Source organism: Rhinopithecus roxellana, chromosome 7, assembly GCF_007565055.1.
Source record: "Rhinopithecus roxellana isolate Shanxi Qingling chromosome 7, ASM756505v1, whole genome shotgun sequence".
In the NCBI taxonomy this organism is placed as follows: Eukaryota; Metazoa; Chordata; class Mammalia; order Primates; family Cercopithecidae; genus Rhinopithecus; species Rhinopithecus roxellana.
The window spans coordinates 85933985-86222342 of record NC_044555.1 but is presented as its reverse complement, the minus strand read 5'-3'; the positions used below and the strand labels follow the sequence as shown (position 1 = coordinate 86222342).

Below are 288358 nucleotides of genomic sequence, written 5' to 3'. Positions count from 1 at the left end.
GTTTGTTTTTTTCTTGTAAATTTGTTTGAGTTCTTTGTAGGTTCTGGATATTAGCCCTTTGTCAAATGAGTAGATTGCAAAAATTTTCTCCCATTCTGTAGGTTGCCTGTTCACTCTGATGGTAGTTTCTTTTGCTCTGCAGAAGCTCTTTCGTTTAATTAGATCCCATTTGTCAATTTTGGCTTTTGTTGCCATTGCTTTTGGTGTTTTAGACGTGAAGTCCTTGCCCATGCCTATGTCCTGAATGGTATTACCTAGGTTTTCTTCTAGGGTTTTTATGGTATTAGGTCTAACATTTAAGTCTCTAATCCATCTTGAATTAATTTTCGTATAAGGAATAAGGAGAGGATCCAGTTTCAGCTTTCTACTTATGGCTAGCCAATTTTCCCAGCACCATTTATTAAATAGGGAGTCCTTTCCCCATTTCTTGTTTTTCTCAGGTTTGTCAAAGATCAGATGGCTGTAGATGTGTGGTATTATTTCTGAGGATTCTGTTCTGTTCCATTGGTCTATATCTCTGTTTTGGTGCCAGTACCATGCTGTTTTGGTTACTGTAGCCCTTGTAGTATAGTTTGAAGTCAGGTAGCGTGATCCCTCCAGCTTTGTTCTTTTGACTTAGGATTGTCTTGGGAATGCGGGCTGTTTTTTCATTCCATATGGCTCGCTGCAACCTCTGCCTCCCGGGTTCAAGCAATTCTCCTGCCTCAGTCTCCTGAGTAGCTTGGATTACAGGTGCCCACCACCACGCCCGGCTACTTTTAGTAGAGAAGGTGTTTCACTGCGTTGGCCAGGCTGGTCTCAAACTGTTGACCTCAGGTGATCTGCCTGCCTTGACCTCCCAAAGTGCTGGGATTACAGGCGTAAGCCACTGTGCGCAGCCTGATATGCTAACATTTTGTTCAGAATTTTTGCATCTGTGTTCATGAGGGATATTAGGCTACAGATTTCTTTTCTTTTTATGTCTTTGTGTGGTTTTAGTAACAGGGTAATGCTGACCTCATAAAGGAAATTGAGAAAATTTTACTCCTCTTTGATGGAAGAGTTTGTATAGCAATAGTATTATTGTTTCCTTAAGTGTTTAGTAGAATTCACCAATAAAGTTTTTTTGGGTGGGGGAGAGGGAGGTTTTACACTGTGAAAACAATTTATTTAATAGCTTTAAGGTGATCCTGATGTTCATTTCTTCTTGAGTGAGCTTTTGATAATTTGTGCCTTTCAAAATTTTTTATTTAGTTTATGAAATTTATTGGCCTAAGGCTGTCCACAAAACAGTCTTGTGGTACCTATATACCATGGAACACTATGCAGTCATTAAAAAAGAATAAGATCATGTCTTTTGTGGGAACGTGGATGGAGCCGGGGGCCATTATCCTTAGCAAACTAACAACACAGGAAAAGAAAATCAAACACTGCATATTCTCACTTGTAATTGGATTGGTTCCAGGACCCCCACCCCCAATATCAAAATACTCAGATGCTCAAGTCCCCCAGTTGGCCCTGTGGAACTCTTCCATATGAAAAGTCTGACCTTGGTGTCCACGAATTCTGCATTCGGTGATTACTATATTTTATGCCCACAGTTGCTTGAGTCTGTGGATGCAGAATTCATGGATACAGAGGGCCAACTGTATTCTTTTATTATCCCTTTAATGCCTATGTGATCTTTAGTGATGTCCTTTCTTTAATTCTTGATATTAGTAATTTGTATCCTCTTTTTTTTTATCAGTCTGGCTAGAAGTTTATAAATTTTATTGATCTTTTCAAGCCAATTTTTAGTTTCATTGATTTTCTCTATTTTTTTTTTCTGTTTTCTATTTCATTGATTTCTGCTATTATTATTATTGTTTTGAGACAGGATCTCACTCTGTCTGGAGTGCAGTGGTGTGATCATAGCTCGCTATAGCCTCAACCTCCTGAGTTCAAGTGATTCTCCCTCCTCAGCCTCTTGAGTAGTATGGTGGTGTGCCACCATGCCGAGCTAATTTTTTTTTTGTAAAGATGGGGTCTGCCCGGGCTGGTCTCAAACTCCTGACCTCAAGCAATCCTCCCACGTTGGCCTCCCAAAGTGCTGAAATCACTCTTATTTTTATTATTTCCTTGATTCTCCTTGCTTTGAATTTGGGCTTAATTTGCTCTTCTTTTACTAGTTGCTTAAGGTAGAAACTTGACCCATTGATATGACAATCTTTTTAAAATTTCTAATGTAAGCTTTCAATGCTATAGATTTTCCTCTAGGCACTGTGTTACAAGCATCCCACAATTATTGATACATTCAATTCCAAGTATTTTCTAATTTCCCTTGCGGTTTCTTCTTTGGCCAATGACACTATTATTGAATTGCCACATGGATCCTGCATGTATTTCTCCGTTGGTTCACAATGCATATGACCAGGGAGTGTGTACTATTAGTATCCCCAACCCAATTACCCACCAGGATCTTACTGTTAATATGTGAGATCAGATGCATGAAGGAAGTGCTAAAGACCAGTGGATCCTATAGACCTCATGTATAATAATCACCTAAGTCATTTTTTAAAACACAAATTGAAGAATTCTACCCTCAGAGATTCCAATTCAGTGTATTTGAAGTGGGGATATAGAAATCTGCATTTAAAAAAAAAACAACACTAAGAATAATTCCCTAGGGGACCATGACGTTCAACTAGATTTGATAACTCGTGTTAGAGTATAGAAAAAGTGTTTTCAGTAGAGCCTGGACTAGAGTGAGGCAAGATAAGCACCTAGGGTACAAAATTTAAGGAGACACTCACTCTCGGGATCTCCGGTGTACTTGTCTACACAAGTGAGCGCCACCTTAAATTTTGTGCCTGGGCAGCTCTCTTGCCTCACCCTAGTACCAGCCCTGATTTTCAGCATGGGGTGGGTGGGGGAAGTGCACATGTAGCAGCAATCCCTACTCAGCCTGATTCCCTGTCCCACTTAGCTCCAAAGGTTGCTCTACAAACCATCCCAAAGTAACACTAAGTTACTTGCTTGCCAACCTTGAATGAACCCTTTCTGCGGGTCCTGCATTCCTAGCCAATCCCAGCACCACATTCTTATCTTTTGCCTCCTCTGTGACCACATCTCAGCCTTGTGTTATTATCTCCTAACCACTAAATACTGCCTTATTCCCAGCTCTTTCCCCCAACTTGAGAATGAATTGCTTCCAAGTCTGTTTATATGCCAGTTTTTAGGATTTGAAGGATTTCTATCTTCATTCTAAGGATAATGGAAAGTCATCAGGAAATCACTGAAGAGTTTTAAGCAAGTATTGCCAATTCCACATGTCCAAAACTGAATTCTCCCACTAAACCTGCTCCTCCTTTTGTATTCCCAAAGTAAATAATACCACCATCTACCCAAAGCAAAAATTTTAGGATCATTCTACACTCTTTCCTTTCCTTCAGCTTCAGTTTCCAACCAGCCACCAAATCCTGTCACTTCGACCTCCTAAATATCTCCAGACCTATCCAATTCTATCTATCCCCACAGTTTCTGCCTTAGTTCAAGCTATCCTCATTTCTTACCTAGAGGCAGTAACCTCCTAACTGGTCTTAGTACTTCCAATATCCACAGTGTGATAATTTCTTGAGACAGTTGAGTAAAAAGGTTAACCAAAAAGAATTAAAATTATGTAACTTTAGAAATGTTTAATTGATCAATAAATTGGCATCATTATATTGCCATAGAATAAAACTATAAAATAGTTCTATTAAGAAACTATTTTTAAGTGAAATTGTTTCTAATAATAAAAGTTATGTATATCTATGCATATTACACCAAAAATTCTTAAGCTAAATTTATTCTGTGACCATTAAACACACACAAGCAGAAATCATTCTCGCTATATATTGACATATACATATTGACAGACTTTAATTGGTTTCTTCACCATATACATATCTGAATAATAATTCATTGTATGGAAAGACCACATTTGGTTATCCATTCATCAGTTGATGGACATATGGGTTGTTTCACATTTTGATTATTATGAATAATGCTGCTATGAGCATTCATGTACAAGTTATTACGTGAAACTTTCACGTTTTCAATTCTCTTGGGTATATACCTAGGAGTACAACTGATAGGTCAAGTGGTAACTCTATGTTTAACTTTTTGAGGAGCTGCGAAACTACTTTTCATAGGGGCTGCACCATTTTACATTCCCACTACCAGTGGATGAGGGTTCCAATTTCTACACATCCTTGCCAATGCTTACTTTTCGGTTTTCATTTGCTCGTTTGTTTTTTATTATAGCCATCCTAGTGGGTATAAAGTGGAATATCTGGAAGATATTCTCAAGTTATTTTTCATTGATATATAAATATATAAGCCCAAATATGTTCTTAGGTACTGTCTTTTTTACTCCATTTGGGATACCTTTCTTTGACAAATATTTTTATGAGACAAAACTGATTAAATAAATTGTCCCTATGATCTTTTTACTGCTTTGCCCAACTCAGAGGCTGCTCAATTTCAATTTATTTTGGTATAAACTATAAATTTTTCCAATTAAAAATAGCTGCTTCATCAAAAGCCACTTCAGAGTTAAGATATTCTAACATTCAATTACAGAATTGTGAAACTAAATCTTATAAATCATTTGAACTCTCGTTTATTTAATTTATTTAGTTTCCCTCTTGTTTTGAAGGGATAAATCTCAATGTCTTTTTGTTTGAAAGCTTTGTTCTCAACAATTTTACTTTTCTAAAATCTTCAAATGTGAACTTTTTTTGAATACTTTGATTAAACGTTTCCAAATGGCTTTGAGAAAACAATGAAATAAGATTTAGAGGACTCATAAAACTGTTCAATGCCAATGTAGGACACCTAGATTGATTTGCAAAGTAGTTCTTCAAAGGCGAAACATTTCTAAAATCCACTTGATGACGCACGTACTGTCATGCTAAGTATTTTTAATTCAACATCAGTTTTGTCATAAAATTTTTATATTTCAGTTACTCTAACATTGTATACATAGAAATATTTATAAATTCTGACAACTACAGCCTCTATTTTGATTGGTATAATATTGCAGCTTGTTTGTACATAATTAATTATGAATTATGTATGCACCATGACTAATTCCAAGTATAGTTCACTTCCATAGATTTTTAAATTTTAGTAAGAACATTGTTTTCATCATGATGTTGTGCTGCACCAAAATTTGCGTTTTAACCATCATCCCCAAAACAAATAATTTTATCTTCAAATGTTGAACTTTTTTTTTTTGAGACAGAGTTTCACTCTTTTTGCCCAGGCTGGAATGCAATGGCACGAGTCGGCTCACTGCAACCTCCACTTCCCGGGTTCCAGTGATTCTCCTGCCTCAGCCTCCGGAGTAGCTGGGATTACAGGTGCATGCCACCCACACCTGGTTAATTTTGTATTTTTAGTAGAGACAAGGTTTCACCATGTTGACCAGGCTGGTCTTGAACTCCTGACCTCAGGTGATCTGCCCACCTTGGCCTCCCAGAGTGTTGAGATTACAAGTGTGAGCCACCATGCCTGGCCGAAATGTTCAATTTTTAATATGAATTTACTATAGCGTTTACAATAATGACAGATGTTTCACCTTTGACAGAATGAACCTCCAAAAGCTTGTTTTAGATCCATGAGTTGGATGAAAATATCAAATTATAATTGGAATGAACTGATTCTTTTTTCTTTGAAGCATCTGAACACACTAATAGAAAACTGGTGTCATTTATCTGTGAACTTCATCTTCAGATGGAGCTAACACATTGACAGCTATTGCCTGGCTTCTTTTTTTTTTTTTTTTTCTTTATGTAATTTAAGTTCTGGGATACATGTGCAGAACGTGCAGGTTTGTTACATAGGTATACACGTGGTTTGCTGCACCCATCAACCCGTCATCTACATTAGGTATTTCTCCTAATGCTATCCCTCCCCTTGCCCTCCACCCCCTGACAGGCCCCGGTGTGTGATGTTCCCCTTTCTGTGTCCATGTGTTCTCATTGTTCAACTCCCACTTATGAGTGAGAACACACGGTGTTTGGTTTTCTGTTCCTGTGTTAGTCTGCTGAGAATGATGGTTTCCAGCTTCATCCATGTCCCTGCAAAGGACATGAACTCATCCTTTTTTATGGCTGCATAGTATTCCATGGTGTATATGTACCACATTTTCTTTATCCAGTCTATCATTGATGGACATTTGGGTTGGTTCCAAGTCTTTGCTATTGTAAACAGTGCCACAATAAACATACATGTGCATGTGTCTTTATAGTAGAATGATTTATAATCCTTTGGGTATATACCCAGTAATGGAATTGCTGGGTCAAATGGTATTTCTGATTCTAGATCCTTGAGGAGTTGCCACACTGTAATCCACAATGGTTGAACTAATTTACACGCCCACCAACAGAGTAAAAACATTCCTATTTCGCCACATCCTCTCCAGCATGTGTTTCCTGACTTTTTAATGATTGCCATTCTAATTGGCGTGAGATGGTAGCTCATTGTGGTTTTGATTTGCATTTCTCTAATGACCAGTGATGATGAGCTTTTTCTTGTGCACAAGAAAAACCTGAAATAAAGTTCAGCCAGCAGAGCTAAATGAAAATATATGCTGCACAAAGTGATTTGTACATACCCTTGGACAAGGACAAGGAGGACCCCTGCTGGGTCCCCAACTCTAGGGAGCCTTGCATATCACAAACACGCATCAAAAAATAAGTACATTTAAAAACTTATGGGCAGTTCTGTCACTGGAGATCCAGAATTCAGTGCTGGTAGACTGCGAACCAACACCCTAAACGTCCACACTCAAGACGTACTTTTCAAAGCTCGGGAATCATTTTTCCACAATTCCTTCCCAGTGTTCTAGAAAGAAAAAGTAACTGCATCCAAATGCTGTTACTGAAATCAGAGACAGAAGCAGTTTTAGAGTGCGAGGAGGAGGTGAGCAGTGGAGACACTTACATAAGAGAAAAAGGAAATTAATTAACTTGTCAAATGTGTTTCCCCACAGATAGAATGCCATGGATTTACGCATGACCAAGTATCATTTTCCATTATTGCTGAGCACCTTGCTTTTCTTTTTGTTCCACTTCTTGATTCCAGAGATACTAATGATTTAGTGTCTGTTTGTAATATTTTCCAATATTAAACAGTTCATATTATTTTTAAATGTATGTGTCCACATATACATATATTTATTTAGTTTTATGTACTTATGTACAAGTATATATAAATCCAGCTGTAACATGGATGAAGCATGCTTCAGATTCTTTAAACTGGCAACTAGATAGACATTGAACCTCAGAATTTTGAATGATTTTATTTTTGTAAAATTCCTTAATATAGTTGGATTTTAATTTCAATTTCAAAGATTGAATAAAAATTTTCACCTTTATTTAATTTTGATTTTAAAATTTCATGATATGCATTATAACTTGTATGTTGCCTTTTATTTTTAATTGATAATTTTTAATATTTTCTAAGAAAAATATTTTTAAGAACATGAAAAGTCACTTGATTTTTTTATATTTTAAATTACCTTTATTTACACATTTGGATAAACATGAATTCAAATTTTATACATTTTGAATGTAATTAGATTTCAGTTTTTAATCCTTTAGATTTTTACTGTCAATAGAATGCAAATTATGTGAAAATCTTGAATATAAAACTTAATGGTTTTGCTGAAATGAAGGAAAGAACACTAAATTTTGTGGAATAAATATATATTAATTTATGAATTACATATTACTTTGCTTGTATTACTCATCTAAACCTTGCCAAGCCATCAAGACAGCATTCAGATGTGTTCAATATTTAAGTTCAGTCATCTTTGAGGTTTTGCCAACTCCATATAAAAACCATAACTTTACACATTTTTTAAAAATTTTGTCATAATGAAGGTGTTTTTGTTAAGGTAGAAGGATAGAGCATATTTTATTTAACAGCTTGCTTGCTTGATTTATAACTTGTAAATATTTAAACCTAATGGAATGTAGGCTTTCATTTGTCCTCTTGCCCCAGGCCCACAAATGCCAGGGGCAGCCAGAACACACCATCTGCAGCTGCATGTGGTAAATCACCATCTCCAGGCAGTCTTCTCAGGGTGACAACTACTTTTGAAGCAGATAATAATGCTTCTTCAGCAGCTTTGTGCCTTCTGTTTTCCATGCGGTCAGTGACATTTCTATGGCCTCCGTGGCAGGTGATAAATGTCCACAAACACTTTGTGCAGATTATACACTCAACATCAACGTTCTTGAGAGGTGAGAATTCAGTACTTCATTTTTCGCTTAACATTCTCTTGAGTTCATTGCTGCCAAAAGGATTTACTGCAAAAACAAAAAAATAAGCATTAGCTATCAATACAATAAATAAGTAAATAGATATAGGTTCGTGTTGTACAATAAATGATAAAACCCCTGTGGGAAAAGCATTGAGATGACTCTTTCTATCCTCCACAGCATAATTGCTCAGCCTTTCTTTCCTGCATATACTTCACATACATCTAACCTATGTTGTCCCACGTTTCTCACTGACACTGCCAAGAGGTAGCCTATGCAGCTTCACATATGTCTCAGGCTGCAGCATGAGTCACAGCAACTGGCTGGTAGACAAAGAGGCTGGCAGGGACAGTGGCTTCAAATATTTCTGCCATCACCGCCAGAGACCAGAAGGACTTTGATCACCCCCACTGCTAATGTCAGAACCACTTGGTCTTATCAGGGAACAACCTGCATGTTCCCCTTCATTGAAAGGCAGGTATTAACCACCTTGCATCTGGAAAGGGCAGGGAGAAGAGAGGCAGGCTCATTGGTTTTATTCCAGATTTAACTGCATGATAAAGACCTCTGCTCAGTAAATATTCATCTCAACACTAGATAAGACCATGACAGAAAATGAAAGTACTAAATGGAGGTTTACCAAATTTGCCCCAACTTGTTTTAATGCTTATTAATAAAAATACTTGATTTAAAAATGAAAAACCTACAACAAATGCTGAACTGGGCAGAATCCCAAGACAACAGGTGTAAATCAAAACTACCTCAGGCCAACCCAGACCTGTAGTTACTCTAAGTATTTCCCCTCTGATTCATTCTCCAGAATGCAGCCAGGGTGATTTTTCTAAAGCATAACCCTGATCAGACAGTCTTCTGTTCATAACTGTTCAATTACTCTCCACTACTCTAAGGTTAAAACGCAACCCCCTTGATGCAGTAGGCTCTCTGAACCTTGCCCACCACCTCATCTTTGGCCACTTCTCCCATATCCCTCCACTTGACCTGAACTGAGTCTCACCTGATCTTCCCTCTTCTTAAACTATTCCCCATCCACCATGACCTGTCTTTGACTGATTGACAAACTGTCCATTCATCAAGATGCATGTTAGCCATCCTCTTTTCTGGTAAGATTTCCTGACCCCTCTCTTCCAGCCAAGCTATCTAGCCCCTCTTTCCCAATAATACCTTTTATGTATTCCTAACAGGAGGTTTATATCACAAATCTATTTATTTGTCCGTCCCTTCTTGTCTGCAAGCACTTTGAAGATAGAGACCTTGTCATCTCTGTATCCTCAACACCTAACACATTAGACTAGTCTAGACAGAGCTGGGTTGGATTGGGTTGGGTTGGACACAATTTGAAAATAAATACTTGAAGCCCAAATATGGAGAAATGTTGGTGCCTGGCTGATAAAATTGTGCTTTGGTAGATGGCTGATGAAGACAAACGGCTAGATTTTGAGCAGAAGGCATGTTGACAGTATTATTTTTAGGAAAATCGGTCTGGAGGTGTATAGAGGGTGAATTGAATTTCCGCTCACTGTAACACACTCCCCACTAATAATGTCCCCAGTAAACACCCTCGCATTCTCTCTCCACCCACTCCATCCAAACCTATCAAAGTAGCTAGCACATGAGAATATGGGAGGCTTTTCTAAGTTAATGTTTTTCATTTTTAATGTGTAAATGTTAATATCCTTACTATATACACAGAGAACCCTTATAAATAAACATGAAAAACACTAACACCAATTGGACAGTAGGAAGAGGCCACAAATAGAAACTTCACAAAAGTAGAAATTGGAACAAGTAACCAAAGAGACTGTAAGCTAAATTAATAATGAGATGCCAGTTTTGCCTATCAAATTGTCAGAAATTATAAAACTAATAATAGTCAGCATTGGCAAAGGTTTAGAAAAAATGACCTGAAATAAGAATTTCACTTTTATACATTAGACGGAGGCGTGGAAATTAGTCCAAGGTTTCTGGAGAAGAAAAAAATCAGAGATAAGGTCAAAGATATATGAACAAGATATTCAGCACATTTATAAATACTCAGAAGTCTGGAAAGCAACTAACTGGCCAACAATAAAATAATTTAAACTATGATATAGTCTAATGATTTGATTTTACTTAAAATCACATTATAAAAGAGTATTAGAGACTTAGGAAACTTCATATTTTTATGATAATGTTTAGTTTTATAAACAGAATATGGACATAGACACACATAAAGTCACACTGAATACATGTTTTGGATGAATGTTAAATGGTTAAATATTAAAATTGATACTTGCCTGAAACTGAATCTCACTATCACAGAATAAACTTCAGGGATACAAGAATAAATCAGAACTTTTATCCAAAATTTAATTTTAATTATAATCTTATAATTAAAAGTTTTAGCAATCGAAGTTTTAAAGTCATCATTATAATACAGGAACAATAATTAGGGATATTCAATAAATGCTCACCTTCAGCTTGAAGTTAGTAGAAGAGCAAGATATTTTTGTGTCATTCATTTTTTTCTAACACAATTCCCTCACATTTTTATGCTTTTCATATTTTTCATTATGTAGGGATTTAGGGCAACATATCATAAATGCTGTTATATATAAGTTTAGACTTTCTCCTTATATTATTATTTATATTTTCATAAACATTTGTTGACTAAAAAAGAATATCACGAAGTCCCTGAAGTTTTGAGCTAACACATTTTCTTAATATCCTATCATCTGTACACTTATTTCTTCAGCTATTTTAGAATTCTTAATAATTATTTTATTTAAAATTAACAGGTTTTACAAACTTGTAATAATAAATATACACCTACACTACACCTGATGAATAAATTTTCACTACAAAATGCACATAAGATGTTCACTTCTAGTTATATCTAGAATGCTTAACCATATTTGAAAATGAACAAATAATAATAATAAATCAGATAAATGCAATTGACATACCATCTTCGTATTTCTGGTATAGCTGAGTTTTTTAAAATTTAATCTAACAATTTCTGCCTTTCAATTGAGGTTACTTAGACCATTTGTACTCAATCATATTATTGATATGGTTGTATATAAATCTACCATCTTACTATTTGTCCTCTATTCATCTCATCTGTTCTCTGTTCCCTTTTTCCTCTCTTTCTGCCTTCTTTGGAATTGAGGTTTTTTTATGATGCTGTTCTATCTTTTTTGTTTGCTTATTAGCTGAAGTTATTTGTTATTCTATTGTTTGCTTTAGGGTTAATAGTACACCTCTTTAACTTATCACAGTCTATCTTCAAGTAGTAGACTACTTTACACATAAGAACCTTACAGTATACTTCTATTTCCCCCCTGCTAGCCTTTGGCACTCAGAATCTATAAGACTCCATATCTGCCCTCTGGCTGCTTGTCCCTTAATTCCTCCTCCATTTTTCACTCAGCTTCACTTACCGCAGTAATACATCTTTCCTCCTGATATACTTTGACCCTGAACACTTAATAAAAAGACTTATTGGAATAGGCTGAATAATAACCCCTAAAAATATTCACAAATTAGTCCCCAGGACCTGTGAATGTTACCTTATACAGTATAGCAGAAGAAATTTTGCAGATATCATTAAACAAAGCATCTTGAAATGGAGAGATTATCCTGGACTACCTGAGTAGGCCCTAAATGCAATCACAAGGGTCCTTATAAAAGGAAGGCAAGAAGGTCAAAGGAGACAGTAGAATCTGTGATAATAGAGGCAAGAGGTTTGAATGAAGGGAAGAGATTAGAGTGATGTGAGTAAAGGATCATGAGCCAAGGAAAGCAGATGATTTCTAGTGATCTAGAGGCAAGGAAACGAATTCACCCCTGAAGCCTCCAGAAGGAATTCTACCCTGCCAACACCTTAACTTTAGCTCAGTGACACTGTTTCTTGATTTCTGACCTCTGAAACTGTAGGACAATAAATTAATGCTGTTTTAAGCTATGAGATTTGTGGTAATTTGTTACAGCAGCGATAAGAAACGAATACACTCATTAAATTGCAATTTTGATATGCATGCATTTCATAGACTTTTATATATAAATACATTTCTATCAGAAGATTTTTTTTTTTAAAAAAAAAAAAGAGGCTTGGAGCAGTGGCTCACGCCTGTAATCCCAGCACTTTGGGAAACCGAGGCAGGTGGATCACTTGAGGTCAGGAGTTCGAGACCAGCCTGGCCAACATTTTGTAGGCCCCATCTCTGCAAAAATTAGCCAGGCATGGTGGTGCACACCTGTAGTCCCAGCTACTCAGGAGGCTGAAGTAGGAGAATCACTTGAACCCAGGCAGCAGAGGTTACAGTAAGCAGAGATTGCACCACTACACTCCAGCCTGGGCGACAGAGAGAGACTTTGTCTCAAAAAAAAAAAAAAAAAAAAAAAAAAATACAAAAAAGAGTCTGAACTGCAAGGCCATTGTCCTAATAGATATTGCTTGGTTGCAGTAAACTGAAACCAATTCACATTTGCATGAGTAAAAGGGAAATGATGACAGTAGGGACACAACAGGCAATAGTGCAGGCAGACATCCAAGGAGGAAGCATAGTCTTGTCAGGCCATGAGGAGGCACCCACCAGCAAGTCGGAAAAAGACAAATTCTGGGGTCTCTCATGGATCCCAAAGGTCTCTCAGCAAGTCTGATTCAGATCCCAGTTTCTTTCAGCTTTCACTTTTGAAAGCCAGCTCTAGATGAATTTTCAATTCAAGAGTCCTCCATGGAGTCTCTATCTGGGTTCTTCTGTTTCGGTTCTCAAAAGAGATGATCAAGCGAGATTAAGCCAGCCCATCTTATGATTGGCTGCCGTGAATCAGGTGTCTATACCCAGCCCGATCAGCTGAGGTCAAGGGTTACACAGTACAAACATGGCTGTCTGTGCCCTTCCCTTCAGCAAGGGCAATTGCAAAGGAGAGGAAATTCGGTTGGCATCCCAAAATGGGTGTGACACATATGTGTAAATAAATATAGTATGAAAGGCCAAGACTGTCAACTCTGTTTCTCTTTGGATAACTCATCAACAGGTGACTAAGTCGCTGAGGCTTGGAAAAAAACTAACATTTGCCCAGCACTTCTTAGAAGTCAAGGAAACTGGGGCAATAATGAGCAACTCTTATCATAATTACTCTTATTAGCTGACCTATAAAGCAGCCTGAAGGGAGAGTATCAAAGGGTGTGGAAAAAAGGAAAAGCGAGATATAAACAGAAAAGGAAAAGGAAAAGGAAAGGAAAAACTATGTATGCAACACCTACTGAATACCAGACAATATCCTGGGAGCTTATAGGTCTTCTGTTGTATGTGTTTGACAAGGAGAAGAGGGGAGAAAGAAAAACTTAGGCTAGAATAAGAAAGGTGAATGCTGCTGCCTGTTTTCCCATGGTATGGATTTATTTTAAGAGAACTCACTATTTTTATATTACCTGTAGAGCAAATCTCAGTTATCAGAAAATCTCAGGTGATGTGTCTTCCAGGTTTAAGCACAAAACTTCTTTTAATTTTAACCGGTTCACATGGATGAATCTCAAGCATTATGCTTAATGAAAGAAGCCAGGCAAAGGACTACATACCATGGTTACAGAACAAAAAGTGTACAGAAGTCCTAGAAATACACACCTGAAAAGGATGAATCTTACTGTATGTAAATTATGCCTCAATAAACCTGTTTTTAATTCTTTACATCAGTTTGGATTGAAATCTTTTGAAACTTTATTACACGCCATCTTGAATTTTCTGTAGCTAAGCATAATCTTACCTTTATTGATTTGGAATTTGAACAGAATTGTGAATTCTACTGATTGTTCTCTTCTGTAGAAAACTGATACCCTCAGAGTTTATTTGCCCCTACACTAAATGGTCCTAGATAATTGTGCTTTTGGAGTCTCTATGACTGCTTTATAATTTTTCTTTCTCCCTCCTCCTATAAGCTCTCAGCAGTGACTCCCCCAGTGGATATACTCTCCCAAAACAACGTTTCTGAACTGCTGCTTCTAATCTGTTGTGAACTGTTGGGGATAGCAATGAAGGCAGATAACAATGTTGATAAGAACTGTATGTGTGTTGAGTACAAATAAATAAGCTCTGAACAGGAGTCTAGGGCCAGGCGCGGTGGCTCACACCTGTAATCCTAGCACTTTGGGAGGCCGAGGTGGGCGGGTTACTTGAGGTCAGGAGTTCGAGACCAGCCTGGCCAATATGGTGAACCCTCATCTCTACTAAAAATACAAAAATTAGCTGGGCATGGTGGCAGGTGCCTAGAATCCCAACTATTTGGGAGACTGAAGCAGGAGAATCCCTTGAGCCCGGGAGGCGGAGGCTAAAGTGAGCCAAGATTGCATCCCTGCCCTCCAGCCTGGGAGACAAAGCAAGACTCCGTCAAAAAAAAAAAAAAAAAAAAAAAAAGAGTCTAGAAAACGTCTATAATAAAGTGAATTAGCTTTTGTGCAAGGTTGAGTGTTATCTGGTTTAGCTACTAAGAGGTCTGTTTTACTTATTTATTAGTTCTTGACTGAGTTCCTGAAAGGTCAGTTTGCTATATCACTGCACTCATTTGAAGAGAAGTGTTATAATATTTTATTCATACACACAGTCACATATACATATTTATACACCAAAAAACAAAACAAAACAAAACACTGCTTAAGCAACAAGCAGAAAGGAAAGCGCCAAAAGAAACTTTCCATTCTGGATAATTCAGAATAGGTAGAGCATAGAATACTACAGTTTAATAGCAAAAATGACCCTAAGAGGTAAAAAAGAATATATTTTTATTTCTTCAGTTAGACAGAAAGAATATGGTTCATTGCCCACAGGATAAAGTCTCATTTGAATCAACCAACTGATAATGCCAGGAAAGCATTTTTAAAGAAACACAAACAGTAAGGGCTGTTTTTTTTTTTTTTTTATCTCTTCATCAAACAGGGCATTTCATTAACCTTTTTTCTAAGATAAAAGAGTCAATTACATGAATATCCTGTTGTATGTGTATCTGCCCACAATGTAACCATTTAAAATCTTTGTAAAAATAAGGTGATTTCTACACTCACAAATCTAGATGAAATTTTGTTAATTCATTCCTAGAGACCATAGTAATTAGTGCAATATTTAAAATGACAGGAAATAGTAATGAAGCTTTGGAGTTCTGGCATAAAATGGCATCATGACTAGAATATGGAATTTCAAGTCTTGGCTTCTCTTCTCTGTGCTAAAATCTGCACAGTTCAATTTGTAGATGACATTAGTTACATTCGTCAGACATCCTCATTTTGCATCTCTATCTGCCCTGTAATTGCTATCATTTTCAGAATGGCTTTGTAAGAATGAAGGCATTCATTTCAGATTTATATTCTTCTATTTTTGAACTGCTATTTTGTGTCAGGCACTGTTCAGGCCCTTTTAATCCTCAAAAGGCTAGGTACTAATATTATCTTCATTTTGAAGCTGCAGAAACCAAGGCTCAAAGAGGTTTCAGTAGATTCCCCAAAGACACAAAGCTAGTAAATTGGGAGCTAGTAAATCTGAAGTTAGGGCACGCCACTAATGTCCTGGAGCTCATTGACATTACTTTTACTAAATAAAAAGTAGAGGCCTCCATTTCCTTTCAATTATCATAGCAGAGAGTCTCTGTGAAGTCCACATCTTTGCATTTTTTAAAAATTAATTCCACCTCTTGTGCCTTTGCTCATCTGAATTATTATACTGTCATCATTTTATTTGTGCCAACAAAGTATTTTTATTAAATGTGAGCCATAATCTGCTCTATCCAGGAATTTAGAGTTCTCCCTATAATGGGCCAACTTCTTCAGAATCTTCCTTTCATTGTGAAAACGTCATTTTACCCTTTCCAAGTATAAAGATGGCCACCACAAGGACTAAGCTTTATAAGACTCACCAAAAGAAAACTGACTCGAAGTCTTCATTTTGTGAAATACTGAACAATCTTCCCTTCCCTCATCAGTAGAAATGATCATCAAATCTTAATATGAAACAAATTCGATGGTCTTAGCAGCTTCACATGATTTAAAGAACCAAAGTAATAGGAACACTTCATCAATCCCTTTACTTCATCTTTTTATGATTGTATGTAGTTTAAAAAAAAAAAAATTGGCTCTGCCTCTCTTTTCAAGTGATGCTATACAAACACAGAGCTTTAAGGGAGTTTTACAGAGAAAGAAACTGGCCCAAAATGCTGGCTTCAGTCTCACAAATTGATGTGAAAGCCAGTCCTGAAGTTTGCTCCTGTCGTCTTCCTCCTGTTTCATGCGACCTTGGGCTGGCCTCATTCCCACTTGTTTTCTCTTGATATCTGGCTTTCTTCAGTCTCCCTGTCAAACTGCTCAAAGAGAAAGCTGTGTTCAAGGCCGGGCGCGGTGGCTCAAGCCTGTAATCCCAGCACTTTGGGAGGCCGAGACGGGCGGATCACGAGGTCAGGAGATTGAGACCATCCTGGCTAACATGGTGAAACCCCGTCTCTACTAAAAATACAAAAAACTAGCCGGGCGAGGTGGCGGGCGCCTGTAGTCCCAGCTACTCGGGAGGCTGAGGCAGGAGAATGGCGTGAACCCGGGAGGCGGAGCTTGCAGTGAGCTGAGATCCGGCCACAGCACTCAAAAAAAAAAAAAAAAAAAAAAAAAAAAGAAAGCTGTGTTCACCACTTCCCTAGCAGAAATGTCTTCCAAAGTTCTAATAGGTACCCATTTGCTTCTCTTAATGATACTTAAGCACTGCCCTGCTGGTGTTGACTTTCCAGATCATCAGATAATGAATGAGTCACCTCTATGTGCCATGTGGCTGGGACATCAGTTGCTGACTAATGAGAAATTCAATGAAAGGCAGGGAAGCAACTCTGGGGCATGGAATCAGAGGAGTAGATATCGATTCTCTTGGTACAATCCTACTTATACTTATCAGGGCAAGATAACCTACCCCATTGCCAAAATCTTAATAGGAAAAGAGAAATGAGAATTCCTTACAGCTCTCACTAGTCTTGTTTCAACTTATACATCTTTTTAAAATTATAAACTAAAATGAAAGCTGGAATGACAGTAAGGAGAGAAGAGTGATGACCCTAAGATACAAGAGGAAGTTAAAAGCAGAACATCGAGTCCAGATTTCCTACACTCCGTGATAAAGAGTTGGCTCTCTTCCTCTACATAAGCAGGAAGACTGCTCCAAGTAGTTGGCCACCTGTGAAATATTGCCCCATGCTAGGTTTTCATTGGGAAAAACAAACGCAAGCCAAGTTTCCTCGTGTAAAATGCAAAACACAATACGTACCTCATAGTGTTGTGAGAATTGTGTGATATAACAAATGTGAACATGCCCCAGCATAGGCCTGACACACAGAGCACATTTCTGGAATGTTAAGGCATTGAGTGAATATGGGAGCTTCATCGCCAGAGCCCCCTTTAGTGGAGGGCTTCTCATACCTGCTGCTGAAAATGCTGTCAGCAGGCAACCTCCAGCTGTGGGCTCCTCTGGAGATGCCTCAGCAGCAGAGAGACTCCTGGGCCCTAAGACACACCCTTCCCAGGGCAGCCTTGACCTTGGAAAGGCAGGAGTATGAAGGCCTGACCATTTAGGCTTGACACAGGGCAACTTTGATGGGCCATTTTAGTAGCCCAGCTCTCTCGTAGGAGCTGGGCCCTGAGCTGGGCCCACTTCACAGGTCAACTTCTCTCTCTTCCTTTCCTCTCCTCCCTTCCACAGGTGTTGGCCCCAAGGGCACACTTAATAAACATCCTTCCCACTAAACTCTGTCTCAGAGCCTGCTTCTTGGAGAACCCAACCTGTAGTAGGAGAATATCGAAACAAATAAATAGTTGGAATTTAGGGTTTGAAATGGTGTGTAGCTCTGGCTGGTGTTACTAAACTTGTCCAAACCTATTACCACAAGACCTATGCAGCACCAGAAATGCAGAGCAACTTTAAAAAATTACTTAGCTTAGTACTACTTGGTAAATGGGACTGGGAAATTTGATGCTGGGAAAATTGATTATTTAGGAAAAAAAAAAAAACATAGATATAGGCCTCACTTTCTATATCTACCAAATAACTTTCAGATACATTTTTAAAAGATGCATCTCTTTTAAAATACAAGAAAAGAAAAAGAAAATAGAGGTGGATATTTGGCCAAGTTTTGCCTTTTATGAGATTTTAAAAGTAATTTTCACACAAGTGTTAAAATTTTAACTTTTTTAGAAACTTAGAAAGTTATAAAAATACAAAGAAAAACATAAACTCCTCTAGTCCCATCACCCAGAATTAACAAGTTTATTATTAACAAAATTAAGATTTAATAATATTTGCTTCTAGTTACCTGTTAAAATTTGCATTCATGATGTTTTCTCAGTTTGAGTGCTTGGATGCAAGAAAGCAGAAAAAGGATTTACTGGTGATTGGGTCATTAGCAGATAGAAGGAAAGTCTGGAGATGGTTTCATAAGATGAGCAAGTGCAAAGACAGCTGGACAATAGGAAGCACAGCCAGGTCACGGCACAGGAACAGTTTTAGGTGCCACCATTGCTCCTACCTTCCCGTGTGCACATTAGACACCCCCGCTTCTGGCCTCCCAATGTGCTGTTTCAACCACGAGTAATTTTCTAACTCTTCCTGAATTTTAGCATCACTCTCTCAAGATTCAAAGTCCATTCAGGTGGCCTAGGTTGCACTCTAGCTGCAAAGGCCGGAGAGAGGGCGTATCTGAGCCCCTTGCAGAAGCAAGACACTGTCTCCCAAAAATACTCACAAAATAGGAGAGTGCCGGTTATGAAGCTATTTTATCGCTGCTTCAAGCGCAGGCTCCTGTATATCCCTTTATGATGTCAGGGCTGAGACTCTCTTTTTCTGTAAACTGCATTTCTCCTTCACCACCTGCTCCCTATATTGACTCTGCCAATAGAGGACTCTAAAAGAAAACTAGAAGTCTAGGGAAGAAAGAAAGGTCAATGTTCTGTCCTGTTTACTTCCTGTGCTTGTCAGCATTACTTTAGTAATGCTTTTTCACCCCAGCAGTGGTGATTCATGCCTGTAGTGGCAGTAAATTCCAGATTGCAATATTTCCAGCACTCCCAGAACCAGCTCATCATGCCCACTCTGAGCTCAAAGACACCAGTACCAGGCATTCAGCCCTCATCCTCCTCAGAGGTCCAAGTTTATGCCCCATGGGGCTCCTCCTCCAAGCCTCTATGTTTTGAAGATTCCAGTCTTTTCCCTTGGTTCTTCCATCCTTAGGGGTGGTAGTCCTCAGTGGCTCCTTTTTGCTTTCAGTTGTCCAATACCTAATTGACAATTCTTTAAATTAAATTCTCTCTGTTAAAATTGCTGGTGTGTTTTCTTTCTCTGGTTGAAAAAAAGGGATTCCCCTAAAATAGGAAGAGTGTTTAGAGGCTGAGTACTCCCCACCAAAAATAACCACAAATGTCTGCTACAGGTATTATCCTGTTTCTTCACTATATATATTGAGTATTTAAGTCCTATCCATGTTGATACAGACAGAAATGTTTATCATTTTTAACTACTATATTCTATTTCATTGCATGAACCTGATTTGTTTATTGAGGTACATTTATGTTGTTTTTAATTTTTCACTATTAAAACCAATGCTGTAGCTAAGAAAAAAGAGAAAATCTATGTTTATCTCAAATGACTGCAGAAAAATGCATTTGACGAAATTCAACACCAACTTATGATAAACTCTCTCAGCAATCTAGGAATAGAAGGGAACTTCTTTAACACGATAAGGAATATCTATGAAAATCCTGTGGTTTTCATCATACTTAATGGTGAAAGACTGAACGCTTCCCCCCAAGATCCGGACCAAAGCAAGAAAATCTACTCACCACTTGTATTCAACATTGTACTAAGGGTCCTGGCCAGTGAAATAAAGCAAGAAAAATGAATAAAAGAACCGACTGACAAGAAAAAAGTAAAAGTGTATTTCTTTGCAGATGACATGGTGACATGTGTAGAAAATCCTAAGGAATCTATAGTAAAAGCTATTAGAGCTGATAAATGAGTTTAGTAAGGTCATAGAATACAAGGTCTATATACAAAATTTAATTGTATTTCTATATGCTAGCAATGAACAATTAGCAATTTAAATTAAAAATCATTACCATTTACAATAGCATCAAAAATATGGAATACTTAAGTATAAATTTAACAAACTTGCAATTTAGATGCACACTGAAAACTATAAAACATTGATGACTGAAATTAAAGATGAACTAAATAAATGGGAAAATATACCATACTCATGGATTGGAAGACTCAATCTTGTTAAGATGCAGTTCTCTCCACATTGATCTATACATTCAATGCAATCACAATCAAAATCCCAGAAAGCTTTTTTTAGAAACTGACAAGCCAATTCCAAAATTTATATGGAAATACAAAGGACTTATGATGAACAAAATTAGACTTAAAGATGAACAAAATTAGAGGACTTATACTACCTGACTTCAAGACTTACTATAAAGCTACCGTAATCAAGAACAGTACTACAGAATGGTATTGGTGAAATGACAGACATATAGATCAATGGAACAGAGTAGGGTGTCCAGGAATAGATCTACGCATATATGACCAATTGATTTTCCATAAAAGTACCAAGGTAATCACATGGAGAAATAATCTTTTCAGCAACAGTGCTGGAACAAGATATCCACTTGGAAAATAATTAACCTCAGTTCTTACCTCACATCACTCAAAAAAACTTAATTCAAAATGGATCATAGACCTAAATGTAAAAGGTAAAATTATAAAATTTCTAAAAGAAAACATAGAAGAATATCTTCATGACCTTAATGGCAAAGATTTCTTAGGGCACAAAAGCATGAACCATAAAAGAAAAAAAATTGGCAAGTTGAACTTAATCAAAATTTAAAACTTCTACTATTCAAAAGAGCCTATGAAGAAAATGAAAAGATAAGCCACAGCTAGGAGAAAATTTTATACATATCAAAAGACTTGTATCCAGGTTGTACCAAGAACTCTTAGAATTCAATAAAAATGAGACGAACAATCTAAATTTAGAATGCACCAAAACAGTTGAACACTTTATAAAAGAATATATGCAAATTGTCAATAAGCACACAAAAAGATGTTTACATCATAAGTCACTAGGAAGATGCAAATCAAAATCACATGGAGATACCATTACACATCCATTAGAACGGCTAAAATTAAGAAGACTGTAACAAGTGTTGACAATGATGCAGAACAACTGGAACCCTTATATATTGCTGGTCGGAATTAAAAATGGTACAACCACTTTGAGGAACAGTTTTGCAGTTTTTAAAAAAGTTGAACATAGGACACAACCCAGCAATTTCACTCCCACGTATTTCTATTTCCCAAGAAAAGTAAATACGTATGTCCATACAAAGACTTGTACATCAATGTTCACAGCAACTTTATTGATAACAGCCAAAATTTGAAAACAACTTAAATGCCCATCAACAGGTGAATGAATAAATAAATTGTAATATGCCCGTACAATGGAATGCTACTCATCAATAAAAAAGAATCACTTACTGATACATGCAAAGACATGGAGAATTTCAATCACATTATGCTGAGCAAAAGAAACCAGATGCATAGTGTATGATTCAATTTCTGTAAAACTCTAAAAAAAGACAAACCTAATCTATAGTGACAGGGCAGACCAGTAGTTCCCTGAGGGTAGGGTTGGGGGCTGGGAGAGAGGATGATTGACTGGGATGGGGCAGAAGGGAACTTTTGGGGTGATAGAAAAGTTCTATGACTTGATTGAAGTGGTAGTTATGTGAGTATACAAATTTGTCAAAACTCATCAAAATGTCCAGCTAAAACAGGTGAATTTTATTGTTTATAAATTGTAGTTTAAAAGATCCCTCAAAAATACTGCAATGAACATTGGTGTACATGTCTCCCCCCATGCCTGTGAAAAAAATAACCACAGGATATTTAACTAAAAGTTCATATGATATGTGCATTTTCTATTTTGTACATGCTATACATTGTTCTCCAAAGTGGACGTTTTGTCTGATTACCCAGCATCTGTGCCTCCCCATATTATTAATCTGAGCCCTGAACCCATCATGGAAATTCCATCCTCCTTGCCAGTGCTTATTTCAGGAATGGGTATCTGACTCGATTCTGGCCATTAAGACATGAGAAGTTGACTGGGGGCCTTTTGGAGAATGTTTCTTAGATCCTAAGGGAGAGATCTATAGCTTCTGAACGTAAATTGCAAATTAGTCTGAATGTTGAACTGCCTAGATGTCACATCTAGAACTTCCGTGGCCCTGTTACCCATCGTTATGGACAGAATTATGTCCCCTCAAAATTTACATATTGAAGCCCTAACCCTCAGTTCTTCAACTTGTGGAGTCCTTGGAGATAGAACCTTTAAAGAGGTGATTAAGTTCAAATGTTGGTTGGATGTGGTGGCTCACGTCTGTAATCCCAGCACTTTGGGAGGCCAAGGTGGGAGGATCCCTTAAGCCCAGGAGTTTGAGACCAGCCTGGGCAAGATGGTGAGACCCTGTCTCTACAAAAAATATTGAAAGTTAGCTGGGTATGGTGGTACATGCCCATAGTTCCAGCTATTTGGGAAGCTGAGGTGAGAGAATCATTTGAGCTCAGGAGTTCAAGGCTGCAGTAAGCTGTGATTGTGCCACTGCATTCCAGCCTGGGCAACAGAGTGAGACCCAGTCTCTTAAAACAAAATGAGGCTCTTAGGGTGGGCTCTAATCCAATATCATTGGTATCTTTATAAGAAGAGAAGGATAGTATGCAAAGAGAAACATCAGGGATGTGCTTGCACAGAGGGGCCACCATGTGAAGAAGCAGAAAGAGTGCGGCCATCCACAAGACAAGGAGAAAGGCCTCAGAGGAAACCAACCCCCATGCCCACGCCTTGATCTCAGACTTCCAGCCTCCAGAGGTGTGAGAAAATAGATTTCTGTTGTTTAAGCTACCAAATCTGTGGTACTTTGTTATGGCAACCCTAGAAAACTAATACACCACTGAGACTGAAACCAACATTAAAGATGGCAAAAAGGAAAGATAAAAAGAACTTGAGTTCTTTTTAGCTATTATCAAGTCACCAAATGAATCAGTCCTGGAACCTGTCCCGCCTCAAAACTAATGTAAGACAATGCATTTTCTTATTGTGTGAGCTAGCTTGACTGAATCCTCTGTTACTTGCCTCCAAGTAACCAAAACACCACATATACTTCCAAAAGCAATGTATGAAAGTTTCATTTCCCCTTGTCCTTGCAAACACCTGATATGTTTCAACTTCTTTCTTGCCATTCACATAGATGGAAAACAGTATCTCATTGTTGTTTTAAGTTGTACTTTCCTGATAATGAGGTTAAACATCTTTTCACATGTCCATCTGCCATTCAGATTCCTCCTCTGTTGAATCGCCTAGCCATATATTTTATTCATTACTATTGCACTATTTGTCTCTTGCTTATTGATTTATGAGTTCTTGGCATATTCTTGATCAATGGTCCCCAACCTCATTGGCACCAAGGACAAGTTTTATGGCAGACAATTTTTCCACAGACCAGGGGTGGAAGGGAGGGGGCAGGGAAGATGGTTTCAGGATGATTCAAGCACATTACATTTATTGTGCACTTTATTTCTATTATTATTGCATTGAAATATATAATGAAATAATTATACAACTCATCATAATGTAGAATCAGTGGGAGCCCTGAACTCCAGGAAAACCTGCAGTTTTGCTGCAACCAGATGGTCCCGTGTGAGGGTGATGGAAGACGGTGACAGATCATCAGGCATTAGATTCTCATAAGGAGCACACAACCTAGATCCCTTGCATGCACAGTTCACAATAGGGTTCATGCTCCTATGAGAATCTAATGCAGCTGATCTGACAGGAGGCCGAGCTCAGGCAGTAATGCGAGCGATGGGGAACAGCTGTAGATACAGATGAAGCTTTGCTCACCCACCACTCACCTCTTGCTTTGCAGCCCAGTTCCCAACAGGTCATGGACTGATACCAGTCCATAACCCAGGGGTTGGGAACCCCTGTTCTAGATACTAATCTTTGTCAGTTGTATATATTTTGAATACTTCTCCTGCTTATCATATGGCTTTTAACATGTTTTTGATATCATGTGCCAAACAACTTATTTATATTTTAATACTTAAATTTACCATTTTTTCTTTTATGTTTGCACTTTTTATGTCTTATTGAAAGAAAGAAGGGAAGAGGAGTAGACAGAGAAAGAGAGACAGGAAGAGAGAGAGGGAGAAAAGGAAGGAAGCTAACCCAAGATCACTCATTAATTCATTGAAAAAATGTTTACTGAGTGTCTACTTTGTTATTTGTTCTACTATTACTTATAGTAGTAAATAAGACAGACAAAGCCCCTGCCCTTGTGGAGCTTACATAAATATATAATTGACTGTCTAGGAGTGAAGAGGCTATGACGAAAAGTGAACAAGGTTAAGTGGATAGAGAGGAACTTTACCTAGGGTGGTCAGGGGATGCCAGTCTGAGCAGAGACCTGGATGGAGTAAGGGAGTAAGCCATACACATATCAGGGACAAGAGCACTACAGACAGAGAGAAAAGCCAAAGAAGAGGCTCTGAGATGGCAAAGATGTCTCAAGTGTTTGAGGAGCAATCAACAAGAAGGCCACTGGGGCTGGAAGTCAGTGAGCAGGGCCAAGTGGTAGGAAACAAAGTGAGAGAGGTACGCACGACAGGGGACATCTGTGGGCCACTGTAAAGAGGCAGAAAAGAGAACTTATCTTACTTACAAGGTAGGAGAGTCACTGTGTTCTGCAGGGCAGAGAAGAGATGAAGGGAGGCATGAAAGAAGGCAGGGAGATTCATTGGAAGGGTACTGCGGTGTCCAGGCAAGACATAATAGCTGCATATACTAGGTCATCAAGATCTATATATTCTTCTCTTGTAGAAGATTGTTTGTTTTGTTATTGCTGCTGCTGCTGCTGCTGCTGTTGTTGTTGTTTTGTTGCTGTTGTTGTTGTTTTAACCTTTAGAACTTTAGCAGAATCTATTTTGAGATATGATATCATTTTAACTTTTTTCCATATGAATAGCCAATTGTCCCAACACCACTTTTTGAATATATTCGTTCTTTTCCCAATTGATTTGTGAAACAAGTCATGTTATATATCAATGGCTGTCTTTTAAGGGGACTCTCTATTCTTGGTTCATAGAATAGTTTTTCTATTTCTGTGTGAATGCCATCTTTTCAAATTGCTGTAATCTTGCACTATGTCTTGATATCGAGTAGAAGGGGTCTCACTCCCCTATCCCACCACCTTTTGCTCCTCTTTTTCAAAATTGTTAAAGATTTTTGTGCACCTCATTGTTTCATATTAACTTTAGAGTCAATTTGCTTTTGAGTTTCCCCAAAATCCTGTAGATGTATTGTGTTTTAACTACACTTAATTTACAACATCTAGAAAGTATTAAGCCTCCCAAGTGTAGACGAAACCAGCTTTCCATTTATCAGGTTCTTCAAAAAAGTTTGAAAATTTTCTCTTTATAATCTTTTCAGGAACTTTATAGTTTATGTTGTTATTGCAAACATCTTTTTTCCTATTGGGTTTTTTCTTGGTTGCTACTAATGACAAAGAGCTATATTTTTAGTATCAAAAAATCCTTATCAAGTATAAAAAAGGCAAACAAAAAAATAGAAAAATAGTGGGCAAAGGACATGAACGAACAATTTTCAGGAGAAACACAAATAACCAATTAACAGATTGAACTTTTTAGCTTAATTAACAATCAAAGAAATGCAAACAGTCTGAGAGAATCATTTTACACCTGCCAAAGTAAAAAAGTTTGTTTTTAAATTATTTATTTATTTATTTTTGAGACAGGAGTCTCGCTCTGTTGCCCAGTCTGGAATGCAGTGATGTGATCATGGCTCACTGCAGCCTCAACTTCCACCTCAGCCTCCTGAGTAGCTGGGACTACAGGCACACACCACCATGCCCAGCCTGTCTTTAAATTCTTGTGCTGACTTTGTTTTAAGGATAATGGTAGCAGGCAACTTAATATCCACTTGGCAAGAGTGTAATTGGTACAACTTTGAGAAAAAGAAATGTAAGAAAATGTTCTAAGAACTTTAAAAACTGTTCATGCCCAATCCTAGGGATTCCAGCCTGAGGAAAAAAAGATTGGCATAAGTGAATGTTCATCCAAGAGTCATTTCTGATAACAAAAACTTGACAGAATCTAAATGTCTGACGCCTGGGGAACACTTCAAGAAAGTGTGGTACAGGCCATGTGATGAAATGATGCAGCCATCATGAGAACCATGTCTGAAAATTTTTGAATGGCTGAGAAAAGGTCCAGGAAGAAACATCAAATGAAAAGGATCTATAGGTATATATAATTAGATTAGAGAAAATACATCGTAATATAATATTCATCTCTGACAATAGACTACTAGTAATTTTCATATTTTCATTAAGGTTATATTTCCTAAATTTTTTACAATAAGCATGTATTATCAGGACATGAAAATATTAAATAGATAAATGATCAAAACTGCTACAAGAAACAAAGTGTGAAAGGATCTATCAGTTCACTTTTCAATGTTTGGTTTATTATACGTAATAACAGATACACACTGCCTGTGGACAGACTATTATCTGCTTGAAAAGTGTGAAATGTTGGTTGTAACAATTTAGCTCCTACCAAGAAGGAGCCCACATGATAGTCTTAAGATCCCTGATTAAAGCAAATGCAGTGGTAAGATGTGAGAACTAAACAGTGTCAGGAACAGGGCATTTGTCTAAGTATCTTAAAATGTATAGGATTCATTTAAACCAGCAACTCTTTATAGTTCTAAATTACATATATTGTTCGCTCATTCACTCAATAAATATTTCCATGCATATTTGGATCTAGACTTTAACGCAATGTTGACATTTTAAGAGAGATGAGCGTGTTGTTATTTTGGCAAAAACAAACATGCTGTTTCAAAGGTTTATGCTGTTACTTGGTCCGGTGTCCAAGTCCAGCATACCCGCGAATATAATCACACCCACAACCTTTCTGGGTGCTGTAATCCACTCCTCTCGCTCTTGCAGCCAGGAAAGATTTCAGAGTATCCTCTTACACTTACGTGTAACTGCCTACCGAGATATTTTTATCGTATCCTCAAAATCACTCATCTCCTTTTCATTTGCCTTTTATACTTACAATAACTTCAACTCTTTCCTCTTTCTGAAAACAAGGAAGTTCTCTTGATATTTATGTATTTATTTTGCTAGGAAACAAATTGGAATGGAGCCCATATTTCTATTCAGTGTCAATAGAGCTCATAAAGAGACCAGTTTCCCCCTCAGTTTAGGCCTCTTGGTCAAATTTACTCAGCTTGCCAGTCAGCAATTCATCCCACTCACAAGCCCTGGGCTTCTCCAGAGAATAAATAACCTAGGCCTGGAGCTCTGTGACTAATCATGTTTGCCCAGCCCTCATCATTCCTTCATTAAACGGCTTTTAGAATTCAGCTTCCTCCGTCTACCAGTGAGTAACAAACACAGAGACTCTCCGGCCCAAACTCCACTCTAACATGGCAGCTTCCTCTTCACTCATTCCCGGCAGCATGCATGTGGGTGTACATATTGTTAACGTGCTGTGTGTTCCTGCTCAGCATTTGCTCAACTATACAGACACCCTCACCCTCGTATCTGCTCCCATCGGTGCTGTCTACATTTAGATGCAAGCCCTCAGTCGGCAAGTGCATAGCAAATAGTGCTAGGAGGAATTTTTATGCCCACACAACAATGATGAAACTGCGTATATGAGGCACCTAGGACAGTCAGGTTCATAAGGGAAGAAAGTAGAAGAGTGGTTGCCAGAACCTGGGGGAAGCGGGGAAGTGGGAGTTGGTGTTTAATGGGTACAGAGTTTCTGTTTGGGAAGGTGACAAAGCTCTCTCTGGAGATGGATGCACAGTGGTGGGTGCACATGAGTGGGAATGTATTTAACTGTATTTGAGTGTGCACTGGACTGAACACTCAAACATGTAAATGGTAAATTTTATGTTATGCATATTTTATAACAATTTTTTAAAACCCAAATAGACAGAAAGAAAAAATGACAAGGAAAAAGCAGCCTTGTTTCTCTCGTGTAATCCAAGTCCCTTTTATCTGATGCTGCCTCTTAACATTCCAGATGGGTGAGCTCTTAGATTTTCAGAGTTCCACACCAGGTCAACTGGTGAAAGGGAGCTGGGAAGAACGGGAGAGAAAGGAGACTTAGATGCAGCAACAACCATGAGAGCTTGCAGAGAAACTGCATAAAGCAAGCACCGGGATTCAAAATCCTTGCAGGCTTCCCCCACCCCCAACCCCGCCCCCGGGCTGCAGAAGTCCTTTCAAGGCACTTGTTTCTGGACTTTGCCTTATTTTGGGGTGAGCAGCTTCCTCCCCAACTCCAACCAAGTTGATTCATGTTATTTGCCCAGCAGCTTCACACAATGCCACCCTGGATAAAAGATAGTTTCTCCCTCTTCCCAACCCTGTCCAGCCCGTTGGGACTCCGCCCCAGCTATGCCTGCCCCTAGCCCAAACATCAGGAAAGACGGATGAGACTGGACAAGTAAACGGCAGCAAGCATCCAACTCTGCATTTTTCTGAGCTTTCTCCCCAATTCCTAAGTAAAATTCCTAAAGTAAAAATGGAATTTTTGCTGGAACAATTTTTAAGTCTAGCAAATCTGCCACATTCCTTAAACGACAGCTGCGGTAAGTGCAGCTACCGGGCTGTTGTGCAACATTCAGCCAATATTGGCACAACCGAGCACATGGATAAAACATGACATGCTTTCTCTGTTTTCCATGTTTTGCCACAAAAATTCTGTTCACAAAAGTCTGTGACTCTTCAATGTCTGTCATTTCTGTGGGCTCATCTGGAAATTTAGAAAGTGCCCTTTCAGTTAAAATTCCTCTCGTTCAGTGATAGCTGTCTCTCCCTTGCCTTAGGTAACACATTCCTTTCTTACCTGAACAAATGTTTACTTTCATATACTAAAGCAGCTACAACTACTAGTTTTGTTTGGCATTTTCAGGGGATAATATGTAAGGTTGAGGATTTTTTAAAATCCCGCTTTCCGAGATAACAAAGACCCACTAATCTGTAAAGATCAAATTCTTCCGCTCAATTAACATTTTACAACCTCCCTACTCTGTGGAAACAGTACTGGTAACAATTCTAAACAATTTGCAATCTGTTTGAGTAGAAATTAACGGCAAGGTGTTACTTGAAGTGAACTAAAACAACAAATTTTGAATCTGAAATTATAATTTATGCTTTACAGGTCTGACTTATCAAAAAGGGAAGGAAAAATTCAGAAAACTGCTCATAATGCCACAAGACTATCTCTAATTTAATGTGGCTATCCTCAGCAACAGGAAAAACAAAAATTGTCATTTCTAGGAAATGGATTTTTTAAGTATTCAGAGTACCTCCTGCCTTCTTGGAAAAAAAAATTCATTATTATTTTAGTTAAAAGATTCTAACAAATTGAAAAGAAAACTAGTAAAGAGAGTTGAAAAGCTTCGTCAGATTAAAAACAAAATATCTACTATGCCAAGCCAAAATATTTTTCCAAAGCCAGGTTCTAAGAAGTGAATTACATCTTTCAAGACCCCAAAGGATCATTCCAGATTGGATTTCATAAAAATAAGTACAATTTTGACCAAGAAAGTTTATTCAACAACAATATTGCCAAACCCTAACCAATGACCATTCACTATAACACAATTTTAACACAATATTAATATTAATGCTTTCAGTGAGCTATGATCACACCACTGCACTTCAGCCTAGGTGACAGAGTGAGACCCTGTCTCAAAATAATAATAGTAGTAATAATAAAAGTAATAATAGCCCTTGTGAGGCTTAAACAGGCCTCACAAAGTCCATATACAGTAGGCAATAAATATAAAACAATATATAGAAGCAGCTTGCTTAAATACAATAATGTATTCCTGCAAAGATGAAGATAATTTAGATTTTTGTATCATTAAATCATGTTTTTAAGACCAAGAAATTCTCCATCTAAAAGAACACTTTGGTAAGCTTATTAAATAAAGCATTTTAAAAATAAAATTATTACCTCCTAACTTACGTGCTTTTTTCACACATCATTTCGGACATCAGGCTTTCCTGAATGGGAGATTCCCACATAATACAACCTTCAGACTTTAACATGGCCCCCTATGAAAGAGTTCATGTCCCCCTTGAACACCTGACTAGTAATGATGTAAAACATCCCCACTGTGGAGAATCACACTTATATAGGCAACTTTATGTGGTCCAATAATTTTCAAAAGTAGGATTGAAACAAAAGATTGACAATAACCTAAATGGCCACGAATGGGGGAACCGGTTACAAAATCTATGGTGTTTCCCTGCACTGGAATCCTGTGCAGCTGTTAAAAAAAATAAAAATAAAAAATAAACCAAAAAAAACCATGAGAATGTTCTTTATGTACATATGTGGAAAGTCCTCCAAAATATAATGTAAAGGGAAGAGGAAGCAAGCTGCAGAACACGGGGTATAAAAATCTATCATTTGTGTAAAGGGATGGACAAAAGAACATAAATCTGTACCTATTTGTCTATGCATTTTTGAAATCCCTGGAATGATATATTCGCAATTAACAATTGCAGTGACCTATGCAGGAAGGTAAATGGGGAGATGATAAAGGAATGGGTTAGGAGAGAGTCTTTTCACCACATCTTACTTTCTACTTTTTGATTTTTGAACCGTGTAAATGTATTACTATTTGAAAAAAATAATAATTTAATAAAAACTCCAGGTCAGATCAAGCCATCATGAGTCATGTATTTTCTACATACTCATTCCATCCATGGGAGCTTTTGTTTAGCTTCCCCGACATTAGAGACATCTGCTTTGCCTAGAAGCAGAGCCTGAGACTGGGATTTGGATTCTTGTAACTGACTGAAGGAATGCACTCAGGAGAAACCTGTTCTGGGTGTTCTGGTGTTACGGAGTGGAGGAAGCAGAATAGAGCAGGGAAAGCATCAAGCAAGGATACCGTCTTAGGTAAAGTCCAGCCTTGGGCGGAACCACACAGGGGCTTAGGAGCACCACAAACTCTCTCCTCAAGACTAAAAAGGCCAGCTTTACATACCCCAATATCAGACTCTAGGCCCCAGAGTAGGGGGCAGTGGGCTTTAACCTCTCAGATTCTGTGGCTCCTGTTCAGCAAAGGGCAAGTCTCCCGAGATGGGGGGCAGCTGTGAACTGTTAGCAACTATGATGGTTAAGTTTATGTGTCAACTTGATGGGGCCAGGGATGCCCAGATATCTGGTTAAACATTATTTCTGGGTGTCTCTGTGGGGGTGTTTCCAGAAGAAATTAGTATTTGACTGGTAAAGTGAGTAAGCAGATGGTCCTCCCCAATGTGGGTGGTGATCACCCAATCCATTGAGGGCCTGAATAGAACAAAAGGGTGGAGGAAGGTTAATTTCACTCTTTGCCTGTTGGCTTGCACTGAAATATCAATCTTCTCCTGCCCTCAGCACTCCCAGTTCTCAGGCCTTTAGACCCAGACTGACGTCTACACCATTGGCTCTCTGGCTGTCAGGACTTCAAACCACACTGACTTTCCTGGGTCTCTACAAAAGGCAGATCATGGGACCTCTCAGCCTCCATAATTGTATGAGCCAATTCCTTATAATACACTTCTATTTCTCTAAAGAACCTTGACTAATACAGCTGTATTAGTTCATTTTCATGCTGCTGATAAAGACATACTCGAGACTGGGTGATTTATAAGGAAAAAGAGGTTTAATGGACTCACAGTTCCACATGGCTAGGGAGGCCTCACAATCATGGTGGAAGGCCAAAGGCACATCTTACATGGCAGCAGACTAGAGAGAATGAGAACCAAGAGAAAGGGGTTCCCCTTATTAAGCCATCAGATCTCGTGAGGCGTATTCACTACCATGAGAATAGTATGGGGGAAACTGCCCCCATGATTCAATTATCTCCCACAAGTTCCCTCCCATAACACGTGGGAATTGTGGGAGCTACAATTCAAGAAAAGATTTGGGTGGGGATGCAGCCAAACCATATTAACAGCCAACCTGTATTCACAGCAGCTGGGGGATGGATGCATAGCCTAGGGTATTTGGGTAGGGTACCAGCAGCATCCACTACACCAGGGGTCCTTAACCTTCAGTGCATATCATAATCACATGGAGAGCTTCTTTTTTTTTTTTTTTTTTGAGACGGAGTCTCACTCTGTAGCCCAGGCTGGAGTGCAGTGGCCGGATCTCAGCTCACTGCAAGCTCCGCCTCCCGGGTTTACACCATTCTCCTGCCTCAGCCTCCCGAGTAGCTGGGACTACAGGCACCCGCCACCTCGCCCAGCTAGTTTTTTGTATTTTTTAGTAGAGACGGGGTTTCACCGTGTTAGCCAGGATGGTCTGGATCTTCTGACCTCGTGATCTGCCCATCTCGGCCTCCCAAAGTGCTGCGATTACAGGCTTGAGCCACCGCGCCCGGCCTGGAGAGCTTCTTAAGACAATTCACTGGGCACCTGCCCCAGAGTTGCTGATTCAGTAAGTGGAAGAGGGGAGGGGAAGAGAAATGGAGGGGCTCGATAATTTGCATTTCTAGCAAGTTCCCAGATGATGCTACGCTGCTGGTCCTGGGATCAACCATACTTTGAGAACCACTGTCCTACATCATCTTTGCCTCTTGCTTCTCCTTTACCTCTGTAGCCAATCTTAGTACCTTCTTAATTTCCTTCGAATTCCTTTCTCAATGTACTGCTTCCTCTCTGTTCCTGTTGCTGACACTCCAGTGCAAGTCCTTATTCTGTCAGACCTAGATTAGAGGCAATTATTACATAGAAAAAGAAAAAGCAAGACTTTTTATGAATTACCCTTATTGGCTGACTATACCAATTAAAACCATAGGGTAATTGTCCAACTCATTTTAATTGTCTGTAAGTACCACACAGAGGGCTTGACATGTGTTCAAACAGTGAAGGAACTGCTGAGGTTCCTAGCCAACAATCCACGTACTATCTTTATTCTTTTCTAGAATAAGTTATAGAGATCACCTAGTTCAATAGTTCTCATGGCATAGTAGCACTGTGGTACAGAGAAGCTGCTCTCAGAACTGGGTGAGGATGGGTCACTGATTTCCTACAAGCCTTCTACTTTATAGATGAGGAAACTGAGGCCCCATACACAGGCACATGCCCTAGAGTAATGCATAACTCCTTGTCCTGGGAGCACCCCAGCTTGGTATCCAGAATGAGGACCTCAGGTTTGGGCCTTTCACAGCCCAATAACTTCCACAGCAGTCAGTTCACTAACTTCATCTCCACCTCCTGCTTTCCAGGCTCCTTGTCCCCAAGAAACAATGAAACTAATATTTATTGAGCCCCTAGTTTGTTCAAGAAATTGTACCGGGGCTATCACATATACTACTTCTTTTTCTCCCTTACATATCTCACCAAAACCAATGTTGGGAGTAGGGTGAGGCAAGAGACATGCCTCATCCCAATACAGACCAAGACCACTACCTTGAGAATGGGAACAACCGCCTTCTGGATTCCTTGATCCTGGTATCCCTGACAGAGTCAAATCATCATAAATGACATTGTGCATGCAATTATGGCAGTACTACACACCTTGAGAAATTACAGTATTGTGTAACAATCATCAATAAGAAATGACCATTTGATTCCAACAATTACCAACTCCTTCATAAAATAGAGAGTGGTGGCAGCCACCCAGAAAAGCCATCTGTAACCTCAATTTTATCTCCTAGACCCTGTCCTTGGGGTCACATGGGAATGGAGGCTTCGTTCTACATAGGGTGTCTCCAATGGGAAGATTTCTTGCTCCTTTGACAGAGTGGCTTCCTTCAGGCAGTTCCTGTGTCTAGAACTCTGTCACCCAATATGGTAGCCATTGGCCGCATGTGTCTATGTCAGTTTAAATTTAAATCAGCTAAATAATAACATTAAAAATTTTATTCCTTAATCTCATTTTCCACATTTCAAGTGCTTAATAGCCACATGTGGCTAGTGGCTACAGTATTGGACAGTGCAAATATAAACATTTCCACCATTGCAGAAAGTTCTGCAATGGACAGGACTGGCCTAGTTTTCCCTATACTTGACTTACTCAAAATCTTACTTCTCAGAGTCACCTAGAAAGAAAAAAACTCATTTCCTCCTTAATTATACAGAATCTGGCTTTGTCTTTGTCATCCCTTAGATCCTCCATGACTTTTAACTGCCTGAATTCACTTTAAAAATAAGTTAATCTATGTCCACAGTTCTCAAAGTGGAGTTCAGGGATGCATGAGTATCCCCAAAACCCTTTCAGGGGATCTGCAAGGTCAGAACTATTTTCATAGTTATATAACACAAAAAACAATAGCTCTTTGGGACCCTTGATTATTTTTAAGCGTATAAAAGGGAGCCTGAGATGAAAAACTGTCAGCACTGCCAAGCAATGTTATTAGTATTAATGATACCATTGGCCATTTTTGTTTTTATTCTTATTTTTGACATATGCCCATCATTAGATAAGAAATACTAGTCCCAGCCCAGAGTTCCATTGTTCTCGGCTTGCCTGCAGCAGCATTAAGGAAGCAGTCATCTCAAATCCCTTGTAGAATGAAACTGGCATCAATAGGAGAATGAGAGCTCTGTTGTCACACTTTTAAAAGAGCAAAACCGAGCATCTTTTCAGGAAACAGAACAGCAGGCAATGAGAGTGAACAGCAGAAATGTCTCTCCAGCAGCTCTCCCCAGACCTGCCCCTGCCCTCTGTACCTTAGAGAACTGAAAAAAGTCCAAAGCCGAGGCAGGGAAAGAAGTCAAGCCCAAGGGGTGTGATGCCAAGACAAGACTAGGGTGAGCAAGGGTCACATTCGAATCAGTGGCTGCTAAAAAGATTGATATCAAAATAAACTATTTAGAAATCAATTAAGTGAGAAAATATGCACTTATGTATTTTAGAGGTCAATTTTTTTTTTTAAAGCAGGTCTAAAGAAGTATCTGTTTCAAGTTGTTTAAGCTTAGTGAGATGTACTTTTTTGCTAAAGAGTTAGAATGGTACAGAAATCAGGAACAGAGAAGAGGTAAGGCCTCCTTTTTAAAAAATAGTTGGTATCTGAAAAGATAATGAAATTGAAGAGCATACCAAAGTTCTGAAGATCAATAAAGCGAAATCTAGGACCTGGAACCTAGGCTGCTGAACTGAGGGAAATTATCAAAAGCTTGGAAAAAATTATATTCTTTTCTGTCCATTTTTCTCTTTGGAATGAGAATTTTAAAAGGGACAAAAGGAAGCTGGGAAGGGTGAGATAGTCTCTGAAGGCTTAGCTATGCTTCTTCTTCCCTCCTTCCTCACTTCGCCCACTCTCATCCCCTCAAATAAAACCAGCAGCAGCATTAGCAGTAATACCTGCCATGTATCGAAGCCTTGCTGTGTGCAAGGTACTGTTCTAAACACTTTAGATGTAGTGACTCATTTAATCACCACAAACCTATGATGTGCGTACTCTTATGAATCTTCATTTTATAGACAAGGCAAGTGAGGCCCACAAAGGTAAAGAAATTGTCTAAGGTCTTTGCACTTCTAAGCCTAAGGGGTGGGGAAAGCATAGGTTTAAGTGGGGTGTGTGATACTTGCAGTTTACTATAAGAAAAAAATGTACCATTTGAGCCTATTTTTTTTCTTTTGAAGTTACTCTTCAGTGTATTTAAAAATAATTATTGGAAAATTATTTCATGTTTACACTGTTTAATATTTTAGTATGTTAACAACTTCCAGATGTTGATGGGGTGGTTAACGGTACACACACTTGTCAAAACTCATCAAACTACACTAGAGATCTGTGCTTTCTATTGTATATAAATTATGCCTTCATAAATTTTAATACTGTAAAATTATTTTATGTTTGTATTGTTTAATATTTTCTATTTAGGCCTTAATAGGAAAGAGCTAAATACAAAGGAAAGAGAATGGTATTTGTATTTCTTTCTCTTTACTGCCCACATTTAAGAAGAGCCTAAATGTTGATACTCAGCTGCCTTTTCTGTAAAATGGGGATAAAATACCAACTTGTTAAGGTTGCAGGAGAATTGGATGACAAAAGTACAAACAGTGCCTAACACTGCCTGGTACATACTAGGTAATTAACAACAGGCGGTTGTGACTGTCATTCTCCCACCCCCACCTCATTCCCACTCCCTGTGTCTATCCTTTTCTTTCCTTGGTATTGGTTTCATTCCAAGGCAGACAAGCTCTTCTCTTGTGGTGACAAGATGACTGTTGGCAGGTTCAAGTTTACACTCCTATCTCCTCAGAAACTTCAGCAGAAAAACAACTAAGAGTTACAACCAAAGTGTTAAGAACTGTGAAGGATCTGGGATTTTACATTTGTGCATGTTTTGTGAATGCTACGTGAAGATATGAGACTCCTAGGTCAGAAATGAAGGACAGTTTCTTACAATAATAGCAGTAGCTAGAGTATCTGCTAACCAGTATTGTGCTGGTTCCCCAAGATCCAATTCCCACAGGGCAATATACAGAGAGCCAGGTGACACCTCTACATGCAACAGATTGCATTACAGGAGAGGAGCCTTAAGTTCAATGAACCTGACACTTCAATAATGGGCAGAAAACATGCCTGCTCCTTGATCTAGAGAGAGAAATTATCTTCATTTCACTGGACAGTAAGCATACCTGTCTTTTTGGCCTGGAGGGAGATAGTATCACAATTTTTCAAGGTTGTTGATACATGAACCTCCTTGAAAAGATAATCTTCAACAAAGAGCATTCCATGCCTCAGTTGGAAGGCATGCAGTAACGCTAGAGACCAATGGAGAATTGGCTCCTAATGCAGAGTTCCAGAAATGAGTTTCACTGGCTTACCTTGGGTCATGTGCTCACCCCTGAATCAATCATTGTGGTCAAGGGAAAGGACTGCATTGACTGTCCAGGCCAGAGTCATATCCCAGAGCTGGGGAGAGAGATTGACTCCAAAGCAAAAACAATACAATACCACCATACATTCCATTCTCGAATTTGACAAGGGATGGCAAGCATCATGCTATGGCTACACATCTGTGAAAATACCTCTCAATTCATATGGAAAGTTTCTATTTTGGCACTGGAACCACAAAATTATAGCACATTAGTGATATGTAGCAACTGTAACTAAGTACAATGCAGTAGTAATACCAAAAGAAAGTAAAATTAAAACCAAAGAATATGAGATGACATTTTGAGGACAGCACTCAATGATTAAGAATTCCTCTAGACAGTCTAAGGTTTGACTGGAAGATAGTTTGATGAAAGTTACATTGATAAACTGCTAACTTCGTTTTAACTCTTAAAGTTATTCTTTTGTAACTTAATAGTTTAGGTGAGTTCGCTTTTTGAAGGTGCCAATGAAATAATGAGAGTCGGTGTGTTGCTCATCTCAGTACCACGGTCTATTTTTTTAATGCTGTTTTTGAATTTGCCAAGGTAACCATCAAACAAAGTCTGGATGACCAAATGTCTGGCAAGGATGTTATGAATGGGATAGGAGGTTATGAGAGATGTGTTTTCCAAACTGAATGGAACCTTCGATTATCTCATATGTCAACAGGTTTTTGTAAAAAATAAATAAATAAACAAAAGACAAGTTTTGTGGTCAAATTTAAGAAGCATGCTACAAAAGTAAATAGGTTTCTTTACTGTAGGACTTCTAGGTGCCTTTAAAGTATTAACATACTTAGGAATCTTCACACAAGAGGTATAGAATGCAGCATTCTTTATACTTCTTTGACCTCAGAACCACCCTTTTTTTTTTTCTTTTTCACAGAATACCTAAAAATAATTCAATGAAACACAGGACAAAATGAATATTAACGATTCTCACCAAATCCAAGATTTCACAATTCTATTACTTTATCTTCCACTTAACACCTAATAGAAATACGACCAATAATTTTTACATTTTGATATAATTAAGTGACAATGTGTACAGGACTACATTTACCCCAGTAGATTACACAATTCTTCAACAAATTACTGAAATTTTAGTTTAGCTCCAAGTTCTTTTACCATAACAAAGCATTTAGGATTTCATATGTCTAACTAAATGTGTCAAAATTAAACATGATTATTACAGACCAACAGACAAAATAAAGTCAAAACTATCTGAACACTGGCATTTTCTTCAGGCTAAAATATACTTTTTACTGCGTGTGCAGCCATAAAACTAGCATTTATGTCAGGCTAGGATTAGTATTATTGTACTGCAGATGCACTGAGGTGCTTTTAGCAATTTTGAAAAGCAGCTTCGTATTCCCAACTGTAATAGAGTGCCTGAGAAATCACACCCACCTTTCTAAGACCAGCATAATTCTGGGAGTAAAAACAACTAAATAGCTTTGACACAGCCGTTTGGCTGTCTCAAAATACAAAGACATTAAGTTAATGCAGTCTGCTGCTCTGAAGAAATGTGGATTCTGCCCTTCCATTCTAGTTTGAAACAAAAATTGGTAGCATAAAATTGAGAAGTAAATGAGCCAAGAAACATGTCCATATTTTTTGTAATAGCCTTGCCCCTGCAGAATAAATCTCACACTGAAAATGTAGTTAGCCATAGAAAATGAGCAAATCACAGACTCTCAGAGGCAAAGAGGACCTTAGAGATCATCTGGTAGTATGCAGACCAAGTTGTGCAATTTATTTTTTTGAAAGCAAGAAGTTTGGCCATGGGAAAAAGATGCCTGAAGGTGGATAACATCTTACTATACTTACTATTTCACATTCCTTGCCAGTCTGATATTACTCCAACAATTGCACACACTCCTCCCAGACTAAAGTTGGGAGCTGACAAAATATAAAAGCAGGGACGGTGGAGAATCCATCTTGGTGATGGTGGCAACAGCATTGACAGCAATGGGAGCCACATCAGGATTCCAGGGCAGAGGGGATAGCATCCACTGTCCAACTCCACTGGTGTGGTGACACAACCTGTGGCATCCAGTGTTCACTGGAAGCGGGAGTGTCACATTGAGATGTGATTTTTAGCAAAGTTTTGGCCATATCAGCTAATATCTGAGCTAGGTTCCAGCCATCCTGGCAACACTGTGAGCTACCCAAAATCTTTTTGTGAAATATTTTCCCACTTTAGTCATCCAGAGTTCAGTTTATTCTTCCAGAGAAAGAGAGTGTGTGGGATGGTCTCCTCTGGGTGGTCTCATTGAAGTATACTAAATTCATGTATCCATGGCAGATACCCTTTTTTTTTTAATGGTAAGAAGAGCCATTATTGGTTGCAACAGGAAGTAGAAGAAGAGGTAATAGGAAAGTTTCCTCTCCTGGGGCAGCATCTGCAGACTCGGTTGTCACCCTCCAAAAACCAGATGTCCTTATTTGACACCAGCCTTTTGATCAGATTTCAGCAACACTTCTGCTTTTCTGAGTTGCTTCAGAAATATCATCAAATTCTAGGAGCACCGTGCTACACTTTCATATACTGGCCACAGGAGAGAAGGCTAGAAAGGTCTGTGGGGCCAGGCCTAAGAGGACTTTGAATGTCAGGCATGAGCTTTGCAAGTTTTTGAACAGAAGGGTAGTATGACTACAGCAGCACTTTCATCAACTAATGATACATAGAATTAACTGAAAGGAGGTGGGTCCCCTCAGCCCACCTCTGATTTCCATAGCAGCTGTGTGGACAGTTACCATGCAGACTACAAGCATCCTAGTGTCCCACCTCATGATCTTCCATGTCTTTCAGCTTTTCTTTTTTTGCCTCAGGACTTTTGCTAAAGCTTTTCCAAGGTTGTTTCCTCATGCAGAGCAGTCCAGAAGCACACTTGGGGTGGGGGATGAAGTTATTGTCCCAGAGAAAACTCTCAACAAATAGATAATGGGCTCCTGTGTCCCCCACCAATGGGGAGACATTTCTAAGGTATATTCTACACATTGAGCCCCAGTTGACCACTGGGACAACTAGCTCAATAAAGTACATTTGATTGGTTATTCCTGCTTCCCTATCTCACTCACACAACTCCCTCATCCCTACTTCCTGGGATCATCTCTCAAATAAGCTACCAAACCCTTGTTTCAGGGCCTGCTTTCAAGGGAACCCAAACTAAGACCATAGTGGACATTTGTTCTGTCCAGCATCTTTTAAACAACTCTCTTATATTTGGGGATTTCCCATGTTAGGTTCCCACATCCCAGAGGTGGAAACCCACATATTTTCCCAGCCTCCCTCAGAGCTTGGGCACAAGTGTTTTTCCTAAGCTCAGCCGGTTAGATGCACCCACCTGCAACTTTGATTCAGAAGACAGCTGGGTGAGAAAGTAGGCATTACATAGAATCATTGTTCAGGTGAGTGTGGCAGATGTGACAAAAAGGCATTGAGCAGCACTGGCCATAGCATTCCATGCAGTTCGGCCATGATATGAGGCTATACGGTGATAGTACCCAGCAAGACCTCGACTGGAGCATACAAGTGGTTTAACTAAGGTGTTGTTCCTGGCTGTATAGCCTCCAAGTCAGATTATCTGACCCTCCCAGTGTTTCCTGAAACACTAAATTATTTGGTTGTTGTTGTTGATTGAGTCTTGCTCTGTCACCCAGGCTGGAGTGCAGTGGCACAATCTCGGCTCACTTCAACCTCTACCTCCTGGGTTCAAGCAGATTCTCCTGCTTCAGCCTCCTGAGTAGCTGAGACTACAGGCATGTGCCACCACAACCAGCTAATTTTTGTATTTTTAGTAGAGACAGGGTTTTGCCGCGTTGGCCAGATTGGTCTCGAACTCCTGACCTCAGGTGATCTGCCCGCGTTGGCCTCCCACAGGTGCTGGGATTACAGGAACGAGCCACCATACCCAGCCCGAATGCTTTGTAATCAATTATTATGGGTCTAAACTAGCTAGAGTGGTAGGGTAGAGCCTGACTAGTGACTCACCAAATCTCTTCTTCCTGGCAGAAAGCAGGATTACTTTTCCCAGCCTCCCTTGCAGCTGGCTGTTGCCACATATTTGATTTTGGGCAATGAACATGAGTGGAAGTGATGCAGTACTTCCAGGTCCAGCCCATTAAAGCCTCTCAGGCATTATCCTATAGCCTCTTTCACCTTTTCCAGCTGAATGCAGAGAATGCTGAGGCACAAAGCCATAAGAGAGAAGGAACCTGGGTCCTGAATGACCACTTGGAAGGCCACCTATGAATCAAGAACACCCATTTTGAGCTTTGCTGTGGTCTGAATGTGTCCGCAAAAATTCATGTATTGGAAACTTAATCTCCAATGCAACAGTGTTAGGAGGTGGGGCCTTTTGGGAGGTGTCTAAATCACGAGGGCTCTGTCTTCCTCATGAATAGATTAATGCCATTATAAAAAGGGATATCGGGAGTGGGTTCACTCTTCTGCTCTTCTGCCATGTAAGGACACAACATTAATCCCCTTTTGTCCTTCTGCTTTCTGCCATGTGAAGACACAGCAAGGAGGTCCTTGTCAGATGCTGGCACCTTGATCTTGGACATCCCAGCCTCCAGATCTGTGAGAAAATAATTTGTGTTGTTTATCAACTACCTGGTCTCAGGTATTCTGTTATAGCAGCACATATGAACTAAGACAGGCTTCATGGGAGTGATATAAGGGTTTCTATTGTGTTAAAGCCATGCAGGTGTTGGGATTTACCTGTTACAGCAGCTAACATTACCCTAACTGATACAAGTGGGTTCTACTGTTCACAACAGAATTAAAACAAAGGCTGTGGCAAATTCAGGACACTAAAGATAGTTCAGCAAGCTGGCAAATAGAGAGCAAAAGGGACTGTAGCAATAGATCAGACTAGAGACAAAGGCAGAGGAAAAACAGATGAAGGAACAAGGCCTCGCGGAGTTTGTTTTAGTAACTGCAAACTCCAACAATGTCAAACCTCTGGAGAGGGCAGTCAGAGAGGCACACAATATTCTCATTGCATCCACAGTCATTGTTTTCTCCTAAACCCTTGATTATATTTTCTAGCCAAATAAATTAATAAGTGGGTTCTGAAGAAGTTGATGCATCTTCAGAGAGAAGCCCCAGAAATAAAAAGGAGCAGGTAACTAAGATCTTTGGAGGAAGGACAAGTTATTTAATGTGAAGAGGGAAAAAAAAACTCCAAGCAAACTATTCTGGTGATGGAAGGCAATGACTAAGCTAACAGAAATGAAGGGGTGTCATAGAGGTCCTTCCACATATTTATAGAAGGGCCATAAGGAGAGGCTCTAAGTGGGTTTGCTAAACCCAAGCATTCCTATAGGTACCCACCTGTAAAAGTAGAGGAGGAAGGGGCTTAAAATAAGCTAGATTTGGTTGACAGGAACTTGGGAAATCTGTATAAATCAACACAGATTTGTTTCTCTGTTCTCTGGGAGGAGTATAGGCAGTGCTAAAGAACAGAAAAAGCTGGTTTTCAGCCAAATAAAATCATGTTGTTTGGAAGCCCATATCTCTCATAAACTCAGCATAGATGCCTGGAATGCTGGCTTTTGATTACAATGAGTTTGTGCATCATCATTTGGCAAACTCCAGCACCTTCTTCTTGTCTCTTTGAAAGTACGCCAAATGTCAATGATTATTCGACAATCAGCAATTTAATGGGGGAAATTAGTAAGTAATGGAAAAAATAATAATGGGCAAATAGAAAGTGAGGTATGAAAGACTTACATAAGGTGGGAGAAAAATATGCTAAAGTGGGGGAAAATTCTGTTTAAAGAGATTATTTGCAAAATACTAGCTATGTCCTTCTTGTTCCCAGAATTAGGGGCTTCCCAGATGGACCCAGTATACTTTTGTCTTACTTAACTCTAATAAAACTGTGTTATTGCATTCTCTCTGTTATCACAGGCAACATCCTCCTTTATTAGTTCATTCACTGCTTTTCTTAATAGTATTACGTTGCACTACATTTGGAAAATTTCAGTGTATGGGCTGAACCAGCAAGTCAAGCCTTTACATTTTACAAAACCCTCACAAAAGGCCTTCCATTAAATAGTGTTTGCTGAAAATTATACCATTATCAAGATCCCACAAAGCAAAGAACATTAGACCTCCTGGTGAAAATGGCTGCCATCCTCCAGATACAGAGACAACTCTATTATTTTCCCTTTGTGACAGTTCACACTCGCACCAGGAGCAATTACACTCAGCAAGAGCCATTTCAAGGATTATTTTATGTGGAAGTATGACTGATTAGCCCTACCCTCATCTCTCCTCTGGCAACAAAAAGTCTGACCTATGCTTCCTGGAAAAGTGCATATCTAGCTAACAGCTTGTTTAACAAATATAATCAGGATAATTAATTTGGAGAATTTAAGTGAAAAAAATTAGTGTTTGGATTGCATTCACTCCCTTTAAAGTTCAAGTCCTCATTTTCAAAAATCCAAAATCCTCATTTTTCACTTCAGCCCAGCACCTTTCTTTCAGCTGACTACTGTCACCTGTCAGATGGTGTTGTACGCAATGAAATTTGCTGGTCTCAGTGATAGTGCTAGAGATCAGTACTTTGCTGCCAGAAGCAGCTCCTAGATCTTGTCTACTGACTAAACTCTCTATCTTAGTCAGATGTGCAATGGTCAAACTCAGCTGGTCACCTAACATTGGTATTTGCCTTCACGTGAGTAATCTGAAACTGGACACAGAAAAGTTATTTTAGAGTTAAACTTCTTCCTAATTTGTTCCTCATCATCAAAATCTTTTTGACAATTCTATGGTGTTAACACAAGAGACAAGAACTTCCTATAAATTAGTCCATCTGTTCTTCTCTACAATCTGTAAGCAGGTAAAGCAGATGTTATTTCCACTTTACTTGTGAGGAACCTGAGCTATAGAGGGGCCCAGTAATTTGGCCAGGGGCATGCAGATAGAAGGTGACACAGAAGGGACTCAGGCCCAGATCTCCTGTCACCTAACCCAGTGCTCTGACAATTATTCCCCTGCTTGCTTGGCCATGATCTTCTATAAGGAACCATCCTTGTGGTTTATGATTATTTGCCTGAACTGTCTTGGCTCTGCTGTCTTTGAGACTGATGTTCTCTTGATTCTACTTGTCTCATTTCTGACCATCATGTATAAGTATACAGCAGAGGCTATCAGAGCCTTGCCTATATCACCTTGGAATATGTCATTCATATACATCCTGATTCAATAATTTTCAACTATAAGCACCTGTGACTGTCTGCCTGGGGCTTTCTCTGACTACTGGAGCCCTCTCAGCCTCTGTGTAGATAACTAACACCTCCTCCCCTTAACACAGACAGAAACAGCGCTCAACCAATTGCTGATGGAAGTTGGTAGATAAATTCCCCAACTCCCTTACCTCTTTGGCAGACTATGAAGCATATTCTACATTGTCTCCTACTGTTCTCCAGGAGCCCCAATTGCTCACAGCAATTTGATGCTCAATAATCCCCACTGTATTGGTGTATTAGTCTGTTTTCCTGCTGCTGATAAAGACATATCTGAGACTGGGAAGAAAAAGAGGTTTAATTTGACTTACAGTTCCACATGGCTGGGAAGGCCTCAGAATCACGGCAGGAGGTGAAAGGCACTGCTTACATGGTGGCAGCAAGAGAAAATAAGGAAGAAGCAAAAGCAGAAACCCCTGATAAGCCCATCAGATCTCGTGAGACTTATTCACTATCACAAGAATAGCATGGGAAAGACCAGCCCCCATGATTCAATTACTTCCCACTGGGTTGCTCCCACAACACATGGGAATACTGGGAGATACAATTTAAATTGAGATTTGGGTGGGGACACAGCCAAACCATATCATTGCACACCTTGCCCCTCCCAAATCTCATATCTTCACATTTCAAAACCAACCATGCCTTCCTAACAGTCCCCCAAAGTCTTAACTCATTTCAGCATTAACCCAAAAGTCCACAGTCCAAGTCTCATCCAAGACAAGGCAAGTCTTTTCTGCCCATGAGCCTGTAAAATCAAAAGCAAGCTAAGTATGTCCTAGATACAATGGGGGTACAGGTATTGGGTAAATACAGCCATTCCAAATGAGAGAAATTGGCCAAAACAGAGGGGTTACAGGACCCATGCAGGTCCAAAATCCAGCAGGGCAGTCAAATTTTCAAACTCCAAAATGATCTCCTTTGACTCCATATCTCACATCCAGGTCACACTGATGCAAGATGTGGGTTCCCATGGTCTTGGGCACCTTCACCTCTGTGGCTTTGCAGGGTATAGCCTCCCTCCCAGCTGCCTGCATGGACTGGTGTTAAGTGTCTGTGGCTTTTCCAGGTGCACGGTGCAAACCGTCAGTAGATCTACCATTCTGGGGTCTGGAGGACAGTAGCCCTCTTCTCACAGCTCCACTAGGCAGTGCCCCAGTAGTGACTCTGTGTGGGGGCTCCAACCCCACATTTCCCTTCCACACTGCCCTAGCAGAGGCTCTCCATGAGGGCCCCACCCCTGCAACAAACTTTTGTCTGGGCATCCAGGCATTTCCATACATCTTCTGAAATATAGGTGGAGGGTCCTAAACCTCAATTCTTGACTTCTGTGCACCCGCAGGCTCAACACCATGTGGAAACTGCCAAGACTTGGGGCTTCCATCCTCTGAAGCCACAGCCCGAGCTGTATGTTGGCCCCTTTTCAGCCGTGGCTGGAACAGCTGGGACCAGGGCACCAAGTCCCTAGGCTACACACAGCACAGGGACCCTGGGCCCAGCTCATGAAACCACTTTTTTCTCCTGGGCCTCCAGGCCTGTGTCGGGAGGGGCTGACATGGCCTGGAGACATTTCCCTTATGGTCTTGGGGATTAAGGTCTCTGACATGGCCTGGAGATATTTTCCTCATGGTCTTGGGGATTAACATTAGGCTCCTTGCTACTTATGCAAATTTCTGCAGCTGGCTTGAATTTCTCCCCAGAAAATGGGTTTTTCTTTTTTATTGCATAGTCATGCTACAAATTTTCCAAACTTTTATGTTCTGCTTTCCTTATAAAACTGAATGCATTTAACAGTACCCAAGTCATCTCTTGAATGCTTTGCTCCTTAAAACTTTCTTCCACCAGATACCCTAAATCATCTTTCTCAAGTTCAAAGTTCTACAAATCTCTAGGGCGGGGCAAAATGCCACCAGTCTCTTTGGTAAAATAGAGCAAGAGTCATCTTTACTCCAGTTCCCAACAAGTTCTTCATCTCCATCTGAGACCACCTCAGCCTGGACCTTATTGTCCATGTCACTATCAGCATTTTGGGCAATGCCACTCAACAAGTCTCTAGGAAGTTCCAAACTTTCCCACATTTTCCTGTCTTTTTCTGAGCCCTCCAAACTGTTCCAGCCACTACCTGTTACCCAGTTCCTAAGTCACTTCCACATTTTCAGGTATCTTTTCAGCAACGTCCCACTCTACTGGTACCAATTTACCGTGTTAGTCTGTTTTCATGCTGCTGATAAAGACATACCTGAGACTGGAAAGAAAAAGAGGTTTAATTGGACTTAAAGTTCCACTTGACTGGGGAGGCCTCAGAATCATAGTGAGAGGTGAAAGGCACTTCTCACATGGTGGCAGCAAGAGAAGATGAGGAATAAGCAAAAGCAGAAACCCATGATAAAACCATCAGATCTCGTGAGACTTACTATCACAAGAATAGCACAGGAAAGACTGGCCCCCATGATTCAATTACCTCCCATTGGGTCCCTCCCACAACATGTGGGAATTCTGGAAGATAAAATTCAAACTGAGATTTGGGTGGGGACACAGCAAAACCACATCAATTGGCTTCCTTTCCTTCCCTGTCTCACTTCCTACTTCTTTACCAATGCTTCCTGGTCACCTCCCGCATAAACTGTTTACACTCAAATTCTCGTCTCTGGGTCTGCTTCTGAGGAAACCCAAATAAAGACAACACACATGTGTTATGCCCTTATCCCAACTTGACTTCCTATGAAGAAACAGTTCTACTCGAAAGCATTCCCTTGGCCTCAAACAACTGCTTCCACCTTGGCTGCTAACTTCCAGATTGATCCTAATTCCAGCCATTCCCATGCCTTCCTAATATCCTGCATGCAGGTGCTCTAAGCACATCTCTTTTTCCTGCACTCTCAGCCATTAGTGCCTCACACTTCCATCCCCAATACCATAGTACCATGAATTACTCAGAATTTGACTGTATAGATGAATGTTGTGGACAAATTTTTAAAATTAATTTCTTGTCTACCATTCACATCAATTATGAATGAACTTCTACATTTCGATCAGAATACAGGATTTTCTCAGAGAAAAAAATAACCTAATATATATTCAGTAACTTTCTAGGTCATTTTGTAGATTGTAAACTTTTTGAGCTCATTTTGCAAAACTTAATAATTTAGACTGTCGACTATATAGAAACAACCACATTCCCGGGAAGCATCCTTCTTCCTGTTACATTATTTACATGTGGGCATGACTGTTTTTGTTAGAACAATGGATTTTAACAATGCCACTGAAGGGTAGTGGGGGGTGGGAGGGGAAGTGGGGATGGTTAATGGGTACAAAAAATAGAAAGAATGAATAAGACCTAGCATTTGATAATATAACAGGGTGACTATAGTCAATAATAATTTAACTGTACATTTTTAAATAACTAAAAGAGTATAATTGGATTGTTTGTAACACAAGGGATGAATGCTTGAGGGGATGGATACCCCATTTTTCATGATGCGATTATTGCTTATTGCATGCCTGTATCAAAGTATCTCACGTACCTCATAAATACACCTACTAAGTACCCACAAAAATTAAAAATTAAAAAACATGCCCTAAAACAAACCTCTTATTGTTTGTTCAAGTACTAGACTATCAATTACTGCCCGGGTATCTTTTTAGGAAGACAGTTCTCTCCTCACTTCCTATCCTAAAGCCAATTTAGAGGGAAACACAGGAGCTCCAACTGCACAAACCTCCCTGCTCCGAAACATACTAGAATTCAAATGCCTTTTTCTATCCCCCAAGTCTAGGCCCAACCCACTGGGAGTAGAGTAGGGGAATCAGCCTCTGGTGGAAAAGGCATACTACCAACAAATTCCCTCTAGCCTGCCCAGAATGCTCTAGCATTTCTAGTTGTAAGAAAACAGAAATACATTCAAATTAGCTCAAGGAAAAAGAGATACAGGGTTATGTCTCAGAACTCAATGGCAATAAGCACAGTCAGGCCTCAAAGTAGCCTAAAACAGGAAATTGAGAGGTCTGAAGGCTGCTCTTTCCAGGGCTGCTCTCTGAGGTCACATAGGCTCTTACTTTGCTTTCTTCTGTGCTAATGCTGCTCCCAATCCCTCTCTAGGGGCTGGCTGTCTCTGCCTTATGGAGTATGTGATAAGAATGGTCACTCCAGATGCAGCTTACATGACCTCCCAGCTTCAAGGCCCAACACTGAGCAGCTGAAGTCTCTGTGTCTGAATTCAGATCCCCAAGAGACACTTGGATTGACCTGTTCCTGGTTCTGTGGCCAAGGAGGTGGTCACATAGTAGTAACATGAAGGCTAGAACCACCCATCGGCAGGGATTGATGTTGGAGAGAATGAACGGTTCTCAGAGACAGGGCTATAGCCTGGGCTTCTTGCTAGCTACCATGTTAAAGTATCATTTCCAACTATTCAGAATTAGACCTCTGATATTGATTCGATGGCTAATAGAGAGGAAACCTTATTTCATCCATCCATTTTCCCACCACTTCCAGGATAGTAGAATGAAATGAGCATTGTCCGAGGAGTCAGAAAAACCTGGGCTCTTAAAGTAGTTCTAACCATTATCTTGAACAAGTTTCTGCCCTTGTAAAATGGAAATAGCAAGAGGGCCTGGCAACAAGGCCTGCTTCAGAATTTTTAATTTCTTAGATTTTAGAAAGGTAATATGGCATAAATGCCACGTTCTTCACATACTCCTAATGGGGTCTGGGCAGCACCCAATAATCAAACACCTCAATGTTTCTGTCACAAACATGAATATTCACACTATGTGAGCCAAAAATAAACCTAACAACAGCCCGGGGTAAGTTTTGTCACCAAATGATTTTGGGCATACATTTCACGAAAAATATCTTGTTCTTTGGAATATTTTTAGTGTTGGAATTATGGATAAGGCATCATGGGCCTGCAGCTGGCTTTACCTGCCTATATCACAAGGTTGCTATGAGGAAAAATAAATATACATTCAGTAATATTGGTTACCATGTGATTTGTGCCATGTATTATGCTGAGGTCTAGTGGATCGGAAATTAATGAAACACAGCCCCTGTTGCAGAAGATCTCACAGTCTGGAGAACACAGTAGGGAAGATGAGTGAATACAGTTGGTATAACAAATACTATAACAGAGATCAGCAGGGGTGTCATAATTAGCAAACAAAGGAGGAGCCTAGAAGAAGGGCACCTCACTGGGTGTTAACCAGTATAGATACCGTCCCTTCAGAAAATCTAATTATCTCCCCATATCCCCTCAGATTTCAACCTTCTTGGCCATTTCTTACTGCAAGCACCTCTGATTCATTATCTGAGCCTGCACATGCACCAGAAAAGCCAGGGAGCTAACGCCCCTAGCCACAGCCTGCAATCAAGACAAGTAGGAGTTGGTGGATTTATAACCCAGCTTCCTCATCCCATGGGAGGGACAATTCTGAGGCCAGGTGTGTAATCTCCCACAGGTCCCCAGCAGGATTGAACCCCAGTTGTCCACAGTAATAGCCTGCTTATTAAACACATCCTGTATTGTCTCATTTCCCGCCTCCCCAGCCAATACTTCCTGGGATCCCCTCCCAAATAAGCCACTCACACTCAAATCTCTGTCTCAGCATGTTGTGGTTATCTATTGCTGAGTAACAAATCACCCCAAATCTAGTGGCTCAAAACAATAGCCATTCAAAATATTATAGGAGAGGCAGGAGTGAGTGGAGGTATATACGAAATAAGAATGGCCAGCCGGGCGTGGTGGCTCACGCCTGTAATCCCAGCACTTTGGGAGGCTAAGGTGGGCAGATCATGAGGTCAGGAGATGGAGACCATCTTGGCTAACACGGTGAAACCCCGTCTCTACTAAAAATATAAAAAATTAGCCAGGCGTGGTGGTGGGCGCCTGTAGTCCCAGCTCCTCGGGAGGCTGAGGCAGGAGAATGGCGTGAACCCGGGAGGTGGAGCTTGCAGTGAGCCGAGATCACGCCAGTGCACTCCAGCCTGGGTGACAGAGTGAGACTCCATCTCAAAAAAAAAATAAAAATAAAAATAAAAAAGAATGGCCATGAGTCAGTATGTGTTAAGCTGGATGAGGGGGTACATGGAGGTTCATTCGACTTTACTTTTGCATATGTTTGAAATTCTTCAGAATTAAAAATATTTTCAATCAAAAAAGCAGTTATTTATTGCTCATAATTCTAGGGGTCAGGAATTTGGGTAGGTCTCAGCAAGGAAGATATCTTGGCAAGTTCAGACTGCTATAAAAAATTACCACAGACTGGATGGCTTAAACGACAAACATTTATTTCTTGCAGTTCCGGAAGTTGAAAGTCTGAGGTCAGGGTGCTAGCAGGGCTGCGTTCCTGGTGAGAGCCCTCTTTCTGGTTTACAGACAGCCGTATTCTTGCTGTGTCCTCACATGGTGGAAAGAGAGCTAACTAGCTCTCTGACCCCTTCTTATAAGGGCACTAATCTCATTCATGATGGCTCCACCCTCATAACCTAATTCCCTCCAAAAGGCCCCACCTCCAAATTAGGACTTTAGCATATGAATTTTAGGAGAACACAAATATTTAATCCAGAACAGATGATTGTCACTGCTCCAAAGTGGTGTCATCTGGGTTGTCCTAACTGGGGCTGGAGGATTCAAGATAGACTCACTCATGGTCTGAGGTCTTGGCTCTAAGTTGTTGACTGGAGAACCTCTGTGCTCTTCCACATCCTCTTTTCTCTACGTGGCATCTCCCTCCAGCAAGACAGCCTGGATTTTTTACATGGCATTTGGGTTGTGAGAGCAATAGCAGAAGCTACAAGAACTCTTAATGATTAGGTTTGGGAGGGCCAGAATGTCATTTGCACCACATTCCACTGGTCAAAGAAGTCCCAAGGCCAGCCAGCCCAGAGTCAAAGATTGGAGAAATAGACTTCACCTCTTGGTGGGAAGAGTGCTAAAGTCATATTGCAAAGGGCCATGGTCACAGGGAGATGTGATTTGTCGGAGGCCACTATTAATGATCTACCCACAGAGAGCTTGCTTCTGAGAAAATCCAGTCTAAGAGAGCCAGCAAATGGTTTCATGAGAAAGTAATCCTTGAGTGAATTCCTAAGGATGGATGGGAACCATAAAGTAGATAGATGAGGGTGTATTCTAGCCAGAGACAGCAGCATGAACAGAAGCAGGGATGCATTTGTGAATGTGAGACTAGCAGGGGTTTCTCTATGTCTGGAGAATTCTGTATATCTAAGGAGAAGAGAGGGCAGGTGATGACAAAGAAGAGGGGAGTGGAGATTACATCTTGAAGGGCCAGGCATGCCCTGTGAAGTTTAAATTTTATCCTGAAGTCAGTGGTCAGCTCTACAAGCTTTTAAGCAGGAAAGTTCCAAGATAAGATTCATATTAAGAATAATTACACTGAAGGCTCTGTGGCAGGTAGACTGGAGTAAAATCTTGTATTAAATCAAATAATAGGTATGAAAGCACAAGATTATTCACAAGTAACGTGTTTTGAGTTCTGGGGTAAATTCCCCTCGAAGTCTTTGTTTATACAATGTAATGCCCTCCCCTATTCCTCCTCCAACCCAGGCTGGGACCCCTGATGGCAGGAGGCAGCAGTGGATTTATTCCACCATTTACTCAGTACCTGCTATGTGCCAGGCACTAGGATTGTGTTGGGGATAAATAATACCAGTCCCTTCCTTGACAGAACTTGCTATTCAGCTTCCCGAACTCCCTCCCCCTGGAACCACCCACATGTCCTACCATAGGCCTAATTACAAGAGTTTGTAACTAGGCATTCCAAGGCTCTGATTACACTGTACCCACTGATGGAAACTGGTGTGAGACCAAGAGGAATTGGAAGATGGGGCCAGTACCAGATGGGGAGACAATATTCTTGACTCTGACAAGTGAGAAGAAATGAAGTAAAGAAAAAGAGAGGAAATAGTATGGCCGAATGTAGGCATATTGCACACCCACAAGCACTCAACATACCTGTGTCATCTGGTTCACACAGCCACCCTGATAATGATACTATTATCTCAGGTATAAAGCACACATCAGAGAAGTAGCAGAGCTGAGATTTGAACCCAGAATAGTCCACCATGAAAGGGCATGCTGGTAACCACTACAGCTAATGAGAGATTCAAGTGGACCACTGGACCTGGATGGGGAAGAATCAGATGTGAATGTATGAAGGAAGAGTGGCTGATTGGAAAAGATGAGACAGGAGGGGTCTTGGAGCAATCACCTCAAGGGAGGAAACATGAGGTGATGTATTGCCACAGACTATCTTTTACATGAAATTGACAACATATTAAAGTATGAATTACTCAACTGTCATCCTGCAAAATACTAAAATGCCTAAGACAACACACAACACTCGTACCTATTAGTTCTTACTAAAATCATGATTATTCCTTTAATTTTAGTGTACCTTCTAGATTATTAATCCTATATTCCTTAATGAATTGTTGAAAAGTAGACTATACAAATAATTTTGCATGGTTTTATATTAACAACAGGAGAGGTTTTCATCATTAAAAACAAAATTTTTACAGCACTGATGTTTCTCTTTTTCTTCTAAAATAAAACATAATGCCACTGAATCTAAATGGGATATATTTAAAAATTCACTGACAGTTTCACCAACAGTATGAATAATAACTAAATGATGCATTGCCTTGAATGAAGCAAGAGCATTTGCTAACTTTAATAATATAAAAAATAAGTTTTTCTATGGATGATGGTAATTCTCTAAATATAATGTTTTTGCATTGTAATATTCTGCATAATAGCTACTTTATAGCTAATATTAATTCTCTAAATATGACTCAACACACAATAGCTTAGCATTTCAATATTCTTGGTAATGGTTGGTTTATGTCGGAGAGAATAAAGGTTATTATTTGATGTAATCACTACATTATCTTTTTACATACTATTTTTGATTAAATGTTCCCTTCCAGCATCAGAACTGACCTTTTACAGAAAGGTCTGGTGTAGAGACACCAGAACAGAAATTGGTCTCATAAGGCAAAAGGGATATTAAATAACAGAGCTTGTCAGAGATGTACTATTGCATCCAGGTCTAGCATTTTGCTTCTTTTGTATGTTGCTAACTTCCTACAGTTATAATTAATATTCAAATGTGAACTCATTAAGGCCATTGATAGTAAACACAAGTCAGTGAGATGGATGAAAACTGAGACATATGTCAACAAGCATCTTGACACACGACTCATAAACTTAAAAGTAAAACTCAACAAGAGAGTTTCAAACTTCATCTGTGGCTATATACTGTGAATCTGCCTCCTACCCTCACTATAAAATGCTTTTGCTTTTAAAAAAAAAATCTCAAAATGGAGAATGAATTTGTGCTTTGTATTGTCTCTGTGCACTTTTCTCCTCCATCAATCTTTGCAAACCTTCATTTCCAGTGTGTTTCCTCCTGCTTTAGAATGTTTACAGGGCCCATTCCATTTTTCTTGCTCTTGGGAGGCAGAGGGGTAGACTGGCTCATTAGACTGGCTCATTTTAGAAGGAGTAAGAAGACTGTTGTACAAAATGAAGAAAATGATAATGTCACAACTCTTCTAAAGAAAAAAACCTGAAAAACCACACTTAGAACTCATATTGCAAAGATTTTTAGCTAGAAAGAAAGAACGACAAAGAATCTTTGTCCAGAGCAAAGGACTGTCTTGATACAAGATTAATGAAAGATTCTTTCTTTTAACTTTCCCAAGATGAAGCTGATTAAGATGGTATTGGGGAGAAGGGAGCTGTGGATTTTTTAGTAAATATAGACTGAGAATAGTTGATGCCATCATTTGGGTTTTCCTTACCACTGACTCATCATGTAAGTAGTGAATTTCGGCCATGCTTATCTTTCCATTTTTATCATGAGAATTAAGCCCTATACTGACCATCTAGGTAATAGTGATATTTTGGTTCTTCAAATGAGCTCGGTCATTTTTGAACTCTCAAATGACGAAAGTCAGAAGGTCAATCAAATCTTGGTTTGAATTGCAAATAAAGTATCCTTTCCCCCAAACCCATTCATGTCCACCTTATATTTTACAGTGCTTCCTATAGCCTCGTAACTAACAACTGATGTTCCTAAAGAAGAGACATGTCAGGATCAATTTACAGGTTACTAAGCATTTTTGAGCTACTGATAGGTTTAGCGCTCTGAAGGGTGATGTGCAACCTCACTACTTGAAGTGGGTCCATGGACCAAAGGTATCAATATCCCCTAGGAGCTTGTTAGAAATGCAGATTTTTCAGGCCCCTTCCCAGACCTACTGGATTAGAATCTGCATTTTAACAAGATCCCCAGGGTATTCCAGTGCACTTTAGAGTCTGAGAAGCTCCAATACAAAGGACTGAGGAAAATTAGTGCCCACACAGGCACCAATGTGATGGGACCTTTCTGGAGGAAATCTAAGGACTCAGAGAAAAACCCCAAAATATGCCCATTTGCAGGCAAACACCTCACATCCCTTAAATAGAGGTCATAGCATTTCATTCACTCCACAATCAGAGTAAGTTTTAAGAAAAGAGGCTCCCGGAAGAGGAAGAACACTGAAAGTTCACACATCAACCTGCTTGCTCTGACTCCACAGCCTGGGTTTTTTCCAACCACCTCAGCTTGGCTTCCAACTGAAGGCAAGAACGACCTATGCTGGGCAAATGGGAAAAAAACTGTGGTGCCTGAGCCAGAAGTGGCTGCATCATCTACCTACCCACCCACACCCCAACCCCTATTGAATCAAAAACCCCAAAGAGGCAAGCTGCTATGGAAGAAACATAATACCACTTCCTGGAGCCTGGGTTTCTATAGCCAGATCTTGAATGTATGCTCCAACATATACACATGTCCTCTGCAGGACTGGGTTCAAATCCCAGCTCCGTTATTTAGAATCCTTCATTTTCGGAAAGTTAAAAAAAAGAATATTTTAACAAGATAGTCATCTGCTCTGGACAAAGATTCTTTGTCACTCTTTCTTTTCAGCTAAAAATCTTTGCAATATGAGGTCTAAGTATGGTTTTTCAGATTTTTTTATCTTCAGAACCTCTTGTCTAAGGCTGTGTGGCCTTAGATAAATAACTTAATTGCTCACTTTCCACATCTACAGACCCAGCCATAATCACAGTTCCTACATCATGAAGTACATAATTGTGAGGTACTTGGCTGCAAATGGGCATATTTCAGGGTCTTTCCTACCTCATGGAGTTCATAATTGTGAGGGTCAAGTAGCTTAATACATGGAAATCATTTTTGGCAATGTCTGGAAGACAGTAAGAGCTCAATACGTAATTGCAACTATTACTGTCATCATTGCCATTGCTATTATCATTATTATTACTATTACTACCAGAGCTCTTCTAGGTTACCATTAAATCAGCACTCTCTGGGTAGGGTTGTTCAACCAGTTCCAGACACACACCATCCCCTGCTGTTTTTCATCCTATTTGTAATTCTCCATCTTAGCAGGAAATGGATTTTTGTAAAAACACTGTGACAAACCTATCTAAAATCTAGTTGTGGAGCATGCCCCTAATCTGCCAGGGCACTAACTCTATTCACGTGGAAATGGGACTCACCCAGTATGACTTAGTGGCTCCAAGCCATTTGCTAGCCAACCCCTCTTCCCTTTCTAAGTACCCATAAACCACTCAATTTAATAATTCATTTTAGAATTTTGAGTGAATTCCATTTCCAGTTTGAGGTTAGAGTTTTTGGGAAATTGGGACACTTTCCCTTTCCAATCTTTGAGCTCTTCTCTTCCCCACGGTCCCTCAGAATTACCAGCAGTGGCTCAGCAATTTCAACTGCATTTGTCTAAATTCCCTCAGATTATCATTTTTTTCTGTGTCAGAAGATGAAAATCCATTTATAGCAGCTTGTGGCTCTCTTATGATTACCTCACTTGTCTCTGGCTTCAATTCCTCTTAGCCAAGCGTGTTCTGACCTTTCTGCATTCTCTCTCCTGCCCACTGATGTGACACCATCAGACCCAAGCAGTCAGGCTAATCCCATCCATATTTGGTGGGAGCAGAGGATAAACTGAAAAACCTACCCCAAAAAGAGTTAGCCTTTTTGGTCAAAGCGCAATTTGTTTGGGGTTAAAGTAGTTGTGATAATAGTTTTACAGGTTTGTATTTGTTCTTTTATAGGAAAGAATGTTGAGTGGGACTTTGGGCCTAATGCTGAGGAGAGAGAAGGAGTGAGTAGCTCCACATTCTAAAGACAGGCACAAACAATTAGGACCAGGCACTTCACAGAATGGGCCCCCTTCCTGTCAGTCACCACACCTTGCAGAGGAGAGGAGGGGAGGCACGATTTCCTCCAATCTCTATAAGTTGAATAGTGGGGAAGGAGGTGCTGGAGTCATGGGGTAATCAATCCTCATATGGGAGCACACTGTGATAAGTGGGGCATTTCATCCCCTCCCCGTGGAAAAGGGATGAGGGTGCCTTCTCTTCCACATCCTTAGGCAAGGTCAAGTGGTTCCTACAAAAAGTGTGGACTGCAAAACTACAATGAGATATCACTTCACATGGTCTGGCTTTAATCAAAAAGACAGACAACAACAAGGGTTGGTGAGGATGTGGAACTGGAACCCTCATATGCTGCTGGTGGGAATGGAAAAATGGGGCAGCTGCTTTGGAAAAGAGTCTGGCAGTTTATCAAAAGGTTAAACAAAGAGTTAACGCATGACCCAGCTATTCCATTCCTAGGTATATACTCAAGATAATTGAAAACATATGTCCACACAAAAACTTGTTCACAAATGTTCACAGCAGCACTATTCATAATAGCCAAAAGTGGAAACAACTCAAATCATTCACCACCTGAGGAATGGATGAACAATATGTGGTCCATCCGTATAACGGATTATTTTTCAGCCACAGAAAGGAATGAAGTACTGAAACATGCTACAACATGGATGAACCTTGAAAGCATTATGTTAAGTGACAAAAGCCAGGCATGAATGACCACATAGTATATGATTCCATTTATATGAAATGTTTAGAATAGGCAAATCCATTAATATAGAAAGTGGATTAGTGGTTTCCCAAGGCTGGGTAGAGGGGAAGATGGGGGGATAATGGCTGAGTGGCACAGGGTTTCTTTTTAGGCTGATGAAAATGTTCTAAAATTGATGGTGGTGATGTTGCAAAAAATCCATGAATGTATTCAAAGGCATTGAGTTGTACACTTTAAATGGGTGAATTGTATGGTACACTAATTATATCTCAATAGCTGTTGCAAGAGAAGAAGAGAAAGAGGAGAAGGGGGGAAAGGAGGTGAAAAAAGCAGCAACATGGACTGGCCCCCCTTCTCCAGCTGGATGCTTGTTGAGGGGCAGAACCTGCAGGCTCACCCTAGTGCAAACATCAGAGCATGATGAGGGAGTGCTGGGCAGTGTGGAGGCTTATGTGAACATAGAAACTAGTGCCTATGTCCCGCCTGGAAATATAGAACAAGGTAGGACAAGGTGGATGCTGGAACAGCCCACCCCAAAATGACAGAGAAAAGGGGTGGCAGTGGACATACCTGTGTGCCAAAGTTTGGCAAGGCAAGAATAAGTACATTTCCTACAGGCCAAGGAGACATTGAGGAAGAAGGTATCTATGCTTGAGCAACTGTACTGGCACTCTGCTCAAAAGGGCTACCCACTAGACAAAGGGCTCCCCACAGCAGCAAGAGGCTTGGAGCATACCCCAATGGTAGTAGCTGAGGGAGAGGGAGGAAAAGAGGCTGAGCCAGATCTCCCCCATCAGGCACCTAGAGGTGCACATAGAGGCCCGCAAGTCCCTCTAAGATAGTACATCTCAATCTTTCTTATGCCTATGGATCACCTGGGGATCTTATTAACATGCAGGTCTGATTCAGTGGGTCTGAACGGGGGCTCTGCATTTCTAACAAGATCCCAAATGATTTGGGTTCTGCTGGTGCAAACCAATTTGGAACAACAGAGCTCTAAATCAGTGGTTCTAAAACTCTGGTCTCAGAATCCTTTCGTACTCTTAAAAATTATTAAGGATCCTAAAGACTTTTTGTTTATATGGGTTATAGCTACTGATATTTACTGTATTTGAAAGTAAAACTGGTAATTTTTATATTTGTTAATTGATTCATTTAAAAATAACAATAAAGCTCATTACATCTTAACATAAATAACGTATTTTTAGGAAAAATAACTGTATTTTCCAGAACAAACCAACTAGTGAGTGGCATTGGTTTACATTTTTGCAAATCTCTGATTTAACAGAAGACAACTGGATTATCATATCTGCTTCTATTAAAATCCATTGGTCTGTCTTTCACTTTGAATGAATCTTTTACATGGTTTGGTAACATCCTGCATTGGTAATTTGAAAGTATTGGTTCACTGAGTTATGCAGATGTCCCAAATGTTGGTAGACATTTCATTAGACAATGTCAAAAAGTTGTATTTGTTAATATAACCACTGATCTCACCAGTCATCTCACCAGAAACGTTTTTAATTACTGGGAAGCTTTCAAGCTCACAGTGGTAAATACAGGTCTTCTGAAATTTTAATTTTTGCTTGAAAGCTCAAATTTTATCATTGACAACAAATACTGTCAGTTGTTTTCCTTGAAGAGACAGGCCTCAGTTAAATCACTTGCAAGAAAATGATTGCAAATGCCCAAGTCTAAATAACCAATTTACCAGTCAGGCATTTCTTCCAGTGAAAATGATGTTCCATGAAAATAAGTGGCCGGTTCAGCTCACAACTCAATCATACACATAATCTTTCTCGAGACAGCCATTACACTTCAGTATGAGACATAAGTGCTGTATGCATTATGTCTTTGTGCATTTTCTTACACAGAATAGTAAAAAGGCATGTACTCAAAGATCAAAATTCAATACAATTAGTAATTTTTACTGTTTAATCAAGGACATTCTTAATTGCAATTGGAGTCTGTTTTTGTTTGGTTTGGTTTGTCACCAGGAGTACACAACAATGAAGAATACCACAATTACTGGTACAGTTTGGTGCTGCTGCCTTGATTCATGCCAAGGCACTGGTGGTCTCATCCATCACTGCTTTTACACCATCATTGTCAATGCCAACACAGTTAAAAAGACAAATGACATCTTAGTATCAACATGAAAATAGTTATGATCTAACAGACCAAAGAAAAGGTCTCCGAGAACCACAGCCCTAAGGAATTCACCGTGTGCCCCCCAAGAAAGCCAGCATTTGGAAGCCTGCCACCAGAGGGCACAGAGGCCTGGCAGTGTGCACCAAAGAAGACACACCAAGCAACAGAGAGAATGACAACAGTAGCCCATTAAGTAAAGAGACCTTTGTCCCTTGTCTTCTCTCACCTGGCCACAGCCAACATGCTTGGCGAGCTAGGCCTTGGAAGGGGGATTGGGGATATTTTAGAGCTAAACGAGGCCACTCCAACCTAGCTCAATTTGGGCTCAGGCAAGGAGAGGAAATGAGATTGAGATCAAAGTTGAGATTGAGATTTTAAAATGGGACTGGACTTCCAACAATCAAAAATGACCAGAAAGTTATAGAATTTGCCCAAGATGTTATTAAGAAAATGGGAAGGGCAATAAGACAGAGCACGGTTGGAAAGGGATTAAAGCTAAATAAAACACTTTCATGTTTCTATCCCCAATGAGTTGAGACTCTTCATTAAAAAATGGTTTCTGATCACCCTTCCATTTACAATATATAGATATCTGAGTTAATTGAAAAGCTCCCTATGTGACATGCCATATTCCTTTTCTTCCTTGTCAACATCATATCATTCATCTATGCAACAAAGTTTGATTGAATGCCTCCTGTGCCAGGCACTCTTCAAAGGGCTTGTGAAACACCAGTGAAAAAACAGAGATCCACTGGTAGAGCTTACATTTGTAATTGTTACTCTCTAAAGTTTTTTTTTTTTTTTTTTTCAATTAACCATGCAGCCTCAGCTACAAAGCATGCTGGGGTGTTGGAGAAACATAGCAGGGTTCGGTGGGGCTTCACTAAATATTATGAGTGGCCCATAAGGCTGGTCCCAAGGAACATGACCAGCAATCTATATGGCAATGTTCTGGGGCCTGTCCAGCTGGCTCTGACAGTCAAGGTTATCTGATAATCTAGCAGGCAAGATCAATAAGAATGGCAGCATCTTGATTTCAGTGGGGTCTAGGAGGTATCCAATCTCAGGCAATAGCTGGGGGTACAACGAACAGAGTCCAACTCCTTCCAGTAGGAAGGCCTGGTGAAGGCTTAGCAGGGGTAGGATCTTAATCAAATGAGTTGGTGTTCATTTGGGAACTTTAGCAGCAGAAACAAAAATCAACACATAGGCTAGAATAGACACTCCAGATTGGATTCAGGACAAAGTGTCATTTGGATATGTGACTGCTGCCTGCTGGGGTGTGTGGGTGTGCTCCAGGGCCAGTTTAAGACCATTAGAGGAAGCTCTGGACCCTGAAAATACATGTAATATAGAATAAAAACAACACTAAACCAGAAAATAAATATAAGGAAGTCCAAAGTATCTCTCCTTTTCCCCATGTCTTCTTCAAAGTTGTCTCTCAATATCCCACTCCTTTAACTACGTGTGTGTATGTTTGTGTGAGTATGTGTGCATGCACACATGCATGTATATACTCTATAGTGTCTGTGTGTACCATGATCTCATGCTTAGTCTGTTGTTTTAGGAGTCATCTATACTGATCTGTCCCCAGCCCAGAAAGAACGTCAAGGACATACAGAGTGAACCACTGGTATCCATGCGATTAATCCTGAATGGGTCTTCAATCTCATTACCCCCTCTCCTTACACTCTCAGCCTGTTCCTTTACCTCTTTGACTTTATTTTAGCTCAGCACTTCCAGTTTATGACCCAACCACCCTACTACTCCAACACTTTGCAGTCCTGTTTCATTCCTGCACTTGTCTTTCTCCACCGTGGTGCTCCCTTGGAACAGCTCTTTCAGGGATGATTCATTTCAATTCATCTCTAAGTCCCCTTTGTACACTCTGACTTTTTGGGGAGACTTAACTGAGCATGATACAGCTTTCCACCCCACCTCAGCTTGGACCCTGGAGGAAATAGTCATAAGACTTGAGGGAAATGCCAAGCCTCCAGAAAAAGAATGCTAATACCCTTACATTTAATTATCATAAAAGTCTCAGAGCAGAGCTTCCAAAAATGTTCTATGTCATGCCGTGTGCATTGAATCACTGTGGGCTGCTTGCAAAAAAAAAAAAAAAAAAAAAAAAATTGCAGATTATTACTCGACCCCAGACCTATTCTTTTAGTTTGGGTTCTCTGAGAAGAAGGCAAGGATTCTATTGCAGAAAGTTGATTTGGGAGGTGGTCCCAGAAAACATTGGTAGGGGAGTGGGGAAATGAGATGGGGAAAAGAAGGCAGCCAATTAAAGGTGCACTCTCAAGCCAGCTACTACTGTGGGCAACTGGAGCTTAATTCCACTGGGAACTTTGGAAACAATATAGTACATGCATCTCAAAATTATGAAGAGGAGGGGGAGCTGAGGCGATTGGACACCAAGTCCTTCAATAATTGGTCAAAGCTGCACTTAGGTCGCATTAATTCCCTGATACTTCTGGCCTGCAAAATCACAGCCCTCTGGAAAAAGATGCAGGTGCTGGGAGTTGGGGATCAGGCTAGGGTACACTGAAATAGTAAGGGCTGAAGAAATATGGGGGAGAGGTGGGAGACATCATCTGCTATACCAACCAAATCACCATGCCTGAACATGGGGCTGGAATCTGCATTTTGAACAAATTCTTCACACTACAGCTGGAGAACATAGGGTGTTAAGAATATGTAGTACAGGCCGGGCGCGGTGGCTCAAGCCTGTAATCCCAGCACTTTGGGAGGCCGAGACGGGCGGATCACGAGGTCAGGAGATCGAGACCATCCTGGCTAACACGGTGAAACCCCGTCTCTACTAAAAATACAAAAACTAGCCGGGCGAAGTGGCGGGCGCCTGTAGTCCCAGCTACTCGGGAGGCTGAGGCAAGAGAATGGCGTAAACCCGGGAGGCGGAGCTTGCAGTGAGCTGAGATCCGGCCACTGCACTCCAGCCTGGGCGACAGAGCGAGACTCTGCCTCAAAAAAAAAAAAAAAAAAAAAAAAAAAAAAAAAAAAAAAAAAAAAAAAAAAAGAATATGTAGTACAAGTGGGATTGGATTCCTAATTTCCTATGCCTTCTGTGAATAAGAAGGCACCTTCACCCTATCACCCCTCCCTGACCAAAAAAAAAATCCCTAATTTTAGTAAACCCTCTTTTGCTTATGATGAAAGCATAAAACTTGAGTCTACCACTCACCATTATGATCCCTGGGTTGAATTTTCATTTTGTACCTGGGGAGCTATTTTAGACAAACTCTGTGAACTTAAATAGGGAAAGTGATTCATTGGCATGTAAGGTCCGTTTCATGTTGATGTCGGGATGGAGAAATCAGATGGTGCTAAATGTTCTCTCAGGTCAATACTTGATGACTTCATAGCTTTCACCAGCGTTCTTAATGGTTCGACATTTAGCACTCAAGTCCAGGAGCTTTTTGCCAGCTCTTTGTGAAGGGGGAGGAAGAGGGAGATGCTATTGAAAGGGTTTTTCAAAAGGTTAGTTAATGCACTAGGGCATGGATTTCATTACATGATCGCATAACACTGAGTAGCAGAACATATAGTGGGTAATCTAAAAATAATTACTGCTCAGATGTCGAGTAACCAAGGGTTGGCCATGAGCTGGGCTTTGGAAATGTGAGGCGAGGGGCTGAGAGTGCAGGTTCCTAGGACCCCAAGCTTCAATAAGGCTGAAATTTGGGAGGAAATAAAATCAAATTCCTGCCATTGCCATTCTCACTCCTTCTCCCTTCCTAGTCTCTGTAACCAGCACCTACCCCATACCCACAGGAGCTGCAAAGGGCTAATAAAGGGTTGCCATCATCCTTTGCTACAGTCAGGAGCCATCTTGCGTATGTTCAGTATCAATGTAGACTCTCATGAAAGCTTGCTTATCTGTGCTGAGTGCCATGCCCTTTCTACAATACTGCCCTGCTTAAAAAGCACAATGATTGATAACAGACACCAAGGGAAGGAAGAGAAACTAGGCCAGGGTATGAAGCTGAAGCTTCTCCTAAGAGAACCAGTAAGAAATGCTTGGGAGAGGAAGGGAAGAAGAGTACGTGGAACTGAATCGGGCATCCTGAGCTTCTGCCCTCTGCCAAAGTTCTCACCATGCTATCTTGTCCTGGTCTCTTTTCTTGCGTGTCTCTCCTCTCTTCTGCTACACCCACTGAGAGTTCCTTGAAGGCAGGGGCCAGGTGCTGTTCATTCTTGAATCCTCTCTGCCTAATATACAGTGAATTCACACTGCATTTTGGTTGAGTAAATAAATAACTATTTTTTAAAACAGACCTGTAGTGCCAGAAAGTAGAGAAGTGCCCAACACACCCAACACACACACATGCACGCGCACACATTAATGGGGATATGTCAGAGTGAAACATGAGCCAACTAAAAGAGCTCACAATGGCCAAAGCTGGAACAGTTTGAACAAACAAAAAAAAAGTAATATTAGATTATAATCCAAAGCATAAAATATTCATGAGTCCATACTGATATAAGTAAATGATTGAACAAATTAATACATGGGGGAGAAGAAACAAATCTCCCGTGCAGAAGAATTTCAAATAAATTTTGTAGATACTCCACCCTAAACAAAGTAGAGCAAAAATTCCCCGTTCCTTAAACATGGGCGCCACATAATGACTTCCCTGCAAAGTGTACAGAATGGAAAGGAAGAATAAAAGAGTAACTTTACAGTGGAGAAAATGGACAAACAGTATTTCAACCGAATGATGAAGGCAAACATCAAGTCATAAATCATCTTGATGGTATGTACCCTTGATAGGATGTGATGAGAATGACACTTTACCTCTGTGGCCTTCCTTCTAAAAATTCACAAACCCCAGCCGGATCATGAGAAAAACACCAGACAAATTCCAACAGAACGGCCGCCTACCAAATACCTGACTGGTACTCCTCAAACCTCTCAAGGTCATCAGAACCAAGAAAAATCTGAAAAACGATCACAGCTAAGAGGAGCCTAAGGAGATGTGACAACTAAATGTAACGTGGCATCCTGGATGGGATCCAGAAACAGAAAAAGGACTTTAGAGAAAACTAAGAAAATCTGGATGAGCTATATGGGCTTTAGGTAATAATATGTATCACAATTGGTTTATTAATTGTGATAAATATACTAATACTAATTGTATACTAATATAAAATATTAGTATTAATAATAGGGAAACCTATGTGCTGGATGGGGGGCAGGAAGTATCTGGGAACTATCTGTACTATCAGCTCAATTTTTCTGTAAATATAAAACTGTTCTAAAAGACAAAGTCTATTTAAAAAGAGAGAGAGAAGGGAAGGAGGTAGGGAAGAAGTGGGAGAAAGAAGGAGATGTGTGCGGGTCATGTGCTGTAGGTTATGGCCAGATCTGCTTTGGAAAACCTATAAGTAAATATAAACGGAAAACTCCTAGGACCCAGATAAACACAGGCAAACACAGATAAGAGGCAATTGCCCCATCGTGCCGCAGCAAGAATTCCAAGGATCAGATGTGAGCTTTGGACCTGAGTGAGGAGGTGTGTTGAGTACCAGACCACTGCCTTATTTGGCTGTACGAATTGTTTCTGGATGGTGACATGCTAGAATTTAAAAGGCAATGGGGGGTGCGTGTGGTGGCTCACACCTGTAATCACAATTACTTGGGAGGCTGCGGTGGGAGCAATGCTTGAAGCCAGAAGTTCAAGACCAGCCTGGGCAACATAGGCGATCCTATCTCTACAAAATTTTTTAAAGTTAGCCAGGTATGGTGACACACGCCTGTAGTCTCAGCTACTCAGGAGGCTAAAATGGGAGGATCACTTGAGTCCAGAAGTTTGAGGTTATAGTGAGCTATAATTGTGCCAATTTACTCCAGTCTGAACAACAGGGTGAGACCCTATCTAAAAAAAGAAAAAAAAAAAAAAAAGGAAAAACGGGGGTGGGAAAAGGCAATGGGCCCATGGACTCTGGGCTCCTCTAGCCTAGGGGACATCTCACTGTTTTCAAGCTGCCAAGGTCACCAAGAAAAGCCAGACAAGTGATGAGGAGTAGCCTCTACATCCCCGTGTTCTTTTCTACACATTTGCATGCCTTGTTAACTGTTTTGGGAGGAAACAGAAGTAAAAGCAAACTAAACTTGAGCTCAAGTTGTCAATCTGGCTCATCTTTGCCCTCAAGCCAGAATCTAAACTAATCTCTCTGTAATCATGGACTAGTTTGGCCCTGGGGCTGCCTCACCCAGTGAATACCACTATCTTCTTCCACTCTGAAAATCTGGAACTGACATCTACCTAGGGCCTACTGGGTGCCAGCAGGTTTTATGTGTTAATGCTACTGTACAGCAGGGGTTATCTTTCCCCACCTGGAGATGAGAATTTGAAGTGCTATGAGAAGTTGAGATCACATTATTAAGAGCAGAGCTGTTTTTACACTTCCCCATTGTGAGGACAGCAGAGTAGACAAGTAGTGATCACAGGAGACCCCAGGCCCCTGGTGATCTCACATGTTCTCCAATCCACAGCTCTACTTCCTCCTGCTCACTTATCCTTACTCCTGGCGCACAATGAACTAATTTGTCAGAAGGTAAATCCCGGGTCTGTTCAAGTCTCATACAGTGATCAGCATAACTATGGCCTAGAGTCAGAGACCATTGGTTTGATTTCAGTTCCCTCACTGACTTGTTTAGTGTTCATGCTGACAGATACTCCAGAGTGGTAACAGCACAGAAAATGCTGACAAATCGGGCACACCTGTTTGTTTACTTATATTGATAATAACTAGTATTCACATTGTACTTTGCAGTTTGCAGTGTTCACACAAACCTTGTCTCACTGATTTTCAAAAGAACTCTCTGAGATAACCAGAGAGTTGTTATTATCTCCGTTTTACAGAGGAGGAAGCCACAGCTTGGAGAAATGAAGCAACTGGTAATAAATTAGTACAGCAAGAAAGGCAGTAAGGGGGCAGGGAACATAGCAGACAGCTCCTCTTGACACCTTTAGGAAGCAGATGAGTAAAACTCCAGCTTAATGGTGTCTTCCAGGGTGCCCTTACTGCTCCCCTGATAATTTCCATTGATTGGACTTATTTTTTTAAATCTCGAACTCTCACAAGTCTATAAATCGGGGCAATTGTTACAAATAAAGAAACATATTCAAAGTTACTTGCCCAATATCATACGGCTCATAAGATTTCAGCCAAGAAGAAGCCAGCTCTAATAAGAAAACAGAGCTCATGTTCTTCCCTCTGTCACAGTCTTTTCCTAAAGTTACAATCTCCCTGGGTGACATTGCTCACACCTAACGTGTTAACCATTAAATCTGTCTCCAACCCAGACTTCTTTCCTGAGTTCCAGATCTATTTGTACAACTGCCTAGTGGAAATCTCCTCTTAAGTGTCCCATACACGTCTCAAGGCCAACATATCCTAGCCTGAATTCATTATACATCCCTCAAGCCAGCCCCTCCTTGAGGTCTTCCGTTTGCTGACATCTACCTAGGGTCTACCTAGTTAGTGTCACCGTAATCTAGTCCACTGGGCAAATCGGAAACATGGAAGTCCTGTGACATTTCCTTTTTGCCCCCACAGTCAATCAGTGAGCCTTCTCAAGCCTTTCTCCCAAACATGTCTCCAATCATTCTTCTGCTTCCGCTCCCAGTGTCTCTCAATCCTTTATCACTGACAATAGAGTGCCCATTGATTTCCTTGCCTTGAGTCTCAGCCCCATCCCTCCCTCCCAGGCTCGAATTCCTCTCTGCCTGACCAAGTGACACTCTTAGATTTGGCCCCTGCCTAGCTACTGTTCCAGCCTCATTACCCTCACTTTACCCCTGGCACATTGTGTTCCAGCAAACCCAAAGTATGTGCAGTCCACCAACAGCCATGTACCTTCTGCCTAGAATGCACTGTCCCCATTTCAGGGCTCAGTTCAACAACTACTGTCACTTCCTTTATTCCATTCCCCAGGGAAAGTTCCTTGCTGTCTCCTTTGTAACACCATTGTAACTTGAACTTGCCCCTTATCACCTTGAACCACAATTCGTGGCTTACATGCCTGCTCCTCCTGCCTACCATACTGGGAGATCCTTGAGAACAAAGACCAGGTCCTACCTATCTTTATAGGTGCAGCACCTAGCCCAGTGGTCAACACTTAGTAGGCACTCCATAAATGTTCATGAAATGTTTGCTGGAATATTGATCACCACTGCATTTTAGAATATGAAGGCAACTTAAAGTGAATTGAGTCCACTCCAAAGCCTAATTTTACAGATAATGATACCAAGGCTCAGGGATGATGTGACTTGCTGAGCTACATAATGCCTTGGAGCAATGGTAATAAATAGATTAAAATCTCCAGAATGGATTCACTCCTTTATTAGTTCTTTTTCCATGATTCCTCACTGCCTCTCAAACTCAAAGCAGAAAAGCCATTGAGCCTCTCAGCATCTCTGTTTTCCCTCATAGACAACGGAAATTACTAATGCCTTCCCTTTCTACAGCATAGGGATTTTATTTAACTACGGTTGAATGCTGTCTGTAAAAATGCTTTGACTTCAGAGAGAGATACACCACAGCCGCGACTCGGCAGCCCACCACTTTGATTTCAACTTCTCAGTTTACTCTCTCACTTCCTCTATCGACTTTTCCTCTCATGCAGCCTGCAACCCAGCAGAAGCTGGAAGAGAAAGAGATTTGTGATTTCCTCTTACCCCAACTCTATTTAACGAAGAAGAAAGGTATTGTAAATAAAATGAAACTAAGGTTCATGTGCAACTGCATACAAAATATTGCTATTGATTCCAAGTTCAGAATGAGAATAAAAGGAGGTTTATGTTTGGAGTCTTGCACTGGGAATGATTACGACGCTACTCAGAGACTCCACATCCATCGTATGTACATGTATAAATAAAATAGGCTGCCAAACCTAGGAGATTTTTAAAATTCTGACATTCTTTTAAAAAGCAGGAGGATGACAGTTAACTTGGAAAAATAATATAATAAAAGACAAAGAAAGGCTGTGGAAATGCTCCAGATTAAAGGAGGCTAAAGAGACATGACAACCAAATGTAACACCTGACCCTACCAGATCCTATATTGGAGGGAGAAGATGCCATAAAGGACATTATTGGGTCAATTGACAAAATGGGAATGAGAACAAAAGATTAAATAAATGTGTTGTATCAATATTAATCGAATGGAAGTTGATAACTCTATTGTGATTAGGTAACAGATTACTCTTAGGAAATACTCACTGAAGTATTTAAGAACAAAGGCCCATAATGTATGTAACTTACTCTCAAATGCATCAGAAAAGCATTGTGCATGTGTGTGTGTGTGTGTGTGTGTGTGTGTGTAGAGAAGATATACAGGTAGATATAAAGTAAATGAGGTAAAATGTGTACAGTAAGTGAATCTAGGTAAAACATATATAGATGATATTTGTACCGTTTTTATTCTTGCAGCTTTTCTGTAAGTTTGAAATTATTTCCAAATGAAAGTTTTCTTTGTTTTTTTTAATCATGTCTGAGCCAAGTGTGGTGGCTTATGCCCGTAATCCCAATGCTTTGAGAGACTGAGGCAGGAGTATCACTTGAGTCCGGGAGTTCGAGACCATCCTGGGCAACACAGAGAGACCACATCGCTACTAAAAATTTTTTAATTAGCCAGGTGTAACAGTGAGCACTTGAATTCCCAGCTACTTGGGAGACTGAGGTGGGAGGACTGCTTGAGCCCAGGAGATTGAGGTTGCAGTGAGCTATGATCACATCACAGCACCCCAGACTAGGTGACAGACTGAGACCCTGTCTCAAAAAAAAAAAAAAGAAAAAAGAAAAAAAAGCATGTCTGCACAAGACTTTGCATTTGTGATATTTAACAAGTTCAATTGTTATATCTCTATTCATCCATCTATCTTCAGTAATCATGTCTCCAGCACTTTGCTAAAATGCTGTAGAGATTGAAGAGAGAAATAGGCATAATTTTTTCTTTAGTTCGTTTCTACTTTAGAAGAGAGGAGACAAACACATAAAAAGAAATCATGATAAGCAGCAAATTCTGAAGACCAAATGAGCGGCACAGGCAAGACGAAATGGAATTTCAGGGCTTTAGGGAGGAGGTGGAAGTTGAGTGAGGCCTTTGAGCAGGGGCTGAGTTTGGAAACGAGCAGAAGAGCAGAAAGAGCACTCCAAGTGGAGGGCACAGTGAGACCCAAGGTGGCAAGGTAGGAAAGCATACCCTGTTGTGAGCAGTATGATTTAAGAGGTTTCACTGGCAGGGGGGTGGGGAGGATCAGGGTAGGAATGTTAGTTGGGGCCAATTGCAGACACATGGAAATACCAGGTTAAGGAGTCTGGAGTTGATTGCAGAGGCCAGAGGTCAGCAACAGCTTAGAAGTGCTGACCCCCCTTTCTTCTGCTTCTAGACAACACAGTTCAAGCTGGGAGTGGGCTATGTCAATGATGGTGGAAGGACACCAAGAAGGATCCAATATTTGGAAACATCTCCTTCATAGATCCTACCAATCAGGAATCCATTTGAAAACACAGCTATCTTTCAGAAGCAAATCTGGTAGTTATTGTTTACAATCAAGTGCACTTTAATCAGTTAAACACACGACTGTTTGCAGCTATGTTGTCAGTCACACTGAGGGAATGGAAATGTTTAAAGGAGGATGAAGAGCAGTAATTTTGGAGAATTGGGTGAAGGAAGACTGACAGGGCAGGTGTATTAATGAGGGTAATTAGTGGTAGCTGCTGTAACAGAAAAAAAATCTCAGCAATTTAACATAGTAAAGGTCTATTTCTCATTCATTAATGTCAAAATCTGGTACAGGTGGGGCAGCTCTCCTTAGTAGGTCTCTTCCAATTAGTGACTCATAAATCAGCTTCTATCTTGTGAGGCTGCCATCTTAAACACACGGCCTCTGAAATCACCATAGGAAGGAAAGATTGAGAGGGATTATCACACCAGGAGTTTTGTGGCTAGGCCTGAAGGTGACATCGATCACTCTGCCCATGACTTCAGTCACATAGGCTCAACCAGACTGCAAGAACCACTGGAATATGTAGTTGTTCCATGTGCCCAGGAAGAAGAAACAAGATGGTATCATAGTTTTGGGTTCCCCCAAGAGCCAGCTGTGAGACAAGGATATGGGTACTAATAGCTTAGGTGAGAGGTGACCTCGGGAAATGCAAACAGGAGAATAGGGAAGTAAGACAAAAAAAAAAAAAAAAGAAGGAAGCCAATACAGTGTGTTCATGAGCCTACTCTGGGCGCCACAGGCTCAATCCTACTGGAGACTTCTGGTATAAAACAAGCCCCAAGTTGTTCCACCTGAGACATGAAGAAGCTGATTGATTTCTCCACCAACTCATGTCCTTCATTGGTTGTGGGCTAATCCCTGGGAAATTAACTCTGGCATTTCTGGCAGCAGGTCAAGCATGCTCCAGTGGCCAGAGAAAGTCCTCGGGCAGAGACGTCACATGTGCTTCCTTGTGAAGCAAGCAGTGTATACTGAATAGTGAGTGCTAAATGCATGTGAAAGGGACACTAAGAGCATCTGCTACAATGAGCACCCACTGGTAGCAGATAACCCTGATCAAAGTGTTCCTTGCGGGGCAGAGAACAGTCTGAGGTCATGGCTCTAGGGTGAGTCCTGGAAATGCATTTTCAACAAGCTTGCCAACATGGGCTCAAGCAGTCCATTTATAAATGAGCACTTGGAAATATTTCGCATTCTCTACTCAAACTTTTGTCATTTCACTTCTCTCAAAACCACTTTAGTAGACCTGTTCTCTGTAAGGTCACTACTGCCCTCCACTTCAAATTCCATTGTCTCCTCAAGTCCTCAACTTAGTCATTTGACGAGTGTTATTATTTCCTTCTTCTTGAAACACTCTTCTTCCTTCTGGGATCCTCTGCTCTCCTAGTACTTCTCCTACCTTCCTGGGTGCTCTCTCTGCTCTTAATAACCAAGCAACTCACTTTTCCTTGGAGGCCCGCCATTGCTCCTGGTCACCACACCTAGATTTTGAGAAGAAACCAGAAATGGTAAGCGGATTTATTGATAATAGCTGCCGGAAGCCATGCATTGAGAAGTATTCTGTGTGGTCATTTAGCTATGTCTGCCATGGGTTTTGGCATAAGGTGGGCAGAGTTCAGACATTAGTCAGCTCTGCTATAGATCTTTCTCAAGTTTCTATCTTCCGTGATCTCCCTTGACAATCTCATCCACTCCTGAGGCACTAGCTACCATTTCTATGTAGACACCACCTAAATATATATTTCTATTCATGACCTCTCTCAGGAGTTCCAAACCCATATTTCTAACTTCTCAGGGAACATAATAACCTCGATTTTTATTTTCTAATTACATTCTCTCTCATCTGCATTCTCCATGTCATGTGATGGATTTACCATCTTTCAAAACACCCCAGCTTAAAACCTTGGTAATACCTTCACTCCCTTAATATTTTCTCATCACCTTTCCCTATAGTTTAACATAATGCTCAAAGAATTGTATTGGAATTACTTGTTTACTCTCTGTCTGCCCGAAAACACTGGATTCTCTAAATAAAAGAACCAGATCTAATCCATCTTGCATCTTCAGCTGCCAGAACTGTTTCAGGCACAATGTAGACACTGAGCAAGTGCCTAAGGATATATTTACATGTATATGATGTATATATGTGTGTATATTACATATATATAATTACATGTGTAAATTATGTGGGTGTGTGTTTTGTTTCTTCTCTTTAGCTCTTCCACCCCTTCCACCCTATATAGCTAATCAGTCACCAAGCTCCCTCTGTTCAATTGCTTCAGAAAGACATCCACATATGCCAGCTGCTTTTCCATCCTCATTGCTTGTCATAGGTTGTGTGCCCTGGAAAACAGACTCTGAGATAGAGATTTAAATACAGGAATTTTGTTAGGAATGCTCTCAGGAACAGCACCTGTGGGGCAGTAAGGGCAGCAGGAGTAGGCAGAGGGAAGAGTTGGGCTACAACACAGTCATAATAAAAGTATCAGTTGACCCTAAGGGGAGCTCGGGAGCTAGGATGGACCTTTGGGTGATTTTCCAAATTGGGAACAGTGCCTGGGCCTTTGTAACACCTCCTCCCACCATTGACCAATTATTAGATGTGGGCTGCTCCAGAGAAAGTCTGTGATTTGGGGCTAGTAAGGTCTCTTCAGCTGAGAGCAAGTCCCAGAAAGAGATTCCACTGAGAGCCATCAGTCACCAACATTTCCTGCCACTGGGGTAATGAATGTCTCATTTGTGAAGTGGGGATCTTGGAAGCGCACCACGGCATCCACTACACTGCTGGCATCCTAGTCCAGGCCCATGTGACCTCCCCTACTGCAGGCATTGCTAAGCAGTCTCACTGCCTCCAACCTCTTTTCTCCATCCTTGGCCCTGACACCCAGACTAATTTTTCACAAATCAATCTGATATACTCCTGATATCAGAGTCAACACAGCTTATTAAGCAGTATGTGAAAATTCAACTTGCATGTGGGAAGGGGGAGAGAAACGTGTGTGTGTTTATAAATACACACATAGGAAAGTATTTCTGGAAAAACCCATGGGACATAAAGTAGATTCATGATTGCCAGGGAGGGAGAATGAGGAGTGACTGCTAATGGGTATGAGGTTTCTTTTTGAGGTGATGTAAATATTCTGGAATTAATGGTGATGGTTCCATAACCTTGTGAATATACTAAAACCCACTGAATTGTATACTCTGAAATGGTTAATTTGATGGCATTTGAGTTATATTTCAATTTTTTTTTTAAAAAAGTATCTCAGAGTTGACATATGAAAGTGATAGTGGTGATTATATCAGGTTTTTATCCTTTATGTACCCTTGCTTTTCAGACTTTTATAGCATTTTTTTTAATATCAATTTAGGAAGGATAAAAATTCACCCTTCAAAATCACTTTTCTGCTTTAAAACCTCATCTCTCTGCATGGAGTGAAGGCCACACTCCTTGCAAATTTGTCCAGGCCTTTTCTGAGCAGGCCCCAACCTGCCTTGGCAGACACTCATCTTTCACTCCCCTGTGACTGTCTTCCCTTGACTTCAGCTAATTCAGAGTTCTTCATTTCCCGACATGCCCTGGGCTTCCTTGTCTCCGAGGCTTTCTTTCCTGCCACTCACAGCCACCCCTTTCTTTGTCTTCACTCTGATCCAGCCCTACCTGCAGAAATATTTCCTGGTTCAGAACAACTCTCACTTCCCCAAAGCTGCAGTTGAAACATCTCCCTCTCTCTAGCTCTGCTAACAGTTTGTTTAGCATTTGCTTTGACAGCATTTATTACATGCTGCCTTTTTCTATAATCAGTCGTGTATTTCTTGTTAGGCTGATTCACGTTTGATTCCTCTACAGTATACGGTACATGGAGTAGATATTCAATAAAACTTAATTTTTGGTTTAAATTCTTCGAAAAAAAAAAGCAAATCTATATTTACACATTTGCTCAGTCAACGAGTTCTTAGTGGTGGCATGCTCTGTGTCAGGCAATAGTCCCCAAATCTGAAAATTTTCTCATTCCCATGGAACCTATTTTTTATTTTTTATTTTTATTCATGTATGACATACACACACTATGTACAAATCTTAAGTGTATACCTCAATGACTTCTTAAATATTCTAGCACCCCATGCTTCCTCCCAGTCAATATCCTACTGTCTAGAGGTAACCACTATTCCAAATCCTACCACTATAGTTTTGCCTGTTCTTGAATGCCATATAAGTGGAATCATATAATATCTTCTCTTTTGTGCCAGGTTTCTTTTGTTCATCATCATTTCTGTGATATTCATCCATGTGGTTGTGTATAGCAGCAGCTCATTCTTTTCATTGCTGTATAGTATTCCATTGAGGATATTCCATTGACTATTTCACAATTTATTTATCTATTCTCCTATTGAAGAACATTTGGTTTGGTACCAGTTATGAATAAAGCCGTGGTAAACATTCTTGAATATGGCTTTTGATGGACATAAATATACAATCCTCCTAAATATATACTTAGGAATGAAATTGCTGGATCATAGGTGGCTTTAGTAGATACTGCCCAACAGCCTTCCCAGAGGTTTTGTGCCAGTTTACACTCTTACCAACAACACATGAAACCAAGCAAGCAAATAAATAAGTAAAACATCTGATAATGAAAAAAGCAATGTGGAAAATTAAGATCAGATGATGAAGCTACTTTAGATTTGGTGATCAGGCAAGGCTTCTTTAACAAGGTGAAATTTAAGCCTGAATGACAAGAAGATGGCAGCCGTGCACATGTCAGAAGAAGAGCATTTCAAGCAGAGGATAAAACCACAAAGGCCCTAGTGCAGGAAGTAACTGGGCTTGTTTAAGGAACAGAAAGGAATCTAGGGGCCTTGGAGTAAGTGGGGAAGTGAAGACAGCAGATAAAGGGTTTGTTATTAAGCCAGCTGCCACAGGAGGTGACTGGTGACTGGAGCTTAATTCAGTGGGAGAAATTATGAGGAAGGGATAAAATACGTGCTTCAGAATTACCCAAGAAAAGGGAGCTTATATGCTGTTGGTGGGAATGTAAATTAGCACAACCTCTGTGGAAAACAGTAGGGAGATTTTCTTTCTTTCTTTCTTTCTTTCTTTCTTTCTTTCTTTCTTTCTTTCTTTCTTTCTTTCTTTCTTTCTTTCTTTTTCTTTCTTTCTTTCTTTCTTTCTTTCTTTCTTTCTTTCTTTCTTTCTTTCTTTCTTTCTTTCTTTCTTTCTTTCTTTTTTGGCAGAGTTTCACTCTTGTTGCCCAGGCTGGAGTGTAATGGCGCAGTCTCAACTCACTGCAACCTCCACCTCCCAGGTTCAAGCGATTCTCCTGCCTCAGCCTCCCGAGTAGCTCGGATTACAGGCACCCGCCACCACGCCCGGCTAATTTTTTGTATTTTTAGTAGAGACGGGGTTTCACCATGTTGACCAGGCTGGTATCAAACTCCTGACCTCAGGTGATCCACAGGCCTCGGCCTCCTTAAAGTACTGGGATTGCAGGCATAAGCTACTGCACCCGGCCAGAAATTTCTTAAAGATCTAAAAGTAGATCTTCCATTCGATCCAGCAATTCCACTACTGGGTATCTACTCAAAGTAAAACAAGTCATTAAATCAGAAAGACACCTGCACATGTATGTTTATTGCAGCACAATTCACAATTGCAAAGATACAGAACCAGCCTAAGTGCCCATCAACCAATGGGTGGATTTTTAAAATGTGGTATATATACACCATGGAACACTACTCAGCCACAGAAAAGGAATGAAATAATGTATTTTGCAGCAACTTGGATGGAGCTGGAGGCCATTATTAGAAGTGGAGTAACTCAGGAATGGAAAACCAAATACTGCATGTTCTCACTTATAAGTGGAAGCGAAGCTATGGGTATACAAAGGCATGCAGAGTGGTATAATGGACATTGGAAACTCAGAAGAGGGGAGGGTGGGAGGAGCGTGAGGGATTAAAAAAACCACATATTGGGTACAATGTACACTACTTGGGTGATGGATACACTAAAATCTCAGACTTTACCTCTAAAGAAAGGAAAAGAAAAGAATAAACAAATAAATAAATATTTTAATAGAAATTATCTTTTTTTTTTTAAAAAAAAAAAAAAAAAGAAGAATTATCCTACCCAAGAGCCGAGAGACCAGGGGTCATTGGTTGAGGATTGCTGCTGGCAGGTTGGGGTTGGAGATGTTAATTTCCCAGCACATCTGTATCTAATATAGACATTTTCTTCCATGACTGAGATTCAGTATCTTTCTCTTTATCTGGGTCTTTAACTTCATCTTGTTTTCACTGGTCTTTCCTTGACCCTTGGCCCCACACCCAGCTCCTTGAATTCACTATTCTCTACCACCATAAATGTCATCAGCCATTTGACCCATGTTCATTCCCATGGTCAGCCTCTCTTAATCAGGTCCACCATTTACTTTTGCTTTTCCTGGACTCCCATTCACTAGGTATTCTACCTAGCACAGAGTCTTGCTAATAATAGACTCAGTACATGCATGCAGCATAACTATTGGTAGGGGATCCATAACCATGATGATTTGCAAAGACTTCAAATTACTGTTAAATCGCAGTTTGATTCTTGCTACTTCCTGCAATCCTTCCAGTCCTTAAGTACTTCCTGGATGTTTTCCTGACAACTAAAGCCTCAGTTTCTGTATCAGTTATCAGTGACAACATAATTCTGTGTAATAAAACACCTCAAGACTCAGTGTCTTTAAACAACAATCATTTATTGTGTTCACAAGTCTGTGGGTTGGCAATTTGGGCTGGGCTCAGATGGACAGTGCTTCTGATTTCAATTGGACTTACTCAGATCTTACAGTCATCTGCAGCTCAGCTAATCTAGGATAACCTCAACTGCAATGACTAGAATGACTCAGCTCTGCTCCTCATGTCCCACCTTCCAGCAGGATAACCTGGGTATGTTCTCATGGCAAACACAGAACAAGTAAGTGAAAACACTCAAGGCCTTTTGAGGCCTAGACCTGGAACTGGTCCACCATCACTTCCACCACATTCTATTGCCCAAAACAAGTTACAGGGCCAGCCCAGATTCAAGGGAAAGGAAAATAGACTCTGCCTCTTCGGTGGATGAAATTCCAAGGTCACCTGGTAAAGGAAGAGGTGAAGGAAGAGGTGAAGAAGTAAGGTCATTAATGTAATCTCTCATACTGTAACACTTGCTTTTTGACTTAGATGGTTGAGTGTATTTTGTATGTCAATCACACCTCAATAAAACATTTTTTAAAACAAGAAGGTTGAATGTTTCTTTCCCTTTTCGGCTCAAAGTTTCTAAACTTTAAAACATCCAAATAGATACAATATAAGCAGCCCTGACTTTTTAGTTTGAATTATTAGATACTGTTTCAGTTCTCCATTTCTATAGATGCAGACATCAAAGAAAGAAGTATGGAAAGTATGATTTCACTCATAAATATCCCAGGAGACCTTAAAGACAGGATTTTAAGTAACCAACTAAAGACCCATCTTGAACAGAAGTTAGATAACATCACTCACAATCTTAGAGTTTATTTATTTTATTTTATATTGAAGATAAGGATGTTCTCCCTACATCTGATGTCTTCACTGGAAGAGAGGCTGTGCGAGAAGGTGCTTAAATTGTACGTCATTCACAAAAAGGAACAAAGGAGTTGCCACTATTACTGCAGTTGCCATGGCCATATCATATTAAATCGGGATACAGGAGGTTATTGAAACGGCTCTTCAAATAGGGTATCTTCTCATAAGACATCTCTGCCAGTGACATCAGTTGGAACATTGGGTACAGAGTGTCCAGTGGAGAGAATGTACAAAATATTCAAGCCAACGAAGATCCTGTGAATCAAATGGCCTTGCCGTGCTCCACTCAACACTATTTCTGTCTTGCATGAGGTGTGTGTCTTGAACTTGATTTACTATCTTTAATGTCATTCATCCACAGTCCATAGTAGATACTATGTGGATGCAGCAAGGCGCTCCAATTAGGACCTGGAAATCCACTACAGTCCAATTGAAGCATAGCAATTTGAAACATATAAAACGGCGGAGAGGAAGAGGGATGTGAAGGCAACGAGTTCCTAATGTCCTGCTTAGAAAGAAAGGGCAATGCAGAATGGTGATTAAGAAGCCAAATATCCGTGACAGTCTCAGGTTTGAGTTCAGGCTCTGCCACTGATCGCTACGTGACTTCAGGTAGGTTTCTTACTATCTTTAAGCCTCAGTTTCTTTATCTGAAAATGAGACTAGTGTTGAAACAACCTCAAAGGTTTCATGGAGGGGAAAAATCAGTATGTAAAGCGTTTTGCAAGGTGCCTGGCACAAAGTGAGCACTTAATTAATGAGAACTATAATTTTTGTTTTGGAGACAGGGTCTCACTCTATTGCCCAGGCTGGAGTGCAGTGACTCAATCCTGGCTCCCTGTAACCTCCACCTCCTGGGTTCAAGTGATCCTCCCACCTCAGCATCTCGAGTAGCTGGGACTACAGGCGTGAGCCACCACACCCAGCTAATTTTTGTATTTTTTGTAGAGACAGGATCTCACTATGTTGCCCAGGCTGTTCTCGAACTCCTGAGCTCAAGCGATCTACCCGCCTCAGCCTCCCAAAGCGCTGGGATTACAGCATAAGCCATCACAACTGGCCTGAGAACTATACATTTTTAAACTGGAAGGGACCTAGGAGGTCATTGTATAAAAGCTCATCATTCAGAAGATGAAAAACAACCACAGAGAAGGCTAAAGAGTCCCACCTGAGTTACACAGCTTAGTGGCACAATTAGGGCTGAAACCCTAAGACTTTCTGATTCCTCTGCCTTTCTGTGTTATCCCTCCGCCAACAAGCCCCTCTTGCCTACCCTCTTCCACATAGTGGAACTTCAATAAATAGGTAGGAGTTTTCCCCTTTCCCCTGGAAAGCCACATCTCAGGCACAGGAAACTCTGAAAGGTATGGAATTTTCTAATGAGGCATTTGCCGCCTGCTCACTTTAATCCACTGCAAGTGTCTCTGGGAAATAAAATATTGGCAGGTCTGTCCAACAGCTGCTCAGCCTAGAGACCACAGCTTATTTTGGTCCATTTATGTTAACTCATCTGTCTTAAGCTCTTTGTTAGTGACTCACCGCATACTGCTACCAAAAATATACACCAAAAATCCAAGAATCATTCATATGAAGGGCAAACGTCTTGCTTAAAATACCACATTTCTGCCGTCGTGTTTTTATGAAGTTTTTCCTTCCTCCCGCCTCCACATCACATTTTCTTCTCTCCTTTCTTCCTTCTCCATCTTTGATCGCCTTCAGTGGCATGGAAGCTGCATGGGGTGATCAAGAGAATTCTAGAATGGACATCAGAAGGCCTGGTTCTGGTCCTGAGCTGGCATTCTTTAACTGTAAAACCTAGCAAGTCACAACTGGTATGTGACTCGGTTTTTTCTTATCCGTAATACAGGAGGGTTGTATTAGCTCTACAGTTCCCACCAATACAACTGCCAAGAACTTCTTCATTGCTTTCCCTTGAAGGATTCCAAGCTTTGAAAGATTTTCATCTGCCACATAATCTACCTTTTAAAATAAAAATTAATATTCCCCATTTTCTATAAATTTTGGATAAACAACCTAATTAGTATACATTAGAATCAATAAATAATAAGCAAGAAATGAAAATGTTTAAAGTATTAAATTGACTTTTTTATTAAGATGGCTGCTATTTCAAATACTATGCCCAGATGTGTCACAGAAAAATACATCATCTTTGTTAGAATTGTTGAAATATTCAAAATGGTTCATATACTATGTCATATATCTAAAAATAGGTGGGCACAGTGGCTCACAACTGTAATCCCAGCACTTTGGGAGGCTGAGGCAGGAGAACCACTTGAGGGTAGGAGTTCAAGACCAGCCTGAGCAACATAGGAGACCCCGATCGCTACAAAAAAAATTTTTAAGTGGTAAAAAAATTAGCCAGGTACATTGGTGCAAATCTGTAGTCCTAGCTACTTGAGAGGCTGAGGCAGCAGGATCACTTGAGCCCAGTAGGTTGAGGCTGCAGTGAGCTCTAATTGTGCCACTGCACTCCAGCCTGGGCAACAGAGCAAGATTCCCATCTCAAATAAAAATAAAAATAAAAATAGACATGGTAAGGATACACAGAAACTTCAGGATGATGGTAACTTCCAGGGAGGAGGAAAAGGATGAAGATGGGGGAGACGGCCTTCGAGTATATCTGTAATATTTCACTTATTAAGACCTGACACAAATACAGGAAATCATTAACCAGTTAAATCTGAGTGATAGATACATGGCTACCAGTTATTAATATTATCCTTTCTTTTTATGATGGAAATATTTCAAAATTAAATATTTTAAATTTAAAGAAGCTTATCAACTGAAACTCTTATACATTGCTGGTAGGAGTGTAAAATGCTATTACAACTTTGGAAAACTAGCAGTTACTTAAAAAATTAAACCTATCGCTACCATACGACACAGCAATTCCCTTCATAGATACATGCTGAAAATAAATGAATACACATATTCATAAAAAAAAGTACAAGAACGTTTATGTCAGCCTTATTTATAAGCCAAAAATAGAAAAGAGCCCAAATGCCTATCAATAGGTGAAAAAATAAACAAATTGTGATATATTCATTCACTGAAATACTACTTAGCTCTAAAAAGGAGAGAACACCTTTTATCCAATAATATGGATAAATCTTGAAAAACATGCTGAGCAAAAAGTCAGATACAAAAGAAAGAATACATACTGTGTGATTCTATTTACAAGAAGTTCTAAACCAGGTCAAACAAATCCATAATAGAAATCAGAGCAGTGTTTGCCTGTTGTGTGGGGAGATTGCCTAGAAAGAGGCACAGGGAAATTTCTGGAGCAAGGGACATGTCTTGAGGAAATAAGTATCTTTTTAAATTTTTTCTGTATTTTTAGTTTCTGTGGGTACATAGTAGGTGTATATATTTATGAGGTACATGAGATATTTTGGTACAGGCATGCAATGCATAATAATCACTTCATGAAAATTGAGTATCCATCCTCTCAAGCATTTATCCTTTGTGTTACAAACAGTTCAGTTATACTCTTTTAGTTCTTTTTAAATGTACAATTAAATTATTATTGGCTAGAATCCCCCTGTTGTCTTGATTGGGGTAGTAGTTACACGAGTGTTTGCATTTGCAAAAAAATAAAAACACCTCTTCAAATTGTATATTTGAGATCTGTGCATTTCACCCTAGATAAATTTTACCTCGATTTTTAAAAATACCTTAAGCTCATAAACTCACATACTGTTTTCAAGGACTCCCAGGAGAGCCGGGGACCTCAAGACAGGAATCAGTCCTGGAATGAGGATCCCTGCCGTGATTTTCATGTCTGAACAGTGTAAGATTTTACTTTCTATATTGCTCTTTACTCTCATTACAAATGAAGTCTTTCTTTGAGGAGGTCTTTCAAAGCAATGTGCTGTAGTGGAAAGAATATGGGCTTTAGAAATAGCCAGAGCCCTGGGTTTAAGCCTGTGCTCCCTGGCTCATTGGCTATGTGACTCTGGGCATGGAAGTGACCTCCTTAAGTTTATTTTCTTAACCTTATGCAGGAGCGCACAAAGTCTACTTCCCGGGGTTATTTGGAAGATTAAATTAGATCACACAAGCAAAAGTGTATTTCACACAGCCAGGCTCAGCACAGATGCTCCATACATTCTGGTTTCCTTTTCTTCCTTCCTTTACTTTTTATAGACCCTCTACAGAACGAAAGCTTCATATCTCCTCCATCATCACAGTTCAAATCCTGAGGATATAGGAATAGTTTCCTTGCTCCTCCTCAAAGGTAGCAAGCAAAAATGCCACGCTCAAAGGTAGCAAGCAGCAAAAGGGGCTATTTCCCTGAGCCCCATGATTTAATGGGTTCTGCTCTGACACCCCCCATAGCCACATTCTTCCCCATAGGGCAGGAGTCAGTAGGGTCAAAAGGCTATGCCTATCCAGAGCCTGTGCCCCACCTAGACCACAATCCAGGTACCAGGACCCCAGAATATACTGCCCAGGGGACCAAGAGCTGGCTTCCACAGCCACTATGGTCCCCTTCACTGGTCCATCTTCCCAACAGCAGACCGTGTCACAAATGAGCACATCTCTAGTTCCAAGGAACCATCAAAGGGCAGTTGTTTGGGGCTGTGTAAACAGAGCTTGGACACGTAGGCAGGGTGTCCATCCACATTGTGCAAGACCCCTCGTGGTGTTTGGAGGATTCTGGGGTGGGAAGAGAAAGGGAGCTTGATCTCTGGCTGGGTCCAGGAGCCAGGGGCTGACTCACCCTGTACCATCAGGTTCTGGTGCAGAACTCTGAGGAGGCCAAGAACTCTAAATCTGTACCTGGCCTTCCAGGCCAATATTGATATGTCAAGAAGATGATAGAAAGCATTTTATAATATTTTATAACCTTTCACAATTAGACATAGAGTACGTGGGTTTCCGTGTGTACTCTTGCTCTGAGCTTGCCAATGTTAGGGATAGACCTGTCCAGCATATTCCCCTTTCAGGGCCTTTGCACTTGCTGTTCTGCCCTCTCTTCAGATCTCTATTTAGCCTCCTCCCTCATTTCTTTCATGTTCCCCTTCCTCTCTCCCCCTTTCACTTGTCTGACCATCATATTTGCTCCCCAGCCCTCATACCTCTATGCCCTTGCTATAATTTCTTTTTCTTATTGCAACTTGATATTTTGTTAAGTGCCTGACTCCTTCATTAGAGTATAAATGTCAAACCAACTGAAAATTTTCTGCCTTGTTCACTACTGTATTTCCTTCACTCAACATAGTATTTGGCACATAGGAGGGGCTAAGCAAGGTAATTATTTCATTAATGTATGAATAACTTAATGAATGGATTTCTATTCCCATGCCTTATTCTCTGTTCTTGTCCCAATGTTTCACAACATAAAAGTCAAAAAAAAAAAAAAAAAACTTTTTAAATAGGCCAACTCACTTGCATTTCAGATTTTATTTCAAATTTAATAAACCTGCTGAACACAACCCCCAGTCTTCCAGCTCTCTTGCTCTATTTTTACCACTACCATCTGTTCTTATTACAGAGAACTCCGGCCCCTTGACATCCCCTACTTTGTCTTCATCTATCAACCTTCATCTGCCTCCATCTCCTGTCCTTTCTGCCTAGAACTCACAGCCCATCACTTCAACCATTCTTCTGCTGATACTCTCAAGTACTTTGTCCTTTCGCCTGGCAAAACCCTAACTCTGGATCAAATCAAGGAGCATTTCCATTTCTACACTTGAGCTACATCACAGGATAATAAATTAACAGGGGTAGCAAAATGATCTAAAAATATAATCATTTCTTTCCTGGCCAAAACTCTTGCCTACCAACTATTGCACATTCTTTACATGGCTAAAATTAAATATGCAAGTCTTCCGTGGCATTTAATTAGCAATCTGGCAGAAAGAAAATGCTGCTCTACTTTCATTCACAAATTTTAGTTTAATTACATTTCATACCCTTTTCCAAGCCAAGATGGTTGGGTTCAAATTTCTGGTTAAGAAAATCTAAGGTAAATGTTACATCACTTTTGAAAAGCCTGAAACTCACACAATCAACACATGTTTCTCTCTCTCTCTCTCTCTCTCTCTCTCTCTCTCTCTCTCTCTCTCTCTCTCTCTCTCTCTTCTTCCAGCTAGAATATCCCTATAGAAAATGTCAGATCTCGGCCGGGTGCGGTAGCTCACGCCTGTAATCCCAGCACTTTGGGAAGCCAAGGTGGGTGGATCACGAGGTCAGGAGATGGAGACCATCCTGGCTAACACGGTGAAACCCTATCTCTACTGAAAATACAAAAAATTAGCCAGGCATGGTGGCGGGCACCTGTAATCCCAGCTACTCGGGAGGCTGAAGCAGGAGAATCGCTTGAACCCAGGAGGTGAATGTTGCAGTGATCGTGCCACTGCACTCCAGCCTAGGCAACAGAGCGAGACTCCGTCTCAAAAAACAAAAACCAAAAAAAAAAAAAAGAAAAAGAAAATTCTAGATCTCTTTTCAAAAGAGAGTTGAGAATAACTAGCAAAATATAAATTTCAGTTACATAGGAGGAATAAGTTCAAGAGATCTATTGTATAACATGGTGACTATGGTTAATAACAACATATTATAGTCTTGAAAAATGTTACGAGTTTACACTTTAAGTACTCTCACCACAAAAACAATAATTATGTGAGATAATGCGTATGTTGATTAGCTCAATTTAACCATTCCACAAATACATAGATTTCAAAATGTCATGTCGTACTTGACAAATATATACAATTTTATTTGTTGATTTAAAAAGTAAAATAAACATTTAAAAAGAATACAATATCATATATTAAATTCAATATACAGGTTGAATATGTTTAAGAATACAATATTGTATGATTGCTGTGTTTAAAAACATAATGTGTATGGGCAAAAAGTAAAAGCCAACAAACAGAAATGATAGTAGTGATATTAGGAATGTGAAGTTTTTTCTCTGAACACTCTTAGATGTTATAACATTGTTTTTACAATTGAGAGTGAGGACAGGGTAGGGAGAAGGGAGAAAAAGCCAAATTTGCTGCAGAGAGGGTATGATAACCTTTTGAATTTCAAATTACCATTGGTTCCATTGACACCTAAAAGCAGCATTTCTCTGTCCTTATTTAGGACCTAAATGTCCTAAATAAGTCAAAGTGGTCACGGTAGAGCCATTATAACCCTGTAGTTTTAATGTCACATGTACTCCACCTATTACAAATGTCTTACTAGTCTGTGCGTTTGTTTGTTTTTAATCTCAAAAATACAGAAAATTTAAGCCATTTCGCATGAATTCCAGGGTCTGGATCAAGTTGCAAGAGAAAATCACTATAAACTCTAATGAAAATACAACAATATTTTAAAGATTGTAAGTAATAAATGTCTTACTAAAATTACCTCGTAATATAGACATATTGCTTTTCCAAGGATAAACATGAAAGCATTAGAGCCCAGAGGCTCAATTCTTGCAGACGAGGAAACAAACTCCTTAAAACTGGTATTAAATCTCTGAACTTAGAGAAAATATGAGGAGGGGCTTTACCATCCCCTTCAGGTCCATGCCCACAAAGAACCCAGAGTTTCAGTAAACAAACGAGGTACATAATCCATTTGTGATAGCACTCAATTCATGTGGTTACTTCCTAATCAACACAAAAATAAACCCTAGGCGTAAATGCATCTTGCTAGTGGTTTCTCCATAAATAACACTGCAAATCAATAATTATGCTCATTTCCTTAGAAATGCCTTAATTATTACTCCACATTCTTGCATAGAAATATGAGTAGAAAATAAACAAAACTAAATAGAGAACATTCCAGCATCCCCATAGATTGACTTTGGATGTATTTTTCTCAACAAATCTACTGTTCTTTTATTTTATTTTTCAAACACACATGCTTGTTTATCTTAACGAATCCTTTGGGGGTAGGAGGACTAAACTGATACAGTTAAATGTCACAGTACTTTCTAATAAGGAATGATGATAAGTTATAAACACTTTAGTTGAATTATCAATAGTAACATGTCTCTACTAACACACAATTTTCTCCAAGAACAAGCTGTTTATTATTTCATTTATGTATGTGTTCCTTTATTTGGTGCCAAAATTTGTTAACAGAAATAATGAAAGAGTATTGAAATAAAAATTAAATGCATTGATCACGGAACAACTTTTGCAGAAGCAGCAGCAAGTGAATATGCCACCTATTAAGCCTGAGACTGTAATCATTTCTTGGGTGGCCCACTTACACTTTATGTAAAAGAGCATTATTAAGTAAAAAAGCACAAATGGAGTGAAGGATGATGTAATAATTCATGCTTCCCACATTGTGCTGTTTGAGCTCCGGTTGAGCTCCAGTCAAGGGACAGCTATACCGCTAAATGTGTTTTATTAAGCAACAATAGAGTCCTGGGAGACTCTCTTGTAATTCTCATTTTTAAATAACAGCCAAAGAAAAAGAATCATTTCTAACAACATGGGAATCCACTAGGACTTTTTTATACACATAACTTCCAAATAAAATGTAAATCATACTCGAGAGAGGGAAACTAGTTCTGGGGAATAATGATGGTGATTCCTCAACTATCTGTAGTGTGTTCCCAGGGGCACAGGCATTCAGTGCAAGCCAATAGGTTGCTTTTGGGTTCTTGATACTTTTAGGTTTCTGTGTCAGGAGGGGAGTCATAAAAGAATAGGTTAGAGTGCTTTTTCAGAGTTTACCTGGATTATTGAAGAGAGTGTGTGGAACCTCACAGATGAGAGACAAGTTAGTGAAGAAGAAAGACTGAGTAATGGGCCATGCCATATTCTATCATAGAATGCCTTCCTCCATACATCATGGACTATCATAGAATATTGGCCTTCCGGGATTCTAGATGTTATTCTGTATTCCAAGCTTTATATATCTAAAATGAAGATACTCATATCTTGACAAATTATAAGTTTTTTCCACCTCTTCCTGTTTAAAAAATAGGACTCTCTCCTATTTTTTATTGTTGATGTGAATTAATCAAGCAGACATAAATCAATGTTACTCTAAAAATAAGAGATACTATGGATAGTAAGTACGGTCACCAAAATATCTCTATAGGTATCAATATTTTTTCTCCAATCATGAGAATGAGAGAGAATGAATGAGTGATGGCATGAGAGAGAAGGAATTTTTTCCACTCCTTTTACATTTTTACCAGTTTTGTTCTTCTGAGATTTCTCTGTGAAACTACAAGAAGATGTAGATTATTCAGTGGTTTTCAGCTTTAATACAATATACTGAAACCAGATTATCCTCTGCTTTTAATTGCCTTTTCCTAAAATACTCCATTGTCATTACCCAATGATAGTGTTCTTTAAGAATATTATACTTTCAACTTGGTGTTTATTGAACAGGGATATTTATTGTCTGTGGTGGCCTGCTGAATTGCATGGTGAAGGTACCCTAAAGGGAAAATTAGAAGTTGTTTGAAATGATCATTTTCCTTTGACTCTTGTTCTGAATATTGTGAACTGTTTTCTAACTTAGCTTTAAGGTTTTCATTAAGTCATTTTTAAGATTTCCAATTGGGTGAAATAATAACATCACACAATGCATAACTGAATAGAAACCTAACCTCTTCTTATATGGAGGATGAAACAAGCCCAGGGAGAAAAAATGATTTACCAAAGTCACAGAACTAAGGAGTAACAAGGATCCAGAACCCAGGTGTTCTTTTTTTTTCCTTTTAAATTTTTTTTTAATAATTTCATGCTTCCACTCTTATGTATATACCTACAGAACCCTGGTGTTCTAACTCCTGGACAAATGAGCTTTAGCCCACACGTACAGTACATACATCTGAACAGACCAACTTTAGGCAAAATTGTTATATGAGATTTGTATCCTGAATCTCATGCCCTATGCCCTGAGCTTTTCCTTCCTCCTCAAGAAAACTTAAGCTTTTCTTTCCCTGTTGTCATTCCCAACCCCTAGCAGAGTTTACTTGTCCTAAACTCAGGACCTTTTCTTCTGTGTTTCAGGTAGCATCTAATTATTTAAGTAATTAAGTCATATAATACTGAGTGTTGTGTGGCTTCATGCTAAGCTTTTCAAATATAGATTACCATCAGTATAAGACCAACTTCTGTGGGTTAAGTTAAGCCATGGATTAAATATTATGGTCCATCTTCATCAGCCATAAAACTTTCTGAAGAAATTGGTTGTAGAAGAGAGTGATGAACATCTTTACCCCACTCCAGATCCACTCTCTACCCCTCTCTACCTGGTTCTGTGCTCCTGGAGGCTGACCTGTATGCAGTGCATCAATGGGCTCCCTTGTCTTCTGGCTCCCAGTTAGGTTTGAAGAATGAGGGGCACTAATGGGAGATCAGAGGGTGCAAGGAACAAAAGGTTGAAGTATTGATTCTTCCAGCTCTGTCTCCACAGGATCTCTACAGGTTGGCTGCATGTCCCACCATGGAAGGCCACAGCTATTGTCAGACAGCCCTCTACAGATAGCTGAGTCACAATAGCCACTCTCTCCTTTTGCTCCTCCTCCAGGCCTAGAGGTGGTAATAGCTCCTCAACATTACCTATCCCAGGGTACTGCACTAGCCCTTCCTGGTTTCCCTAACCGCTGCGGATACTTTTGTAAATAGTCCCTCTATTAAACCCTCCTTGGTTACCCAGTTTGAATGGGCCATCTGTTTCCAGGCAAGACTCTGACCAATATAGTGTCAAATGGGACATTAAATAATTTGACTAAGTAATTTAAATATTTTTATATTTTATTATAAAAATATATTTAATAAATATATCTAAATGGTCGTATTATATATTATAATAACATATATATAGAGATCTGTTGATATAGTATAGATTAGAATAAAAGATATATAATAGTATAGGTGTTAATTTCTAGATGTCTAATAAAATATGTAAAATATAAGATATAATACATATGTGGCAATAATTTTATTATATGTTATAAATTTAATATTTATTTTAATATAACATTTAGTATATTATAATTCTAATATATTAAATATTTTTAATATTCTATTTAATATATTTTATTATATTTTAATATAAAATACTTTATAAAATATGTTATATATTATAAAATATGTTATATTTTATAATATCACAAATGTTATATATTATTTTTATATTATTTAAAACACAAACACGGATATATAAAAGAGCAGAATGCAAAATACGAATTTACTGTTCTCTGATAAAGGGCATCTCCGTGGAAAATTTCAGGGCGCATTGGCAAATGTCATTCTCTTTCCTTAGGGAAAATGTATGATAAACAGAGCTCAATCAGAACTTCTGCATTACCCCTTTTTCTGGTTCTTTGACTTGTAGTAAAAGAAGAAAAAGGAAAGAAGAAAAAATGAAAAGAATTTCATGGCAGGAATTCACCTATAAAAATGTTTTCAAATTATGCCCTGAGATCAGAACACTTAATTTCCTATTTTTAAAAAGTGAATCTTTACATTAAAAATTTTTTTTCTTTTTACATTTCTACCCATAAACATGATTTTACAAAAATGCGTAACTGTTATCATATTATACACATTTGGATTTTCGGTGCAGTCTTTTTTCCTTCTTTTTTCCGTTCAGGTTGGTTTCCCTCTCCCCTTCTGAAGCTTGCCCCACCTCCTGCACATATCTCCCTTCCAAATAATCCATGATAGCAATATAGTCTCTCCATACATATATTCTTGAAGCTCATATAATTTTATACATAACACACACATATGCATACATGCTCATACACAAATAAGGGGTTATTTTGGTCGTTGCTTTAGAAAGATGAGATTATATTATACACGTTTTCTGCATCTTGCTTTTCTCACTCAAAAATACCATTTGGAAGTTTTCAAGTACACTAGTATACCTCTCATTCATTTTTTAGCTGACCGAACAATACTCCATTGGATGGATATACCACAATTTATTCAACCATTTCCTATTGATGGGCATTGACTTTGGTAACCGTCTTTTACCACTATAAGTTGTGTGTGTGTGGGTGTTCACAATTGTTGTTTTTAATTTCTAAGAGTTGGATACCCTGAAAAGGGATGACTCGGTCCAGTGGTATGTGTATTTTTAGTTTTAATAGATGTTGCCAGATTGTCTTGCAAAAAGCTGTAGCAGATCAAATTTACTGTAGCAGATCAAATTTCCTCTAGCAATAAATGAGAGTGCTCTTTTCCCTGCATTCAACCAACAATAATTGTTATAGATCCGTTCAAATTTTGTACCTGTTTCATGGGCAAAATATTATTGTTACTTTAATTTGTGTTTCCCTTTGCTAAGAGTATCTTTTCTAGTGTTGTTGACCATCTGGGTTTGCTCTTTGGCCCATTTTTCTATTTGCAGAGAAATTGTATGTATAAAATAGAAATGTTGAAAGCTTAGGACATGTAACTGCAATGATTTTCATATTTATCTTCAAATTGCCTATTCTACAAAGGATACTGTTGAAGCCTATAAAGAGTAAGCTGATTTAGATTTTTAATGTTTTTCAATTGTTTAGTAAAACATGTGTCCCTTCAAAAAATTAAGTTAGTAAATTACTTTCAAAAGTGAGTTTTGAAATAACTGCCTCTTTAAATCCTTTGCACATTTTTATATTGAGTTAAAAAGTTCCTTTCATTAAAGATATTATTGTGTTTGTCTGCTGCTGCTAATGTTTTTCCAAATATATTGTTTGTCCATTAACTTTGTGGGCATTTTTACATTTCTATAAAGTCAAATATACCTCAGCCCAGCTCTGGTTAATAAGGTCCAACCCACTCCAGCTTCTATATATAGTTTCCTAGATTTTCTAATGGGATGTTCTGGTTTTTACTTATTTAATCCAGCTTAAATCTATTTATTTTTGACTACAGTGTATAAGGTCCGATTTTATTTTCTTCCAGATGCACAGGACACTTCTGCATGCCCTAGGTATTTAATATTAAGTCCATCTTTTGCCCACATTTCTCCCTTCTAATTCTTCCATTCTCTCCCACAGTTCCCCATCTCTCCCACAATTCTCCATTTTCTCCCCCATTCCTGTTTCTCCCACAATTCCATTTTTCTCACAATTCCCTATTCTCTGCCACAATTCTCCATTCTCTCCCACAATTCCCTATTTCTTCTATAATTCTCCATCTTGTCCCACAATTATTTGTCTCCCACAGTTCTCCACTCTCCTTCAATTTCCAGTCATTCACGCAAATTCTTGTCACTCATGCAATTCCTTGTCTCTCCCACAGTTCTCCCACAATTCATTTTCTCTCTCACAATTATCCAGTTTCCCCCACAATTGTCCATCCACTGCTATGATTCTGTTTTCTCCCGCAATTCCTTGTCTCTCATACTATTCTCTGATTTCTTTCTTGACTCCTTGTCTCACACAGTTCTGTCTCTCTCACAATTTCCTGTTGTGGCCAAATTCTCCATTCTCTCCTACAATTCGCTGTCTCTATTACAATTCTGTTTCTATCATAATTTCCTGTCTCTCACACAATTATCTCTCTTTTTCTCTCTCTCTCCCTCTCTTACTAACTGTCTCTCATACAATTCCCAGTCTTACACAATTCTATATCTTTCACCCAGTTCTCACTGTCTCACACAATTCTCTATGCTCTTCCAGAATTTTTTGTTTTCTCCTACAATTTCTTGTCTCTCCCATATTTCTATGTTGTCTCCTCAATTCCCTATTTCCCCCAGAATTACCTCCCTCTTCTGCTTTCTTAAAATTCCCTGTCTTTCACATAATTCCTTGTTGCTCCTCCAATTCTCCGCTCTCTCCAACAATTCTCCATTCTTTCCCACAATGCCCTGTCCTTCCCACAATTACTTGTCATGTATTAAATTCTTGTATGTGTTAAAATCTTTTTCTGGACTCTCTATTTTGTTCCATTGAACTATTTGTCTATTCTTAATTACTCACCATATTGACTGAGTCTTATAATATGTTCACCTATCCGGTAAAACATATTGCCCCTTATATTCTAATATTTTCTAAAACATTGACTTTTCTCAGACATTGTTCTACTCAAGAAAAAAGAATATTTTATTCAGTATTTTTTAAAGACATACAAAAAATCGCCTATTAGGGTTCTAGCTCGAATTAACTAAATTTGTATATTAATTTGAAGAGAATCAAAGTTTTTGGTTCTTTTAGAGACAGAGTCTCACTCTGTCACCCAGGCTGGAGGGCAGAGGTGTGATCATAGCTCACTGCAGCCTCAACCTCCTGGACTCAAGCAATCCTCCTGCTTCAGCCCCCTGAGTACCTGAGACTACAGGTGTGCACTATCACACCTAGCTAACTTTTTAGTTTTCTACAGATAGGATCTCACTATGTTGCCCAACCTGGTCTTAAACTCCTGGCCTCAAGTCATCCTCCTGCCTTGGCCTCCCAAAGTGCTGGGATTAGAGGCATAAGCCACTCTGCCCAGCTGAGAATCAAGTTTTTTATGTTGTCTGTTTCTCTAATATTTGAAGTGTCTTTCCATTTGGTCAGGTCTTGTTTTACGACCTTCAATTCAAATGTATAGTCCTTTCATGGCAGCTCTGAATCTTTCTTGATATCTTTCTGTTATGTATCTCATGGAATTTTTCTTTAATATTAAAACTATCACCATGGCTGGTGTTAGTGGGCAATGGGAACAGTAGTAGAAGGTGGAATCAGAGAAATATCCTTGAACAAGATTACATAGTACCTTACAGGCTTCATCAGTTATCTATTACTATATAACAAACTACCTCACATTTAGCAACTTAAAGCAACAATAAACATTTATTATCTCACAGTATCTGCAGATCAGAATTTTTTTAGTAGTTTAGTTGGGAGTTTCTGGCCCTTGGTCTCACTTGAGGTTAACGTCAAAATGTCAGCCACAGCTGCCAACATCTGAAAGTTTGACTGGGGCTGGAGGATCCAATTCTAAGATAGCTTACTTGTAAGAACTCTGCTGCAGTTATTTGTGATTTTACACATCCAAAGCCAATTCCTACTTAATGCCTGAAGTAAAACCCTGAAATGTGTGCATAACCACATTTCTTTGACTATATTTCCTTGGGTTCTATGCTAATTTTGAAAGACATGTTTTGAATACGAATTCATCTAAACGTCAAATCCTGGCTACAAATGTCATGACCCATGTATATGTCTAAAGCCTATAAGTAATCTCTTTTGGAAACATAATAGAATTTATGAGATCAAGAGGACAGTAAGAAAGGAAGCATGAATATTTCAAAGCAGGAAATATGGGGAGCCTACAGATTTTAAGATAATTTATTCGACAAAATACTGTATGTAGCTCCTATTCTATTGCAAACATAGTATCTCTCAGCACAGAGGCTCTATTACAGCCACCTATTTATAAAAGGGGAGGACCCATATAAATGAAATGGGAGCAGACTGGGCTGGAGAAAATTACGCCATCCTCCAGTAGCCGAGTTTCTTCTTTCAGAGTTAGGTTATAAGCTTATTCTCAGGCTGTGACCCTACAATTTGCATAAGTTATTGTTCCATCTTTTTGGTTGTTTTATTAAATTTATTCTTATTATGGGAAGTGGAGTTGCTCTCAGTAGCCAACTTTCTGTGGACCTTCTCCTGATCAAACTTCCTGAACCTGAGAAGTAATAAAGAACTACAGGCCCAGGAGGTAAAGGCAGAAGCCAAGAACTGGGAGAATCAGGCAAAAGTCGGAAAGAAGGCAATGTTTCTGATGAAAACTAATAAAATTCAAGAAGATATACAGGACCCATCCAGCAGAACAGCTACCAAGAAAAAATTGTCAGTGCAATGAAAAGGGTATTTATAACTTTCCCATCGACTACAATTTTGTTTTTGAGAAGAGTAGTTCATTAGCATCTAGCAAAACCTGGATACTATATTGCTTATCATCATCTGATTTCCTCTCTCTGTAATTCCATCCTCATCAGCATGACCTTCTGATAAATAAAATGGCTTCTAGGTGTACCAGAAAGGTAGTACCTTGGAGGAAAGACTCTGTGGTTCAAGTCACTAGAAAAGTCTACACCCTTCTGTAAATTAATAAAAGTTTCATTCTGGTTCACAAACTGAACACCTATAAATTTTATTTTATGGTTTGCTTGGACCTGATTGCTTTCCAGAGCAAGAGGAAATAAACTGGTGTGCTATTGTTTCTTTTCTTTCTCATTTTATATTCAAAAGGAAAATCAATATACTAATGTTAAAAGCACTTAAAACCTTTTAAAACAATCTTAGTAAATACAGATGGAGAAGTCTGAAATAGGGTAAAGTCTGAATTGTAGGACCCTGCTAACAAAACAGAGTTTGTTACATACATATATACAATAATCTAACCTGCTAACAGACTTTTTATAAATGGGAGACATGTAGAACTTAGTTCATTTAATAGGAGATTCATGTCTAATTAGCAAAATCCATTTGATCATGAGTAATTACACTAATGCACAGAGGACTTCTTAGCTCCTAGTGAATCCCCTGATATTGCAAGGACAGTTTCATGTACATCTGTGTGTATTAGGTAGTACCCTTTCTGTTGCAAGTGAGAAATACTCAAACTTGTTCGAGCAGAAAAAGGAAAGTTAGGATAAAGATTTCTGACAAAATCTAAAATTAGGTACGTGATTTGCTGAGCCTTAGAAACTACTAGAATAAAAGATACACCGAGATTCTCTTGTGAAGTGGATTCTCTCATACTTCTTTACACTCCTTGGCTTTATTCTTCTTCCTTGTTGTAAACTGACTTCCTCCACGTGATGGGAAACATGGCTAATGATGGGGTTCAGGACACACTACCCCAAAACATGGGACTTTAGCATTTGAGAAAACCACAGAAGCAGGAAGTTTACTCTCTGACCTTCGCCTCACCCCATCCCCTAAATCAGGTCATAAAACCTAGGAAGGATTCTCTAACCTTCCCCTGAAGCAAGTCATAAGATCCTCATTGAAGAGGTACTCTCCTTGTATCTATAAGGAACATTGTCAGGCTGGGTGCGGTGGCTCATGCCTGTAATCCCAGCACTTTGGGAGGCCGAGGCGGGGGCGGGTCACTTGAGGTCAGGAGTTTGAGACCAGCCGGGCCAACATGGTGAAACCTCGTCTCCACTAAAAACACAAAAATTAACCGGGTGTGGTGGTGGACGCCTGTAATCCCAGCTACTCCGGGAGGCTGAGGCAGAAGAATCGCTTGAGCCCAGGGGACAGAGGTTGCAATGAGCCAAGATTGGGCCACTGCACTCCAGCCTAGGTGACACAGTGAAACTCCATCTCATAAAAAATAAAAAAAGGAACATTGTCTTAGTCTGTTTTGTGTTGCTATAACAGAATGCCACATACTGGGTAATGTATAAAGAAAATAAATTTATTTCTCACAGTTCCAGTGGCTGCGACGTCCAAGAGCGTGGTGCCAGCATCTGACAAGGGTCTTCTTACTGTATCATCCCATGGCAGAAGGCGGAAGGGCAAGAGAGCACAAGAAAAAGAAAGCAAAAAAGGGCCAAACTTGCTTTTATAACAAACTCACTCTCAAAATAACAAACTGGCTCTCATGATAGCAACATTAATCCACTCATAGTGACAGAACCCTCAGGCCTAATCACCTCTTAAAAGCACCACCTCTCAACACGATTGCATTGGGGATTAAGTTTCCAACACAGGAACTTTGGGGGACACATTCAAACCATAGTCAATATCATTATCTCTGAAGATGAAGAATCTGAACAAACAGGTCTTGCTAAATTCCCCTCCAGTTTATTACCATTAGATCATACTTTTTAATCCAATCATACTTCTCTAAGACTATCCACTTCTCCGTCAAACCTAGCAGAAAAAGCATACAATTTTACCACTTTCTTTGTGTTTTAATTTCCTTATGGAGGCTCCTATGTCACATAAAGCTTATATTTTACAAATTTATATGCTTTTTTTTCTTGTTTATCTGTCTTTTGTTATAGAGGCCTCAGCCATGAACCTGATGATGCATGAGGAAAAGATATTTTTCATCGCCTACACTAACAAGTGCTTCTGAGCATTATGTCTTACTTTTTCAAGCATCTTGAGGAGAGACTGGCTGTCTTTCTCCTTTCCAGTTCTAAAGTCTTAGGTTCAGACTCTGATTGGCTTGAGTTGGGTCAGGTAGTCACCTGCTAACCAATCAAATGCAGACATGGATGGGTTCGTGTTGTACCAGGATTGGGGCTCATAGACAACCAAGTGGATGGAAAGGCAGTTCCCAGAAGGGAGGTACTAAGCAGATAATCCCAGTATGTGTCTGCCATTGTATGTAGGTTTTGTGGGGAGATAAACCCACAAATTCCATCAAATTCTCATAGGGTCCTGACCTCAAAATGTTGATGAACTCCTGTCTGAGTGCACCTTATGTTCTTAAACATTCTGCCACCCCAGATCAGATAAATATATACTCCCCTCAATATTTCTATACTAAATTATTGCTTAAATTTTCTTAAGGTTTGCGCAAGGTTAATACAAATAAAATTGACACAAACTCTAAATTATTAGAATCCAAACTAACAACTTTATCATCCCAGACATACGGATTCCATAGTCAACCTCTTGACAGTGTTTAATTGTTTTTTCTTGTTATACATTACTATTCAGTTTCTGTGATGGTAGGCACCAATCATGTCTTCGATTGGAAAAGAATCATAATTATGTGTGTGATCTTTGGTTAATGTCTAGCAATCATAGTTCCAAGATTTATACTAGTAAGAAATGGAGCATAAGCAATTTCAGACTGAGAACCAGAACTCACTAGAGAAGTCCCTGCCTCTGTCCTTGAATGCTATTAATATATTTGATAGTTAAGAATTTCTCTCAATACCTTCTCCTGAGCTTCTTTGTAAGGTAATAACTTCTGGAAACTCATCAACTCTCATGACCTCTTTATTCAGCCTTTATTATGCAAGCCACAAAATAGTGTGAGTTATTAATAAATTTGGCATACAGACTTAATACAATAAGGAACTATTTTTTGCATCAACCTAAACTTATGCCTAAAGAACATTCAAGTTAGAGTAGATTATATTGTATATGGCTATACCAATTAGTTAAGCATTATTTTATAATCCAGCTGTATTAGCCCAATTTGATGCCCTCATAAACAGAGACAAAATTATGGTATTTTCAAGCACACAGTTAAGGGATTAACAGATATGGCAGGAGCACCTCCTTATCTATCAAATACTCAAGTCAACTCACTAAAGGTTTATTTACTTGTGACTGGTGATACCTGTAATGTAACTTAAGTCGATGGAAAAAATAGGAATCAGGTTACAAACTGCTTTGATAGATGCATATCATTAAATAGGCAATGTGGAATAAGAAAGAAAGACCTGAAGTGAACTGGATTTTAGACCTGGATTTATTCCCATTCTACTGCTGTGATCTTGGTATACGATTTAACGTCCCTGGTCATCAGCAGTCAAATGAGAGCAGTGAACTACATAAGCTTTAATTGAGCCATCTTCCAGCTGTAACACCCTAAAATCTTATTTCTATCAGTAGGATTAGATTTGGTAGCAAATAACAAAGGCCTAAAATAACTGTGGCTTAAACGAGATAAAGATTTATTCCTCTCACACATAAAAATTGAAAAGTACTCAATTCGGACCCAGTATAGCAACCCTGCTTCACAATTCCTCAAAAACCCAAGCTCTTTACAACCCTGTGGTGTGACCCTCATCCTCATTGTCTAAAATGGTTGCTAAAGCTTACCATTACATCCATGCTTTCAACAGCTAGATGGAGAAAAGGAAAATAAGATGAGAAGCAAAGGGCACGCTGGAGTGCAGTGGCGTGCTCTCGGCTCACTGCAAGCTCCGGCCTCCCGGGTTCACGCCATTCTCCCACCTCAGCCTCCCGAGTAGCTGCGACTACAGGCGCCCACCACCACGCCCAGCTAATTTTTTGTATTTTTAGTAGAGACAGGGTTTCACCGTGTTAGCCAGGATGGTCTCGATCTCCTGACCTCGTGATCCGCCCACCTCGGTCTCCCAAAGTGCTGGGATTACAGGCGTGAGTCACAGCGCCCAGTCACGCCACCTGTCTTTTAAGGGACACACCTGGAAACTGCCAAGCATCATTTCTGCCACTATCCCATTGGCCACACTGAGTTGCCAGGGAAATTGGGAAATGTAGTGTTCATTTTGGGTGGCCATGTTCCCAACTAAAGGTGGGGAGAATGGCTACTAGGAGCGCCTTGAAGTGTCAGACACATACATGATCTAAAAGAATTGATGTGTCTAATAGGGTGCCAGGAAATCTCATTCAATGTTTATCAGTGGAGTTATTCACATCCATAAGTAGTTAAGACCCTTTCTATTTCAATTCACTTCAACAAATATTTGATTATTTCCATTTGCCAGTCAGTGGACCAGGCTCTGGGGATACAAAAAATAAATAAGACATGTATACTCCCATTTCTCATGGGACTTACATTAGAATGGATAAGATCATAAATAAGTAATTATAAGTGTGTTGATTATCACAAAAGAGAAAGAACATGGTGCTTTTATATCTGTATCAATTTATCTACCAATTCCTCTATATTCTCTAGATGTGGAAAGAACATGATATCCATTCCCCATCTTTTGTCATAAGGATCAAAAAGAAATTTTCTAGGACATTAACTGGTTCCTTGCTACCCTATTTCCTTTCCTCCTCTTTCTATCAATGCTAGGAAGTGGTCTGAGTTCACCAATTTTCCACAGAACTCTGATAAATTACTGGCCAGTTTTTACCCTGAGAGTCCAGCATGTTAAAATCTATGTTCATCTGAACATCTAAGAAGTAATGGGAGAAAAGCACCAGAGAAATTGATGAATGGGTTTCCTTGAGTTTATATTCATGGGAAGAAGAATCCCTGAGAGAGATTGAATGAAGAACTTTATAACTGACTGGACACACTTGGGGAAATTGTATTGAGAATCCTTCTTTGTTAATTACTGTCCAATAAGGATTTGCTGTTTCTGTTTTTGCTTTCTTTTAATATAATTTTCTTGAAACTTTTCAAATGTGTATTTGCCATTAATCATTCACTATGAACCAAGTTGTCTTCCATCTACAGTATTCATGTAGAGTTTCATACATGTATACATATAGTGCATGAGCATTATACAGAGAATTGCTCAATACCTATAATGTATTCAGAGATTTTAAAAGGAGCCCTTCAGAAATAAAACAGGTTTAGCAGAATTGTATGTAGAGGAATGTGTTAAACACTTATGTATGGGAATATAATTATTTTAATAGTGAGGAAGTTCATTACAATGTTCTTCACTTGCCTTAGAACAGGCAATTGACTTTCCTTTAAGACAATTATTTCTTTCCCATTAAGTTGCCAAAGGTCAAAGAGCTCTAGAAAGCATTTAGCTACCGTATTTGGTTAAATAGTGTCCCCCAAAATTCATGCTACCCAGACCCTCAGAATGTGACCTTATTTGATATAAGCCAAGGAATGCCCCAGATTGCCAACAACCACCAGAAGCTAGGAGAGGGGTATGGAACGAATTCTCCCTTAAAACTTCCAGAAGAAACCACCCTGCTGACACCTGATTTTGGACTTCTAGTTAACAGAACTATAAGAGAATACATTTCCATTGTTTTAAGCCACTCAGTTTGTAGTACTTTGTTATGCCAACCCTAGGAAACTAATACAACCATCATGCAAGTAGAAAGGATTCTCAGGAATTGCTGAGTCTGTATATCTGAAGGATGGAATAGTCTCCAAGATAGGGTAGTCAATAGGAAGTACATTCTGATGTAACCATTTTCTAGAGCTTCTGAGGGGACCATTCACAAAGCCAAATAAAATAACTGATTCCGTGCAATGATGATCTACTTAGTGCCTGAGATTGTGCTAGACACTGTGGGAGGTTGCCAAACCCTGCAGGAAGTTGCCACCTGGTGGAGCTGGGTCACGGCCCTGTAGCTTTATCTTTTCCCCACTCACCCCACAAACACTCCATTTTCTTCTCTTACCAGCTAACCTGTGTTCAGCATAGGTGCTCTTATTGGCATCTCCTCCTGTGGTTAACACTGCTGATTGGTCCACCACCAAGGAATTGCCTGTCCCTACCTTCTTCCTTGCTCAGAGAATACAACTTCACTAATTCATTCATCAACAAATATTTCTTTATGTACCTGCTGCGTAGCTGGCACTGTTGTATGCTCTGGAGGCACAGTGGTGAAAAAAACATACCACCTTGTTCCAGTAGAACTTACAATCTAGCCAGAAAAACATTCTTTCTCTCTATCTATCTCTTGCTTACTCGTGCTCTCTCTCTCTCGTTAAGAGCTATCAAAAATTAAAACAGGGGGTAGTTTCTTTTGCTGTGCAGAAGCTCTTTAGTTTAATTAGATCCCATTTGTCAATTTTGGCTTTTGCTGCCGTTGCTTTTGGTGTTTTAGACATGAAGTCCTTGCCCATGCCTATGTCCTGAATGGTACTACCTAGATTTTCTTCTAGGGTTTTTATGGTATTAGGTCTAACATTTAAGTCTCTAATCCACCTTGAATTAATCTTCGTATAAGGAGTAAGGAAAGGATCCAGTTTCAGCTTTCTACTTACGGCTAGCCAATTTTCCCAGCACCATTTATTAAATAGGGAATCCTTTCCCCATTTCTTGTTTCTCTCAGGTTTGTCAAAGATCAGATGGCTGTAGATGTGTGGTATTATTTCTGAGGACTCTGTTCTGTTCCATTGGTCTATATCTCTGTTTTGGTACCAGTACCATGCTGTTTTGGTTACTGTAGCCTTGTAGTATAGTTTGAAGTCAGGTAGCGTGAAGAAACTACCACCAGAGTGAACAGGCAACCTACAGAATGGGAGAAAATTTTTGCAATCTACTCATCTGACAAGGGGCTAATATCCAGAATCTACAAAGAACTCAAACAAATATACAAGAAAAAAACAAACAACCTCATCAAAAAGTGGGCAAAGGATATGAACAGACATTTCTCAAAAGAAGACATTCATACAGCCAACAGACACATGAAAAAATGCTCATCATCACTGGCCATCAGAGAAATGCAAATCAAAACCACAATGAGATACCATCTCACACCAGTTAGAATGGCAATCATTAAAAAGTCAGGAAACAACAGTTGTTGGAGAGGATGTGGAGAAATAGGAACACTTTTACACTGTTGGTGGGATTGTAAACTAGTTCAACCATTATGGAAAACAGTATGGCAATTCCTCAAGGATCCAGAACTAGATGTACCATATGACCCAGCCATCCCACTACTGGGTATATACCCAAAGGATTATAAATTATTCTACTACAAAGACACATGCACACGTATGTTTATTGCGGCACTATTTACAATAGCAAAGACTTGGAATCAACGCAAATGTCCATCTGTGACAGACTGGATTAAGAAAATGTGGCACATATGGCCGGGCGCGGTGGCTCAAGCCTGTAATCCCAGCACTTTGGGAGGCCGAGACGGGTGGATCACGAGGTCAGGAGATCGAGACCATCCTGGCTAACACGGTGAAACCCCGTCTCTACTAAAAATACAAAAAAACTAGCCGGGCGAGGTGGCGGCGCCTGTAGTCCCAGCTACTCGGGAGGCTGAGGCAGGAGAATGGCGTGAACCCGGGAGGCGGAGCTTGCAGTGAGCTGAGATCTGGCCACTGCACTCCAGCCTGGGTGACAGAGCGAGCCTCCGTCTCAAAAAAAAAAAAAAAAAAAAAAAAAAAAAAAAAAAAAAAAAGAAAATGTGGCACATATACACCATGGAATACTATGCAGCCATAAAAAAGGATGAGTTTGCGTCCTTTGTAGGGACATGGATGCAGCTGGAAACCATCATTCTTAGCAAACTATCACAAGAAGAGAAAACCAAACACCGCATGTTCTCACTCATAGGTGGGAACTGAACAATGAGATCACTTGGACTCGGGAAGGGAAACATCACACACTGGGGCCTATCATGGGGAGGGGGGAGGGGGGAGGGATTGCATTGAGAGTTATACATGATATAAATGGTGAATTGATGGGTGCTGACGAGTTGATGGGTACAGCACACCAACATGGCACAAGTATACATATGTAACAAACCTGCACGTTACGCACATGTACCCTAGAACTTAAAGTATAATAATAAAAAAATAAATAAAAAATAAAAAAATTAAAACAGGGAAGAAGAATAGAGAACAATGGAGGTGAAGCCTGCTATTTTAGATAGAGTGGTCCCTGTTCTTATGTCACCTGAAGGAAATGAGGGATTAAGTCATGCAGATACCTGGAGGAAGAGCTATCTAAACACTGAGACTAGTATGTGCAAAGTATGCGTGCCCTGTTAAGAGAAAAACAAGGCTGAAAGTGTGGCTAAAGCAGAGACAGCAAAGGAGAGAGTGGTATGAGATAAAGCTACAGAGAAGGAGAACTATATGGGGCCTTGAAGGAGCTCTAGGCCCTGAAGGCTGCAATTGACCGATATCTGCTTTCCCAGTCTCCCTTGCAGCTAGTGTATGGGCATGTAACCAATCCTGGCCACTGGGACATGAGGGGAAATATGCAGGTTGTTGGGTTTATAAAAGGGATTTTCTTCTGAATAAAGAGAGAGAGAGAGAGAGAGACCTATGAGGAGAAATTTCCCTACTGTTCCTTAGGCTACTATATTGTCTACCTATGACAGCTAGAACTGTTGGGCACATCTGGCAACCATGATGGGACAAGTCAGGGGACCAAACAAATTATCTGAGAATTCTAGGACCAAAAATATGGAAAAAGCCTGGGCTCCAACTGCATTTTCAAGCCACTGAGTTAACTAACCTCACAATCACCCTATGACTAGTGCTTTTGTTATATAAGGAAATGAATACCCTTATTCCTTAAATTACTTTAAGTATTCAGTTCTTTGCAGTCAAAAACATTTCAAATGAGAAGGCTTCCTTGGTGTAAATACAAAGTACAACACTTTAACTTCATTTTACATTTGCTTTTGTGTACCACTCTAAAAGCTTAACCACCGAGATAAAAAGATGAATAGAACAAAAATTTTGTGTGAAAAGGGGAAAATCTCTTCTACAAAATAACTTGAAGAGAGAAAAGATTATTCATCTTCAGTCGAATATGTTTGTACAGATAACAATGACATCAATGGTCTTGAATTATTTAATACCTTGTTCCACATTGTCACTTATGAGCAATGTCTTTCGCAGTTCAAGATTAGAAGCATCTTAACTTCGCATTTAATTTACCTTGGTCACATAGTCTTCAATCATATATTTTTCTATGTTGGCTATGCTTCAATTTCTCTTTTCAATGTATTGAAATCTTCTGGGTTGAACCTGTGCAAAATACAACAGAATACACTCAAAATACAAAAACAGGGAAAATGGGAATAAGCAAAAAATCACCCCAAATAAAAAATTCACAATGTAAAACATTGATCTTGTTATACAAAGAGTTAACACAGCAAGTAAAAAGAACTATAAATAACCAGCAAACTGGCAATAAAACCTGTGAATAGTTCTATTAGATTAAAAAATATACTAAAAATTATGTCTCGGCCGGGCACAGTGGCTCACGCCTGTAATGCCAGCACTTTGGGAGGCTGAGGTGGGTGGATCAAGAGGTCAAGAGATCGAGACCATCCTGTCCAACATGATGAAACCCCGTCTCTACTAAAAATACAAAAATTAGTCAGGCGTGGTGGCGGGCACCTGTAATCCCAGCTGCTCGGGAGGCTGAGGTAGGAGAATCGCCTGAACCTGGGAGGCAGAGGTTGCAGTGAGCTGAGATGGGGCCATTGCACTCCAGCCTGGCCACAGGGCAAGACTCTGTCTCAAAAAAAAAAAAAAAAAAAAAAAAAAAAAAAAAAAAAAAAAAAGTAGTCTCTCTAAGGTGAAGCTCTTATGACATTAATAGGTTTAGTGAATGAGTTTAGATGCTGAGTAGAAGCTTGAAATAGTACAAGAGAAAAAGCATAGTTTAACAGCAAGGGCTGGAAAACTAGAAAGAATAAGTAAAATGAAGCCAAGGAGGAAAATGAGATCATAAAAAACAGTCTACTTAAGGTTCAAGTCTGATATTTGTGTAATTAAAGTGAAAACCTTTCCATTTCAGGGACTGGAATTATGTTTAAATGGATTTTGATAAAACTCACTATTCAAACTTTGTGAGTAAAGCCCTATAATTGCTAGCTATCCATTATATTGAATATACCCACGGAATTCTGCTGGCCAAATTAGTCATGACTCATTGGCATGTTTTTATAACATTTAGATATATTAGTTGCATGAACATTTCAGGGAGCGTTGTTTAAATGTGCCTCAGTCAGAATACTTCAGTAGTCTCTACTATTTCTAATGAAGCACTAAAACATTAAGAACCATTAATGATATGAAACCGTTAATGAATTTGAAAAACTTCATAACAGACTTGATTGAGTAAATTATGTTTCATTAATTCCAAAGAAATTTAGCAATAACCTAAAAATTATGTTTCATTAATTCCAAAGAAATTTAGCCATAACCTAAGACCGTTGTTGGCACTGTTTTTAATATTAATAATATTCCCTTTCAATAGAAATGAATATTGACTTCGTTATTCATTCATTTACTCAACATCCATCAGCATTGCTCTGTGCAAAGCACTGTAGTATGCCACATGGGGAATGCTCAGATGAATCAGGCAGGGACTCTGCCCATTCTGATGTCATAGTTAATGACATAGCTAAGGAAGATAAAACACATACAAAAAACACCATAACATTATATAAGAGGTAGTAAATGCTAAAAGAGACACGGACATAAAATTTAAGGAGCATAGAGTATATTTCCATCAGAGAGGTACAAGAAAGGCTTTATGGAGAAAGTGTATTGATGTTGAATTCACTTCTTCTTTCAAGAAAAATTTACTGGAAGTGCCCCTGCTCTCACAGAAAGTGCAACCTGATAGGGAAGACAGACAATAGGCAGATAAAGATTTAGGAGTGGAGTGTTGTAGGGAAATGTAAAGAGCTTGGTAAAATCACGAAACAGAAATAGGGTAGAGTGTAACAAGAAAAAGGGAGAGTGATCAGAGATGAGGTCAAAGGGTTCAGATCATGTAAGACCATGTAAGCCATAGAAAGAAATTTGGATTTTAGTCTAAATGCTTTGGAAAACCACTGACAGGTTGAGCAGGAAGGTAACATGATCTGGTTTTCATTAAAGATCACTGTAGCTGCTGGGTGAAGAACGCATTATAGGGAGGTAAGAGCGGGAGCAGGAACATCTCTCGGGAGGCTACTAAAAGAGTCCCAGTGAAAGATCATGGTGATTTAAATTCTAATGGTAGCCAAGGGGCTAGAGAAAAGTGGATATATTGTGAAGTCAGAGCCAAAAGGACTTCCTGACGGACTGCATGTGGAGTGTAAGGGAAGTACAAGAATGTAGATGACTCTCAGACTTTTGGCTTGGAAATGGTGGTGACATTTACCAGAACTGAGAAGGCCTAGAGAGAGAGGAAATTTGAGGAGAGAGAGAAACAAGAATTCTAATTTGACCATGTTAAGTTGAGATGCCTGTTGGATATCCAAGTGGGGATATCAAGTTGACAGTTACATATACCAAATTGGAACTCAGTGGAGGAATAAGGGCTGAAGATCTATTGTGAGTCATTGGCAAATAGACTGTATTTAAAGCCATGGAACTGGACAAGATCAATAGGGATAAAGTGTTAATAGAGTAGGACAGGGACCCGGGACCCAGCCCTGGGGCACTTGAAAGATGGATACTATTTTAATAGCCAGAGATGGAAAGGGCATTGAACAGGAAGGAAAAGCTCAGAGACAGGAAAGTGCTTAGCATAAGTGGGAAGCATGGGCAATCCATTTAGGGAGAGCTCATAACAGATACCAAGTCCTAGATTTAGTTCACAGGCTTCAGTGGAGAATCATGGAAGGTTTTTAACTTAACGAAGTGGTTCTGCTTCTGATAATATATGAGTAGTTCCTATATGTGATCACCCTTCTCTAGATAACAACTACAAACATTGGACAATAATATTTTTTAAACCCTACCAAAAGGCACAGAGAAAAAACAAAAGCAGGCAGATACTAGAGGGGGGTCAATACTTGAAGAAAAGCACCAGATCTTTGTGAGTTTCCTATGTTGATTTTACAGCTTTTTGCTCGAAGAGCAAGTCCCAGTTTTCACCAAGCCTGGTAGCTAAAACCAGCAGTCTTATTGGTTTGAAGAACCAGAGAACAGAGTTTGGAAAGGGGGTGGAAATTTCTGAAAGGAGAGAGCTTGAAAGGGGATACTTAAGTTTAAACTTTGTCTAAATCTCTGGCTGATCCTGGAAGTACACATGTATAGGGCAGACTCCAAGAAGCCTAGCTAAGGCTAAAAAAGTTGGACTAAGATTTCAGCTGCTGCCTACCACAAGAGAGACAGAGTTTGGAATTTGAGCTCAACCAAGTTCGCTGCCTGCAAAAACGAACAAAAAGACCTTTGAAGGTACAGAACAGAATCCCGAATCCCTAAAATGTGTCATTTACAATATCCAGGATATAATTCAAAATTGTTAGACATATGAATAAATAGAAAAATAAGACCCATGCCCAGACGAAAAGATAATCAATGGAGAGAATCAATGGAGATGACCCAGATGTTAGAATTAGCAGACAGAAGGAAAATATGCTTGTAGTGAATAAAGTTAAGGAGTAAATTTATTATGCTGTATCTCAGAAAAATCTTTAACTGGTAAATAAGATTAATTTGAGGATGCAGAAGCCAGAGATGGGAAAAAGGTAGGGAAGCTATTGATAGGCCAGTAGTTCTATAGATACAAAGAAGTAAAGTTGACAAAAAGATACTTTGAAAGATGTCATTTAATTATGGAAAGAAGAAAGAGGAATCGGATGACACTGAGGTTTCAAGTGTGGTTGAAACAATGGTAGTACCACCAGCAGAAACAGAAACATCAATGGAGAACATAAGGCTCGGCTATAGGATGACAAATTCCAGTTTGGAAATATTGAGTTTGAAATGTTAACATGATATCCAGTTGTAGTATTCAACATGGAGTTGCAAATTCAAGATGGAGCTGTAAGAAAGGCAGGATCAAGGCTGAGAATAATTTCGAGTCTTTCAAGTGATCATTGAAGTATGAAATTATATTAGATTTCCAAAGAAGAATGTATACAGTTAAGAGAGAAATAACATGTATTAGTTACCTATTGCCATGTAGCAAATCACAAATGCTTAAGGCAAACACCGTTGATTGGTTTATAATTCCACAGGCTGGCAATTTGGGCTGGGTTCAGCTGGACATTTGTACTTGTCTCTTGTGGGTTCACTCATGCATTTGCAGTCAGCTGTCAGGTCAGCTTTGCTGATCTTGGTCAGGCACCCTCCCATCTTTCAAGCCTTATCTAAGATGGCTCATCTCTGCTCTTTGTGCCCTCTCATCCTTTAATAGTCTAAGCTGGGTTTGTTCACACCAATTCCAAGAGAGCAAACCGAAGTGTGCAAGACTTCTTGAGGCTCAGACTTGGACCCAGTACCACATTGCTTTCATTACATTGTATTGGCCAAAGCTAGTCATTAGGCTGTCCTAGATTCAAATAGTAGGAAAATAAACTTTATACTTTGATGGGAGACTGCAAAGTCACATTGCAAAGGAGCATGGATACAGGAAGGGGAATACTTTGTGGTCATTTTGCAATCTACCACACAGCCAAGGATAGAACTTTGGATTTGCACACCCATGTTCATAGTAGAATTATTTACAATATCCAAGAGGTGGACACAACCCAGGTGTCCATTGACCATGAATGGATAAACAAAATGTGGCATAAGCATTCTGTTTATTATAAAGGATATTACAAAGGATATGGATGAAGAGCCAGATGTATAGAGTGAAGCCCAGAAGGGTCCTAAGCAAAGGTGCTTCTGTCCACATGGAGCTGGGATGCACCACTTTCCTAACACATGGATGTGTTCACCAACCTGGAAGTTCTCCAAACCCCATAGTTTAGGGATTTTTTATGGAGGCTTCATCACCTGGGCATGATCAATTATTAACTCAATCTCCAGTCTTTCTCTCTTCCTGGGAGGATGTGGAGTAGGGGGCTTGCAAGTTCCAAGTTTCTAATCATGCTCAGTCTTTCTAGTGAGTAGCCCTCATCCAGAAGCCCATGAAGAGTCACCTCATTAGAACAAAAGGCACTCTATCACTCAGGAAATTATAATGGCTTTAGATGCTCTGTGTCAGGAACTGGGGAAAGAGACCTAATGCATATTTCTTATTATGTCACAACATGCAATTTAATATTTTTCAGCCTTAAAAAGGGTGCAGGCGGCCGGGCGCGGTGGCTCAAGCCTGTAATCCCAGCACTTTGGGAGGCCGAGACGGGCGGATCACGAGGTCAGGAGATCGAGACCATCCTGGCTAACACGGTGAAACCCCGTCTCTACTAAAAAATACAAAAAACTAGCCGGGCGAGGTGGCGGGCGCCTGTAGTCCCAGCTACTGGGGAGGCTGAGGCAGGAGAATGGCGTGAACCCGGGAGGCGGAGCTTAAAGTGAGCTGAGATCTGGCCACTGCACTCCAGCCTGGGCAACAGAGCGAGACTCCGTCTCAAAAAAAAAAAAAAAAAAAAAAAAAAGGGTGCAGGCACGGTGGCTCATGCCTACAAGCCCAGCACTTTGGGAGGTTGAGGCAGAAGGACTGCTTGAGCCCAGGAGTTCGAGATCAGCCCAGGCAACATAGTGAGACCCCCCACTTCTACTAAACATAAAAAATAAGCTAAGAGTGGTGGCATGCGCCTGTAGTCCCAGCTACTCAAGAGGTTGAGGTGGGAGGATGGCTTGAGCCCACGAGTTTGAGGCTGCAGTGAGCTATAATTGCACCACTGCACTCCAGTCCAGGCAACAGAGCAAGACTTTGTCACAAAAAAAAAAAGAAGAAGAAGGAAATCCTGTCACATGCTACAACATGAATGAAGTTTGAGGACATTATGCTAAGTGAAATAAGCCAGTCGCAAAAAGACAAATACTGTATGATTTCACTTATATATATAGAATAGTCAAACTCAAACAGAGACGGAAAGTAGAATGGTGGTTGCCAGGGACTGAGGATAGGGGAAAAAACAGGAGTTGCTGTTTAGTGGGTGCAGAGTTTCAGTTTTGTAACATGAAAATGTTCTGGAGATTGGTTGCACAATAATATGAATGTACTGAGCACTACTGAACTATACATTTCAAAACTGGTAAGATGGCAAATTTTATGTTATGTATTTGTTACCACAATTAAAAATAAAATATTATAAAAATAGAACTTTATATATGATCCATATTTAGGGGTGAACAGGAAAAAGGGAACAAAAGGAAATAAATGTTGCCCAATCTGGAACTAATGGAAACCAATCTACCCAGTGGAGTTTGAAAATGGTTCTCTTCTCTTTGTTTTTCTCTACCACCTTCAGATAAGGGGCTCCAGAATTTAGCCTTTCCTCACTGGAGGGAGGAGGAGAGCCATCCACTCATCTGGTCCTCATCTCTCCAGGATTCTAGAATTCACATGATTTATCGTATTTTCCAGGCTGGTAATATCCTTGTGGAAATTCCAGCCCTGGACCTACCTTCTTTTCTTATTTTTGCCAGTCCCATCTTCCGATCCTGGACCTCAGTTCTAGCCTTGGCTTCATATCAGAATGACTATCCACTATTAATAATATGGTCTGCCTCCAAGCCTTCACAGAACCACAGCCCCATCTTGCTCCCAGAGAGCAGACATTTCTAGAAGAGTGATACATGCCTAGAGTGGTTCTAAAGTTCTGCCACACTCAGGGATTTGTTTACCATGGGCTGATCTTTTGCTGCCAGGGAAAGGACAGCCCTTCTGCCATCCCAGATGTCCACATTTGCCTGGTTCAGCCTTGCTCCCTGCTTGCTCATTCATTATTATATCCAGGATGTTTTGTGATCAGACCTGGAAAATTTCTCATTTGAAGCTACCACAGATGTTAAAATTGGGGAAATGGGCAGACTCCAAGAGCCAACTGGGATACCAAATTGCAGTGACATTTAAAAACAACCAGAATTCTATCCATAATCATATTTTCATGATGGTCTCAAAAATGTATTTACAATTGGTTTGTTCAAATCAAGATCCAAACAAAGTCCACACATTACTTCTGGATGCTTCTCTCAATGCAAAGAATTACCTCTCCTCTTTTTCATTCATTCCATTGACTTGTTGTAGAAAGTAAGTTAACCAAACCTACAGAATATATCACATTCTGTATTTGTCTATTTGCTTCCTTGTGTGTCATTTATTTCTCTAGTCCTTTTGTCCCCCCACAAAAATGAAAGCTCTAGAGCAGTACCTTCCAATAGAACTCGCTGCCATGGTGGGAATGTTCTATAATGTGCACCGGCTGATACCATAGCCACAGGTGAAGATTGGACATGTGAAATGTGGTTAATGTGAATAAGGAACTGAATTTTTAAAATTTATTTTATTTTAATTAATTTGAATTTAAATAGCCACATGTCACAGCTACCATATTGGACAGTGAAGCTATAGAGGCTTAACTTAATTCAGCTTCAGGTTTTTTAAAACAATATTTCATAGGTAGTACTAAGTATTTCTTACTGCATGACATAAGAGGCTAATAGTGACTGGTTGTTCACCTTTACTAATACTAAGACTAATCAGTGGGTTCAGGTGGTGATAGCCTGATCGTTCCCATTTCAAGCTCCCCATCCACCTTTCATCTAATGGCTGTATTCATTTATGATTGTTGCCTGAATCAGTTATTCCATTATAGTTTTCAAAGTGGTGCTTTTCTTTTTTTATTATTATACTTTAAGTTCTGAGATACATGTGCAGAACGTGCAGGTTAGTTGCATAGGTATACATGTGCCATGGTGATTTGCTGCACCCATCAACCCATAATCTACATTAGGTATATCTCCTAATGCTATCCCTCCCCTTACCCCCCACCCCCTGACGGGCCGCAGTGTGTAATGTTCCCCTCCCTGTGCCAATATGTTCTCATTTTTCAACTCCCACTTATGAATGAGAATATGTGGTGTTTAGTTTTCTGTTCCTATGTTAGTTTGAGGAGAATGATGGTTTCCAGCTTCATCCATGTCCCCGCAAAGGACATGAACTAATCCTTTTTTATAGCTGCATAGTATTCCATGGGGTATATGTGCCATATTTTCTTTATCCAGTCTATCATTTATGGGCATTTGGGTTGGTTCTAATTTACACTCCCACTAACAGTGTAAAAGCATTCCTATTCCTCCACATCCTCTCCAGCATGTGTTGTTTCCTGACTTTTAAAATGATCACCATTCTAACTGGCATGAGATGGTATCTCATTGTGGCTTTAATTTGCATTCCTCTATTGACCAGTGATGATGAGCTATTTTCATGTTTGTTGGTCGCATAAATGTCTTCTTTTGAAAAGTGTCTGTTCATATCCTTTGCCCACTTTTTGATGGTGTTTTTTTTTTTTTTTTTTTTTCTTGTTAATTTGTTTAAGTTCCTTGTAGATTCTGGATATTAGCCCTTTGTCAGATGGATAGATTGCAAAATTTTTCTCCCATTCTATAGGTTGCCTGTTCACTCTGATAATAGTTTCTTTTGCTGTGCAGAAGCTCTTTAGTTTAATTAGATCCCATTTGTCAATTTTGGCTTTTGTTGCAATTGTTTTTGGTGTTTTAACCATGAAGTCTTTGTCCATGCCTATGTTCTGAATGGTATTGCCTGGGTTTTCTTCTAGGGTTTTTTATGGATTTAGGTCTTACATTTAAATCTTTGAAACATCTTGAGTTGATTTTTGTATAAGGTGTAAGTAAAGGGTCCAGTTTCAGTTTTCTGCATATGGCTAGCCGGTTTTCCCAATACCATTTATTAAATAGGGAATCCTTTCCCCATTGCTTGTTTTTGTCAGGTTTGTCAAAGATTAGATGGTTGTAGATGTGTGGTGTTATTTCTGAGGCCTTTATTCTGTTCCATTGGTCTATATATCTGTTTTGGCACCAATATTATGCTGTTTTGGTTACTGTAGCCTTGTAGTATAGTCTGAAGTCAAGTAGCGTGATGCCTCCATGTTTGTTCTTTTTGCTTAGGATTGTCTTGGCTATATAGGCTTTTCTGTGGTTCCATATGAAATTTAAAGTAGTTTTTTCTAGTTCTGTGAAGAAAGCCAATGGTAGCTTGATGGGAATAGCACTGAATCTATAAATTACTTTGGGCAGTATGGCCATTTTCATGATATTGATTCTTCCTATCCATGAGCATGGAATGTTTTTCCATTTGTTTGTGTCCTCTCTTATTTCCTTGAGTAGTGCCTTGTAGTTCTCCTTGAAGAGGTCCTTCACATCCATTGTAAGTTGTATTCCTAGGTATTTTATTCTCTTTGTAGCAATTGTGAATGGGAGTTTGCTCATGATTTGGCTCTCTGTTTGTCTATTATTGGTGTATAGGAATGCTTGTGATTTTTGTACATCGATTTTGTATCCTGAGACTGCTGAAGTTGCTTATCAGCTTAAGGAGTTTTGGGGCTGAGACGATGGGGTTTTCTAAATATACAATCATGTCATCTGCAAATAGAGATAATTTGACTTCCTCTCTTCCTATATGAATATGCTTTATTTCTGTCTCTTGCCTCATTGCCCTGGCCAGAACTTCCAATACTACGTTGAATAGGAATGGTGAGAGAGGGCATCCTTGTCTTATGCCAGTTTTCAAAGGGAATGCTTACAGCTTTTGCCCATTCAGTATGATATTGGCTGTGGGTTTGTCATAAATAGCTCTCATTATTTTGAGATATGTTCAGTCAATACCTAGTTTACTGAGTGTTTTCAGTATGAAGGGGTGTTGAATTTTGTCGAAGGCCTTTTCTGCATCTATTGAGATAATCATGTGTTTTTTGTCGTTGGTTCTGTTTATGTGATGGATTATGTTTATTGATTTGCACATGTTGAACCAGCCTTGCATCCCAGGGATGAAGCTGACTTGATCATGGTGGATAAGCTTTTTAATGTGCTGCTGGATTTAGTTTGCAAGTATATTATTGAGGATTTTCACATCAATGTTCATCAGGGATATTACCCTGAAATTTTCTTTTTTTGTTGTGTCTCTGCCAAGTTTTGGTATCAGGATGATGCTGGCTTCGTAAAAGGGAGGAATCCCTCTTTTTCTGCTGTTTGGAATAGTTTCTGAAGGAATGGTACCAGCTCCTCTTTGTACCTCTGGTAGAATTCAGCTGTGAATCCGCCTGGTCCTGGATTTTTTTGGTTGGTAGGCTATTAATTACTGCCTCAATTTCAGAACTTGTTATTGGTCTATTCAGGGATTCGACTTATTCCTGGTTTAGCCTTGGGAGGGTGTATGTGTCCAGGAATTTATCCATTTCTTTTAGATTTTCTAGTTTATTTGCATAGAGGTGTTTATAGTATTCTCTGATGGTAATTTGTGTTTCTGTGGGATCAGTGATAATCTCCCATTTATCATTTTTTATTGTGTCTATTTTAACCTTCTCTCTTTCCTTCTTTATTAATCTGGCTAGTGATCTATCAGTGTTATTAATCCTTTCAAAAAACCAGCTCTTGGATTCATTGATTTTTTGAAGGGTTTTTCATATCTCTATCTCCTTCAGTTCTGCTCTGATCTTAGTTATTTCTTGTCTTCTGCTAGCTTTTGAATTTGTTTGCTCTTGCTTCTCTAGTTCTTTTAATTGTGATGTAAGCGTATCAATTTTAGATCTTTCCTGCTTTCTCCTGTGGGCATTTAGTGTTATAAATTTCCCTCTAAATACTGCTTTAGCTGTGTGCCAGAGATTCTGGTACGTTGTGTCTTTGTTCTCATTGGTTTCAAAGAACTTATTTTTTTCTGCCTTAATTTTGTTATTTGCCCAGTAGTCATTCAGGAGCAGGTTGTTCAGTTTCCATGTAGTTGTGCAGTTTTGAGTGAGTTTCTTGATCCTGAGTTCTAATTTGATTGCATTGTGCTCTGAGAGGCTGTTTGTCATGACTTCTGTTATTTTTCATTTGCTGAGGACTGTTTTACTTCCAATTATGTGGTCGATTTTAGAATAAGTGCTATGTGGTGCTGAGAAGAATGTATATTCTGTTGATTTGGGGCAGAGAGTTCTGCAGATGTCTATTAGGTCTGCTTGGTTCAGAGCTGAGTTCAAGTCCTGAATATCCTTGTTAATTTTCTGTCTCATTGATCTGTCTAATATTGACAGTGGGGTGATAAAGTCTCCCACTATTATTGTGTGGGAGTATAAGTCTCTTTGTATATCTCTAAGAACTTACTTTATGAATCTGGGTTCTCCTATATTGAGTGCATATATATTTAGGATAGTTAGCTCTTCTTGTTGCATTGATCCCTTTACCATTATGTAATGCCCTCCTTTGTCTTTTTGATCTTTGTTGGTTTAAAGTCTGTTTCATCAGAGGCTAGGATTGCTTTTTTTTTTTTCCATTTGCTTGGTAAATCTTCCTCCATCCCTTTATTTTGAGCCTATGAGTGTCTTTGAACGTGAGATGGGTCGCCTGAATGCAGCACACCGAATGGGTCTTGACCCGTTATCTAATTTGCCAGTCTGTGACTTTTAATCGGGGCATTCAGCCCATTTACATTTAAGGTTAATATTGTTATGTGTGAATTTGATCCTGTCATTATGATGCTAGCTGGTTATTTTGCCCATTAGTTTTTTATTTATTTATTTATTTATTTATTTATTTATTTATTTATTTTCATTATACTTTAAGTTCTCGGGTACAGGTGCATAACGTGCAGGTTTGTTACATATGTATACTTATGCCATGTTGGTGTGCTGCACCCATCAACTCGTCAGCACCCTTCAATTCATCATCTATATCATGTATAACTCCCCAATGCAATCCCTCCCTCCTCCCCCCTCCCCATGATAGGCCCCAGTGTGTGATGTTCCCCTTCCCGAGTCCAAGTGATCTCATTGTTCAGTTCCCACCTATGAGTGAGAACATGCGGTGTTTGGTTTTCTCTTCTTGTGATAGTTTGCTAAGAATGATGGTTTCCAGCTGCATCCATGTCCCTACAAAGGATGCAAACTCATCCTTCTTTATGGCTGCATAGTATTCCATGGTGTATATGTGCCACATTTTCTTTTTTTTTTTTTTTTTTTATGCAGTTTCTTCATAGTGTCAATGGTCTCAAAGTGGTGCTTTTCTAAGTCTAGCATTCCTTCTACATTTATAAGCTAGAATTCTTCTGTAAAGACCATTCTTTCATCAACTAATGCTACATGGTTCACCTGAAATACAGTTTGTACAAGAAAAAGCAAGATAAATTCTTAATTTTTTTTATATTGCCATTAATGGTTGGCAAAAAAAAGAAAGAAAGAAAGGCAGGCATCTTGCATCTAGGCAAAGGTGCCAGGATTTTATCCTGAACTTTGGAAAGCCATTGTAGGTTTTAAGCACATGGGATGAACAAGATAACATTTTCTTTTTAGGATGCACCCATTTTCCCTTGTGTAGAGAATGGGTGAAAGTCAGGAAGGCTCTGAAGGGAGCTGTCATAATTCAGACCAAAGATGGGGAGGGCCCAAACTGGGGTGGGAGTAGTGGAGTGAGCGAGAGAAAGTTTGACAGAATCCAGATTAGAAAGGAGAATTCAAAAATCTAGTAAAATAATGTGGGAGGTGCGAGAAGAAGGGGAGATGGAGGAGGGTAGGATGACATAATGAACCCTATATTTCCGATTTGGTGAACTAAATAAATGGTGATGCCACAAAACTCCTTGAGAAATACAGGAAGAGAAATAAGGAGGAGTTAGCTTCTAAATGAAAAACGAAGTCTGCCCAAACATGGACTTCCCAGACAGAAGGAAAGATTCAAGAAGCTACAGTATAATTTTTTTCACTTCAGTCTAATAAATAATAGTGAGTACATACTAGGGGAAAATTACTCATATATAGAATTGTCTGGATTCTGGAGATCTATAAAGAAGAATCAGGGATTATTTTGTTAGCATTAAATGTTTAACCTGAAGAAATTAAATTCTAGGCTCTATTCCTAATCCATTTGTAAACACATTCCAAATTCCTCTCTGTTGTTATTTTGTTCCCTATTGCTTACAGAGATATGAATACTATTTTAGGAAATCCTTAATAGTGGATGTAGTGTTTTCAGAAGTGAAAAATGCTTTGCAAGTGTATAAGCAAAAATATTCCCAGTCATTGTATTAGTTTCCAAGGGCTGCCATAACAAAGTACCATAAACTGGGTGGCTGAAAACAACAGAAATGTATTGTCTCAGAGTTCTAGAGGCTAGAAGTCCAAAATAAAGATGTTGTCAGGGCCATGTTCTCTCAGAGACTCTGTGTAGAATCCTTCCTTGCCTCTTCCTAGCTCCTTGCCACTTCCTAGCTTCTGGTGGTTTGTCAGCAATCTGTGGCATTCACTGGCTTGTAGCTGCATCATTCCAATCTTCTGTCATTACCTGGCATTCTCCCTGTATCTCTGTCTTCACATGGCTATCTTCTTATAAGGAGACCAGTCCTAATGGATTAGGGGCCCACCCTACTCAAGTATGACCTCATTTTAACTAATTATATCTGCAACACTCCTGTTTCCAAATAAGGTCACATTCTGAAATACTGGGGATTAGACCTTCAACATATCTTTTTTGGGGGACTCATAATTCAACCCATAACAGTGTTCTAAAGACCCATGGTAAACTATGAAAACAAAAATTTTCGTTTGAAAATTATCTATTTTAACACCATTTCAAAAGCTTTATATTGCTCTTTGGATAAGCTGAAATTTATTTTCTTTTTTCCGAAATGAAATTTCATAGACTCTTACAGTGTCCACCAAGGCAAAATAAATAAAGAATAAGAGAGTGATACGGCATATGAATATATTTAATAAACATAGTCTTTTAAATACTTATTTCATTGTATTTTGTGGTACATTTTCCTAAGCATTTTCCTGAAATTTTGGGGAGAACTCATTATAGTAAGAAATATTCATTCTTTATCAGAATGAAACACTAACCTTTGCTAACAGTACCTATTGTTTAAATAAAATGAGATGATATATGTAAATCATTTAACAGTTTGCAAGTACTCCATAGCTGTTAGCTGCTTTTTTGTTTTTTGGGGTTTTCTTGTTTTGTTTTGTTTTGGTTTGGTTTTGGTTTTCGAGACAAAGTCTCATTTTGCTGCCCATGCTGGAGTGCAGTGGCAGTCTCAGCTCACTGCAACCTTCACCTCCTGGGTTCAACTCATTCTCCTGCCTCAGCCTCCCGAGTAGCTGGGACTACAGGTGCATGCCCCCACACCCGGCTAATTTTTGTATTTTTAGTAGAGACAGGGTTTCTCCGTGTTGGCCAGGCTGGTCTCGAACTCCTGATCTCAGGTGATCCTCCTGCCTCGGCCTTCCTAAGTGCTGGGATTACAGGAGTGAGCCACTGCGCCCAACCCTGTTAGCTGCTATTAATATATATTTAGTACTCTTAGCATTGCAGTGATGATTAAATTACATGTGAAACACTTACATCAATGCCTGACCCATAGTAAGTACTCAGTAAGTGTCTAGCTATTATTATCATCATTACCATCATTATAAAAAGTGTCCAAAACTTTCAGTAAAGTGTCCAAAACTGCCAATACTACTTCCCATTGGCTTATTCTTGCTTAAACATGAACTCACTATTTGCATACAGTCTTATTAGTCTTAAAATTTTTAACAAAGTCATTTAATCTATAGAATTCATCTCTTATTTACTAGGCAGTTATAAGTTATTTCAATTCAGGTTTCTTATTTAAAAAGGAATTCCTTAATGTTTAACCCCTTCCCAAGTTTTTATTCTTATTTTATTTATTAGAACATGACTTGAAAACAAGTTACTGAAATATAATTGATCTTTTGCTTAATGAAAATGTACTTTACTTACAAACATGGCATTATTAATCCATGAGCAGTTTTTCCAGCAGTGGACCTGATTTGATAGTGCCTCACTCACACAATTTTTGTGATTAAAGCTGCAGAGTTTCCAGAGATTTGGGATTCAGCTGGTGGTCAAAGAATAGAGTTCCATTTAATTCCATAGTGTTCTGCAAAGACACTTCCAGTTGAGGTCTGGCTATGGGCTGGTCTTAAATACAAGTCATTTAAAAAGAATTTTTTTAAAAAAGTATCTTTTCCAGCTGCAGACTCAAATTTGCATTCAAAAGCACAAATATAAAGTTTTAAAAAACATAACCACAATAACAGCCATATTGTAAAGCAAGAGTTCCATAAAGTTTGAATTTTTTTTTTCATGGTGATGAGTAGGAACTGGTGGTCCTTGGGTTTTTGCTTCAAAATGGTTTGTGAACTGAAAAAAAAAAAAAAGTGAGAACCACTGTTCTAACCAACCAAAGTAAATTGATAGTTATAAAACGGGAATGTTTATTCTCTGAAGGAATACTTGATACTGAGATTTTTGCTTAATGTTAAAGCAGCCGTTTTTAATACCAGTTTGAAATGAAATTTTAATGTATTATCTCCCTCTTATGAATTAGTGTTTATAAACAAGAACATTTAGAGGGTCTTTTCAGTTCTAGTAAAATGAAAACTAAAGTAAAACAGTAGCTTATTAAAGCTTCCAGAATGGCTTCTCAGTTCCTTGTCAAGTATCAAAGCCCCATAATTCTTTCCCTTCAAATGACTCTTGGAACAAAATGACACCTCTAAGGATTAAACATGTCGGAAACCAATAAAAGAAGAAAACATTAAAGCACGTCTGACACAGGCCTCTCCTTCATAGTTCCCTGTTCCTCTCATTCTCCCTACATAAGTATGAGTCAGGTAATGTTAACTTTGAATCATATATTTGTTAGTTTATTTTGAGCATTACATAAACAAGGTTCTGATCATAGTCTATGAGGCAATTGACCTGTAATCATTTGCATTTCAACATATGTAGCTCAAAAAACAGAAGAGTAAGTTGCTCTACATTCTTTTATTTGCATTTCACGGGTTACTTACAATATCATTTTTTGTGATACAAGAGTGTCCTAAATAGATCACACTACAATAAAATGCTCATATAGCAAATGGAACGAGGTAACTTTCAAGAGTGAGATATTTGAATTACATTATGTATGCAGGAGTACTCCCTTTCTGAAGCTGATAACAATACCTTCATTTATTGAATGTTTCCTATGTGGCAGGCACCATGCTTAATGCTTTATACACGTTACCTCCATTTAATCTTCCCACCAATCATACAAGGCGAGTATTATTATTCCTATTTTCAGATGAGAAAAACAAAGTTTATTCTGCAAATATTTGTTAAACAGCAACTACATGCTGGTCTAAGCAAAGTTGAAGCTAAGATAAAGAATCCTGAAGTTTGGACACAGGCCTGTCTCTGCTCTTATCATGATCCCATCCTGCCTAACTGGAAAGAATGTTAAACATTTCATGTATTTGTATTATAGATTGTCTTCACCTTTATAGATTTTACTGTCTTGCATCATATGCAACTCTAAAATCTTTGAACTTTGTATCTGGAAGGGAACCTAGAACCTTACATTTTCCAAAATTTGAATTTTCTCAAATAAAATGTTCAAATTGTTGTAGAAATGCCTTTCTTTAAGATCTGTGTCAGTCAGGAAAATAGCCTTAATAATTTTTATTTGAGACATTTCAAGGAAAAACAAAATTCACACACATGAAACATATGTAACCATGTATTTAGTTAAACTATTGTCTTATATGAGATAAGATTTTAATCTAAATCTTATCTTTCTTTCTCTCTGAAAAGAAATAGTTAAATAGTCTCTGGCTATTACCTTTCCCTTTTTTGTGAAAAAATAAATAGGCTTTGGATAAGTATGGATCCAAATAGATATGCTTTGGATAATATAATTTGGATAATCTGGATGAAAGGAAAAAACTTTTTCCTAGAGGTGATGATGATTACACTTTTGGGATTTTCTACAGTAGTGACAAATCTATATGTACAGAGCTGTGAACTTTGGATGTATATGAGGTAGAGATTGCGCCATGAGCCATAGTTAGTCATCTTGCAACTTTTCCAGACTGATGTAACTCCATTTTTGAACAAATGTTATTTTGTTAAATAAATGCCCATTTAAACTTGTATACAAAGGTTATAATTATAGCAGGAAATTGTTGGGGGCAGAGGAGGTTAAATCTAGTTGTCCCGTCATACATTAGGAATGATTTCTTGGAAACCTCCTTCAGATTTTCTACTGAGGTTTGCTGTTTCCCTCTACTGTAGTTTCAAGTAATAACTTTCCAATATTTTGGTTCTGACTGGGAGATTTGTTGGGGAGCGTGGGGATCAGTAGGTAACTGAATCAGCCCTTTCTGCTGATTCTGCACTAAGGAAGCCAAAAAGACATTGGAATCTGAAGATATCACTTAACATTATATGACTTGTACGAATACATAAAAGGCTCAAAAGCCACATATGTAAGTATACATTTATAGTAGCCACATTAAAAAGTTTTTAAAAGGTGACATTAATTTTAATGAAATATTTTAACCCAATATATTCAAAATATTTCAACATGTTGTGAATGTAAAATTTATTAATGAGATACTTTATATTCTTCTTCTTCTTCTTTTTTTTTTTTTTTTTTTACTAAGTCTGAAATCTGGTATGAACTTTACTTTTACAGCACATCTCAACTTTGACCAGCCAACCTCATTTGAAGTGCTCAGTAGCCATGTGCGACTACTAACCACCATATTAACCCATGCAGGTCTGGCAATCTGAGGCAGTTATTCTTTGAACAGCCACACTTAGAGTTCTCCTTTGTTAAACAGAGGGGAAAAGTAATCCTGCCCAGGGCAATATCAGCTTCTACGTTCAAATAACTCTTTTTGCTGCCAGCTGCAAGAAAAATCCTCCAGCCTCATTTGATTTTTCCAAATTTTCCTAACCAAAGAGAGTGGTTGCACTGCTCTTGGATTTAATAGAAGAAATAAAAGAGGAAAAGCTTATTGTTAACAACAAAAAACCATTTTCTTTGCTTTTGGGGCACAAGAAAGAATAATGTTCTTCTAAATAAATTTAATCAATTCATAAATACTTACCAAATCGATCCTATGTGCAAGACATATGTGGTAGTGGTACTTTAACTGGTTTTTGTTGTTGTTGTTTTGTTGCTGCTTTTTTTTTTTTTTTTTTTTTTTTTTAGACAGAGTTTTGATCTTGTCGCCCAGGCTGGAGTGCGATTCTCCTGCCTCAGCCTCACCCATAGCTGGGATTACGGGTGTGCGCCACTATGCCCAGCTAATTTTGTATTTTCATTAGAGACCGGGTTTCACCATGTTGGCCAGGCTAGTCTGGAACTCCTGAGCCCTGGTGATCCGCCCACCTCGGCCTCCCAAAGTGCTGGGATTACAGGGGTGAGCCACCGCACCTGACCACTTTAACTCATTATTAACAGTTCATGTAATGCTTAATTCACTGAAACGTGACCACTGCTCACATTACTTTTACAGATGAGGTAACTGTTTCAAAAGTTATTCCTCTGGTTCTCAAGGTTAACAGAGAATAAAAGTTGATACGGAAAATCGCATACAATTTGCTTTATTTTAAAATGTTCATTCTTTGCGTGGGGGTAATTAGACTGAACAGTGTTAGCCACATAACGGTCTCTCTTCAACTATGTATGTTTTTACTAATGCAAGAATGTTAACTGAAATAATTGATCAAAGGGTAGGGGGAGCTAATTTACTTTAAGCCAACCGAATTAACGAACTTCTTTTCGCTATAAGGAGTGGTCATGTGACGCTGCAATGTAAATGAATAAATTAAGCATTTTGTACATAAATGCAAAATAGCACACAACTCCTTATCCTCCAAACTTCTGCAATCACGTTTTATCGTCGGGAATTACACAGAGAATGTGCTGCCAAATTAACTGAGTCTGGGCCCAGGTTGGATTTGCAACACCTGTATATAGCATGTGGAGGGAAGTGACAAAAGCATGAGCCAAGTAGCCGCATTCGCCTTCTTCCCCAGACCACGTTGAGTCTGCCCAGATGTTGCCCAACCTGAGCGGTCCCCCTGAGTTTAAAGCTTCGGGAGAAGGCGCGCAACGAGGACTTCCTGACGCCTTCTCAGGCTCCCTAAACAGTTGGAGCCTCCCTAAATGGCCACGAGGTTCCCCGGCCTCGAGCCTGTGCCAAGGGGCGCGCTGGCGAAGGCAGCAGAAAGAGCCCAACACCTGCCTCTCGAAGCCCCAGCGAGAAACCTCGCACCGACAGCGTAGACCTGGCCGGCTGGGTGTGGGGCTCTAATCTCATTCTCACACCTGCTTAGGGAGGCAGGCGAGAGTTCTCCGGGTGTCTGGGTCCTGGGAGGATGAAAGGAAGCTGTTAATAGGCGTCCGCTGGGAGCGCAGCAAGGGACGCGCCTTGGTCGCTGGGCGTGGGAAGACCGGGATGCCTGGGCCGCGGCCTGAGGGACTGAAGGGACACGCCGGCTCGGAGATTTCCCTTTGCTTTTTCTCTTCCCCTCGCTGGGCGACTAGCCAGGGGCTGCAGTAGCTTTCCACTCAGCCCTGCGACTTTTACACATTTCTGCCCGGGCGCACTTAGCGCGCAGCGGCTCCTGGCGCAGTGAACACAGGGTCGAGTCCTCTTGGGACGCACCCCGGGCGCCCAGGCCTTCCCCCGCAATCTCTCGCCGTCCTGTGGGGCTCCATCGCCGTCGGGGCATTGGGTTTCCTTAATCCAGGGCTTCCCCATCTTGGGCAGGAGGAGGAGTCAGAACCCCTCCCCTCCCTCTGTCCCTCTCCTCCTCCTCCTCCGCCCACGGCCAGCCTGATTTTTAAATCTAATCTCTTATTTAAAGTCAACAGAGGAGCAGGAACCCCGCGCTCCTGCCTACAAGATATTTTTAAACAATTCTCCAACCTCTGCCGTGAGGGACAGCCTTAAGGAACCTCCCTGTTTCCCCCTCTTGAAGATTTAGGTAGCAGACTTAGGGGGGCAGGGGTTCGAGGGTCGCAGCTGAAGGCCAAGAGCTCTGCGCAGTTGGGGAGGAGAATTTGGGCTGGGGGTGGTGCGGAGGAAGCGACTAATACAAGACGAATGAATCCCAAATAGCCACAATTTAACACGAGCGTCAACTTGAAGAGACTTGAATCAAACCGGGAGCCGAGCCCCCAGGAGACTCCTAGGCACGAAGCCTCCAGTGCCTCTGTCGGGGGAGGTGGGGGGCAGGTGATTTCCCAGCATGTGACCCTGAAGAGGGAGGGTCTCGGGCCATTACGGGATGCGCCCAGAGACTAGGCGCGCCCGCACGCACGCACCCCCGGAGGAGACAGGCCGAAAAGACACTCCTCACCCCTCCCCGGGTCCTTTTGGCTCGGGACTGCGCCTCCGGTACTTTGCCCACCTCCCTCCCCAGCTGGGCGGGGACCACTGTTCTCCCTTATTCCCAAGGAGCCTCCGACCTGCTTGGACCCTTGGCAGTGAAAGGCTCCCAGCCTTCGCCCCTCCTGCCTTTCCCATTTCTTTCCCCCGCCTCCTGCCGACGCCCCCAGTTCTCTTGGGCTCGCCCTTCCTGAAAGTAGGCGAGGCCCAGAAGCTGAGGTTGGGGCGCAGAAGGAGGGGGGTGGGAAGAGGGAGGAGCGGAGCGCAGCGGCCGGGGGCGTGTCTTCCACTAGCCCAGCCCCTGGGTGCGCGCGGCGGTGGCGGCGGCGGTCGAGCCTCGCTTTGAGAGACAGGTATCGCTTAGGCGCCATGTTGTGAGCGGAAGTGGGGGAGCGCGCGGCGGTCGCTGTTCTGCTGGGAGCGGGCGCGGGAACCGGCGGGGGGGGCGGAGCCGTAGTCCCGGCGGCGGAAGGAGGAGAGGAAGAAAGGGGCGAGACCCGGTGCCCGGCGGAGGCGCGAGGCTCTCGCTCGGCGCGCGGGCGTCTCTGGCCAGGCGCGCGGCTTTCGGGCGGTCGGCGTCGGCGTCGAGCCCTCTCTGGGGCCGCTGCCGCTGCTGCTGCTGCTGCTGCTGCTGCCGCCGCTGCCGCCGCCGCCGCCGCCGCCGCCGCCGCCACTGCCGCTGCCGTGGGGCTCGGGCGGCGACGGAGCGGGGCCGGCCGTGGGGCGGGCGGGGAGGGAGGAGGCGGTGAAGGCGGCGGGCCGGGGGGGAAGATGCCGCTGGCGCAGCTGGCGGACCCGTGGCAGAAGATGGCTGTGGAGAGCCCGTCCGACAGCGCTGAGGTGAGTGCAGCAGGGCGGCCGGGGCCGGCGCATCTCCTCCCCGCGCCCCCGCCGGCTCGCTTCGCTCCCCGGAGCTGGCCACTCGGCCCGTTCTGATCGCGATCGCGTCTTCCCCCCGGGTTCAGGGTTTTGATTTGGGTTGTTGGGCTGGGTCTGTTTGCCCGTCTGTCTGTTCCTCCCACCCGCACCTTCACCTCCTTCCTTCGCTCGGGGGGCTGCCAGTGTGGTGGCGCGTGGGGTTTGGAGTGGGCGCTGGGGCTTTGCAAGAAGCCAATTTTAATCAACTTTGCGTGGGGGAAGCGGGAGGCGGAGCGGGGGCCGGCGGGGAGTTGGGAAGTTTGGCCCAGCCAGGTCGGGGGCTTTCCCGGACCTTGGCGACTTTGGGAGTTGAGGGAGGAGTAGGGATCGGGTTGACCGGGGAGCAGGGACTGTCGAGTCCGGCTGAGACAGGGGCTGCTGCGGGGAGACCAGCGCGCGGGGCACGGATGGCGGCGACCTGTAGGGGTTTCGGGTAGGGGGTACAGCGTTTTGCCTCCCCCCCGTCTGCCGCAGCCGTTGCTGCTGCTGCTGCTGCTGCGAAGAAAGTGGAAGCCTAAGGTCCCCTACCTCCTCCGTTTCTGAGGTCACAGAGCTAGACCCCCGCCCCTGCGAGTTTAACTTGAGTTTCCTGTCCGTGGAGGTGAGAGGGTGATACTCAAGGAGATCAGCGGCCGCCGTAAAGAGCTTTCTGGTTTTCCTCGCCCGGGATCTGGTGACCGTTCCTGAGACACCCACCCCAGTGCCCAAAACCCAAACAGTATACCCAAACAGGGCAAAACAGAATTTCCCCGGGCGCATCACTCCACCGAGCTTTTCTGAACCGCCCCTGTCCCAGAACAACTCGGGGTCTGCGAAAATAATCCAGACAAGACCCATTCCAAGGTATCACCGCTCCTCTCCGGAGTGGAAAATCAATTCCTGATGGTGGCGCGTCTGTGATTCTTCCTTCTTGACTTTTTGCTGCCTTCTCTCCCCGCAGCGGACTTTGGGGGATTACAGGATGATAGGCTGCGTGTGTGTAATAGTTACTGAGTGAGTGACCCCATTTCTGGAAAGCATGACTGAAACGCGGGGGTGGAATGGGGCAGGCTCTGATGAGTGGTGTGCTTGGCGGCAGCCGCTGCCCTGCCGGCCTCCGCAGTGTGAGAGGTAGATAGGGTTACTGGTTACGTCAGTAAAACCGAGGCTCAGTTTGATCTGAGATGCGGGACCCTTGCGTTCTCCAGTGTAATGGAGAGGGCGGGGGATCAGTTCAAATCGCTTTTCACTTTTTTCCCCCAGTCACCTCCACTGCTGTATAAAAATTTTGCTTGTTCTCCTTAACGCACGCAGAGTTGTAATAGTGCTTATGACTGATTGGTGCTTAGTATTTTGCGACTTGGATCATACTTGTAAAACCTGAACTAAATGCTGCTCTTCAATGGAAAAGACATTGATATATGTTGAAAGAAAATGAAAGAAAGAAAGGAAATCATGTTTTTAAGACTGACAGAATCACAAGAACTTTATTTGAAATTGTTAACCAGACTAATACTATGAATCTTTTATTTAAAAAAAGCCAAATTTATGATGTTTAATCATCCTTTGGATGGGTAGTGTGAAAAAGAGCATGCAAGAGCTCTTTTCATATTTTTCCCCGGAAAATTTTTTGCATTAAATAATATAGCTAAAAGGTTAATAAAATGTTCTCAAAGTACTGAACTTGTGGAAAGAAATTAAATTTGCTTTGAGCCTGACTTTTACATACAAACATTAACAATTGCAACTCAAGATCAGTCCACATTTCTGGTTGGCATTTATCGATGTGATAGGAAAACAATGTCATTTAAAACTCCACCTTATCCTTTTTCTATCTAGAGTGCATTTGGATAAGGAAGCACAAAACTGATATTTATTTAGCACCAACTATATGCCAGGTACTGTACTACATTACTATTTCATTTTATCCTTCCTATGACCCAGCAGGGTAGGATTATGGTCCCCATTGTTGTAGATTAGGAAACAAAATCTCAGAAGCTGAAAGGTACAACGATTATAAATAGTAAATGGCAGAGCCATAATTCAAAGCCAGGTGGATACAATTCATGTGCTTTGTTTTATATCAGGGTAGCTGTTCCAAATCTTTTGTGGAAAAATTCGGGGTATAAATAAGCCAGTAGTTAGAGGTCATCTATTTTCCAAAAACAACTAGAGTATTATAAGAGGTCTCATTTGGTAAAGCCTTGTTATTTCAGTTACTGTCATGTTTTCCAGAACTTGACAGATAGGAGTCCACAATTTGCTATTTTCAAAGAATTTTCTTGCTATTCTGGCATAAGGTATGTCAAACAGAGCCAATGTAGCCAAGATTTATTAAAACTAAATTCTAACAAATTGCCTTTAGATATTTAATTTCCTTTGCTTGTTTAGTTATTTCAAGTAAATTACTTCTGATACAATTTGGAAATATTGAAGACAGTGAGGGAAAGGTTGAAAAGTTCCACTCAGAGGTCTAATATTTTCACTATTATGCCGTTTCCTCCCCAGTAGGTTCCTATCAGATAATAATTGTATTTTACCAGAGTAACATCGTTTTTTTAAAGCATCATTTACTTGAGTAAATACATCAAAATATTTCTCTCCAGGTTAAAAGATTTCAGGATTAGTCTGTGTAGGAGTTTACATTTGTGGTCTCATCCCTAGTACACTGAACTCTTAAAAGCAGACTTTTTTACCCCCCCCCCCCCCCCCCCCATCCTCAGCATTCAACACAATGCCTGGCACTTACACATTGTGGACTTAATAAATATCTGCTGAATGAATCATGAAAGTCAGGAATAGGATGATTATGAATCTTATCTCTGTTTTTTATCATTTTAATCTCATTAAAATATGGACAATTTAAAAAGACCTCAGTGCCTCAGTAAAAACACAGGCAGTTTCTTCAGTTCCTTTACACTGGCCTTCCTGCTTTAAGACCTCACACGAATCTCATGGTGTTCAAAACAAAAAAACCCTTGTGGTTAAACTCAAACGTGGGTCAGAACATGACAGGCTAGAACTAGGCCAAATGTTTAAAGAAGCAAATTTAGGATAATAAAGGAAGTACTATGTAAGCAAAGTAAGGGTTGGTACAAGATAAAAAACAAACTAGCTTCCTAACTGGTCTAGGTGAACTCTTTAGTGAGTTACTTAAAGATGCTAATATGCTTTTGAATATTTGACTGTTTAGAGAATGGATAGGTAGGAATTATGGCTCTTCTGTTCTACAAATCCCTTGCCACTGCTGTCGGAGACAGCATTTACTAGATCATAAGCCTGACCTAGAGTGATACTTTTTTCTCCGCTGCAATAGAGTAGGTATAAATGATAGTAGATCTGAATATGAAGTTTTCAAAATAATAAAACTATGGAAGTTATTTTTGTTTTACAGAAATGTGTTATATAAAATAGCCACAATATAATGTGTTGTATACAATGTGTATTACACAATGTGTTGTATGAAAATAGCTACCTCGACTTCCTTTAAATAACAGGTACCCATGATGCACTGAAAAATATCAAAAAATATCAACTATATAAGTATTTTATTATAGAAAATGAGGCCTTTGTGTGGGAGATCGTGTTTAGTGAATGTGCAGCCATTTTTAACCTCAAAGATTATATAGTATTCTATAGTATAATACATAGATTTTATAGTATTTCTACTATATCAATATTATGTAGATTTCTTATTTTATCTATAGGGAAAATGTTCTATTAAAGTATAATCATTGATTTTGAAAAAAATGTTTTATTGTTTCTTTTCCTTTTCCTGTTTTATTTTTACCACCTTTTAGGTTTTTTTCTTTCCCCTAAGTGAAGATCTGAGGAGAGGACAGGTATTGTTACATGTCAACTGTCAAGTAACTGTGACACATTACTGAACACTTCATTGTTTTCAGTGATTATGATAGAGGATGTCAGTTTTGTAAAATGTAGAAAACTTTGCCTCATTTTGGCAGCTTGATCCTGTAGTAATGGGGTAGATTCAAAATGTGAAACTTGCTGAATGCATTTAAATTTTATTAATAAAACTTTTATCTAATTACAGGAACAAATATAGGCAGACTTTGTCTTCTCTTTAGTGTACATTTCTGGAAACCACAATAAGTATATCTTATTTTTAATAAGAAGGGTGGCATAATTGGACTGTGTACTCCTGACCAAGGACTTGACATTTGCTAAATTATGGAATGACCAAAAATATAGATCACTTATCTAGAAGTCTGAGTTGCAGAACGATTGTCCTAAAGTTTTTTAAAATTTTTATTACTAAGAAACTCATACCATTGTGATAATTAACAAGATTTGCTCTACAGTTCAATGCTCAGGGACATGTGATCTGCCAGACTGTGAATGATGGGTAAGGTCACAGTTGCCTGGTTGATCCAGTGCAGAATGGGTGCTTTAGACCCAACGGTTCAGATTGTAATGAATGACACACTGACATGTTGGTGGTCTCACTGGTAATGCCTGCGTGTGATAGTGCTCAGTTGTTTAGGTGCTTTGGTGGATAACACATTTTAAAGCATTGGAATGCAGCTGTGCAAGTACATATATATATACACATCCCGTTCCCCAATTCACATAAATAGAAAAAAACAAGTATCTAAATTGTAATACCTAGCATTCAATATCTTCCTTCCACTCCGCTCCCATCAGTGTGTTCTTTTGGAATTAATACAGTGACCTATATCATTAACTTGGAGATATCAGATCTCACATATTCTGGTTTATCAGTTTAACACCAAAAAGCATTAAAGCAAAGAAAAACTACCCTATTTAATCATTCAGTAAAAACTACCATGTTTAATCATTAAGTTTTGTCATGATTTAGCAAAACAAACACAAATGTGTGTGTGTGTGTTTTATAAAACACGTTCAGGATAAAATGTATCCATATAGCACATAATGATTATTTTAATACATTTGGCCTACTTATTTTTTGACAGTTTACCAAGTTGTACAATTTAAAAGCCAATATTTATTAATCCCTAATGTACAGAAACATAGGAGAAAGTTGTCTCTTTGGTTAAACAAACTGTTGAAAGAAACTTTGGCACACCAAAATTTTTACTTTTTAATTGATAGATAATATTTGTACATTTTTATGAGGTCATGTGATATTTTGTTCCATGCATAGAATGTGTAATGATCACATGAGGGTGTTTGGGGTATCCATTAATCATTTCTGTGTTGGGAACATTTCAAATCCTCTCTTCTAACTATTCTGAAATATATAATACATTGTTATTAACTATAGTCACCCTACTCTACTCTGCTATCCATTGTTAGAACTTATTCCTTCTATCCAGTTGTATGTTTGTACTGTGCCTATTAACCAACCTTTCTTCACCCCTACCCCCTCTGTAACCCCCACACTCGTCCTATCCTCTAGTAACTCTCATTCTGAGTAATAACTCCCTACCCATGAGCCCCACGTGTGAGTAAGAACATTCAATATTTGTCTTTTTGTCATGTGGCCTGTTTTAAGCAAATACATTAGTTACTAGTAATTAAGTATTTTGGTTTTTGCTTATTCTTAAAACTTAGAAGGGACTTTGTGGGGTTATTTGGATTAATAGCAAAGTGTTAAAGAACATAAGCTCTGGAGCCATAAAGACCTGTGTTTGAGTCCTGGCTCTGTCACTTAATAACTTTGTAACCTTATGCAAGTTATATTTAACATCTCTATACTTCAACATGCTAATTTGTAAAATAGGGATGAAAATAATGTCTACCTCATAGAGTTTTGGTGAGAATTAAATGAAATGATAATATATGTAAAGTACTTGGTTCAGTACATGGTTTAAGTTTTTAATAAACAACAGTTACAGTGAATCATCCCTCTTAAAGAACTGTCTGAGTTCTTTGTTTTTGCTCTGGGGTAATTTTTTAGAATCCAGCAAAACAATTAAAAGTGATTTATTTGATTGATCAGTTTAAATAGTCATGGTAATATCTGAATGTAATTGAAAGGGCAAGGGGAATAGAAATCTCTTGAATCTTGTCCTTTTTGCATTGATCCCTTCCTCAATATTGTCTTTAAAGGGAAAAAAACAGCATTGTGAAGAATATATGTGGAAGAAGGAAGAAAGGAAAGTTTGTTCACATTTTTAACATTGCTCAAATTGGAAGATGTCTCACAATCCATGGCATGTCATAGTTTAATTAGCAGCATGTTTTTCCTTAATATATAAAATAATAGTATATCTTACACTTGATTGTATCTTTTAATCAGTGAAATATAGTGTATCCTGTATGTTTATCTCTTGAAGGTAATGTGTCCCTGAAGAAATGGTTAAAGTCAGTTTATAGCATCAATAGGTAGAATTTTAACTTTCCTTCTAAAGCATACCAACACACAATGTGCACACCTTTTTATGTTTTAGGATGAATCCGTTCTGTTAATTTTTAGGGAAAGAAATTAATACGTCACACCTCCTTCCCCATTGCTATAAATACATTTGTTATAGTTATTTGGAAATGCCATAAGGGAACTGGGTTTTCCTGTCTATAAATGTAGTCCTTTAGATTTTGCCTGTAATGTGGTATTGGTTCTTACAAAACTCTAAATAGTATATATAGTATTTTTCAAGCTGAAAAGTCTCTGGAGATATGATGTTAAAAGGTGTATCCATGCCTCAAGAATCACCCCCCTCCAAAAAACAAGGTAGTGTGGCATAATCAAGTAAGTTGGGGAAATGTGGCATTAAATAAGATTTAACCTGTCTTTACTGTATAATTTAGAACTTTTAAGATGTTGTATACAGTGAATCTGCAAAACGGATATGGCCCACAGCATTTGAGACTTGATGTCAGAACCCCTTTTTTGTGAACCATCTATTGAAGTCTCAGTGGACACAAAGTGCTTTGCAGAACACAGTTTTGGAAAGTCTGATAACTACAGTAACGTGATCCAGTATTGCCTGGAAATGAGCTGTTATGTTTAATTGACTGTATTGAAGTGTTTTCATTAACTGTCAAGAGTTTTGTTTCATTTTGAATTGAAATCTTTCTAAATTGTATAAAAATGTTCCATCTTAATAGTGAATATAAATGTAATAATAATTTAGATAAAAGTTAAAAATAATTTACACTTTTGATTCGGTGTTCTAAAAATTAATGGTCATATTCTACCTTAATATCAAGCTAATTGCCCCTACTAAATGGTTTGTACATTGACTGTTTCTGTAACTTATGTCTAATATTTGTAGTTTAAAAATTTTCTTATATGCCACTTTATGCCACTGTTAATCTGCTTTTCTCTTCCATTTTCCTGTTAAAATTAATTGCTTCTCATTTTCACTTACTAGAGAATAGACATCTAGGATTAGTAATATACAAAAGTTACTGTTTCCAAATAATGTAAAATAGCAGCCTCACCCTTTTTCTGATCTCTGCTCATCATGTACAAATACCTCTGGGGTCAGGGGTGTTTGCTGGGCATATTTCCAAATAATGAATAGCGATTTTATGTTTTACATACCATAACAGAACGGCTCAATTGCTGGCATTACCTGCCCTGCATATTTAAGTTCCCCTCTTGAAGATGTCAGCTGGAAAGTAGAACATAAATGAACTAAAAAACAGGCAGCTTTAAATTGAAAACTAGCTTACTGCCTTGCCTGGAGTCAACTCTCCACATTGTGAGTCCTTTTCTGTTGTTCTCATAAAATAGTGTTAGTTTCCTAAATATTTGTTACTCTACACTTAGGTATAAATCTAAAAGCACTTTTAGATTTCTTGTCATAATAGAATTACAACCATAGCATAAGTTAAATCAAATTTTCTCATCTTAACTAATATATCTATGGTCTCTTACATACCTTAAAAACTAGTTTTGTCCACCATATAGATTGATTTTTATAATCTTACATATGGTGATCTCATCTTCAAATCTGACCTGGTCATTTAGATTTCTGTGAGCTTGGCTCTATTCTTTGGGCCACAAAGCTAGTTATAGGAAACTTGGTTCAGTCATTTGATATGTGTTAGAAGCAGATGTCAAATGATAGCCTGAAGCAAAAGATCATTTTGACATTAATAGGTTGAAATGCATCTCAAGTGCAGTGGTTTGGGATAAATTTTCACTTCAGAAATCTTGCAAAATCTATAGCAAAAACCTCAGCTATCTAGAATGTTACTTCATTTCTTCACGTTTAGGAACAGAGGCATCTATCTGAAAATAATACAAAATAATAAAGATTTACTTAAAATCACAAAAAATTTCTAGATCAGCACTGTTTACTACAGTAACTGCTACCCATATGTGGCTATTGAACACTTGAAATGTGTTTAGTGTGGAAGTGAATTTTTTAATTTTAACTAATAGTCACCAGTGGCTATTGGCTACCATGATGAACAGTACAATTCCCAATTACAGTATTAGTACAAATTGAATGCATTTTTTACACCACTGTTTTTTTCATTTCTACCTTGTATGATTTATATCTTGAATTTAATAGGCTAAAGCTTTTCTAAAAACAAATATTTAACATGCTTTTTCAAATTATTTTTAATCAGGTTTGTTTTGCCCTTTTCTATCCTGAAGATTCTGATAAACCCTCTAGGGTGGTACATACCCCACAAATCAGCATTCTTTTCTTCCTACAACTTTAATAGTTTTACTGTGACATCTCATTCAAGTGATAACACTAAAGCATTGGGGGAAATTTAAATATCAAAAAATGTTGTAATTATAAGTTTCCTCTTGTGCACAGAGCTTACAGACAGAGATATAAACAGTAAGACTAATGTCTCTGGGTAGAAAAATACACAATTATCTTCTATATTATTGGATGAATAAATTACTGTATGGTAATTTGTTTAAATATTGTGTTGCATCCACTGTACTGTGCTAGTTAAAACTGAAAAAGTGGATTGGTGCATCTTGAAATATGAAAGCATTTAAATTTTTTTAGCATAGAATTTTAGAGCAGAGAACAATTTAGCTCTACCCTATTTATATAAGAAAATTGAGACCTGTTCAGGCAGACCTGCTCCAGGTGATATGTTAACAAAGTCAGAGTTGGGGTGTGCAACACATTGATTTCACTAAAATTCATTTTGTCATCCACAACATATCAATACAACTTTTTAATTTTATCAAAACTATCTTAAATACAAATTCTGAAAGAGCCACAATGGACAAAAGTTCAAATATTACTTTTTCTCTACCCTCTGCTAATTTTCACTCATTCGCTATGTCAAGAGTACTCAAATCCAAAATAATACACAGTCTTGCCTTAGCCTTAATTTATAAGTCTGGAAAATACAGTCCTTAGTTTACAAAAACAACTTCAGAATGTTCCTACCTACAAACTAAGGGTGAGGGGTACGTTGAGATCACTGCTCTTTCCCAAGTGAAGATGGAAGGAAGCTCACGTCTATTGAATGCTCCCCTTGACAAGTCACTTTGTGTATATCAACTTGAATGAAGTATACATAATTATCCTCAACTTACAGATGAGGAAACTGAAGCCTAGAAGGGTTAAATAACGTGCTCATGGTTGCACAGCTAGTAACTGAAGGAGCCAGAATTCAAACCCGAGTCTCACAGATTGCAAATTCTATTGACTTTTCACTACACAGCCCTGTTTGAGTTGAGAGCATCCAGGTGAGTGACTCAGTCTAAACGAAATCTGCTACCGGGGAAAAAGGATCCAGGTAGTTTACATGAGTAGCTATTATGGAGATGTAGAGAATAACCTAGAGAGATAGGTGACTTCTCACATATATAAATATATGTATGCATGTAGCATGAAGCCCTCTTCTCACCAAGGAGGCCTGTAGAGATGATGTGATCCTGGCATGAATTAGGAATGCTATTCACAATAGAGACAGTGCTTAAGTAGTCAATAGGTAAAGTTAGAAAAGTTAGTAAAACCATGTGAGGTTGATGTTAGTTTCCAAATACAGTGAGTTAAACAGGTTTTTGTGAGTTGGCCTGAAAAACAGCATTTATGACATTGTATGGGAAGATTATTTGAGATTTCTAACGAGCTGTCTTACAAATAAAACAAAATGTCTAACGTTTGATACAAAAATTACAGTACTTGGAAAAAGGGGGGGAGGGATGCCGCCTAGTACCTAACAGCTCTCTTTACAGAAGCCCCTAGGTGTATGCCTGAGTAAATGTGCTCTGTTCTTTGATTGCAGCTTATTAAATCATTACCTCTCTCTCTTTGCATCCTCTTTTCAGAAAAATCTACTTGATGTTCCCTCAGAGTGCTAGAAAACAGAATTTGGCTCAACCCAGAAAGGTTAACAATTATCTTACTATCGTATAAGAAAAGGAAATTTAAAAGGAAAGTTATGCAATCTTTTTTTTGTTTTGTTTTGTTTTTTTCTTAGACTGTCAGGTCAAATAGCCCTAATTAATTCTTTTCTCACTCCATCACCCAGAGCTTTTGCTCTAATGCTGATACGGAAGTTCCTTGTATATGTATGTATTCTGTCACCCAGGCTGTAGTGCAGTGGCGCAATCTCGGCTCACTGCAACCTCTGCCTCCTGGGTTCAAGTTATTCTCCTGCCTCAGCCTCCCAAGTAGCTGGGACTACAGGTGCCCACCACCATTCCTGGCTAATTCTTATACTTTTGGTAGAAATGGGGTTTCTCCATGTTGGCCAGGCTGGTCTCGAACTCCTGACCTCAGGTGATCCATCCGCCTTTGCCTCCCAAAGTGATGGGATTAAAGGCGCGAGCCACCGCATCCAGCCTAATTCCTTTTTTTTTTTTTTTTTATTGAGACGAAATTTTGCTCTTATTTCCTAGGCTGGAGTGTGCGGTGTTGTAATCTCGGCCTACTGCAGCCTCTGCCTCCCGGGTTTAAGTGATTCTCCTGCCACAGCCTCCCAAGTAGCTGGGATTACAGGTGCCCACCACCACGCCCGGCTAATTTTGTTTTAGTAGAGACAGGGTTTTGCCATGTTGGCCAGGCTGGTCTCGAACTTCTGGCCTCAGGTGGTCCGCCCGCCTTGGCGTCCCAAAATGCCGGGATTACAGGCATGAGCCGCTGTACCCAGCCTAATTCCTTTTTTAATTGAGAAATTTACATACTATAAAATTCACCCTTGTATATAATTCAGTGGCTTTTACTATATTCCCACGGTTGTGCAGCCATCACCACTATCTATTTCCTAGAACAGTTTCATCACCCCAAAAAGAAATTTCATACACATTAGCGGTCACTCCCCATTTCCTCCATTCTCCCAGTCCTATTTTCTGTCTCTAGATTCACCTATTCTGGACATTTCATATTAATGGAATCCTACAGTATGTGACCTTTGTGTCTGTTTTCAAGGTTCTTACATGTTTCAAGATTCATACATGTTATAACATGTAGCAAGACTTCATTCTTTTATGTGGCTGAATAATCTATTGTATGGATATACCACAGTTTGTTTATCCATTTATCAGTTGATGGACATTGGAAATTGTTTCTACTTTTTGTCTATTATGAGTAATGCTGCTGTGAATATTCGTATTAAGTTTTTATGTGAACATATGTTTCCATTTTTCTTGGATATATACCTAGGAGTAGAATTGCTGAGTCATATGGTAAGTCTATGTTTAGCTTTTTGAGGTACTGCCAGCCTTTTCCAACTGGCCTGTACCATTTTACATTCCCATCAGCAGTGTATGAGAGTTCCAGCTTTTCCACATCCTTACCATCACTTACTGTCTTTTCTACTATAACCATCCTAGTGGGTGTGAAGTGGTATCTCATTGTGGTTTTGATTTGCATTTCTCTAATGACTAATGATGTTAAGGATCTTTTCATGTGCTTCTTGTCCATTTGTATACGTAATTCATGTGCTTATTTTGTTACTGTTTTAGGGACTTAAGTTGGCTTTTGCTCTAATGCTGATATGGAAGTTTCTTGTATATGTATTTCTTAGAAAACTTAGTTTCAATACATGGTTTTAATAAAGATATTTTCTTTCTTTTTAGATTTGATAAATACAAGGTTTTTCCTAAAATAGTGGTTTTCCAACTGGGTTAATAGAGCTCTAGGTTCTATGAAAGTGCCTTAGGATACCTCTCACCAAGGCACCCCTTCTCTCAGCCAGAGTGGAATTCCTAGAGGAACACAACAAAGAGTTAAATATTGATAATAGAACTTAAAAAAGAAAGTTACAGAAAGAAAAGATTGGGGCAGTGATATTTTTCCTTAGAGTCTCCTCGGCCTAAACTAGTCTATAGTTTCTTATTTAAAGCAAAAGTGCAGGTGTTAATTGAAGATTAATTACTAATCTTAATAATAGAAAAACAATAGGCCTAGAATCTCTGAAATTAAATATAAATCAACAGATAAATGAATTCAGGAATCCATCTCAAGTGAAGTAACACATATAGGTATGTTATTTGAAGAAGCAAAAATGCAAATAAAACAAAACCTTATTTGCCTGTTTTCCTTCAAGTTCTTGCTGGCTGTTGGTATAATTCAAGAGTAATAATTATCAAAATGGATGTTCATGTTAAGTAATCCTTAGAGAAATGTCATAGGCAAATTAAAAATAAGTTTTGCCTTGGATTAGTAAAAAGAAGAGCTCATAAATGAGTTTTAAAGCTATCTCCTGCCCACCACCCCGCCTCCCCCACAAGCTTTTCTGAGTATGTATAGTATACTACTAGTTGAAAATGAATTAAATGCAATTATTTTCTTTTGGAACGTTAAAGTCTAAAAGTACTGGAGTGGGCAGGAAGTTTAATAGCATGAAACAAGGTAAATTAGTAAAGAATAATATAAGCAGATGTAATTGGATCTTTAGGAGGAAATTATGACCTATAATGTTACAGCAGTTTTCTGTAGTACATTTTCAGCCCTAATGTGGAAAATTAGAAAATAAATGTTATTTTCAACATAAAAATTAATCACTTGGAGGACACTTCTGGTTCTGCCAAGATAGAGGACCCCTATTCCTCCTTGATCCTCCCTTACAGCTAAAACTCCTTAGATATAACATAACAAACAAGCACAGGAACATTCTAAAGGTGGAAAAAGAAGGCAAACAGCCTGCAGACCTTGGGACTCAAGAAAATTCAGGGAATTCACTATTTGTGTTCTTCCTGTCGCCTCCCATATATCCTAGACAGGGTGCTATGAAAGCCTCCAAACTAGAACTGCCAACAGTCACAGACAAAAAGAGCTCTGAGAAAAAGACTGTTTCCTTTAGACAAACAACTAGGGGAAAGGTAGCCAAATAAAACTGAACCTTTTTGACAATACTCACCCTACCCTGGCCAAATACCATCAGAAAAACCCCACCTCACCCCAAAGAAGCAAATAACAGTGCTCTCACTCCCCAACCCAGTGGTGTGGGCTGGGGATATCAGAGACCTAAGTGCCCATTTCTTTGCCCAGCAAAAGCAGACAGCACTTTGGTTCCCCCTGCTGGGTGGTTTTGGCAGACCAGGCAGGAAGCGTTTTCCCTCATTCCTCTTCCAGCAGAAGGAAGCTGTGCTCTTGCCAGGGTGGTGTCTAGCAGCAGTGGGGTCTAGCAGCAAATTGAGCCTCCACCCCAACCCAGAAGCAGTGACACTTAACAAGGTGACGTGAGCCAGGGCTAATCCATACTCTACCCTCACCTGATATCAACAGGCAGAACAAGAAGGTTGGAGGTAGGATTCTCAACACATCTTACCTCCACTAATGTCAGTGGGGCCCAGTGGAGAACTGAGCCTTCACTCCCATCTGGCAAGTGATGGGTGGCAGGGCTAGTTGGCATTCTGCTTCCTCCTCTACCCTCCCTCCCCTGTTGTTAGCTGGGTCCTTTGGGGAGCTGAGCTTTTGGCTTTATAGTGCAGCAACAAAGAGGTATGAGTCAGCCCTCTGCTTTCCTCCTCCCTGTCATCATCAGGGCCCAGCAGGGAGGTGAACTTACACCCCTAGTCAGAGGCAATGAGGTGATACAGGTTGGTGCCCTACTTTCATTGGGACTAATAGTGGAGCTGAACTTCCATCCCACCCATCTGCAACAAAACAGTGTGAGTCACTGCTCCACTTTTGCCTGGGTGATGTTGATAGGGCCCAGAGGGAAGCTGAACATACACACTCACCCTCCTCACACTCCACCTCAACAGGAGGACTGCCTGCTTCAGAAAAAAAAAAAAAAGATTAAATAGGAAAGAGTCCTATAATCTCCAAATATCCATTAGACAGTAAAAAATCACCTACACCAAAAACCAGGAAAATTGCAACATGAATGAGAAAAGGCAGTCAACAGACGTCAGCACTGTGATAATTCAGATGTAATTATCAGACCAGAATTTTAAAGCAGCCATCACAAAAATGCCTCAGTGAGCAATCACAAACACACTTGAAACAAATGAGAAATTCGTCTCAGGAAAGAAATGGAAGCTATAAGGAAGAACCAAATAGAAATTTTAGAACTGAAAAATACAGTAACTGTAATAAACTTACTACATGGGCTAGATAGGAGAATGGAGATGACAGGAAAGAATAACATTGGAGATAAAGCAGTAGAAATGAAAAATAGAGAAAAACTGGAAAATGAACAGAGCCTCAAAGGCCTGGTGAACATTAACAAAAGATTTGACATTTATGTCATCAGAGTCCCAGAAAGGGAAAAAAAGTGGACCTGAAGAAATAATGGCTGAAATTTCCCCAAATTTTGCAAAAGACATAATCTTACAGATTCAGGAAGCTGACTGAATCCCAAATAAGATAAACCCAAAGTAATCCACTCCTAGACAAAATCAGAATCAAACTTTTGGAAATGAGTAGTTACTGTCTAATAGATACAGAGTTTCAATTTTGCAAGATAGTTCTGAAGATTAGTTACATAATGTGAATACTACTACTAAACCATACACTTAAAATAGTTGAGATAGTGGATTTTATGTTATATTTTATGACCATTGAAAATTTATGACAATTGAAAAATTAAATATCAAACTTTTGAAAAAGAATCTTTAAAGCAGCTAAAGAGAAATGAACTGTTACCTATAGGGAACAACTCATGTGACAGCAGATTTTCCATCAGAATCTGTGGACGTCTGCCAGGCACAGTGGCTTACGCCTATAATCTCAGCACTTTGGGAGGCTTACGTCTGTAATCTCAGCACTTTGAGGGGGTTACGCCTATAATCCCAGCACTTTGGGAGGCCAAGGCAGGAGGATTGCTTGAGCCCAGGAGTTCAAGATCAGCTTGGGCAACATGGCAAGACCCCATTTCTACAAATAATAACAATATTAAAAATAAATAGCCAGGCATGGTGGCATGGGCCTGTAATTCCAGCTACTGGGTAGGCTGAAGCTGGAGGATCACTTGAGCCCAGACAGTCAAGGCCACAGTGAACCATCTTCGCTCCACTGCACTCCAGCCTGGGTGACACAGTGAAACCTCATCTCAAAACATCTGTGGATGCCAGAAGGATATGGCACACCATTTTTCAATTGCTGAAAGAAAATACTGTCAACCCAGATTTCTGTACCAAGTGAAAATATCCTTCAGGAATGAAGATAAAATCAGAGTGGTCTCGGATGCAGGAAACCTAAGAGAATTTGTGAGTAGCAGACCCTGAAAGAGAATGATAAAAGAAGGAAACTTGGACTGTCAGGAATAAAGAAATAACATAGATTCTACATAGTCTCCTCCAGAAAATAGAGAACACTTTACCACTCATTTTATGAGGCCAGTATTATCCTGATAGCAAAACCGAAAGATAGTATAGAAAACTACAGGTCAATATCCCTGAAGAACATAGAATCCTCAACAAAAACTAGCAAAACAAATCCAACAACGTGTAAGAATTGTATGCCATGACCAACTGGGTTTTATTCCACATCAGACGCAGTATCCAAAAATCAAGGTAGCCTACCGTATTAAAAGGTTAAAGAAGACAAGTCACATGATACTAATAGAGAAAACATATTTTTTCTTGATCATGAAATGGCTTATAGGAAAGAGAAAAAACATTTAGCTAAGTTAAACATTCATTCATAATAAAAACACAGCCACCTAATAGAGGGGGACTTGCTCAACTTGATAATGAACCCACAGCTAACATAAAACTTAATGATGTAGTCCCAGCACCTTGGGAGGCTGAGGTGGGTGGATCACTTGAGGCCAGGAGTTCAAGTCCAGCCTGGGCAGTATAGCAAGGCTCTATCTCTAGAAAAATAATTTTTACAAAAATTAGCAAGGAATAGTGGTATGCACTTACAGTCCTAGGTACTTGGGGGACTGAGGCAGGAGGAACACTTGAGCCCGGAAGTTCAAGTCTGCAGTTAGCTGTGATCACACCACTGCACTCCAGCCTGGGCGACAGAGCAAGACCCTTTCTCTAAAAATAAAATGGGAGGAATCATTCCAAATGATTTTAAGACTTACTATATAGCTCCAGTACTCAAAATACTGTAGTATTGGCAAGGGGATATACACATAGATCAGTGGAATAAAATGGAGAACAAGAAATAGACCCACCTAAGTATAAGTACAGCCAACTGATTTTTGTCAAAGTTACAAAAGCGGTTTGATAGAGGAAGGATAAATAGCCTTTTCAACAATGGTGCATGGAGCTGTTGCACATCTGTAGGTAAAACAATCAGTCTCAACCCAAATCTCATACTGTGTAAAAGTTGATTTAAAATGGATTGTAGATTTGAATGTAAAACTAGAAAACTTATAGAATTTAGACATAGGAGAAGATCTTCAGGACTGTGGGCTAAATGAAGCATTTAAACCTGAGACCAAAAGCAAATTCTATAAAAGAAGAAAACAATAAATTGAACTTCTGAAAATTCAAGACCTTTTATCTATGAAAAAGACTCTGTGGAGGGTATGAACCTGTAACTGAGACCAGACTTGTATCTACAATATTCAGAGAACTCTCAAAACTCAGCAATAACAAAGACAAGCAATCTAGGCAAAAAAAAATTAGACAAAATAAGTGAACAGACACTTCACCAAAGATGAGTAGCAGATAAGCATGTGAAAAGAGGTTCAGCATGGTGAGGTATCAGGGAAGTGAAAAAATATGAGATATCACTACACACCTATTAGAACGGCCACAATAAAAAATAGTGACAATAATAAATGGCGAGGATGCAAACACACTAGATCACTCATATATTGCTGGTGAGGGTATAAAATGATACAGCCCCCCAGGAAAATAGTTTGACCATTTATTAATAAACATATGCTTGCTATATGATCCAGCAGTTGTACTCCTGGACATTCACCACAGAGAAGTGAAAACTTACGTCCACATAAGTCTGTGCACAGATGTTCATAGAAGCTTTATTTGTACTATCCAAAAATTAGAAACCAAATGTCCTTGAATGGGTAAGTGGTCAAATAACCTAGCACATCCACATCATGGAATAATACTACTCAGTAACTAAAAAGGAATGAATTGTCGATACACACAATAGCTTGGATGAATCTCAAGGGATTTATGCTGAGTGAAAAAAAGTTACATGCTGTATGATTTATATGACATTCTTAAAATGACAGAATTATTGCAATGGAGAATAGATTACTGATTGCCAGGAATTAGGAAAAGGGGAAGGAAGTGTGGTCATAAAGGGGCCACGTAAGGGATCCTGGTGGCAATAAACTGGTATCTTTACTGTTGTGGTGGATATAGAGACCCACACATGTGATCAAATGGCCTAGAAAACACAGCTACATACCCGTAAAGCCAGTGAAATCTGAGTAGGATCTGTGCATTGTACCAGTTGCAATGTCCTGGCTTTGACAGGAAGTGATATAAGATGTTACCACTGGGGTAAAGTAGGTTAAAAGTGTATGGGACCTCTCTGTATTACTTTTGCAACTTTCTGTGACTTTATGATCATTTGATCATTTCTAAATAAAATGTAAGAAAAAAAGTTTATACAAAAAATTAGCCGGGCGTGGTGGAGGGTGCCTGTAGTCCCAGCTACTTGGGAGGAGGCTGAGGCAGGAGAATGGCGTGAACCCGGGAGGCGGAGCTTGCAGTTAGCCGAGATCATGCCACTGCACTCCAGCCTGGGTGACAGAGCCAGACTCTGTCTCAAAAAAAAAAAAATTAAAAAAAAATTAAAATGGTTTAAAGTGTCTATTCTCAATTAAAAAACCTATTCCTAGTAGTTTTACTACTAGGAATAAAAGGTATGTCCTTAATACTTAAAAAATCTCAGACCAATAACCAGCTTGATAGGGACATACTACAGGCATTCTCGTTAAAACTATGCCTGCTATTTTCACTTCTATTTTACCTTCTAGAAGAGCTTGCTAATGCAATTAAATAAGAAAATCAAAGAGTATTCAAAAAGATAAAAGATTATTCATCTATGATATAATTATCCATTTAGACAATCTAAGGAAATCTCCTAAAAAGATTTATTAAAACAAATGATAGTCTAGTAAGGTGATATTACACAAAATGTATTCAGAAATCAACAAACAGCTTGCCTGTTTATGGGCCATAAACAGAAATTATGATGAAAAAAAGATTCATAATAGCAACAAAAATATTAAATGCCTAGAAATAAACATAACAAGCAAAGGACAAGACCTAAATGAAGAAAATTACTGAATTCCATTAAAGAATGATTTGAAAAAATGAGAAAAAAAGCTATAGTTCTTTAATGTAATTTAAATTACTTTCAATAGGACTTGAAGTTTTTTTTTTTCTTGTTTTTTGCTTTTCTAAGATTTGAGGGTAACTTTTCCTTTGTTTTGAATAAATATCCTGATTTTTCGTTTTTAAAAATTTCCTTAGGTTTCTCTAAGTTATAGCTTATGTGAGCAGTTGAAACTTAACAATTTTTAGTAACGTGGGGTTTTTTTTGTTTTTTTTTTTTGTTTGTTTGTTTGTTTGTTTTTTTGAGATAGAGGCGCGATCTCAGCTCACTGCAACCTCTGCCTCCCGTGCTCAAGTGATTTTCCTGCCTCAGCCTTCGAGTACGTGGGACTATAGGCATGTGCCACCACGCCCAGCTAATTTTTGTATTTTTTGGTAGAGACAGAGTTTCACCATGTTGGCCAGGCTGGTCTTGAACTCCTGGCCTCAAGCAATCCACCTGTCCAAAGTGCTGGGATTTCAGGCCTGAGCCACTGCGCCCAGCCTAGTAAAGCATTCCTATTAATACTGTTTATTTATGCTTAATAAATATGCATATAGAATTAATCATGGAGCTCTAATTAGAAACTACATTTGTGGTTATCTTTTCAGAAATTAGTTTTGGTGGCTTTGTTACTAGGTTATGTTTATACCTAGGGTGAGATATATATATATGTGTGTGTGTGTGTGTGTGTACACATACACATACATATTTTAATTAGAGTGGATCATTTGGATTGTTTCTTACTAAGTCAATTCACCTAAAAACATGCCTAAAACGCTTTGTATTGAGATATAGTTGATATTACACAAGCAAGAATTCTGTTAAACAGGTTCTGGTTTATTGTGTATTTGAGCAAGTACCATTGTTTTACTTGTAAGTTATTAATGCTATCTTTTTGTACATAAAGATGTTTGTAAGAATATATATGTTTAGGTGTTAATTAATAGTTACGTTATCAATAATGTTTATTAGTTCAGTAGGCATTTAGCATCACTTGTCTTACAGATGGGGAAACAGAGGTTTGAATGATTTTTGCCACAGTCACAGCAAATAAAAACTTGGGCTTTGAAGCCCAGCATAATGGTGTATCTGTTTTCGGTAGGAGGGCTTCATTAAACCTCTGGAAACCAGAGTAAATCATTTAACTTGTTTGTAGGACTCCTGAATTAGCCAACCCAAGTAATACATTAAAGGGTTATCCAGAACTCAGATTTTTAGCCCTAGAAATGGAAGTGGACCCATTAGGGCAAGGGGCTCTTCAAAATCCCCTCAAATAATAGTAATTGTTGTTTCCCCTGACAAGATGAGCAGGAGGAAAGAGAAGCTGACATCTCCTAAACACCTAGTGTGGCTGGGCATACTGAACTGTACCACAACCTCCAGCATAATTAGGATACGAATTTTATGGATTAGAAAACTGAGATTCATGTTAAGTCACTTACCCAAAGTCACAACTATAATAAAGAACAAAGCCAGGCTTTGAAACTTTATGTATCAGGCTCCAGAGCTCATGATGTTTACACTGGGATTTCCCAGTCTTTTTCTTCTTCTTCTTCCTCTTCCTCTTCCTCCTCCCCCTCCTCCCCCTCCCCCTCCTCCCCCCTCCCCCTCCTCTCCCTCCTCCCCCTCCCCTCCTCCCCCTCCTCTCCCTCCCCCTCCTCTCCCTCCTCTCCCTCCCCCTCCTCTCCCTCCCCCATGTCCCCCTCCCCCTCCCCCTCCTCCTCCTCTCCTTCTAGATGGAGTCATGCCATTGCCCAGGCTGGAGTGTCATGGCGCGATCTCAGCTCACTGCAGCCTCCGCCTCCCAGGTTCAAGTGATTCTCCTGCCTCAGCCTCCCAGGTAGCTGGGATTACAGGCGCGCACCAGCATGCCCAGCTAACTTTTGTGTTTTTAGTAGAGATGGGGGTTTCACCATGTTAGCCAGGCTGGTCTCAATCTCCTGACTTCATGATCCACCTGCCTTGGCCTCACAAAGTGCTGGGATTACAGGTGTGAGCCACCGCTCCTGGCCTCCCAGTCTTGTCTAATCACAGGCATCCTCTAAGGTGCCTGTTTAAAAAATAATATACTTAACCATGAGGCTTCTGGGAATTCTGATTCAGTGTCAGGCTGAGATAGGTCCAGGTAATGTATCTTTAACAGGAACTATAGGTAATTTTGATCATCAGGCAGATTGGAAAATATTACCAATGCCATTGTGTACTAAGAGGGTTTGAAGGTATTGGAGAAGCAGGAATAGGCTTAGGAGTAGATCCCAATTTTTTAAATTGATACTTTACTGATTTTCTCTAGTAAAATAATAGATCAGATTGTGGAAGTTATAAAATTGCTTTACGTTCCCTTAATCTGCACAAAAACCAATATTGTATTTTTTTCTTTTAGTTGACAACATTCATATAGTCAGTTCTTTGGCATTATCTGTGTTTACATTGGGGAACAAAAGCACCACTGACAGGTATAGATAAAACTATTCTGAATGCAGAAGTGGAAGAAAAAGTTATACTTAGAAGTAACGTTAAAAACAGCTTTAAACATAGAATCAGTAACTTCCTTGGGTACGAAAACCCCCCAAAATTTTAAATAACTTTAATCTAAAACTTTAATCCTTAAAGTTTTATAGAAGATCATAAAACTTTCAAGTTGGGAGAGCTCCTGGATAGTCACATATTTATGGATGAAGCAACCACAACTTAGAGAGGCTTGGGGGCTTGCCCACAGTTAGTGGCAGACTTTCAAATCCATGCTGGCCAAGATTCCATAGAACTCTTATGGATTACAGATAAGTACCAGAAAAAAGCAGCTTTTCCAAGGATATACCAGGTTTTAGAAATAAATGTAGTGGCAAGTCATGTTTTCCTTATATTCCCTATTTTGTTTACCTAATTTTTATGTTTTCTTTCATTTTTCCTTGTCCTAATAAAAATGGATATATTTAAAGGAATCCCTTTTAGGAGATTATGTAATTTGAAATATTTTATCTGATCAATGATATGTTAGAAAAATGAACCATAACCTTCCTAGAATAGTGTGTTTAACAAATAAATACTTTCAGAACATGTTGTGCTAAAGAACTCTAGTTTTCTCCACTTTTATTACAAAACTATTTTATGAATGAAGAAAAATGAGCATAGCTAGATGCTTGTACGTGAATTCTAAGCAATATAGCAGCATTTCTATGTAAGTAGTAGGAGCTTTGTATTTGAACTTGAATTTAATTACCTGCAGATTTAATAACTATGATCTTGGACAAGTTATTAAAATCTCAACCTAACTTTTTTTCTTCCCTGTTATACATAATAACTTACCTCATGGATGGTTTTTAATTATTAATTGGGATTCAATGAGAGAATATGTGTAACACAGGTAGCACTGTAGTTTGAACAAAATAGGCAATGAATAAATAATAGCTGTTACTTATTTCCTTGACCCAGTCGTTATTTAGAAGAATATTAATTTCTGAGTGAGTGCTTTATTTCCTTATTCAGTATTTTATTATAATCAGAAATGTGATCTGTGTAATTCCTGCCTTTAAGAATTTTAAACTGGCCAGGTGCAGTGGCTCATGCCTGTAATCCTAGCACTTTCGGAGGCTGAGGTGGGAGGATTGCGTGAGGTCAGGAGTTTGAAGCTGCAGTGAGCTAAGGCTGCACCACTGTACGCCATCCTAGGTGACATGGTCAGTTTTTATAACTTTTTGTAGAAACTTAAAAGTTGAAAACAACCCATATTCTTTTTACATTATAAAATTCATTATCTACCTGTTCTAATATAAATTATTTCAAATGCTTTGTCCTTATTTATTATGCTAGTTGATATTAGTGCACTAAAATTTTCCCATCCATTTTCTTTCCATTTATGTTATATTCTCCAAAGCATCTGCTTTTGTGTTTTGTGGTTGGTTTAGTCATGGTTAAATGTTCAATACTATTATGCATTTACTGTTTTTAATGACTTTTTTGCTTAAAAAGTGATACATGCTAATGGTAGAAAATACACAGAAGGAAATAAACCTCTGCACTCTTACTATGGAATATTATTAAAAGATTTTTATGTGATTAAGAGTAGGGGTTTTAGGGCCAGGCGCGGTGGCTCACGCTTGTAATCCCAACACTTTGGGAGGCCGAGACGGGTGGATCACTTGAGGTCAGGAGTTTGAGACCAACCAGACCAATATGGTGAAACCCAGTCTCTACTAAAAAAAATACAAAAATTAGCTGGATGTGGTGGCACACACCAGTAGTCCCAGTTACTCAAGAGACTGAGGCAGGAGAATCCCTTGAATCCGGGAGGTGGAGGTTGCAGTGAGCCGAGATTGTGCCACTGCACTCCAACCTGGGTGACAGATCCAGATTCCATCTCAAAACAAAAAACAAAGAAGTAGGGGTTTTAGAATTAGATTTGGGTTTGAATTTAGGCTCTACTTATCAGCCTTAGGCAGTATATTAGACTTTCTCATATATTCAGCAAATATTTATTGAACACCTACTGTGTGTGCCAGGCATTTTGCTAGGGGACTGGGGATCCAGTGCTTAGAAAGATTGACATACCTATCTTGGCTTAATTTCCTCATTTGTAAACTGGTGATAATACCTCACAAAGTTGTTAAGAAGCATCAAAGATAATAGTCCTTAGCATTTGCCTGGTATGTGGTAAGAGCTCAGTAAATGATAGCAATCATTATTACTGTGTGTATTCAATATTGATTATATCTTTAATCCAAATGACTTTTTTACTCAGCTTAAGGTTTTTGCCTTACATTTTATTTTTGGTATTAATGTTTTAAACACTTGTTTTGTTTTTCTTTATACTTATCTGTTTGGTTTGGGTTTCTCTTTAAAGTAGTAAATAGTTGTTGGTTTACTTTTTAAACAATATAACGTGATTATTAAAGTTATGATTATCAAACATTTCAAACACATACCAGACTGGAGAGAGTAGTGTAATGAACCAACATATTCCCATAACCCAGCCTCAAGGATTATCAAACTCATGGCCAATCTTGTTCCATTTCTGCTTCCTCTTCTCATTCCCCCAACCACCCCCCGATAAACATTTGCATTTATACTTCTTAAAAGATAGACTTTTAAAATTTATAAGCACCCTACTATCGTCACTCATAAAACATCAGTAATTCTTTAATAATATCTAATATCCAGCAAGCCACTTCCTTGTATAATTAGATACTTTAAACTTTACATTTCTTACATTATTACTTTTGGAATGGTTTCTGTCATATTATTTTACTTTTTTTATTCTTGTGACGTTGTTTTCTTCCATATAAATTGTTTTGTTTGAGGAGCTTATGAAATATAGAAGAATTACGGAGCTAAAAAGATCTGGGTTTGAATCCTGCTTCTGCCATTCAGTAATTAACTTTGCTGAGCCTTAGTTTCCTTGACTATAAAATAGGAATAATTATACCTGACTCATGTTGTTAGGGTTGAATGTGATGCCTGCATAAAGTATTATTAATAGTCTCTGCCAATTATTATCTTTAGTGACTTGAACTGTAATATATATTCTTGGTTACTATATGGTTTTTCAGAACATTCCAAAATTTATATTTACTGGATAATTACTAAAAATAATGGTTTTAAAATATCCTTCTAGGAAAGAGAATTTAGAATCTTGGCTTCTCCCACTACCTCTTTTATTTTGAGTTCACATTAATTTAGCCTGAGGTTACAAATCCTACTTTTAACTTTCTGAAGTGTTTTTTCTTTTATATTGTTTATATACTTATATCTATTATTCTTCATTATTGAACCCTTTTCTTTTAGTGGAATTAACTATTTTACTCAGTTATTTCTAAATGTTAGGTTGGTGTCAGTATACTTCATCAGTTCTTTCCTACCTCAATATTCTTTATCTCTTATTCTCTTTTGACAGTCTAGGATGTACCTTTGAACAATTTATTTTTTAAAAAACTACCAGGATGGTGAAAATTTGACTTTGCAGATCTAAGAATAATTTCCTGTGACCTTTGAACACGAAAAACTAGGATGAGGTATAAAATTCTTAGATCATAACTTTTCCTTTTCAATTCTCTGTAAGTGATTACTTCATTGTCTTCTGGCATTTTATTGTTGCAGAGGAGAAATCTGAGGTCAGTCTGATTTCAGTTCTTTTGAAATAACCTATTTTTTTCTGCTTGTATGCTTGTAGGATTATATCTTTATCCTTGAAATTTAAAAACATTTGCCAGGACATGTCTTGGTGTTGATGATCTCTGTTGAACCTTCTCAGTCTCCAGTCTCAGGTATTTTTTTTTTTTCAGAACTGGAAAGTTTCCTTACACTTTTGATTGATTAAACTGCCTGTTTTTTTCTTTTTTCTTTAGGAACATCTGTTATTCATAGATTATTTCTATGTCTGTCTTCCATAGTTTTTAAATCTTTCTTTCTTTCTTTTTTTTTTTTTCATTTACTCAAGTTTGTCCTCTGTGGCATGGATTCCGTTTTCTGCAGTGTCAGTTCTAATACTTGCTATTCACAATGTAGATTTAATTTTGGCTACTATGTTTTCATTTCTTTATTCTTATCTCAGCATACTCTTATTTCATAAGCAGAATCCCCCTTAGACGGTAACACTTCAAAAAACATGAGGTGGATCCCGGCCTGAAACTTGGCCACAACCACAGGACCAGGGAAAAAAAAAGTTTCTGAAAGGGTCCTCTTAAACATAAAAATGTAAATATAACCAGAGGTCATTCTTACCCTCATCTAGAAAATAGAACAGTGTTGGGTACCAACAGACCTTAAGTAGCTAGAGGAATAGTAAAGCAGGCATAAGGACACCTTAACTAGAAATAAACTGATTTTTCTAATTACATGTATTGTTTTTCTCTTTATAAAATTAATACATAATAAGTGCATGTAACTTTGAAAATACAGTACAAAGAAGAAAATCCTATGACCCAGGTAACGACTGATGAGATTTTATATTTGTTTTGCCAGTTACGTGCACACATGTTGGGAGGAAGGGATGCAAAATTGGGTCATACTATATAGTTTTGTATCCTTTTTCATTTAATATATTGCAAGCATATTTTTTGCATCATTAAATTTTCTTTGAGGCCCTGATTTTAACCATTGCATAGTATTCCTACATATGAATAGATGTATTATGATTTATTTAACCAGTCCCTTGTTGGTCATTTAGATTGTTTTCTATTTTTCAGTATAATGAGTATGATGAATATCACTGTACATAAGTCTTTATGCACATCTCTGATATTTCCTTAGGATAAATGAGGAGCTGATTCTTAATCCTGTCACATTGGTAAGGATTATATACATTCCTTATTAAGAATATAAAGTGCTTGTTTCTTATTGTTTCAATGTGATTGCATAGAAGATTCTTTGGATTCTGAACAATTTGATGGTATCTTAACCACACTTTGAGAGAGGTGTCTAATGCCTCATGCTCAGCACCTTCATGATGGAATTCCTATTGCATAAGCTTTTGGACAGGAAAACCACTGCTGATATCAGGGAGTTTGGAAGGTAGATATACTTGTGGAAACCTGAGGGTGGTGGAAAAAAAAAAAAAAAAGTAATGGTCCTTGCTCATTCCTACAACCTGGGTCTCCATATTAATATACTAGGACTCTGGATCTTTTCTTTTCCTCTTCCCTTCCTGTTATTTCAGACTGTTACTCTCTCTGAAGATTCTTCTCTTAATGTCCGTACGTCCATTTCATTTCGAGGTAGGAGAATGTCAGTAGATGGTATACCCTGCTGAGTTCAAGGTAGCATTTTATCAGTCACAGATCATCTTTTGGTCCTAGCATACTTATACATGATGATCTCCTGCTGAAATGGAAGTATTTTTTTAACTAATTATATATTTTCAGAGGTATCAGACAGCAGCCTGGAAAAGTACATTGTTGTATCATGCCATTACAACAAAGCAGTCTGCTTAATAAAGTTGCTTAAAATGAAAGTTTTTAAATTAATAAAATATTTTTAACATCAGAATTTTCCTTAAAATATTTAAGAATACTCTAGAGTTCCTGAAACCTTGATTCAGAAATACTGATTTGAATTGTTCTTCCTCTTTAAGCCTGGAAGATGATCTTAGGTGATAATTTTTTACAACATTGAAAACAATTCCTGCTGAAAGTCAAGGGAACAGTCTCCTTTATCTGATTTGTTCTGATGAGACCCATATTGTAGGTTATTCTAATGTGTGACTTTATACACATTTCAGGCTAACAAAGTAAAGCATGATTAGCATTTCCTAACCTTTTCCAGTATTTCACATCACATTTGCATATATACAATCTGCCAGGCTCTGAAATTTTTTGGCTGGAAGGCATTATGGTGGGATGAGAGAGGATAAATACATTTGCCTCACTTTTAAACTATTTTTTGTCCATACTCATTCTCTAGCTACATTGTATAAAAATATAGCACATACAAAATGATCTCTTCTACCCTGCTTAGTGGAAAATTGACTATAGTGAATTATGGAACAGGTGTTTCAACACTCTCCTATACTTCTTCATTGCATTACATCTTTAGAAGTTATATGTAGAAATGTAATGTTACACTGTCAATTGAGGCAAAAGAGAGGAAAAGAAATAACATTTACTGAACATACACTCTCTCTTGGTGGATCTTTTTAATTACAACATCCCTGTGAGGTAGATATTATGTGCATCTTGTGAGTGAAGAAACTGAGGCTCAAAATGTTAAATAACTTACCCAAGTTCAGGTAACTACACCAGTAACTGACAGAGTTGGGGTTTAAACGTGGTACTGGCCAGCTTTAGAACACATTTTTTCCCACTTGTTTTTTAAAATTAGAGAAATATATTTTCTTGTTTAACAAGTACTATTCCTTAAACTTAGGAAACAATAGAAAGTAAAATACTGAGTAAGACTGATATACGTGTAACCTAATCTCTAATAAAACCAACGGTCATTTTCCAAATGGGAAACTTGACTGCAGAAGTAACTCTATGCTCATTTCTGATAGATAACATTTGAATCCTTGTTTTGATGAAGTGATAGAAAAGTTTCATTTGAATAAAGGTGCTTTTTTTTGGTAGAAAAAGCTTTGTAAAGCTTCACTGGTATGTAGGATAACATTGGCTCGCTGCTTTAAAAATTAAATTGTTCAACACTTTAAATTTTTGCTAAACTCAGGAGGTAGATATTTTTACAAAATGTAGAGCATGAAATACCCTTCAGATTATGTTTCACTCAATTTTTTTCTTAGGTTGCTTTGTTAGTATATACTATACTATTAACTGGGTGAGTAGTTGAGAAAAGAAAGTTTATTGTAAAATTTGAGATGACATGAAGCTGAAAATAGTGAACAGGCTGATCGACAGATTTGGAATCTAATGTATAGAGATTGTAGCAATGGATGGGAGCTGGAAAAAGGTGAATCAAAAATTTTAAATAAAGTTTTATTCGTGGAACTAAGAGTAACAACAGGTATGAATAGAGGATGCAGGGTGTGGTTGCAGTGCAAGAAGACAAGGATTTAATCAGAAAGCTTGATATGTCAGCATTGTGTTGAGGGCATTCCAAAAATAATGCATATGTGAATTGCATTAACATAAGTTTATTTTCTAGGACAAGGGAGGTAATATGACCTTTACTCTGCATTGGTCGTTTGAGGGTTGAAATGTTAATTACATGCAATTCCACATACCACCCTTTAAGATGAATTGGAGTGTGCTCAGAGAAGAAGATGGTGATGAGTCTTATCTATCTTAAAGAAATGTTTGAAGGAACTTATCTAGAAAAGACAAGACTCAGGATGGATTAGAGTCATAGCTGTAGATTTACTTCCTGTGACTTTGCAGATAGAGTACGGGCAAGTTAGTCATCATTTATTAGTAATCCTCTTAAAGAGAATTCACAGCTGAGGAAAGTTGCTATATAATGAAAAATTTCATGTAGCAGGCAGTACTTTTTCAGAGATATTATAGTGCCTAGTGAGGTAGTACATTCTTGTCCTGGTAGTATTTAAGCGTAAGTAAGAACGGAGTAGAAAGAATTGAAACATATTGTGTGTAGTAGGAACAGAAGACTTTTGAGATGCCTTACCAATTCAAACATTTTTTAAATTCCAAGATCAGAAGGACTTTACGGAGTATTTTATCCTCATGAGGCTACCTCACCTTAGTAATAATGTGCATTGGTACAGCTCTTCAACATTTGTAAAGTTCTTTCTTCTGAATTATCTCGTTTTTGAGCCTGGTAATAATCCTTTGGGTAGACAGGACAAGTATCCTCATTTTGAACAGGTAAAGTAATAGGCTAAGAGAAAGTCTGAATTGCCTCAAATCATAAAGCTTATAAGCAGCAGCCTAGGGCTCTGTCCTTGGTCTACGAATTCCAAGTTTAGTGCTGTTTCTCCTGTACCAGTTTTCTTTAAAAGTAAGTTATAAGTTGTGATACTTGCTTTGCATACATTAAAAATTGCAAGGAACAGATGGTTCTTAAATTTTATTCCTATGAAAAACATACGTGTAGCTCAAGTTAGACTGAGGGTTCTAAACGCCACACAATGGGGAGTCATGGGGGCAAGTCTGTGTTACAGAAAGATAACTGTTTACAATTAATGAAAAACTCTGGTTTGGGCTGCTAGATGAATGATGGTGCCATTCATTAATATGGCAAATATAGGAGAGGGAACAGATTGGTGGACCAGAGGTGAGGTAATTGAATTTTGGACGTAAGAAAACTAGCTGACAGTGATTGTTTACTAAGTGCCAGACACTGTGGTTAGGGTTTTATATCATTTAACTAATTTAGTCTTTACTACAACCCTCTGAAGATAAGACTTTTCAATCTTCATTTTCCGTGTGAAGAAACTGAAAAGCTTAGATTGTTTAAAGAACCTGTCCAAGGCTTCATAATTAATAGGGTAAGAATATGAATTTGAATCTCTGTGTCTGCAAACAGAGCCACAGTTGTTAGGAGCTAGTTCTTTGGTACATTTGGGTAAGAACAACCAGTAGTCAGTTGAATAAATGGTTGTCACTTTGAGGAAAAATAAATATTCTGGAGATACACGAGTGTCTTTATACCAAAGAAATGGGCAGTGTTATAGCCTTTGAACATACCTTAGGAAAATAAAGATTTTATACTTGCCTCCCTACCTTTTCCTGAATTTTGGCACTGTTTCTGTGCTTCATAGTATTACATAGGCATTCCCTAATCTAGGAACATCTTCTATGAGTGGTGAAAATGAAAGGTGCTCTTTGTATAAGGTCAATAGACCTTGTAGGATAGGGGCTATGTTTTATTAACTTTTATCTTGAGCTCAGTGCCTAGAACATAGCTTGAATGAAATGAGATGAAAGAATGGATGGATGGTAATAGGGATAAGAAGAACAAAGAGGGGAGTTCATATTTAGAGCAGCTGCCTCATGTGAAGTATGAGGTGATAGGTGAGCTGCCTTTTATTTCCCAGGTGATAATGCTCCAAAGGTGGTTAGCTTAGATCCTTGTATACTTGTTGAATTAATAATCATGGCTACTCCTTTTTCCAGTGAGGGAATGAGAGAAGAAACTATGTGTTCCTGACTTCTGTTTTTGTGGTTTTTAAAAATTACACAAATAATACATATTCATTGTAGACACATTAGAATATTCAAATAAGCAAAAATAAACAATTTAAATTGTCTAAAATTCTACCACCCAGAGATAACCACTGTTAACATTTTGGTGTATATCCTTCCAGAGTTTTTCCCATAAAAATATATGCATTGAAACATGTATATATTTATTTAAAATGGGATCATTACAATCCATATTGTTTTGTAAACTGCTTTTTCACTTATTACATGTGACTGTCTTTCTATGTCAATGAATTTACATCTTTATCATCATTGTAATGACTGTATAGTATTCCATTATAAGGGTGTACCATAATATATTTAATTAGTTCTCTATTGTTAGGAATTTAGGTTTTCAATTTGAAGTTCTTTTTGGAATAAAAGTTATGGTGAGCATTCTTGTATGTACATCTTTGTACACTTGTCTACTTTTTTAAAAAAAGAAGTAGAATCGAGACATTTCAAAATTTTATGTGTGGTATTTTGGTTTTTTTAAAATACAGACTCAGATTGCCTTCCTGAAAGGTTGTGCTGATTCATACTTCTCCAGCAGTATGTCCAGAGTGCTCTGTCCCCCATACCCTCGTTAACACTGAGTGGTTTTTTGTTTTTGTTTTTGTTTTGTAAATCATTACCAATTTGAAAGGCAAAAGGTGTCTTTGGGTTAAATGCATTTCTTTGATGAGTACTAAGGCTGAACTCTTTTTTCCCTTATTGCTCATTTCTGTTGAGGTTCATCGTTTTTTCTTACAGGTTTGTAAAACAAAGCTCTTTATGTATTGAGGATACCAACCCTTTGTTATATGTTGCCTTTTTTTTGTAATCAGTTCGTCTTTTATCTTTTTTTGTGTCTGGCAGAAGTTTTAAACTTCTATAGATTCAAATGTCACTTTTTTCTTTATGATTTCAACCCTCCTTACCCCATGAGTATTGTTCACCTATATTCTAATAGTTGTATAATTTTATTTTTTCACATCTAAATGTTTAATCCATCTGGCATTTATTTTGATGTAGAGATTGGGCTTAATTTTCTCTAAAGTAATTAATCAGTTCCCTTGATTAATTATGAATGGAGTTGGAATTTAGAATGTGTTTTGCCATACACTGTTGTAAATAATGTTTGGTGAGGCTTAAATGAGACCATTTGTAATGCATTTAACTATTAAACTCAAGGGCTCACATGGAAAGGTAATAATCATTTATTATATTATTTCCATGAAAAAATGTTTTTATAGTTTCAAATAATTAACTTTTGAAGCACATCCTGTTGCAAATTTAGCAACTGCATACTCATATGGTGGTTCTACTTCATTAGAGCCCTTTAGGGGTGAAAATCTTCCTCAGTTTTTGTTTTTGTCTGCCTTCATTTAACTTTAACTGATGTGAGGTCTGTTTTGGTAACTTTCTGCTTGCTGTGCTTTTCACAGAATGGACAGCAAATTATGGATGAACCTATGGGAGAGGAGGAGATTAACCCACAAACTGTAAGTAAAATATTCTGTCACAAAGGGTATAGATAAATGAAATACTGTAAAATTATTCTTATTTTTCAACTGAACAGAGTAATCATTTTACAGTATAAGAAACTTGTCAATCCTTTCACATTAACTTTACCAGACTACATTATTGAGTATGCCAGGGACCTTTCTAAAAAGTGTACAATAAGAGTGATTTTAAGAGAATGATAGAACAGATTGCTTTATATTGTTGAAAGTTTTTCATTAGTGCCTAAAGCTTATGTTTTTTTGTTTCTTGGGGATTTTTTGAGATGGAGTTTTGCTCTTGTCACCCAGGCTGAAGTGCAGTGGCGCTATCTCAGCTCACTGCAACCTCAGCCTTCCGGGCTCACGGGATTCTTCTGTCTCAGCCTCCTGAGTAGCTGGAATTACAGGTGCTCACCACCACACCTGGCTAATTTTTGAATTTTTGTAATTTTAGTAGAGATGGGGTTTCACCAAGTTGGCCAGGCTGGTCTCGAACTCCTGACCTCAGGTGATCTGCCCACCTCAGCCTCCCAAAGTGCTGTGATTACAGGTGTGAGCCACTGCACCTGGCCTAAAGCTTATGTTTTTAAATAATCAAATTGACCGTAAATTTGTTAAAGACAGAAATATAGGCCGGGCGCGGTGGCTCAAGCCTGTAATCCCAGCACTTTGGGAGGCCGAGATGGGCAGATCACGAGGTCAGGAGATCGAGACCATCCTGGCTAACACTGTGAAACCCCGTCTCTACTAAAAAATACAAAAAAAAAAAAACTAGCCGGGTGAGGTGGCGGGCGCCTGTAGTCCCAGCTACTCCGGAGGCTGAGGCAGGAGAATGGCGTAAACCCGGGAGGCGGAGCTTGCAGTGAACTGAGATCCGGCCACTGCACTCCAGCCTGGGCGATAGAGCGAGACTCCGTCTCAAAAAAAAAAAAAAAAGAAAAGAAAAAAAAAAAGACAAATATAAAGGTCATACTTTACAGATATGTTTAACACAGAAAGTGGACATTCACCATTTCCTCATCCGTTTTTTTGTTGTTGTTCACTCCTGAATCCCCAGTAACTAAACCAATGTGCCTGGCACATAATGGACGCTCATTAAATGTTACATAAATGAATTAATAAATTGTTCCCTACTACCACACACAGAATAGCCATTGTCAGCAACTAAGTTATAGTCGTCTTGCTATTTTGTATATAAGGTAATTATTATTTATGTTTACAAAATACATACTCTGCAACTTGTTCTTTTTACTTAACATGTCTTGAACATCTTTGTATGACAATACATATAGAACTACCTCTTCTTTGTTTTTTTTGTTTTGGGCGGTTTTTTGAGACAAGGTCTCTCTCCCTGTCACCCAAGCTAGAGTGCAGTGGTAGAGTCATGACTCACTGTAACCTCAAACTCCTGGGCTCAAGCAACCCTCGCATCTCAGCCTTCTTAGTAGCTAGGACTACAGGCACATGCCACCACGCCCATCTAATTTTTTTTTTTTTTAATGTTTGTGTTTTTTTTTTTTTTTTTTTAACAGATGGGGCCTTGCTATGTTGCCCAGGCTGGTCTTGAACTCCTGGCCTCAGGCAATCCTCCTGCCTCAGCCTCCCAAAGCATTGGGATTACAGGTGTTAGCCGCCATGCCCAGCCAGATCTACCTCTTTTTAAAGTGGTTACACAGTTACAGTATTCTATTTTATGAATATCCTATATTTAATGTAATTTTCCCCTATTTATTTTTGTGAATTTGTGTTTCGGTAGGATATAGTCTTAGAAAAGGATGTTCTGAAACCAAGGGTGTAAACATTTAAATCTCAATAGACATTTATCAAATTTTCCTTCAGAATTTCAGTATATGAGAATACCTGTTTGAGTATTGCCTACTCAATACTAGGTATTATCAGAAAATATTTTTAATTTGAGTGACTCTAGAAAAATAATACTTTCCCTTTTTCTCTTTTTCCTTTTTTGAGACAGAGTCTCGCTCTGCTGCTCAGGCTGGAGTGCAGTGGTGTGATCTCAGCTCACTGCAACTTCCGTCTCCCAGGTTCAAGCCATTCTCCTGCCTCAGCCTCCCGAGTAGCTGGGATTACAGGCAACCGCCACCATCCCTGACTAATTTTTGCAGTTTTAGTAGAGATGGGTTGCACAATGTTGGCCAAGCTGGCCTCGAACTCCTGACCTCAAGTGATCCACCTATCTTGACCTCCCAAAGTGCTGGGATTACAGGCGTGAGCCACCAGCCTGGCTGACTTTCCCATTTTAATTTGCATCTCATTTGATTACTAGTGAGATTGAGTATCCATACATTACTGGCCTTTGTTATTTTATGTTTTGCTCAGTTTTATTTGGAGTTACTTGTTGTTTCCTTATTGGTCTGTATAATCTCTGTATTTCTGGATATTAACTCTATGTCTATTATATATCTTGTAATATGTTTTTTTAAACATTGATTATGTGTCTTTCGTTGTAGTATGTACAGAAGTTTTTTTTGTTTTGTTTTGTTTTTTTGAGAAGGAGTCTTGCTCAGTTGTCCAGGCTGGAGTGCAGTGGCATTACCTCGGCTCACTGCAACCTCTGCCTCCTGGGTTCAAGCAATTCTCCTGCCTCAGCCTCCTGAGTAGCTGGGATTACAGGCACGCGCCACCACACCTGGCTAATTTTTGTATTTGTGGTGGAGACGGGGCTTCACCACATTGGTCAGGCTGATCTCAAACTCCTGACCTTGTGATCCACTTGCCTCAGCCTCCCAAAGTGCTGGGATTACAGGCGTGAGCCACCGCACCCGGCCAGAAGTTTTCATTTTTTTTTTTTTTTTGGTTGTTGAGACAGAGTCTCGCTCTGTCGCCCAGGCTGGAGTGCAGTGGCTGGATCTCAGCTCACTGCAAGCTCCGCCTCCCGGGTTTACGCCATTCTCCTGCCTCAGCCTCCCAAGTAGCTGGGACTACAGGCGCCCGCCACCTCGCCCGGCTAGTTTTTTTGTATTTTTTTAGTAGAGACGGGGTTTCACAGTGTTAGCCAGGATGGTCTCGATCTCCTGACCTCGTGATCTGCCCGTCTCGGCCTCCCAAAGTGCTGGGATTACAGGCTTGAGCCACCACGCCTGGCCCAGAAGTTTTCATTTTTAAATGGTCACATCTGGCTTCTGGGTTTCATGCTTTGGTTAGGAAATCCTTCCCTACACTAAGGTTATAAAAATAATCCTTTTACATTTTGATCTTTTATAGTTTTTTGGTGTTTTTTGTTTTGTTTTACATTTAGGTCTGTGATCCACTTGGAATTTAGTACCTGGTATGAAGTAGAAATCTAACTTTTCTTTCCAGATAAATAGCCTGTTGTCCTAACCTCTATTTATTGAATAAATAAAATCCATTCTTTCCTACTCATTTGAGATACCTCTTTTATCACGTATAAAATTGCCTTGTACTCCTTGTATCAGTTTCCTGCTTTGCCATAACAAATTACCACAAACTGGGTGGCTTAAAACAACAGATGGCTCTCGGGGAGGTTCCTTCCTTGCCTATTCCAGCTTCTGGTGTTTGCCAGCAGTCCTTGGCATTCCATGGCTTGTAGATACATCATTTCACTCTCTGCCTCGGGCATCAGATGATCTCCCTGTTCGTGTCTGTGTCCAAATTTCCCTCTTCTCATAAGAGCACTAGTCATTGGATTGGGACCATCCCACTCCAATATGACTTCATCTTAATTACATCTGCAAAGACACTGGTTTCAAATAAGGTCACATTTACCGTTACTGGGGATTACTTGAACATACCTTTTTGGAGGGCACAATTCAACCCACAACCCTCCTGAATATTTTGACTTTACATACTTTTTCAATTACTGTCATTTTATTATATGTTTTTGTTAATGTGGTAAAGCAAACCTTCCCACCTTTTTACTTCTGTAAAAAGTCTTATATGTAGTCTTATAAATATAGTCCTACATTTAATCTTCCAGATAAACTTTACAATCAGTTCATCAAGTACTTCTGAAAAATTTATTGGGATTTTTATGAGAATTGCCTTAAATGTACAGATTAACATGAAAAATTACTTTAACAATATTGAGTCTTCACATTCAGGAACATTCATTTTTTCTGATTTTCTTTTACATTCTTTATCAACATTTTATGGTTTCTTGGCTGGGCGTGGGGGCTTATGCCTGTAATCCCAGCACTTTAGGAGGCTCAGGCAAGAGGTTTGCTTGAACTCAGGAGTTCGAGACCACCCTGGGCAGCATAGCAAGTCCCTGTCTCTACTACAAATTTAAAAATAAGCCAAGCATGGTGGCATGTGCTGTGGTCCCAGCTACTTGGGAGGCTGAGGCAGAGAATCACTTGAACCCAGAAGTGTAAGGCTAAGGCTGCAGTGAGCTATGATCATGCCACTGCACTCCAGCCTGGGCAACAGAGTGAGACCCTGTCTGAAAAAAAAAGTTATAGTTTTTTACATATAGTTCTTGTACATTTGTTAAGGTAAGTTATGGGTATTTTATAGTTTTTTGGTCTTTGTTATGTAGTAAGTGGCATTTTTTTTCTGGTATGTTTTCCATCTGGTTATTGCATGTATATATTTAAAATGTTAGGTGTTTTTGTATGTTTTTAGCATCTTAGGAGTGTTAACTTTTCAGAAATCAAACAAATTGTCATGAACATTATGTCAGTTGTGGAAGAATAAGATCAGTTTAACCTTCTGCTTGAAACACCTCCATAGTTTTATGGTTCCTTTAAACAAAAGCCCAACCTCCATAACATGACCTACCAGGCCCTGCATAATAAGGCTTTGCATACTTCTCTCCACATCCTCTCTAGCCGCACACCTCTACTCTCTACTGAAAGTCCAGTCACTCAAATGTATCAGCTTCTCTTTTGCTTACGGGCTTTCAAAGGCAATGTTCCTTCTCCCAGAATTCTTTTCCCTTACTGCCATCCCCACTACTTAATTTCTGGTCATCTTTGTTCAGATATCATTTCAACTGAGATGTCTTCCCAATACAACTACCACTTCCACTTTCACCTTGAGTTAAGTGTTTTTCCTTTTTGCTGCCACAGGAGCCTATGCATACCCTAAATGGCAACACCATACCAGATTCCATTGCTTATTTGCTTGGTCTGTATTCCCTACTAAACTGTGAGTTGAATGAGACAGTGACCAAGTCTGACTTATTCCTTGTTTTATGTCTGTGCCTAGTACCCAGTTGGTGTTCAGTAAGTATTTGTAGATTAAAGGGATGAATGGATTAAGTTTTAGCTAGCGTAGGGACCCAGGCATGGGGCCTAGTGCCCAGAGCTACCTTCAGATTCCTACCCTCTCCAAAACCATTTGAGGCAGTTTACTTCATTTGTCTGTAGTATATATATTTACATGTAAGCGAATGTAAAAACAATCAGAAGGAAAACCTCCAAATTTTTTTATTCTCTGTAGTCTAAAAGCATTTTCCATTGTGATGTTATATGGTTTGTACTTTCTGCTACTCATGGCTTTAGTAGCATTTACATCTGCAAGAACCTGCATTCTAGAGACAGGTCAGAAAGATGGAGGACTAAGATACTACCTGCAATGCAGATGAGGCTATTGAGCAAATCATTCCAGGTGATACAAATTAGGCTTAGGTGTCAGATCAAAGCCTGGTATTTAATATTTATTAAATGATATTAAATCCAAAAGATGTCAAAATATTTATTAACCTTATAATTTAAAATTGTATTTGCCTTTTATATATAATTAGAAGTTTTCCTTTTGTCAACTACTAATAATTTACATAGGGAATGTTGAGATGTTGTATTATCTATTTGATGTGTTACAAATTACTCCAAACTTAGTGGCTTAGAACTACACACATTTATTATCTCCCAGTTTCTGTGGACCAGCAATTTGGGCAGAGCTTAGCCACATCTTTTGGTTCAGAGGCTGTCTCAGACTTGAAATTAAGGTATGGACCAGGGGTAGAGTTTCATCTGAAACTTGACTAGGGAAAGATCTGCTTCTAAGCTCACATGGTTGCTGGCCCAGATTCCTGGTCCACCAAAACTGTGAGATAATAAATATATGTATGGAGGTCATCAGCTGGTAGGGTTTCTTGCAGTTTCATTGGCCCCTTTTCCGTGGGCTAGAATGCAGAATGTAATGATAAGCCACTTTTGACTAGGACAAGACAGTAGAGAAGATGGATAATATGAGAAGAAATCTGAGTCCCTTAATGACCTAATGATCTAGTGACACCTCTTCACCCAAAAGTATGCTCGTAACCTATGGACTGCTCTGTGAGAGAGAAAAAAAAAAGGCACTTACTTTGTTTGAGTTGTCGCATTTGGGGATCTTTTTCTTACAGTAGCTTAGTCCATATTCTAACTACATCTAGTCATTCATTAACAAAGTAGTTCATGAATGTCTATTAGGTGCCAAGTACTCTGCTACATTTGTTGTTACAGAAGCATATAAGGGAAACTTGCAGCTTTAAAAATGGCAAAATAAAGTTGTTTTTGTCCTCTTCTCTGGGAAATTACCAACCAAAACAACAAGGAGAATAAGAAATCAGAATTTTGGTCTTTGAAATCAGAAGATATCTGTAACTTCAACCACAAGATATAAATATGAAAAGCAGATAGAAGAGTGGTAACCAGATGAAATTAATACAGCATAAGTGATTTTAGAGGAATATCCTAATGGTGAGCAAGTCTTATTCAAGGCCCCCAGAGCCTCAGAAGAGCTCAAAAATGGGGTCACCGGGTACTGTGGAACGTGGATGTATGGCATGGGGCTGAAAACAGAGATTGGTTGAATATTGATATAAAGAGTTTCTAGATCCTCTCTCCTCTGGAGACAGAAGGTATTTCACAGAGAAAACCAGAAAAGCTGTATACTTGATCACCTTGGACACAGGAAGAAGTAGGTTAAGGCACTGGGCTGGAAACAGGGAGGTCAAGTGAAAACCTATTACTGAATGGTGACCTGGTCCCATTCCAACCACTAGGACCGTATCCTCCAGGAAGGAGGATGGGCGTTGTGACTGAAGAAATGTAAGATACTGTCCTTTGGGAGACCTTTAATGTAAAGGCTGTCTAGTTGGCCAGTTAACCTATAAGAAAGCCTCCCCAGGTGACAAGCCACATAACTGCCAGGCCACTTCTTAGTGCCTCACTCTCAAATATTTATGGAAAGCCAAATATCACCAGTTATGTGAGGAAGTCTTCCAGTATAAAATAATGAGATCTTGGAGGAACAAACAATGCAGGGAAAAAGCAAGTTTAATTAGTGTCCTCTGAGTGTTGAGACAAAATTGATTCCCTAAGAAAAAGTAAATTGCCATAAAAAAGAAATCATAAAAGAAGAAACTCTTAGAAGTTAAAAATATAATAGGAATGTTTTGCATTTTAGTAGAACATTTACAAGCTAAAATTGAGGAAAACTCTCAAAAAGTAGAACAATAAGAGGTAGAAAGTAGGAAAGAAAAAGAAAGAAGAGCAATCTAACATCTAACTAATAGGAATTCCAGAAAGCGACAATAGAGGAAATGAAGGGGAAGAAAGCAGGAAAGAAATACCATAAGAAACATATTTTTTGTTTTTTACATTTTAATATCTCTGAAATCAGAATGGTTGTTATAATTCATAGTGTGACATATATTAATTGACAGCATCTTTCATAATGGTATAGTGATAATGATACTTTTAGATTAAGTGGAATACTAAAATACCAAATTTAAAAAAAAAAAAACAGTTTTCCAAAATGAGAACCATGAGTCTCCAGATTACAACATCCCTCTGAAAGCCTATTAATGAGAGAAATTTTAAAAAGCCCTACTCTCAAGAAGGGTCATCTCTATGAAATATCAAAACACTAGGGATAAAGGGAAGACCCCAAGCTTTTAGAGATTTTTAAAATCCTATATAAAAGATTGGATAGAAGAATATTAGACTTTTCAGCATTGGAAGTTAGAAAACAAGGAGCAACGCGTTTAAAATGCTTAGTGAAAATGATTTTCAGCCAAGATATTTTCAGATATGGACCTATTTTAGGAAGTTGCTGGAAAATGGGCTCTGCCAACACTAGGGGGTTATTAACTAAGTAAGAGAGACATGGGATTCGGCAAACAAAAGATCCAGTACTGCAAGCATGATGAAAGTTTTTTCCCATTATGATGATTAAAGGAAGCTTCAGAAGACTAGTTCATGCAGGAAGCTTAGAGAGTACTGAGTCCAGATTGAAGTAGACAGATAATTTCAAGAATGCTGCCTCCAGGAATAGGATTGGGGGAAGAGGTGGGGGAATAGAAGTGATGAATCTAAATAGGCTTGAGTATTGAAAATTCACTTGAGAGGCTGTTGCAGCGTAGGAAGAATTTGAAATAGGTACAAAGAAAATCAAATTTAAAAACAAAGCACCTGTAAACTTAAGGAAAAATAAAAATTGCACACAAGAGATGTAACTAAAGTATATTCTTTACCTAGGCAGTGAGCAGTGTTTACATAGTCATAATAATTGTAAAGACTAAATATTGATTTAACCAAAATCTGTGATATGAGTACCGAGTCATCTGTAATAGGATGTCTAAAGGTAATATCTGAAATTGATGAATCAAGAGAAAGTATTATAAGGTTATTATTTATCATATAAAGGCAAATACAAGAGGGAACAATGAAAAGAACTGAAAGGGTACCAAGAGCATAGAGTACTGCTGCTTTCTCATTACAAGCCTTGAAATGCTTTTTGACACTTTAGCCTTTGATAAAAATTTAAGTGAAATTTAAAAAGTAGTTGTAACTGGTGTGATCAGGCAAAAATTCACAGAAGGCATGAAATTTAACCTGAGTCTTAAAAAATAGGTACAGGATTTTTGAGAAGTAAATGTCATCATTTGGGTAAATGCATTTTTATGAGAAAATGATGTAAACAAAAGTCAAAGGGAGGAAAAGTGAGATGTGTTGGAGATAGCTAAATCAGTTTGACTAAAAGGATGGTCATAAGGACAGCCCGATTTCTCCTGAACATTAAATACCGTCACTCAGACCTTCTTAGTGTATGGAGTTAATCCTGTGATGTCTCTTGAACATATCCCCTAGGTTTCTATTTGTGATAGAGCCATTCTGTTCTGGCTGGATTTTTCTGTTCTTCACACACTTAATCTCTTCTCTTGCCCTTTGTTCTTTGCCCTGCTGTCTGCCTGTCTCCCATATCTTAGATCCACTTCTTATTTATGTATGTATGTATGTATGTATGTATTTATTTTTTTATTTTGGAAACAGGATCTCACTCTGTCACTGAGGCTGGAGTGCAGTGGCTCACTGCAACCTCCACCTCCCAGGTTCGAGCAATTCTCCTGCCTCAGCCTCCCAAGTAGCTAGGATCACAGGCACATGCCACCACACTCAGCTAATTTTTGTATTTTAGAGATGGGGTTTTACTGTGTTAATCAGGCTGATCTCGAACTCCTGACCTCAAGTGATCCACCTGCCTCAGCCTCCCAAAGTGCTGGGATTACAAGCATGAGCCACTATACTCGGCCCTACTTCTTTTCCATCTTCTACCATTTTAATGCTGTTATCCTTTCTTCTGGCTCTCTAAAGTTTCAACCCTTTCCTGTCTTTATTTAACTGAAGTAAAAACTTTTACTTCACACAAAGCTGCCTTAAAACTTGGATTTGAGCATCCAAAATGATCCTTAACAGCCATGTTAACAGCACACCATTGCACACCTATTACAGTCATCATGGTTCAAACACACACTGGAAAGAGAAGCCCCAGCAGAGTAGACAATAGACAGTGAATTACTCACTCAACACAGGAAAATACAATAGAGTGCTCATTGGCTGGAAAAATTTGTACCATGGTATATTAATAACACTTACTGACTGATTGTGTATTGTCTGCCGTTCTAACTCTCATTGGTTGAGAGTGTATTTGAGCACTCAGAGCTTGAGGGAAAATACCCTAGTAGATTTAAGTATATGCCACTTAGGAAAATATTTCTGAGATAAATAGCAGTATAATTAGCACTGCATGGTGGAATTAAATAGAGTATGTATACACCAGGAAGATTTCCAAGCACAAGCAAAGGTTTCCTTTTGCTACATTTTTGGCTCTCTTTCAGGGCTATTTTTTCACTTCCTAGTGTCCTGTTCCTCCATCCCTAAGAGCTTAAAAAAAAAAAAAAAAAAAAAAAAAAAAAACTCCCTTTTTTATCATGGCTTGCTTGCCTCGTATGATGCCTCTGACCCAAAATTGCTTCTCTTCTGTTCTGGTGTATTCATCACAATACCCATTCCTTCAGTTTCAGTGATCTCATCCATATTTTGAAAGAAAGCAAAGTGACTTAATTATGTTCAAATATGAATGGTTGGTTGGTTGAGTCAACCTGAAATACTGGCATATGGAAAGTTGTAACCCCTTTACCTAAATGAGTATTTTAATTTAACTATTTTAGACAAGCATGACTAAGTAAAAAGAACTTCAGGCTAAGCAAGAAAAAGAAATGTGTGGACAGGGAGAGAAGCAATACCACCTAGGGCATTTTGTGACTTAACTGCAAAATTCAGACCTGGGGCTATGGTGCTGCTGCCTCTCACCCTCTCTTCATGCCCACGGGAGATTCTGTGAGTGAAACATAGCATGCTTTCCATTTAGACAGGACTTTGAAAGTGCTCTAGGAAATCCTGCTCAGTGCTCTAGGAAGTCACTACCATTTGTTTGAAGTTGATCATCATGAAACTTATTTCCCATCTCTGGTTTAAAACCTTAAGCTCTTACCACTTTATAGCACTGTCTGTTGATGGATGTGTGCTTAAAAAAATTAACTGTCCTGCACTTAGATGGAAATCCTTATAAATTAAATCTTTTAGTGTCTGAAAAAAGGAATGATCCACACACAAAAATGTATCCAATGGAATCAATTAAGAACATGTTAACTTTAAGTTTTTATCATATGGGTCAATTTTTTTTTTCAACAGGGTTCACTCATCATGGGGTCATGAGGATGGTTAATAATTGGGTTTAATCATGGTTGGGGTTTTGCCAGACAGGTGTTATGTATAGTGTAGAAAAGTTTTCAGGAACTCTGCCACAGTCCCCATACTCAGCCCTCTTCCTTTGGGGTCTGTTGAAAAGGTTTAGCACTTCCTGTTTTTTAACCTAAGTCAGCCACCAACCATTCATGTGCACTCTCCTTCCCCACACCAGATTACCTGATTATGCTTCCACCAACATCATGACCATTTCCACATCCAAACGATAAGAACTTGGGCAGCAGATTATTTAACTTCTCTTTAAGCCTTCGTCTGTTCATCCAGTGTGGATAGTAGTTCCCACTTCATTGGTGAGCATCAGCTGAGATAATTTCATGTAAAGCACAGTGCCTAGAATATAGTGGTATCTTAAACGTTATTGTTATGCTTGAAAGAAAACTTTATTAATAAATAAGAGAATTCAAAGCAACTAAGGACTCAGTGAAGGAAACTAGAAAAAAGAACTATAAACCTATAAAAAACAAGAGGAAGGAATTAAATATAATTTAAAAAATCAGCGAATTAGAAAACAAGGGAAAACACACAAAAGCAAATCCACAACATTAGGAAAGCATAACAGGATATAAGCACAGATAGGAAGGAGATTAAAACATCATAACAACCCAAATATTTACAGATAAAATGATATGATGTCTGAGATTTGCGTCAAAATAATTAACTACAGGAGTTGGGGAAGTGAGCATATGAAACAAGATTGGCTATGAGTTGAAAATTACTAAACTCAGGTGATGAGCACATGAAGGCTATACTGTTCTGTCTACTTTTGCATATGGTTGAAATTTTCCTTAGGTTTAATTTCAAAAACTTAATAGAATACTAACTGTAACAGTATACTAATATGAAAGTTGGTGAAATGTATGGTGTTTTAGGAAAATCTAAATTTGGGAAGGGAGAGAGAAACAGTATACCAATAGCCTTGGGAGAAGTTGAAATCATAAAAAATTAGCACTACCACACTTTCTGTCCCCGATTATAGTGCCAAGCTCAGTGATTTCTTAAGAGAAAAATCTTCGAAACTTTCAAGAAATAGATCACTCTGTGGTCTTTAAGTTGTCCCAAAACATAGGAAAAAATCTGCCTTGCCTTCTAGTTTGTTTTATAGAATTAGCATAGCCCCGAAAATGAGTTAGCGTAGAAAAGGAAACCATACGCCAATTTAATTTATGAATATAAATGCAAAAATCCTAAATATTTACAAATTAGATATAGAATTATATTAAAATAATGAATTTTTTTCTTGGAAATACAAGCATAGGTCAATATTAAGAAATTTATTTGTCTAAGTTATCAGTAAATCAAAGGGGGAAAAATTAAGTGACAGTATTAATAGATAAAAAGACATTACACAAAACTTAACACTCATTCCTCTTTTAGTAAAGAGGAAATAGACTTTATATATCTAAGAACAAATATTCACATTATGTCTGAATGAATTAGTGAGTATATCTCCAAGTCAGGATCAAGGTAGCATTTACTACTGCTTGCTTTAAGCTCTGTAGACTATGGGAAGTTTAGAGTTTGTTCTGTGATGGGAAGCCATTGAAGAGAATTTGAGGTAGGGGCATAAATTAGTCTGATTTCTGTTTTAAGATGATTCTGGCTGTTGTGAAGATAAAGGATTGCACAGGGAAGATTTAGAAGCAGAGAAACCAGTTTTATGGCAATAGATGATAGTTTGTACTGGGAATGGCAGAGGAAATAGAAATAGACAGATTCGAGGTTTATTTTTGAGATAAAATTAGAATTTGTTGAGGGATTAAATATGAAAGGAAGGAAATTAGGTAAGAAAGGAAAGGCCAAAAAGGACTCATAGGTTTTTGAGAAAGGTAATAATGTCATTGCCTAAAATGAGAAAGATTGGTTTCCCATTACACTTGAAATAAAATACAAACCCAAATTTCTTGGGTCTAAGGCCTCACTTAATATGGCCCTGAGCTACCTCTTCATTTCCTTCCTCTTTCGTTGATGTTTATCGCATTCTAGCCACTGTGGCCTTTCCTTCGTGTCTTGAATTCATTAAGCTCATTCCTATCTCTGTGTTTTGGCATTTGCTGTTCATTCTGTTTGAGGACTCTACCCCATGAGTCAGCAAACTTTGTGTGTAACAGGCCAGATAGTAAATAAATACCTTAAACTTTGTAGGCCATATGATCTCTCTTGCAAATACTCAACTCAGCGGTAGCCATTGTAGGGCAAACACAGTTGAAGGTAATATTTAAACAGAGATGGACATGGGCAGATTTGGCCCTTAGGCTGGCCAGGCCTGGCTATAGTTTGCCCCTGCCCAAGGTCTTGATGTGGTTCCCTCCTTATTATTCAGGTTCTTCCTGGAGGACAACGTGCCAAATAAGTTAGGATCAAAAACCTTAATGCCTCATACTCTTGAATATACAGTTCTACTTCTAGAAATTATTTCTAAATGTGAATGTGTACAAATGATGGGACAGCACCATAGTGTAGATCAAAGACCCAACAACAGGAGATTTGTATAATCGAATTTTCAACAGTTATTAATAATGCATTGAGGAATAGAGAACAAGGGTCAGCAAACTACACTCATGGGCCTGTCACCTGTTTCTGTAAAAGATGTTTTATTGGAACACAGCCTTACCCATTCGTTTTCTCACTGCACTGACAGAGTTGACAGAAACTGTATGTCCTGCAAAGCTGAAAATATTTACTATCTGTCCCTTTACAGAAAAACTGATACTATGTGTAGTATGGTTCATATATGTGCATAGAAAAGACTGGAAAGAAAATCACCAAAATAGTGATTTTTTAAAATTTTTTCCCTTTTTGTTTATTATCTAAGTTTCAATAATGGGCATCCATTATTTTTATAATAGTTACTTTTTAAATAATAAGGTAAATGAATAAATCAATAAAATGTTTAAAACAAAAATTTAGTAAGATAAATTTTAAGAAATTTTAAAGTTAGAGATGGAAAAAAAGAACAGTATCTAGTTTCATGTGCACAACCACACAAGTAGCAACCATTTCAGATTTCAGCATATGATACTTATTAAGGAAGCCATTTATTTGAGGTCTTATATGTGATATTTGGTATTAATCTCAAGATTAATCTGGGCAATGGGATGTGCTTAAACAGTAATAAATACCATAAGAGATGTACTAAAGGACTTTAAGAGCTCACATTCTGGTTAGGAGATAGATAACACCTAAATAAAGCAGTTGCTCATTGATGAATTGTAATATGATTATAAGGAATTCCAATCACATGAGCTAGTCTTTTAACTTTGTTTATAGTGCCTTTTGATATAAAGACCTTTTAAACTTTTATAATCAAATCTGTATTAATACTTTCCCTTATGGTATCTGCATTCTCCAAACAGGTAGCCATATATCCTAACATCTCCCTCTGATGTACAGTGCCACATTCTTTTCTGTCACTCTATTTGTGTTTTATAGTAGTACCACACTGTTTTAATTAAGGTATCATTTCAACTTGGAGACTTATTTCAGATTTTGGTGTCTGAAATATTACTTCATTTCTTAGTGCTAATTATTAAAAAGCATAACACACAGCAAAATGTGAATTATTAACCTGAGCACTAGTAATAATTAAAGCCAATTTTCACTAATCCTTTACGTTTAAAAAAGGGTATTTGGTTGCTCGTGTTTAAAAATATTACTTGAATAAATGTCCCGTCCAGCGGGATCGTTAACACAGACCTTGGAGGAGGGGGTGGGAATTTAGAGAGACAAGAGACACAAGTAATGGAGACAAGACAGTATCCTGATCAAGTCTCGTTTATTGAGGGCGTTGGTACAGCTTATATAGGCTGGTAAGAAAGAGGAAGGGCAGCAGAGCAGGCGGGGAGGAGAATAATGGGAGACGTCACCAGCCGCATGCTCGGTATAGTCTTTCCCGGGCGCGGGAAGTAATCTACGCGGGCGCGGGAAAAGTTCGCGCGCGCGGGAAAAGTTGATGATGAAGAACCAGGAAGTGCGCCATCTTGTCTCCACAATGCGGAGCTTAAGCAACAGAGGCCGCGGCAATTTCCGGGCCTCACGGCTCCGGACAGGTCCTCCTTTTTTATATTATTAGTGACTAGAAGATAGTCCCTCGGGAACTGCGCCTGTCTTAGGTTGGAGTGACACATCTCTTCACTGGTACCCGTCATGGGATTAGGCAGTAGCTATGACGGCCCTCCTGTCTTAGGTTAGTGAGAGATGACACTCTCTTACCTGTCATTGGCTGTCCAGTTCAGCGCACAGGGAAGGTGGTTTACGGCAAGCGTAAGTAAAACGTAAGTATGGACCACCGTGATCTTCTTGTTCAAGGCAATGATAATGGACCTGTATGGGTTTGGCTTGGATGGCCTCGATTTGTTGCTTAATGAATGTCATGAGCTTATTGAATATTATAGGTCCCAAAGAGAGTAAGAGCAATAGGCAAAGTAGGGGGCCCAAGAACGGTGTAATATAGGGGAGGAGTCCATGGAACCCCGTCCAAAACGGGTTATCAGTTTCTTTTCGTCGTTTTTCTAGGTCTTCTTGTAGACGCTTGATTTTATCTCTGATGATCCCGGACTTGTTGGCGTAGAAACAGCACTTTTCCTGTAGAGCTAAGCATATACCTCCCTGTTCAGCAGTTAATAAATCTAGGCCTCGTCTATTTTGGAGCACTACTTCTGCCAGGGAATCTACTTGATCTTGTAGATCCTGTATAGTACTTGAGATGGCCTGCATATCTGAGATCAATTAGCGAGACAATTTGGTGTATTGAGTAACAGACCCCTAGGCTTGAAGCCCCAGTTGTTATGGCAGTAGTGATGCCTAATCCTACAAGTAAGGGGATAAATTGTATTGCCCTTTTGGCTCTTCCCAAAAAGTGATCTATAGCTGGAATAGGTACAGGTTCATCTCCAGAGATAATGTCTATATCTGGCAGAAGAGTGGCTAAGACACAACGTCCTGTCCAGTTTCCAGGCAAATAGGTATACGCTCTATTATTGCCACATATAAAAACTGAACTGTTTGGGGCACACAGCGATTGGGAAATATTTGTTGTGATGGAACAATTATTGAATTCAACGATTCCTACATCGATGTCGTAAGTGTTATTGAGGAAAGGGGAGTAGAAGCAAGGGGAGTTAGAAAATTCTAGGGGCTGCACTTGAAGGGGAGGAATTATGGTGCAGGAAGTATTGGATGTATAGTTTAAGTCATTGCTGGGTATGGCAAGAGGAACGGGATCTCCTAACGGTAAACATAGCCAGCAGTCATTGGCTAGACTAGAATTGGAATTATTGAGCAGATTATGAGTAGCAGTGAGGAGGTCAAAAGTCTGGGCATCAATTTTTTCTTTCCCTCGGATTTTGGGCAGAGCCAAAGGGTGGTAGCGAATTTCTGGATATAGAGATTTTTGCAACTCTTCAAGTTTTTTGTGCACCATAATTTCCCGGACCCTATCTTGTGGGCCCCCTCCGTCAGAGGTATGGAGAGGGGGATGAGTATTCCAGCAGACAGGCTGGCCTATTGTACCAGTGCAGCCAGCCACTTCAAGGTTATGGTTATTTCCCAAAACTGTAGGGACATTACTGGCCCCTATAGTGGGGTTTCTAGTTGTAGCTAAGATAGCAGTATAGTATGTCTTATTGTCAGAGGTGCATTCTTGATAAGTGGTGTAGCAGGAGCTGTGCATAGTAGCCTTAAATGTGTCGCAAGGGCAAGTTGTAATGCCCCCTCCGTCAGATATCCTAGGGGTTGACACACACCTCCATTTGAGGGAGTCACTAGGCAGGTATGCTGTGTGAGCGGAGCAGGACACAGTTGAGAGGTACTTATTTGGAGGGGAGGTCACATATCCCCCATAGCAATCACAGGGCTTACCGTGCCGTTGTTGTATATATGTAAGGGCCTCACGTGGATTACCGAAACCGGTATGAACCTGGAATACTTGGCAAGTCAGCACTAAGGTCCAGAGGGGCCTGTAGTTGGAGTTCATCTCTGTAATAGAAGGAAAGGGTACTCTCAGGGAGAGAGTTACTCCCTGGATTGACTATTGTTAGGTACCTGTCTTACCAGTCGCTCTGGCAGCCATCTGGCTGCACCATGAGTTTGGGAAAAAACACAAACTGAGCCTCTTCCCCAGATTAACACTGGGTCTGGACCATGCCATGTGTTGTCTAATGGGTCTTTCCACTTAACCATGGCAAATTGTTTTTTGGAATCAGAATGCCAAAATCGATCAGCTGCTGATTTGTTCAGATCATCTAAATTTAAAAAATTCAAAATAAAGAGTGTGATTAAGAATGTTTCTAGGGGTGCCCTTAGTAGGGTACCATTCTCCCTTTTTTATTTTTTCAATGGTGGTTTTTAAGGATAGGTGAGCTCTTTCAACTATTCCTTGTCCTTGAGGGTTATAGGGAATTCCAGTAATGTGTTTTATTTGTAATTTAAGACAGAAGTCTTGGAAGGCTTTGGATGTATAGCCAGGACCATTGTCTGTTTTTAGTTGTTTAGGCTTTCCAATTATAGAGAAACAGTGTAGTAGATGAGCTATGACATGCTTGGTAGCTTCGCCTGTTTGTAGGGTGGCCAGTATAAATCCACTAAATATATCTATACATACATGGATGTATTTTAAGTTACCGAATTCTGAATAATGAGTGACATCCATTTGCCAGATCATGTTGGGAACTAGTCCTCTTGGGTTAATTCCTAAGTGAGGGACTGGTAGGTGTGTTACACAGGTCTGACATTGTTTGACTATTTGTCTTGCTTGTTCTCTAGTTATTTTAAACATTAGTCTTAGAGTTTGAGCATTAAGATGATGTAAGGCATGAGTGGCTTGTGCTTGGGTTAGGTTTGTGTTTGTAGCTATGGCTACTGTTTTGGTTGCCATGTCAGCCATTTGGTTGCCCTGGGATAGGGGTCCTGGCAATCCAGAGTGAGCTCTAATATGTCCAAGAAAGAAGGGAGTTGATCTGTCATGTATTAATTGTTGGCATTGTAAAAATAACTTGGCTGTGTCTGACACATGTTTGATTTGTGCTACGGTCTCAAGTAGAGACCTGTTGGGATGGTAAAGGATTTCCCTGACTGTCAGTTTTAGATTTACATTCATTAGCCCAATGTTTTCCTCTTTTACACCTTGGGCAAAGGCCTGGAACCTTTGCTTTGGAGTTTTTATTTGAATCCCCGCCGCAATCTTTTGCAAAATGTCCCCTTTTGCCACATTTAAAACACCCTCCTTTTTCTTTGTTCTTATTATTAAGGAAGTCTTTTACGGTTTGTCCACTGAAAGCTGCGGCCATTGCTAAACCCTGTTGATAGGAGGGCCCAATGTCTGAACAGAGACGGATATATCCAGTTAAGTCTGTTTTCTTTCTATGAGGTCGGATTGCCGCTTGACAAGCTGGATTGGCATTTTCATAAGCCAATTGTTTAACATAATCTACACCCGCCTCGGCATTACCAAAAATCCTTCCTGCGGTTGTTATGAGCCCATGTACAAAATCTGCGAACGGCTCATCAGGTCCCTGCTTGACTCCAGTAAGCGAAGCTCCTGGGTCTCCTTTAACAGGGAGTTTCCTCCAGGCTTTTGTAGCGGCCGCCTGGATTTGTGAAAATAGTCCAGGGTCGTATTGCATCTGAGCATCAGTGTCGGTATAATTACCTGAGCCAGTTAACATATCAAAGTCCCAACCGTTTCCTGCCTGTTGGTTCCTTTTGGCTGTATCTCTGCAATTTTCAAAAAACTCCGATTTCCAAATCAAATGATCTCCCCCTGAGAGGACTGCTCTGACTAGTGTGTTCCAATCTGTTGGAGTAAGCCAGTTATCGGCCACAGACTCTACTATAGCAAGAGTGTATGGAGCAGTAGCTCCATATTGAGAAACAGCAGTTTTTAATTCTTTTATGACAGTGAAATCAAATCCATTATGATGCTTCCAGGCCTGACCCTGTCCATCTACAGTTTCAGTTACCGGGAAGATATCTTTAGGGGAGGATTCTTCCCTGTCTCGGCTAGTAGAAAATCTTCCTTTTGGGACATGTTGTCCGGGCCGCTGAGGTGGGCGAGGGAAGCCTCCCATATTCTCTGAATTAGTTACACTCTCATTTCCTGTTTTTAATTTTTGCAGCCTAATGATTAGTGACTGATGTAACTCTTCTAGCTTAATTTGCTCTTCAAGCTGAGCGATTCTTTCTTTGAGTTCCTCTTTTGGATTGACTACCGCCATTACGTTGGGTGCAGAAGTGCCACGTGTCCCGTTATAGGGAGGTGGACACGAAAAAAAGGGAGGCCAGTTAGGATTATGATATCTAGCTGCCTCTTCCTCTAAGTCATCCCAATTTACATCTGAAAGGTCAGGATTGTCGTTACTTTTATCTTTTTGTGATGTTTGCAGAATTGGGTATTTTTTGGGCCTCTTCTCGCCTAGCATCACTTTGTCTTTTACAGAAGGAGCCTTGGCCCCCTCGTCATCACTTTCAAGAGAAATAAGATCTACTTCTTTGTCTGGCGGGGGGCTCCCAAGGTCGGTCTGAGAACTGACCTTTAAAATCTCCTCAGTCTGGGTGACCGCAGCCATTACTTGTGGATCGGCCTCCTTTTTATCTATTAGATCCTTGATTAAATTCCAATAAGAAAAGGCGGTTACAGGAATTTTTTCCGGCCCAAACGTATTATAATAATCTTGAAAGGCGTCTCCCACCCTCCGCCATCTTTTTATATCAATGGTTTCTTCCTGTGGGAACCAAGGGCAGGTATCTTTCACAAAATCAAAAAATCTAAATAAGTCACCACTTTTAACCTTTACTCCCCGTGTCTTTAAAGCCTCTTTTAATTGTCCTATGTAGATTTGATGCTGGCTTAATTCTTGTCCCATTTCGGGCGCGTAACTTACCCTCAACTCCGACGCAGCAGGCTCCCGCGACGGTCGGAGGGATTTTTCTTTCACTTTAGTCGCCGGCCTTTCTATGCACCCTCTTCCTCACGTAGTTCCCTCGTATCCAAGCCCCATGTTTGGGCGCCATGTGTCCCGTCCAGCGGGATCGTTAACACAGACCTTGGAGGAGGGGGTGGGAATTTAGAGAGACAAGAGACACAAGAAATGGAGACAAGACAGTATCCTGATCAAGTCTCGTTTATTGAGGGCGTTGGTACAGCTTATATAGGCTGGTAAGAAAGAGGAAGGGCGGCAGAGCAGGCGGGGAGGAGAATAATGAGAGACATCACCAGGCGCATGCTCGGTAGACTTAGTCTTTCCCGGGCGCGAGAAGTTATCTACGTGCGCGCGGGAAAAGTTCGCGCGCGCAGGAAAAGTTGATGATGAAGAACCAGGAAGTGCGCCATCTTGCCTCCACAATGCGGAGCTTAAGCAACAGAGGCCGCGGCAATTTCTGGGCCTCACGGCTCCGGACAAATAAAGTCAGTGACTGCTACTTACAGAGATATCCTACTTCATTAGTTTTGCAGTAAACATGATGCTTTTTCCTGACATAGTCTCAAGAGCCACCTCATGTTCAGACTGCCATTCTGTGTTAGGTGGTCGTCCTTGCCTTGCTGCCCTTTTGGAGTGTTGTAAGGAGTCTCAAGTAATTCCTTTTGGGAGATGGGAGAGTTCCTAAGTGCCTGCCTTGCTGAAAAACTGAAGCATGCGTTTTTAAACAAGAGGAGTGCACAATTTTCCAGGCAGAATTCAAAGTTCTATCTTAGATATTTATTTGGGTCCCTGTTGCTGCTAATGTATTTGGTTATGTAAGATAATTTTTTAAATTGAGCAAAGTTTTTTTTTTTTTAGTTACTCTTCAACTTCCATTAGGTCATTTATAGAACATTTTTATAAAAATTTGATAGAGGAGGAAGAGTCCTGGCTTTTCATGTAGGATCTGTAACACATAATGGGCTCTCTAATGTTTGCTCAGTAAGTGGGTACTAAACTGAACTCCCATTATAGATAGCTCCATCACCAAATATGGGCCTACCTTGACCACAGTTTCTTCATCCAGAAAGTGAGCCGATTATTCTTGGTACTTTCTAGAGTGTCTTCAGGTTTTGAAAATTCCATGATTTTATTAAATTCTTACAGGCTGTGTAGATTAACCCTTGAGGTTTTTGTTGGTTCCACATAGATTAAATGTTCATTAAGTAGAGCATTATCCCACAACTCTTGAAGCTGCTGTTCTTTGGATGTTTTAAATGCCACTATTGCAGTGATTGTGTTCTGAATGTTGGCATACTTGTCATTTTCCAAAGCAAAAATATCTTAGAAAAATTTCTATAAGGTATTACAGTATGAAATGAAATGGAGTGAGGGATTATATGGTAGCTTGACCCCTCCTTCTTTTCCAAAATGGCTTCTTAAGTGTTCCGTTTTGCTAATAACCCAAGGATTGGACTTCTTTTTTTTTTTTAACTTATATTTTATCAACTAGGAATATGAGTTTTAACTATGGGCCTTTAAGTCTTTAATCTGGTTGATAATTAATGCTATGACTAACATAAATTCAAAAGTAATTTACTTTCATTTAAGACAGGTCGCAGTTGTCCGTACATCACAATTTTAAAAGTTTCTTGCCTGTGATCTTCATTTTCTACCTGTAGTTATGAAACTCTTCCTCATTGACAGGGAACACCCATGACATGCCTGTGTATAACCTTAAAATTGTCTTGAGACCACGGCTTGAGTGTGCGTGTAAACACACTGCAAAGGGTCAAATTCCACTTGTGCATCAGTTTAGCAACTTTTAGTAGTGGCAACTAGTTTCAGTTGTTTTAAAGGTTCATATAGTTAAGAAATTCTGGCATTTCTCAGGATTCTAAAATAACGTTTGTTTCACTGGTTGTGAAAATTGTCCGGATTGCTGGGAACTAGGAGAAAAGAACATTTCAACAGGATTTGGCTATCGGCAAATCTGTTTTGGTTTCCTGTTCTGGCCTCCCTACCTATCCAGCTACATTAGTGCCCCTGTCGGCAGGTTTCTTCTTTCTTTTACCACAGGAAAATTGTCCGGCCTCTTTTTCTAGCATTTTCAGGACCCACCTGACAGGAAATTTTCTAATTGCCGGAACAGCTGGTAGGAGAAAACTTGCAGGGGCTTGGCCTTCCCTTTATAACTTAATTTACCGTCAGAAATTCTTTTATCACCATCATGGTTTCGTAGCCATGTTTAAATTTTTGTCTTTTCGTGTTCGCTCTATACAGGTAAGCTCTGTTCAGCTTCTTTTAAAGAATAAAATGTTTCAGTTGGAGCTAACTATAATTATAGTAATTATTTTATATGTTCTTTAAAGCAGCTTTTCAAAATTCAAAACCAGTTTTGATAGAACGTTTAAAGGATAATATCTCTGTTTACTAAAAGTAAGCCAGTTATGTATATTATACATTTCAACTCTGTATATTTTGTCAACTTACTTTCACATTGGGTTGTTTTTTTTTGTTTTTTGTTTTTTTTTTTTTTAGTGCTAGAGTAATTTTTATCTTGCTAGTGTTTGTAATTTTTTATAGTAAAACAAATGACTGTAATTCTCAAAATTAAATCAGGCATAAACAGAATTGCAAATTTGCTAATATTTAGGAGATTACTATAATGAAAACAACTTTAGTGAGTAGGAGAGTATGTTATTTTAAGCAGTCAATAACTTAAAATCACATTTTGGTGGAAATGGTTCCTGTAAAAACATGGAAGTTTTAAAGCAACTCCATATTTAAATAACTTCAAGTAATTTTATCTGATTTAGAGTAGGAACAATTTTCAAAGAATTATTTTGTTAAAATGGGCTTAGTGGATGTTAATTTGCAATATATTTAATCTACAATCCTGCCAAAATCAACTTGATATTTTGCCATGAGAATTGTGCTATCCAGCAGCTCTTTAAAGAGAATTAAATTTGCTGATCGGGATTCCAGATTGGGAGAAAACTCTGCTCTTTGTGGCAGTGATTAGAAATGTTAATCTGGAGAACCAGCTTGCTGTTTTCTCAAACATAGATAAAAGGAGCTGACTTATAAGAACTTAAAGCTCTCTTAAAGAATTTGGTTAAATGAAAAATGTTGAGCTTATTTATCATTCCATAGCAAATGAAGTAAATTGAATTCAGTCAGATTGTAATCTAGAATATTTTAATACGTAGTTTCACACCATGGCTTGAATAACCAGCCTAATTTTGTGTCACAGCAAAATAATTTTTATGTATCTTGATCATCTACAAAGAGGTTAACATATCTTTTTAAAATAAAACTACATATTATAGAACTATAGGTATCTATATAAAGGGTGATAGTTTAATTTAGAACGACATTTAAGGGACAAATAAAGTATGCATTTTTCATTTGTAAGCTCTTTTTTATGGTACAACAAAAAATGGTTACACATCCATAGTTAGAAAATACTTACTGACTTTTACCAAGAAACATTTAAATATTTTACTTCAAGCTTCAATAATATTTTCTGGCATTCAAAACAATTTAGAAAATACAAATGCCTCAAGAACACACTTCCTGACTCAAGGGAGGGGAGGAAAAAGGAAATTATGTATACAAGGCAGGGCATAATGCCAAATGTTGAATCATTCTTTGAAATCAGTTCACATCTCTCAGTTTGTTTTCTTAGTTAGCATGTTACAATATTAGGTTTTCGATAATTCAAATAGCATTAATTTCAGTTTCTTTAATCCTTTTTACATTTTAAGATCAAAATGATATTTTTCTCTCACAACTTGAAAAGGAAACAGTAGATTATTTTTTTCCCCACTAAAGAGTGGACCTTAAAGACCATTGAGGTATAAACCTAAGGACCTTTTGTTGGTCCTGGGAAACAAACTGGGTGGCTTTCTGTATGACTGAGGGACACCAAAAGATCTACCTGCCCATAAATTTTCTCCTCATTTTTCCATGATGTCCAAAATGACACTCTTCACAAAATTTCTAAAATTATATGTTTCTACTGAACTGACTTCGTTTTATCCATCAGGGGTCATATCTCAACAAATATTTATCTAATAATAAATCTTTGAGATCCAGGTAAATTGTCTTAGTATCTCTAACACCTAGTACAATACGTGGCCCATCATTTGAATGGCCTTCCAACGAAAATGAATGGTTCTAACAGAGTATGTCATAGATCAGAAACATTTTCACTGGGACCAGGCGTTCAGGAAAAAGCAAAAGCAGGAGAGCCACCTGAGTTTTAGTTCTCTCTCTGACCTCATTCTTCTCTACCTGTCTTTCATACTCTCTGATTTAAACTCTAGTGTCCAGGTGTGCTCCCACTCTGGCCTTTGTACTGGTTCGTCCCTCTCCTAGGAATGTTTTCTCCCCAGTTGCTTGACTTTCTCACCTTCCTCAGGTCTTTCTCAAATAGCGTCTTCTTGATAAAGCCTGCCCTGACTACTTTATTGAAAATTACAACCCCCCTTTCCATGTCTGCTATTCTCATCCCTTTACTCAACTCAATATCTTTTCTTCGTAGTATTTATCATGTTCTAACCTTTATTTACTTATTATTATTATTATTATTATTATTATTATTATTTGGTCTGTTGTCAAAAAGGCAAAGTTTTTGGTCCATTTGACTTACTGTATATCCCAGCTCCTAGAAGAGTACCTAGCATGTATCGGGTGCTCAAAAATAAATGTTTAAATGGATGGAAGAATGAATTAGTGAATTCCCGTACATAGCTTAAGGGTATTCAACACCTAGGCTGAGGGAGGTGGCAAATGTCTGAAAGGGGTGGAAATATAGGAAGAATGAAACAGGGCGTGATGTAGATCTGCTGCCATCCTCAAAATTTTGCCTATAGTCAGACTTTTGCTTGTCAAATCAACATAGTCTGTGTAAAAGTAATAACATGGAATTTATTATTACTGTTTTTAAATGCACAAAGTTAGTTTTTTGTGGTAGTGAATGGACAGATACCCATTTATCATTTAAAAAACAGTTGTGCCAGAGAATGTAAACATATGTGAGCCTCACAGAATAATTAGAGTGTATATAATTTATGTCTGTGTTCCAGTTTATTAACATAATTTTTTTCCATAAAACTATTAATATAGCTGCTTTACCATGTACTTATAGGCAAAAACACAGTTTTACAAAATGTCAAGTCAAACTATAATTTTATGTTTTCATGTGACAGATTTATTTCAGTAACAGGTGATTTAGTGACATAAGATATGTTTGTCACATGCACATGTCAGTCTGTTCTTGGCTTATCACTGCCCTTTGAAATCTGATATTCCTTTCTGCATCCATCTCATTAGATTCCAAGTATGGGCTAGAAAAGTACATTGTTGCTTTCCTACCTGTTGTCCAGGATTGCCCAAGCATTAGTATTATGTCCTAGTTGAACCTTAGATTCATTTCTAAAATAGTCATGGTCCTATGACCTGGTGACATTAAGTACGATCTGGGCATCGAGATCTCAACCCAGGATATTTTGCGTATTATACTACTGTAATTTTGCATATATGTAAAGTAGATAGAAAATAGTTCGCTGGTGTGATTATTAAAAATATAGGTCTTATGAAATTTAAACTTGGAACAGAAAAGCGTGTTCAGGATAAAACAGTGGCAGGTTTTTGAAACTTGAACCAATGTCAAACTTGCCACAGGAATTGATCTTTTCTCTCCACCCTCAAGAGTATTTTCCGTACTCTCTGAGCCCTGATTTAGAAAAATATTTTATAAATCCCTGTTTGTATCCCTAAAGAGGTTTGAAATGATCGCATCTGTTTTGGGGGGAAGAGAGTAGGGAGTGGAGGAAGATGCTTTTTAAAACACACACACACACTAAGAAAAGAAACACTTGAAAATTTACTTTAAGATTTGCCAGAATAAAAAATTTAGTATGAAAGTCGGAAGATAAAGTCAAGAAAGTCTCTTAGAAAGTAGAGACAGTGCTGGACATGATGGCTCATTCCTGTAACCCCAGCACTTTGGGAGGCCAAGTCAGGCGGATTGCTTGAACTCAGGAGTTTCAGACCAGCCTGGGCAACGTGGTGAGACCCTGTCTCTGCAAACAAATGAAAAAGTTAGCCAGGTGTTGTGGCACATGCCTGTAGTTCCAGCTACTGGGAAGGCTGAGGTGGGAGGATTGCTGGAGCCCAGGAGGTTGAGGCTACAGTGAGCTGACATTGCACCATTGCACTCCAGCCTGGGTGACAGAGCCAGATCCTGTCTCAAAAAAAAAAAAAAAAAAAAGTAGAAACAGAAAATAGGAGAAAAAAATGACATAAACTATTCCATTTCAGACATACACTATTCAATTAGTAGAAGAGTCACAAAAAGAGAAGCCCTGAAAAATGAGTGGAAGGAAATTATCAAATAAATGTTAGAATTCCCCACAAAGTTAAAGAATTCAGGTCTTTAGATTATAAAGGTTCACCAAGCATCTAGCATTCTGAAGGAAAGAAGACCCTGTTTATCTCACTATTGGGGAACTTCAGAAACACAAGGACAGAGAAAATCTTTAAAACTTCCAGAAAGAAAAACCAGACCTACCAAAAAGTGTGACTAGACTAGCATCACCCATCTCATCAGAAGAACTGGATGCTAGAAGGCAGTGGATCTATGGTGTCAAAGTTCTGAGGCAAGATTATTTTTCTTCTGGAATTTGGTATTAAGCCAAACTATACAAATGGCAAGACAAAATAACAACATTTACAGATGTGTGAGGTTCAGAAAGTTTTCTTCCACGACACCTTTCTTTGGAAGTTACAAGGCAGTCATCTAAGAAAGAGACATAGAAAACTGAAAACAGTGAAGTAACCATTTTAACATTAAATGAAGTTTTTATTTTTAATTTTTTTTTAAGTCCCCTTAGATTGGCCTGGGAGTTGTTGTTATGGGCCCATATAAGAGGAAATTTAATATATTACCTAGCCTTCATTTGAACCATATATTGTCATGATAATATGGATGCTGTTGTCTATAGGCTTTCAACTTTAGAATCAGGCTATAGAGCATGAAGGATTTAGTTGTGGTTGCAGGAGGAAATGTTAATTTTCTTAAAATTAATAGCCTTAATATTAATAAAATTATATACAGCTAGCAGCAAATGGGAAGAAGTTTAAGAGGAAGAATATATGGGCACTATTAGCCTCCTTTTTCAAAGGGAAGAGTTAGGATTCTGTCCAAAGCAGAGAAAAGATGAGAAGTTTATGTAAAGGTAATATAATTACCAAACAATAGAGAAGAAGATGATGAAGTGAAGGGGCATAATATAAGTAAGTCCCTCACCTTAAGTTAGTAGACATTGTCTTAAGGTTAATAAATTAAGAAATTATCAAAGTAGATGCAGAACTGATTTTTTTTCAAGTCTAGGCATGAGGGTGAGAAGAGACTTGCTTTTCACCATAAGCTGTTCTGCCACTGTTTATTACTAATGTGCATGTATTACTTTGATTTTAAAAACAAAAAGTTTAGGGAATAAGAAATAACCTGGGTTGACAAAAGGCTATGTGTAAGAGAATGTTGGGAGATAATATCACAAAAGTAGGTTGAGGCCGTATTGTAGAGGACCTCGAATGCCCAGGTGAAGCAGTGCATTTAATTTGATAAAACTTGGAGGAGTTTTTGAACAGCCTGGTCATATGACTGAAGCTGTATAATTTCAGAAAGTGAATTTGTCAAAAAGATGAATTGGAGTGGACGCAGGCAGAAAGGGATATTATGAGTAACCAATCTAGTTTCAGTTTTCTAGCTGAAAGGTAATGAAGGCTTATACCTTGATGATACCACTGGAAATAGAAAAAGAAAGAATGAAAAGTGTTCTCAACACTGTGCTTGATACATAGTGTTTCGGTATATGGTTGTTACACTGAAGGGACCAAAGGGAGACACTGCTTTTTTTTTTCTTTTGAGACAGGGTCTTGCTCTGTTGCCCAGACTGGAGTGCAGTGGCACGATCATGGCTCACTGTAGCCTCGACCTCCTGGGCTCAAGCGATCCTCACATCTCAGCTCCCTGAGTAGCTGGGACTACAGGCTCGCACCAACCACCACACCTGGCTAATCTTGTAAATGTTTTGGTAGAGACAAAGTCTCACTATATTGTCCAGGCTAGACTCTACTTTTTGTTGTTGTTGTTGTTTTGAGATGGTGTCTTGCTCTTATCGCCCAGGAGGCTGGAGTGCAGTGGTGTGATCTCGGTTCACTGCAATCTCTGCCTCCTGGGTTCAAGCGATTCTCCTGCCTCAGCCTCCCAAGTAGCTGGGATTACAGGTGCCCACCACCACGCCCAGCTAATTTTTGTATTTTTACTAGAGACAGGGTTTCACCATGTTGGCCAGACTGGTCTCGAACTCCTGACCTCAGCTGATCCGCCCACCTCAGCCTCCCAAAGTGCTGGGATTACAGGAGTGAACCACTGTGCCCAGTCAGACTCTGCATTTTTTAGTAACTTATTTGACATGAGATGAAAGGAAGGGTAGTCATCAAAGATGAGAGTAGTAACTGTTTATTTTGAAGTTCATGGCCTGATTGTAGCTCACACTATTTAAGGGTAAGGGTTAATCCTGTATGCCTGCTACAAAATGGAATGTGTTTATAATTAGGTGATTGTTCTTCCCTGCTTGTGTTGCATCTTTATTTGTGACCAACAATTTTTGTAGGATTTGCTGTGAAATATAAGGTGAAAAAATACTGTTACCTGATAAATCACATCTCATTTACCTACAAAAGAAAAATGTAAAAAATATATAACATTACAAAATAGAGTTCTTTATGACCTCATAATTTAAAGGCATAAATGGCTGCTAGTTTCCAATTAGGCTCTTGAATAGATAGTTTTTGTTTGTTTCTTTCTTTGTTTGGTTTTTAACATGAGACTGACACATGCTGGAATCCAGCCCATTAACTTGGTTAGTCTTCAGAGTATGATGTGACAGCACTTTGGGGTATAGAAAAAGAAGAGAACTTCTTTACGTGTATATAATTTTAAGGATACAAATATTGTGTATGTAGGGATTTTTGGTTTTGTGTTTTTTGTTGTTTTGGGTTTTTTTGTTTGTTCGTTTTCCTGCTAAGGATGTGCTACCAAAAAGTTCAAAGAACACTGCTGTCATCAACTGAGCTAACAGACCGGTTACCGGTTACGAAGACCAGTGTCATAAGCCTATATAGGTTTCCTGTCATTGATCTCAGTGTGGTGTAATGGTAAGGGACTTGTTTTCAAAGTCAGGAGACCTAGAATTGAGCCCTGAATTTACCACTTACTGGCTTGTGATCTTTAGCCTTCAATTAATCTCTTTAAATTTCAGACCGTAGAATATTCAAACCAGTTTGTTTTTAGAGGATCTGTCAAATTTCTAGTGGTAAATGGGAGAGTACATAGAAAACTCTGAAATGTTTATGCTTGTTCTAAGGTTTACTCATTTATGTTATGTCAGTCCTCTCTAACATTAACATGTGGTCAAAGATTTGTTGTGAAGCATGAATATAAAACATGAAAAAACACCTAACACAGGGTTGATATGTAGTAGGTGCTCAATAATAGTATTTGCTGGATTTCTGTCTAAATCTTAATCCCATGTATACTTTGTTCTTTGAAAGGTTTTTTTAAAAAATTTGATAATTTGCTTCCTGCCTTCCCTATTGTACTAATAACTACTAACAGCTATCACTCTGAAGCTCTTGGTCTCTGGAGAAAGGGGTGTCTGAAACCCTTGTACCTTGGTCTTATTTGGAGGAAAGGGGTAGCGTCTTAAGAGTCAGCTAATGCTTGGTTCTACACTAATACCTACTGCACAGGATCGTTGTGAGAATTAAAGGAGATAATGCACGGGAAACTGTGAAATAAAGAGCTATACTGATGTTAGGAAATGATTTGATTATTGTTCCCGAAGTCCCAGGAGAGTCCAATATGATTGAACTGCCTAAGTAGTAGGATAACCTACAAATTACAGCATCTGTCTTGGAAATAAAGTACTGGGCCTGGATTCCTTTTTCTCCTTTTCTGGGAGCTTTTTTCCTTTTACTACTCATTTTCAAAAGCTACCGTGTTAGGATATTCTGGTATGTCCTTTTGAGAAATCTTTGTAATTCCTTATATTGCCAGCATTCTAAGGACATCTCAGAAAAGGTTAAGTGAATGCAAATGTTTGTCTGGGATAAGACAATAACAAAGACAATAGATTATTTATGTTTACATAACACATTGAGATTCTACTAACAGTACTTATGCACCTAGAAAAACACATTATAGTCAGCAAAATAGAAGTGCTAGTCTTTATTTGACAGGCTTATGTTTCTGATTTTGTCAGGTTTTGTTTTGTTGTAATTTTTGACTATAACATACAGTATGTGTCTTGATTAAATAAGATAACCTAATCTGCTGATCTCATATAAGTAATCGAAATCCTGTGTATATTTCATATATTTTCTCTTTGTTCTGACACTTTTCCTCAAATATATTAAAATGTTCACTGTCTTTTAAAATCCTTCTCTTAACCCAGATACCTCTCACAGTTCCACCATGCTGAATAGTCATTTTTTTCCATGTCTGATTATCCATCCAAATGTTAAATCTTTTCTCCTTTTGTGTTTTAGAGTTACTCCTTTCTCCCCTTTCAGATCCCAGATTATTCTAGATACAAAGTAACAGACATTTCAAAGGGATAAAACTTCAGTGTACTTAAACAGCCACATTGAGGTTAGAAATCTCCATTTTTACCCTGGAATGTTTTTCAACCCCTCTCCTCAATAAACACTTTTTTAAAATAGCATTAGTTCTGCATAGTATAACCACACACCAGAGCACAGCAGATTATTCCGATCTGTTATTTTCAGACTTCTTTACACCTTCTGCCCCCACCCAATAAAACTAGTCTAATTGTCTCCAGTAGAGAGAATGAAGACTTGGAAATATTTAGTACTAAATGTCATGTAGAGGTTAAACTGGTCAGTGTAGTAGTCTGGTATAATAACTGTCTCTGACGCTTAACCTGAAAGTATATATGTGTGGCATATTCACTTGATGGGTTGGTAAATGGTGTTTTTTGTATGTTAATTTGAGGATTTCTAATTTGCTTAGAAATTAGATTGATTTCTAATTAATTTCTAGTATAATTAAATTAATATTGTTTGATTTTTAGCGGGAGAAAATAGCTCTGGCTAACCCTGTTTGCTCCCCTTATATTTATCTCAACAGGAAGAAGTCAGTATCAAAGAAATTGCAATCACACATCATGTAAAGGAAGGACATGAAAAGGCAGATCCTTCCCAGTTTGAACTTTTAAAAGTATTAGGGCAGGGATCATTTGGAAAGGTAAGTCATGAGTGTGTGCTTTTTTAAAAGTTGTCTTTTAATTTCATATGTATTTCATACACATGAGGAAACAAATATTTTATGAAATGCTACCAGTCTTCCTACCAGCAATGTTTTCTGTTTTTTTACATTTCTCACTATCAGTAAGTGTGGGAAAGTGAATAAAGTTCAAAAGTACATTGGAAAATTATAGTAAATTGGTAGTATTTGCTTCATACTTTATCTTCAAGACCACATGACCTCTCCAGTTGTGATTCTTGAATGGTTAAAAATCACAAGATATTCCCTTGATACACTGGCCTCTTTTTGAGTCCTTGGGTAGGGTTGGATGGTGATCTTGCAATACAGTATAACAGCACATCTCAGCCTCCCTTCCAGCGTACTCTAATACCAGCATAAAGTGAGTGATGCTCCCAAAGAAGTAGGGTTGGGGGCTACTGCTACAATTTTGAAGTTTTCTTGACTCCTGGCTTGTCCTTAAAATGAGTGGAAAGTTTGCATTTTATTCAGTAACATCGCGTTTGTTTTTAATATCAAAAAATGCTTCCCAAAGCCACCAGGTAAAATTCCTCCAGAAGACAGGATCTGCCTCTGTCACCCAGGCTGGAGTACAGTGGCGTGATCTCGGCTCACTGCAACCTCTGCCTCCCAGGTTCAAGCGATTCTCCAGCCTCAGCCTCCTGAGTAGCTGGGACCACAGGCACACACCACCACGCCCAGCTAATTTTTGTGTTTTTTTATAGAGGTGGGGTTTCGCCATGTTGCCCAGGCTGGTCTCGAGCTCCTGAGCTCAAAGCGATCCACTCACCTCGGCCTCCCAAAATGCTGGGATTGGCAACCATGCCCAGCCGAAAATGCAACATCTTTATCAGTGTTTTTCATGTCCTGCTTGTCTCCCACCACATACATACACACTGCACACCTCAGGGGCATTTCTGTACTCCATTTTGAGAAGTACAGCGTTATAATTACTGCTACTTGATCTGTTTAGACCAGGGGTCCCCAACCCCCGGGCGAGCATTGCTGTTTGAGCACCACCTCCTGTCAGATCAGTGGCAGTATTTGATTCTCACAGGAGCAGGAACCCTGTTGTGAACTGCACATGGGAGGGATCTAGGTCGTGCACTCCTTATGAGAATCTAATGCCTGATGATCTGAGGTGGAACAGTTTCATCCTGAAATCATCTCCCCCTCCCACTGCCCCAGTCTATGAAAAAACTGTCTTCCATGAAACCAGTCCCTGGTACTAAAAAAGGTTGGGGATCACTGGGTCTAGATTGTTTCTTGGCAAAAGGAACATTTGGAGATTGCTTTCAACTTTCACAATGCAGTGATTCCTTACCACCTCTCTGTAAGGAAATATTTGAAGATATCATGCTTTGCAAGTTTCAGAACAGCACCAGTTTAGCTCTCTTGTGTATTTTAGTGGGGGTATTTAGCAATTCTTGGCTAGCATAGGTAATTTGTTACAGTTGTTAACCTCTTTCGAACCCAGAAGGATGCTTTTAATCCAAATATAGAGTAAGTAGCCAGCGGAGCATAACGGTTGTAAGTTTGGGCTCTAGGTCAGCCAGACTTCGATTCAGTTTTTTTTCTTCTATTTATTCACTGTGTGTGTTTGAGCAAGTTACTTAACCTCTTGGATCACCATTTCCTTCCTCTAGCCAGTCATTAAATATTGAAGTTCTCCAAGGTTCGATTCTAGGCTGCCTTCTTCTCTATTACTAATACTCTACTAATTGATTTTCTCTGTGCCCGCTATCTTAATTGTAACTCACATACAGCTGACATAACAGATGTATATCTCCAATCTAGATTGCTCCTCCAAGCTCTGAATTCTTATGCACAGCTGCTTACTCTTTTTCTGTGTCTTAAAAGCACTTTAAAATCAACGTGTCTAAGACCAAACTCATGATCTTTCCCTAAGCCTCAAACTGTTCTATTTCATTTTTCTCTCATTAAGCAATTTAGAAACTTGGGAAGCATTCTTGGTGTATATTTCTAGTCCCTACCTCCCCTATCCCACTCTGACCTGGCCAATTTTATCTGTCACCAAGTGCTATAGATTCAGTAAAGATTTCTCAAAGCCTGCCTGCCACCCCTCCAGAATATGCTACCACCTTTCTTCCTGGTCTATTGACGGAGTCCCCTAACTGGGTCTTTCCAAATGTATTCTTGCCTTGATCCATTATTTACATGATAGCCAGCATGAACTAATCTTTTACTCTACCCCCCATAACCTTTCAGTGGCCTCTCTTTGCTTTTATAATAAAGATGAATTCTTAAGATGGCTGAGGAGCCCCTCAATCTGGTCTCTAGCTACCTCTCCAGCATCAGTTTTCATACTTTTCATTTCACTCTCTGTGTTCTGGTCACATTAGCTGCCTTCTTTGGTCCTTAAGCAGGACCAAGTCCTTAAGCTCCATCCTGCTAGAAAGCCTTTCCATGTTTTATTCCTTCTGCCTGAAACACTCTGCTCTACCCCTGCCTCTTCCTCAGCTGGTTAGCTCCTCTTGCACCTGTGATCTCAAGGAGGCTTTCCCTGCATCCTTCCCAGGTTATGTTCCCTCATTATACCCTCTCAGAACATTATATACCTCATCTTCATGGCACTTGCCACAATTGCAGTTTTTCATTTGTTTAATTATTTGTTTAGTGGCTGTCTCCCCCACTAGACTAAATGTTCCACGAGTGAAGGGTCATGCCTTGTATCAAGTCTCAGCATTGAACCAGTAGCACAGTGCCTGGCATATAATTCTGGAAAGAATTAATGACTGTGTAATAGTTCTGACCCCATAGGAGAGTAGTGAGAATTAAATGATAAAAGGCCAAGCACATAATATCTGGTATTAAATTATCACACCACTCAAACCCAAATAGATGGGTAATTTTTATACATTAGATTTTCAGGGAACACAATATTTAAGTTCTTGGAATTAGCATGCTTCTCCCTTTACATCTTTAAAAGTAACTTAAATATCATACTATAAATACCAAACATTCAAAATAGGTTGTCTCCTTTCTTACTCATTCTGAAAGGCCACAGTAAGCCAAGGAAACAGGGATGACCTGTCAGAGACTAGAATAGCTTCATGGGGGAGTGAGAAAAGGTCAGAAATGCTCTGGTGGAGGAAGTGATGGCAGCTGGGACCACTGCTGCTCCTGCTGGGCTTGGCTGATTACTGGCCAAAGGGAACAAATAAACAGCACCCTGAGCAGAAGCAGAATACTGGGTGACTGACATGGACTTTGTCCCAGTACCTCCACTGTGACACTGGGCAAATTACTCAACCCCCTAAGCCCTAGTTTGGACAGCTATAAAATAGGCATTGCCTAGTAGGTCTGCCTCCCAAAATCGACACAATGATTTGTTACAAATGGTTGTGAAAGTACTTTGCAAACTAAGAAGTGCTGGAGTGTTAAGAAGATGGATTCAAAGAACAGTTGAAAGTTTGGAATTCACCAGGAGAATTTTTCTTACAGAATGGAACCAAGAAACTTGGTTAGGGAATCTTAAGGATGATTAAATATCAAATAAATCCTAATTATCTCTACCTAATCAAATTTTATTTCCATCAAAAATATTAATAATCTCTGATTACCCTTAATACTTAAACATCATTCCAGAGCTTAGATCCACCCTGGTTAATGATGCTTTTCTCTCCCTAGGTTGGCTCCCCACTAACTGGCTGAAAGGAGCTAAAGCGTGGGGCATGGTGAAAGGGGTGGTGATTATAGGAGAGCAACACACCCCGCGTCAGGGTTTCTCTGCAAGTTGTGGTGCTCTTCACTTGATTTGGGGTCATTGCCCATTGACTTGGCACAATTTCTCCAAGTGAGAAACTCTGCCTTGTCCTAGAATCAGTCGAATGAATCATATTTTAATATTGTGCTAATAGCCTGATGTGCTAAATCAGATGAATGAAACCAGATCCTAAACTTAATTATTGATTGTGATTACGTCTCTTCTTCCCACCTGTGGCAGCATAAGAAGACTGCTACAAAAGAATGGATAGGGAAAAGGAGTTGAAATTCAAATCTATTTGGCATATCTATTTAAAGGTTCAATGGAAATAATCATGAACCTAATGGTCAAAATGAGTAGAAAGGATGTATTGGTAGTCTTGTATTAGCCATGATATAGAATGACCATGAATTATTTAGAACAGGCTTTATTCATTTTGCACAAATATTTGGAAAGTCAGGATGCCCAATAACATACCTAAGAATTGTGTTCTTCATGTTTAGGTGTATGCGATAATTTGACCATAAAAAGGTGGGGAGGTGGGTTCTGACTTAAGTCACATTAAATATTTGTGCACAGGATTCTTCAATTTTTTTTTGTTTGTTTGTTTTTCGTTTTTGTTGTTGTTGTTGTTTTGAGACGGAGTCTGGCTCTTGTTGCCCAGGCTGGAGTGCAGTGATGTGATCTCGGCTCACTGCAACCTCCGCCTCCTGGGTTCAAGTGATTCTCCTGCCTCAGCCTCCCAAGTAGCTGGGATTGCAGGCGCCAGCCACCACATCTGGCTAATTTTGTATTTTTAGTAGAGACAGGGTTTCACCATGTTGACCAGGCTGATCTCAAACTCCTGACCTCAGGTGATCAACCCTCGTGGGCCTCCCAAGGTGCTGGGATTATAGGCGGGAGCCGCCACTCCTGGCCCAATGTAAGTGTTTTAAATTGTTGTGCTGAGCAGTGAGATTTATATACAACCTTTGTATACAGAAAAGACCCTTCATCAGTGAGTACTTGTATCAACAGGAAATTGTGGTCAAGAGGAACCCCTGTAAAACAATTTTGATGAGCTCAGTAGAATTTCTGTTTTGTTAAAAGCAGAGCCATCATACCACCTGTTATACTTTAAACATTTTGGGATTTTTTCCATCTAATTCATACATACGTAGTTTAAGGATTTTTTTTTTTTTTTTTTTTTTTTTTTTTTTTTGGTCTGTCTTAATGTGTTACATGCTCTTTGGGAACTGGCAAACAACAAAATGGGAAAAGTGTATTCACTTATATTGACACCCCAAGTTATAACTACTGTTTATAACTAGTATTTATAATGGATACATTTTAGGGAAAATAATCTATAGTATATCTGAATCTATATTATAATAAACTATTATAGCAGGGTCTTATTTTAACAAAGGTATAGTTTATACTACTTTGTAATATTTATTTTCTCTTATTTAAATACAGGTTTTCTTAGTTAAAAAAATCTCAGGCTCTGATGCTAGGCAGCTTTATGCCATGAAGGTATTGAAGAAGGCCACACTGAAAGGTAAGTGTTGCTGCTATTTGTAATGTTCATGTAGTCTTAACAAACTGAAAGGTCTCAATAGAGCTCATGGGACTCCTTGGCATGTTATTTACATTCTGAATAGGTTCCTGTTACCAGCTTTAAATTTAGATTGACTTTTAGTGAATTTTTCCTGCTGGGCTAGGAATCATTTAACTAGTGAGAACCAGAGTTGCCATGTATAAAAGAAGTATTATAAATTTATATTGGGTTTTATACAAGTAGACGTTTAGAAGATTAAAACTGGGTTTGATTCATCTTCAAATTCATGTAATTATTTTAATGTTTTTAAAAATGTACTGATTTACTGGGTGCAAAATGCTGTTATTCTAAAGGACTTTATGACTTCTGGTCTCCGAATAAGTTTTTATTCTGAGCCTGTGATTTTGAAAACCCTAATGCAGGATTTGGCTCTCATAGGTAAAAAGTAGTTAGGAAGAGGTCGGGCGCGCGGTGGCTCATGCCTGTAATCCCAGCACTTTGGGAGGCCGAGGCACGCGGATCACCTGAGGTCAGGAGTTCAAGATCAGCCTGACCAACATGGAGTAACCCCATCTCTACTGAAAATACAAAAACTTAGCCAGGCGTGGTGGCGCATGCCTGTAATTCCAGCTACTCGGGAGGCTGAGGCAAGAGAATCGCTTGAACCCGGGAGGCAAAGGTTGTGGTGAGCTGAGATTGTGCCATTGCACTCCAACCTGGGCAACAAGAGCGAAACTCCCTCTCAAAAAAAAAAAAAGTAGTTAAGAAATATAGATTTAAAAATACTTAACTCTTCCTTTAATTTAGTGGTATCACTTATTTTAACCTCATAACCGCTAGATGTTTTGTGTATTGATTACTAAAAGTCCATTTTTTCCTCTTCAATTTACATGTAATTTATAAAACTTTGAAAATATTCTCAAATATTTGCAATGATCATTTATTATTTCTGTTATTCCCAATTAGTCACCCACCATGGACATCCCAAGAAATTTCACCTCTCTCTATAAACACTGTCGATTGCTTCCATTCTGTTACTCCCTTCCTGGACGTATTTTCTTTCCTGTTAAGTCCTGCCCCATGGCATTACCACTTACTTGATTCCTACTAGGACCAGGGAATTAAATTACATCCTCAATCCCCTACCTTTCTATCACTGCATTTGTGACTTTATACTCATGAGTCCCATGTTACAAAGCTGCATAGATGAAACTCAGAGAGTTCATTCACAAAAGCAACAAAAGTAGTTTGATTTTATGTATTTAACAGGATTTGTATTGTGCATAGTGTATGTAAAGGAAACCACAAAACTCTAAGAAACCTAAAAGATACCAGGAAAGGAAATAAATGCCCAATCCCTATTAGAGAAGGCTAACTGTTAAGAATCTTGCTACTCCTCTAGCCACTCAGTTACCTCAATATCATTAAGATTCCAGTTGCATTTTCCTTAAAACTTAAGAAAATAATTCAGAATTTTATTTCCAAATCCAGAATATTTTGGAAAAGAAGAATAATAAGGGAACAAGCTCTCTCAGATCCTAATGCTTAAAGTAGCAGTAACCTAGTGTGTTATTGGGAGGAGTAATACAGGCATAGAATCAGTGGAACAAAATGGTACAAAATATATATATCAAATTTTAGTGTATTTGTTACAAAAATATTGAGTGCTTGCCATGCTGTATGACAAAACAGGCATACAGAACAATGGGAAATTAAGTAATGATTTCATAAATTTTGTTTGAAATAACCCTGAGCTCAGCCAGGCACAATGGCTCACACCTGTAATCCCAGCACTTTGGGAGGCCGAGGCAGGCAGATCACCTGAGGTCAGGAGTTCGAGACCAGCCTGCGCAACATGGCAAAACCGTGTCTCGAATAAAAAAAAAAAAAAAAATTAGCCAGGCATGGTGGTGGGTGTCTGTAATCCCAGCTACTCGGGAGGCTGAGGCAGGAGAATCGCTTGAACCCAGGAGGCGGAGGTTGCAGTGAGTCGAGATCGCAACACTGCACTCCAGCCTACGCAACAAGAGCAAAACTCCGTCTCAAAAAAAAGAAAAAAAAGAAAAAAGAAATACCCCTGAGCAACCTGGAAAATAACACCGTAACAAACTCCACCCTAACTGAATTTTACAACTTAACACATCTAGGAAACTTGTGAGGAAATATTGAGCAAATTACAAACAAATTAGTAATTCAAAAATTTTTGACATTTCATATAGTGAAAAATAGTATAAATAGGAAGACAGGAAAATGTATTAATATAAGGAGTTAGCTAAGGGGCTTCTACTGGCCAAATCTGGGACAACTTAAACATTGCAATAATAAATGATAGTGATAGATTACAACCCAGTTGAATAAAATAAGAAGCCATAGGTTAATTCATAAATTAATTAATGGGGGAAAAGGGAAAACTCTTTCTTACAATATAATTCCAACTAATAAATGTAAAAAGAATGAAGGAGTTAGGAATTGATAAGAAATACCATTATATCCTCCATCTGGAGGATTTTGAATAAAGTTTACACACGGAGATAAATAATCTTTGGAGAAATGTTCAGTTTTGGTGAAAGTCAAAGATGCATATTAAAATAATGAAGTTTGCTGGGCATAGTGGCTCACACTTGTAATCCTAGCACCTTGGGAAGCTGAGGCGGGAGGATGGCTTAAAGATAGGAGGTCAAGACCAGCTAGGGCAATATAGCATGACCCTGTCTCTACAAAAAATGAAAATAAAATCAGATTGTTGTAGTGGTGCAAACCTGTGATTCTAGCTACTCTGGAGGCTGAGGCAAGAGGATCTCTCGAGCCCAGGAGTTTGAGGTTGCAGTGAGCTGTGATCACACCACTGTACTCCAGCCTGGGTGACAGAGTGAGATGAATGCATGTTATTTCATATGATGGCAGCATAAATTGGAAAGCCATTATTGCTGCTACATTAACCTAAGGAAATAGCTTCAAAAAAAGGATTCATCGGCTTGAAAATTCTTGTTGCAACATTATTTACAATAGCAAGAAGTTAGAAATCACATACACGCTGGAAAACTAGAGGAATTGTGACCAGTTATAGTGCCTCATTCCTATAATTCCAGCACTTTGGGAGGCTGAGGTGGGAGGATTGCCTGAACTCAGGAGTTCAAGACCATCCTGGGCAGCATAGTGAGACCTCATCTCTACAAAAAATCGAATAATTAGCCAGGCATGGTGGTGTGTGCCTGTAGTCCCAGCTGACTGGGGGGGCTAAAGCAGGAGGATCACTTGAGCCTAGGTCTTCAAGGTTACAATGAGCTTTGATTGCACCACTGTACTCCACCCTGGGTAGAGGGAGATCCTGTCCCTAAAAAAAAATTTTTAATAAGGAAAAATAGAGGAATGTTATAAAATTATGGTTTACCACTTAGGATATTATTAAAATAAAGTATCTTAAATATAATTACAAAAATGAATGTAGTGAAAATTAGAACAAATTGGGCTACTACAAGTATGTAAAATTGTATAGATATAAGCTATAAAAGAGCTCATAGAAAAATGAAAATATTTGACTTACCGGAACTTTAAACTACTGAATAATTCTGAATGTGTTCTTAAATTTTTATTTTTATCAAAAGAATATCTGTAGAGTCTTATCATATAACATAGCTATGCTTTGCCCACCCTCCTGCCTTTCCTAATTCTTGAACCCCAGAGACAATGACTTTCATCTCTTTAGCTGCTGCCATTTACATTTATATTCAACAGTTTTATATTGCAATTCTTTGTTTTCATTTGGAGACATAATCTATTGCCTTTCTAACATGGAAGACTAAGATTCAGTTCTCTCATGCTGCCACCCACTCACAGATTCCTTTTTCACATCTTCCCAATAATGTTTTCATTGTTATAGCTTTATAAAAATTGTTCCTAGCTAAATGAAATAGTATACTAGAGTCACATTTCCTTCACTTCTTTTCTGTATTCAGTCTCTTTTCCTAAATTCTGTACCTACTTTTTTCTCAGTTTACTTTTTAGTTTTGATGGAACACGTCTTCTTATAGCTACCTCAGAATGAGTAAATGGATACTAAATTTTTTGTGACCCTCCATGTCTGGAAATGGCTTTATTCTACCCCCTCACTTAGTTTATAATTTGGCTGAGTATAAAATTCTAGGTCAGAAAGAATTTTCCACCAGATATTTGAAGGTGTTGCTTCCATTGTCTTCTAGTTTCCTGTGTTACAGTGATGAAGTTAATTGCTGGTCTCACTCCCAGTCCTTTGTGTGTAAGCTGCTTTTCCTCTTTGGAAGTCTTTAGAATCTACTCTTTATTCCTGTTGTTGTGAAATTTATATAGTGGTATTCTTCAGTATGGGTTTCTAAAACTATATCATATCATATATGAGGTGGTCTCTTTCAACCTAAAAACTCATTTCTTCAGTCTTGGGAAAGTTTTTGTCATTTATTCTACATTTGTAAGTGCTACTCTTTGGAATATGTTGGTTAAATCTCCTGAATTGTTCCTTAATTTTCTTTATTTTTCCATCTTCTATTTTCCATTTTTTCTATTTTCTGTGAAATTTCTTCAACCATCTTCCAACCCTTCTATTGACCCTTTTGTTTCTGCCATCGCTTTTCATTTCCTAGATTTTCTTGTTCTCTGAATATTTCATTAAAACATTTTTTAATTATGGAAAGTATCAAACATTTAAGAAAGAGACAGAAGAATATAGTGAGCCCCCATATACCCTTCTGCCTGCTTCAACATTTATCAACTCATGGTCAGCCTTTTTTCATCAGTGTTCTCCTTCTTCTCCTCTTGATATTTTGAATGAAATCTCAGATACTATAGAATTTCTTCATAAATATTTTAGTATATATCTCTAAAAGATAGACTCCTGGCTGGGTACAGTGGCTCACGCCTGTAATCCCAGCACTTTGGGAGGCCGAGGCGGGTGGATCACAAGGTCAGGAGTTTGAGACCAGCCTGACCAACCAATATGGTGAAATCCCCTCTCTACTAAAAATACAAAAATTAGCTGGGCATGGTGGCGGACACCTGTAATCCCAGCTACTCAGGAGGCTGAGGCAGGAGAATTGTTTGTACCCGGGAGGCAGAGGTTGCAGTGAGTCGAGATCACGCCAGTACACTCCAGCCTGGGCACCAGGGCGAGACTCTCTCTCAAAAAAAAAGACTCCTGAAAGAATTAATTCAACTGTATTATCATACCTTAAAAATGAGCATAAAGATATCCAGTCTTTGTTCACATTGCTAGTTGTCCCTACTATTAAAATTTGTGTTTCTTTATGCAGTCTGTTTAAATTAGGATTCATACATATAAGGACTCAACTTTGCAATTGGTTGATATCTTTTTAAGTCTTTTCATCTATGAGCTCTTTCTCTATTTCTTATCTTTTTCTCGTAGTTTATTTGTTGAGGATACTTGTTCCTTCCTCCACCCCACCACCCTTTTTAAACAAGAACAAGAAGCTTTAAAAAGGGTGAGGTGCCATATTATCTTTGCTCCCACAATGGATATAAATTACAAGAATGAGTTTTGTTTTGTTGTGTTGTGTTTATCTTCTGTTCCTCACATTGTTTGTTTCCCTTTATTCCATTTTTCTGTTTATTTTGATGTTTTTCATGTTTAGAGCCTTTATCCAAATGCTTGGGGATCTTTTGCTATCTTTTCTTTAAGAGTCAGCTGCTAGAAAGCTGATTGAAAAGAGTTCAGTGGCAAGAATTTGCTTATTTTTCATTGGCTTCCTTTCCTTAGGCTTAGATTTTTAGCTTTCTCTGGTCTGCTTTGTTAGTTACCACTTACCCATCTTCTACTATTGCTTCCTGTCCTTGTGAGTTGATATAATTTTTCCATTATTGTCATTTCCATGGGGTTTTGGGAGAATATAGAGAGTAGAATATCCATGTTTAACCAGAAGTCTCTTCCCATTTTAAAGTTCCTATTAATACGATAAATGGGGCCAAATAGAAGTCAATAACGTTAGATAAAGTTAGTGGGGACTTCTATCCTATTAAAGTGGTCTGTTTGTCTAAAAGCTTTTGTAAACTGCTTAAAAAGGTTTCTGAATACATAGTCCTAGAAACATAAACAACATTTCTTCTTCTTCATTCTCATGTTCAGTCAAGAAGGGCTTAAATCTAATAATTACTCTAGAAGAAAAAATATTTCAGAGGAATCTAGTTGCTTTGCCAGCATGAGTTAGTATTAACGAATTCTGTGTTGGGATTAGAAGCTGGCCAATATAAAACATGCCTTCTTCTGAATTAGTATATACTAATCAAAATTCCTCATGATAGAATGATTTAGAATTGTCACTAGGTCTTTCCATAAGCAGAAGAAACGAGATTAGAATTATGACACAGGCCTACCTTAGACAAAATGAAGGAATTCTTTTTTTTTTTTTTTTTTTTTTTTTTTTTTTTTGAGGCGGAGTCTCGCTCTGTCGCCCAGACTGGAGTGCAGTGGCTCAATCTCCGCTCACTGCAAGCTCCGCCTCCCGGGTTCACGCCATTCTCCTGCCTCAGCCTCCTGAGTAGCTGGGACTACAGGCGCCCGCCACCTCGCCCGGCTAGTTTTTTTTTTTTTTGTATTTTTAGTAGAGACGGGGTTTCACCATGTTAGCCAGGATGGTCTCGATCTCCTGACCTCGTGATCCGCCCGTCTCGGCCTCCCAAAGTGCTGGGATTACAGGCTTGAGCCACCGCGCCCGGCCATTTGATACATACTTTTTATTTTTTTTTTTTTTTTTTTTTTTTTTTTTTTTTTTTTTTTTTTTTGAGACGGAGTCTCGCTCTGCCGCCCAGGCTGGAGTGCAGTGGCCCGATCTCAGCTCACTGCAAGCTCCGCCTCCCGGGTTCACGCCATTCTCCTGCCTCAGCCTCCCAAGTAGCTGGGACTACAGGCGCCCGCCACGTCGCCCGGCTAGTTTTTTTTGTATTTTTAGTAGAGACGGGGTTTCACCATGTTAGCCAGGATGGTCTCGATCTCCTGACCTCGTGATCCGCCCGTCTCGGCCTCCCAAAGTGCTGGGATTACAGGCTTGAGCCACCGCGCCCGGCCGGAATTCTTTAGTGAAGGACTCTCACTGCTCATTTTCAGTTAAACAAGGTCTCATCAATGTTACATATAAGGAAATGTTGAAGAGAAAATTATCTCACAAGAAAATCATGTTGGTTCCAATCCTTCATTTTATAGAGGAGGAAACAGGAAATCCCTGAGAAATGAAATTGTTTGACCAAGGTAGTTATGAGTTCATCTAGTTATTAGTATAGCCACTAAACTGTAGTTCTTGACTCCCAAATAATTGTTCTTTTCATTGTGGTAAAATAAGAGAAGAGGGATATACAGTGCATGTATTGATGGATATTTTTGCTGCTTACTGAGCAGAGGAGGTATTTTTAAGTGATAAGCCTTGTATACTTATTGAAAGATGTAGGACTTTGGAATCCACCTTTAAGGTGATAGGAACTAATCCAAAATTGTGTGATAATAATGAGAAAAGGATAGATTTAGGCTAGACTGGAACAGAAATATCAGCAGGTATTGGTGATAAACTTCACTCACATAAAAAGTACAAAGGGCATATCAGGCTGGGCATGGTGGCCCATGCCTGTAATCCCAGCACTTTGGGAGGCAGAGGCGGGTGGATCACCTGAGGTCAGGAGTTTGAGACCAGCCTGGCCAACATGGTGAAACCCCGTCTCTACTACAAATACAAAAATTAGCCAGGTGTGGTAGCACAAGCCTGTAATCTCAGCTACTCGGGAGGCTGAGGCAGGAGAATCGCTTGAACCAGGAGGGGGAGGTTGCAGTAAGCCGAGGTCGCACCACTGCACTTCAGCCTGGGCGACGGTGATACCCTATCTCAAAGAAAAGGGGGCATATCAGATATAACAAGGAAGACACCAGAGTTGTATCAATAGGGCAAGGTAGTGAAATCAGAGATTGCTATTGAATTTGATATACTAACTGGACAGGTCAGTTAAAAGAGCTACATGTACATCAAGAGCAACTGATTCCTATTTCTGATTTGCCCATTTTCAGTCAGTGGCATGAAAATCTCCCAGTTGGGGATAGAAAACTGGTAGAATGGAAAAAATAGGGCATTTTTTTGCTGCTTTGTTTATTTTCCCCAGAGGTCTTATTTCTGTATTTTAAATATCTGCATTCACCCTAAACTGAAAATAAAACCAACTCAACTTTCTCACTCCACCAGAGAGTCTCCTATTCATTCTATTTTAATGTTTCATATAACCATTCAGAGTACTTAGAATGTATTATAATCATTTATTTACTTGGTTGTCCTTCCCACTGGATCAGGAGCTTCTTGAAGATTATCTTATTTGTATGTATATCCCTAGTGCATTGCACATACACTTTGCTCAGGAAATATTTGGTTGCTGAATAAAAGCTTTGCTCACAGGGTCAAATGTAAATTCATCTTGGCATTCCAACTTGTCAAGAATCTGGATCCTCTCACCTTGGCACAGTAGTAAATCTCATTTGATTCCTTCTTGTTCATCATTCATGCCTTCATGTCTTTGCTTGCACTGGGTACTCCATGCTTAGACTCTTGTTTTCTAGGGCCTATCCTTCCTACGCATCTAAATATCCCCTCCAAAAGTCTTAAAGCTTGCGCCCTGACCCTACATCTTTCTTCTAGCCTTCCCATGCAAGTAAGACGGATCTTGCCCTTCTCTGAATCCCACAGTACTCATTGCTGGTAGTAAATTGTTTTATCCCTTAATCATATTCATGGTGCTACTTTGGATATAATAACAATAGCTACCATTTAATTGAATATCTCATGCATACCAGGCTCTAGGTACATACCTTATCTCAAATGATCACATGCTCCTCAAAGCTACAGTAGTGTTATCCCCATTGTATAGCTGAAAGGTAACTGAGTCTCAAAGAATTTAAATAAGTATCTTGCTTGTGATTGTACTGATCTTGTGATGCTTAAGTTTTTGTCAAAAAAAAGATTACACAGATCTGAATTCATATCTTTCTGTCTAAACTCCAAAAAACACTTGCTCTTTCAGCTGTACCACAGTATGTTCTCTCTCTCTCCCTCTTGCTTCCTTTCTTCTTCCCTCAAAATAGCCCTTTTTGGATATAACTGTCCTTTACCCCATGTCTGCCCCATTTTAGGTATGCTTAATGAATGTTTGTTGAGTTTGATTGATAGGACTGATGGAGTGTTGAAGCCTATTTGTTTTTTATGTTTTACTATTAGGATGCCTTGATTTTTAAAAGTTGCATGCTTTTTTGTCATTTGCCACAGCTGTGATTAAAATACTTGTGCATTTGATGTTAAAGCCAATACCTAATATTTTCTCTGTATTTTTTCCAACTTAAAAGCATGGATTTTATAAATAAATACTACTTCCTTTGGTTATGTAATGTAGTAAAAGATATCATTATTTATTTTGTAAATTCAAGAATGACAAAACATTCACATTTTAGTATACATAAGCAAAATTTTATTTAACATGGGCACCAAAAAGAATTTGTTTTGAAGATTATCTTTGAAAGATATTACAATGTAGCGTACATACAATCTTTTATAGTTCGAGACCGAGTTCGGACAAAAATGGAACGTGATATCTTGGTAGAGGTTAATCATCCTTTTATTGTCAAGTTGCATTATGGTAAGTATGAACCATCTCCCACATCATCCCTTCACCTCATCCCTCAGAATCCCTGAGGACATTCAGATAAACTAATATAAATATATATATATATTTGTATGTGGTTAGCAGATCTTTTATAGTAAAAAGTCATGAAAATTAAACCATTATTTCTTAGACAAACTTTAGAAGCTTTTATTGTGTTTAGCTTATGTTTTTAAAAAATATTATAAAGTTAGTTTCTGAGTGGTAGCCATAGGAACAGGTAATGATAATTATTGCTTTTTTATTGTAATAATAATGAATAATAATATGCTAGCCTTTTATAGCCTATATGTGTTAGCCAACCCCAAAGGCCAAAGAGATCCCTAATGTGAACATCCTAAAACCATTGTCACTGCTGTTCTTTTCCCCAAAGCCATATGCTTTTTCTCAGTGGGTAAAGGTGTGATGATTCTTACTATGTGTGATTAAACCTAACCAACCCACATTTTTTTCTGTAGCTAGTGGCATGGTTTTTGTATGTTATTTCGTAGTTCAGTAAGTCATTTTTTGTTAGGAGTTTTTCTTATGTATCATGGGTTTAGAACTGGTGTATTCCTGAGTGACTTGCCTGTTGAAAATCTAGTGATTCCATAATAAGAAGCACTGTATTTAACATTTCCACATGGAAACTAAGATAAATCAGTGGTTTTCTCCTAAGTAAAAGTAAGTTTGGACATTTGATATAATTAATTTGCTAAAATACTCGTTTGTGAATGACCTAATGTAAGCCTTAAAAAAATTATGGTGAACTAAATGAAAATTTTCATTTCTTCATTCAGCTTTTCAAACTGAAGGGAAGTTGTATCTTATTTTGGATTTTCTCAGGGGAGGAGATTTGTTTACACGCTTATCCAAAGAGGTATATAATTAATCTCTATTTTTAATCTATTTATATGCATCCTGTTTGAACTAAAGCTTTGTTATATTTCAGTATTATGCTTACTGTATTTTCTCTAGTGGCACAAGATTCTTGAAGAATCAGACCCAAAAAGAGTTCTTTTCCTACCTTTTGAATTTATTCTGAAAGCAGGACTTTAAATTGACAAATAAACAGTCTTTGTCTTAACCCTGCTTCTCTTATAGTTTTTTCCAGAAGCAATAATGTATCAACAAGGTATCCTTAAACAATTAGTACTGGAAATGAAGTGTGCATTTTAAAGATCACTTTTCATTTCTAAAATGTTACTGTCATGGGACAACAGTGGCACAACCTGAATATACTTGTTACTTAACAACAAAATGTAAAATTATTTCTCCCATAGTGTATAGTTAGTATTTAGTAAGTGATTGGTTGACTGATTAGATAATTTTGCAAATTCCTTTCATGAGTAAATTGTAAACAAAGCTATGTATAATTATCATATTTATAAAATTTTTAGTCCTAGAGTGGAACTTTAAAAATTACAGACACAAAAAGAAAATAAATTTAGAAAAATTATTGTTTTATTTTAGGTGATGTTCACAGAAGAAGATGTCAAATTCTACTTGGCTGAACTTGCACTTGCTTTAGACCATCTACATAGCCTGGGAATAATTTATAGAGACTTAAAACCAGAAAAGTAAGGAATCATGCTAAGTTGAATACAATGTAATATAATTGTTTAGGAGATTATAAAAAAATCAAGTTATTTCATGAGACTCCCACAGTATTGCCCTAGCGTGCCTGTGCTTCACATCTCTGCTAACACTGTAGTTTCATACTTTAAAAATCTCATTTAATCAAAAAATACTGTTTTTGTGTGCATTCTTTGATTTTTTTTTTTTTTTTTTTTTTTTTAAGATGAAGTTTTGCTCTTGTTGCCCAGGCTGGAGTGCAGTGGTGCAATCTCAGCTCACTGCAATCTCCACCTCCCAGATTCAAGCAATTCTCCTGCGCTAACCTCCCGAGTAGCTGGGATTACAGGTGCCTGCCAACACATCCAGCTAATTTTTGTATTTTTAGTAGAAACAGGGTTTCACCATGTTGGCCAGGCTGGTCTCGAACTCCTGACCTCAGGCGATCCACCTGCCTCAGCCTCCCAAAGTATTGGGATTACAGGCATGAGCCACCACAGCCGACCCATTTTTTTTATTTTTAATGAGGTTGAAATCTACATTCATTGGCAATTTGTATTTTTGTGTGAATTTTCTGCTCATGGCCTTTGTTCATTTTTCTTTTGGAATGTTATTTTTGGCCTGGCATGGTGGCTCACACCTGTAATCCAAGCACTTCTGGGAGGCTGAATTGCATAAGCCCAGGAGTTGGAGACCAGTGTGGGCAACATGGCAAAACCCCGTCTCTACAAAATATTAGCTGGGCATGGTGGCACACGCCTGTAGTCCCGACTACTCGGGAGGCTGAGGCAGGAGGATTGCTTGAGCCTGGCGCATCGAGGCTGCAGTGAGCCAAGATTGCTCCGTTCCACCTCCAGCCTGGGCAACAGAGTGAGACCCTGTCTCAAAAAAAATAAAAAAAAAAATTACATTTTTTCTAGTTTTTACATTTTAACTTTATGTTGTTTAATTTATGCATTTTTTTTCTTCAGGCAGATCTACCAGTCTTCTTTCGTGATTTATTCCGACTTTCATTCTTAGGCTTTCCCGAGTTCTGTGATCAGATATTTTCCTTCTAATTTTATAGTTTCTTTTTTTTTTTCTTTTAACTCCATTTTTTAGAAATTTTTTGGTAGGAGGGTTGGTATAGAGCTAACCCTTTCTTTCCCCCAAATACCATTTATCAAAAATTTTCTTCTCCATGTAATTTCAAATTTTAAGTGTGAGATGAGCAAATTTACCACAGGTTTGATAGTAACAGTCATCAAGAAGCGGATATTATTTAAATTGTACACACTTCTGTTTTAATTTGTTAATGTTTACCACTGAGTAAGAAAGCCCCCCCCCCTTTTATAAGCATATAAGCACAAGCCTTGCTCTACCAGGAATATTTTTAAACAGCTTTATTGAGTTGTAATTCATATGTTAAACAAATCATTGCCTGGGTACAGTGGCTCATGCCTGTAATCCCAGCCCTTCGGGAGGCCGAGGTAGGTGGATCACTTGAGGTCAGGAGTTTGAGACCAGCCTGGCCAACACGGTGAAACCCCGTCTCTATTAAAAATACAAAAATTAGCCGGGCGTGGTGGTGCACACCTGTAATCTCAGCTACTCGAGAGACTGAGGCAGGAGAATCGCTTGAATCCAGGAGGTGGAGGTTGCAGTGAGCTGAGATGGTGCCACTGCACTCCAACCTGGGTGACAAGAGCGAAACTCAGTCTCAAAAAAGGAAAAGTATATAATTCATTGATTTTTAGTATATTCACAGCGTTGTACAACCATCATATTTATCAAGAATTTTGAATATTACGCACGGATATGAACAGACACTTCTCAAAAGAAGACATTTATGTGGCCAACAAACGAAAAAAAAGCTCATCATCCCTGATCATTAGAGAAATGCAAATCAAAACCACAATGAGATACCATCTCATACCACTTAGAATAGCGATCATTAAAAAGTCAGGAAACAACAGATGCTGGAGAGGATGTGGAGAAATAGTAATGCTTTTACACTATTGGTGGGAGTGTTAATTAGTTCAATCATTGTGGAAAACAGTGTGGCGATTCCTCAAGGATCTACAACCAGAAATACCATTTGACCCAGTAGTCCCATTACTGGGTATATATACCCCAACGATTATAAATCATTCTACTATAAAGATGCATGCACATGCATGTTTATTGCAGTGCTATTCACAATAGCAAAGACTTGAAACCAACCCAAATGCCCATCAATGCTAGACTGGATAAAGAAAATGTGGCACATATACACCATGGAATACTATACAGCCATAAAAAAGGCTGAATTCATGTCCTTTTGCAGGGACATGGATGAAGCTGGAAACCATCATTCTCAGCAAACTAACATAGAAACAGAAAACCAAATACTGCATGTTCTCATAAGTGGGAGTTGAACAATGAGAACGCATGGACACAGGGAGGGGAACATCACACACTGGGGCCTGTCAGGAGCTGGGGGGCTAGGAGAGGGATAGCATTAGGAGAAATGCCTAATGTAAATTATGGGTTAATGGGTACAGCAAACCACCATGGCATGTGTATACCTATGTAACAAACCTGCACGTTCTGCATATGTATCCTAGAACCTAAAGCATAATAAAAAAAAAAAGTTAGTATGAAATGCAAATTCTATATTAACACCAGAAGAGGGGAAATGCTCATCTGGAACTCTTCTAAGTGATCATTTAGAAATTGTTATACTTGGCCGGGCGCGGTGGCTCAAGCCTGTAATCCCAGCACTTTGGGAGGCCGAGACGGGTGGATCACGAGGTCAGGAGATCGAGACCATCCTGGCCAATACGGTGAAACCCCGTCTCTACTAAAAAATACAAAAAACTAGCCGGGCGAGGTGGCGGGCGCCTGTAGTCCCAGCTACTTGGGAGGCTGAGGCAGGAGAATGGCGTGAACCCAGGAGGCGGAGCTTGCAGTGAGCTGAGATCTGGCCACTGCACTCCAGCCTGGGCGACAGAGCGAGACTCTGTCTCAAAAAAAAAAAAAAAAAAAAAAAAGAAATTGTTATACTTTTATATTTTATGTTTCTTTTTTATTGTTTTTGGATAAGTTTCATATGGTTTTGTTTTTATTCCCCAAATAACTGCTGAGTTTTCCTGATTATTTTCCCAACTTATAACTATTGTGACACAAAATATAATTATTGGTGAGAATGAATATTCAAGCATATAGTCCTTAGAAAAATTACTATAAACATAAGATTAAACATTCATAAAAATGTGTTTTATACTATTTAATTGAATATATTTACCATAGACCATTGTATTGGCATTGGTCATAAAGTTATATTAAAGTATGAGCCTTGTCTCAAGGCTTTAATAAGATCAGATGTAAAGAAGATTGCTTATATTAAGATCTTAAACATACATGTCTAGATGATGCTATTAATTCGAAATAACACTTACTTGGTAAATCATACAAGTAAATACCATCATACAGAACTTGGGAGGAATTTAAATTTTTAGGCCAAATATTTTATGAACTGTTAAGGGTTTTTCAGATTCTTTTAAACTAGAACTCTGTTATAATAAATATGACTAAAAATAATTAGTAACCGTTGAAAAGGAATGTTGTTTATTGAGAGTGATAAAGTTGACTTTTCTTTCAAAGATACAGTATAAGCATGGTTATCTTAAAAGAATGCATTTGCTATAGAAGGCACAACTAATGCCCTTTCAGCCATATTATCCTTTTTTCTTTCAGAATTACCAAGAATGACTTGAAGTTTGTTTTGTTTTTAGAACTGTTTTTCGTGCATTCATTAGAAGGGAGGATGATTTCTATAGTACCTAATAATGCCCTTTATATTCTCTAAATGTGTTGATCTCTTCATAATCAAGCATAATCAATACTAATATTTTTTATAAAAAGTGCTTGTGATGAAAGATACTTGAAAAATATGTCCCTACTGAATTACCTTCAGTGGTAAAGTTTGTTGTAATTATGTTTGCATTTATGAAATAGAAAGGTTGGTAATACTTTTGTTATAGTAAAATTTTGTAACAAAATTTGACTTGCACATTTTTTAGTTAAAAGTAAGGAAATGCCTATATTGTGGGATAGCTTTAAATATAAGTGAAACAGTTTATTGCTTGACCCCATACCTATCCAGAAATATTAGGTTGGTGCAAAAGCAATTGCGGTTTTTGCCATTACTTTTAATTACTTCTGCACCAACTTAACACAATTACTGACTTACAGCTTAGTACTCTCTCCTTTCTGTAGCTCCTTGATTAATAGCATTACTCTCCACTCAAGTATCTGCTCAAGCCAGAAATGTGAGTGTCATTCTCCAGTTGTTCTTTATTATGACCCAGTGAGTTCACTAAATGCACTTTATTTTCTCTGTAAATTTCTCTACCGTCCACGAATGTACACCTTTTATGGTCTCCTTTGTCCTTGAGAAGAAGCCCAAACTATTTGGAATGCCCTGTAGGCCCTTTGCAAACAGGCCTTATTCATTCAGCATTTCTTATTTGTACTGTACACTGCCAGACACTGAGCTATAAAGATGAATAAGGTCAAACCTTCTAGGAGCTCACAGTTTTTTGGGGAAGAGAGAAAACCTGGAGAATATGTATAGTGAAGGGAGGGGTCAATGAAAAACAAGGAGTATGGGGAGGGAGAAGAAGATTGTGTAAAGGTTGTGTCAGGAAAAAAAGTAATAATAAGGAAATAATGATTGAGTCAAATACCTTTAAAATGACCAAGAGAGCTGGGCACGCAGTGGCTCACACCTTAGGGAATAATCCCAGGACTTAGGGAGGCAGAAGCAAGAGGATAGCTTGAGCCCAGCAGTTCAGGACCTGCCTGGGCAACGTAGTGAGACCCTATTCTCCACAAAAAGGAAAAAAAGGCAAAATAACATAACCAAGAGAATGATACGTCTGATGCTTTTGAATTAAATGTGTGGACCCTCTGTCTATTAATGCAGGCACTAGGGGATTTAGTCAAACTACGTCTGCAGAAAGGCATTAGAAAGAGCAGCTGGGAAGAGTACAGGTGATTTGATTCTTTTCCTAATAATTTTCAAGTACCCCTGGCATATTAATACAAGTTTATGGCATTGCCTTTGGGATTTGTTATAAATGTGTGTCCAAAAAATAATTTGTTCCTCCTTTGCCTTTGCCATCTTATTCACAGTTTAAAGCAATATTTTAGAATAAATGTGGTGATCTGATGCTTAAGGATGTAATTTCAGTCTTAGCTTCTATAAATCTCTATTTAGTGTTCTTAAAAGATTTTCTTTGTTTTTTCCAGCATACTTCTTGATGAAGAAGGTCACATCAAGTTAACAGGTAAAAAAAAAAATCCTCATTTTATTAAAATATTTTCTCCTACAATATATACTTTCCTTTAAGGTTGATTGAGGTACAAATATTGAGTAATACACTGTATTAAAATTAAAAACTTGTATTAGAGCCAGGCGTGGTGGCTCACCCCTGTAATCTCAGCATTCTGGGAGGCCAAGGCAGGTGGATCACTTGAGGTCAGGAATTCAAGACTAGCCTGGCCAACATGGTGAAACCCCATTTCTATTAAAAATACAAAAAAATGAGTTGGGCGTGGTGGTGCACGCCTGTAATCCCAGTTACTTGGGAGGCTGAGGCAGGAGCATCACTTGAACCCAGGAGGCAGAGGTTGCAGTGAGCCAAGATGGCGCCACTGTACTCCAGCCTGGGCGACAGAGTGAGACTCTGTCTCAAAAAAACAAAAACAGAAAAAAACTTGTATTAGAAAATTTAAATGATTAATGTCAGAACTCAAAGTTTAAAATTTGCATGTGCAAATTTATGTAGGATATTTATGATATTTGTTTTGGCAGATTTCGGCCTAAGTAAAGAGTCTATTGACCATGAAAAGAAGGCATATTCTTTTTGTGGAACTGTGGAGTATATGGCTCCAGAAGTAGTTAATCGTCGAGGTCATACTCAGAGTGCTGACTGGTGGTCTTTTGGTGTGTTAATGGTAAGGTTTGAATTTGGGTTTTTTTAGGGGGGAAGGAGGTTGTTTGTTAAGTGAGGATTAGCAGTGAATGTTAAAGAAACTGGTGTTTTTATTTTCTTTATTTTATACCATATGTAATAAGTAACCAAGAAAAATTATTATATGCAGTATAGAAGGACTATGAAATCTATTAGCTGCTTCTATCTCATCCTAATTTGAAAAGGCAAAAAAAAAAAAAAAATTACCATAGATTTCCTGCTAATAATAACAATCTAAAGCATTAATGGTATTTACTCTTTTGGAGAAACTGGTCCAGAAATCTATTAGTAAGTGACCCTTAAAATAAGTTCGTTTGGCTGGGTTCAGTGGCTCACACCTGTAATCCTAGCACTTTGGGAGGCTGAGGCGGGTGGATCACCTGATGTCAGGAGTTCAAGACCAGCTTGGCCAACATGGCAAAACCCCATCTCCACTAAAAATACAAAAATTAGCCAAGCAGGATGGCATACACCTGTAATCCCAGCCACACAGGAGACTGAGACTGGAGAATCGCTACAACCTGGGAGGCAGAGGTTGCAGTGAGCCAAGATCATGCCACTGCACTCCAGCCTGGGCAACAGAGCAAGACTGTGTCTCAAAAAAAATAAAATAAGTTCTGCCAGGCGCGGTGGCTCACGCCTATAATTCCAGCACTTTGGGAGGCCAAGGCAGACAGATCATTTAAACTCAGGAGTTCGAAACCACCCTGGCCAACATGGTGAAACCCCGTTTCTACTAAAAGTACAAAAATTAGGCTGGGCGTGGTGACTCATGCCTGTAAAACCAGCCTGGACAATATGGTGAAACCCCATCTCCACTACAACTACAAAAAATTAGCCAGGCATGATGGCACATACCTGTAATCCCAGCTACTTGGGAGGCTGAGGCAGGAGAATCACTTGAACCCAGGAGACGGAGATTGCAGTGAGCCAAGATCGTGCCACTGCACTCCAACCTGGGTGACAGAGCGAGACTGTCTCAAAAAAAATAAAATGCAAGTTCATATGAAATTAGCATATTTATCAAATTGTTCACATATCTACACTTTAAAATTGCCATTTGAAATGTGATTGTTGAAGCTGAGCATGGTGGCCCATGCCTCTAATCTCAGCACTTTGAGAGGCTGAGGGGGAGGATCCCTTGAGTCCAAGAGTTCAAGACCAACCTGGGCAACATACTGAGACCTCGTTTCTACAAAAAAAATATGTACAAAATTAGCCAGTCATGGTGGCACAGGCTTGTAGTCCCAGCTATTCGGGTAGCTGAGGTGGGAGAATTGCTTGAGCCCAGGAGATGGAAACTGAAGTGAGCTGAGATAGCACCACTGCACTCCAGCCTGGGCTACAGAGCCAGGCCCTGTCTCAAAAATAAAAATGTGATTGATTTCCATTAAAAAAAAAAAAACTGTATAGCTCAGTTGTTTTAGGAATTAACAAGAACTTCAGTAACGAATATGGTAGAAATAGAAAACACTTATTACATAGCAATTTTAAAATATTTGGTTATAATTAAGATGATGCTTTTTTTTTGCCTTCTGGCCTTGAGATTTTATATTTATTGACTAATACTTCTGATTGTTTTGCCTTTCTGTAGTTTGAAATGCTTACTGGTACACTACCTTTCCAAGGAAAAGATCGAAAAGAAACAATGACTATGATTCTTAAGTAAGTACTCCCTTAATATAGATGTTTTGATGAGATTTTAAAATAAATGCTTCAGGCTGGGCGCCGTGGCTCATGCGTGCAATCCCAGCACTTTGGGAGGGCGAGGCAGATGGATCACTTGAGATCAGGAGTTCGAGACCAGCCTGGCCAACATGGTGAAATCCCATCTCTACTAAAAATACAAAACTTAGCCAGGCGTGGTAGTGCACACCTGTAGTCTCAGCTACTCAGGAGACTGAGGCGGGAGAATCCCTTGAACCCAGGAGGTGGAGGTTGCAGTGAACTGATATTGCACCACTGCACTCCATCCTGGGCAACAGAGCGAGACTCTATCTCAAAAAAAGTAAAATAAAATAAATGTTTCACACTAAAAAAAATGAGATTTTAGAGTGTTGGCTGTAGTATAAGAAATAACTAAGAAATTCATCAATATTACATGGTTTGAATATGAACAGACTGCATAGATTTAGAGTATTCATATTATCTTCATGTTAATAGTGAAATACTGAAAGCTTTACTTTTGAGATTTGTAATATGACAAGGATGCCCATTATTTCACTTCTGTGCACATTGTCCTGAAAGTCCTAGCCAATATGGTAAGTCAAGCAAAAAAGTAAAGTATAAGGTTTAAAAAGAAGAAATAAAATTATCATTATTTAGATAACATGACTGTATCCATAGAAGATCCAGTCATCAACCTGCACAACATAGCAAAACCCTGTCTCTACAAAAAAATGCAAAAATTAGCCAGGCATGGTGGTAAGCACCTGTATTCCCAGCTACTTTGGGGGGTGGGGGATGGGGGCTAAGAGAGGAGGATCATTTGAGCCCAGGAGGTTGAGGCTGCAGTGGGCTGAGATGGTTCCACTGCACCCCAGCCTGGGTGACAGAGCAAAACCCTGCCTCAAAAAAGAAAAGAAAATCCAGTGATCATATAAATTCTTGGAATTAATAAGAGTTTAGCAAAGTTACTGGATACAAGGTCAATAAACAAAAATCTATTCTGTGTCTCTATACTAGCAAAAGAAAATGGAATTTTTATCTGGGCAAAGTGGCTGACACCTGTAATCCCAGCACTTTGGCAGGCCAAGGTGGGCAGATCACCTGAGGTCCAGAGTTCGAGACCAGCGTGGCCAACATGGCGAAACCCTGTCTCTACTAAAAATACAAAAAATTAGCCGGGCATGGTGGCAGGCGCCTGTAATCCCAACTAGTTGGGAGGCTGCAGCAGGAGAATCACTTGAACCCGGGAGGCGGAGGTTGCAGTGAGCCAAGATCGTGCCACTGCGCTCCAGCCTGGGCAACAAGAGTGAAATTCCATCTCAAAAAAAAAAAAAAAAATGGAATTTTCAAAGAGGTTACTGTTTACAACAATGTAAAAATTCTCAGATACCTAATGATAAATCTAGCAGAAGTTATGTAAGACCTCTTGAAAAAAACAGAAAATTTTATTTAAAGAAATTTTAAAAGACCAAAATAACTTGAAAGGATATACTATGTTCATGTTATGACAGACCCAGTGTTGTAAAGATAACAGTTCTATAGATCAGTGTTATCCACTAGAAATATAATGTGAACCAGGCAGGCATGGTGGCTCATGCCTATAATCCCAGCACTTTGGGATGCCAAGGTGGGCAGATTGCTTGAGCCCAGGAGTTTGACACCAGCTTGGACAACATGGCAAAACCCCATCTCTACAAAAATAAAAATTAAAAAATTAGCCAGATGTGGTGGCACGTGCCAGTAGTCCCAGCCACTTGGGAGGCTGAGGTGAGAGGATCACTTGAGCCTGGGAGGTCAAGGCTGCAGTGAACCCTGATCACACCACTACACTCTAACCTGAGCAACAGAGTGAAGAGCGAGACCCTGTCTCAAAAAAAAAAAGAAAGAAAATATAATGCAAACCACATACATAATTTTAAGTTTTCTAGTAGCTACATTTAAAAAAGTAAAAACAGACAGGACGTGGTGGCTTATGCCTGTAATCCCAGCACTTTGGGAGGCTGAGGTGGGTGGATCACCTGAGGTCAGGAGTTCGAGACCAGCCTGGCCAACATGGCAAAACCCTATCTCTACTAAAAATACAAAAATTAGCTGGGCGTGGTGGTGGGCACCTGTAATCCCAGCTACTTGGGAGGCTGAGGCAGGAGAATCACTTGAACCTGGGAGGCGGAGGTTGCAGTGAGCCAAGATCACACCACTGCACTCCAGCCTGGCCGATGAGTGAAATTCTGTCTCAAAAAATAAAAAAGTAAAAAGAAAGTTAATTGTAATATTTTATTTAACCCAGTGTACCCAAGATGTTATTTCAGCATGTAACCAATGTTAAAATATGATTGAGGTATTTGTTTACAACCAGTTTTTTTCATACTCATTTGAAATTCAGTGTATTTTACACTTGCAATGTGGATTGGCACATTTCAGGTGCTCAGTAGCCATATGTGGCTAGTGGCTACTATAATGGATGACAAAACTATAGTTTCAATGCAAATAAAATTAAAATCCTAACAATTTTTAATGTGGATCTTGATAAACTGATACTAATATGAATACAAAAGACCAAGAATAGCTAAAATACTCTTGAAGACCAAGATAGGAAGACTTGCTTTACCAGGTATTAAGTCTTATTATAACAGTAATTAATATGGCATTGAAACAAGTGTGGAAAGTAGATCTATGCAATAGAATAAAGAGCCCAGAAACAGATCTATATATGTGGACACTTAATTTGCAACCATTGGGAATTTCAGAGCAGTAGGGAAAGAATAGCCTTTTCTTAATAAATCATGCTGGAAAAGTTAAATATTCGTATAAAAAATAGGCAGGGAGTGGTGGCTCACACCTGTAATCCGAGCACTTTGGGAGGCTGAGGTGGGAGGATCACTTGAGGCCATGAGTTCAAGAATATAAAATTTATCCAGGCGTGGTAGTGCACACCTGTAGTCCTAGCTACTTGGGAGGCTGAGGTGGGAGAATCGCTTAAGCCAAGAAGGTCAAGAGTGCAGTGAGCCATGATCATGCCACTGCCCTCCAGCCTGGGTAATAGAGCAAGACTGTGTCTCAAAAAAAATTTGCTTTAAAAAAATTTTTTTAAATTCCTACCTTCCACCATACATAAAAATCATTGCCATTCTATTTAGAACCCCAATCAATAAGAAAAAGCCAACCCAATAAAAACATGGGCAAGAGACTTAGGGATCTGACAGAAGAGAATATTCAATGGCCAAAAAACTTATGAAAAGATACTCAACCTCGTTAATCAGAAAATGCAAATTAAAATCACAAGGAAATATCACTGCATACTCACCAGAATGGCTAAAATTAAAAAGATTGACAGGAGCATTCTGAACCATTTTTGGCCCAGACTGCTGCCCTATTCAAAAATTTTGAAAATAAAAATAAAAAGACTGACAGTTCAAAATGGTGGGATGTGAAGCAGTGGCAACTTTTATACATAGCTGGAAGGAATATCAATACTCATATAACCACTTTGGAGAGCAGTTTTTGTCCTTATCTTCTAAAGACAAATATATGTATATCCTTATCCAGTTAGCCCCACTCCTAGACATGCACCCATGTTAAAACAATCTAGTTACTCACACATCAAAAAACAAGGACAAAGTTGTTCATAGCAACATTATTTGTAATAGCCAAAAAGTGGAAACCTTATTATTAACAGAAGAGTGAATTAATAAATGATGGTATATTCATACAGTCGAATACAATAGAAGTTGTATTTACTATATGTATTTTAGGCTCTGTGGGCCACACACAGCCTCTGTCACATATTCTTTGTATTTTTTTTCCAACCCTGTAAAAATATAAAACAATTCTTGAGAGCCATTCAAAAACAGGCTGAAGCCTTGGCCCATGGGTGTAGTATGCCATACAACAAAGAAAATGAACAAACCACAGTTACATGCAACAGCTTAGATAAATCTCACAAGAATGTGGAGCTAAGGAAGTTCAGACACAAAAGAAAAAGTACTATATGATTATATTTGTAAAGTTTACAAGGCAGGCAAAACTAAAGCATAGTTTTTAGGGTTCATATTTAGATGGTTAAAAGCCTGAGGCAAAATAAGGAAAGTGGTTACACTGGATGAGAGGTTCTGGCAATGTTATGTGTCTTGGCCAGGTGACTGTTCAGTTTGTGGCAAATAATTGAGCTATGTACTTTGGGTGTTTTTGTTCGGGGTTTTTTGGGGTATTTTATATTATTCTACACAATAAAAAAGGTCTAAAAAGATGTGCTACATAAATGAATGTTCACTGAACTTTCATCACTGAACCTTTGTCACTTCATCTACTTTGATCCTTCCCTTTCAGCAAACAAACACTCTTGCGTTGAAGAACTAAATCCTTCTTTGACTTGGCCTTCCTTTCAAGTTACTGTACCATCTTCCTGCATCCTTTCAACACAAAGCCTCTTTAAGAAGTAGTCTGTGCTTTCTGTTACTACTTTTTTGGCTTCTTTTATTCCACAGCCTATTTGTCATTCATCCCCACCACTCTGCTGAAACTGCTCTCACTGTGGCTATCAGTGGTCTTCTGGTTGCTAAAACCAGGGGCAAGTTGTCAAAAGGATGACTCTGTACCATTCATTCACACAATTCATTTAACAGATGTTTCAGTTCTTGCTACTCATACTTGAGACATAGTATTAACAAGACTGAAAAGGTCTTTGGTGGACTTCAGAACTTATATTTTAGTGGGGGAGACAAGGAATTAATATCTAAATAATTTCAGGTAGTAATAGGAGATATAAGGATAATAAATCAGAAATCTGTACTCGTAATAGTGACCCATTACTGTATGAGGGAAGGAGCAGAAAGCAGGAACCATATTAGATGGGACACTCAAGAAAGGCATCTCTGAGTATTTGACACTGTTGGCCACTCCCTCCCTCCATCGTTTTTCATGCTTTCATCTGCTTCTCCCACCTCTCTAACCATTCCCCTTTTGGTCACTTTTACATGATTTCTTCTCTTCCTGTTTTTCCTTTTTTAATTATAAAAGTTTTCAAAAATGAATTCTCAAAAATAGAATAATTCAGTGAACACATATACCTGTCACCCAGATTCGACATTTATCAAGATTTGGCCATTTCGCTTTATCTATTCTTTTTTTCTTTTCTTTACTGAAGTATTATAAGTATTCCAGACATATCTACTTAATTCAGTTTGCCTTGCTAAAAATATGGATGTTTTCTTACACATCCACATAAAACTAGCAATAATGCTTAGGCATCATCAGTCCTTAACCAATTTTTTCAGATTTTCTTCAAAACTGTGTCTTTAGAGTTGGATCCAAATCAAGCCTGCACATTCCATTTGGTTGTACTTCTTAAACTTCTGTTAGTCTAGAACAATCTATCCCTGTTTTTCCCCTGCTGTTTATTCGTAGAAACCAAGTCAGTTGTTTTATGGAACTCTGCTTTCTGGATTTATCTTGTCAAAGAATGAGACCCCCTCTCAACATCTGAAATAAAGCATAAAACTTACTTTATTGCTTGCTATGGTAAGGCTAGAGTCTCCCCAAACACAGTAGACCACTAATCTTATATAGAGTTTTGAGGAAGGGTGGAGCTCAAGAACTGGCAGATTTTCAGGTCTATAAGTGGGTTGACATTATCTGTAAGAATGTGATTATTTGGGTGGGACTGTTGTTGATCAGTGGGCACTCAGGTGTGTTTATTGGAGTGAGTCCATTCCTGTTTGGCTAATTTTCAGAGACAAAAAGCAGTTACTCATCCTTGCAGGTGTTCACTAGGCAAGTTGTCCTTGATCAATTCAGTGCATTTTAAAACAACTGAAAGGATTTAAAACCAGTTCTGGTGGTTCTCTTGTTACCACGGTTACATAACAATTAGTCTTTTCCTAGGAGTATGGAAACTTTTTTTATTCCCTTAGTGTTATTAACTTGATTCTGTGTCCTATTTTTGGTTAAACTGTTTTAGCAAGATTATTTCACAGCTAATACTGTGTGGTCCTTATTACATCAGGAGGCTTACAATACCTGGTTGCCCCCACTTTAAGTGATGGGCTCCAGTGGTTGCAGCTGATTCCTCCATAGTAAAGTTCCCTGTCATGCTTTTAACTAATGGTTCTATCCATTAATAATCATTACTTGGAACAGTTATTTTATAAGGAATTCAAAAGTGATGAATTGCTTTTTTTTTTTTTTTTTTAAAAAAAGGGGGGGTGTGGTTTAGAAACGAGATCTTGCTCTGTTGCCCAGACTTGAATGCAGTGACATGATCACAGCTCACTGCAACGTCAAACTCCTGGGCTAAAACAATCCTCCTGCCTCAGCCTCTCTCGAGCGGCTAGGACTACAGGTGCACCACCACGCCCAGCCAAGTTCTTTAATCTCTTGTACAGATGGTATGTTGCTATGTTGCCAGGCTGGTCTCAAACTCCTGGGCTCAAGTGATCCTCCCACCTCCGCCTCCCAAAGTGTTGGGATTACAGGCATGAGCCACTATGTCCGGCCATGATTTTCTATTATTATTATTCCTTCCTCATTTTTTAGCTGCTATTTTCTCAACAAACTTTCCCTCATCAACTATGATGATTTAATTACTTGAATTAAGGCTCATCCAAGAAAAAGAGAATAAATACTTAATTATTTTCTTAATTGTTTCTAATGTCAGAGCCCTAGTTACTTCCTAGTGGGGGTAATATCCAGTGAGTCGAGTTTTTGTGTTTTGACTTTGCTTTTTCTTATTTTACTATAATAAACTAATGGGATTTAATAATCAGTGTGATTCAGCCAATTGCATTCATTATTTTTAATGCCCAAATTGTTCTTTTTCTGACTACCTTTTAAATGGTCTTGTCCCCCAGAATCCATCTATGATATGCTTTTCTTCCCCCTCTGCACTCTTTCCTGACTGACTTCAGTCTTTCCTATAACTACCCTCCACATTTTAATTACTCTCAAATCACTCTTTCTTACATGAATTTACCAGGCATTAGACCTGTGTTTCCATTTACTCACCTGTCTGGCCCTCCCAAAACATATTACATGCATGACTTCACATTTTTGAACTAAAGGTATCTTTATTTGCTGTTCTTTTCTTATACTCCCAGTTATCAGCATTTTCATGCACCCTCTTTCCCAAAGCAGAAACCTGGAAATCATTTTTTATTCCTTCTCTCTTTTGCATAATTAGGTATTCTCCATATTCGATCTCAGAATTATTTCACTGTTCCAGCCTTTCCTCTGAATTACACTGCTTAAAGTATTCAGAAAACAGTGACCTCTTACCCACTCTATCTGACCACATTCCTAAGTTGATTGCCTGCCACTTATGACCTCTTCCCACTCCAAATTATTCTCTACTACCCTTGGAGTTACCTTCTTGAAAATAAGTCTGGTCATATTAGTTCACTGTTTCAGGACCTCTGCTGCATCCCTGTTACCTAATACAATAGTGTTTCCCTAGATTTGTCCAAGAGAGTATTAATTCTACAGGATGTTAATAAATATTCTTTGAAAAAGCGGTGCTGGAAATAAATACTTAGAAAATACTGATTTCGCCCATAATCCCAGCACTTTGAGAGGCTGAGGTGGGAGGATCATTTGAGGCTAGGAGTTCGAGACCAGCCTAGCCAACATGGCAAAACTCCATCTCTACAAAAAAAAAAAATCAGCCAGGTGTGGTAGCACACACCTTTAATCCCAACTACTTGGGAGGCTGAGACTCGCGAATCCCTTGATCCCAGAAGGCAGAGGTTGCAGCGAGCCGAGATTGTGCCACTACACTCCAGCCTGGATATTCTGTCTTTAAAAAAAAAAAAAAAAAATGTTCTAGATTTCTCAGCCTTTTTATATGCAGTGCATTTTAATTCTGTGTCTCTAATGGGGGATATAATAGATAGCATTCTACAAGCTCATTGGGTCATGAATTTTTTTATTGTTGCTAACTATCTAGAGGGATTAATGTTATTCAGTAAAATTTGGGGAAACACTAGCCAAATGAATAAATTGTTAGCCTTTAGATTGCATTCAAGACCTTTCATAATCTCCTATGTTAAATTAAATATTCCCTACTGTTCCCTTGTCACTCTTTGCATATGTTCTTCTGCATTTGTCTCTTAATGTACTAGCATTGTCTGTATCCATCTTCACCATGGACCATGAGGTTCATGGGCTGTCTTTATCTCTGTATCCTCAGCACTAAACAGTGTCTGGCACGTAATAGCTCAGTAACAACCCACTGAATAATAAATAGATCTGTTTCTGAAATAGGAATTTTCCCCAGCTCTATTATTATTGTCATACTTACAGGATTATTGGTTTCTTTAATTTGTAGTTTGGAAAAAGAATTAAAATTAGAGCTGAAACAGCCCTTCTGGTTCATCTAGGCCAGCAGTTTTTAGACTGTGTATCTTCAATATTTCACAATCCTCTTTCCCACAGTTCCCTTTCCCTTCAGGGTCTGTTAAAGGGAATAGAAAGGAAAAAGTGGCATATGAAACACATGTTCTCTTAGCAGCTTTAAATGTTAGGTTTCTTAAATTCCCTTTGAGGAGGAGTTCCAAGGCTATATGTTGGGAGCTATTGGTCTAGAGTCAAATCCCTTTGCTTATAAAGAAATGATAACAGGCCCAGAATAATTGACTTTCCCACTGTCACAAAGTTCTTGGTAACAGCCGGAACTAGGATTCAAATGATCTTACTTTCACAGTACTCTTTGCAAAATTTTGAAAAGTGAAAAAGCTCATTAGCTTATGTGCTAAAATTCAGTTATGTGTTCACATGAAAACCTGTACATAAATGTTCACTGTAGCTTTATTCATATTAGCCCAAAACTGGGCACAACCCAAATGTCCTTCAACAGATAATGGATAAACAAACTGTGACATATTCATACAGAAGCGATACATGTAATAAAATGGCATAGAACTAAACACACACACAAATAAGTGCAAATAAAACCAGTGCCATGTGAATGAGATCGTTGGATTGTCTCCATGTCAATATCCTGGATGTGATATTGTACTGTAGTTTTGTAAGATGTTACCATTGGGGGAAACTGGGTAAAGGGCACAGGGCATCTCTCTGTATTATTTTTTACAACTGAGTGTGAATCTACAAGTATCTCAAAAAGTTTAAGAATTTTTAAAAATAAAAATACAGATGCCTCCAAAAAGTAAAATATTATGTGGATTTATTATTTAGAGCCAAACTTGGAATGCCACAGTTTTTGAGTCCTGAAGCCCAGAGTCTTTTACGAATGCTTTTCAAGCGAAATCCTGCAAACAGATTAGGTAAAAATTTGAACTAATTTGTTTATGTTGTGTGTTTGTTGGTGTTTGTTTTTGGGGGGGAGTAGATATTTGTTTTGTGGTGGAGTTATTAACTATTTAGACAAGGCTGGGCATGGAGGCTCATGCCTGTAATCCCAGCACTTTAGGAGACCAAGGCAGGAGAATTACTTGAGTCCAGGAGTTCAAGACCAGCCTGGGCAAAATGGCGAAACCTCATCTTTACAAAAAATTCAAAAATTAGCCAGGCATGGTGGTATGCGCCTGTAGTCCGAGCTACTCAGGAAGTTGAGGTAGGAAGATCTCTTGAGCCTGAGAGGTTGAGGCTGCAGTGAGCTGAGATTGCACCACTGCACTCCAGCCTGGGTGACAGAGCAAGCCCTTGTCGCAAAATTAATTAATTAATTAATTAATTAGACAAGTATTGAAAACAAAGACTGAGCAATATGTATATTTCTCCTTGAAATAAAATTACCAATGAATCCATTTTTGATAGGTGCAGGACCAGATGGAGTTGAAGAAATTAAAAGACATTCATTTTTCTCAACAATAGACTGGAATGTAAGTATAGAATGAAAACTACTTGAAATATTTCTTTATAATTAAAATATGTCTAAGTCTCTTTTTTTTCCCCTCTAGAAACTGTATAGAAGAGAAATTCATCCACCATTTAAACCTGCAACGGGCAGGCCTGAAGATACATTCTATTTTGATCCTGAGTTTACTGCAAAAACTCCCAAAGGTAAGGAGAAAATGTGAAAACCCAAATACAAGACAACAAATATATTTTTTTCTTGTTCAGTCAGAAAATCTTTTCCAGACTCTGGGCGTAGTTGCTCACACCCATAATCCCAGCACTTTGGGAGGCTGAGGCGAGCAGATCGCTTGAAGCCAGGAGTTCGAGACCAGTCTAGCCAACATAGTGAAACCCGTCTCTACTAAAAGTACCAAAATTAACTGGGTTTGGTGGCATGTGCCTGTAATCCCAGCTACTTGGGTGGCTGAGGCACGAGAATCGCTTGAACCTGGGAGGTGGAGGTTGCAGTGCATCAAAATTGCGCCACTGCACTCCAGCGTGGGTGACAGAGCAAGACTCTGTCTCAAAAAGAAAAAAAGAAAATCTTTTCCTGGATAACTCTCTATGCTATCTTCAAATCTCCCAAATTTGCTGTAGATCAACCTTGTATCTCCCCCGTTGCCCCCCAAATAGGTTATTATTGAGGGCTGCAGTTTCTAATATGGTAGCCAGTAGCCACATGTGGCTAATTAAATTTAAATTAATTAAAATTTAAAATGTAGTTTCTCAGTCACACTAGGCACATTTCAAATGTTGAGAAGCTGCATGTAGCTAGTGGCTATCATTAGACTGTAAAGATAAAGAAAATTTCTATCATTTCAGGAAATTCAATGGGACAGCATTAATTTTGAATACCATTAACCCTATAATTCATTGATTTATTATATTCTTCAAATGAACTAGCTATTTTCTAGGCTCCGAGGGACTAGGATGTTGGTGTTGTAATGGCAATACACAATCAGAACAGATCGGATACAGTGCCTCACAGGTACCCCGGAAAGCAAGAGGTATATACTGTATACCTGAGAAGTAGAATTCCAGAATAAGTGAAAAGGGTCATAGTGTCAACAGTTTTTCCCTTAATTTCCTTTCAAATGATTCTTCTTTGTCACTTCTTACTCTTTTCAGATTCACCTGGCATTCCACCTAGTGCTAATGCACATCAGCTTTTTCGGGGGTTTAGTTTTGTTGCTATTACCTCAGATGATGAAAGCCAGGCTATGCAGACAGTTGGTGTACATTCAATTGTTCAGGTGAGTGGATGTCTAAATAATTTTAGATTTGGAATGTTGTAAGATATAGTTCATTCTGTGAATAGATTTTTTTCTACTGACTTCAAGTGAGCAATTTAAAATACATTTTAGACTGGGCACTGTGGCTCACACCCGTAATCCCAGCACTTTGGGAGGCCGAGGCAAGTGGATCACTTGAGGTCAGAAGTTCAAGACCAGCCTGGCCAACATGGTGAAACCCCTATCTCTACTAAAAATACAAAAATGAGTTGGGCATGGTGGTGCGTGCCTGTAATCCCAGGTACTCAGGAGGCTGAGGCACAAGAATCACTTGATTCGGAGGCAGAGATTGCAGTAAGCGGAGATCGCACCACTGCACTCCAGCCTGGGTGACAGAGTTGAAACTCTGTCTCAAAAAATAAAATAAAATACATTTTATATCATTAACTTAACTCTTAGAAATTTTTTTCATATGTCATTGAAAAGGTTGCAAGAACCCAAATCCTAGATACCTATGTGACTTGAAAGTAGAGTTTTAGGCCAGGCACGGTAGCTCACGCTTGTAATCCCAGCACTTTGGGAGGCCGAGGCAGGCAGATCACGAGGTTAGGAGTTCGAGACCAGCCTGTCCAACACAGTGAAACCCCGTCCCTACTAAAAATACAAAAATTAGCTGGACGTGGTGGCGCATGCCTGTAATCCCAGCTACTCTGGAGGCCAAAGCAGGAGAATCGCTTGAATCCAGGAGGCATAGGTTGCAGTGAGCCAAGATCCACCACTGTACTCCAGCCTGGGCGACAGAGCTAGACTGTGTCTCGGAAAAAAAAAAAGAAAGTAGAATTTTAAAAGAGTTGAGATAAACATGACGATGTTGTCTATATCCTCTCCTGTGCCTCAAAATGTTTTTCATGCCGAGTTTGTTTCACCCTCTGCCTCCTTCCGGTCAGCTATGATGAATTGAGGTCTTCTGGTTCTTCGATGTCTTAGAACAGGAGTCGGCAGACTTTCTCTGTGAAGTGTTAGATAATACTTGAGGCTTTGTGGGCTATATGGGCTCTGTCACAACTACTCAGCTCTGCTCTGTATCTCAAAACAACCACAGACAATACATAAACAAGTGGGCATGGCTGTGTGCCAACAAAACTTTATTTACACACGTGGGCAATGAATCAGATTTGGCTCACTGGCCATAGTTTGGCAACCTTTGCCTTAGAAAGATACAAGAAATAAACATGAACTCAAATCTTAAGTCATCTTTCTAATCAAAGGGAACTAGATGTGTCTTTTAAAGCACTGGATTGTTTTTAGGATATCATTTGTACTTGGATTTGCTTGATGATTAAGTTGCTTTTGCTCTAAAGTTTTTTCATGAGTTACCCTGTTTTCCGTTTTGTAGAAAAACAATTAAAACACTGGTTTTTAAGCAGAGCTCATGTTGAAATAGTCTGTGCCATTTACTATGCAAGCACATGATATATGGCAAGTTTTTAAATTATAAATTCTGTACCTAACATAGAAACCACAAACATATATATTCTACAGAATTCAAGTTTTAACATATACAAAGCTCATAGGCATGGATGTCTCATATCAGTATAGCCAAGGGCAACACAACTTTCCTCAGCCTGTTTATGGAATCAATAAGTTGCTGTTCATCATCTACTGTATGTTATTAGTCCCTAACCCATGACCAGCTTCTTTAGCAGAAGTTGTGTAAGGCTATGACTTCAGGATGAAGAAAGGAGGGTGTGGCTACTGAAAGTCCAAAACAGGTATTGCTTGCAAATACATTATTTTTATTTAATCTTCACCATTACCCTCTGAGAAAATACAGGCTGAAAGTTACACAGCCTGTAAGTGGTGCATCTGAGACAAGAATTCAGATATTCTAATTCTGAATCCTCCTAAATCCTTTCCTTCTATACCATAGGTTTCAAATTTCACATTTGCAAAGGTGCTCGAAAACCTATAGCCAATTGGGGAGTGGAATAAGGCTGAATCACAGACAAAGATATAGGCCCCATTTCAAGTAGCTCTGCTTTTAAAGTCATATTTCTTGCTGTACATTTCATTGTAAACACTTCCGAAATCACTTGTTTGTAGAAGAATAAGTACTATAAAGATGTATTTTTATTCTTATTCATTTATATGTAGAGCATCAACAATGCATGCTGAGGAACATACTTCCCTATTATAAAATGCACTAAAGGCATTATGGGACTCTTCACCAATTTATAATTTTTTGTAGCAGTTACACAGGAACAGTATTCAGTTTACTGATGGATATGAAGTAAAAGAAGATATTGGAGTTGGCTCCTACTCTGTTTGCAAGAGATGTATACATAAAGCTACAAACATGGAGTTTGCAGTGAAGGTAAATATTTTTTTAGTTAAAATGCAATTTGTATAGTTCTTGTTCATGCATGTCAGTACCAGTTAAAAATTACACTCCTCTTGTTGTTAAAAGTGCCTTTTGTTATGAAAAAGTTAAATATCTGGCTAGTGATCTTCAGAGATCTTAATCTAGAACCCTGTGAGCTAAAGGTAAGGTGGTTATACATCTAGTTTGCCCAGAGCAGTACCAGTTTACACATCAAGTGATTTTTTTTTTTTTTACCTCAAATGATTTTTAAAGTATATTTTTACTCTAAGAAGTCCCCATTTTATGCTCAGGGTGTCAACAAATTCCTCAAAATTGTGTGCAAAATTTTGTATGTTTACATCTTCTCTGGCAAAATGTTCATACCTTTCTTTACATCTAAAAGGATCTGGGAACTAATAAATGAATTAAAACCACTATCATAAAATTCATTATCATTGGCTGTTTTAATTTCATCAAGTATCCTAAGACAGAATTTTCTAAGCCAAAAACCAAGGAACCTAGCTCTGTAATAAAGTTTGAATTTCAAACCTTTAGTCATAAGTGAACAAACACTATGTTCAAGTCTCTTTTCACTTCTTGGAATAGTAACCTTTGCTCTCCAATCTCAAGCAATTCAAACAATGTCTAAAGCTTTCAACTTATTTGAACCTTAGGACTGGTTTATAAATATGCATAGCTCATGTTTAGAGAGAGACTGACATTAGTTGTTATCACTTTTCTAAACTTAGATGTAACTGCTTTAAAGTTGTCAGTGTCTATGGGACTTTCTGTCAGATAGAAGGATGAACCATAGAAATACATTGAATTTGCTTCATTGGAAGGACAGTAAAGCTAATTTTAAAGAAGGAAATGTTTAAAAGAAATACATTTAATTTTCTATTTTCCTATTCATTGCTCTTATTGAAATCTAAGATATATAGAAATTTTCAAATTGCTTACCTGAAAGGAGAAAAGACTAATAACATATTTGGTAGGCAGTTTAAGGATGTGTCTTGCTTCCATAAATACATCGTAAAAAGCAGAAATGTCCTGAGGCCCCTTTGAATTACAGAAACTTTGAGGACTATGCCTAAAACCTCGAAAATATCTCCAAGCTATTTGTGTATTTTTGTGACTTAAAGGACTCGTAAAACCAATCCCAATACAGCTGGATTCTTCTGAAATTACCACGTGTTTGAGGTCCACAAGCACAAGTATAGGTCTAATGCAAACTGGGCTCAGATTAGCAGATCTGTGCCAAAAACAACCCCTCCCAGTGTGTTCTGGTTTTCAAAAGACTAGTCCCAGATCGTCTCTTAAATTAGCATGTCTATTCCATGTATCTCTCCTCTTAATCATCCATTTGCCTAATTCCACACTATCATTTGCAGTTGATTACAGTGGGCACCTATATGTTTATCTTCCCTATTCTCCAAATACAGAACTGTTTTACAAGTACAGTCCACCCTTGAATAACACAGGACTTAGGAGTGCTGATCTCCAAGCAGTTGAAAATCTGTATAACTTGACTCCCCAAAACCTAACTACTCAAAGCCTACTGTTGACCAGAAACCTTACTGATAGCATATACAGTCGATTAACACGTATTTTGTATATGTATTATATACTATATTCTTACAATAAAGCAAGCTAGAGAAAAGAAAGTGTTATTAAGAAAATCATGCCAGGCCGGGCGCGGTGGCTCAAGCCTGTAATCCCAGCACTTTGGGAGGCCGAGACGGGCGGATCACGAGGTCAGGAGATCGAGACCATCCTGGCGAACATGGTGAAACCTCATCTCTACTAAAAAATACAAAAAACTAGCCGGGCGAGGTGGCGGGCGCCTGTAGTCCCAGCTACTCGGGAGGCTGAGGCGGGAGAATGGCGTAAACCCGGGAGGCAGAGCTTGCAGTGAGCTGATCCGGCCACTGCACTCCAGCCTGGGCGACAGAGCGAGACTCCGTCTCAAAAAAAAAAAAAAAAAGAAAAGAAAATCATGCCAGACAGAGTGTCTCACATTTGTAATCCTAGCACTTTGGGAGGCCGAGGTGGGAGGATTGCTTGAGGCCAGGAGTTTGAGACAAGCCTGGGCAACATAGCAAGACCCTATCTCTACAGAAAAATTGTTTAAAAATTAGCCAGGCGTGGCTACATGTGCCTTTAGTCCCAGCTACTCAGGAGGCTGAGACAGAAAGATTGCTTGAGCTCAGGAGATTCAGGCTACAGTGAGCTATGTGCCACTGTATTCTAGCCTTGGCAACATAGCCAGACCTCATCTCTACAAATAATTTTTAAAATTAGCTGAGTGTAGTGGCATGTGCCAGTGGTCCCAGCTACTCAGGAGGTAGAGGTGGGAGGATCACTTGGGCCCAGGAGTTCAAGGTTGCAGTGAGCCATGATTGCACCACTACACTCCAGCCTGGGCAACAGAGCAAGACCCTGTCTCAAAAAAAGAAAAAAATATGGCCGGGCGCAGTGGCTCAAGCCTGTAATCCCAGCACTTTGGGAGGCCAAGACGGGCGGATCACGAGGTCAGGAGATAGAGACCATCCTGGTTAACACGGTGAAACCCCATCTCTACTAAAAAAAAAAGAAAAAATATATAAGGAAGAGAGAATATATTTACTGTTCATTAAATGGAAGTGGATCATAATAAAGGTCTTTTTCCTCATCATTTTCCCCTTAAGTAGGCTGAGGAGGGAGGAAGAAGAGAAGGAGTTAGTCTTGGTGTCTCAGGGGTGGCAAAAGTAGAAGAAAATCCACATATTGGTCCCTCATAGTTCAAACCTGTGTTGTTCAAGGGTCAACTATAAATCCATTTCAGATAGAAGACTGGACTCATGCTGAGAGTTGTAACCTCTTTCCTAGGTTGCTGGAGTGTCTGGGTATTTAGTGTGTACTTAATTACTAAGCTGTTTAAAATCGAGCATACAAAGGCCACCTAATTTGCTTCAGACTACCCTTTGAATGAATTGAAAGCAAAATTTGTCTTTTTTATATATTAGTTTAGCAGATTAAAACATTAAGATAAATATTTTTAAGGAGCAGCCAAAATAAAAGGGTTAGAAAGCTACATTACTATTTTAAAGGGCTTTATTATAATAATTAAACCAAATTCTAACCAAATAAAATTCTAGGTATGATTTTCTATGTAGCTTTCTGCCTAACTTCAAAAACAAGATTGTTCTACTTAACAGGTAATTAGCTTTTATAAGTAGCTTACAACTAACAGGATATTCAATTGAAGCATTTTATTCAAGGAAGTAAACTTAATTCAATAAGCAGATGCTAGTGGTGGTGTTACAGATGTATCTAGCTCTTAATTATATGTATGGATGGGGGGTTAGAAGTTGACTGAGTTCCCAAATGTTTAAGACCTCAAAGATAGAAGAAAAGAAATGTTAACTGTGTTCTTGGTACCTTTTCTCGAGGCTTTTTGAGTTTTTGGTAAGTCCTAAACTTACTACAAACTTACATTGGAGAGGCATGGTGGGAATGTGACTCATGAGTTGGAATTTATAGCCTTGCCATCTATATCAAGACTGGCTTTCTGATTAAAAAGTCTGGCCAGGTGGTTGAATAAAACTGATTGATAAATGGCTTATTTATATACTGTTTACATGAGGTAATACCCAAGGTCTGTAGCTGTAAATAATTAATGTTTATAACTGTATAGTTCATGAGGTTTTGTGATAAATATTTACCTTTTAGATTATTGATAAAAGCAAGAGAGACCCTACAGAAGAAATTGAAATTCTTCTTCGTTATGGACAGCATCCAAACATTATTACTCTAAAGGATGTAAGTAGATTCTTTAACATGGATCATTTGAACGAGTTGTCTGACTCACATTGAAAGCAGTGTATTTTCGGCCGGGCGCGGTGGCTCAAGCCTGTAATCCCAGCACTTTGGGAGGCCGAGACGGGCGGATCACGAGGTCAGGAGATCGAGACCATCCTGGCTAACACGGTGAAACCCCCGTCTCTACTAAAAATACAAAAAAACTAGCCGGGCAAGGTGGCGGGCGCCTGTAGTCCCAGCTACTCCGGAGGCTGAGGCAGGAGAATGGCGTAAACCCGGGAGGCGGAGCTTGCAGTGAGCTGAGATCCGGCCACTGCACTCTAGCCCGGGCAACAGAGCAAGACTCCGTCTCAAAAAAAAAAAAAAAGAAAGTAGTGTATTTTCATATTTTCAAACATCATGTGGTAGACAGAGAACTCATCATAGGCTGGGCATAGTGGCCCACGCCTATAATCCCAGCAGTTTGGGAGGCCAAGGCAGGAGGATCACTTGAGGCCAGGAGTTTAAGACCAGCCAGGTCAACATAGTGAGACCTCCATCTCTACAAAAAAAATTTTTTTAATTAACCAGGCTGGGCACAGTGGCTCACACCTGTAATCCCAGCACTTTGGGAGGCTGAGGCAGGAGGATCGCTTGAGCCCAGGAGTTCAAGACCAGCCTGGGCAACCTAGGGAGACCCTGTCTCTAAAAAATATTTAAAAATTAGCCTGACATGGTGGCTCATGCCTATAGTCGCAGCTACTCTGGAGGCTGAGGTGGGAGGATTGCTTCAGCCTGGCAGGTCAAGACCGCAGTGAGCAGTTATCACACCACTGCACTCCAGCCTGCGCAGCAGAGCAAGACCCTGTCTCAAAAACAAACAAATTCAGCATGGTAAGTTTTAAAAGTAGATTTGAAAACAATGTATATGTGTATATGACATAATTTCATTTATCAATAAAGATATGTTTGTACAGTTTTTTTTTCTACTTTTGCTTTAAGAAGAAAAGCACTTACGATATTATTGCTTTTAATATCTGCACTTGAACACTTACCTAAATGTTCAGTGTTAATATTACTATTAGTTCATATTCAATATTGACTAGTCTCACTCTCCAAAGTATCTTCCACATTACTAGAAGAGAGATCTAACACTCATAACTACCCATTTAACTTCCCCGCCTACAGTCTAAAGTCCCCAGCCCCTTAAGACCCTGCCTTCCTCTGTAGTTTTCAGACTTCTCACATACACTTTCTCATACACCTTATGCTCTGTGTTCTAGTATGTAAATTTCTTGCACATGCCTCAATTTCCCATGCTGCTCTGTCTGAATTTATAGTTCCCTCAGTTGCTAATACCATCTATTTTTCTTTACCTGGCTAACTACCACACATAAAAGATTTTGCTAAGGCACTGCTTCTTCCAGGAAGCCTGCCCTGCCCATTGCCACCCCCAGGACAAGTAAAGTATCTTTCCCTGGACTGTCATGATACACTGTTGCCTATGTCTCTCTTGACTTTTATTATAACAAAGTGTTGGCAAAGAGTGTGAACTCCCAGCTGGGCGCGGTGGCTCAAGCCTGTAATCCCAGCACTTTGGGAGGCCGAGACGGGCGGATCACAAGGTCAGGAGATCGAGACCATCCTGGCTAACACGGTGAAACCCCGTCTCTACTAAAAAAAAAAAATACAAAAAACTAGCCGGGCGAGGTGGCGGCGCCTGTAATCCCAGCCACTCAGGAGGCTGAGGCAGGAGAATGGTGTAAACCCGGGAGGCGGAGCTTGCAGTGAGCTGAGATCCGGCCACTGCACTCCAGCCTGGGCCACAGAGCGAGACTCCGTCTCAAAAAAAAAAAAAAAAAAAAAGAGTGTGAACTCCCCAGGTAGTGTTAAGTCTTCTCTTGCTAATGATGCTCACATAGGCCTGAAGGCCTTCTCTGGGGGTTGTAAAAACTCAAATTTCCTCAGATTATCACTGCTCATGTAGACACAGCAAAACCTCGTCTCTACAAAAAAATGCAAAAATTAGCCAGGTGTGGTGGCATGTGCCTGTAGTCTCAGCTGCTTGGGAGGCTGAAGTGGGAGGATCGCTGGAGCCCAGGAAGTGTATATTGCAGTGAGCCAAGATTGTGCCAGTGCACTCCTGGGCGACAGAGCGCATGTCTGTCTCAAAATAAATAAATAAATAAAATTTTTCTTGAATATGAAGTGAGTTTAATTTTTCTTTTATATTTTAAACTTTATTTTGAGCACATATAAAGTTTCAAATAGTATTTACATTTTGATGTTGAAATTTATAGGTATATGATGATGGAAAATATGTGTATGTAGTAACAGAACTTATGAAAGGAGGTGAATTGCTGGATAAAATTCTTAGACAAAAATTTTTCTCTGAACGAGAGGCCAGTGCTGTCCTGTTCACTATAACCAAAACCGTTGAATATCTTCACGCACAAGGGGTAAGTCTTTTTAACACTCTGTATATACATGCACACACTTTTTTTCTTTATGTTTGAGCTAAAATTAGATAGAAGTTACTTTATGCATGAAATGGAAAATAGCTGCTATTAGCTGAATTATCCTACTGATCTTCCTCTATATAAACTTTTATTATTGAGATTGAAGTGTGCCTTTGATATCCTAGCTTGTTTATGTTAAACTCTTGTGCTTCCAAGGAAAAGTAAGTGATCTCTTCCGACCTGGAAAACATAGCATTGTTTCTGCTAGGTCACTCTGTACTCATGAATACCAGACCCACTTCAGGTTGGAAGCAGAACCAAGGAATCCTGGTTTGTATTCATGTATAAAAGGAAATCCTTAAAACAATGAGACAAAGGAGTCACATGCTTCTGGCTGGTGGATATGCTCTTCATTCTTCTTGTATGCAGATTTTTAGTAAACAGCAAAAGAAAATTGTACTTCTAGGCTGGGCACAGTGGCTCATGCCTGTAATCCCAGCACTTTGGGAGGCCGAGGCGGGCAGATCACTTGAGGTCAGGAGTTCGAGAAAATCGTATTTTTTAAAAAAGACAGCCGGACGCAGTGGCTCACACCTGTAATCCCAGTGCTTTGGAAGGCCAAGGTAGGTGGATTACCTGAAGTCAGGAGTTCAAGACCAGCCTGGCCAACATGGCAAAACCCCGTCTCTACTAAAATTACAAAAATTAGCCGGGTGTCATGGTGCATGCCTGTAATCCCAGCTACTCGGGAGGCTGAAGCAGGAGAATTGCTTGAACCCGGGAGGCGGAGGTTGCAGTGAGCTGAAATTGCGCCACTGCACTCCAGCCTGGGCAACAGAGTGAGACTCCATCTCAAAAAAAAAAAAAAAAAAAAAAAGAAGGGAAGTCTGGGAGGAAAGGAGAAAATGAGGGGAGGGAGGGAAGAAAGGAGAACAGCAGAGGAGTGAAGAGGAATGGAAAGCAAGGGGAAAATAATTTTTAAAAAATTTTTTAGTTGACAAATTATATGTATTCATGGTATACAATGTGATGTTTTGATATATGCATATATAAAAGATTACCTCTTAAGGAGTTCAGTTTCAATACCTTCCTCTTGTTTTGTCTTTGCCCCTGAAAGCCAAGTAGAATGTGTTAATTCTAGAGCTTCCTGACTTCTAACTTATCAAGATTTGCCTAGTATTGTAACTTGAAATTAGTAGAACTCAGTAGTCACTGAGGAACTTGTGACCTTGCAGTCATCAAAGTCTTCTGTGTTCTTTTCCCAATGCCTCATCAGTAATTCGTTATTAAAATAGTCTGGAGAAGTGATGTCCTGGATGTGAGGAACTAAATCTAATTTGATTGATTGGAACACAGACTCAGAATTTGGTGACAGAAGGCACACTTAAGTCTAAAAAGGAATGTAAGAGAAGCTTATGATAAAAAAAAAAAAGTACAGTAGTCCCCCACTAATCTGCAAGTTTGCTTTCTGTGGTTTCAGTTATCCACAGTCAACCATTGTCAAAAATATTACAGTATTTTGAGAGACTACATTCACATAACTTTTATTACAGTATATTGTTACAAGTGTTCTAATTTATTAGTCATTGTTAATCTCTTACTGTGCCTGATTTATCAATTAAACTATATCATAGATATATATATCTAGGAAAAAATATAGAGACTTTGGTATTATCCTCAGTTTCAGGAATCCACTGGGGGTCTTGAAACATATACCCCACAGATAAGGGGGGACTACTGTACTCAGGTAGAGCATTAAAAGGAAAATAATACAAAACTCTAAAGAAGAGGTTTCTTCTTGCATGTGTAACACCTTGTATATCAAATAGGCAATACCAAAAATAAAGTCCAGATTTGTTTTGGTTTTTTCCTTTTTACTCCTGAATGCCCTGTCTATTCCATTTAGTCTATCAGAATATATTTGTTGTGTATGTACCTTGTACATGCTGTTCCTTCTAGTTAGAATGACTCTCCGTTACTGTTCTTATGGCTCATTCATTCTGTTCTTCAGATACTGGATCAGATGTTACCTCATCTGGAGACCCTCCCTGACTGCCCTATTTAAAGTTATGCCGCATGTCTCAACCTATTCTTTGCTTCCCCCAGAACTGTGTAAGCTCCTAGCATGGAAAGGCCAGGATCTTATGGGTCTTGTTCACCACAGTATCTACAGCAGCTTATATAATACCCTGGTACATGATAGACACTCAATATTAAATGAGTGATCAACCTGAAGGTAGATATATTATTGCTGTTTGCATTTCTCCTTAACCCAATTACTCAATTGGACAAAGAGGAGGGAGGTAAATACTATTCTTTCTTCCTCCTCCTCTTTGCCCCAGGTCTATGTTAGAGAGTTATGCTTTACATTATCAGTATTTTATAATGTTGGGCTAATTTAAAGGTCAGCACTCATCATCTTGTTAAGTGCATTGCTTGACAGTTTGTGAATAAAGAACTTTCAGTAATGGAAATATATTGTTAACATAACTCTTTAATTTGTTTTTCAATTAGGTGGTTCATAGAGACTTGAAACCTAGCAACATTCTTTATGTGGATGAATCTGGTAATCCAGAATCTATTCGAATTTGTGATTTTGGCTTTGCAAAACAGCTGAGAGCGGAAAATGGTCTTCTCATGACTCCTTGTTATACTGCAAATTTTGTTGCACCAGAGGTAATTGTGAGAGAGTTTGCTTGCAGTATTAGTATGTTTTAAAACTCATTCACTATGTTTAATACAGAATTATTAATAATAATTCAATTGAAGACTTACTGAAGAAATAATTAGGAGAAAATGCCAGCCTTTCATTTCCCTGTTTAATGTTTCAATGACATCTGATTGCCTACAGAAGAATCTAAATTTCTTAACACAGTATTATAAAAGCCCTTGAGGCAGGGCATGGTGGCTCGTGCCTGTAATCCCAGCACTTTGGGAGGCTAAGGCAGGAGGACTGTTTGAGGCCAGGAGTTTGAGACCAGCCTGGGCAACATAGTGAGACCCCATCTCTACAAGAAAATTTAAAATTAGCTGGGCATGGTGGCGTACCTGTAGTCTCAGCTACTCAGGAGGCTGAGGTAGGAGGATCACTTGACTCCAAGAGTTTGACGTTGCAGTGACCAAGATCACACCACTGCACTGCAGCCTGGGTCACAAAGCAAGAACCCCTCTATAAAAAAAAAAAAGAAAGGCTGGGCACGGTGGCTCAAGCCTGTAATCCCAGCACTTTGGGAGGCCGAGATGGGTGGATCACGAGGTCAGGAGATCGAGACCATCCTGGCTAACATGGTGAAACCCCGTCTCTACTAAAAAATACAAAAAACTAGCCGGGCAAGGTGGCGGGCGCCTGTAGTCCCAGCTACTCGGGAGGCTGAGGCAGGAGAATGGCGTGAACCCAGGAGGCGGAGCTTGCAGTGAGCTGAGATCCGGCCACTGCACTCCAACCTGGGCAACAGAGCGAGACTCCATCTCGAAAAAAACAAAAAAAGCCCTTCAGTCTGTCTGGTATTCCCTACCTGAAGTTCTAGACACACTGAACTTCTGGCCTATCACTAAGCCCGCTCTGCTCTCTTACTTATAGTTCCAATATAAGCAGGCCACCCTCTAGCCTTCCTTCTCTCCCCATGTCAAGAATAAATTGCTTCCTCATCTTCATACCTATAACATTTAAGACATAATTTGGGGTTTTTGTTTGTTTAGGGACAAGGTCTCCCTCTGTTGCCTAGGCCAGAATACAGTGGTGCAATCATAGCTCACTGCAGCCTTGAACTCCTCAGCTCAAGCAATCCTGCCTCAGCCTCCCAGGTAGATGGAACTACAGGAGAACGCCACCATGCCTGGCTTATTTTTTATTTTTATTTTTTAAAGATGAGATCTTGGCCAGATGCCGTGGTTCATGCCTGTAATCCCAGCACTTTGGGAGGCCAAGGCGGGTGGATTGCTTGAACTCAGGGGTTTGCGAGTAGCCTGGGCAACATGGTGAAACCCCATCTCTACTAAAAATACAAAAGTAAGCTAAGCTTGGTGGCACACGCCTATAATCCCAGCTGCTCAGGAGGCTGAGGCAGGAGAATTGCTTGAACCTGGGAGGCGGATGCTGCAGTGAGCCAAGATCGCACCCCTGCGTTACAGCCTGGGCGACAGAGTGAGACCCTGTCTCAATAATAATAATAATAAGGTCTTGCTGTGTTGCCCGGGTTCTCAAAACTCCTGGCTTCAAGTGATCCTCCCACCTTGGCCTCCCAAAGTGCTGGACTGCAGGCATGAGCCACCATACCCTACCCATACTTGATTTTATTACAATATTTATCAGGTTGAGTTGTTAACTATTTATGTGTTTATTTCCCATCAGATTTTTTTTTTTTTTTTTTAGGAAATCAGGGGTTTTTTGTATTTGTCATAGTTCATGCCTGATAAAAGTTGGTGATTTTTGTGCTAGGTTATGTGTGTTCTTTGTGTGCTTGTGTGTGTATGTGTTCTTAAAAGCATTGTTTTTTGTAAATATTTCTGTAGCCCGAAACAAAATATAAATTTGTTAAAATAGGAAAGTTATCTTCAGTTTGTTTTATATTCCTGTGTACCTACAATACTCAATAAATATTAATTTGAATACCAAAATTAAATTTATAATATGAATTATTAGTAGTAGAATGTTCTAGAATAGGATTAATGTATTGCCTTATTTGGTAACCATGTTCTGTTGAAATTTTCCTTGTAGTTGTTGATTTGGGATATATAATTCAGTTCCTAGCCTATACAAATATATATACAAAATGGTGGTATAGTAATACTAATTTTGCACTTTTTCTAGGTTTTAAAACGACAAGGCTATGATGCTGCTTGTGATATATGGAGTCTTGGTGTCCTACTCTATACAATGCTTACCGGGTGAGTGTATACCATACGTTCTAAGCACCATTTTGCTTAAGTTATCTAGGTTTTTGTTTTGTGTAAGGTTTTTTTTGTTTGTTTGTTTGTTTGCTTTTTCTTTACAGACAGGGTCTCACTCTGTGGCCCAGGCTGGAGTACAGTGACACAGTCATAGTTCACTGTAGCCCCAAACTCCTGGGCTCAAGCAATCCTCTCACCTCAGCCTCCCGAATAGGAGTAGCTAGGACTACAGGGGTGCACCACCACACCTGCCTAATTTCTTTATTTTTTTGTAGAAACAGGGTCTTGCCGTGCTGCCCAGGCTGGTTTCAAACTCCTGGGCTCAAGTGATCCTCCTGCTCTGGCCTCCCAAAGTGCTGGGATTACAGGCATGAGCCACTGTACCTGGCCTATATAGGTTTTTTTGTTTTTTTTTTAAATTCAGATGTTGTCATATCTTTCCATGTTTTCTCGTGTTATCTAATATGTACAATTCTGTAACAATTCCAAATTTATGGCTATATCATTACTGATTTTTTGTAATGTACTATTTATTAATGTCTCGAGGTCCTAAATTGATTTTTTCCATACTTTTTTGTACTGTTGTCATGTCAGAAACATAGAGGTTTTTTGTTTTTTGTTTTTTTTTTTTTTTGAGACGGAGTCTTGCTCCCAGGTTCAAGCAATTCTCTTGCCTCAGCCTCCCGAGTAGCTGGGACTACAGGCACACACTACCACGCCCAGCTAATTTTTGTATTTTTAGTAGAGACAATGTTTCACCATGTTGGCCAGGCTGGTCTCGAACTCCTGACCTCGTGATCCGCCCACCTCGGCCTCCCAAAGTGCTGGGATTACAGGCATGAGCCACCTTGCCTGGCCTACACTATTTCTTAATATTTTATTCTATAATGTGTCATGTCTTGAAATATTTATATTATTGTATATTAAATATGATTAATATTTTATAACCCATGCTTTACCTGGTGCCTTATGGAGCTTCATTTTGTTGATTTTTTTCACTTTGGTAGATTTTAATAAAATATTACATTAACTGAATTAGAATACTTTTGAGATTACCAACCAAATAAGAAATTTTATTAATTAATATTTTAATTTTATTATAAATCAGTTACACTCCATTTGCAAATGGTCCTGATGATACACCAGAGGAAATATTGGCACGAATAGGTAGCGGAAAATTCTCACTCAGTGGTGGTTACTGGAATTCTGTTTCAGACACAGCAAAGGTAAGTATGGCTTCCTATTATAAGCTTTTGAGAAAATAATTTTTTATGATCCATAGTGAGAAGAAATACTACCAGTTAGAAACCTCTGTTTATAAATTAGTATGTTAAAGTCATGTTACCAAATAATTTGAACTCAAAAATGGACCCATTATTTTGTTTCTTTCCCAGCTGACATTGGTTTGGCCTTATTATTTATACTTTTAAAACTGTTTCTCACTGAAGAACATGATAAATCATAACCATGGTAGTCTTCATGATTTGTCTGTCTATTGTGCGTCTCACACGCCACTTTACCTAAATTATGTCATGTAATCCTCATAACACCCTGTGAAATAGGTGGCAGTATTCCCATTTCGCAGAAGGAAACCGGAGCCCAGAATGTTAGTTTGAACTTGTCCATGTTACATACCAGGTAAATGTGGGTGCTTCAAACTAAATGTGATTCCACAGCCCTCATTCCCTAGAATAATTACACCATGTTCTATTTTTAATTCAGATTATGAAGAAAGGGGTTTCAGTTTTTTTCACAATAAACAGAGGTATAGTTTTATAGCATCTGCATGAAATAATTTGAAGAGCCCTTCTCACTGGAAGATCTGCCATCCCCTGAATAGCACTGACTTGCTTTCCAACTCTGCTCTGTTTTCACTTTTTTCATAGAGAATTCTTTAAAAAGAAGTTTTTTACTTCAAAATAAGAAAAACAGAGTAGATAAAGAGGATACATATTGGTAAAAGTGCATATTCTTTTTTCTTAGGGGTGAAAGCTTGAGTTGAGGTGATCGTATAAGTAAATAGAACACATCAAAAGTGCATGTCGATTCTATTGGCATAGGGCCTGAAGACTCAGTTGACCAATTTAATGTCTGTATAGATACTATTTGGTTTTATATCTGCATTTAAAATGAAATGTTAGCCAGGCACGGTGGCTCACGCCTGTAATCCTAATGCTTTGGGAGGCCGAGATGGGCAGATCACTTGAGGTCAGGAGTTCAAAACCAGCCTGGCCAACATGGTAAAACCCCATCTCTACTGAAAATACAAAAAAATTAGCCAGGTATGGTAGCAGATGCCTATAATCCCAGCTACTCGGGAGGCTGAGGCAGGAAAATTGCTTGAACTGGGGAGGCAGAAGTTGCAGTGACCCAAGAGTGCACCACTGCACTCCAGCCTGGGCAACAGAGCAAGACTCTGTCTCTAAAAAATAAATAAATAAAATGAAATGTTAGCCTTTATCTTTTTCTAACAATAAAATGTCTTAAACCAGATAATTCATTTCTCTGGGTACCTGTTTCCTTTGTAGTTCCCTTATTGAGTGCCTACAATGTGCTTAATAAATGAAGGCCTTAGAGATAAAAGATGTAACAAAGATAGAATTCCCAATCTCAGGTTGCTCACGGTCTGGTTGGGAGACAGCCAGAAATATACAGTACAGTGTCACATGTGCTGTAACTGTGGTACAGTTTCTATGCTAAAGAAGTTCACAGATGATGCTTAGTCAGAAGGATTTTAAGGAAAGCTTTCCAAAAGCAGTGAAGGAGTTTGCCAGGCAGATTTGGGGAGCAGAAAGTTGTAGTCCTAAGCTGAGGGATCAGCACACGCAGATAGGTGGTGATGATAGCATGAGAATAGCAGAATGCCTCCAGGCTGGTCATTCCATGTGACTAGTGCAGGGTTGCATGGGAAAAGATAGCTGATGAACCCAGATTGCGAAAGGCTTTGTGGCTCATGCTGAGGATTGTGGGCTTAACTCTGGGTATTGTGGAGCTGTTAAAACACATATTAAGCAGTGCAGTGATCAGATTTTCCTTTTTAAAGTGCATTCTGTGGAGCAGTAATTGTTAGCTATGGAGTCCACCACAAACATTGTCATGATAGGTTGTGAGGTATATTAAGTAATATTACCAATAATAAAATATCAGAGCTTACACATTAATTGATTTTTTAGTAAGTTAAAGCAAGTTGAGGTTATCACTGTGATTTTTTTTATTCACTTACATCCTGGTATGCTTTTTTGGTGAGAGAGGAAGGGCAGGTGAGAATGGAGACACAGAGCACAAAAAATTGCATCCAACTCACAACCTGTCGTATAGATTACATGTTATTACTAGTAACTGTTGCTAATATGTACAGTTAAGACTTGTGATTACAAGCATGATATAATTCCATGATTAGCCACAAGATAGAAGGGAGGGCTCTATCAATCTGGGTGTATCCCCTCAAGAGCAAGTTGCATATGTGAATGTTGTCAGTCATGTGGGTCAAACGTGGCTTTGAGAACAAGAAGACCACAGCTGGCATTTACTGAGCATTTATGTGCCAAGGACTATGCTAACATTTTTACCTGTGTTGTTTCATTCAGTCCTCACTGACCTAATATTAGGGACAGTACTTGTAAGGTTTTGCAATATTTCAGGTCATGAATGATGAGGACCCATACTAGAGCAGTTGTGATGGAATTTGAACCAAATGGAAGAGAAATTGAGGAGGCAAAATAGACTTGATGGTTTATTATACATAAGAAATGAGAGAGAAGCAATTATAATGTATGTAGTCCCCATTTCTACCTTGGGCAGATGGATGAGGGGTGGTATCCTTCACTGATTTGTAGAATACAAAAGAAGTATTTTTGAGAGGAGTGGTGGTTGCAGATTTGGACATTATAAATTAAGAGATGTATGTCCATCAGGCAACTGTCTATATGGTTATAGGTCTTAAAAGAGAAGTCTGGGGTGAAACTTAAAAGTTAAGAGTTGACATCATCCATAGTAGCTAAAGCCATGAATATGAATGAGATTATCTGAGCAGAGTGGTAAGAGAGCCAAGGAAGGAATTCTGGAGAGCATCACTTAAAGAGAAAGCTTAGGAGGAGTAGCCATTAAAGGGGCTGTAGTAAGAGAAGTAGTTTGAAGTGAGTTTGCCAAAGTTCATTAAGTTATAGATTTGATTAAAATTATAATTTGAGTTTTTTGGTACCCCTGAACAGTTTTGCAACCTTTATGCAATTTTAAGCACTTTTGCCTACTTTCAGAATTGCAAAAGGGAGGTTCCTAATTTTTTTATTTCCAGTTCTATTCAATTGCGTATCCCTGTTCTTAGCTGTTAGTAACTAAAAGTAAGAAACCATAAATGTCTCATAGCAGAGGAGTACCTGGGACAACATTACCCCAATTCCCAAGATCTAGTTAACCACCAGACTCTGTCAGTTCTTTATCCTAAATACCTCAATTTTTCTCTCCTTTTTAACTTTTTTTTTTTTTTTTTGAGACAGAGTCTCACTGTGTTGCCCAGGCTAGAGTTGCAGTGGTACAATCACAGCTCACTGCAACCTCAAACTTCTGGACTCTCACTATCCTCCCACCCCTGCCTCCTGAACAACTGGGACTACAGGCGTGCGCCACCACTCCCAGCTAATTTTTAAATTTTTTGTAGGGATGGAATCCCACTACGTTGCCCAGGCTGGTCTTGAACTCCTGGGCTCCAGTGATCCTCCCACTTTGGGCTCCCAAAGTGCTGGGATTACAGGCATGAGCCACCACACCCAGCCCAATTCTCTCTGTTTCATACACCTCCCTGAAGTTGTCATCTTTCACCAGTCCATTTTCCTCCATACTCAGTGAGTGTGATCTTTCTACTTAACCACATCACTCCCTAACTTTAAACACTTTATTACCATCAAATAAGTTCACATTTGCAAATATGGTTTTCAGGGACTTTCCTGGTCTGGTCTCTTCTCACCTCTCCCACTTTATCCACTGCCACATTCTCCTTCACAGTAAATTTATGCTGTAGCCACATTGTACTGCTGCCAATTCCTTAACTGTGACATCTCTCTCACCTGAGGGTGGTCCTCCAAACTCACTCTCCATTCTTTACTCTACCTGAGGCAGTGTTTCCCCCTTTCTCTAATCTAGCTCCTGCTTATCCTACAGGTCTTATCTTCCTCTTAAAAAGTCCCTTTTAAGCCACCTCGCACAGTACAGGTACCTCTAGCTACACCTGGTGTTTGTTCATCCTGTCAAATAACTTACTTGCTTTGTGGTTATTGATGCTTTATCTCTTCTTCACTGAACTGAAAACTTCATGAAGTCAGAGTTCATTTTGTCTTTTTTTTTTTTTTTTTTTTTTTTTTGAGACAGGGTCTCGCTTTGTTGGCCAGGCTAGAGTACAGTGGTTCAATCATGGCTCACTGCAGCCGTGACCTCCTGGGCTCAAATGATCCTCCCGCCTCAGCCTCCCAAATAGCTGGGACCTCAGGCATATGCCACCACACTCAGCTTTAAAAAAAAAAAAAATTGTAGAGACAGGGCCTCACTATGTTGCCTAGACTTCATTTCCGTGTTGTTCACTGCTAACTACCCAGTGCCTAGCAGAATGCCTGGACTTTAATGGATACTTAACAAATGTATTTTGAATGAAAAATTTAAGAAATGGTGGCTTTTAAAAATGACAATGGTGTTATTTTGAAAAGTGTAAAACCCATGTAGCGATTATATACATCTACATTCCATGCATAGGAATGGCATTTAGATAGCTATGCAGTGCTAACAGTGACTGTGTCTGGAAGAGTGGTACTATGGAACTGTTCCTCATGTGCTTTCACTTTCCAGTATTTTCTGATTATTCTCTAATGTGCATGAGTTGCTTTTGAAGTAGGAAAAAAATACTATAATCTTTTCAGGGGGCATTTACAGCCCTCCAATTAAATTCCTATTATTGGACATTCATGTTGTTTTTCGGTATTACCAACTGCACAAAAAAAAAAAAAAAAAAAAAATCAAAGTAACTGAATATTACTTAAAAATAAACTGGCCGGGCATGGTGGTTCACATCTGTAATCCTAGCACCTTGAGAGGCTGAAGCGGGAGTAACACTTGCATCCAGGAGTTGGAGACCAACCTGGGCAACATGGTGAAACCCTGTCTCTACTAAAAACATAAAAGTTAGCCAGGCATGGTGGCACACACCTGTAGTCCCAGCTCCTTGGGAGGCTGAGGTGGGAGGATCACTTGAGCCCAGGAAACAGAGGTTGCAGTGAGCCGATTTCATGCCACTGCACTCCAGCCTGGGTGACAGAACGAGACCCTGTTTCAATAAATAAATACACCTACAAAAATGTAGGAAACTCAGAAAATCTGAAGGAAAAAAGAGCCAGAGTATTAAAGATATATAAAACGTGCTAAATTGACCGTTTGTGATGTACCAAACTACTGTTATTTAGCAGGGAAAAAACGGAGACTGATTTTTTTTCCCCCAAATTACCATGTTGACCAAAGGGCTGCTACCAGAAAAAGCAGTATCATAGAAGCTAAGGAAGAATGTTCATTAGTATCAAGAGCCATAGAAAAAGAAGCAAAACAAAAGGTTTAAGCTTGTTTTATTATTATTCCCATTACAGGACCTGGTGTCAAAGATGCTTCATGTAGACCCTCATCAGAGACTGACTGCTGCTCTTGTGCTCAGACATCCTTGGATCGTCCACTGGGACCAACTGCCACAATACCAACTAAACAGACAGGATGCACCACATCTAGTAAAGGTGAGCAGCCCCATATAGTCACTGTTTTCCACATGTCCTCCAGGAGATACTTCAAGAAGCCCTGTCCGTGCCCCTAGCACCTTTCTCTTTCATCCTGCATCCAGTTCTGTTGTGGGATTCTCTTACAGTGAGTGACTTAGAAAAGCTCAAGGCATGTCAATATATTAGTAATAAAACTAGTTTAAGAGCGACTTTTGAGTTCCTCTCAGTCTACATAAGTAGGTATTCACTATCAATAAGGACAGATTAAGCTTATGGATTTCCCAACTTAAAGAGCATGCCTTCCTGTCTCTTTAGTGCCTTTATGCATTAAAGGAATGCAAAGGGAAAAAATGTTGAATAGTCTTGAGAAAAGTGAGGACTACCTGTTATGAGGCTATCTTTGTTCTCTCTCATACATAATTTTAACCTCCACGTTGGCCTCTACAGTTTTGGTTAAATCAGTGGGTTTGACTAATGTGGTTATTTTCATTATGAACCAAATAAAATCTGTATACATTTGCATATGAAAAAACTTCATTTTCTATTTGTGTATGTGTGACTATCCATTGTCATTTTTGTTATTACCTTTATTTCCTTTGTTCAGGGTGCCATGGCAGCTACATATTCTGCTTTGAACCGTAATCAGTCACCAGTTTTGGAACCAGTAGGCCGCTCTACTCTTGCTCAGCGGAGAGGTATTAAAAAAATTACCTCAACAGCCCTGTGAAGTGACCTCAGTGAGATATTTGGTACCATGGTGTAAGCTGATAGCACAAGTTCTGGCGACAGGTAGCACATATCTGAGAGACACCTGCAAGCACACACTGTCCCAGCTGGTACCCATAATGCTGCTGTTCCTGCTGCTGCTCCTGCTTTCGTCTCTTCTCGCTTTAAATGATTGTTAGCAAGTTAGATTTTCCTGGAGCTTCAGAAGAAATGAAAATGGAAACGTGATGAAGATACAGTCACTGAATCAATGAGAAAAATGATGAACATATGAATACCACCTAAAAATACACTGAATAAAGTACACCATATAGCATTATTTTTATAGGAAATATTTCATGTCCCTTAAATATTCTTTGTTAGTTATAGGGATGGACAGTTTATGTTAAGCACTTAGCTTAAACAATCCGTTTATATTAGCACTGTATCCCTTGTGCCATCCAACATTTTGTATGTTTTTGTAAACAGTTCATATACAGTACATTTCTGTACTGCTTTCTTTAATGTATACATGCCTTGTTTAACTTGGAATCTATTATTATTAATCAATTGACTATTAAATCTGGTTAAATAGTTCACCTGGATTAACAGTATTGTTGGACAGCCCTAAAAATGGCCAGATTGTGGAACAGCTGTTGAATGTAATACTTCCAAAATGTACATATCTTTCCCCATGTCTGTTTCACTGGTTCATTCATTTGTTTGTTTCTTAAAGTCAGGTGCTCTGTCAGACTAACCTAGAGAGCTGTTATGGTAGAGAAAGTTATATGTGTGTGGCATGAAATCAAGAATACACCTATGAAGTTAGTCCATATACTTTGCAACTCCTTAGAGTTCTTTTTTCCTTAATTAAGGAAGTAGTCCTTGTACTTCTAATCTTAAATAGCATCCATACTTAGAATTTGGCATATCATCTGGGATTTTGCCAATATACGTCAAAGCCCTTTAAGAGTCATGGTAAGGAGATTGGTGAAGGAAAATTTAGCAACAGGTAATTGAAGTCCTATTGGATATTTCATGTTTAAATAGATATTCTATATTAAACACTAATTTAAATGTAATAAAGGCCAAAGGCCTCTATATGAAATTGGATTTAAACTTTCTTATTTTAGGGAATAAAACATTATTGGTCAAACAGTATCTGTTATAACCTAAAATGATAGGTAGGGCAGGCTAAGTGAACAGCATTGAGTATTTTCTGAATCCCTCATGATAATTTATAGCCACATACTGTTTCCTTTGACTTCAGGAATGATCAGTTTTCATAATGGCCACTGGGCCTGCTTAGATTGCAGTATTCATTATCTGCATCTAATTTGGTAGTTTCCACAATTGTATTTGACGAAAGAAACTTCAGTCCCCATTATTACCTGTGTCTTTGCCAAGCTGCTTAGCATACATCAGTATGTAATGTAAAAGACATATGAACAAGAAAAAAGTGATTTAACTTACCTCATCAAGAATGTACCCATACGGGCTGGGCGCATTGACTCATGCCTGTAATCCCAGTACTTTGGGAGGCCGAGGCAGGTGGGTCACCTGAGGTCAAGAGTTTGAGACCAGCCAGCCAACATGGCGAAACCCCACCTCTACTAAAAAATACAAAAATTAGCTGGGCATGGTGGCACGCGCCTGTAATCCTAGCTACTCAGGAGGCTGAGGCAGGAGAATCGCTTGAACCTGGGAAGTGGTTGCAGTGAGCCAAGATCACGCCATTGCACTCTAGCCTGGGCGACAGAGTGAGAGTCTGTCTCAAGAAGAAGAAAAAAAAAAAAAAAAAAGAATGTACTCATACGGATTTTTCTTAGTCATCGTGTAATAAGCCATTTATATCAGAAACCTTTTTTCCTGCCACAGAAGCTTTAAATTTTCCCCTAAGAGTACAAAGCCAAAAGAGTGTGGTTTATCTAAATGTCCTGAAATCCACTTGTCATTCCTTAATTTCTCCTTTATGCAATTAAAGAGAAAGGGGAAATCTATAACATTTATTTTGCCCAAGTGACACAAAAAAGATTACTGCATAGAAATCAAATGTAAGTTTAGCTTCTAAATGAAATAATGTATAGAAGGGATATCAGAATATCTACATAGAGAAAGTATTTTCAAGTTCTTGAATATATGGATGCTAACTATTAAAAGCTGCTTTCCATTGCCTGGAAAGGGAGCTTTTTTCCCCTCCTCTATTCAGTGTTTCAAACTATGGTCATCTCAAATTATTGTCACTTTTAAAATGTTAATGTCATTCTGAGCAGAAAAAGAGAGATTTTCAGATTTTTTACACTGATGCTACTCCATAATTGCTTAGGAGTATTGTTCATCATAGTCTTTTAGAACTAGAAGTAAACACATAAATCCTTAAAAATTACCCGATCCAACTTTCTCATATTGCATGTAGAGAACCTGAGACACATATCGAAGTCTAGAATCCTTAACTTCTCCCCATTTTGATTTTTTTTCCCCTCATAACACCATGCTGCCTTTCCTTCATATGATCACCAACCAGTAGCTGAGTTCAAAAACTACATATTTCTTGGGCAGTCCTCTACTGGTATATGATGCCAACTTTTATTTCTTTCGAAGATAATTGCCTTCTTTGCCTAGTCAAGCAGCCAATTCTATTGGAGAAAAGTAAGTTATATGTTCACAAAATGGAAGGCTTTCTACCTAAATTTATTTCATCTGTGGTCCTGTTATTCCCTTCCATTGCTTTTGACATACAGTCGAAAAACTTGGCCAACAATGTGCTCTAAATATAGTGCTTGTGTTGGGTTAACTTTTCCATTAATTTCTCAACGTCAATTCTTCAGGCCCCTACAGGTGTGGTATTGAGGCCCCTAAAGGCTTCTGCCTTTCACCAATTAGTGCTGCCAGTTACTGAGGCTTCTCCCAGAAGGTATCAGCCCAGTCTTAAAGATATTTCATTGTGAAAGAAGAAACTAAACTATCAGGCCTCTTTTACAAAATGAGAGATTGAATTTAAGCTTGTCAAGCACATACTGGAAAGTATGAATTACACTACCATGTGTTTTGTATCTTCCCTTTGAAGTGATGATGTTAAATGAAGGTAAGTTTTTCATCCTTTTTAAATTTTTGTTTTTTATAAATCATTTCAGCTTTTTCTGGTTTATAGAGGTGTCTTATTTCTAATGCAACAGACCCCCAACTTGAACAGATCTGATATGGATGCATTTGTTCACAAGCAACCCCAAAAGTCCAAAAATGTAATAATTTTGACAAGGCCCAAAGTTGAGATGCTATGAAGCTTGTGTGTGTGAAAAGTCAGTTACGATTGTCTGGAGAGAAGATGTGGTGTGTATGCTGTAGAGTTTACACGTTTCATATGCAGTGCACTCCAAAAAGCGGGTTTGGGTCAACCATTTCCCTCTCTTTTCAAGAAGTGACTGCTATTGGGGCCAGGGGACATCATGGGAGGTGGGGCTGTCCCGTTAACTGTGCCCTGCACCTTCAGCCCAGGAAGGATTTGAACAGAGGGTAGGTGGGTGCAAAGGCTTCAAGAGAGGGCAGAATGTATTCAGCAGAAAAGGGACTCAGGTAAGCCCAACCTGGGATGAGAGCAGAAAAGTATTCAAGATTTGCAGCTTAATCACCATGGAAGCCAGCAATACACATCTCAACATGGCTTTGATATTCTCTACTTCCTGGCCTTTAAAAATGACCTATAATTTTTCAGTTTGCTTTATTATATTTTATAAAGAAAATTCTATCTTATTGATTGAGCATTGAAACTTATTAAGGCATTAGGATAGATAGCTCAGGAATGTAAAAGTTCAGAAAAGGTCTGTTTTCTCAGATTAACGAATATGATGGATTCCATGGCTGACCTTGGTGCTTAAACCAGGAGGTTTCAATCTAGTCCTAGAGTTGTGTCCCTCTGAAAGGCCCAATGCCATGTAACTAATTTTAAACTGGATATATACTTTGAGCCTTACTTAATTCACAGATAACTTGACTTAACTCGGTATTTTTTTTTTTCAATTAATGAAAATAGTCCTCTTTTCAACCCCAGGTTGCTTACATTTTGCTGGTCTCCCCAAGTGACCATTGGTGGAGACCAATTAATGAAGGAATGAAATTCACTTTCTTGGGACTGTGGTATTCAACAGAGCCACATTTAACTACTTTTTCCAGTGAAGAATCTCCAGAATGATAATGCCCAAATATGGATGGCCAAGAAGAATTTGTATCTACAGTGTGCTTTATGTGTTTTTGACACTGCTATATTCTGTGTGATCAAGTGATTTGCAACTGGTTCCAATGTGACTGAGTGTTCTCAAAGAATTCTAGTAACTAAGTCAACTTAATTTTCTAAAGCCTGGTATTACTATCAGCCTCACATTTACCACTTTGATTCTAGTTTTTTAACTTCATAACAGGGCATACCAAGGGTTGGGATGAGAGCCTACTTCCTACCTCTTAAGGCACTTTCCTCATTATTTTGCCATATAATCTTGGAACTGCATGATAAGCTGTTTAAGTGTCCATGACTTCTCCCAGAGCAACTAGCAAAGTATATGACATTTTGAATAGAGATTAGTGGAAAGGAAAATGTAGAGATTTAAGTTCAGAGGTACAAACCTCAATAAAACCTCTTTAGAGCATATACCATGAGTAGAGTATATATAAACGTGTATGAGAAGAGAGTTGCTATAATAGTCCTCTCTAAGTAGATTAGTTCATTGTCTAATGGAAGTGGACATCTTTACTCCTATTATCACCATAGTACTGAATGAACTGTATACTGAGTTTTTCAAAGAAGTATTTAAAATAGAACTTTCACCTACAAAGCAAGGGCATAAAGATTTCGGTTTGTGTTCCTGTAAGTGTAGTTTACCATCTAAAGCTTTGGTTTTTAATTTTAAAAAAAGCTTCAAGGTATTGCCTTCCTTAGCATCCTTGCTGATTATGGGTGATGAGTTTTTAACTCTTAAAAATCATATACATATATTAGTTTATCTTAACTATTGCCCTAAGCAAAAGGGAAGGTATACACCTAAGGGTTGTACTTATTTTGCATTTTTGGTCATGGGTGGGAATGGGGTGGGTGCCTACTTAAATAGTTTTTAAAAAAGAAAAAAAATCACAAATATTTTTCTACTATTATATATGATCTTCCTTTATACTAGTTTCTCTGTAGTAAGGCATGCCAGAAGCCCAGATACCATATCATGGATTCTTACGTATTGTACCTTTTGTTGGTGGTTAAATCGCATCAGATGCTTGGCATTGCTGCCATAATTATAAAATGCTTGTAAAGGATCAAATATCACTAAATACTTTAAATTGTTTTACTTAAGAGTCTAATCTGGGAAGTTTTCAAATCATACTATTAATGTGTAATCTAAGCTCTTCAGATGTATCCATGAATAATCCTGGAAAAATATTGCTTGTATTCCTGTCATAGAACAGGTTTTGTAGTCTTTAAAAGAAATGAAAATTTATATAATAAAGTTTCAAATCAATGCGTGTTTGTCCCTCTTATCAGATTATTTTGATCATATAACTCTTTATGTGAAATTCTATCCAAAGGATATTTTTGAAACTAGATTGATAGAACTTAAAACAGGAATATTTGAGTTAAGAAGTGCAAAATAATTTTTCCATGCATAATCTTGTTTCATTCAAAGGGTTTGTCAAGTCAAACACATAAATCATAGTTCTTACCCAATACCAAACTTTAATGAATCAGAGGATATGGGATGATCACCAGACACAGATGAGATATTCTTTTTTTAGAGAAGTCCAAAATGTTACAGAGTCCAGCTCCAAAAATGGCCCTTTTCTCTCTCGGTGCACTTTGGATTCAAAATGGACAAGTTTTCTGAGCGTTGTATGTGGAGACCTTGTTCAAACAAAGGGAGTCATTTGATTTTGCAACATCTCCTTTTTATACTTCATTATGCAGTTTAAATGAGCCCTCATTCTCCAGCCAGTCATGCCTCATGAATCCACAATTCCCAAGTTTTACAATAAACCATCTATAAAGACCAAGTATATCTTGCTAAAAGCATCTTAGAGATAAGGACTTTACATTTTCTCTCTGGTAATAAATATCAGCATATTTTAGAGGAAATCTGATTGAGTTCATTGATTCCTGCTAGAGAGGCAATGGGTTATATAGGCCTGAAGTTAGCCTTTTCTTGCCCAGTTGACATTTCTTAGTAGTTCCATAGTATGAAATACCACACATTGAGTGACTTACTCAAAATTTATTTTCTCACAGTTCTGGAGGCTGGAAGTCCAAGACCAGGGTGCTTGTAGGGTTGGGTTCTTCAGAGACCTCTCTCTTTGGCTTACAGTTGGGTGCCCTCTTGCTGCCTCCTCACGTGGTTGGTCCTCTGTGCATGTGCAGCCTTGGTGTTCCTTTTTTTATAAGGACACTAGTCACGTTGCATTAGAGCCCCACTCTAACAGCCTCATTTTAATTCAATCACCTCTTTAAAGACCTTATCTTCGAATACTGTTACATTCTCATGTACTGGGGGTTGGGACTTCGGCATATGGATTTGGGAAGATACAACAATTCAGCCCGTAACAGCTGGTTTCGGGGCTATCCACTTGGATTTAGGTACTTGAGATAAGATGGCGACCTTCAAGGTCTACTTGGCATTATGCTGAGGCAAGGTAGGAATGTTAACTGTATTTGCTTTCTACCATTTTTGTAACAAATTACCACAATTTAGTGGCTTAAAACAACACAAATTTGTTATCGTACAGTTCTGGAGATCAGAAGTCCAATACAGATCTCACTGAGCTAAAATCAAGGTGTCAGCAGGGCTGCTGCGTTCCTTTCCAGAGGCCCTAGGAAAGAATTGTTTCCTTGTCTCTTCCAGTTTCTAAAGGCTGCCTCCATTCCTTGACTTATGGCCCATTCCTTCATCTTCAAAACCAGCAACAGTGGGTCAAGTCCTCTCCACGTGCATCTTTCTGCCTCTCCTCTCCTGCCTCTTCCACTTTTAAGGACTCATGTGATTAGATTTCACCTACGCAGGGAATCTAGGATAATCTCTCCATCTCAAGGTCAACTGATTAGCGACATTGATTGCATCTGCAACTTTTGTTCCCTGTTGCCACGTGAGATAACATATTCACAGATTCCAGGGATTTGGACATGGATATCTTTGAAGTTCATTAGTCTGCCTACCATGATTATAGAAACACCTGGCTCCTCAGACAGACTGACACAGAGTAGCAGTATTTGGCCATGGTCAGGCTTCTGCAGCTTTATATTAATGTACCCTAAATTCATAGAATTGACACACTAAAAAAGCTAGGTAAAGGAAGTGCAGGATGCTGTAGGAATATGTAGCAGGGTTGCCTAGGGATTAGAGCAGACCTTCTAAGGAAACAAGCATTAATCTGAGACCTAAAAGGGCAAGGGAGAAGGGTAGAATAGAATGTATAGAAATTCGGAATTAGAAGCACTCAAAATTAAAAGTTCTGTATAACTAGAACTTAAAATGTAAGAGAAGAAGCAAGATGTGAGGCTCAAGAGATAAGCAGGAGCCAGATCATCAAAGGCATAATAAATCATATTAAGGAATTTGAATTTTATCCCTTTAGGGTTTTCCCCCACAGTCCCCAGTCTTTATTTCCTTTTCTATCAAGACTGAACCTCATGGCCCCATAGTTGATAATCTGAACTTCTCTCAGAAGCACCCACAACTTCCTTATATCTTTCCCTTATTCTGCACCCACGGAGCAAAAAAAAGAAAAAATACCTCCAATCCTGGATCATTTTGGTTAATGATTGTATGCAGTGAGCTGTTGTATGGAAGAAATGTAACCACCCAATGGGTTCACCTTGCTCTGCCTAGACAGAGCCAATTTATCAAGACAGGAGAATTGCAAAAGAGAAAGAGTAATTCACACAGAGCCACCTGTACAGGAGACTGGAGTTTTATTATTACTCCAATCAGTCTCCCTGTGCATTCAGGAATCAGAGTTTTAAAGGATAATTTGGTGGGGTGGGCTGGGGTGGGGGGCAGTGAGTCAAGAGTGCAGATTGGCCAGGTCAGAGATGAAATCATAGGGGACTGAAGCTGTCCTCTTGCAATGAGTCAGTTCCTGGATGGGGGCCACAAGCTCATATTAGCCAGTTTATTGATCTGGGTGGTGCCAACTGATCCATCAAGTGCAGGGTCTGCAAAATATATCAAGCACTGATCTTAGGCTTTATGATAGCAATGTTGTCCCCAGGAGCAATTTAGGGAGAGTCCAAATCTTGTAGCCCCCAGCTGCATGACTCCTAAACCATAATTTCTAATCTTTTGGGTAATTTGTTAGTCCTACAAAGGCAGTCTAGTCCCCAGGCAAGAAGGAGATTCATTTTGGGAAAGGGCTGTTATCATTTTCATTTTAAACTGTAAACTAAGTTTCTCCCAAAGTTAGTCCAGCCTACACCCAGGAATGAACAAGGACAGCTTGGAGGTTAGAAACAAGATGGAGTTGGCCGGGCGCGGTGGCTCACACCTGTAATCCCAGCACTTTGGGAGGCTGAAGCGGGCAGATCACAAGGTCAGGAGATCGAGACTATCCTGGCTAACACGGTGAACCCTCGTCTCTACTAAAACTACAAAAAAGTAGCCGGGAGTGGTGGCGGGCACCTGTAGTCCCAGCTACTCGGGAGGCTGAGGCAGGAGAATGGCGTGAACCCGGGAGGCAGAGGTTGCAGTGAGCCAAGACCTCGCCACTGCACTCCAGCCTGGGCGACAGAGCGAGACTCCATCTCAAAAAAAAAAGAAAGAAAAAAAAGAAACAAGATGGAGTTGGAGTTGGTTAGGTCAGATCTCATTGTCTCAGTTACAACTTTGCAATGGCGGTTTTGAAAACCATATAATTGGCCGGGCGCGGTGGCTCAAGCCTGTAATCCCAGCACTTTGGGAGGCCGAGACTGGCGGATCACGAGGTCAGGAGATCGAGACCATCCTGGCTAACACGGTGAAACCCCGTCTCTACTAAAAATACAAAAAACTAGCCGGGCGAGGTGGCGGGCGCCTGTAGTCCCAGCTACTCGGGAGGCTGAGGCAGGAGAATGGTGTAAACCCGGGAGGCGGAGCTTGCAGTGAGCTGAGATCTGGCCACTGCACTCCAGCCCGGGCGACAGAGCGAGACTCCGCCTCAAAAAAAAAAAAAAAAAAAAAAAAGAAAACCATATAATTATGCAGACTGATACCACTGCAAATTTATATTTTCTAATCTCAGCTAAACCCTCAGTACCATTTGTCAATTCTTTTATTTGTCATTTGATCCATCTCCTATTTCTTTTCTTAACAGTTTTATTGAGACATAGTTTATATGCCATACAGTTCACCATTTAAAGTGTACAATCTAGGCAAGGCACAGTGGCTCACGCCTGTCGTCTCAGCACTTTGGGAGGCCAAGGCAGGTGGATCACCTGAGGTCAGGAGTTCAAGACCAGCCTGGCCAACATGGCAAAACCCCATCTCTACTAAAAATACAAAAATTAGCCGGGCATGGTGGCAGGAGCCTATAATCCCAGCTACTCATGAGGCTGAGGCCAGAGAATCTCTGGAATCTGGGAGGCAGAGGTTGCAGTGAGCTGAGATTGCGCCATTGCACTCTTGCCTAGGAGACAAGAGTGAAACTCTGTCTTAAAAAAAAAAAAGAAAAAAAAGTGCACAATTTAATGTTTTGTTTTGTTTTGTTTTTCTTTTTTTTGAGACAGCATCTAACTCTTGCCCAGCCTGGAATGCAGCGGCACGATCTCAGCTCATGGGTTCCAGCGATTCTCCCACCTCAGCCAGCCAAGTAACTGGGACTACAGGTGCACGCCACCACGCCCAGCTAATTTTTGTATTTTTTTTTTTTTGTATTTTTTAGTAGAGACGGGGTTTCACCATATTGGCAAAGCTGGTCTCAAACTCCTGACCTTGCGATCCACCAGCCTTGGCCTCCCAAAATGCTGGGATTACAGGTGTGAGCCACCATGCCCGCAATTTAATGTCTTTTAGTATAGTACTTACAGAGTTGTACAACCATTATCATAATGTAATTTCAGAACATTCTCAACATCCCAAAAAGTAACTTTATACCCTAATCCAAGCCACAACTGTCTTTCGTTCGCACTATTACAGTAGCCTCCTGTGTGGTTTCCATTTCCACCCTTGCCCCCTACAGTCTGTTCTTAACACAGAAACCAAAATGATCTATTTAAAAACCTACTGAAAGGCCGGGCACAGTGGCTCACGCCTGTAATCCCATCCCTTTGGGAGGCCAAGGCAGGTGGATCACTTGAGGTCAGGAGTTCGAGAACAGCCTGGCCAACATGGCGAAACCCCATCTCTATAAAAATACAAAAATTAGCCAGGCGTGGTAGTGCACACCTGTAATCCCAGTTACTTAGGAAGGCTGAGGCAGGAGAATCACTTGATCCTAGGGGGCGGAGGTTGCAGTGAGCCAAGATCGTGCCACTGCACTCCAGCCTAGGCCCTGGGTGACAGAGCAAGACTCCATCTCCAAAAAACAAAAACAAAAAACCTACTGAAGATTACAAGTGATCTGGCCTCCTTACTTCTCCAATCTCATCTCTTCAAATTCTTCCCTTGGTTCAATGCATTCTAGCCACACTGACCTTCTTTCTTTCTTTTCTTCCTTCCTTCCTTCTTTCCTTTCCTTCATTTATGTCCTTCCCTTCTTCCTCCTTTCCTTCCTTCTTTCATGGGGTCTCCCTCTGTTGCCCAGGCTAAAATGCAGTGGCACGATCATAACTCATTGCATCCTCAAACTCCTGGGCTCTAAGGATCCTCCTGCCTCAGCCTCCCAAGTAGCTGGGACTACAGATGTGAACCACCATGCCTGGCTTTTTTTATTTTCATGTGTTTATTTTTTTAGAGATGGGGAGTGGGTCTCGCTATGTTGCCCAGGCTGGTCTCAAACTCCTGGCATCAAGCTCAATCCTCCCACCTCAGCCTCCTCAGTCACTGGGATTACAGGTGGAAGCCACTGTACCTGGCTTCTTGCTATTTCCTGAATATGCCAAGCATGCTCCCACTCAGGGCCTTTGCCCTTGCTGTTCTCTCTACCTAGAACACATTTCTCCCAGATGTCCACAGGACTCACTTCCTTCCAAGTGATTAAGATGATCAGTCAGATGGGGGAACCATCCTACAGTAGAGAAATGAAGCCTGAGTTTTTTTTTTTTTTTTTTTTCTCCTTTGAGGTTTTATACTGGGTAATTGACAGAAACTTTTGATTTTTAAACATTTAGAGTTCAAGACTCTTAGAGTCTAACTATTATCATGTACTAGGCACAATTGCTAATTGAATGCATTATATCAATGTAATTCCTGCAACAATCTAATGTGGTGAGTACTGTTCTTTTTGTTTGTTTGTTTGTTTGAGATGGAGTTTCACTCTTGTTGCCCAGGCTGGAATGCAGTGGCGCGATCTTGGCTCACTGCAACCTCCACCTCCCGGGTTCAAGTGATTCTCCTGCCTCGGTCTCCCAAGTGGCTGGGACTATAGGCGCCTGCCACCATGCCCGGCTAATTTTTGGATTTTTGGGCAGAGATGGGGTTTCACCATGTTGGCCAGGCTGGTCTCGAACTCCTGACCTCAGGTGATTCGCCCACCTCGGCCTCCCAAAGTGCTGGTATTACAGGCGTAAGCCACTGCGCCTGGCTGGTTAGTACTATTCCTACATCCAATTTACAGATGAGAAAACAGAGGCTTGTAAAGATATTAAAACTTGCCCAAGCACATAGAGTAATAAGTTACTGCAGAGCCTGAATTTGAACCCAGATCTCTCTAACTCCAAAGCTCAAGTTCATCATTATTTGACCTTGAAGCAAAATTTAAATAAATTTCATAAAAATCCTTTCATCCTCAATTATGTAAATTCAAAAATATTGCGAATAGAAAGAGAAACCCAGAACTTTGATCCCCCATTATCTTTCAATTTCCCTCTAAGAAGTGTATCTGTCGTTGGGTTTCTCAACATCAGCTCTGCCCCGCTCCTCAAGTTGTGACAACCAGAAACATTTCTGGTTGACACTGCCAAATGTTCCCAGAAGAGAACCACTATATTAGATGATGATACTTTATTTCTGTCTTCTAAGTATGTCCAAACCCTGGTGTTTGTGGGAAGGTGATTTATTTAAAATAAGTTTACTTAGTTTAAGTTTACTTAGAAATAAAGCTTGTAGAGTACAGCCCAGCATTAGCCAGTTGTATTAGTTTGCTAGGACTGTCATAACAAAGTACCACGTACTGAGTGGCTTAAACAACAGAAATGTATTTTCTCATTGTTCTGGAGACTGAAAGTCTAAAATCAAGCGTCAACAGGGTTGGCCTCTCTCCTGGGCTTATAGATGGCTACCTTCTTGTTCACGTGGTGTTCTCCCTCATGCCTGTGACCTAATAATATCTTCTTGTAAGGACACCAGTCAGATAAGGGTCCACACTAATGACCTCATTTCAATTTAATCACGTCTTTGAAGACCTCATGTCCAAATACAGTCACATTGAGTTACTGGGGATTAGAACGTGAACATACGAATTTTGGGTGGGGGGGACACAATTCAGCCCATTAACACTGAACTTAAGTCTTTTCTCCCCTCCCTCCCTTCCTTTCTGTGTGTATTGAACACCTATTATGTGCCAGACATTCAGCCTTAGCTGGTATGGTAAGCAACAGACATGGTCTCTGCCCGGTAAGGTTTACAGTGAGGTAGGACAGACAAATTTAAAGAGTAATAACAAGTGCCATGCAAATATTATGCTTTGGCAATGGATGACAGGAAAGTCTTGCCCTTCCCATCAGGCTCCCAACCCGGCTGGGCGAGTGAAAAGGTTGCGTTATGAGCCAACCGGCTGGGCGCGGTGGCTCACGCCTGTAATCCCAGCACTCTGGGAGGCCGAGGCGGGCGCGAGTTGAGGTCACTAGCTCAAGACAGCCTGGCCAACATGGCGAAACCCCATCTCAACTAAAAGTACGAGAATTAGCTGGGCATAGTGGCATATGCCTGTAATCCCAGTTACTCAGGAAGCTGAGGCAGAAGAATCGCTTGAGCCCGGGAGGTGGCGGTTGCAGTGAGCCGTGATCATGCCATTGCACTCCAGCCTGGGCGACAGAGCAAGACTCCGTCTTAATAAAAAAATTAAAATATTGGCCGGGCGCGGTGGCTCACGCCTGTAATCCCAACACTTTGGGAGGCCGAGACGGGTGGATCACGAAGTCAGCAGTTCAAGACCAGCCTAGCCAAGATGCTGAAACCCCGTCTCTACTAAAAACACAAAAATTAGCCGGGCGTGGTGGCACGTGCCTGTAATCCCAGCTACTCCGGAGGCTGAGGCAGGAGAATCGCTTGAACCCGGGCGGCAGAGGTTGCAGTGAGCCGAGACCGCGCCACTGCACTCCAGCCTGGGCGACTCCAGAGCAAGACTCCGTCTCAAAAAATAAAATAAAAATAAAAAAAATATATATTTTTAAAACTGAGCTAACCATGAGGTTAACAAGTCAACCACTTGTCAAACCGGGAGACGCGCGTTTGCTACAAAGCAGCAGAGGTCTGGCCTTAACTAGCAGCGAGCACCACCTCAAACCGCCCTTTTCTATGACACAGAGGTTCTCCCCCGCCCTCCCTGACTCCGCCTTTTCCCTGCTTGCGGCCCTGCCTCTCGCGTCCTCTCCGGCTTGCTGCGCACCCTCCCAGAACGCGTCTCCCTAGGCCCTAACAATGGGGGGGGAGGGGGAGGTCAGTCGGCCACGCCTGCGCCATAAAGCCTAGGGGCGGGCCCAGCCGGCGACGGGAGGCGGGGAAAAGCGACGCAAGCAGTCGCGACGCCATTTGCTGCCACCGAGCGTGGACGCTGGCGGATCTCTGAAGAGCTCGGTCGCGATCCTGTCTCGCGCACGCTGCCTGGCCTCCAGCACCTCCTTGGTCCCGTGGGCTCCCTCGTGTCGCTCCTCGGAGCAGGAACCGCCTCGGTCGCCGTTACCCGGAAAGAAGTTAGAGACCCCGCGAGGTCGCCGCCACCGCCATGCCCAAGAATAAAGGTAATGCCGCCCGGACCCCCGGACCACGGCCCTGCTCGGCCGAGTCTCCCAGGTCCTGCCCGTAGATTGCAGGTCACCCAGGCCGCAGTGACCCTTTTTCCTTCCCGCCCTAACTGCCCGCGGCTGGGCGCCCCACACGCGACTCTGAGCTCGGGAGAGGAGCTGGGAAGTAAACTCCTGTTGCCCAGTTTGGCCACATTGGGGTGGAGCCGACGCCATTTTTGTAGGGCCTCCTGCGGGAAAATGTGGTCTTTTGCTCCTGATTCGCGCCAGACTGACCGCGGCTCGGTGGCTTGGTGGCGGGAACCCTACACCGGGCGGCCTAGGCTTAGTAGATAGGCCCATCTGGCCTTCCCGGGCATGAGGGGTTAATCCCTGGAAGTCGTTCTGAACTTTAAAAGAGTGCTGTCTGCGTTCGTGAGCACCAGGTACTCCTGCATGGGTCTTTTTATGGACAGTTCAGTATTGTTGAGGCTACTCGTTGTCCCTTGTGAACAGTGGGTGAAACCTTGATGCATTTCTAAGGCTCACCTCTAGAGATTTACTCTCTCCATCCCTTCACAGGATATAGCTTATGTTTGTTTGCTGAAGACTTACTCCATATTTAGCCAAGTTTTCTACTTTTGCTTCAGATCATGCATATGTTGTGAGAATAAAGACCTAATTTAAGTTTCCTCCATTCTGAGGCTAGGGGTTCACAAATGATCAGACTTGAGGATAACTTTATTTGGAATTTCCAAAACGGAAGGCCTAATCTTAAAAAAAAAAAAAAAAAAAAAAAAAGCATAACACTCCTAAATAAATTACTTTTATAGATTTACAGTGTTCATGTCATTTTTAATAGCCTTAAAACTTGTTGAAGAAAATTGTGCAAGTAAATATAGGGAAGACATTGTATTTTCCTACAGGAGAGGAGCATACTTCATAGTCCATAAGTAGTCTCCTTTGATTATTCATTCTTAGGAAATCTTCCCCTGACACAGGCCTACTTCTGCTCTCTTTTCTACTTGACAGCTGGCTCCAGGGTTTCTACCACATTTCCTCTTTGTAGCTGTCACTTATTACTTTATCCTTTAGGGTACTTGGTCGAGGTGTTCTGCGCACAAGTTGGTGCAGTCCTCTCAGGGGCTCTCCACCTTGCTGCCCTCGGAGATCAAACTTTTTATAGCAAGGATTTTCACTGCTCATTATTTTGGAAAAGATGGAGTTATAAACAAAAAATTTTTTAAGTCTTAGGTTTTCTTCTGTATAATCCTTTATTCTCTCTGAGATGGTAAGGGGATCACTTCCATCTTATTCTCACCTTTATTTCTAGTAATAAGATTTCCAATTCTTCCACCAGGCTGTAAGCTCTAAAAGGCAGGAATAGTATCTGTCTTAATCACATTGGATTGCTAGCACTTGACACTTAGTAGATGCTCAATAAATATTTGTTGGTTTAAGTCACCTTCCTCCTGTCAACTCCACCCTTAGGTGAATAATAGGTTCTGCTTTGGTTCCAAGGGGGTAAGGCTTCTACACTAAATCACATCTAGTTCCCTAGCATCATGTCTTAAGAAAGAGCCTCTCTGGGAATTTCTCCAAAACAACTCTGGTTTAAAGAATGTTGATGTCACTTTAATTGTTGTACACTCAGACCTAGTCTCATTCATTCAACAGAGAATTTAAAGAACATCCCATTACATGGCAATAAAATACAAAGGGGAATGATCAGGGTATGGTTAATTCTGGTAAGTTGACAAGTAATGAATCTTTTCTTTTTTTTTTTTTTTTTTTTTTTTTTGTGACGGAGTCTTGCTCTGCCACCCAGGCTGGAGTGCAGTGGCCGGATCTCAGCTCACTACAAGCTCCGCCTCCCGGGTTTACGCCATTCTCCTGCCTCAGCCTCCCGAGTAGCTGGGACTACAGGCGCCCGCCTCGTCGCCCGGCTAGTCTTTTGTATTTTTTAAGTAGAGACGGGGTTTCACCGTATTAGCCAGGATGGTCTCGATCTCCTGACCTCGTGATCCGCCCGTCTCGGCCTCCCAAAGTGCTGGGATTACAGGCTTGAGCCACCGCGCCCGGCCGAATCTTTTCTTAAATAACATTTGAGGCATACAAAAAATACAGCTAACATAATGGACCTGGGAACTCTGAATTTAAGAATTACAACACAAATTGAGGTAAAGCCCTAATCACCTTTTACTCTCTTTTTGGAGGTAATCACCAGGCTGAGTTTGGTGTTTATCATTCCTGTACTGTCTTGAAACCAATCAGTTCTTAGTTATCTTACTTAGAGGAATGATACTTTTCATGACCCCTGAATTTTTTGAGATGGGTTTTACTAATGTAGAAATAAAGTCATTTATTGTTCTGTTTTTCTTCATTGGGAAATCCAGAAGCCCTGTGAATATAAGCTGTGATTACACAAGTAAGGGTAAAATTTGCCACATACTATGTGTTAAGTGACTTTTGCTTTGGATTGATTCATATCAACTTATTCTAGAAATTCTTGGAAACCCATCCTCAAATCAGGAAAAGGGGTATCATTTGGCCCACTCATAAGCATTTAGGGTATAGTGCTCCCACACTTTGAAGAAGTTACTGCCTGTGATTTTTAACTCACCACTCCGTTAGGAATGTATGGACTATTCTTGACCAATTCATTTGAAGAATTAGTGAACTCAGGTGTATAACTCAGTAAACAGAGCAGGTATGATCTTGCCCTAAAGGAGCTTGCACTCTGTTTTGCAGATCTGGCATGATTAATGGCTTCATACTTTTTCTAGGAAATTAGTTTCAGTGTTCCCTAAGAATGCCTCAGATACTGAATTCTAAGGACTCTGAGCGGGTCAGGAAATTGTAGAGGCCCCCCTAAAGTAGCACAGAGCAATGTGAGACTGCCCCAGGAGAGAGTAAGTGGACTTGATTCAAGAAGTTAGATGTCTGTCTTTGCAGTGATCAGGTGCACATTAATGATTCCATTTGGGCTATGAACTTTTTGCTGCTTCCAGCTCTTCCCATGAGTCTCTTAGTGTCATTACCACTTACAGCCTTTTTCCTGCCTTTTGGAAATGGCTGCCAGTGTGGTTTCCTTTCTGGAATGGGAGCAAAATGCTGTGGAGAGGTAACCTAATGTGAGGGCTAGGGACAAAAAAAACATGTGACTCTGGTCACCCCAGCTTACTGACTCTCATCAGTGAGCTGATTCACTCACTGAAGCCAGGCGAGTTACTGAACTTCTCTGAGCTTCAGGGAACTCATGGGTAAACTGGGAATAAATGAATGTTGTGACCTCATGGGGTGATTGTGACAAGTAAATGGGCAGAATTACTGCATAGTGATTAAGAGCATGCCCACTGGGGTTATATAATAGAAACAGGGATGTTGAGTAGGGACCAGCATTATAAAAAAAAAATTGGGTACCGAACGGATATTTTTTAAGAGACAGTGTCTTGCTATGTTGCCCAGGCTGGCCTGGAACCTCCTGGGCTTGCTCAAGTGATCCTCCCACCTGAGCCTTCTGAGTAGCTGAGACCCTAGGCGCACACCACTGCACCCAGTGAGATTTCAGTGTTTATGGTCCTCTGCTACTAAAAGTTTGAAAACCATAGTTCTCTGTCCAGACACTGTCTTCACTTAATTTTCAAAGTATCGGGTTCCTTGCATAGGGCCTGGCTTTAGAAGGCATCCAAGATTTCTGCTTAGAAGAATATATATAGAATTGCATTTTTATTTCAAAAGGATGGATGCCAAAGTGAAATGTTTTTCTATATTTTTTAATATAATATCTGCTATTTATGTGTATTTTGTGTCAGAAAAATCCCCAAAGGAAATTCCAAGAAGGGTAGGGAGGTGATAATGTGTTAATGTTGGGATTGGAGATTGTAAATTTAATATGATTTGAGTAGCTGAAATAGGTGAATTTTTAAATTTAAGTGATCTTTTAAAAAATGGTTTTATAAGCCTTAATTTCATTTTATTTCATATGTTTTGCGGATAATTAATGTCATTTACGTCTTTTTTTTTAAACCATCAGGTAAAGGAGGTAAAAATAGACGCAGAGGTAAGAATGAGAATGAATCTGAAAAAAGAGAACTGGTATTCAAAGAGGATGGTCAGGGTAAGTGTTTTCATAAATTATGCTTTTTAAAATAGCATCCTTTCTTTTTTAGCTGGGGTCTTTATTTTTTGGAGACAAGGTCTTGCCCGTTGCCCAGGGTGAAGTGCGGTGACACGATTACAGCTCACTGCAGCCATGACCTCCTGGGCGGAAGCGGTGCTTTCATTCAGCCTCCCGAGTATTTGGAACTACAGGCACATACCACCATGTCTGGCTAATTTAAAACATTTTTTTAGGCTGGGCATGGTGGCTCACACCTGTAATCCCAGCACTTTGGGAGGCCGAGGCGGGCAGATCACGAGGTCAGGAGTTTGAGACCAGCCTGATCAACATGATGAAACCCCGTCTCTACTAAAAATATAAAAATTAACTGGGCGTGGTGGTGCGTGCCTGTAATCCCAGCTACTCAGGATTCTGAGGCAGGAGAATTGTTTGAACCTGGGAGGCGGAGGTTGCAGTGAGCCAAGATCGCACCACTGCACTCCAGCCTGGGTGACAGAGGGAGACTCCGTCTCAAAAAAAAAAAAAATTTTTTTTTTTTTGTAATAGAGATGAGGTGTTCATATGTCGCCCAGGCTGTTCTCGAACTCCTGGGCTCAAGTGATTCTCCCACCATGACCTCCCAAAGTACTGGGAACTAAGAATGTGTCGTATAGTTCAGAGGGAATTGAGCCTCAAAAGCTATGGTTGACAGTTCTATGATTAGCATTTTTGATAGTGAATTGTGTGCATGGTATGTTGAGTAGACCATGGACATTTGAAGGATGAGCCTGAGGCCCTTATAGACCTCTCCATTCTCCAGTGCCATTAGCATGTAACTTCATAAACTATAATAAAATGAAACTGAACATTTAACTGACCTTATTAGACTGAAGAATTTTGTAAGTGCCAGAGCAGGATACATAGCACTAGTCAAATAAACCGTAACTGGATCGTTTGCCTTTTCCTGTTACTTTTATTTCAAGTCATTTCAAACCTACAGAAAGTTGCAGTATTAGTGCAACAAACTCCCTTAAATCCCTCATATGTACACACACATATAAAGAAATATATATGTACATATATATGTAGGATTCCTTTTTTTTTATTTTTTTGAGATGGAGTCTCGCTCTGTCACCCAGGCTGGAGTGCAGTGGCGCGATCTTGGCTCACTACAAGCTCCGCCTCCCGGGTTCACACCATTCTCCTGCCTCAGCCTCCTGAGTAGCTGGGACTACAGGCGCCCGTCGCCATGCCCAGCTATTTTTTTTGTATTTTTAGTAAAGACGGGGTTTCACCGTGTTAGTCAGATCACTGTGTTAGTGATCTCCTGACCTCATGATCCGCCTGTCTCCCAAAGTGCTGAGATTACAGGCATGAGCCACCGTACCCGGCCCCATATGTAGGATTTCTTGAGGACCTTTTGAAATTTAGAGACATCATGTTACTTTTCCTTTACTTGATCATGTATCTCCTGAGAGCAAGTATATTTTCTTACATAACTAGAAGAGAATTATCACTCAGGTAATTTGACATTGGTATAATATCTAGTATATACTCCAAATTCATATTTTCTCAGGTATTCCAATAATTTCCAGTACTTTTAGCTTTTAATAGAACTTTGGGTGGATTTATTATGCCATACATATAAACCAGTAAACACGAGATACGTTTTCTGGCTAAAAATCCTTTTGTTTCTTAGCCTTGGTCATCCTTGCCTCTAAAATAGCAGCTGACTTGACTTGGGCAGACACTGTTTTATTACTACAACTTCTCTCACTTCAGAAGAAAGGCTGCCTTTGAGTTGACCAACCATGTTGAGGTGGTAGGTGGGTGCTGGGCTCACTGTAGTCTGAGTAATTAACTTCCACAAGTCAACCCCACTATTGAGCCTTTCAAAGTGAAGTCTCAGTATATTTACAAATTAATGGACATCCTCTCTGGGGGTTAGTCATATTCTAATTCAAAAAAGACATTGTTTGAAGTTTGTTTTTGTTTGCTAAATGAACTAAAAGTTATATGAGAATTGCACCTAAAGGTACTGAGGTGAAGGAGAGCTAAAAGTGGGGTAGTCAATCTACTTATTCAGAATGAGTTGATAATTAAAACATGTCTAATAGCAGAGACAGTATGTTATAGAAATGCATTACATTCTCTGAGATCTGCTTTTACTGAAGTGGATCAATGATGAAACTAGCCAAATCTGAACTTCAGAAGGTTTTCTAGTCTACCTGATGCATGATCTCTACAGTTCTGAGAAGCAAAACTATAAAACAATGTAAAACAATAAGGGCATATGTCTGGTATGTGTATGTGCACCCACATGTGTTTATAAAGGTAACAGTTGTAGGAATGAATGAGATTGGGGGTGAGGGGGTGCGTATGTATGTCCATGAAAGCCTAATCATTTCTGGGCAATGATGTAAAGGTTTTACTACTGACCTTTGTAACTGTGAAGGTTTCTACACTTGACCTGAGCTCAGGAAAAAAAAGAAAGAAAGAAATAGCATTATAGAGTCTTGGTTCTAGCTCTGCCATTAACTAACTTGATATTTATCACTCCCTTATGTTTATTTATATTTTTAATATATGTATTTTTTCCCAACTAGTGCAACTTTATTCTCTGGACAGTTTTATGTGGACTTTAAGTTGCTGTTATCAAAAGTTGAACAATATTCCATACCCTTTTCCTTTCTCCCCGCTAGAGTATGCTCAGGTAATCAAAATGTTGGGAAATGGACGGCTAGAAGCAATGTGTTTTGATGGTGTAAAGAGGTTATGTCACATCAGAGGAAAATTGAGAAAAAAGGTAGGTGTAATTTGTTTTAATTTAATATAAAATTGGTTAAGGGGGAATATCCCTCTAACAGTTTTTAACTGTCCATGGACTTCATTTTTGGAAATTCCCAAAAGACTTACCTAGGTAAACAGTGATTTACCTATAAGGCAAATAACAAGGTCTGTAATGGTAATTTTATACAGGTTCTAATGCTAAAGAATCATTTGTATCACTTACATTATATTCCTGCCCAAAAAGTCCAAATTGAGAGACATTCTGCAGAAACAAAAGGCCCAGCTTTTTTTTTCTTGTCTTTTTTTTTTTGACACAGGGTCTTACTCTATCACCCAGCCTGTAGTATAGTGGCATGATCTGGGCTCACTGTAGCTTCACCCTCCTTGGTTCAAGTGATCTTCCCACTTCAGCCTCCCATGTAGCAGGGACTACAGGCCTGTTCCACCATGCCTGGCTAATTTTCTGTATTTTTTGTAGAGATGGGGTTTCTCCGTTTTGCTTAGGCTGGTTTCGAACTCCTGAGCTCAAGCAGTCAGCCCGCCTTGGCCTCCCAAAATGCTGGGATTATAGGCATGAGCCACTGTACCCAGCCAGATGGCCCAGCTCTTAATGAAATGTTACTGTCATGAAAGTTTAAAAAAAAAAAAAAAAAGTTGGGGTACTATTCTAGTTTCAAGGAGACTTAAAGAGACCTGACAGTTAAATGTAGTAGGTGGCGCTTGTTTGGATTCTGGTTTAGGAATTGGACATATAGCTGTGAAGTGTACATTAAGAAAATTTGAATATGAGTTATATTACGTAAGCATTGTATTAATGTTGCATTTCCTGAATGTCATTGTGAATGGACTGCCTTGGAAAGTAATGATTAATTCACCATCACAGTAGTTATTCAGGCAGATTTATTAATCTGTCTTTCTTTTTTTTTGGAGACAGAGTCTCACTCTGTCATCCAGGCTGAAGTACAGTGTCACAATCTTGGCTCAGTGCAACCTCCGCCTCCCAGGTTCAAGTGTTTCTCTGGCCTCAGCCTCCTGAGTAGCTGGGATTATAGGCATGCACCACCACGCCTGGCTAATTTTTGTATTTTTAGTAAAGACAAGGTTTTACCATTTTGGCCAGGCTGATCTTGAACAACTGACCTCAAGTGATCCGCCAGACTCAGCCTCCCAAAGTGCTGGGATTATAGGTGTGAGCCAGCCCAAACTAAAATCTCTTAATTTGTTTTTTTTTTTTTTTTCTTTTAAAAGACGTTTATTTTTTTGAGACGGAGTCTCACTCTGTTGCCCAGGCTGGAATGCAGTGGTGCAGTCTTGGCTCACTGCAACCTCTGTCTCCCGGGTTCAAGTGATTCTACAGCCTCAGCTTCCCGAATAGCTGGGATTACAGGCGCCTGCCACCACGCCCAGCTAATTTTTGTAGTTTTTAGTAGAGACGCGTTTTTGCCTTGTTGGCCAGGCTGGTCTCGAACTCCTGACCTCAGGTGATCCGCCCACCTTGGCCTCCCAGAGTCCTGGGATTACAGGCGTGAGCCACCGCTCCCGGCCTAAAATCTCTTAATTTCTAAACTAATTGATTGTTACTCTGGAATTTCTTGATTCTTCGTTATTTGAAATATGACGGGCAGTGACTTTTCTTTTGTAGGTTTGGATAAATACCTCGGACATTATATTGGTCGGTCTCCGAGACTACCAGGTAAAAATTACATGTAAATTTTTCATATTTTACTGGCTTGAATTTGATGAGCCATTTCTTAAGAGCCAGTTTCGTTTTAGGCATTGTGCTAGGTATCCCAGGGATTATGTTTAAATCGAAACCTGGGAGCCATTATTCTAGGGGATACAGCTGAATGAGTTAAATGCCCATCCCACAACAGGCTCATAGCCTGGTGGTGGAGAGAATTAAGCACACAAGTAATTATAATGCACATCATGACATAGGTATGTGCTATAAATATAGAGGAGCACTTGGGAAAGAAAGAAAATGGTGATTGCCTTTAATGATCGTAACCCTTGACTCTGTAGACTCATTGTGGGTCTGTGAAACCCATTTGACATCCACCTATTGGAAATCATCCCTGTGTGATACTGTCTCTATTTGTATAGCCTTGAGCATGGTTTGATTTTTTTTTTTTTTTTTAATCCAGAATAAATAATTTAAATCTTCACTTTAAACCATTGTTTCTCAACCGTGGACAATTTTGCCCTCCAGGGGACATTGGCAGTGTCTGGAGACTTCTGGTTGTCACAACTGGGGGATGGGTGCAGTGCTGCTATCGTGTAGTAAATAGAGGCTGAGGGGTGGGCACAGGACAGCATCCCATAACAGAGAACAGTCCACCTCACAATAATCCGTAGCGCGGAGGTGAGAAAGCTTGCTTTAAATTCATACCATTTTAATGTCCATTTTTTTTCTTATGATCTAACAATAACCCCAGGAATAGGAAGAATAATTAATTTCCTGTTCGATAGATAAGGACACCAAGGGTCTGAAATGAGTAACATTTTAACTGTAAAGTGACAGCCAGGACCAACTTCTGATTTGAAATTTTTCGTGATCCTTCTGTGCCCCTCCCACTTACAGGGTGGTCTTTGGCTCAATAGCATCTTCTGAAAGCTTGTTAGAAATACACATTCTTTGACTCTTCAGTCAGAGCATGCATTTTAATAAGATCTCCATGGGCTTCTATACACTTTACATTTTAAGAAGTACTGATCTGAATCACACTGTCCTTGAAGTTGAAGCAATCAATTTTCTCCCTTAACTGAGTTAAATTATTTTCAAATAGGGAAGTAGAATATTCTAAGACAGTATTTCTCAATGGGACTTGTGCATCAGAAATAGCAAACAACTTCTCACAATACTAAATCTTGGGCTTCTCTTCACATCTGCTAATCTATCTTCAGAAGATACAAAAGCTCTACAGGAGATTGTGATTGATACATAGCCAAAGAAGCACAGATAATGCAGGAAAGGTATAAGTTGCTTAGGTCATTATACCAGTCTCAGTTCAGTCTCAGTTTTGGAATTGCAGTGTTTGATCACCCTGCAAATTATTGTCCCAGGGACCTTTTGTACTTCAAAAGACTTCTAATCAAAGGGTAATATTAAATAATCTAAAATATGGGGTCTTCACAGTTCTGCTCTTACTAAAGTGAGATCTTTAAATATATTTCCCAAGCCTGTTAATAATCATTCAGCCATGTACATAAACTTCCTCCTGGGTTAAACCCAAGGATCTTTTTCAGAGGGTATGAGAAAGCTTTAAAATTTAAAAGGAGATTCATAATAAAATCATGAGATTTGATTGTTTATTCAATATGAGAATTTATGAAATAACTGATCATATTTCGTCATGATCAGTTTTTAAAGTTATTTGTCTCTATTTAAGGATAACAAAGCTGATGTAATTTTAAAATACAATGCAGACGAAGCTAGAAGTCTGAAAGCATACGGCGAGCTTCCAGAGCATGGTAATGTCTAAGTTACTATATTAACTTGTCATATGGTATTTAGGTTATATGTTGCTGTTTAGGTGAAGGAACTGTGGATTTTGCTTATTTACTTTAGTGCTTACATTTTTAGTTTTAAGTATGCCTGCCTATGCTTCATAATACTAGATATTTTAAGAAAGAAATTACTGGAATTCTGTTCCTAATAAATATAGTGAGGAGTTATATTCTGTAAGCTTTGGAGTTCCACATAATGCTAACTAAAGGAATAATTTTGTTATAGTATCTATTTTAAAATTCCTTCCTCGAGAGACTGTCAGTGCTCATATGGGTTAAACATGAAGTGCACGTCAGCCAGGCATGGTGGCACATGCCTGTAAGTCTCAGCTACTTGGGAGGCCAAGACGGGAGGACTGCTTGAGTCCAGGAGTTCGAGGATGCAGTGACCTGTGATCATGCCACTATACTCGAGCTTGAGTGACAAAGCAAGACCTTGTCTGAAAAAAAATTAAAAACAAAAACATGAAGCAAGGGCACATAATTAGGTGCCATTACTGATGTTGTTTGTTTGTTTGTTTGTTTTGAAATGGAGTCTCACTCTGTTGCCCAGGCTGGAGTGCAGTGGTGCAATCTTGGCTCACTGCAACCTCTGCCTCCCCGGTTCAGGCGATTCTCAGCCTCCGAAGCAGCTGGGATTACAGGCGTGCACCACCATGCCCAGCTAATTTTGTGTTTTTAGTAGAGATGGGGTAAAAAGTTCTATTTCCATTTTATCATTGTATAACAGTATCCCATAGGATTTTTTAACAGCAGCATTCTTGGTTTTCACCCTTCCAAATACAAAAGTAATGAATTCTTAATGCAGAAAACCTAAAAATAAGTCCCTTATAACCTCATCAAACGGGAAATGTACTTGACATACTATTTTGTAGGCCTGCATTTTCACTTGGCAGTTACTATTTTTGGCTCTGTTGTATCTTATTATGAAAAAACTTAATTTTATCATGTTTTACTTAAGCACGAAAGTATTAATTTTACTTAAGCATGAAAGTCCTGCTGAAATTACTTAGCATTTCTGATCTAATAAATGTTAATGTATCTAGGAATAGGACTAGCGCTTCCTGGTTCATTTTCATTTCTTTAGGGATAATCATGATTTGACCAGATCTTTCTGATTGATGAGTCTATCTGATGATTAGTGAACCAGCTATTCTTAAGGAAATACATTGTTACCATGTGCTCAAACCTATTGAGAAGTATACCTGGAAGTTATAATAGCTTCAGAATTAGTGTAATTAGAGCCTTCCTTACTAAAAATACCTTTGCAAATAAAAGAAAATGGTAACACAAATACTCCCATCTTGACATAGCAGTGACACTGCAGGGAATTTTGTTTCATAAAATATTCTTTATAGTAATTGTGTTATATAAAAGTTAGGAGTGCTTTTCTTATGATGAAACTTTGATTAAATTACAGTGCTGACTTATCAGTGTATTTCTTACTGTGTCCTTAGCTAAAATCAATGAAACTGATACATTTGGTCCTGGAGATGATGATGAAATTCAGTTCGATGACATCGGAGATGATGATGAAGATATTGATGACGTAAGTAGATGTACCTTGTGTTTTCCAATTTTTGTTATTATCCATGGAGAAACCAACTTTCCCCTAACATCCATTAATTTTAAGAACATGGGACACTTAAATAAGGGTATATTTTGAGAATTGTCTGAATTAAATAGTATTATGTAGAAGACACCTAGTAAAACTGTTTATATTTTGAGAATTCTTTTTTTTCTTTTTTTGAGACGGAGTTTCATTCTGTCACGCGGGCTGGAGTGCAGTGGTGCAATCTCAGCTCACTGCAACCTCTGCCTTCTGGGTTCAAGCGATTCTCCTGCCTCAGCCTCCCGAATAGCTGGGACTACAGGCGCGTGCCACCACACCTAGCTAATTTTTGTATTTTTAGTAGAGATGAGGTTTCACCATGTTGGCCAGACTGGTCTCGAACTCCTGACCTCAAGAGATCTGCCCTCCTCGGCCTCCCAAAGTGCTGGGATTACAGGCGTGAGCCACCACTCCTGGCCCTATTTTGAGAATTCTTACAACCCTCTTCAATTTCTCTTCCTGAAAAGGTCAGTGTTTGCATTGGCAATATTGACGCCAGCCACTCTAATCATGATTTGTTTAATTATGAGTCTCTAAAGAGATAGCTGTTAAAAAATTTAGTGGACAGTTGAAAAATAGATCTTATCAAAGGAACATGCCTTTTTAATTGAAATATTAGTGTGTTGAAAGAATCTTGTTTGAATCAGCTTGATATGAAGATTGGAATTACAACATACACTGAAAGCCTTGTCAAAATGGAAGCCTATTGCCAATTATGGTATTTTTAGCTGTTGGATTATGGATGTGTACTGTTGGCAAACTCTTGGGCAGTTGGTATGTTTATTTTGAGGAAAATGGATTGTCTATCCTAATAATAAAGTAGTAATGCCCATAAGTGTAAATGCTTTACTGCACTTCTGCTGTTACTGTATTTGAATGAAATTCAAACTTATTCTTTTGGCAGTATAAATTTATTTAGTGATTGGGGTGTTACTCTTAAATCTGTTTTGGGCTCTTTTCAAACCTCTTTAACTAAAATGTAGTTCAGAAACCAACTGTGTATTTCAACCCAAAAACAATAATAAGTCAGATGTGGTGGTATGCACCTGTAGTCCCATCTACTCAGGAGGCTGATGGGAGGATCACCTGAGCCCAGGAGCTCAAGACCAGCCTGGGCAACATAGCCAGATAAATAACATAATAACGTTAAATTTGATGCAAAGATGGAATTTCAGAATACCTAGAGCAGTTGTTCCTGACCAAGAATACTCACACTATGAGTTAAATTACTAATGTTATAGACATTTTAACACATACACAAAAACAGGAAGTGAGAAATAAACATATTGTTCTGTTATTTTCTTAATTTGGGAGACCCTGAGCCAAGAGGAGTCTTGTGACTAAACTGTTACTAATATTTTGACAATAGAATTAATTCTATTTTTGGTAAGAACTTGCAGCTGATATGTGGATTAAGTGCCAGCCCAAACATTTTGACATCTGAGCAGGGGTACAAGGCCTCTTTAAAAAAAAAAAAAAAAAAAAAATTAAGGAACCTAAACAGAGAACATGCATGAATATAAAGCCGCATGCACCAAGATAATGGGTTGAGAATCTAGGCATGGTCAAGATTTTCTCAGTAAAAATTTCTGGATCTGGGCCAACACCTCCTCAGAACTAGATCCAGCTGGCTGGCTGGAAAAGAGACAGTAAAGACAGTGATTATTAAAGAGTTCACTTGAACATTTTGTAAAAGTTGACTCTGTCACCTGAGAACCCTACTTCTTTGAGACATTTCTCCAGGTGGTTTATAGATGTTTTAACTGTAGCCAGATTGACTCAGGAGAATTAGGTCAGTATCACACTGGTCCTGTTCTTGAAGGGATCGTATCATGCTTCCCGTGTGTCCTGCCATCCACAAGATACAAAAATCTCAAATTACTAGCATTAAAGGAAAGGAAGGAGACAGTAAACTTTATTAAGAATATTTTGCGGCCGGGCGCGGTGGCTCAAGCCTGTAATCCCAGCACTTTGGGAGGCCGAGACGGGCGGATCACGAGGTCAGGAGATCGAGACCATCCTGACTAATAGGGTGAAACCCTGTCTCTACTTAAAAATACAAAAAACTAGCCGGGCGACGAGGCGGGCGCCTGTAGTCCCAGCTACTCGGGAGGCTGAGGCAGGAGAATGGCGTAAACCCGGGAGGCGGAGCTTGCAGTGAGCTGAGATCCAGCCACTGCACTCCAGCCTGGGTGGCAGAGCAAGACTCCGTCTCAAAAAAAAAAAAAAAAAAAAAAAAAAGAATATTTTGCATAACATGTAACATTACAAAGGAGATCATAACGATTTACTTATAGCAGGCCAGAATTATAGAAATTTCTTCTTCAAACTGTATTTGTTTCTCAGGTAGCCTAAGGAGGTGAAAGTGTCCCTTATATATGGAGTAGACTGTTGGAATGTAAGAATTCTTTTTCCTTTCATCTGATGTTCTTTTCCCTTCCAGATCTAAATTGAACTCAACATTTTACATTCCATCTTTTCTGAAGATTGTCCTAAAATTTGGATTTCGACCATGACAAAGAAGATTAAAATTTCATTAGCATGAATGCAATTTGTTAAAGCAGACTGATTTGTTTCTAAGGTATTTCTTGTTTTTTAAAAAACTGATAACGCTGAATTATCTTAAGTGAGATGTTAAGCCCACTTTGTTCTTTTAATGTAATGGAGCTTATGGGTAGAAGACCATGTCTACTAATTACAAAAAAAAAAATGCATTGCTGCTTTTCCTGCCACTTCCAGTAAGAAAATGGGTGTTTTGAAGAAATCATTTGCCTTGTCCTCACAGAATATGATTAAGCCCTGGCCTCTTGATTGTATAGAGTCATTGTGTATATTCCAATTACCTAGATATTCCCTTGAGATTTTGGTAAAATTGAGGGAGGCAGAACTCTGCATTTGAAGAAAAAAAAATTAAGTCTGTTTGTCATATTTAAGTAGCCTGTGGCTAATTTTATACTGATTTTGATATGCGTTCTTTTCATAGTCGTATTTTGCCACCATAAACATAAAAAAAAAAGTATTTCCAAAATGCAGTTTCAGAACCTGGGTTTTAATAGCAATTTTGAATTTGTAAGCTTAGTAGTTGCAGAAATTGAACACTAGGTGGCACTCAGTTATCGTAACAGTGGAAGTACTGATATAATTGTTGACTTTTCTTTTACTATGTGTAAGAAATACGCCAAACATGAAAAGATTGTTTTGATCATATGCATGTATGTAGAATATTTTTACAGAGCAGAAAGATTATGTTAGAAGTGTGATTTTTATTTTCAGAAGTCATGTACATGTAAGCTACAATTTTGAGTGCTTTATAAACACTTAAGATATATATAAATTTTATTAGCAACTTGTAAAAAAAAAAAAAAAACTTGTTGAAAAGCCTTTTTCAACATATCCCTGAACTAAGGGAAGAGGAGGGAATAACAACTCAATGAAAAGATGGTCTCCAATTTCTGAATGGAAAAGCTACAGCTGAGAAATAAAATGTCATGCTGCAGAATATGTTATACCCTTATTTTGTGTTAAGGATATATTTTATTATGTGAATGGTTTTGGTTTTGTTTTCTGTTTTTGTTTTTTGCTTGTATTGGGAGCTAGCTTTACTGGTAACGTCCTTATTTAGTTTTTAGTGGTCAACTCTAATAAAATGAAACTAGGGCTGAGCTAGTTAACCCTCACTAGCCAAACTGAAATTGTATGCAACATTAAAAGAAGAGATCCATCATGTAGCTTGTGACACTTTTATTTTATTAGTCACCGGGGAACTTTTCAGTGATGAAAATACACAGGGCAATAAACCTTCACATGGCTTCAAAAGGAAAACAAATCTTCTCTAATCTGCTCTTACTGTAATTTCCTAAGTGTACACCAAACTCTGGATTTAAAGATCTGAGGTACTATAGAACATTAAGTTGAGGAATAGAAATTAAGAGTACATATTCATGGTTTATATTTCTTATTCTATGGAGTTCCTGAACACATCTAGGTGGAATGCATCTGAGACTAAGGGCTGGTTTTTAATACTCATCCTCATAAGAAACCAGCCTTGAAGAATTAACAATTGTCTTCATCGGTATTCTGAACCTCCTAAGATATTTAGGCTTCTGTACATAAAAGTGTTTTTGCTAAATTTACAGTATGTATAGATCCTTTCGTATTATTTTACTAAGAATGTTTGAACTTGGCATATTTGATATAGTTCCTGGTAGAAATAGCACAGCTCAAACATTAGTTTTTCTACTTGCCTCCTCTAACACATGTGGTTTGTCTGGAGAGTTTCTAAAAATTCAGCTGTAACCCCAGTTCATATATTTGCTGGTGATTGTTCTTGCTGAGGTAAATCTCGAATCATAGTGATTAAAATAGTTGGGGTAAAGTTGTAGCTTATATGCAATACTACTTGGAGGAATTCTTCTAATTTGTATTTAATGTGGAAATTGTATAGTTTCATTGATTTAATCATAAATAATGGAAATGGTCTTTAAGCAGTTTTATTTTTCATTTTTTTGCTTATACACTGATTCCTATAATACAGTGCTATAAGCTATGCACAGAAAGAAAATAAAACATTTGAAATCCAAGAATAATGGTTCTTACTGCTAAGAGGGAGTAATAGTTATTACTAATGATTTTGATGGGGTTGCATTTTTGATGCAATGTTTATTCCACTTGCAGTTAGAATATGAATATGTTTTATCACTAATGCGGCTGAATAACCAAACCAAACATTTGTGTAAAAAAAAAAAAATGCCAAGATTTCATTGTTTGTTGAACATTAAGCATCTAGCCCCTAAAGAGACCGCTTCTTACCGAGCCTGTAAACTATGCATGATGGAAATTCTTGTATTTTATTGAGGAATGGCTGTTGGTTTACTCACCACATCTGTGGAATCATGGCTATAAATGTTTGCTTACAAACTCTTTGTGACTTGTAATTTAACTTAATCTCATCTAATGTAAATATTAGATTATGATGTTCAGTAACATCTTTCATAGGTATAAACTGCTGTCATTATTGATTTCAGAGTAACTCTGAGTAATCAAACAGGTACAAGCATGTTTTGAGTAAAATAGCTAGATTTATACTTTACTTGTATTGTATACAGACTTAACAACAACCAGAATTGACTGGATTAACAGTTAAAGTGTCAGAATGAAAGCGAGGTTTTTTTAATGTTACCTGACTGTCGTAAAGATGAAAATGATTTGTATTGGTATGAAATGCTTATTTTTATTCTACTTATTAAGGGTAAGTTTTATTTATACTCTTTGGACTCCCATAAACTTTTGCACACTGCTTTGTGTTTTTGGTTTACCCTAAACTACCATCCTTTTTATCTTTGCTTTTTTTCTTCCTATTCAGAAAAGAGCAAAATGTGAAAAGACACTAGACTCTCAGGTATAGAGTGAACTGAGCAGTTTGGAGGATGTATTGGACTTTGTCCTCTCTTATTCCACCCTCCCAGCCCTGAAAGTTGCTAGGTACTTGTGAGGCAATGTACTGGAGAGGGGAGAGCATGGATCCTGGGGTCAAAGGGACTTTGCCCCCACCCTTACTTGGCCCTCTACCTGCAGGTGACCACTGGCACATTCTCCTGCTTGTCTCAGCTTCAGGTTCTTCACCTCTAAGATGGGGATGATGAAAACAGTACCTGTCATGCAGAGTTATTGGGAGGATTGATAATTTAGATGTTTATACATGTAATGTACTTAGAGCAGTGTCTGCCTCTTTTCACTTGATATCCAGTACTATGTAAGATAGAGGATGCATGTCTTCTATATTCTGTATTTCCCATTTCTTTTGCGTGCAGTCTTTGATTCGTACAATAGAAGGAACACGTAGAATGTATATTTGTACATTCATGTCAACAGAGTATTTAAAATTGCTACCAAGCTCATTTAATTCGATATAAGACTAACAGATGAAGTCTCTCATTTGCTTGAAGATATTTTACAAAATACTAACTGCTCTATATTTCTTTAGAGAAAGATTATAGTTACTAATATTGATACCTCTGATAATATTTTATTCTTAAATCTTCAGTGATCCCTTTTACTATAGATTCATGACAGCTAATAAGTACTAACTGACTTAGAGGTGTCCTTTCCCATCATATGGAATGATGTAAAGAAATCAGATACAAACTACTGCAATTAGAAAATAAAATATGAACAACTTTCAACAATGTATACAATTGATTCTTTTCGAACTGTTTATAACATTTTTAACTATTCATGTGATTCTCTTCCAAAAATTTGCTATTTTTAAAAGTTAATTGTGATGTATAAGGAAAAGGTATACCTTGTTTTTATTTTTGTCTGTTTTTGGTTGGTTGTTCTAAATGAATCCACTTAGCCATATTCCAGATATGGGGTTGCATTTCCTCAGCAAGTGAATTTGTCACAGATCTGTGCTGAAGAAGGCATTTTGTAATGGTAAGTCAATTCAGCAGAGTGACTTCAGATTGCCAAAGTCACATTCAACAGACCTTACTTTATACGATGCAGAGACCTATAGGTGAAGTAAATACTTACACTTCTGGCCGACTTGCTCACTTTTAAAAGCCCAGTCTGTACTGCCATTCCAATCCATTGTTTTGTTCAGTTCACAACTTGATGTTGGTAGATCAGAAAGTAGGGACAAAATCTGAGTCAAGTCCCATTGCTGATTTCTGTGCTGTCTGATACAAAATTAGCTGGACTTGGCAGATTTGACAACATTTAATACATATTTATGATTTTAAACCTGTCTGAGGAATCTAACAATGGGATTTTTTTGTTGTTTTTTTCTTGAGACGGAGTCTAACTCTTTTGCCCAGGCTGGAGTGCAGTGGTGCAATCTCAGTTCACTGCAACCTCTGCCTCCCAGGTTCGAGAGATTCTCCCTCCTCAGCCTCCTGAGTAGCTGGGATTACAGGCGCCTGCCACCACACCTGGCTAATTTTTGTATTTTTGGTAGAGACAGGGTTTCACAATGTTGGCAAGACTGGTTTCCAACTCCTGACCTCAAGTGATCCGCCTGCCTCGGCCTCCAAAAGTGCTAGGATTACAGATGTAAGCTAATGCACTCAGCCATTCTTTCATTAATTCATTTAGAGACAGGGTCTTGCTCTGTTGCCCAGGGTGAATGCAATGACACCATATCACAGCTCACTGCAGCATCAACCTCCCTGGCTCAAGTGATCCTCCTACCTCAGCCTCCCAAGCAATGGGGACTACAGGTGTGCACCACCATGCTGGAATGTTTTGTTTTTATTTTTTAGAGATGGGGTCTCACAATTTTGTCCAGGCTGGTCTCCAACACCTGGATGCAAGTGCTCCTCCTACCTTGGCCTCCCAAAGTGCTGATATTACAGGTGTAAGACACTATGCCCGGCCAAAAATCTCTTTTTTGAGACGGAGTTTTGCTCTTGTTGCCTAGGTTGGAGTGCAATGGCGCGATCTCAGCTCTCTGCAACCTCGGCCTCCCGGGTTCAAGCAATTCTCCTGCCTCAGCCTCCCGAGTAGCTATGATTACAGGCATGCGCCAGCATGCCCAGCTAACTGTATTTTTAGTAGAGACGGGGTTTCCCCATGTTGGTCAGGCTGGTCTCAACTTCCGACCACAGGTGATCTCCCCTCCTTGGCCTCTCAAAGTGCTGGAACTACAGGGGTGAGCCACCGCGCCCGGCCATACTAAAGATTTTTGTAGGAAGTTAGTGTAGTGGGAAAAGCCCGGGAAACTCGAAAGTCATTTTCTTTCAAAGCTTAAATATAAATTACATTATTGGACAGTCTGTCATAATGTTATGAAAATGTCAGTTTTCTCCAAATTAACCTCTGACTTTAATATAATTACATGTAGTATTACGGCAGGCCTTGGTGGGAGATTGCAAAAACATCCTAAAGTATATTCATTTGGAAATACTGAATTTCAAAGAATTCTAAAAACACTGCCAAGAAGGAATTCAACAGGTAAGTTGCACCCTAAGCCATAGTAGTAAATAATAGATGCAGTAACAGAAAGATCAGAATGGATAGCTCAGAATCTAGCTCACCTACTATGGGAATTAGATATTTGATTTTTTTTAAAGTGGCTTCACAAATTACTAGGGAAAGGATAGGTAAGCAGGTAGTGCTGACCAAACTACACTTCGGAGAGAAAAGTGGATTTGGATCTTTACCTCACACTAGTATAGAAAAATTGCTTGAGAGTAAAGCATTTTTTACTTTTTTTTTTTCTTTTTTTTACTATAAGCATGAGGGCAATGGGTAGTATCTTGGGACTAGGGAAGTTTGTATTAAGACTTCTTAAAATGCAAACCATAAGGTGAAAAATTTATGGATTTTATCACTTTGTAACCATCATGAGATCAGATCAAGCAAGAACCATCAATGGATGCTAAATCTAGAGAGAAGTTTTGACGAAGAGTAAGTACCTGTATAACCTTAAAGTGCCTTCCCACAGAGTGCTTATTGCAAGAGGAAAACTACCTCTACGGTGGAGGAACAGCCAATGGAGAGAAAATTATTGTATCCATGTTAAACTTACTTAAGTTGATAATTAAGTCTAGTATGTGTAATAGAGCATAATCTTAGGAAATACACATGGAAGTACTTGTAACTTACTCTCAAAACAATTGATTAAAAATAGGGCAATATTATAAATGGAGTAAACATGTTAATAGGATTTTGTCATAAAAATTAAGGAAAATTGTACAAATCTTAAAAAGCTTAGTTGGCTAGGATAAAATATTTGCAACATTTAAACCGGAAATTATCTAGAATACAAGAAACTCCTGGAAATCAACCAGAGTAGCCCAGTGGAAAGGTGGGCAAGGATTGAACAAGCAATTTACAGAAGGGTAAACCAGATAGAATGGCTAATCGTTTTGTGTAGATCTTGAGAACAGTGCCAAGCAAGGAAAAACAAATAGAATGATAGCTTTTATGCAGTATCATTTATATACATTTAAAATACATGCATATCTTCACAACAGTATTTCAGAATTGCAGCTGCAAAGATATCAGAGGAGGTGTTTATAATTAGGGAGAAGAATGGAAAGTAAAAAGACCCCAAAAATAGAATAAAAGTAGAGAGGGATGCTACACACACATGTCCATGAGCTCAAGAGTTGGATGAATTAAACTCACCAAAGGTCCCTAAGATAAAGAAGGAGAAAGGGACAGCTCCCACGCTCTTATTTGGCTTAATCTCTGTGTTCAGTTTTCATGACAGCTCAGGGTACCAGCCCCAACCTGCTCACTCTCCTACTCATTTATGTTTAAACTTTGCTGGCTTTCTCACCACACTCAAACCCTACTCCCGGCACACGTTTGGGCGTGTCAGGAACACGTTCACGATTTTTTTTTGTGCCACAAAGGGACTGTTACCCAGCTTTGGCCAAGAGTAAAGGTGCCCATTCCTGAGTTTCAGCTTCACATTAGAAAAAAATTAGGTATAATTAAGAGACCATAAAATTCACCCGCTTAAAATGTACGATTCAATAGTTTTTAGTATACTTAGTTATGCACTCACCATAATCCTCGAACATTTTCATCCAAAAAAGAAAACCTGTACCCATTATTCAGCTTCATTTTTAATCGTGCGTATCTCCCCCCAGGGGTGGTAATAAAACGTTCAGGCTCATCACCTTCCAACAAGAAAAACGTGCAGCCTGGGGCTCCATGGGAACGGGTTATCACTTGGCAGGCCTGGGTAAACAGGAAGCTTGAGCTGGCCCTGCCAAGATGTCTTTTTCAATGGTTTTGAAAAGATAGTAAATGTGCATGGCAGTGGTAAAAGTGCCTACTTGGGAGGCAACACGTTTAGCAGTTTCTTGTGTGTCTTCTCGGAGAGATCCTCCCCACAGAGGTTTTTTGTTTTGTTTTGCTTTTGAGACAAGGTCTCTGTTGCTCAGGCTGGAGTGCAGTGACGTGATCATGGCTCACTGCAGCCTCAACCTCCCAGGCTCAAGCCATCCTCCCGCCTCAGCCTCCCGAGTTAGCTGGGACCACAGAAGCGTCGCCATGCCCAGCTAATTTTTAAAAATTTTTTGTAGAGACGGGGATCTCTCCTTAGCTCAATCCGCCCGCATCAGCCTCCCAAAGTGTTGGGATTACAGGCGTGAGCCACCATGCCCGGCCTCATGGAGGTTTCAGTCAGCATTATTTACGCCTCAGAAGAGGAAACAAATTGGCTGCGGAGTGGGGTGTGGTTGAAAAGCCTAGGTCGGCCTACGGCGCGTGCCGCTGCCTTTTCGTTGAAGGTCGACTCCAATAACCTGCTGCTGTCCCTCTCTGGGTGACTGCACGCTGAGGGTGGGGCGTCACTAAACACTGATTACCCGTGCGCCTCGAAAACTGGAACCTAACTGTGCTTGGAGGGTGGGTCCTCCGGCGTCTGCACGGGTGGCACTGGCCCAACTGGCACCCACCTGTGGGCCTAGCCAGAAATTGTTTCCAAGGCTGCATTGCTGAGTTTGCATGCAGACACCCAGTGTGTGTAAACGTGTGCGTACTGAGTGAGCATGTATGTGCGCGTTGTGTGCTCTGTGTTCACATTGTGTGAGGATGTGTGCACGGTGTGTGAGAAACTGCACCCCACATCTATACATGCTTTGAGTGTGTATCTGCACTGTGTGAGAAGGTGCATTTATGCTGGGTGTGCACGTTGTGTGTGCATGTTGCATGTAAGCATCGTATGAAGAATTGTGTGCGTACGCACGCCTTCTGTGTGTGCACTGTGTACAGCAGTGTGTAAGCACGTGTGCACGCCCGTACGCGCTGTGTGAGGACTGTTGTGCATATTGCATGCACACGCTATGCGCGCTCGACGTGTGAGAACCGGTGCGCATATCGCACAAGCACGCCCTGCGTGCGCCGTGCGTGAGAACCGGTGCGCCTATCGCACGTGCACGCCCTACGTGCGCCGTGCGTGGAACCGGTACGCCTTTCGCACGTGCACGCCCTGCGTGCGCCGTGCGTGGAACCGGTGCGCCTATCGCACGTGCACGCCCTGCGTGCGCTCTGCGTGGGAACCGGTGCGCTTATCGCACGTGCACGCCCTGCGCGCGCGCTGCGTGAGGACGCGTGCGCATGCGGACGCGCGCGGGTTCGGTGCGGCGCGGCGGGCTTGGCAGTGCGCCTGTGCGGCCGGCGTATTCCGATGGAGCGCGGCGGCGGCTTCGGGACGGGATACCGGCCTGAGGGGACTGCGCGGGGAACCTCTCTCCCAGGGAAGATCGCAGAACCCAGAACGGTGCGGACCTCTCAACCCAACTACAGGCCTCAAGGTATCATCTCCAGAGTGTGGCGGGCGCCCGAGGGCTTCGGGTTCCTGTGGGGGTTGGGGGGGCGAGCCCGACGGCCCAGGGCAACTGTCCTCGAGCGTGGGGGGAAGGGGCACGGCGCAGAGCTGAGATGAATGCCCTTTCCCGGGCCCGGGATCGTCCGGACGTGCATCCAAGGGCCGCACCCCTCTCTGTGCGAGTGGCGGGGTTCTTTCTTGGGGCGACCTGGGTGAGTGGGTACACATGGGGGGTGGCTTAGGGTGGGCGGCAGGTGTGTTTGGGATGGAGGTGCCTGAGGGGGTGCTGGGGGTCCAGTCCTCGTCCTCGAGGAGCAGTCGGCATGGGGGTCGTTAGGGTAAACCGAGCGGGCTTCTGGGGTTGCCCCGGCCTCCGCGCGCCCTGCGTTCTGGGAAACGCGCGCGAGCGCCGCTGCAGCCCACGGGGAAGGTGGCCCAGCTTCGCGCCTCTTGGCGTTCCCAGGGGGCAAAATCGGCGTGTCACCCGTTGGCAGAGGCAGATTAGCCTGGGCGGCCAGGCGTCTGCCCAGGACCAGGTGCTCCTCCCGCCCGGATGCGTTCCCTGTGGTCTCCGGTACGCTGCTCAGGTGACCCGGCCGCGGCCCCCTCTCGAGGCAACGGGGCAAACAAGGTTCTCAGCCCTCGAGACTGCAGATACTGGAAGCCATGGAGGGCTGGTCCCTGGCTGCCCAGAAGCCAGCGAGGCAGCGGGGGAGACTGTGAGGACATTTGGCAGGATTTTAGATAAGCAGGTCTGATGCTAACGTTCTGTAAAGTGGTTGCAGGTAGTGCGGGGGTGTAAGCAGCATGGAAACCGATTTCATGCTGTTTTTCCTGAAACACATTTTTTCTTTATTTTTAGTTAATAATGGAGGCTATTTTTAAAACATTTTTTACTGCGGTCTAACATGCATTAAAAAACGCACAAAACTTTGATTCGATGAATTATCACATAGTGAAGATGGGAGTATTTTATATATGATGGGCCAAGAAAAGGAAATAAATCAAAAGAAATGTTCTTAAAATATGCTTTTTCACGGGGTTGTGGGGGCGAGGGGTATTTTCTGATTGGGCCTTCAGTTGCATCATTCATAGAAGGAGGAGATAGCTTAAATCATTTCCAGTTTGTGTTTTTCATTATGCTTTTTTAAAGGCAGAATTCATTAACTGTCACAGGATAACGTTATAACTACCTTTGAAATGTGTGCTTTTGTTTTTATCCTTTTTGCTTGAAACACTCAAGCTGCATCTGCTAGGGAAGAACCTGGAAACTACCCACCAGAACGACCCTCCCTGGCAGAGGCGACCTTGTATAATAAAACATTGAAAAGGAGAGGTTGTTTCAGTTTGCATTTTTATTTGGTTGAGAGCTTAAATAATAGTTTATTTCGATGTTTTGTTGTACTCATGAGAGGTGGGGAGGGGCGGTACGATTGGGCCTTCATTGTATCTTGGATTTTATTCGAATAAAGGGGATTTTTTTTTTTTAAATGGAAACAAAATTAGGGGAAGGGGAGGAGGTACTTTTGCGGGGGAGATTCTTAGTAAGTTCTGTTTGGAAACTATTGTAGAATCATTTAATGCACTCTTCTGATACTAAGATTAGCTTAAGACTATCTTCCTTCGTTTGAAATTGGAAATGTAGAAAAACATGCTGTGTAAAGGTTTAAAATGTGAAATAAACACCTATGTGCATTAAGGTTGGTATGTTCAATTTAGGTGCCAGGTGATACCACGATTTGTTCTTTGGGGGAGTTAGCAAGGCCGGGTACTTAAAGTCTCCTTAGAAAAATTATGATTTTGAGGTTTTATAATAATCTGTCCTGGATACTGATCATTCTTGGTTACCCAGGCCTTTAGCATTTGGGACCCATTCCTAATGAGACTTAACCTGCTTTTCTAGAGAGTCAGCCATTGTTCCTAAGCTTGGGCTGGGTGCTGTGAAGGCTGCAAGACAGAAAGACCTGAGATGTTTAGGCTGTTCAACAATTTTGTGTTGCACAGTTGGGGGATATGAGTTGGCAAGTGGTTTTCCTGGGAGCTGTTGTAAAAGACAGCAGGGAAATACCACTGGTGGTTTCGTCTAGCAACAGGTTCTTCCGATATTGAAATCCTGTGCATGTTCCCATTACCCCCCAGTGATGCCTTCTTTTTTTCCTTTTAAATACCTCTGAATAGAAATTACCAAATCTGTTCATTTTAGTGCTTGTCTGATACACATAGTATAACAAATAAGCAAGTGCTTTTTTCAGTCTGCTTAAAAACCTTTAACCAGCAGATAGAATCACCAGATCTCTACCATAACGTCGGACAGCATCACTGTCACACAGACCCTGTGTCCCCCTCAGACTGAAATACTCCCTTCTCCCATTTTTCCTTCAGGAATTCGCTTCCTCTAGGTTCTCTCAGTCAGAATTAATGAACTTCCTCCTGTCTGTGCCTGCAGTACCTCCAGCCAAGCACTCTTCCTCTGCCTATATTATATTAACCTTCATGCTCCTCTAGGCAGATGCTCATTGGGTATCTACTGTATGCCGGACTCTGCTGGCCATTGCTGTTACTAAAGCTGAGTAGATTGAGGTCCAGACTGCCTGGGTATGAATGTCACCACTCTCTTCTTACTGTGTAATTTTGGGGAGGTTATTTGACATCTGTGAGCTTCAGTTTTCTCCCGTTTAAAATGGGCTTTAGAAGCAGTTGTGAAGTATATCACACTTGCTGGATGCAGTGGCTGACCTGTAATCCCAGCATTTTGGGAGGCTGAGGCAGAAGGATCGATTGAGCCTAGGAGTTCAAGACCAGCCAGGGCAACAAAGTGAGACCCTATCTCTAGAAAAAAAAAAAAAACAGTTGGGTGTAGTGGCACATGCCTGTAATCCCAGCTACTCAGGAGACTGAGGTGGGAGGATCACTTGAGCCCTGGAGGTTGAGGCTGCAATGAGCCATGATGGCCACTGCACACCAGCCTGGGCAAAAGAGTGAGACTCTTGTTACACACACACACACACACACACACACACACACAAACACAAACACAAATAAGGGGGCGGGAGTTGCTGAAGAACAATGCTGGGACACAGAGTCTTGAGGATGAAGGAATTAATGTCTGTAAAGCAGGCCTGACGCACAAGTACTCAAGCTGGTGCATTTCCTCTATTGGATCATTAGCTTGAGAGCAAGGCCTGGGTCCAGGTTATAGGTACCTCTCTCAGTGCTGCCTGGTGCAGGAGGTGACTGTATCGTCATCCTACACCTCCTTAGGGTTTTTGTGTACAGTAGGTCTCTGACCATTGTTTCCCAATCGCATCATGCTGGGAGCAGATACGCTGGGTTGAGTGCTCATAAATCACTGATGAGTTGTAGTAAAGAAATGTGTTGGTGGAGAAGTTTGAGATAATGGAACTGTAAAGCATGTTTCTTGAGGCCCATTGAGTTTTCCGGTGCATTCTACAGATAAATACTGTTATTTAAATTATTTTTTATTTTTTATTTTAATAGCTTTTGGGGTACAAGTGGTTTTGGGTTACATGGATGAATTGTATAGTGGTGAAATCTCAGTTTATTGTGTCCCAGTCACCTGAGTAGTGTACATTATTTACTGAATTAAACTCCTTTGCCCCTTGTTCCCTAGGAAGGAGGGAATTGCTTTGCTGTAAGATGGCATTTCTTCATGTCCTTCCATCTGCATATCTTCATCCCCTGCCCTGGAGAATGAGAATGTAGAGGTACAAACTGGAAGTTCAGGATAACCTGCCTCAGGGGTTCACAGTAGGGTGGGGGGCCGGACACGATGGCTCATGCCTGTAATCACAGCACTTTGATTTTTCTTTTTCTTTCTTTCAAATCCTTTCTTTTCTTTCTTTCTTTTTAAATGAAGTCTCACTCTGTTGTCCAGGCTGGAGTGCAGTGGCGCAGTCTCGGCTCACTGCAACTTCTGCGCCACCATGCCTGGGATCCCGGCACTTTGGGAGGCCAAGGCAGGTGGATCACTTGAGGTCAGGAGTTTGAGACCAGTCTGGCCAACATGGTGAAACCCTATCTCTACTGAAAATACAAACATTAGCTGGGCCCGGTGGCACACGCTTGTAATCCTAGCTACTTGGGAGGCTGAGGCATAGTATCGCTTGAACCCAGGAAGCAGAGGGTGCAGTGAGCTGACATCGTGCCACTGTACTCCAGCCTGGGTGATAGAGCAGGACTCTGTCTCGAAAGAAAAACAAAATAGGGTGGGGCCCAGAGACAGAGAGTAGATGGTTATTGGAGGCTGGGAAGGGGAGTGGGGGGTGGGAGGGAGGTAGGGATGGTTAATGGGTATAAAAAAAAGAATGAATTAATAAGACCTAGTATTTGATAGCACAACAGGGTAATTATAGTCAATACTAATTTAATTGTACATTTAAAAATAACTAATAGTATGATTGGATTGTTTGTAACACAAAGGATAAATGGTTGAGGGGGATGGCTAACCCATTTTGCATGATGTGATTATTTCACATTGCATGCCTGTACCAAAACATCTCATGTACCCCAGAAATATATGCACCTGTTACCTACTATGTAGCCACAAAAATTAAAAATTGTAAAATAAAAAAGAAAAGTAGGGTGGGCCCGAGTAGCAAAGGTGTTGGGTCCCCAAGAAATCGGAGTTCTTCATCCTTTTTCAAAGTTGTGTCTAAAACCATTCTTGAACGCTTTAATCCTAAAATTGTTCAGATCGCCGGGCATGGTGGCTCACACCTGTAATTCCAGCACTTTGGTAGGCCAAGGCGGGTGGATCACGAGGTCAGGAGTTCAAGACCAGGCTGGCCAAGATGGTAAACCCCCATCTCTACTAAAAATACAAAAATTAGCCAGGTGTGGTGGCAGGCACCTATAATCCCAGCTACTCGGGAGGCCAAGGCAGGGACTTGCTTGAACCCGGGAGGCGGAGGTTGCAGTGAGCCAAGATTGCACCACTGCACTCTAGCCCGGGAGACAGAGTGAGACTCCCATCTAAAAACAAAACAAAAAACCAAAAAGCTGTTCAGATAAGGAAGAACATGAGAACAAGTTGAGTTTGTGCCTCTAGAGTCTCTTTGGTAGTGGGAAGGACCACAAACTTCCTACAAAGTTGTATTTGGTTTGTGGCTCCTGGCTTTATTTACTGATGGCAGCATAGGACTTGGATTTAGCAGGACCTTCAGGGCAAACTGCTGAAAGTCTTTGTGATTTCCCTTCTGATGTCCTAGCCATGGTGACATAGCTGCTCAGAGTCTGTCATGTCTAACCCTGCTTCTTCTCCAACGTGAAAGGATGTTTTCCTCTCTTTCAGGGGCTCCATCTTCTGCAGTGGCTAGTGTTTTGAAAGAACACTTTGTCTTCTTGTAGTAATTACATTGATTGACTTATAAAACAGAAGGATTCACAAGGTTGATTTGGGCAGGGGAGAGATGGAGATTTCTGGGGGCTGTTGGTAAATATCCTGGTGGGTCTTGTTGAGAGGATTTAATGAGATATATTGGCTGGTGATACAATGATACTGCCTGGTGTTAGGGGGCTGTTCATGTGCTAAGTTGGCTCTGGCAGCAGTTCCAGGATTTGAAAACTTCCCATGGCCCTGCCCTCCAGCCTCTTTTGAAAGGAATTTCACCAGAAGAAGGAAGAGGGGGTGGTAGAGGGCAGCTGCCCTTAGGGAGGGAGTATCCACTGTCCACCTCACATCTGAGTTGGCCACATTTAAATGTGGAGTTTACTGTCTTGGCATCTGAGGCTCTGGGACTGACTAGGCCTTGGGATCCCGTCTCATCTGCCTCTGAGGTCAGTCTGAATGCAAGCCCTGATCTGCTTTTCTGTTGGGAAGCTTTGTTTTCCTCTTGCCTAGAACTTTTTTCTGTTTTTAAAAGCCTCGTGATTAGCAGAGTTTGGGTTGTCATTTAAGTGAAAGGAAAACAGGTATGAGTGAGCCACATGCATGCAAAGCATTTGAGGGAACAGCAATCATGCCAAATGCCTGAGATCCTTGGAATGACAGGGTCTGTCCCCAGGGCTTCTAGCTTCTGACCGGTGCTGGGTTCGTTCACCACCTAAAAAGACTTGCTTTTCCTCTCAGTGCCAAATAGGTTGGTGCCTTGCAGTCCCCAGGCAACCCTTTGGAATGTTCCTTGCTCCTTTGTCATCTCACCCTCTTCATCCCTCCCACCCTCTGTGTTTGTGTAATAAAAGCTTTATGGCTGGTCGTGGTGGTTCACACCTGTAATCCTAGCACTGCGGGAGGCCGAGGCCCACAGATAGCTTGCACTCAGGAGTTCAAGAGCAGCCTGGGCAACTTGGCCAAACACTGTCTCCATAAAAAAATACAGAAAATTAGCTGGGCCTGGTGGCACATACCTATAGTCTCAACTGCTTTAGGGGCTGAGGTGGGAAGATTGCTTGAGCCCATGGGGTCGAGGCTGCAGTGAGCTGAGATTATGCCACTTCACTCCAGCCTGGGTGACAAAGTGAGAGCCTGACTCAAAAATAAAAATAAACAGCTTTATCATCTCTATAAAATTCATATGCCATATATTCTACCCATATAAAATACACAAATCAATGGTTTTTAGTATATTCACAGAGTTGTGCAGTCATCACCACAATCAATTTTAGAACATGTTCACCACCCCACAAAGAATCCCCATATTCATTAACATTCTTCATTCTCTTGGCTTCACAACCACTGATCTGTCTATATAGAGACCTCGAGACTTCTGCCGGGACAGTCTTTAGCCTTTGGTGCAGACACGCGTTGCAATTGCCTAGAAGTCTGTGGGTGGGTCTTCATGCATTAGAGGTTTAGAAACCAGTATTCTGCATACTCTGTCCTTCAGGTCCAAGACGCGCTTTTACCCTGAAGCCTTGCCTTTTCACCTCCTGTGCATTCCCACTCCGCAGGGCCTGCAAAGCGCTCAGAACCTGAATGTAACATACATAGCAGTCTGCAGTTATAATATACTGCACATGTTCATTTTAGCTTCCCAGACAGTAATGGCCACTAATTTTTGAGCACTTTTGTGCCAAGTATCAGTATAAGCACTTATACATTATTTTACTTTCATCCTCACAATCACTTTATATTCTTTTTGTCATTTCAGAGACATTTCAGTTGTCTATTATCGTGTAACAAACCACTCAAAAACTTATTTCTCATAGTTCTAGGGGTTGCCTCGGCTCATTGGAGAAGTTCTGCTGCTCAATTTGGGGTCACCTGAAGTCACTCATGCTGGTACAGTCTACTGGTCTGCTGGGAGCTCAGTTGGACTTGAAATGTCCAAGATGGTCTCTCATTGTCCGGGTACCTAATCACAGGGGGTCTGTCCTGGACTTTCTAACAGTGTGGCTGCTGTGCTTTGAATGAGGAAGCAAAAGTTGCCAGTTCTCTTAAGGCCTGCATTTAGAAGTCCCAGAATGTCATTTTTGCTGTGTTCAGTGGTCAAAGCTTAGTCCCAAGGCCAGCCTAGATTCAAGGGGAGAGGAAATAGACTCCACCTCTTGATGTGAGGACAGCATGCACCTACTGGGAAAGGAGAAATTGTTAGTAGCCCTTTTGGAGAATATCTTCTGTAATAGGTAAGTACAGTCGTTCCTTGGTATCCATTGGGGATTGGTTCCAGCACCTTTCCAGGACACCAAAAATCAAGGATACCCAAGTCCCTGATATAAAATGGTATAGTATTTGCATGTAACCTATGCACATCCTCCCTTATACTTTTTTTTTTTGAGACAGAGTCTCACTTTGTCACCCAGGCTGGAGTACAGTGGCACGATCTCAGCTCACTGCAGCCTTGACCTCCCAGGTTCAAGCAATCCTCCCACCTCAGCCCCTCCAAGGAGCTGGGACT

At 39.5% G+C, this 288358-nt stretch overlaps 2 protein-coding genes and 2 non-coding genes across 8 annotated transcripts; all 4 read left to right on the top strand.

Moving 5' to 3' along the window:
* The first annotated feature begins 123492 nt into the window (after positions 1-123492).
* Positions 123493-248663, top strand: RPS6KA3 (ribosomal protein S6 kinase A3). 5 transcript variants are annotated; one of them, XM_010379704.2, is made up of 24 exons: positions 123493-123515; positions 148813-148906; positions 149892-149928; positions 155656-155712; positions 186852-186968; positions 192169-192250; positions 201815-201895; positions 202699-202778; positions 203372-203478; positions 208748-208785; positions 209313-209455; positions 211067-211137; positions 220327-220415; positions 220909-220973; positions 221052-221154; positions 222118-222242; positions 224473-224595; positions 228295-228384; positions 230664-230822; positions 233337-233498; positions 235633-235709; positions 236821-236938; positions 242336-242476; positions 243063-248663. In XM_010379704.2, exons 4-24 carry the CDS (start codon positions 155671-155673, stop codon positions 243183-243185), a joined length of 2136 nt encoding a protein of 711 aa, XP_010378006.1. In that variant the 5' UTR covers positions 123493-123515; positions 148813-148906; positions 149892-149928; positions 155656-155670; the 3' UTR covers positions 243186-248663. The 5 variants fall into 5 exon arrangements, with proteins under 5 accessions (XP_010378006.1, XP_030789391.1, XP_030789390.1 ...); XM_010379701.2 differs by lacking the exon at positions 123493-123515 and having other exon boundaries at positions 148815-148906; positions 149828-149928; positions 224470-224595; XM_030933532.1 differs by lacking the exon at positions 123493-123515 and having other exon boundaries at positions 148826-148906; positions 224470-224595.
* An 8304-nt stretch (positions 248664-256967) lies between these two features.
* On the top strand, positions 256968-275397 carry EIF1AX (eukaryotic translation initiation factor 1A X-linked). The gene is made up of 7 exons (XM_010379707.2): positions 256968-257222; positions 261241-261324; positions 264009-264112; positions 265739-265789; positions 267486-267567; positions 269061-269152; positions 271659-275397. The coding sequence occupies exons 1-7, from the start codon at positions 257207-257209 to the stop codon at positions 271662-271664; spliced, it is 435 nt and encodes a 144-aa protein (XP_010378009.1). The 5' UTR covers positions 256968-257206; the 3' UTR covers positions 271665-275397.
* Positions 263483-263562, top strand: LOC115898900. Its single transcript, XR_004058553.1, has one exon. It is a non-coding gene; the product is annotated as a small nucleolar RNA U2-19 (small nucleolar RNA).
* On the top strand, positions 263716-263785 carry LOC115898899. Its single transcript, XR_004058552.1, has one exon. It is a non-coding gene; the product is annotated as a small nucleolar RNA U2-30 (small nucleolar RNA).
* Positions 275398-288358: the final 12961 nt, after the last annotated feature.

What these genes read in the sequence shown, in the direction of transcription:
- EIF1AX (XM_010379707.2), top strand. An exon ending in TCGGTCTCCGAGACTACCAG is followed by an intron (nt 265,790 to 267,485) that starts GTAAAAATTACA and finishes TCTCTATTTAAG; the next exon opens with GATAACAAAGCTGATGTAAT. An exon ending in CGGCGAGCTTCCAGAGCATG is followed by an intron (nt 267,568 to 269,060) that starts GTAATGTCTAAG and finishes CTGTGTCCTTAG; the next exon opens with CTAAAATCAATGAAACTGAT.
- RPS6KA3 (XM_030933530.1), top strand. Translation starts at nt 123,934, where the DNA reads ATGCCGCTGGCGCAGCTGGCGGACCCGTGGCAGAAGATGGCTGTGGAG. An exon ending in CAAATTTTGTTGCACCAGAG is followed by an intron (nt 233,499 to 235,632) that starts GTAATTGTGAGA and finishes CACTTTTTCTAG; the next exon opens with GTTTTAAAACGACAAGGCTA. An exon ending in ATGCACCACATCTAGTAAAG is followed by an intron (nt 242,477 to 243,062) that starts GTGAGCAGCCCC and finishes TCCTTTGTTCAG; the next exon opens with GGTGCCATGGCAGCTACATA.